This window comes from Mustela nivalis, assembly GCF_964662115.1.
Source record: "Mustela nivalis genome assembly, chromosome: 13".
Taxonomy (NCBI): domain Eukaryota; kingdom Metazoa; phylum Chordata; class Mammalia; order Carnivora; family Mustelidae; genus Mustela; species Mustela nivalis.
In genome coordinates this window covers 86,208,418-86,435,949 of record NC_139032.1, presented here as the reverse complement: position 1 = coordinate 86,435,949, position 227,532 = coordinate 86,208,418, and the positions used below count along the sequence as shown (strand labels likewise).

At 54.7% G+C, this 227,532-nt stretch overlaps 11 protein-coding genes and 4 long non-coding RNA genes across 63 annotated transcripts; 5 read left to right on the top strand and 10 right to left on the bottom strand.

Annotated features, from left to right (window-relative positions):
- Window positions 1–17,225: 17,225 nt before the first annotated feature.
- On the bottom strand, window positions 17,226–31,799 carry URM1 (ubiquitin related modifier 1). Of its 2 annotated transcripts, XM_082695868.1 has the most exons (6): window positions 31,685–31,799; window positions 27,454–27,524; window positions 19,992–20,073; window positions 19,106–19,220; window positions 18,639–18,687; window positions 17,226–18,300 (listed from the first exon to the last, which is right to left on the bottom strand). In XM_082695868.1, the coding sequence occupies exons 1-5, from the start codon at window positions 31,750–31,752 to the stop codon at window positions 18,661–18,663; spliced, it is 363 nt and encodes a 120-aa protein (XP_082551994.1). In that variant the 5' UTR covers window positions 31,753–31,799; the 3' UTR covers window positions 17,226–18,300; window positions 18,639–18,660. The 2 variants fall into 2 exon arrangements, with proteins under 2 accessions (XP_082551994.1, XP_082551995.1); XM_082695869.1 differs by lacking the exon at window positions 19,106–19,220 and having other exon boundaries at window positions 31,685–31,782.
- A 59-nt stretch (window positions 31,800–31,858) lies between these two features.
- Window positions 31,859–32,259, bottom strand: LOC309846614. Its single transcript, XR_014302012.1, has 2 exons — window positions 32,176–32,259; window positions 31,859–31,998 (listed from the first exon to the last, which is right to left on the bottom strand). It is a non-coding gene; the product is annotated as an uncharacterized lncRNA (long non-coding RNA).
- Window positions 32,260–39,266: 7,007 nt separating this feature from the next.
- SLC27A4 (solute carrier family 27 member 4) lies at window positions 39,267–53,437 on the bottom strand. Of its 2 annotated transcripts, none has more exons than XM_082695858.1 (13): window positions 53,109–53,437; window positions 51,591–51,757; window positions 49,096–49,490; window positions 47,710–47,868; window positions 46,139–46,208; window positions 45,957–46,048; window positions 44,820–44,929; window positions 44,384–44,593; window positions 43,998–44,124; window positions 43,209–43,346; window positions 42,878–43,042; window positions 42,637–42,783; window positions 39,267–40,122 (listed from the first exon to the last, which is right to left on the bottom strand). In XM_082695858.1, exons 2-13 carry the CDS (start codon window positions 51,749–51,751, stop codon window positions 39,965–39,967), a joined length of 1,932 nt encoding a protein of 643 aa, XP_082551984.1. In that variant the 5' UTR covers window positions 51,752–51,757; window positions 53,109–53,437; the 3' UTR covers window positions 39,267–39,964. The 2 variants fall into 2 exon arrangements, with proteins under 2 accessions (XP_082551984.1, XP_082551985.1); XM_082695859.1 differs by having other exon boundaries at window positions 53,090–53,277.
- A 5,492-nt stretch (window positions 53,438–58,929) lies between these two features.
- On the bottom strand, window positions 58,930–67,814 carry COQ4 (coenzyme Q4). 2 transcript variants are annotated; one of them, XM_082695782.1, is made up of 7 exons: window positions 67,680–67,814; window positions 67,475–67,606; window positions 66,076–66,172; window positions 65,443–65,545; window positions 60,786–60,915; window positions 60,209–60,650; window positions 58,930–59,508 (listed from the first exon to the last, which is right to left on the bottom strand). In XM_082695782.1, exons 1-7 carry the CDS (start codon window positions 67,747–67,749, stop codon window positions 59,334–59,336), a joined length of 1,149 nt encoding a protein of 382 aa, XP_082551908.1. In that variant the 5' UTR covers window positions 67,750–67,814; the 3' UTR covers window positions 58,930–59,333. The 2 variants fall into 2 exon arrangements, with proteins under 2 accessions (XP_082551908.1, XP_082551909.1); XM_082695783.1 differs by having other exon boundaries at window positions 60,209–60,302.
- A 250-nt stretch (window positions 67,815–68,064) lies between these two features.
- TRUB2 (TruB pseudouridine synthase family member 2) lies at window positions 68,065–79,050 on the top strand. Of its 3 annotated transcripts, none has more exons than XM_082695784.1 (8): window positions 68,065–68,290; window positions 68,653–68,784; window positions 70,718–70,792; window positions 71,964–72,025; window positions 73,200–73,281; window positions 76,879–76,951; window positions 77,449–77,585; window positions 78,298–79,050. In XM_082695784.1, exons 1-8 carry the CDS (start codon window positions 68,080–68,082, stop codon window positions 78,621–78,623), a joined length of 1,098 nt encoding a protein of 365 aa, XP_082551910.1. In that variant the 5' UTR covers window positions 68,065–68,079; the 3' UTR covers window positions 78,624–79,050. The 3 variants fall into 3 exon arrangements, with proteins under 3 accessions (XP_082551910.1, XP_082551911.1, XP_082551912.1); XM_082695785.1 differs by having other exon boundaries at window positions 78,269–79,050; XM_082695786.1 differs by lacking the exons at window positions 68,065–68,290; window positions 68,653–68,784; window positions 70,718–70,792 and adding an exon at window positions 71,587–71,656.
- Window positions 79,051–100,042: 20,992 nt separating this feature from the next.
- Window positions 100,043–109,102, bottom strand: SWI5 (SWI5 homologous recombination repair protein). 3 transcript variants are annotated; one of them, XM_082695780.1, is made up of 6 exons: window positions 108,880–109,079; window positions 108,536–108,584; window positions 106,359–106,480; window positions 104,574–104,668; window positions 101,268–101,340; window positions 100,043–100,216 (listed from the first exon to the last, which is right to left on the bottom strand). In XM_082695780.1, the coding sequence occupies exons 1-6, from the start codon at window positions 108,975–108,977 to the stop codon at window positions 100,189–100,191; spliced, it is 465 nt and encodes a 154-aa protein (XP_082551906.1). In that variant the 5' UTR covers window positions 108,978–109,079; the 3' UTR covers window positions 100,043–100,188. The 3 variants fall into 3 exon arrangements, 2 of the variants coding, with proteins under 2 accessions (XP_082551906.1, XP_082551907.1); XR_014302011.1 differs by lacking the exons at window positions 100,043–100,216; window positions 101,268–101,340 and adding an exon at window positions 102,669–103,009 and having other exon boundaries at window positions 103,215–104,668; window positions 108,880–109,068; XM_082695781.1 differs by lacking the exons at window positions 100,043–100,216; window positions 101,268–101,340 and adding an exon at window positions 102,669–103,009 and having other exon boundaries at window positions 108,880–109,102.
- A 110-nt stretch (window positions 109,103–109,212) lies between these two features.
- On the top strand, window positions 109,213–126,356 carry GOLGA2 (golgin A2). Of its 15 annotated transcripts, XM_082695765.1 has the most exons (30): window positions 109,259–109,394; window positions 110,856–110,978; window positions 112,069–112,149; window positions 114,947–115,063; window positions 115,180–115,296; window positions 115,413–115,529; window positions 115,646–115,762; window positions 116,022–116,065; window positions 116,186–116,249; window positions 116,857–116,913; window positions 117,111–117,191; window positions 117,976–118,014; window positions 118,297–118,359; window positions 118,447–118,540; window positions 118,639–118,745; window positions 119,726–119,784; window positions 120,075–120,216; window positions 121,543–121,632; window positions 121,740–121,847; window positions 122,051–122,138; window positions 122,514–122,851; window positions 123,054–123,167; window positions 123,640–123,885; window positions 123,975–124,050; window positions 124,276–124,361; window positions 124,657–124,872; window positions 124,980–125,082; window positions 125,173–125,279; window positions 125,364–125,517; window positions 125,624–126,356. In XM_082695765.1, the coding sequence occupies exons 1-30, from the start codon at window positions 109,314–109,316 to the stop codon at window positions 125,845–125,847; spliced, it is 3,453 nt and encodes a 1,150-aa protein (XP_082551891.1). In that variant the 5' UTR covers window positions 109,259–109,313; the 3' UTR covers window positions 125,848–126,356. The 15 variants fall into 15 exon arrangements, with proteins under 15 accessions (XP_082551904.1, XP_082551901.1, XP_082551902.1 ...); XM_082695775.1 differs by lacking the exon at window positions 115,413–115,529 and having other exon boundaries at window positions 109,252–109,394; XM_082695772.1 differs by lacking the exon at window positions 112,069–112,149.
- A 1,441-nt stretch (window positions 126,357–127,797) lies between these two features.
- On the bottom strand, window positions 127,798–129,411 carry LOC309846593. Its single transcript, XR_014302009.1, has 2 exons — window positions 129,315–129,411; window positions 127,798–129,248 (listed from the first exon to the last, which is right to left on the bottom strand). It is a non-coding gene; the product is annotated as an uncharacterized lncRNA (long non-coding RNA).
- Window positions 129,412–130,100: 689 nt separating this feature from the next.
- On the bottom strand, window positions 130,101–174,402 carry DNM1 (dynamin 1). 12 transcript variants are annotated; one of them, XM_082695763.1, is made up of 22 exons: window positions 174,096–174,402; window positions 160,656–160,729; window positions 160,196–160,345; window positions 159,697–159,900; window positions 159,395–159,493; window positions 159,138–159,298; window positions 157,999–158,141; window positions 157,739–157,874; window positions 157,491–157,558; window positions 156,240–156,378; window positions 148,600–148,686; window positions 145,030–145,100; window positions 144,798–144,849; window positions 144,581–144,592; window positions 141,972–142,085; window positions 137,983–138,092; window positions 137,213–137,336; window positions 136,267–136,437; window positions 134,974–135,215; window positions 134,391–134,606; window positions 132,249–132,285; window positions 130,101–130,707 (listed from the first exon to the last, which is right to left on the bottom strand). In XM_082695763.1, the coding sequence occupies exons 1-21, from the start codon at window positions 174,254–174,256 to the stop codon at window positions 132,264–132,266; spliced, it is 2,556 nt and encodes an 851-aa protein (XP_082551889.1). In that variant the 5' UTR covers window positions 174,257–174,402; the 3' UTR covers window positions 130,101–130,707; window positions 132,249–132,263. The 12 variants fall into 12 exon arrangements, with proteins under 12 accessions (XP_082551889.1, XP_082551890.1, XP_082551880.1 ...); XM_082695764.1 differs by lacking the exon at window positions 156,240–156,378 and adding an exon at window positions 154,487–154,625 and having other exon boundaries at window positions 130,101–131,379; XM_082695754.1 differs by lacking the exon at window positions 156,240–156,378 and adding an exon at window positions 154,487–154,625 and having other exon boundaries at window positions 130,101–131,376.
- Window positions 173,491–176,644, top strand: LOC309846594. Its single transcript, XR_014302010.1, has 2 exons — window positions 173,491–173,547; window positions 176,396–176,644. It is a non-coding gene; the product is annotated as an uncharacterized lncRNA (long non-coding RNA).
- A 2,305-nt stretch (window positions 176,645–178,949) lies between these two features.
- Window positions 178,950–198,060, top strand: CIZ1 (CDKN1A interacting zinc finger protein 1). Of its 16 annotated transcripts, none has more exons than XM_082695739.1 (18): window positions 178,952–179,149; window positions 179,944–180,061; window positions 180,308–180,423; window positions 182,050–182,121; window positions 183,696–183,925; window positions 186,136–186,214; window positions 186,400–186,508; window positions 187,035–187,591; window positions 187,794–187,912; window positions 188,494–188,691; window positions 189,384–189,508; window positions 191,580–191,667; window positions 191,959–192,072; window positions 192,272–192,424; window positions 193,848–193,917; window positions 194,134–194,255; window positions 194,642–194,797; window positions 196,931–198,060. In XM_082695739.1, the coding sequence occupies exons 1-18, from the start codon at window positions 178,996–178,998 to the stop codon at window positions 196,982–196,984; spliced, it is 2,634 nt and encodes an 877-aa protein (XP_082551865.1). In that variant the 5' UTR covers window positions 178,952–178,995; the 3' UTR covers window positions 196,985–198,060. The 16 variants fall into 16 exon arrangements, with proteins under 16 accessions (XP_082551866.1, XP_082551865.1, XP_082551853.1 ...); XM_082695727.1 differs by having other exon boundaries at window positions 186,121–186,214; window positions 196,895–198,060; XM_082695735.1 differs by having other exon boundaries at window positions 196,895–197,103.
- Window positions 195,541–199,110, bottom strand: BBLN (bublin coiled coil protein). The gene is made up of 2 exons (XM_082695752.1): window positions 198,821–199,110; window positions 195,541–196,010 (listed from the first exon to the last, which is right to left on the bottom strand). The coding sequence occupies exons 1-2, from the start codon at window positions 198,897–198,899 to the stop codon at window positions 195,838–195,840; spliced, it is 252 nt and encodes an 83-aa protein (XP_082551878.1). The 5' UTR covers window positions 198,900–199,110; the 3' UTR covers window positions 195,541–195,837.
- A 4,446-nt stretch (window positions 199,111–203,556) lies between these two features.
- LCN2 (lipocalin 2) lies at window positions 203,557–207,347 on the bottom strand. Its single transcript, XM_082697144.1, has 7 exons — window positions 207,016–207,347; window positions 206,329–206,465; window positions 205,064–205,143; window positions 204,824–204,943; window positions 204,486–204,587; window positions 203,867–203,900; window positions 203,557–203,741 (listed from the first exon to the last, which is right to left on the bottom strand). Exons 1-6 carry the CDS (start codon window positions 207,151–207,153, stop codon window positions 203,878–203,880), a joined length of 600 nt encoding a protein of 199 aa, XP_082553270.1. The 5' UTR covers window positions 207,154–207,347; the 3' UTR covers window positions 203,557–203,741; window positions 203,867–203,877.
- An 8,266-nt stretch (window positions 207,348–215,613) lies between these two features.
- LOC309846590 lies at window positions 215,614–217,664 on the bottom strand. Its single transcript, XR_014302007.1, has 2 exons — window positions 217,419–217,664; window positions 215,614–216,249 (listed from the first exon to the last, which is right to left on the bottom strand). It is a non-coding gene; the product is annotated as an uncharacterized lncRNA (long non-coding RNA).
- An 857-nt stretch (window positions 217,665–218,521) lies between these two features.
- PTGES2 (prostaglandin E synthase 2) lies at window positions 218,522–223,567 on the top strand. 2 transcript variants are annotated; one of them, XM_082695749.1, is made up of 7 exons: window positions 218,522–218,825; window positions 219,993–220,190; window positions 220,880–220,938; window positions 221,281–221,430; window positions 221,697–221,897; window positions 222,244–222,361; window positions 223,006–223,567. In XM_082695749.1, exons 1-7 carry the CDS (start codon window positions 218,556–218,558, stop codon window positions 223,126–223,128), a joined length of 1,119 nt encoding a protein of 372 aa, XP_082551875.1. In that variant the 5' UTR covers window positions 218,522–218,555; the 3' UTR covers window positions 223,129–223,567. The 2 variants fall into 2 exon arrangements, with proteins under 2 accessions (XP_082551875.1, XP_082551876.1); XM_082695750.1 differs by lacking the exon at window positions 218,522–218,825 and having other exon boundaries at window positions 220,052–220,190; window positions 220,880–221,029.
- The last annotated feature ends 3,965 nt before the right edge of the window (window positions 223,568–227,532 follow it).

Sequence of the window (227,532 nt, the reverse complement as noted above, 5' to 3'; positions counted from 1 at the left end):
CATGACCTGAGATGAAGGCAGAAGCTTCAACCCACTGAGCCACCCAGGGGCCCCGGATTTTTTTTTTTTTTTTAAGTGCAAGAGGAAGACACCGTGGGTGGGCAGTTAGCAGAGAAGTGATGGGATTTGTCTTAAAAAGATTGCTCTGGGAGTGCCTGAGTGGCTCACTCGGTTAAGCATCTGCCTTTGGCTCAGGTCATGATCCCAGGGTCCTGGGATGGAGCCCCATATCCATCAGGCTCCCTACTCAGCAGGGAGCCTGCTCCTCCCTCTCCCTCTCCCTGCCACTCCCTCTTGCTGCTCTCTCTCTTTCTCTCTCTGTCAAATAAATAAATAAAGTCTTAAAAAAAAAAAAAAAAGATTGCTCTGGCTGCCACACAGAGGGTGGACGATGAAGGCCAGGATGGAGGCAGGCAATCCACATGCAGGGAGAGATGATGGTGGGCAGAGCCCCCAGCCTCATGGGACTGCATGTGGGAATCGGAGCAAGGAATCAGGGCAATGGGTTTGCAGCTGGCCTGCTGGTGGGCTAGTTACTGAAGCGGGAAGACCAGAGAAGAAGCTGGTGGAACGTGACTTGAGGTCTTTCTGGACCTTATTCTGAGCCACCTTCTGGACTCCCGGGAGAGGGGGGAATCTACCTTGCTGTGAATTCTGAGGCAGGGACCCTGATTTTCCATTTTATGCTCAGCCCTAGAGCAGGGCCAGCCGGACATAGAATGGGCTCTCACTAGAAATATGGTAGAGGGGCGTTCGGGGGCTCCTTCGGGTAAGTGTCCGCATCCCGCTTGGGTCATGATCCTGGGGTCCTGGAATAGAGCCTTGCATCAGGCTCCCTGCTTCTCCCTCTGCCTGCAGCTCCCCCTGCTTATGCTCTCTTGCTCTCTGCCAAATAAATATATAGTCTTTATATTGATTTGGTGGACTGATCATGCATCTGTGCGGCCATTTCCTCTCATTTTTTCCCTCAAAATATAAGAATAGGCAATACTCTACAGAGGTAATATTGAGCCAAGTTCACAGAAATGCGGAAGCAGGGTTGTCGGAGCACGGTCCCCGGACCCAGCCAGCATCAGCCTCACCTGGAAATAGTTAGAAATGCGAATTCCTAGGCCCCACTTCATACCCAGGGAACCGGACGCGCTGCGGGAGCGGAGGTTAAACCAACAAGGCTTCTGGGCGATTGTGATGCAGGCTGAGGTTTGAAGCAGCTGTTCTCTGGGGACTCTGGCCTCATTCTCCAGGTCATGTGGACTATATGCCTGGAAAAAAATGATGGTTTGGGCCCATCTGGCTGAACAGGTCCGGACCACCCCTGAACCCATCATCTTACTAGGCTCTGGGTCACCCCCAGCCCACCCAAAACGGCATCTTTCCTGCCATCCTTCAGCCCTTGTGGTTCTGGCTAGAGCCAGGGGGTGGCGCCAGCACCCCAGGCTTTCGTCTGGCTTTGGGCACTAGACACCCTGAAAGAATTGTCCCCCTCCCCTGCGCCTTCTCCCCTCGCTGGGAGCCTCTGCTCCAAGGCCTGCCCACTGGCAAAGGCTTTGTGGGGAGGCTTTCATCTGGGAGGGGGTGCACCCAAGGTAGAGGCCGACCCCCTCTTCCTGGAGGTTAGGAAGTTGGGCTAGAGAAGCCCCCTTGGTCAGAAAGAAATTAGGGGTGTCTGGCCTGCGGGGCTTGGGGGCCAGGAGCCCAGGCAGGCGGGGACTCTGGCTATACCTGTTTACCCCCGACGGCCTATCCTGCCCCACCTCGTGTGGGGGTGCTGCTTCTCTGCCCGTGCGCGATGGCAGCCAGAAGGTATCTGGGGGCCCACACAGGGTCCCGAGTTTAGGGGTCCTCACAGCCTGGCAGCCAAGCAGACAAGAAACAGGGGCCCACGGTGAAGAGAATGCGTGGACGGAGCTCTTACCAGCTGCCAGCTTCACGTCTCCTGGGTTGGGGGCTCTCTGGGCCCCTGTCCTGCTTTGTGGTCAAGGGAGCCGAGCATCCTGCCCAGAGGAGGAGCCCATGCCTTGCTCCTGGTCCTGGGTGCAGCTCGGCGGTTAGGAGTCCAGGAGACCTGCCTGGGTTCCCTCCTAGCTCAGGTTCCAAGCCCCGTTCCATGAGGACCCAGGGCTGGCCGAGTGCAGGCTTGACCTCCCCTCGGCTCCCCTGCCCCTCACCTCTCCTCTTTGAGGGGAGACTGAGACCCCTTGCCCAGCTGCAGTCACTCTGCACATCCCGCTGAGACCTCGCATAAGTTGGCCTCTGCTCCAGGGATCTGCCCACACCCGCTCATCTCCAGGGGTCCCACCCAACGCCTACACCCACCCCAGCGGACCACCTTCTCTCTCCCTTTTGCCCATGCCCTTGTCTCTCAGGACCCCAGATGAGGAGCTATCCTCCTCTGAGGTTCTGCCTCCGTCCTCAGGAAGCTGGGGCAAGGCCAGCTGTTTTCCCCGGGCAGCCAGCTGTTTTGCCCATCAGGGAGCAGGCCTGGCTTCTCAGCTCAGATCCTTGCCCGGGCTGTAGCTGCGGCGTGGCAGGGTGGCTGGGCCCGGGGCCTGCAAACTGTTAACTCCTCTGGGCCCAGCTCCCTTCTCCACTGCCCTGCCCCGGAGAGCAGCCTGGGGACAGACTTCCAGAGACCCCAAGAAGACCAAGCCTCTCTCTCCCCGCCACCCCAAAGCTGTTCACCTGACACCCCCTCCCTTCCGCAGAGCCTTGTCCTCAGGTGACCCCAGGTGAGAGGAAGTTTCTAAGGGACAAATGGGAGCCCGTTCAGAACAATAAAATAGTAACAGTAATAATAATAATAATAATAGAAGCTATCATGAACTGCCTACTGCGCGCCAGGCACTGTGCTGAGTGCTTTAACCGTATTCACTGATTTAATTTTCACAACGTTTGGTGAAGCAGGGAAGATTTTCATCTTACAGATAAGGAAGGGGAGATGTGGCGAGTCTAAGTGGCTTGCCCAAGCCCTCCCAGAGCTGGGGTTATAAACTGGGCTGCCCTGGTGGTTCCCCAAGCTGGAGCCCTTGGTGGTGGTGCTAGTTCAGTCCTCCGCCCACCCCAAGCTCCTTGCCCCCCACCCCCACTTCCTTTTCCCAGGTCTGTGAAATGGGGTAACTGGTGGAGTTCACAGCACCAGCTCCTGGAGCCAGGCCAGGCTCCACGCTCAGTACCTTCCAAGTGCTTATTAGCAGATCATTCCTGTCCGTGGCCACGGGTCAGCCTGGGCTAGAATCCCAGCTTTGCTGCTTCCAGCAGCCCAGCTTTGGGCGAGTGACTTGACACCCCAGCCTCAGCATCCAAAGCTGGAAAATATTGTGTTCCTGAACTTTGTTGTGAAAAGGATAAGATAATACAGGTGAGGTGGTTGGCCCAGGACCCGGCAAGGAGGGGAGCGGATATCACCCCTTTTCTGTTAGGACTACTAACCGCAGTCTGGAAGGGTCTGAGTGGCCCACCCGGCCCCGTGTCCCCCCCCATGCCCAGGGCGGAGCTGGCACGCAGGAGGGTTCTGTCGCCCCTTGTGAATCAATGAGCCCTGGCAGTGGCACCTCCACGCGGACAGCAGGCTGCAAGAGGACTGCGGTGTGCCCAGGATGGCAATGACTGGGGTAGAGCGGTGGGGATCCCAAGGCAGCCGGCTCTTAACTCCTGCACCCCACGGCCTTCCCTCCTGAGCCAGGAACCTGGTCTGGTGGGAGGGGGAAGAGGAACAAGGGAACGGGGACAATGCCAGGGCTGAGACAGCCCAGAAGGTGACTGGGCCTCGGCTGGGTGGGATCTCGGGGTCTGGGAACGACCCCTCAGGATGCAGTGACCCGTGCTCTCCCCCTTTGTCCTCTCCCCCTGCCCACCATGGGTCAGCTCCCTGGTCCCAGCCTAGACATCTGGAACTGGGGCAGACAAAGGACTGCGAAGAGGGACAATAACCTTCTGTCCATTTTCAGATGCCGGGCCGGGCCTGGCCAGGGCTGGGGGCCGGAGCCCCGGCGAGGCGGTGCCAGGCCCCCCGCGGGCAGCGGACAATGTTGGCAGTGATGGAGAGGAGGCATTTCAAAGCGTTTTGTTCCCGCTGACCCCCTCCCCTCCACATCTCGCCCCGGCTCGGGGTGAGGCCCCAGCCCCACCCCCAGCCACCCAGGCCCCTGCTCCTGGCGGCTTGGGGACCGGCCACATTCTTGACCTCAGGGGAAAAGTTTAGACTTTTTGCGCGCTGGGCAACAATAACGGTGTCACAGAACTGATTTAGGAGCGGCACTTACCATCACAAAGCCACAGACAAAGAGCCGGGGCTGAGAACGCGCCGGGCTTCTGCGCCTACACCTCCAGGCACCGCCACCTCTTCTCTCCCAGGTTCTGCCTGGGCGGGACTGGGTGCCAGGGCCCCCGACCCTGAGCTCCCCGGACGAGGACCTGAGCGGGGAGGGAGCGAGGGAAAGGGATGGGGATCTCACGGGGGACTTGGGGGCAGCGGGGCGGGGGCTGAGTGCTGCTTCCTGCTCTGCCACCAATTTGACACGTGACCCCTGGGCCAGTGTTGCCCCACTCTGGGCCTCAGTTTCCCTATCTGTAATAAGGAGGCTATACACTAGAAGGCCCGAAGCATGAGGTTCTGATCTTGCAAGGAGAGGGATTTCCATGACGTTGATGATGATGACGGCAACATGGTGATAGGGAGAAGTATTGACCCCTTCAGTTCTGGGCACTTCGCAGATGCCAGGCTCTATATGATCACTGACCCCCTTCTGGCTTTCATCCTTTTTTTTTAAAATGACAGAGACCACTCCATGCCACCCTCTCCCTCTCGCTCTCCCAAAGGAAGAGAAGGACAATTATGGATGACAAATGGCCATCACAGAGCTGGCTTCCCACTCGGGAGGGAATGCTGCATCTTCCTCACAGTTTCTGAGGAACTTCTCCAGTAACAAACTATAGAAATGATCCCTGAAAAGACAGTCTTGTCCTCCCCTTGGATCACGTCCTTCTCAGCAACCTCACAAAGCAGGCGCATCGTCAACACCAGCGGACAGTTGGTAACTGAGGCTCAGAGAAGTTGAGTCACTTGTCCAGGGCCACACAGCTTGGAGTCTGTGGGGCCAAGACACAGGACAGGGCTGGCTCACTTCTGATTACACTGCAGCAAGAGAGACAGCGAGGCAGCTGGACCCTGGGGAGTTCTGGGTGGGAGGGCCTCTCCTCCGGGCCAGAAGGCTATGAATAAATGAATGTCTGATTACCCCCAGGGGGAATTCCACCCTTGGAGCAGGTGCTTTTAAAAAAACAAGATTGATTCTTGTCTGTGAACAGAGGTTGGCCTGGGCAGACACCCAGATGCAGGGGATTGGTCGAAATGACCTCTAGCGGAGACCTCCTAGGAATTAGAAGCAGGTGGGAACATCTACGGGCTCCTGGCTCTGGGTTCCAATCCCAGCTCTGATTTTTCCTGGTAGTAGGTCCATGGTGGTCAACTTCCTGCAACACTCTGTGCCTCAGTTTCTCCACCTGTAAAGCTGGACTCACCCTGTAGGAGCGTGCTGGCTATTCAGCGAGCTACGCAGGTCTTTGAATGGCACCAGACACAGCGAGGGATGCCCGTTTCTATTCAGCAAGATCCGCGTAGCCAAGTCCAATGGCCAGGACGCCTCAAGGCGGGCACTGCTAGGGCTTGGTAGCATGCGGTCTGCTGTCGACCCTCCTTTCCAGGAAATGGCTGTGTTTTGATTACAGGAGGAGGGTCTGATGGTCGGACACCCAGAGCAAGGGGGGCCCTGTTCTCTGGCACCTGTCAGGCAGAGGCCAACCCTGGCTTCCCAGGGGGCATTCAGAGATTATGGCACAGGTTGCCCAGCCCTGGGCAAGGTGCCCCACCCTGGGAGAGGACAGAAAGGGAAGGGGGCCCTGGGAGGTCCTGTTCAGAGTCTGCCCCTCTCCACCCCTTAAATGCAGAGGGCCCAAACTCTATGTGGAAAGTGAAGGAGAGGTGGCCAAGCGTGGTGTCCACTGAGCCGACAGTACTGCCCTCAGCCTGGTAGGGGAGCCTGGTGGGTCTGAGGCTCAGCTTTGCCAACTTGCTGTGTCACCCAGGATGAGTTGCTGCCTCATGAGCTCTCTGAGCTCATTCCAAGAGTCTTTTAGAATCAAAAGTGTTCAAGGGAGACCATCACAGGAGCCTCTCTGATTCCACAAGTCTAATCAGAAAACTGGCTTGGAGCCCAGGAGTAGACTCCAGCCCCTGCTCTCTCCCCTCAACCTCAGACCTCACCTCCAGCTTCTCACGCCACCCTTCCCTGCAGCTGCCCTCGCCCAAGTCCCAGCAACACAAGCCTCCCGGATGGAGGGTGAGACAGCCCAGCAGAAAATGTCTCAGATTCTTGGGGGTTGAGGGGGTGGTCCCAGCCTCCCCCCCCCCACTGTCTGGCTGTGGGGCCAGAGGAGAACTCACCTGGGCAGAGCATCTTGGGGTCCCCTCGGCCCGGGACACAGATGGCACTGCTGGGACCATCTCTGGCACAAGGTGACTTACCCCCCAGTTCCCGCTGCTGGGAGGGCTGGGCAAGCAGGCCCTCAGGTGCCAGACCATCCTTCCCAGGCACAGATTTTCCTGGCATCTGCCTGGCAGGAAGGGCACTGGCTGGGGGGTGGGGCAGTGGGGCAGGGAAAGATTGTGGGGAGGTGTCTCCTGTGTCCTAGAGGGCTTGTCTGCAGCCCCTAAACCCACTCCTTTGTGGATGCTGTGGGCCAGGGGTCCAGGAAGCCAGGGCCCTCAGGAACCAGGAGAGGGCTGATCCAGGGGGACTGAGATGAGCCCAGGCCCCTGCCCCATCACGGCCCCCCTACTCCGAAACGGGGCCAGCATGGCCCAGGCTGAGGTGTTTGCTTTTCCTCTCTCTACACTGACTCCATTCAGAGCAGACTTTCTCCACCCCCGGCCAGCGGCCAGCAAGCCAGGGCACCAGGGAGAGATCACCACCCCCACACTCCCTCCTTTGCAAAATGCACCCCCCCCCAATGCCATCTTCACTTCAGGGAAATGGCATCTCCCAGGACTTCATAGTTTTCGGAGAGGGCACTGCAGAAGTAGGGGGGCTGGGGAAGAAAGGACCCACCCCAAAGGAGAAGAGGGAAAGAGAAGGGGAACAGAGCGCCACAGAAGGGACTGGCAGAGAACCAGAAGAAAGAGGATGCTCAGGGAGGAGGCCCCAGGAGAGGTGGGGTGGGGGGGAGCACAGTATGGGGAGCCACAGGCAGACACTGACCCAGGAGGCAGGAAGCGCCTTTGCAGGGCCTCATGCCTGGCCCTCTGTCCCAAGGCACAGAAAGGGCCTGAGGCCGTCCCTGAGGCTGGGCGCTCCTGAGGACTCCCTCCTGAAATCCTTGGCACAGGGGCCTGGGTGAGGCTGTGACCTGGTCTGAGGCCAGGGGAAAGAGGAGGGTGAAAAGTTTCCCCAAGTCAGAAGGCCACGGGGGAGGCATCTCAGGGGGTCCTGCTCTTTGCTCTCTCTGACTGTCACGTTGGTACATAAAGAGGGTAGAAAGGTCAGCTGTGGCCTTTCAGGTCTGTGGGAAAAACTCTGCCCACTTCCCTAATGCATATTTATTGGTGTGAGCCGCTGGGGTGGGAGGAAGCCCCCTCCCCACCCGCCTCCCCGGCCAGGCCAGGTTAGCACTAAGAACTGGCTCCATGTCACCGAAATCCTACTCTTTGTCTCCAGATTGGCTCCAGAGTCCTCCCCCTTCCCTCCTCCCCTAGGCTCCCCCCAACCCCCCTTTGGGGTTGCCAAGCAACTGTGGAAGGGTAGCTGAGATATTTTCTTTATTACAAGCAAAAGCAAGACAGCATCACGGCCCCAGGACGGGAGCAGGGTGGGGGCTGGGGAGAGGGCGTCCCGTATTCTGGGGGGAACCTCACTACCTTGGTGTGCTCTGGGCTTGGACAGTGGGGAGACTCAGAGCCCCAGAGAAGGTGGAGAATGGAAGGGAATGGTGGGATGGGCAGGTCCACACACAGGGATCCCGTCTACATAAGGTTGAAAGCAGCAGCCCCAGCCCCAGCCCCTCCCCAAGTCCCCCCTCCCCCGTGAGTCCCTCACCTGTCACCCACCAGCTCTATTTTCAGGCTAAGTCACTTCCCACCTCTGGGTCTAAGTTTCCTCCTTGACAAAATGGGAATAATGACGTGTACTATTATCTCATTTAATGCTCGCGTCAATCCCAAGATCCCAAGAGACATTTATTTTTCCCGTTTTACTGGTTGGGAAACCGATGCTCAGAGAGACATGAAGTGACTTGCCAAGCAAGCCGATAAATGACAGTAACACACTTCAGCCCCAACCCTTTTTTATTTCTTTTTTTAAAGTCAGCTCTATGCCCAACGTGGGGCTCGAACTCACGACCCCAAGAACAAGAGTTGCATGGTCTACGGACCACCGAGCCAGTCAGGTGCCCTTCCCCACTAGCTCTTTTTTATAAAAAACGTTTTTTTAGTTGTGACATTAGTTTCAGGTGTACAACAGGGTGACTCCACGTCTCATAGTTATGCTGTGCCCACCGCGAGGGCAGCCACCATCTGTCGCCATGCAACACTATTATAGTATCATAGACCGTGTCCCCTAGGCTGTGCCTTTCATTCCCACAACATACTCATTCCTAACGTAACTGGAAGCTCATACCTCCCACACCCCTTCACCCATTTTGCCCATCCCCCACCTCTCTCCCTTCTACTCGTGTCTTTATTTTAGAGAGAGAGAGAGAGAGCGCGCGCGAGTGTGCGTGTGCACGCGCGTGCCCAAGTGCAAGTGGGGGAGGAACAGAGGGAGGGGGAGAGAGAATCTCAAGCAGATTCCCTGTTGAGTGCGGGAGCCTCACATGGGGCTCGATCTCAGGATTGATGAGAACTTGACCTGAGCCGAAACCAAGAGTCGGAAGCTCCACTAACGGAGCCACCCAGGAGCCCCCACCCCACTCTAACAGCAACTTCCCTGAGGTATAATTCATACACCATGTGATCGCCCAAATAAAATGTACAATTTAGGGGCACCTGGGTGGCTCAGTGGGTTAAAGCCTCTGCCTTTGACTCAGGTCATGATCCCAGGGTCCTGGGATCGAGTCCCGCATCGGTCTCTCTGCTCAGCAGGGAGCCTGCTTCCTCCTCTCTCTCTGCTCTGCCTCTCTGCCTACTTGTGATCTCTGTCAAATAAATAAATAAAATCCTAAAAAAAAAAAAAAAGTTTAAAATGTACAATTTAATGGTTTCTAGTATGTTCACAGAATTGCGCAAACATCAGCTCAATCAATTTAGGATATCCACGTCATCCCCAGAAGAATCCCTGTGCCCATTAGCCTTCCTTCCTCCTCCCCACCAACTCCCCATCCTAGGCAACTACTAATCTGCTTTCTGTCTCTATAGATTTGCCTGTTCTGGATATTTCTATAAATGGAATCAGGCAACATGTCCCAGTCCTCTTCCAATAGCCCCAAGCTCACTGGGTGCTGGAGCGACTGAGTACCAGGTATCAGGATGAACAGTGCAGGCTTTGTTGTTAGACAGACTCGGGCCTAAAACTCAGCTCTGTCACTCAGTAGCTCTCTATCTGGGGGAGGTGCCTTCCTCTCTCTGGGCCTCAGGTTTCTGATCTGTAAAATGGGTATTTCTCACAAAGCCATACGGATCCTAAAAAGTGTTCAGCCCAGCACCCGTGCTGATGTATAGTGGTTGTTGACTGGCTTACGATGATCCATGCATCTAGTTATCCCTTTACTGGGACATTTAATAAAGTTCAGCACTTTCTAAGACTCGGGCATTGCTCTAGGTGCCAGGGACAGAGCAATGAACAGGACGTGATCCCTGCCCGCAAAAGGCACACGTGCTAGTGGGCAAATAAGACAGCGGGTGAGGGGACGCCTGGGTGGCTCAGTTGGTTAAGCAGCTGCCTTCGGCTCAGGTCATGATCCCAGCGTTCTGGGATGGAGTCCCACATCGGGCTCCTTGCTCCGTAGGGAGCCTGCTTCTCCCTCTGACTCTGCCTTCCACTCTGTCTGCCTGTGCTCGCTCTCACTCTCTCTCTCTCACAAATAAATAAATAAAATCTTTAAAAAAAAAAAAAAAAGACAGCGGGTGAGGAGAGGCTTACAGCGCAGTATGGGTGATGAAGACAAGAGCATAGTCATGGGATGAGGCACCCCAGGTGGGTGGAGGTCGCCTTCGTTGGGAATGCTTCCCTGTCCTGTCACCATCTCCTGGAGAGGAACTTTTAAAGAAAACTCTACACCCAACATCGGGTTTGAACTCACGACCCCACGATCAAGAGTCACATGCTCTACCCATGGAGGCAGCCAGGAACATTATCTTTTATAAACTAGAACATGCTATGCAGGATGCAGGGGTTCTTAGGGTCCCCTCTGGGAGGGGACGAAGGCCTGGCTTCGTTATCTTCCGTGAATGGGGACATGCCAGGTTGGCAATTCATTTATGAAGGCAGCCCACTCGGTTACCAGCATGTAAGGAGCCTGGCCGCTCTTCTGCTCTTAGAGTACTCTCTGCACCGGCAGGGCCTGGCCCAGGGAGGCACGAGGACCTGGGACAGGGCTCTTTAGTCCCTCCCAGGCCACCCTGAAACAGGGATCGACAGCAGTATTCGGGGACAGGTCTCCAGGGTTGGAAATATCGTGCCCAGAGCTACAACCTGACTCGTGCGCCCCCAGCCGGGTCCCTGGGCACTTGTCTGCCCTGCTTCATGTCTTGGGCCTATTTCTGAAGCACAGAGGCCAGGCTGCCTCGGGAAGTCTCTTCCGGCTTCCTTCACTGTACCCACTCCCAGCATCGTGGGCTGCTTTGTATCTAGAACCTCAGCTGATTGGCTACACTCACGCATTCAGGTGCTCTAGTTGTCTTTCACCCAAGTGTGTCCCAACACTTGTTTGTTTCATCCGTCCGTCCATCCACCTATTCATCTAATTATTACTCCAGCAAGGCACCCGCCCATTCACTCATTCCTTCAACAGAGCATGTCCTCTGTCCTGGGCACAGTGTTTGGTACAATGACAGTTCTGGGGCATAGAGCAGGCTTAATGGGCAGTGTAACAACTTTCCTTCCTGAAGTGCTGGACTTTTTTTTTAGATTTTATTTATTTATTTGAGAGACAGAGCAAGTGAGCACACAGAGGGAGAGGGAGAGAAAGAGGGAGAAGCAGACTCCCTGCCAAGTAGGGAGCCCGACACGGGGCTTGATCCCAGGACTCTGGGATCACGACCTAAGCCGAAGGCAAGATGCCCAACAGACTGAGCCATCCAGACGACCCTGTGTTGGTCTTAATAAGGCAGATGGTAGGGGCGCCTGGGTGGCTCAGTGGGTTAAAGCCTCTGCCTTCGGCTCAGGTCATGATCTCAGGGTTCTGGGATCGAGTCCCACATCAGGCTCTCTGCTCAGCGGGGAGCCTGCTTCCTCCCTTCTCTCTCTCTGTCTCCCTCTCTGCCTACTTGTGATCTCTGTCAAATAAATAAATAAAATCTAAAAAAAAAAAAAAAAAGGCAGAAGGTAGAGCAGAAGTTACAAAAGCTGAATGCATGCAGGAGCCTGAACTACTATCTGTGTGTGCGTCTGTGTGGGGGTGTGTGTGTTAGAAGGCAATGATAAAATCTTACTGCAAGCAAACGCAAGGTGTGTGTTTGGACCCTCCCAACACCACAACCGTCTCTAAGGAGGCAGGACAGGCCTAATGGCCCCATTTCACAGAGGTAATAACTAGAGTTGAGTTCAGTCTATTGGTATTCACTTGCCCAAGGTAATGGTGCCTCTTCCAGAAGATTCCTCAGATCCTGTTGGAATGAACTGTTTGGTCTTCTATAATCTCCAATAACTCTGCTAATATGACAGTTAGAGAGTTTTCCTGCTCCTTTCACGGGGGCTGGCTGGCTGTTTGTGTGCCTGTCCCCTTGTCCCCTGGATGGATACTTCTGGAGAGGCAACAGCAGATGCTTCATCTTTCTCTTTGCCCTCCCCCCAGCCTCCAGCACAGAGTACACCTCAGATAGCCACTGAATATTACTCATTGCCAGGTGACCTTCCCGAGGTCAGCGGCCTGTCACGAGCACAGTTTGGGGCCCCGCTCTGCCATCTTCCAACCCCAGGCCACCACCAGCTGCCACCTGCAAAGCAGCAGTAGTAAGTAGCTCAGTGGGTCTCCCGCCATCCAGCTTGTCCCATCCCCCGCCCCACCCCTACTCTTGACACAACAGCCTCCGCAAACCTTTAAAAATGTAAATCTGAACTTGTCAGACCCTCCAGGATCCCCACTGTGTTTAGGATAAAATCCCAAATCCTCCCAGGGTCCGACAGGGCCCGGCAGGGTCAACCCCAGCTTTATCAGGCACTTCCTCTTCCTGTCCGAGCTCCCGCCTCGCTCAATGGGTTCCCTTCTCACTCTCCCGGTGCTGTCTTGCTCGTCAGCTTTGGGGCGTGCCATGCCCTCTGCCTGGAACAGTGCCCGCCTCTGGGGGCCGCCGCCTTCACCTGACTTCCCGCTCCAGGGGGACTGGGGTTTCCTCCCGCCTTTCCCTCTCCCCGATCAGCCTTAGGGGGGGGACACTGCCCATGGCTGAATCCCCGACCAGCACACAGTAGGCATTCCAGAAATATCTTTCCAATGACTCGCGTGATAAGACCCTTCCTGGCTCCTCAGTTTCCCTGAGGATGAGGATGAGGCCAACTGACCCTTCTCTGCCCAGGACTGATGGCTTTAAATAGCTCTGACATACCCCGGAGGTGGAAAATGTAGATTAGACGGTAGAATGTGGCTTTCTGAGGAGGAGGCCCCGGGAGTTCCGGGAGTTCTGCCCCGGTGCAGAGACCACTCTGGCCAGCTCCATCAAGGTTGTGTTCCTGTCAGACTGGACCAGGTCTGGGACTGGATTTCTAAGACGTGGGTGTCTCCTGGGTCCTACCACTTTGCGTGTGCCTTTCCACAAGTCCTGTCGGTATCTCTGCCCCGCGGAGTGAAGGCTGGAAACCAGCAGCCACTGAGTTCCAGCTCTGACTTGGTCGCCTGCTGGCTATCGGCTATGAACTTCACTGCCTCTGGTCTCAGTTTCTTCATCTGTAAAGTGGAGCTGCTAACAGTATCCACTTCTCAGGACAGTCCACAGGCTATTGCCTTTAAAGGGCTTAGTTCTTGGCATTTCAAATATTTGTTGTGGCTATTATTATTATTATTAGATGGTTCATCCCGAGAGTTGGGACCTGATTAGCAGGGTTCTCTCTCCATGAAAACCTGACTTGAAGTACTGCTCCCCAGAAGCCATATATATATATTTTTCCAGTTTCTTGGAAGAAACTCCAAGAGGCGTACGTCATTCACGTTTAAGCCAGCGGCGGATAATAACGGACACTCAGTGATGGGCGGGGTGTGGGGGGGGGCGGCACTGTGCTAGGCTCCAGAGGCAAGAGTAGTAGGATCCACTTCTTGTCTGGTGAGAACAAACACACTGATGATCGCAATCCTGTGGGTGCACATGGACAGATGGGCAGAGGAGAGGATTTCAGGGGGGTGACAGGGGTCCGCTGAGTGTCTGGGGAACCCTGGGGTGGATGGAGGACCACAGGATGTATGGGCGGATCGGCCGCACTCTACTGGCCCGGGGTGTGGGATTCCCTGGGAAAGGCAGGCTGAGCAGTGTGGGTGAGGAACTGGTATGTATTCCCCCAGCTGACAGAACCTTCTCTGCACCAGACCTGGCTGGGCTGGGGGTGGGGGGCACATCAGACCTAGACAGAGCCCCAACCCTCCAGAACCAGTGGTCTGTCCAGTGGAAGAGACAAGATAAACATTAATAGCATCCACGCCCCTCTCACCCTCCCCCTACTCCTCCAACCCCCACCCAGCCCCCTCCACGCGGAGCTGAGGTGTCCAGGAGCCCGCAGGAGATATCCTGGGAATCAAGCCCTTGTCCTTGGTCTGGGGAGAGGGCAGTCTCCAGATCCCTAGTGGGGGTGTGGTCTCTGGAGATGGCATCTTCAGCCTGGGGGCTGGGACTGCACGCCCTCCTCCCTTATCCCTGAGCAGAGCCTTTTAAGGGGGTGACCCCCTGACCTCCAGACTGTTCCCCCTCACCCTCTAGCTGGAAGCCCCTAGGGCAGCAGCTGAAAGAAGGGCTCCGGAGGCCCTCAGGTATAGCTGCAGAGGGGAGGCCAGGGGTCGGCCTGGAAAAGCCTCTGGGGTCCCCTGGGCACTCCTGGGGAGCTCAGCCAAGGCCAGGGGGCCTGGGTCAGGTCCATGGGAGTGCAGCCCTGAGATGCGGGTGCCTGGCCCAGGACGAGGGAGGGGGCGATGAGCAAAGGGTTCAGCCTAGGGAGCAGGCAGGGCACTGGGAGTCTAGGGCGCAGGGTGGGGGTGGGAGGGCGAGGGGTCCGACCGGTGCAGGGGAGGGGGGCGCCCCCGGGGAGGGGCACGCTATGTCTTTAAGAGCTGCCTGAGCGCAGGTTGCAGCTGCCTGGCCAGCCCGAGAGACAGCGGAGATTCATTACCCGCCGACACAATGACCATTGATGGCCCCGTGGCGTTATTCAAATCCAGTACCAATTGCAGCCGAGCCCCTTTCTCCGCGCCAGGCCCGTATTGTTGGAGCGGCCCACTAAAAGCCCGCCCCGGCCCCGAGCCGCCAGAGGCGCCCGCTCGGGTTCAGCCCTACGCCTCGCCAGCCCGCCGGCTCCCAGCCCGGCTCCCCGGGCGCTGCAGGTGACCCGGCGGCGCATTCCAGCGCTCCCCGCCGCCCGGGCCACCGCCGCCACCGCTACCGCTGGCGCCCCGGCCGCGACTCAGCCACAGGGAAGCGGAGAGCGCCGGAGCCGGTGCGTGCGCGGGGCTGGGCGAGGGCGGGGACCCCACGAGTCCAGCAGCCCGCACCCCGGGCTCGGAGACCCGGCCTCGGGCCCCTGCTTTCCGGATTCCCGGCGAGCCCGGGGAGCGCAGGCTGGGGGCGGGGAGAAGGGAGTTGGGGTTCCCCGGGCCTGACAGAGGAGATTCCCCCGACTCAGGGCGGCGCAGAGACCCAACGCGGGCTACTCTAGGGACCCCGGGCCGCGATCGAAGGAGACACACGCCAGGGGCGATGGGGATCCCCACGCAGGGTCGGGATCCGCGTGCTTGTTCGTCCACCTTACCGCGGGGATGGGCCGCGACTGCTGAGCGTCTGCGAGGTAGTCGGACGCGCAGCTCCGGAGATCTCCTGGTCCGGCGCTTTTAAGGAGCCAGGCGGAACCCCGCACGCAGGAAACCGGGGCCCCGAACTCGGGGGCTTCGCCACTGATTGTCCAAACGCAATTCTTGTACGAGTCTGCGGCCAACCGAGAATTGTGGCTGGACATCTGTGGCTGAGCTCCGGGCGCAACAGGGGCGGAAGCCGCAGGGACCAAGCTCGGCACCGGCGAGACCCCTCGGGGGAGGCGGCTGGCTGGCCCCAGCGCGACGATCGCGGCCCCAGCCGGGCGCGCAAAGGAGGGACGCCGGTCCCTGCCACCAGCGCCGCCATCCTCATCCTCGTCGTCGTCGTCGTCCTCCTCCTCCTTCTCCTCCTCCTCTGCGGGTGACCAGTCGTGGCTGGCGGGGGCCTCCAGTCGATAGCGTCGTTTTTCCCTTTTTCAAATTTCGGCCGGGAATGAAGCTGGCACGCCGCGGCGGGACACGAATGTGGTCCGGGGAGCCTGCCCTCGGCCCGAGCCGCAGCAAGTCGGGAGCGAAAGAAGATGCCGGCAGAAAACGCTCACGAATTCGTTTTGAACTGGTTTTAACCTAGCCCCGACCAATACCCCCCAAACAAAACAGCCTAAACCAACCCCTAAATCCCAAATAAACCGACCCCTCCCGCCAGCCCCTCCAGACGGACCGATGGGCTAAGCCTCCTCCAGCCGCTGCAGGACTCAGGAGTCCGAGAAGCGTCGGGAATGATGCGCTCCAGCCGGGCCATCCCCTCGGCTTTGGAAACAACTTGGACAAACGAATCCTTTTCATTAAAGACAAATCTTCGGAGATAGTGGGGTTTAGTTATTCGTTTATTTCCTCAAAAGTGGGGGTTCAGGAGTTGTGGGGGGCAGCTGGGCATTGCTGGGGCTGAGCCCAGGTCACCTGTTCCTGACCTCTGTCCTACTGGGGACTGAAAATGACCCCAAATCCTGCGGAGCGGGGCTTGGGACAGTTTCAGCGACGGTGCGGAGAACCCGGTTTCCTTAGTGTAGGGTCCTGCCTTACTCCTCAGCATTAATTGGGGTGCCCTGGCAGAAGGGATATCCTAAACCTCCTCTCCCTCTTCCCAGTGCAGGCAAGGAAAGGAATTTTCTCCTCCAGTTTCCAGGACTTGGACTCCCAGGTGGGACAATGGGCCACTCCAGTGGGACTCGAGGCAAGGAGGGACCTCCGGGTTACAGGAATCAGTGCAATTGTAGGGGGCCATTTCAAATCCCTTGCATCGTTCCCTAACATGGAGACCCTGACCTCAGCACCAAGTTCCGCTGGTCATAGTGCTTTTCTAGACAAAACTCAGACCCAACACTGGCCTCAATTTGCACTCAGACCAGCTCCTACCCATAGCCCCAACATGGCTGGCCCCTCCCTACACATACCCAGAGGCTCTCTACCCACAGACCGCTGAAGAGAAGCCCAGAAGCCAGGGGCCGTGTGTCCTCTAGGCCTTGAGAACGGTGCGCGCACACATCCCCTCCACCCCCCGCACTGCAGAGGCAATCATCTGGCACTTTTACCTCCACAGAAGGAGGGAGGTTCCACCTTAAATTACTGACATTTAATGAAAAGCAATGTTTTGGGTGGGATGATGCTAATGTCTTTTTTTTTTTTTTTGAGGTTTCCCCCACTAGTGAAGCTTCTTCTCCAGATCATGGGAAGGGAGGTTCAGCAGTCTGATAGGACACCCCCAGTCTCGTTTCTGGGGCTGCAGGCTGCAGCTGGTGGAACAAAGCCTGGTCTTGGACAAGTAGAGAAGTGTCCTGGGCCCAGACTGGTCAGCACGGACAGGCTCTGCCATCCCCTTCTCCAGATGGCCCTAGCAGACCACTCTCTCCCAGACCGTCTGTGTAGTCTGGGTTTTAACCCCTGCCCTCTTTTTGGGTGAAGGGCAGCTCTGAAAGCCCTAGGCTGAGGGCAGAGAGGTTGGACCATGGACCATGGCCGGGGGGTTCTGGGGTGCCACTGGTTTCTAAGGATGAAACTCCAGGCAAAGCTAGTAAACAACCTGGTCTTTTATTTGCCCAAGGCCAGCTGTTGCAGGCACTGAGGCCCCAAGACTTCCAGAAGGCACGGAGGGAGGAGGGGCAAACCACCCTGCCTACCAGGTGCGGCCTGCCCCCACCCTGCTTCCTGCAGGAGGTGGGAAAGGAGATGAAGCCTACATTTGTGCCATCAAGGATCTCGCCTGCTTTCAGATACTTATAAATATTCAGTTGCTGTTGAGGAGGAAACTGAGGCCCTCTGACCCCTCAGGCCTCTATGTGCCCGTCCAAGCTTTTGCCTGCTCCTCGCTCTCCCTCTCCAGAACGAGCTGCAGGCAGCCTTTTGCTGGGGGAGGGTCTTAGGAGCCCATCTGGTGGCCTGTCGGGGGGGGGGGGGGAGGCCAGCCAGGGTCAAGGGCTGGGGATGGGGGAGCAGGAGGAGGGGTGTGGTTGGGAGAGCAGCTGCTGGGAGGGGGGAGTCAGCACTGAATAGGGGACCCCAGCTGGGGTTCATAATGATATCAGTGGGGGACAGCCAGAGCCCTCTGCTGTCTAGATGGGGAAACTGAGGCAGAGACTCCTCCTATCTTGGAGAAGGGAGGGGCCTCCTATCAGCTATTCCGGTCCATTCATCTTCCCCATGAAGACACCAGAGCCCGGGAGTAGAGTGCCTTGTCAGGGGTCACTCAGTGTTTGGACTGAGACACAAGGAGTAGACGGCAGCTGGGTCACCTGGCCAGGGAGCCCCCTCCTGTTATAACAAACCAGAGGGGTACCCTCCCCCACCTCGGCTGCTGGTGGGGGAGGCAGGGCTGAGCCCGCCTGCCCCCACTCACGTGCTTGAGAAAGGCTCATTTTTAGCACCTGGCCTCTTTTCCCTGCCTGGAGGGAGCTCGGGGGACAGAGTCGGGAAGAAGGCGGCCAAGGGGGACAGGGAGACCTGGAAGCGGGGCCCCAGCGGATGTCTGACTGTGCTCTGCTCCCCACCCCACGGGAGCCTGGGCACAGAGCGGGGTCCTCAGCCGCCGTGCAGCGTGGATATGAAGAGGATGCTGTCCTGGTCCTGTAGCTGGTAGTCCAGCTCGCCCTGGCCCAGGAGAGAGAGGAGGAGACCATTAGGGGCTTCTCCTCAGCTGGCAGGAGGGGAGGGGAGGAGGGGACCTGGCCACTTTGGGAGAGGAGGAGAAAATCTACCAGAAAAATGGGGGCCCTGCACATTAACCTGCAAATCTTCAGGAAGAAGGAGAGGGCATCATCTCCCCCAGCTCCCTGCTCCTTCTTCCCTGGGGCAGGACAGTTCAGTGGCCCCGGTTTAGAAGCCAAGTGGGACAGGGGGCTAGTCAGCTATGCCCGCCGGGCCTGATGAAAGACCCAAGACTGTCCTGGGGCAGCAGTGAGGGGAGGGACGTCTCCTGAGGTACTGACCAGTAGTTCCCAGTCCGCATCGTTAATCAGCACCAGAATTCCTGGCCGCCTGTGGGAAAGAGGGTGTGAGCAGCAGGGAGGGAAGGACAGGAGGTAGTCGGCAGCAGGGGGTAGAGGCTGAGACCCTCCGGCTGGAGGACAATGTGGTGGGACCTTGTCCTCCTGAGGTTCGAATTTAAAAGCACCCAGGAAGTGGAGGGGACACTGAATCTAAAGGAAACCAGGCTAGTCATAGCCTTTGGGATGATCTGGAAAATGGGTACGAATTCCAACACCACCTCCCGGACCACAGACAACTCATTTTGATTCTCTGAGCACCAGTTTCCTCATCTGAAAATGGCACAAGTTACCCAGCCATCTTCCCAGGTCTGCGCCAGGATGAGCCGGGACGATGCGTGTTAGGCGCCTGCCCACTAGACACTATGCTGGTAACCACTAGCGGCAGCATATTTTTCCAGGGGTCTCACCTCACTCTCTGGGGCCTCCCACAGGCCTGTCCTGGAGCAGAGGCTCTCTTGGCTCCTTGGAATCAGGGAGGCTGCCCGGGGCCTCAAGCACCCACAAGCCCGAGAGCAGCCCGTCCTGGTGGAAGGCAGGGGAGGCTGACAACCGGACAGGTACCCTCCTGGCCCCTGCTCGCAATAGCCCAGGGAGCACTACTGTCCTTGGCGGCGGGGGGTGACCTCCATGACGGCCGGACCATGACCTGAGCCAGGGTTTGAATGGCAGCCTTAGCCCCGGCTGGTGACCTCTGCCTCAAGAGGATTATGACTGGGACCCACTAGTGCCTTGCCCACCTCTCTTACACATTAGGCTGCCTTCTTGCAGAAGCAGAATGACTTCCTGGCACAGGGGGTGTGCCTTTTTTCCCAGGAGGTTGGGCTAGGTCTGGGACAGGTCAAGAAGCTCTCGGCTAGGGATAGCGGTGTGCTCACCCCAGTGCACGTGTGTGTGTGCACCTGCGTGTGTGCACATGTGCACAGTGATTCCCTGGAATTTCAGACCTGTGCTCTCCAGTACGGTATCTGAGGCACTATTTGCATTTCTAGGGCTCCACAGACTCATGTGCTTAGCAGCTACTACGAGGAACAGCACAGAATACATAGCATTTCCAGCATCACAGGAAGTTCTATGGGACAACCAGAGCCCCAGACTGTCAAGGGATGCAAGGGACTGTGGGCAGCATCTTTTTCTCAGGCCTTCCTGTATGGAGAGAGTAGCTGAGGCCCAGAGATGGAGGGAGGATAATGGGGAGAACAGGACCCCGAGAAGGCTGTGGGTGAACCCAAGGATAGGGGCTCAAACCTACCCCCCCACACACCCCCCACACCCTCAGGGAAGAAAGGGACTCACACGCTGTCTCCCTGGATGAACAACTCTGGCCGCTCTTTTAGCAAATTCTTCTTGATCCAGACAAGGAGGTCCCGGATGACCCCTAGAGATGAAGGCACAGAACGAACTCGTGTCAAACCCCAACGACTCCCGGCCCCCAGAGCCTTGCCTGGATCAGAAGGAAGGGAACATGGGGCGTAAGGGGCCGCCTTGAGACCAGGCTCTCATGGCCCTGGACTTGCAGATTCCCAGAGTGAGGAAGGGGGTCAGGGGACCAGCATCCAGCCAGAGAGGCCTTCAGAGAAAGTGGTGCTGCTCAGGGCTGAAAGAGGCGACAGGCCCTCCTGACAGACGGGCTCCTGAAGAGCCTGAAGGACCCCTCCACCTTCTCTCTCCAGCCAGTCCCAGATGGGGAGGACTCAGCTTTGCTCTCAGAGGGTCTGCATAGATTTCCCTTTGTGAGGGAAGAAAAACAATTGCTGAGCCGCTAACATCAGTTAATTTCCTCCGGCAGAAGGACAGAAGGATCCTTCACCAGCCAGAGCCGCTGACAAATCACTGTCCTGCTACCCCCAGCTTCACAGAGCTCCCCCCAGGCCGGGGACGGCCACCCTGAAGAGGCACGAGGTTCAGCTTGGACACTGAGACCAGCCCGTCAGGGGTTCCAGGACAGCCACTGAGCTCTAGGCACACCGCATGGAGGTTCTGAGCCACCTGTGCCCTGATCACCTCTCCTCCCCTAGGAACAGGGTCCCAGACCCCAGCACACTGACGGCCGCCTCCATAAACTCAAGGCCCACGGCTCTCGGGCATCCAGTCCTCCAACAGATGTCCCTGAGGCTGCAGGAGGTCCTTTTCTCCCCGAGACCACTTGAGGGCTGAAGGCCCAGCCACCTCCATCCTGACTTAGTCTCCCAGAGGGGTCTGCTGTCCTGGACCCACACATGAGCAGAGCTCAGGGGTGAAGCTGGAGATGGGCCCAGGCAGCGTCTTGGTTTCTCTGCACAGAGCGACAGCCCCAACCTGCCGCTGCGGGAAAAGCTGCTTGGCCGAGAAGCTCCACTCTGCCCCAGTCTCGGCCCAGTGGTGTGTCTCCACCACAGAACTGGCCTTGGCCAGAGTTCTGGACCATTCTCCCTGACCTGCATGCCACCCTCCTGGGAGGCCGGCAGGCTGCACCCGGGATGGCCCCGTTCACTCTGCTCCGTGCCAACTTCCCCGGATCATCCGCCGGCGGAGCACAGGGCCATGGGCAGAGTGTCCAAGATCTGAGACTGCAGCCTTTCGATTGTAATTCCTGCTTTTAAACAAAGCAGATTGGAGTCCTCATGGTCCCTGGAGTGGGCAGCGGGTGCAGAGTGTCGCCTCCAACTAGCTGCAGTCCATTCGGACTCCTGGCTGGGTTCCCCGCCGAGGCCTGGTTTCAGAGGCTCCCCCTCGGCCTCCATCTTGGCACTGTCTGGTGGGCCGCCAGCCCATACATCTTGTGGCCGCTCGATACGGCCGCCGGGGTCTGACACATCCATCAGCCAACCGCGGCAGGCGGGGTTGCGCCTGTGTGTGTGGAGGAGCCGAGAGGCGCTGGGCAGTGCCTGGCCCCAGGGCCACCAGCTGCACCTCCACGGCCCCGGCTGGCCTGTACAGAATCAGGACCCAGTTGGGTTAAGGGCCCGGTCTCCTTCCAAAAGGAGGGGGCTTCTGCTCCACTCTGGGCAGGCTGGGGGAGGGGGGGGAGGGCTAGTGGTCATGTTGGGGTCATCCGAGAGATGGCACCATCATGGAGTCCCAGAGGGGTGGACTGGGGGGTGAGTCTGCTGTCGGTATAGGCTCATTTATCATGATGCTCCTCTTTGCTGAGGTCACTCCCTCCCTCCTCTGTGCCCCCCAGGCCTGCCCACATTCTTGATAGCCTGTTTCCATGGTGAGGTCTCCGTATTGTTCCCCCATGCCTGGATCTGGGGGTGGGGAGAGCTCGAACTCTTACCGCTGCTCCCTTCGCAGGGAGGCCTTGCAAGGGCCACTCGGCCTGGCCTGAAACACCCCCCCAGGGACATCTTGCTAGGCTTGCTGAGGCCCAGACAATATGCAAATAGCTTCCAAGCCAGATGGTCGGCTTCCAAAGGCGCCCAGGGGAGGAGGAAGGGTTAAGCAGAGTCGGGGACTGGTGGCTCTGGGGGATCTCCCGTTCACCTTCCCCCTCTAGGTCCTCCTGCCTTCCCACTTCCACTGAGGGTGGCTTCTCTCCTGGGATCCCATGCAGGCGTTCACAAGACAAATATTTATTGAACAACTACTATGTGCCAGGTGCTAGAAGACGGGAGACGTAGAGCCCACCCTCAGGGAGTTAACAGGCTAGCAGGGGAGACGCCACCACTGATTGAATTAGTTGCCATAAAGGCTATCTCCTTAGTGCAGGGGCAGGAAAACTATTCTGAGATGTTGGGGTTGATGCTGAGGCCTGAAGGATGAGTAGAGCGGGAGGGAGAAGCACCCCGGGCAGAAGAAGGAACACACATAAAGATCTGAGGCAAGATGGGATCGGCAGGTTCAAGGTAACAGAATGGGGAAGACAGGAAGATCAGCACGAGAGGAGGCCAGAGCAGTCGCCAGGGGCTGGACCATGCAAGGCGTGCAGGGGCCTTGAGATAGGTCTGCTCTGCAAGAGGCCTCTCCTTCCTCGTGAACGCCAAATGTGCCCCGTGTTTCTCTGGTGACACACAGTATCAAGATCCAGTTCAAATGCACGCATGACCGTTATGAACTGGAGTGTGTCCCGAGGACCCGGCACTGGCCCCCAGCACACAGCACCGAGTCTCGTGATGTCCGCTGACACGTGGACAACTGCAGAGCGGGGAGGAGAGGTTGAGAACCCAGACAGTCCTGGTTCTGGGTTTGAGCTATTACTTCCTGTGCACGAGAGATCCCCCAGAGCCACCAGTCCCTGACTCTGCTTAACCCTTCCTTGGCCACGGGGTTCTCTGAGCCTCAGCTTCCTTCCCTGGGAAGTGGGAAGGGGAAGAATGCCAATAACAGGGGTACCGTGAGGACCATGTAAGACGACCCACATGGGGCTCCCGGCACCTCCGTGCCGTAATCGTTCTGTGATCCAGAGGAGAAACCTGTACCCTTTGCCCTCTCCAATGTCCTGAGCTTCTGCAGGCTCTGCGCAGGCCCCTGGCCCCCTGCGGATTCTGTCTGGGCAGCCTGGCAGGTGGGGTTCACTCATTGGCTAGCTCTGGGACTGGCTGGGGCTTTCCAGGGGACCCATGACCTTGCCATCAGAAGCAGGAAAGGCAATGCAGGAATGGGGGGATCAGGAATGGTGAGGGGGCCCCAGACACTGGCCTTCCCTCCATTTTATTTAATTATTTATAAAAATCGTTTTATTGATTTATTTTTTTCAAGTAACCTCTATATCCAACGTGGGACTTGAACTCACGACCCCAAGATCAAGAGTCTGATGTTCTGCTGACTGAACCAGCCAGGTGGCCCCTTGCCTCCGTTTTGGATGTTCAGAGCCCTAACAAGCTCCCTGACAACCCAGACGGAAGGAATCCCATTCTGAGGCTGAGGCGGACCCAGAACACAAGCGCCAGATGAGCACCCAATATGAGGTCTCCGGTGAGGAAGCCTGGCCCGAGCCCTCAGCCGCTGCTCTGCGACAGGGTGGCCAAGGCCTGGGCTTCTGGAGCCAGGAGACCCTGAGCTGCTTGTTGCCAGATGCCCTGGGCAGTAAGTCACCCCGCCTTTCAGTCTCAGGGTCAGCCTCTGACTAATGGGGACAGCAACCCAAACCTCAAAACATTGCTGGTTCAGGCACAAGGCAGCAGCAGGCCCCGTGGAGTGTCCAACACACCTGACAATGTCCATTTGGCCACAGTGACTCAAGGCTCCTTACCCTCTTGGCTGACAGCTGTCGGCAAAGGGGCACCATGTACATCACTCTTAGGAAGCACCTACAGAAACTCCTGCCAGGACTGCCCGCTCCAGTAGACTGTCCTTGTCTGGGGATACTGACCCTCCACTGTGGCAGGGCTCCTCCACCGGTGTCCATCCTAGCTTCTAAGGCTGAAAAGGTCTTATCTATTATTGAACCCCAACTGCAAGAGACCCACATCCAGCCTCTCTTGGACGATCTCCAGGGAGAGCTTTTCTCCTAACCAGAAATCTGTCTTCCTGACACTCCCCGCAAGGAGCCTTGCTGGTCCATGGCGACGACACCAACAAAAGCGGCCCCTCTTCCCCACGCCACTCAGATCTGGGAGAGCTGGTTCCCCTAAGTCTTCTCCTCCATAAGGTTAAACTGCTCCAGTTCCCACCAAGTCCACCAGGCTCCAGGCTCTTCTGGGAGCCCACCCCAGGCCTTAGCTGAAAAGGGAGAAGAAAGAGCAGGGATGGGGGGCGTAGAGGAGAAGAGAGGGTAGAGGGAACATCAGAGGGTCCATTTACAAGTGAATGGGGCTAAGAATGGAGCAGTTTGTGGGCTAAACTGGCCTCAGAAGGAGGTTTACAGATGTGCAGGGGACGCTCCTCATTGTTTAATTAAGCAGAAAGTGGATCTTTTCAAAAGCAATTTTGCACAGGGACTGGGAGGGGCTGGGGGAGAGGAGGGGTGGGGGGGAGGGATCGGCAAACAGGCCCCAGAGCAGAGAAAGGAACAGCTGGCCCCAGAGAGGCTGTGAAATGCATGCTAAGCAGTTTAAAGCGCCGGGAGCTCCAGCTCCCAGGCCAGCCACCCTGCAATACAAAGACAGGGCAGAGGGAGAAGGGCAGGGAAAGGTGAGGCCTGGTGTCTCCTCCTGGGGACCAGGGCAGGTAAGGCCCACACAGGGACAGTCAGTCTGTCTCCCCTGCCGTTTTGGGTTTGCTCCAGGCCACTGACCCATCACAGGCTGGGAGCCTTGCACTGAAGAGACCTTGATGCCTAAAAACCGGCCCCCAGTGGCCACAATGTCCGAAACTGATGGCGCCGACCAACCCCTGCCAATCAAGGAGATGGCCTGTTCCTCAGAGATGGCTGTCAGGACGTCCCCCTCGATAAGCACACTTCTCACCAACGACACATCCTCACGTCCAGAATTGTGTGCTCAGATCTGGAAACAACTTTTCTGAACTGTGGCTGTGCAACGGGTAACCAGCTCAAAAAAAGACTAACTCTGGCCCGACGGCCCGTTTCACAGATGGGAAAAAAGAGACCCACAGAAGTTAGGGATCTGCAAACATGTACTGCCGGAGCTCCTCGGGCAGGCTCGCCCCCTTCGGTCTTGCCCATCCTCTTTTCCCAAGTTGGCTGGGTTAGAAGCTCTCCCCTGGCCCGGGACCCAGGGCCCTGGAGTCCCCTTGTTTGTGAGACTTGTCTCAATCCATAATCTTATGGTTGCTATTTTCTCTGCCGGAGTCTCCAAGACCTGCTTGGCCAAGTGGCAGCCCCTGGGCTGGGAAGGCTGCCAGGCGACAGAGCTGGGCACGGGCCGGGGGGAAGAGTGAGACTCTGCTGGCGGCACCCGCTGGGCTCCTGTGTGCCAGGGTGATGCCTGGCAGCTGCCAGCCGGCTCTGCGGCTGCGCTGTGACCTACGCCTCTGGGCACAGCAGGGCAAACACGGGACCAGGGATGGAAACCCACAGCCAAGGGCCCAGAGACTAAGTCAAGGGGCCATTTCAGCTTCTCCCATGCCTGCTTCTCTGCCACCCCAGAGGTGGGAGGGAGGCCCCAGCTACCTGCTAAGCAGTGGAGGAGGAGGAGAGGTCAGCCACCTGGGTCTCAGCCCCGCCTCCCTCCTCAGATAGCTCTGGACAGGTCTCTCTCTCTGAGGTTTGGTTTCCTTGATCATATATAATAGCTACTGGGGTCATCACAAAAATTAAAGTAAGTAGCTGTTGAAGGCACGAGTGAGCGAGCGAGCGAATGAAAAGTGCAGAAACCAGAAAGTACACTGCGGCGTGAGACGTCATGGGACTCAGGGAGTTCGTCGCACCGTGCGAGGACTTCGGAGACCCTGAAATCGGGTTCTAAATCCCAGCTCAGCTGTTTAAATAACTGCATGGTGTGGACTAAGATGACCCTTGACACCTCTGAATTGGGGTTTCCAGTTGTTTTAAATGGGAACAGTAATGGTGGCCACCATCTAAGAATCTGTGACAACTACTTGCACAAGCAACTAGGGCTGTGCCTGCCAAGCCCAACAGCCCGTGGTCCTCATCACACTGGCCCTTCTTCCGTTCCCGGACTGAAGGCCACCCTGAGGCCGCTGACCTGGAGGCCCTCACAAGAGCCACCCCCTCTGCCTGGAAGGGGCCCCCTGCACCTCTGCTCTCCCTCCCAACTTATCAGGCTGGCTGCTTTCTACCCTTCGGGCCTTCACCTCAAAGTCACCCCCTCAAGGCCTTCTCTCACCACGTGTTCTCCTTCGAAACACCTGTCTGCTTTCCTCACGCCAATGCCCACCACATGCGGTGTCTCCTGGTTTGCAGCCTGCCTCCACTTCCGCTACATTCCATGCAGGGCAAGAACCATGAGTGTTTTGCTTACCACCGTGTGCCCAGCAGCTAGCACTGTGCCTGATACAAAAAGGCACCAGAACAAGATCTGGCAACCACAGCCTCGGAGTGAGCACATTTTCCAGCTCTGGCCCACGGCGGCCGTTCAGCCACTGGACGAATGACAGCGGCTGGAGTCACTAAGCCTGGGGACGACCGCGCCATGCGAACGCAGGGGAAATGAATCCTAACTCCTGGGGCTGCCAGGGCTGCCAAGCACCTCTGGGGTTGCGATGCCCAGGCTCCTGCCTCTGGGCTACAGGGACATGGACCTAGCTGGACGCCTGCAGGTTACCTCTTCGAACCCCACCCCCCAGCGTGAAGGCAGGAACTGGCTCATATTCGCTTGTCTCCCCGGTGCCTGGCTCCTAGTCTGTCACACAGGAGGTGCTCAGTACATACTTGCGGAAGGAAGATGAACGAGTGTTCGGATGGACAAATGAAAAAACCCCACTGTGTCCCTTAGTTGATGTCCCTATCCTCTCCGCTGGATACTTTCCGCCTCATCGAAATCCTCTCACCATGTGAGCCCATCCACACTGTTCCATCCTTGCTAAAGGGGACTCCCTTCAGCGAGGACACCACTCTGCTTGCCATCGAATAACAACGGAGACGCATGCTATAGCTTTTAGCGCGTAAGGACTTCCGTCCCTACCGCATAGGGAAGGACACTAACGCTCAGAGAGGTGAGGCTCCGCCGGGCCTGAGGTTTTAAGGAGATCCAGACTCCAGTCTGTCTGAATAAAGAACCTGCATCTATAAGGACTAAGCTACGTTATGTTCCTCCTGCAAAGCGGGCTCATCCCAGAGAGCACGGGGGAAGGGTACTCTGGTGCTATCTCTTCCTTACTCTCCTCCCACTGGCCAGGGATAGCCTACCCGTTCCCTCTGGCACAGGACCTGCTCAGTGGCCCCCAGAGAGGGGCTCGGGAAGCGCATACTCACAGGGCTCCTCCTGTCCAGGTAAGGTGACCTGATGTTTCTTTACGCCGTCAAAAAGGAGCTCCGCGCCGCCTCTGCAAAGGAGGGCCAGAGAAAGACAACCAGGTGAGCTCCTGCAAAAACCCAGCCGAGACTGAGAACTGAGGAGGGAAGGGGCTGACATGAGAAGCCCAAGAGATGCACAGACCAAGGCCCAGGGACAGCTCAAGTACAAATACAACGATGTGACTGAGTCGCACACGTGACTTCCTGATGTGGACAAGGGGGATGTAAATAATTTCTACCAATGATCAGGCACCCAAGTTTGCAGAGTGTCATTTTGACTCTTCTGCTTTCTCAAGAGGCAGCTCAGTATATGGGTGTGGGCACAAGCTTTGGAGCCCTTGCCCTGAGATGGAGACCACGCGCCACCTCTACCTGATGCCCAGACCCCGGGCACGTGACTTTGTGTTCCCAAGCCTCAATCTCTTTCTATCTACACAAATGTTGAGGAACCAGCATCAGACATGATAGAGACCCTGTGTGTTGAAGGGTTTCCGCTGGCCAGGGGTGGGTCTGAAATGTCTCTGCTTGTGCCACTCACTGCTGGCCTGGTGGGCACACCACAGTGCTGCAGGCTGAGACTCCACAGGGCTGAGCAATGACTCTGCCATTTACTAGAACTCTCTCCATCTCATTTCATCCGCAGGGCATCCCAGGTAAGGAGAAAGGGAGGCAAACATTATCAGTTCCATCCAGTGGAGAAGCAGACCGACGCCCAGAGACGTTAACGGCCTTGTCCAAAGTCATACAAGCAGTGGCTGAAGTAAGATCTAAATTCCAACTGATTTCTGCTCAGCCCCAGCAACTCTGGCAGAAAGAAAACCAGACTCCGCAAAGGTCAGAAAGCCTCTTGAAGGCAGATCTTGGTTCACTTCTGTATGCCAGGACCCGGCCAAGGGGAAGCTGGGACACAGAGATGACTGGAGCCAAGTCCAGAAGCTGCGGCTTACGATGAGGACACCAGGGCTCTTTCAATGCCCCATAGTGCGTCTTCCTCTGGGTCTCCTGATTCCCATCTCAGACTTCACGTGGATCTTAACTGAGAAGGCCTTAACAGACTTGTGATGGATGTGACGCTTCCCACCCCGCCACCCTTTCCCAATTTCAGAGAACAGAGATGTCCTGAGACAGTCCACTGGGAGGCAAAGGCAAGGCAAGCATTGTCATGGGGGAAACATGGGGCGACTGTCATCTAAACAAGGTCACGCTTTGTTGATGCAGAAATGTGGAGGGGGAGAGGAGGCCCATCTGTGGCCGCGCGCAGGGCCATTTCAGCTGCAGGCCTGCACAGAGCCTCCATTTATCCCCTTCCAAGAGCCTCGTTCTCTCCTGGGTGGGGGCTGGCACATGCAGCAGCTGGGGTGGGGGAGGGTGACAGGCAAGGGGCTTAGGAGTTGGGGGTCAGAGAAGAGGGGTGGGAACTGGAGGCACTGGGACCAAGGCAAACAACCAAGAGTGGCCAAACCTGGTGGTACCAGGCTCAGAGGCCAAGGCTGTTTTTCCTTTGCAAGCGGAGAATGGAAGAAGCAGTCTCGCTCAGAGTGACCTGTCACCACTGGGTTCACTGGGCCCCCAAGGGAGGGGTTGGCATTTCTACTGCCAGCGCATCTGGAGGGGAGGAAGGTGAACACCCAGCCTCTGGAGAGATTCAGGAAGGCAGGCAAGGGGCCTGTTTTGGTCACAGAAGAGAACCAAAGCCAGACATTCTGATGTCCTCCAGGGTCTTCTGTTCAAACTCAGCTAGGGAGTTACATCTGAAGCTACTTCATCTTCCCTCTCCCCCTAATTCCTGATGGGAGTGTTTGCTGGTACTAGTGGCTGGTACAGATGATCCCCAAACTGCCCTCACTGTTTCTAGCTTATCTCCATCAGCTCATCTCATGTATTTTTTGTTTTGTTTAATTTCCCTTCTACCTGCTAGACTATAAGCTCTGCCTAAAACAGGGTCTGACACACAGTAGGCACTCAAGAAATATTTGCCGAATAAATGAAAATGCCCATTTCTCCTTCTCTGGCCTCGATGGCCCTACCTCCCTTTGCCAACACTGACCAGTCTCAGGAAGAAGGAAAAGGGATGATAATCTCACATCTGGACTGCAGGGACACACAACGCGTCTCCACTGCATACTTTGAATCTTGTGTGATAGGAGAAGATATGCTGCTCAGGACAGTTCAGGAAGCACAACATAGGATGGCAGAACTGGTTCCTGACAAGAGAGTGAAAGGTGTGAGAGGTCTTATAGAGAGTCTATCAAAGCTGGTGGGACTGACAGAACCACATCTGCTCAGGGGAAAGAGGCAAAATCCTAACTAGACTCTTCAAGGACCAGAGTGGCCCTCAAGAGACAGAAGGGAGAGGATGATGGGCAAGGCAGTTTCTTTGCAAATCTGCTCAGGTTCACAGTGACGGGTGAAGGAAATCCACTAAGAAATGTAGATAATGAAAGAGAAGCTAAGGGTGAAACATGCACTGGGACAAAGAGAGAAGGAAACTGGGTTTGGCATACATCTTAGACAGTCCTGCTTCCTGAGAAAGTGCCATTCTCCTGGGATGCTGTGTCAGTGACAGGAGGTGTTGGGAGATGGGGAGACAGGGTAGGAAAGTTGCGGGGCTCACTCTTGCTCTTAGGGGTGAGGGAGGCTGAAGCTAGAGATATTTAGGCTAAAAAAAGAGTTAATTAAGTTAGTCTGTAAGCTCTGGAAGGCGGGGGCCATATCTTCCTCATAGTAGGACTGACCACTGCTGCCAGCACAGTACCTGGCAGACACATTCCTGATGAACAAATACCATGTCTGACTCAGTAAGAATGAAAGGTAAGCGCGCTCCAGATAAACCTTAACACTGGCAGCCTGCAGCTTCTCCCTTTTCAGGAGAGGTCAGAACAGCAGGGATCCTCCTAGAACATCCAAGCCATGAGGCCTGGAGTAGGGTGGGGTGTATAGCTGAGCCAAGGGTTAGTGAAGCGAAATAGACCGGAGGCCAGACCAGGATCGTTCTCACTGGACCCATGGGGCCAGACAATATTGTCAATTAAAACACAGTTAACATTCATGAGACTACTCCCTTATTCTAACGGACAGAAACACTGAACACTGGAGGACATGGACAGAGTTCTATTTATCTTTGTATCCTCAGTGCCTGGCTCACTGCCTGGCACATGATAGGCACTCAATAAATAGTTACTGAATGGACTATCCAATGAAGGGAAAACATGAAAGAAACTGCGGGCACCCAATGGAAGGAAAGGCATTTACGGGTAGAGGTTTTAGATTCCCGTTTCAGACTTCCCCTTTCATATAAGCCTTGGCTTGTTTATCTTCACACACACGTGCACACACACGTGCACACACACATCTAGTCCTGGCTTTTCCCATGTGACCCTAATTCTACCACCCATCTATTGGGTCTCAGTGTCTTTGCCATTCACTCTAAGCTCTGTGGTCTTTCTCAGCTCTGAAATTACACGACAAATCTGTCTGTAAAGGACAGAATATTGGCTTGAGGAGACTTTCTCCCTGATCTGGGTTTCTTCAGCTGCTGGTGTGTGCCCCAATCCCACTCCTCTCGTTTCACGCATGCTGTACTGTCAACTTAGCCTCCTCCACTGTGCTCTTTATTTATCCCCATATTTCCACCTGACTCAAGATCTGCAGAAGGCTATCAGCAAGTTTATCCTGAAGATCCTGAAAGGGCTTCAGGTCTGTTTAACACTCCCAAATCTTGAAAAAGAGAAGGAGTCCCGTTTGGGCTACATATCCCAAGAGAAACAGGTTCTAGTAACCGTGCAAGAAACTGCTGTCCAGGGGAAGAAATCTGGGGGTGAAGGGTGATCCTTCTCGGTTCTAGGAGCTCAGATGCCAGACACACGGGCCTGGTCCAAAACGGGATTATCAAGGAAGGTAAGGAGGCCGCCAGCTAACCGTCACGCTTAGTGGGTCCGGCAAGGCACAGGGCACTGAGGAGTGCCCAAAGGGCACCTCCACGCCTGGGCTTGCGCCTCTATTCCCGGACATACGGCCCCGTCGCCAAGGGAGACCGAGCCTCTCAGACTCTCCGAGGCGGGTGGCGTAGCTCTGGGAAGGCGCCGGGAGCCTCAGCGATTCGGTCGTGACGGGGCCCAAAGCAGAGGGAGGGGAGTTCCGGCCCGACGACTTCAATCCATCCCCACGGCGCCCCAGTTCTGCGACTCACCCGAACTCCACCTCCACTGACAAGGGCGCTGCCATGTTGAGGAAGCCGAGCTCACAGGAAATTCCCATCAACTTCCGGCGCTCCCGCCTCACTTCCGGTCGCTGTGGACGGAAGAGGCGGCACCCAGGGAGCCATCCTCCGCAGCTATTGGAGGAAGGCCGGGAGCAAGGACCCGAGCCGGGTAGGTCCCGGCGCTGCTGGAGGCTGTTGTCTTGGTCTCCTTCTGCCTTTTAGTGAGGGTTTCAGCGGGCTGGGGGGACGGCGGTTTGTGCGAGCCACAACGTGGCGGGAGCCCGGGCATCTTCGCACAGAACCTGTGAGCCACGTTACAAATCTCTCTTAGGTCCGCACAGCGCTTGGGGAGCACATCCATTCGTCTTGACTTGAATTACAAGTGACTGCAAATCTTTATTTCCAGCCCAGCAATCTCTCCTGAGCTATTGAGTCGCTGTCCATCCGCCCCTTTGGTTATCGATTTGGGTTTTACTCACTCAATAGATATTTCTTGCCGGTCCTCCGTGCACCAGTCATCTTGGTGACTGCTATCGGTGCAGTGGTGAACGCGGTGGGCGAGGTTCGTGCCCTTAGGGCATTCACAGGCTAGTGGGCGAAGATAGCTGTAATCAAATAAACGAACTAATCATACTAATAAATATAAAATCTCAAACCGGAGGAAGTGATCTGAAGTGACACGAACTTCAAAAAAGAAAACACACTGGGCTGGATCCGAACTGCGCCCCAAAGCCTCAATAAAGTAGGTGGATGTGAGGGGTAGAGAAACCTCTGGGAGCATTCCAGTAAGGAGAACAGAAGATGCAAAGACTCTGGGTGGGAGACCGTGCTGGAGCACCCCAAGAAGGGAAATAGGAAGTTGAGGGAAGCAGAAGGCATGGCGAGAGATGAAGCTAGAAAGGGGGCAGGGGCCAAATCATACCTTGGGAGCCAGGTAAGAATTTCAGTCTCTGTTCTAAGAGCAGTGGGAGGTCTTTGAAAGGTTTGGGGGAAAGGGGTGACATTTGAACTATGTTTTAAAATATGCTTACCTGGGGCACCTGGATGGCTCAGTCCGTTGAGCATCTGACTTAATTTCAGTTCAGGTCATGATCTCAAGATCCTGAGATCCAACCCGAGTAGGGCTCTGAGCTCAGCACGTGTCTGCTTCAGATTCTCACTCTCCCTATTCCTCTGCCCCTCTCCCCACTCATGTGCAGTCTCTCTTAAATAAATAAATCTTTAAAAACAAAAACAAAAAACTAGGGGCGCCTGGGTGGCTCAGTCATTAAGCATCTGCCTTCAGCTCAGGTCGTGATTCCAGGATCCTGGGATCGAGCCCCGAATTGAGATCCCTGCTCAGTGGAAAGCCTGCTTCTACCTCTCCCACTCCCCCTGCTTCTGTTCCCTCTCTTGCTGTGTCTGTCTCTGTCAATTAAAAAATAAATAAAATCTTTTTAAAAAGAAAAAAAAAACTAAAAAAGTAAAATAAAATATCCTTATTTGCTGCAGTATAAATGGTTTGAAGGAGAACAAGGAAGATGGGAGGCCACTAGAGCTGGTTACAAAAGCCCAGGGGAGAATTGGAGTAACACAAATGTCCCAGGGTGTCTAAACCACACTTCCAAATTGAACTCAGCATTGGTAGCCTACAGTGGGGTAGCCTGATGGTCAATGGTGGAATGATATAATGGTTAAGGGCAAGGAGTTCAGGGCGCCCACCTGGCACAGTCAGTTAGGCTTTTGATTTTTTGGCTTTGGCCGTGATTTCGGAGTTGTGAGATTGAATCCTGGACCAGGCTCTGTGCTCAGCAAGGAGTTGGCTTGAGATTCACCTCCCTCTGGCCCTCTCCCAACTCATTCTCTCTTGCACTAGTAAGTAAAATCTTAAAAAAAAAAAAAGGGGGGGGGGACGCCTGCATGACTCAGTGGGTTAAAGCCTTTGCCTTCAGCTCTAGTCATGATCCCAGGGTCCTGGGATCGAGCCCCACTTCAGGCTCTCTGCTCAGCAGGGAGCCTGATTCCTCCTCTCTTTCTGCCTACTAGTGATCTCTATCTGTCAAATAAATAAAATCTTTTTTTTTTTTTAAGATTTTATTTATTTGTCAGAGACAGAGGGAGAGAGAGCGAGCGAGCACAGGCAGACAGAGAGGCAGGCAGAGGCAGAGGGAGAAGCAGGCTCTCTGCCGAGCAAGGAGCCTGATGTGGGACTCGATCCCAGGACCCTGGGATCATGACCCAAGCCGAAGGCAGCTGCTTAACCAACTGAGCCACCCAGGCGTCCCAAATAAAAAAAAATCTTAAAAAAAAAAAAAAAAAAAAAAAGCAGCAGCTAGGCATTCACCTGCCAGCTTTATACCCAGGTCCCACCACTTCTGTTTTCTTTTCTTTTTTTTTTTTTTTTAAGATTTTATTTATTTATTTGACAGACAGAGATCACAAGTAGGCAGAGAGGCAGGCAGAGAGAGAGAGAGAGAGGAGGAAGCAGGCTCCGTGCAGAGCAGAGAGCCCGATGTGGGGCTTGATCCCAGAACCCTGGGATCATGACCTGAGCCAAAGGCAGAGGCTTTAACCCACTGAGCCACCCAGGCACCCCTAGCTGTTTTCTTTAAGTAGGTCTCTTAACTTACATGTTTGTGCCTCAGTTTCCTCATCTGTAAAATAGGGATAACAACAACCCCTAACTCAGGGTTGTAGCAAGGACTAACTGAGTTCTAGGCACATGGCTCCTTCCCTAAACTAGGTCCTCCCCTCTGTTCCCCATTTCAAGGATATGACTACCATCCACTGAAACATTCAAGCAAGAAACTTTGGACATTGTTCTTAATTCTCTCCCATATTCAAATCACCGATTTGGATTCATCTCCTGTCTAAGCTGATTTTGCAACCCGCCCCCTCCCCCAGTCTTCCACACCACCAGCACCCGGCAACCTGTACCTGTGGCTCTGCCTGCCTCCCATCTCCCTCATTCTGGCCTTGACTTCAGTGTACAGTTTGACTCCATGGAGAACCCTGAGCCATTTCAATCTATTCGGCACAGTTCCAGGGCACTGGCAAAGTGAGGACAAATGAGACAGAGCCCTGGTCCTCAAAGGGCACAAAGGAATCCTGCGGTAAATGGAAAGGCCCCACGTGTACCACGCTGTGCGGGCTGGTCACCTTCCCTCTTTGGAACTGAGTTTCCCCAATCTTTAAAGAAGGTTGGGGCCCAAATGATCTAAGGTACTTTCAGCAAAAATATTCTAAGATTCTTCCATTAGACCCAGCTCCTGCAGGGCAGAAATCTTGCTTGATCCCTCTTTGATCCTTGGCTTGAGGTAAGGAGTTTTGTAATCGTACGGGTTTGGTTAAGTGCAGGATGAGAGTGAGTGAACACATACCACTCCCCACTCAAAGTCATTCACTGGCTTCTTTTTGCCAACAAGATAAGGGCCTTCCTAGAAGGTGTTCAGAGCCCTTGAGCCTCTGATCTCAGCTCACCCTCTATGCACTGAGTATCCTCTCATCCTGGGAACTGTCCCCTCCTGGGGCTGGAACTCGAGAGCTAGGGAGCATTTGAAGGGTGCCAGCCATCTGACAAACATTCACTAAGCGCCTATTAAGTAAGTGCCAGGCCCAGTGCTGGTGCTGGGAACACAACAGTGAAAAAAACCAACAGGTCCCTGCCCTTCTGGGGCTGTTCTAGGAGAAGATACAGATGTAAAAACGGACCATGTAGTGTGATCAGTGTTCTAAAGGGGGAGGATAGGGCCCTGGGGGAGCTGGAGGAGGGCCCTAACCCAGCACTGGTATCAGGGTAAGGCTTCCCCAGAAATCACATCTAAGCCCAAATCCAAAGGAATGGTAGGTGGGAGGGGTCACCTAGGAAGAGGGCATCTTCTCCCATCTCAACAGACAGGGATTCCTCTAGCTTCTTGCTTAGTCCCAGAGATGGGAGTTCCCTTCTGGGTAAATCAGCCTGTTCTAGGGGTGCCTGGGGGCCTCAGTCTGGGTGATCATCTGCCTTCCATTCAGGTCGTGATCCTGAAGTCCCTGGATCAAGCCCTATGGCCTCTGCTCATCAGGGAGTCTGCTTCTCCCTCTCCCTCTCTCTCAAATAAAAGTTAAAACCATCATCATTACCATCATCAGCCCATGTTGTGAATGCCTGGGTCTCAGAAAATCCTTCTCCTGACCTGAAGCCTACCCCACTCAACCTTTTTTTTTTTTTTTAATTTTTTAAAATTTTTTTATTTAACAGAGAGCACAGGTAGGCAGAGAGGCAGGCAGAGAAGGGGAGGGAGGAAGCAGGCTCCCAGCTGAGCAGCGAGCCCGATGCAGGGCTTGATCCCAGAACCCTGGGATCATGACCTGAGCCGAAGGCAGAGGCTTAACCCACTGAGCCACCCAGGCACCCCTACCCACTCAACCTCTTAATTAGTAACAATATTAGTTTAACATAGTCATTCCAGGAATGTTTATTGAATGCCCGCCTCACACCTGCCAGGTGCGGTACCTGCACTGCCTGACAGCTCATGGGACTACTCTCATCCCCATTTTCCAAACGAGAAAATCGAGGCTCAGAACCCCTAAGTGTCAGGCCTCAGGCCCAGGTTGTAGCGCCTTCAGCATCACTGACCCCAGGAGCCTCCCGTTGGGTCCGGATCACCCAAATGCCTTCCCTGGGATCGATGCAGAAGAAGGGCTTAGGCCCCATCCCCAGTCCCCTCCAGCAGTCCGGCCAGCCCGGGCGTTGGCCTCCAGCCCCTCAGAAGCAACCCGGGAGACAATGGCAGGGTCTGCAGGGGGAGCCGAGGGCGCGGGGGGCCCCCCTGCCCGCTGCCCTTTGTCTTCCCGCCTGCTCCCCTCGTGCGCCCCGGGAGGCTGGGAGGCGCCTCTCGCAGGCTTCCTCCTCCCATTCTTGTGCTAATTGGGTGTCAAGCTGAGATCAGTGAGAAAGAAATCCGCCCAGGCTCGGGTTAAACTGCCGCCAAAGACGAGGGCTGAGTCCGGAATATCATTAGGCTTGGAGGAAGCAGGGCCCCCTCCTCGGGGGGGAGGGGCCAGCCATGCATTCAGGCCCCTTTGAAAGTCACTTGGTCACCCCCTCCCTTACAGCCACCGCCTCAATGGGCCCCTCGGAGGTATTTAACCTTCTTCCCAGGGATTGAAACTGATACTCCAAGCACTGGCCTGGTCGGCCACTTGTCCGTCCTGAGGGCGGTAGGACCTCCGGGGATGTTCGAGGCGGGCGCGTTCCAGCCTCCCCCTGGCGCTGTGGCAGATGGCAATATTGAGGCTCGGGGAAGGGGGTTTGTAGCCCAGCGCTGCCATTCATGGCCTCTGTGATCTAGGGAGAGATTTTGCCTCCCTGAGCCTCAGATTCCTCATCTGTGGAATGGGGATGAAAACAGCAGCTGCTTTGTGGTATGGATTTCAAGAACCGAGGCACAGAGCACGTTGCAAAGCGCCTAGCACAGAGGAGGGTCTCCATTCGAGGTGGCCATTAGCCAAGTCTAAGGAAGTGGGTTTGACCCGATGCAGGGACCTCCTAGCCTGGCCTGGTCTCCAGAAGCGCACGCAAGGACAAGTGCCCACAAAGGGCTCGTTTATCATATCTTCCTTCAGCTCTGCCCCACACTCCCCTGCAGCCTCCCTGCTCGCCACGCACTCCCAGGCCTTTTGTCTGGGACACTCTTCTCTCCCCAGTTTTGGATACCTCTTCCTTGAAAACCTCGCTGACCAGGAAACAGGGCTGCCCGCCTCACCGGGGTGCTGGGTTAATAGAGGTACAGCTAACACCACACACACTCTGCCTCTTCACTCGCTAGCTCCCTCTCTCCGTCCCGTCTGCTCCCTGGTCTGTCTTGCTCAAACCCTGCACCGCCTCTGCCGCACCCCTCCCCCCCCTCTCCCTACCCCGCCTTTACAGTCGGCTCCATAGATGAACTTACAGGACACTTTGTAAACCATGAAACACCATATAAATGTCAGGAAACGCCCAATAAGCAGTAGCTGCCGTTAACTTCACAAGCACACACTGAGATCTGCTGCGTGTGCGTGGTGACTCACAAGGCTGTGGTGAGGATGATCAGAGGCAGATGGGCGAGCTCCCAAGGCCCTTCAAGGGGGTTCGGGGGATCGGTGTGGAGGTGGTCAACTCAGGCCTAGTCTGGGGTCTTAACACCTGAATATAGATCTTTTTAAAATCTTGTAACTGCTATGTACTGAGCAGACATCAGCACGAGACCGCATGTTAAGAGACCTCCAGGCACAACGCAAGCTCAGTTATCCTAGAGCTCCATTTACAGGCTTAGCCTGGCAGCTTGAACATCTGCCTGTTCAAGCTGAGGCTTTTAACTGCCACTCTATACTGCCTTTTGGTGACTGTGCTCAACCTCAAGGAAGGGATGGGGCTCCCTGAGTTGGGGGCGCTATCCCATTGGGAAGCACTCAGGGCTAAGGGTAAAAGAAACAAAAAGCCACACTGTCAGCCAGGTCTTCGAAGTCTGATTCTAGTCCATGAAAGCCTTGACACTGGCGCTGTGGACTGGGTACCTGCCTGGGCCTGAGGTGGGATTCACAGCCCCTCCTTCCGCTGTCTGGAGGCTCAGTGGTTAAGGACCAAGATGGCATTCTCCAGGCTCTGCCTGCCCTCTACTGGTCACACTAGGACACTGCAGCCATGACTGCCAACCCCCTCCACAACCCCCTCCGCACCACTCTGCAAGGACTCCAGCTCTACCCCCCATTTTCCCCCAAGGGCAGAATCAGATTCCTCTGTCTTTCAGAGTCACTCCCCCAGGAGGCATCCCGGATCTCACCCTGGCCCTCAGCTGCAGGCCTCGGGCGGGGCCCACAGTTGGCTCCGCAGGCATGGGTGGAATGGAAGCTCTTTGGGCTTTCCCCTGTCCTTTTACACCAGGAGGCCGGTGGGGGAGCAGGAAGCCACAGGGCTTGGGTTTGCATTCCAGCCGCCTACCCCCACCCCCTACAGCTGTGTGACCTCAGCAAATGACTGACAGACTGCAGGGAAGCTTGAAGAGTGAAGGCAAGGCCCAGGGGCACACCTCGCCTACTGCTCTGCTCGGGTCTGGGTCGGACCCGTTCCCAGTGCGCCCTGCGTTTCCAGCCGGGGTGAGACTCCAGCGATGGGGCCTCAGAGACAGCTGCCTCTCCACTGGTACAGCTGGTGCTGCAGCCCTGGAAGCTTTCCTGGACTCCGCCACAGCTGGTCAGGCAGCTCAGCTCCGGCTGGCACAGCCCCCAGACCCCTGGGGAAAATGCACGAGCAAGGGTCTGGAGATGGGATCAGACGCCGGGTTAAGGTTTTCTCCCTCAAAGGCTTACACAGCCCTTTCCTCAAAATGGGTACCTGTGCTCTCTGAATCCTCCTTTCACAGATACGGAGACGAGTCACTTGCCCTAGACCGCAAACTCCAAAGTGACACAGCTGGTCTGGACTTTCAAGCCCATGCTATTAAATACACTGCCAACTCGTGGAGGGCGGGAAACCTGGGGAGTCCCTAAGTCTGAGCGAGTGAACGGGGTGGATGGGCGGGAGATGGGGCCTGAGCAGGAGCAGTGAGCTCAGGCGGTGGCGCACACAGGCTAGGGGGAGTCAAGGCAGTTTATTGGCCCCTGAAAGACCCCCCCAACCCCTCCTCCTCTCATAGCCAGCCGGGGACTGCGATGGAGAAAGTGATGGGGACAGACCTACAAGGAGAAAGGTCCCACCTGAAGGGCAGCCAGGCTGTCACCCAGGAGAGGAGGAAGGTGGGGGGGGGGCACCCAATCCAGGCCGCCCGCGGCAGGTCGCTGCAGGCTGCGGTCCTCCTCCGATCCTCCTGGAGGCTCAGGCAGTGCTGAGTGACACTGGAACAGCTCCAGGGCTGATCCTCCTCCTGCAGCCCCCGCCCACTCTGCTGGCTTCCTGAGTCTGGAGGTTTCTGCCCTGGTCCCATTTACAAGCTCCCGGCGTTCTGGAGAGTGTTTGGCAACCTTCCGCTTGCCCCTGCCCTACCCAAGACATCATCGTAAGGGGCCCGGTCTGTCTCAGCCTGGGGCCAGAGGCCCCACCTGGCCTTGAAGACAGAACATGGACTTGAGGCTTTCACAGAAAGCCTTCTGGGGGGCAGGGGGAGGCGGCAGTGAGTCACTTGGCAGTTTTGAGGGGGAGGGGGCCAGCACCTCGGGGTGGAGGTGCCGGGCCCTGCTTGCTTTGGTCTGGCATTGCCCTGGACCCCTCTGGGGTGGGAGCTGGGGCTCTGGATCCAGCACCCGCTGGCCCTTAGAGGGACTCGGGGCAAATCACAGCTTCTCCTCGCCTGCCTGGATGCGGGTGTAGGCCTCTTGGTCCAGCGGGACGTAGCGGCCCTTCCGGGCATCCAGGTAGAACAGCGGGTCTTTCACAACCGCCGGGTCAAAGCCTTCCTTCCGAAGCTCTGTCTTCTGTAACTTGAAGGTCCCTGAGGGAGCAGGGAAGATGGGTCAAAGAAAGGGTGCAGGGCAGGGGCCTGAGCCCTGGGAAGCCGTATACAAAGCTGAAGAGGAGCAGAGGAAGAGGGTGGGGAAGACGCGGGAATGGGGCACGGAGCATAGCAGTGCGCAGCCCTGGACACTTTGCAAAGGTGGTTCCCGCTAATTAGATCACGTACTGTTGCTCAGAGCGGCCCTGGCACCATGGTGGGGGCCACACTACCTGCCTTCTGCTTGTAGCTGGGGAAACTGAGCACCAAAAAGGGGAAACTATCCCTCTAAGGCCACACGCCCTGAGTGACAGCAGAGGGAGGGCCAGAGCTCGGGGCCTCTGTGCTTTGGGCACCTCCCAGGTACAGGTGTGAGCTCACATCAGCTGCACATAAATCCCAGGGGCCGGTATCCACCATATTTTATGGAGTCTGCTACACTGCACGTGTTTTCAGCTTTTAACATCTCTATAGTTTAGAGCAACAGTTTCAACAGCAGCCCTGTTTTCTCAGTGGTAGCTCACAGAAATTGCACACGTCTCAGTCACTGGCATCAGCCCACGGGACAGAGGAGAAGACTGGGGTGGCGAGGCATACCCCAGGGCCAACACCACACAGCTAATAAGCGCTGGAGCTGGGATCTGAAGCCGGGTGCAACAGATGGCCAGAAATGGCCAGATTCCTTCCTTCCCTGGATGTACACTCTGCCGCCTGGTGGCCTGGCCACTTCTCCCAGCCAGAGCTGGGGTGTCTCTCACCCGCCACCTGAATCCGAAGTGACCTTGTGACTTGCTTTGACCCACAGAACATGAGCGTTTGGAGAGCGCAGGCCTCGAGGGGTCCTGCAGCGTCCACTCCAGGTGGGGTGCCGGTTGCCAGTATAGTCTCTGAAGGGAAAGAAGCTGCAGAGAGCAGCGGTGAGACAGCCCAGGGATGCCCCGCCCTAGACTGGCCCTATCCAGTACGACAGCCACTGGCCATATGGGACTCTCTACATTTAATTAAAATGAAGGCAAATGTAAAATTCTGCTCCTCCAGCTGCCAGGCCTCAGGGGGAGTGCTCAGTGGCTGCTCGGGGCTAGTGGCCGCAGCGTTGCTCAGTGCACACACCGGACATCATCCTCATCACAGATGGCGCTGCAGGCGGGTGCTGCCAGAGCAGCCTGCTGGGAGCCAGATAGGCAAGTAAGGACATCCTACCCCTTCCAGCCCCCAGCTAAATCACGAGCGATGACAGCTCTTCCACACCAGGTGAGGCTGACAGAAGAACCGCTCGGCAGAACTTAACCCCGAACTGCTGACTCATAATCTAGAGCAAAAATACGGCTGTTTTAAGCACTGCAGGGAGTTTAGGGATGCTTGTTCTGCAGCAGAGCCTGACACCCGAGGTCTCTTCCCTGCCTCTCTCCTACACAGTCAGATGTCACCCAAACCTCGGGGGCTCCCAGCCTTGAGCACGGGCCCAGCAGCAGTGTCCCCATTAGACACTCTGCACTGCTTTCGGTGTTCCTATGAGCCTTCCACCTCGCAGGGGTGACATGGGTCAGGGAAGACATTTCAGTAAGGCAGGGGTTGACATGATGAGCACAAGGGAGGTGGCCCAAGGATGAGCAGCTGATGAGAGGCGGGGGGCAGGGGGCGCTGGTCAGGACAGGGCAGCAAGGACTGACTTCTGCCCATCAGGGGACCCGTCAGTGGTCCAACAGACAGAAGGCTGGCACCACCCAGCTATGTAACTGTGGACCCACCACTCACCTCTCTGCCGACGAGAGTAACAGCCCCTTGCTGGTCTCCCTGCTCCCCGGGGGCCTGTTGCCCTCTCCCTCGCTGCACACAGCAGCCAGAGGGCTGTGTGGAACATGCACCTGACACAGGTTACTGCTCTACTCAAACACTTGAGGCTCCCTGCTGCCCCAACACAGCCCAGGCCCTCCCCAGCCCAGAGTCTTCTGGCCTCTCTGCCCTACCTGGCGCCGCTGTCCACAGCTCTCCTTGGCTCCAGCTTCAGGGGCCTCCTTTCCTTCCTCTCCTGTCCAAGTGCCCTCTGGTCTCAGGGACCAGCCCAGAATGTCTCCCACTCCATTCAGGTCTCAGCTCAAAGGTCACCTCCTCCGTGGAGCCTCCCAGGCACCACACCCATTTCATTTGCTTTTCTGTCAGTTCATCTGTATGTATTCTCTTCTTTGCCCTTGGAATTCCTTGTCCTGTGCTGCCTACCCCTAGATAGCAAGGGTCCCATCAGAATCAGTCACCTCAATCGCCAAGGCCTAGCACGGAGCCTGGCAGGTACCCAGTAGGTACTCAGCGAATGTTCGTTCCACTCGTGGGTACGTGAGCCTTCTCTGTCTGAGGGCTCAGTCCGCTCCCTTGTACAGAGGGAGGTCTGTGTACAATGACACAGCAACGCTATGGCTGAAGGACAAAGGACAGCTGATGAGAGGCTGTCTCATCAGGAGCCAGTTAGGAGCACAGGCCTGGAACCCTCCTGAAGCTGGGGCAGGGGAGGGGACCTACCTGTTTTGTGCAGCTCTGGCAGGAAGCGCAGGAAGATGGGGCGGGCGTAAAGGGGCAGCTCCTTCTCCAGCAGCTGTGCGAAGTGCCCCAGGTCACAGTCGCTGGCAGAGCTGGCCACAGCAGCCATTCCGGCCCGGCCCTCGGTTCCTGGGGGCGGCAGCGGGCACCGTGAGGGGCCGGTCGTGCCCCCCGGAGGTGCCTCCCCACAGATGCCTGGCAACTCCCACCAGCCCGCGGGTACCTGGCACTTCCACACCGTACACGGCCACGTCGGCCATGGCCAGCAGGCGGCTGAGCGTGCCCTCCACCTCGGTGGTGGACACGTTCTCCCCTTTCCAGCGGAATGTGTCTCCCGTGCGGTCTCGGAAGTATAGGTAGCCCAGCTCGTCCATCACCAGCACATCGCCTGCAGGGGCAGAGTATGAGGCAGGGCGGGGGCCAGCCGCATAGGACCCCAGGATCTGCTTGACGGGGCGGGTTGGGACTGGGGCCGTGTTCTCAGAAGGTGGGGGAGGGCCCTTCATTTCTATCCCGCCTGCCTCCCCCCCACAAAGGGGCTGGTGCCCACCCACCAGTGAGGTAGGCCTGGTCCCCCTTTTGGAACACATCCTTGGCGATCTTCTTGTTGCTGGCACCCTGGTTGAGATAGCCGTCGAAGCGGCGCAGGGGATCCTGCTGGATGATCCGGCCCACCAGCTGGCCCGGCTCCCCTGGGGGCAGAGAGGGCAGCAGAGCTCTACCCTGGTGGCTTCCACTCCCTGTTCCCCACCCCCAAATGTGCCCTGCATTTTAATCTGACTTCTGGTCACACCGCTTCCCACAGAAACCCTATCTAGCTCTGGGGTGGGAGCCCCGAGGGCAGGGAGCTGCTCCTGGCGGGTCCAGTGCACGGGGGCCCTCAGTAATGTCTGGTCACGGAGCAGATGGCAAGACAAATGACACGAAAGGGTGGCCGAGCTCTACGTGGACAGCCTGACCAGAGCCAGCGCTCCTTGGACCCCTGGCTCTGCTTAAAGAGCTGTACATTCGTTAGCACACACGACCCCCAGGGCAACTCCTGGAGGTGGCGCTGCCATCAGCCTCAATGGCACATGAGGGGACTCGGGCACAGGGCTTAGAGAGGCTAAGCCAGGGTCCACCTGGGGGTCCTCCACACAACAGTGAATCAACGGACTGATGGGAAGAAGGGATGAGGAATGGAAGGACACGTGGAGAAAAAATAAATGATGTGTCGTTCTTAAGAGTAGAGCGGAGTGATGGCCACTGGTGAGAAAAGGGCTTCCCACTCGCCCAGCCCAGTGCCATCTCCCTCCCGGCTTAACCTCTCCTGCTCTGACCCTCCTCCCAACCCTGGGGCAGACCTGGCTGGCAGGGAAGGCAGACGCCGTCGGGCCCCCGGATCAGCTCCATGGTGTCTTCGTTGACGCGTACCAGCCGGATCGGGTACACAAAGGACAGGATGCGGCTGTTGAAGCCACAGGCGCCCACCTGCAAAGGCCAAGACTTGGGTCTGAGACTGGACAGCATTAGGAGGCCTGGTGCCCACACCAGACAGTGCCCCAACCAGACAGCAGGGGGCTCGGCGCCCACACTCCACACTGCACCCACGCTGCCCTGACCAGACAGCAGGGGGCTAGAGCAGCCACATTCCATGCTGCATCCCTGTTGCCCCAACCAGACGGTGGGACCCTCCAGCGCCCACATTCCACGCTGCACCCCGCCCGCCCTCCACCGTCTCACTGCCCACCTGGCTGTCGAAGTTGCCCAAACTGCAGTTACATTCTGTGGCCCCGTAGAACTCGGCCACCTGGGGGATGTGGAAACGGCTAGAAAAGTCGGTCCAGATGGACTGGCGGAGGCCGTTGCCGAGTGCCATGCGCACCTGGTGCTGGTGCTCCGCCTCCCGGGGCGGCTGGTTCAGGAGGTAGCGGCACAGCTCACCGATGTACTGCACGATCTGCGGGCAGAGCGGGTATAAGGCTGGCCCGCAACCGCTCTCCCTTCTTCTAACCCCATGGGCCCTGGGCCTCAGTCTCCCCACTGGAACACTGCAAATGGTGCCCTCGGTGAATGATTGGTGCCCTCGGTGAACGACTGGCCTCAGCTGCAAGGCAGATGTCCCCAAACAAGGCCAACAGGTCACGCGGACACAGGGATACCCGTCCTCTGGCCTCCTCACTCACCGTGCAGTTGTACTTGATACAATCGTCCCAGAACCGGGAGGCTGAGAACTTCTTCCGGATGACCACAGTCATGCCGTGCAGTAGGCACTGCCCCATGCCCACGATGTTTCCTAAAGGCCGGGGCGGGGAGGGGCGCATGGAGGTCAGGGAGCCAGGAGACCCCTCCTTCCAGAGTCTCCTCTGGCCCAGCCTATCTCCTCAAAAGCCCTTTCCCAGGCCCTCTCCCCTGTCCTGTTCCTCCAGCACTAACTGACCGCATCTCTCCCCTCGTCAGACACCTCCCATGGTTCCCCAGTGCCTCCCCAGTATGGGATCGAGGGCATGCTCCTCAGACGGTCCCGGGGGCCCTGGAGCTGGCCCCAAACTCCTGCTCTTGTACCTAGAAGGCTGCCATTCAGCCAGAGGGGGACCAAGTTAGCTCTCCTCGCTTCTGCAGCTCACATCTGCCTGACTAGGGAGCACCTCTTCCAGGAAGCCTTCCTGACCATCACTGGGCTCTTCTCTTGAGCTGAACTCCTGCTCCCTGCCTGTCTCCACACTCACCATGCCATTTCTTGTATTAAAGTCAGGTGAGTTCCCATTTTTCTTTTATTTTTTTTTTTTTAAAGATTTTATTTGTTTATTTGACAGACAGAGATCACAAGTAGACAGAGAGGCGGGGGGTGGGGGAAGCAGGCTCCCTGCTGAGCAAAGAGCCCAATGAGGGACTCGATCCCAGGACCCTGAGATCATGACCTGAGCCGAAGGCAGAGACTTAACCCACTGAGCCACCCAGGCGCCCCGAGTTCCCATTTTTCATCCTGCCCTAAATCCACACTGGACTTTAAGCACCTTGAGGGCAGGAATAAACCATTCCATCTCTGTGCTGCCCTTCCCAAGCTGCAAGGCTGTGTGCACCTGAGGAAACAAACTGCCGGGCCGGACCAGCCCTAGCATCCTGCGGGACGCGGCCACTCACACTGTGGAACTGGTGTGGCAGTCTTTCATTCAGAGGCCCAGTCAATGGCCACATCTGAATCTGAACCCAGATTTGACTCCAATGCTCACGTGCTTCTACCCACAAGATGCTGCCTACCAAGAGGGGTGGGTGTCCCGAGGCCCCGGAGCGCGGGAGGCTGGGAGGGCGGCCCCGGTTACCTGCGGAGTGGTAGAGGGGCAGGCAATCATAGACAATGTCGTCGGGCCGCATCCGGAATCCGTAGTAAACCAGGGCGGCCATGCGGTAGTACCTGGGAGGGCACAGATAGGGCGCTTCGCAAGCCCCTGGGGAGGCAAGAGGAGGGGCTCCCGGGCTCCACCCCCCAGCACGTACCCCTTACCTGCTGTGCACCACGATGGCGGCTTTGGGCAGCCCCGTGGTGCCCGATGTGTAGATGTAGAAGAGCTTATCTGAAAAAGAGAGAGAGACATGAGGGGCTGTGAGAAGAGACCGCTCAGGGCTAGGGAGACACTGGCTGCCGGGAGCTGTGTCCACGGAGCTTCTGCACCGCAGATCTTGTCTCTACATCACCCAGTGGCCCAGCTCGGGGACTGTCACTTTCAGTTAGGCCGAGGCTCAGCCACCTCCCAGCTGTCCACCCCCACCGGCGGGACATTCTAGGAAGCCAGGAACGCCCTGGGATGACTGCATAGCATGTGTGCCTGGGCCTGAGGACACCAGGCTGACCCTGGCAGAGACCCTGCCCTCGAGCTGCTTACAAAAGCACCAGGGAGGGCGCCTGGGTGGCTCAGTGGGTTAAGCCGCTGCCTTCGGCTCAGGTCATGATCTCAGGGTCCTGGGATCGAGTCCCTCATCGGGCTCTCTGCTCAGCAGGGAGCCTGCTTCCTTCTCTCTCTCTCTTTGCCTGCCTCTCAGTGTACTTGTAATTTCTCTCTGTCAAATAAATAAATAAAATCTTAAAAAAAAAAAAAAAAAAGGCACCAGGGAGGGATGCCTGGGTGGCTCAGTTGGTTAAGCAGCTGCCTTCGGCTCAGGTCATGATCCCAGCATCCTGGGATCGAGTCCCACATCGGGCTCCTTGCTCCGCAGGGAGCCTGCTTCTCCCTCTGACTCTGCCTTCCACTCTGTCTGCTTGTGCTCGCTCTCGCTCTCTCTTTAAAAAGAAAAAAAAAAAAGAACAAAAAAAACAAAAGCACCAGGGAGACAAAATTCACACATGACAGAGATAAGATGACCATGAGGCCAACAAAGACCAGTTCCTGAGCACTTTCTGTCACACCCCAGCTTTCCAGTCTACCTTTTTCAAACCCCAAAGCTGCTCCATAAAATCGATTCTGTTACTGGCCCTGCTGTCACGGCTGTGGGAACCGAAGTTCAGAGAGAGGCGAGCTCAGGGGCTCAGGACACCAGTGAAGCAGCGGGACTGAGGGATGAACTCAGTGCCAGCTCTGACCCTCCGGGCAGTGCAGCAGACTGGGGGCTCCACAGGGCCGGGTGGAGCGCAGGAGAGGCTGCAGGGTCAGAAGGCTGCCTGGAGGAGGGGGTAGGGAGGCAAGGCAGCCCATGCAGAGAGGACTCCAGGCTGACAGGTGCTGGGTGAATATTTAAGGAGGTCTAGCCTCTGGTCCAACCCCAGCCGAAATTCAGACCAAGCGGTCTCCTGGGCTCCACATGATCCTGCTGCGTGTGACAGGCGGCCATGAAGCCTTGTTCAACAAGTCAAAGGATCAGGTTTTGTGAACTCCTGAGTACTTGGCACCGTGCCTGGCATCTTTACACACACAGGCTCTTTAGCCCTCAGAGTGACCCCATAGTCACTATCCTCATCTTCCCAGATGGAAAAAGGGAGGTGACAGGACTCACTCCAGGACACACAGCAAGTTTGCAGAAGAACCCAGGCCTCTGGCCCTGGGCCCATCTGAGAAGCCCTCCGTGGGGTGGGGAACCCACCTGTGAAGCCCTTGTTGGGACGACTGGGCAGGTGCTTGGGGGCTTCCTCCAGCAGGGGGTCTAGGTGCTCTGTGCCGGCGGGCACTGTGCTTGGCTCCCAGGAGCCGGAGCAGAAGAGGCTGAGCGAGGGGTCCAGGCTGCCATGGATTTCAAAGATGGCTGCAGGGGAGACAGGGGCGATCGGCCGGCAGGCTGAGAACCTCACATCCCCAGAACCTCTACCTGTGTCAGGGCTGGCGTAGTGTTAGGGGAGACTGGCTGTGTGCAGGGAGGAGGACACGTGAAGCACCTGGGTCCCGGTTAGGAGATGCCAACAGGAGCAAGAGCTCCCTGGCTGCCCAGCGGGCACCTTATGTGCGCGCTCCTCCTCACACAGCCCAGGAGGTAGGTGCCAACAGCAGCTCCTAGGTGAGAAGACAAGGATCCGAGAATGGGAGGGCCTGCTCTCAGCTAGAATGTGCTGGAGCTGGGATGCCAAGCCAGCTCTACTGCATGCTGACGTCTGCGCCCTTACACGCTGTACCATGCTCGTCCACAGGCACCGGTTAGAAGGGAGGTGTGGAGGGTCAGAGGTCAGCAGCCTCCAGCCTCTTCAGAAGGTGGGAAACTTCCCTCAGGCTCCCCGGTGCACAGCAGCAGTCTAGATATTCACCTGCACTGGACACAGACCAGTCCTGGCCCCCTCGGCTCCACTTCTGCCTCCCTCTAGATTTGTCCAACGCTCCGCTCCACCCTCTCCCTGTGGCATCCTTCCTTTCCCCATGTCAGCACATCAGTAACCTTCCCCGCCGTCATCCCCCACCATGGCAGTCAAGCCCAGGATGAAATCCTGCTTCGGTGTGACCCTATGTGAGCTCCTCTCGCCACTCTGAACGTCTGTCTCCTCATCTGTAAAGCCAAGAGAGCCATCCCTACCTCACCAGGCTTTGTGGAGAGGAGAGCTGCTTTTGTAAAGCACCGAGCTCAGTACTCAGTCAGTGCTCAACGTGGCAGCAAAGAAAACGTAAGCTTTGCCAGAGACCAGAGAATACATTCTTGCTCTCATTTTATAGATGAGGCAAATGAGGCCTAATTAGTCACCAGGAATGGTTACCATTATCTCTGTGGGCTCACCTAGCAGCCACTTTGTTAGTGCTTCAGGCAAAGGCTCTTCTTGAAAATGATATGGGGCGGGTACTACAGTGAGGAAACGGAGTCACAGACATTTCCAGTCTCTTACTCGGGATCTCCAGCTTACAAGTGGTAGGGCCCACGCTGTCTGATATCAGGGCTCATGGCCTTTGCCTCTGAGCCATACAGCCTCCCCTAGGCCTTGGCGGGGGCGGTGCTGTGGTCTGTGCAAAACCCTGTGGGCCTCCTCCCCTGACCCCACAGCCCAGGGCTCACCTGGGGCCATCTCGCTGCCGAAGATGAGGACGCGGGCCTGGGAAGTGGTCAGGCAGTGGCGCAGGGCGTCCCGCCGGAGGTTGGTGTTGATCAGTGCTGCCTCCACGCCCAGCTTGGCCATGCCTAGCCACAGGCCCACAAACTCGTTGCGGTTCTCCATGAAGAGAGCAGCCACGTCGCCCGAGGCCAGGCCCCGGGCCTGCAGGAAGTTGGCCACACTGCTGGAGTAATCATCCAGCTGGCGGAAGGTCCAGTGGGTGTCCGTGCCCTCAAAGATCAGGGCTGTCTTGTCGGGGTGGCGCTGTACCGTAGAGGCAAACAAAATGGGCACTGTCCGCTGCTCCCGCAGGTACCGCCGGACCTTTGACTTCACCTTGAAGAGTACCATGCCGCCACTAGGTGGGAGCAAGCAAGGGAGCCATGACTACTGGGGTTGCGAGTGGGGTCCCGATACCCCGGCCCAGGTGGCTGTCCCACAAGCTGGAGGCTCCTGAGCCCAATCACTTGCAACACTCCCCTTTCCCAGCACCGGTGTGCTGGGCACTGTGACAGGTGCTGGCCCACCGATGCTGCAGAGTAACACCAGACACCTGGGCAATGACTCCGCCCCCAGTGCAGAGGAAGAAATCAGGGTCTGCAGCAACACAGCTTGCCCAGGCTTCACCGGCTGAGATCAGGAGCCCCGTCCTCTCTGGCCCCAGAGTTCAACACCTACGACCCTCGAAGCTTTGCTCTGAGTCTGCTGCTCAGACAGAGCCTTCCTGAACTCCAGGGTCCAAGTCAAAGTCCCAACTCATTTGGGACCGCCCTGTAGTGCACCTTTGCAGACCCCTGCCACAGTAAATAAAGGGTAAGTTTGAGACTTGTTCAGTCTCCTTCCCTGTGAACCCACAAAGGCTAAGCCTCCATCTTGTTCACCACCTTGTCCCCTGCGCCCCACTCAGCACTGGGCCTAGACCTTCACCAAATGTAGAATCACTGGGCAAAAACTACAGAAAGAGTCCAGATGTTCATCAACAGATGAAAGGATAAAGAAGATGGGGGATATATATATACAATGGAATATTACACAGCCATCAAAAGAAGAAACCTTGCCATTGGCAATGACACGGATGAACTAGAGGGTGCTATGCTAAGGAAAATAAGTCAATCAGAGAAAGATAATTCTCCTATGATCTCACTAATATGTGGAATTTGAGAAACAAGGCAGAGGATCATGGGGGAAGAGAAGAAAAAATGAAACAAGATGAAACCAGAGAGGGAGACAAGCCATAAGAGACTCTTAATCTAAGGAAACAAGCTGAGGGCTGCTGGAGGGAAGAGGGATGGGGGGATGGGGTGACTGGGTGGGGGACACTGGGGAGGGTACATGTTGTAAGAGCAGTGGGTATTATATAAGACTGATAAGTCACAGACCTATACTGCTGAAGCAAATAAAACATTATGTTAATTGAATTTAAATTTAAGTTTAAATAAATAAGTAACTAAAAAAAAAAAAAAGGAAGAATAACTTGGCAATATCCCCCTTTCCTGCCCTGCCTCTGCCTCCTCTGACCTTTGAAAGCTTCCAGTTCCCTGACTTCTCTGCCTATTCAGATGCTGTGCCTCTGGCTGGAATCCCCAGCTCCCATCACCTGGAGATGCTGCTCAACCACAGCTTTTTGTCTCCAGGCAGCCTTCTCTGATTCCCCAAGGCCCTGGCCTGAAGCCATGTCTCCCTGCCCTACACTCCCACAGCTCTCTGCTAGCACCCTTCCGGCAGTGGCCACTCAGTACTTCCTTTTACAAATAATTCAGATGACAGGTGCTGAGCTGCCTGTTCTGAGTGCGGGTCACTATGCCGAGTACTAGGACACCACTGCGAGCAAGGCTGCCAGGGTCTCTGCCCACACAGTACTGTTAGTTTAGGGATTTACTGGATCTCCTTATCTCCCTGACCAGTCTAAGCTGGGCCCAAGACTAGGTTGGCCTTCCCCTCCCTGAGTCCCAGAGCCAGCCTAATGCCTGTCACACAGCAGGTAGCAGCAGGTGTTTCTGGTACAGGAGAGCCCTTGGACAGTACCTGACTTTCTCTGGGGAGCAGGTTTCTCCAGACATCTGATATGGGGCCCTGCTCTGAATCCTGTGCCCTCTCAGACTTACAGACACAGACCTTCCCATGGGGTTCCTCTTCATTTTCTCACAAGCTACTGCTTAGCCTTAGGACCCTTTGCAGATGTCTTGATACACCTGGAGTTCAGTGTATGTCCTGGGCCCCTAAGTCTGCCCTAGGCTAAACAGCACCGAGTTAGGGAGATCTCCTAGGAGAAGACTTTCACCTTGGCAATGGAGATACCAAGTACCAGGGCCTGGGGAAGGGGGTAAAGCAGAGGCTACTCCTCTGAGGCCCAGGGGGCCTGTGCTCACAGAGACCTGGTCTGTAGAGACTTTGGGAATTAGGAGCCCATCATGTTATAGGAGAATCCAGGGCTGGATGGACTGGACCAGATACTCACAAGATATCACGCCTTATGGTCTTGACGAAGATTCGGACAAAGCGCCAACCTCCAGACCCCAGGTAGAGGAACAGCAGGGAGAACCCCACTTGGGTCCAAGGCAGTTTCAGCACCAACTTGGAGAACAGCAGCACCCCCACCAGAGATGCCCCGAGCAGCATTGTGGCCTGTGGGCACAGAATAGTTAGTAGAGCCAAATGTCTATCACCCCTACCTCCAGGTCCAGGCAGCCACTATGATCCTAAGGTTCAACCTGTAGTGAGGCTTAGTCATACAAGTAGGTAGCTGAGGGTGGGGACCCTTTCCAGGGCTGTCTTGAAGAGACAGGCTAGAGGCATGGGACTTGAGAAGAGGAGTTCCATGGCTAGGAGGCAGAGGCTGAGTTGTAGCTCCTTAGTCCCATCTCCTTCTACAACTGTCCCCGTGACCTTGGATAAGTTAGTTCTCTCCTATGTTAGGCCTTAGCCTCCCCCTCTACGTTATGGGTATAGTGAGAATTGCTCTCGGAAGCCCTTCCAGCCAAAACAGGACAGTCCACTCCCCTAACATCCAGGATCTCTAACCAGAATGGCTTGGAGAGAGGGGGTTATTAACTTAAGTGTCTCTGGCTTGATTCCTCATCCAAAGACCCAAGGAGGTTCCTCATCCAAAGAACCTCCTTGGGTCTTTGGATGAACAGGGCAAGCCACAATACCCAAAGGGGCAGCTCCCCGGGAAGGGGCCTGGCTCCCACCCAGCTCACAAACTCAGACAGTGTCATGCCTCTGCTGGCCCACAGAGGGCGACAGAGCAAATGGGTTAGAGCCTGGAGGTGCCTGAGAGGTGACTGTCTAGAAGGGAAAGGTGTTTGAGGGAGCACTGGAGGGCCCTGTAGTCACCCCCTGCAAACACACTCGGCAAGTCACTCCGATGACTCTTTGGGGATTGGGCTAAAGAGGAAGGGGAACGGCTGACTGGACTGACATTAAGATTCTTGGTCTCTACTCCTGGCGCTTCAGGGACTGGCTTAAGAGCCAGCAGATGGGACTCAGTTTTCTCTCCGGGCTCTCCTATTCCTGGGGAGGAGCTGAAGGTCATGACTATGATGTAGCCTCACGGTCTCCAAGCCAGGATGAAGACATGGTCTGGACCCCAGGGAGTCCTTACAGACCATCTCCCCACTTCACTCAAAAAGCAAAAGCCGGGAGTAGGACCAAACCAGCGCTCCCGTATACAATGCCAAGGTCTCTAAGGTCTTCAGACCTCTGGGCTCCCAAAGTCGGCCAGGGCAGAGAACAGGAACCCGTCCCGGAAGGCTGGGGGATGGGAGGAGAAGGGAAGGGGATGCCGACATCCCTCGGGCCCCCGTCCCATGTCACTGCGAACCGCCCTTGCCCCTAAGCAGCCAGGGCAGCATAGCGCCAGGCAAGGAGACAGAGCAGCAGGGCGCCCCCTTCACCCCAGCCGGCCCCACCACCTCCCCACGCCTCAGCCGGGCACATTCCCCGCCCGGGACCCACCGACTTGGCCTATGCTCACCCGGAGTCGGCCCCGCCGCGCGGCGCCCCGTCCAGATGCGGCCTGACTGCGGCAGCGTAGTGGGTAGCGCGGGGGGCATGAGCCGCCCCTGGACGCGCAGAGCCGGGTCTCAGCAGAGCTTCACCGGCTCTGCGCCCTGCATGGCCCGGCCGCCAAGCCAGCCCCGCCCGCAGCCCGGCCCCGCCCGTCCGCGGCGCTCCTCCCCCGCCCGCCTCCTGCAACCCAAACCGGCTGCGCCGGCCCGCAGCACCGCCTCCCGCGCCTTCCCCGCGGCCCGTGAGCCGCAGAGACCACGGCGCCGCGCAGCCCCAACGCGCCCGACGCCGCCCGGCCCAGCCCGCCCTGCGCGCGCGACGGCCCCGGGCGGCGCCCCGCGCGGTACGCTGGGAGTTGTAGTCCGCACCGCGCAGCCCCGCCCCGCCGCGGAGACCCCCGGGAGGGAAGGAGAGCGGGCGGCTGGGTCTGGGCTGGGAGCCGGCAAGCCCCTGGCGTTGGCACGTTGTGGGGAGCACCCCCACCCGCAGCGTGGGCGGAGAATCCGGAGTCTGCGCGCAGAGACGGGCAGGGTTCCACCAAGGCAGACGCCACACCAAAAGAACGCTAAAAGGGCGGTGTAGGCAGAGAGGTGAGCTGAGAGAGGATTAAGTAGCTGGCTCTGTGGCGCAATGGATAGCGCATTGGACTTCTAGCCGATCCCGGTGTGGTGATTCAAAGGTTGTGGGTTCGAGTCCCACCAGAGTCGAATTTTGATAGCTCCTCTCTCACTTTCATGTGGATATTTTAGGGACTCCAGTACCTTCACATGATTCAGAAGATGGGCAGACTTGAGGCGGGGACCTCTGTATCTGCGACAGCAATAAACAGGACGTCAGGGCTATTACCTCAGCATTCTTTCCCATCCTTGGTATCTTGCAAGCAGGCAGGTGCACCTGGTGGTACAAAGGGTACGGATCTGTAGACTTGTACCTAACCGGCCTCTGATCGCTCTGGACCTTGCCCGGAAATCAGCTAACTTCCAAGCCTAGGACTGGATTTGCCATCCCACCTGCCAAGCCCCCGGGACATTGGCCAGCTGCCCAGTGCTGTGTGGCTTTGGGCCTCTGAAAACTTGGTTCCTTGATAATCAAACATGTTGGGCATGCACAATTTCCACTTATCCTTTTATTTTATTTTTTAAAATATTTTATTAGTTTGTTTAAGAGAGAATATGCGAGTGGGGGAGGAGAAGAGGGAGAGGGGCAAGCCGACACCCCACACTGACCCTGGAGCCCAATATGGGGCTTGAGCTCACAACCCTGAGTTAATGACCTGAGAGGAAATCAAGAGTCCATAGCTCAACTTACTGAGCCACCCAGGCGCCCCACCACTTACCCCCCCCCTTTTTTTTAAATATATTTATTTATTTATTTGGCAGAGAGATTACAAGTAGGCAGAGAGGCAGATGGGGGGATAGGGAGTTGTGGGGGATAGCAGGCTCCCTGCTGAGCAGAGAACTGGATGTGGGGCTCGATCCCAGGACCCTGAGATCATGACCTGAGCCGAAGACAGAAGCTTAACCCACTGAGCCACCCAGGTGCCCCTCCACCACTTATCCTTAAATACATCCCCTAATTCCTTAATCCGGGAAGAAGTCCATAAAGAGGGGAAGGGCAGTTTTCGGGGTCTCCTCATAGGAATGAAAAATGAATTTTGGTCTGAGAAGTACTTGGATTTATTCTTTTCAGAGTATAGAGTGCATCTGTTTGGGGAACCCAGGTAAATGAAAGCTCTGCCCCACCCCATCGCTATTACATTCAAGAGGCAGTGTGGTGCAGTGGTGATGGGCTTCTGCGTTGGCGTCTAACAGATATGGAACAGCTTCTCAGCTGAAAAAGTTCAGTCTCTGCTTCTTACGTATGAAAATGAGGACGTACTATGAGTGCTCAAACCTTACAGAGTTCGAGTTGGCATATGACATCTTTTATTTACTATTGTAGTTTACAAGCGTACTGACCGCAAAGCACATTCAAAATCTAGGCATGAAGATTATCTCTGATTATGTCCGCAGGGCTTAGCTTGATAAATATTTGTTGAATGAATGACAGGCTTGAAGGCTCTGACTTGATCCAGGCCAGGATCCATGGATATAACAAACATGATCATTTCCACATTGTCTGCTGAGGTCATGTGTGATGGTGCTCGTGGGCAGCCCTGCTGCTCTTCTCCCCCGCAGCTTGGTCACAATGGTGAGGCCAAAGCAGTACTCCACCCAGCCCCCGGACTTGGCCTGAGGGGGAGATGTGACACAGAAGTAACAGAACAGTCTGTCTTCAAATTGCTTACAATCTAGATGGACGCAGAGAGAGGCAAGTGGAGGTTAGATCACTAAATAGGTTGCCCCTCAGCAAGTGCCCACTGTACTTCTGTCAACACCCACTGCACACTATTATGACTTGTCTTCTTTGCCTTCCCAGTCAGGTACATCTGGGTTTCACTCCTAGGTGCACCTGAGGCACTGGGCAAATCACCTCTCCTTGTGGAGGATCGGTGTCCTCATTTTTTTTTGTATGTGTGTGTTAAGATTTTATTTTTAGGGGCACCTGGGTGGCTCAATGGGTTAAGCCTCTGCCTTTGGCTCAGGTCATGATCCCAGAGTCCTGGGATCAAGCCCCGCATTGGGCTCTCTGCTCGGCGGGGCGCCTACCTCCCTCTCTCTCTGCTTGCCTCTCTGCCTATCTGTGATCTCTGTCTGTCAAATAAATAAATAAATAAATCTTAAAAAAAAAAAAAAAAAAAGATTTTATTTTTAAGCAATCTCTACACCCGGTATGGGGTTTGAACTCACAACCCCAAGACCAAGAGTCCCATGCTCTACAGACTGAGCCAGCCAGGTACCCCCTCAGTATCCTCATTACAGAATGGGAATACAGTCATCATGGTTCCTGCCTCCTCGCGCTGGGTATGGACTCAATGAGATGGTGCGTGGCAGGCTCTCGGCACAGGGCGGGGGCGTCGAAGGCTGTTGGCTGTTGTAACTGCTCGACTCCAAGAGGGCAGGCATGCCGCTGTCTCCATCACCACGGGACCCCTCACGTTTGGCTGACACTCAGGTGGTATTTGTGAAATAACCGGAAACTAGGGGCGTTGTGCAGCAGGACACATGGACAAGGGAGGGCCGTGTGGTGGGAAACTGGAAAGGCCTTTGCATGCCAGGCAGTGAAGAGCCACTGAGGGTTCCTGAGAAGGCCAGGTGTTGGGTGCTATTGTCTGTGGGACAGGCTGAGCTTAGCCTGACCTCACTGGGGGCTCCCTTCCACTCACATGACCCCCATCTGCCCTGCATTGGAGAATCAACACCAGCACTCGAACCTCTAGACTTGCCAGATGAGAGAACACCATTCAGACTCACTTGAAGGTGCTTGAGTTCCCTAGGGGACAGAAGTGGTTTGGCCCCTGGCACGCAGTGGATGCTTACCCTGTAGATCCATGGTCACGCTTGGCACTGGGACCTCTGAACTACAGAAGTCCTCGCACTCTGGGTATATGCAAAACAAACACCTCTGGCTTCACTGAGTACATGGTGACTTCAGAGGCCTTGAAGGAACTTCCGGGCAAATGACAGCTTCTACTTCCTGAACATGTACTATGTGGTCAGTCACTGCACACACATAATGGCCCTGCTGTGGGATAGGTATATACTCTCCCCGCGTTTCAGGTGGGGAGCCAGGGGCTCAAAGGGGGAAAGGACCACCGCAAGGGTGCAGTGCTGGCCAGGGGCAGGGCCAGGCCAGAAGCCAGCTACCAGTGGTTATTATCAGGCAGAGGGAAAGGGAGCTTTCTCTGAGCTACCAGGAGAGGACTCAAGACAAGCTCCACCACAACCCAGCTGTGTGACTTGAGAGGCCACATCCCAAACCTGAGACCCATGGTCTTTACCGTGAAGTGAGGTTCTTGTGGGGTTCTCTGCTCCGGGATCAGCGTCCACTCTTTCAACTAAAGAAGCAGTGAGCCCCTACTGTGGGCCAAGCACTATTCCCAGCAGTGAGCGGAAAGAACCAGGTTCCCTGCCCTCCTGGGGCTGACACAGAACTCAGGAATAAATGAATAAAGATCATTTCAGAGTGGTAAGTGCCAGAGAGAAAATGAGGTGACATATGTGTGCAGCAAGGGGCAGGGCACTTCTTCAAGTGACTGGCCAGGGAAGGCCTCTCCCAGGAGGTGACGTTTGAGCACAACTGTGAATGAGGTCGTTGGCTGTGTGATGACCAGGGGACAGAACGCTATTCCCAAAGATAGGAAGAAGGCCAATATAGTTTATGAAGATGAAGAATGGAAGTTTCTAGGTAGAAATTGGCAGAGACTTATGGGCTATGATAAGAGGTAAGGAAGCGGTAGCTACTGCCAGTAGAACTTTTTGCCAGTCATGAGTCTGTGGCAAAAATGCCACCTTAAGGGGCGCCTGGGTGGCTCGGTGGGTTAAGCCTCTGCCTTCGGCTCAGGTCATGATCCTGGTATTGAGTCCCAACATCCGGCTCTCTGCTCGGCAGGGGGCCTGCTTCCCTCCCTCTCTCTCTGCCTACTTGTGATCTCCCTCTGTCAAATAAATAAATAAAATCTTTTAAAAAAATGCCACCTTAAGATCTGGAGACCAGACTCCATTTCCAGCTAACCATGATGCCCAGTGTCCATCTCGCCAATGCTGTAAAGTCTCAGGGTGGGCCCTGGGTCCCCAGCTGGGCAGAGAAGGCATGCTCCTGCATCTGGCACGGTTGACTTTTACTGACATGAGGGTAGGGGTGCCTGGACTCTGGAAAGCTGTGGAAACAGGACAGATCTGGAAAGGTGGTCCATAGTGCAAAGATGGATTAGGTCTGGGAAGCTCATTCCTCCTTTTTCTGCAGAAATTCAAAGAGCTCAGGACAAGGCTTCCCTCTTGAAAAAGCTCTGGATCCGAGGTAGGCGTCCAGCCTCCCTACTCCGCCACTGGGAGCCCCAGTTGGGATGTGGTTGGCACAAGGTAGGGTGAGGCACTGGGCTGCCAGTGTGGGGCAGGTCTCAGACAGTCCCTGGTTCTAGTCCCAGCTCTGCTCCTATTGCCTCACAAGTAATAATACATCTCTTTGGGTTGTTGGAGGCATCGATGCAATAATGTATCTCAATTGCTTAGGCACATAGTAGAGCTATAAAACCGTAGCCCCTATTATGAATAGGGAAACTGAGGCAGAGGAAGCCCAACCAGGAAGTCTTGTGGCCTGTGTTCTAGCTAGTTCAGGCAATTCCTTGCTTATCTCTAGGCCTTAGTTGTCCTATCCATACAGTGGGGAGCTGGCCCTCCAAAACTCTAAAGGCTCTGCCATCCTGAGACTGTGTCTGGTTGCAAATCTCCAGACAGGGCTAGCTGCTCCTGCCATGATCCTTTTACCCTGCCTGTCCCCACTCCTTGGCCCTGCCTCAGAGAAAATGCCCAGGTGCCACTCCAGAATGAACCAGCCTCAAAGCTGCCTCCTGACTTATGAACACAGTTTCGATAATCGCTTTCTGCCTGGGAGGGCCCTTTCTCTGAAGCCCTTCCAAAATCCTCACAGGAATGCTAGGAAGTGGGTGTTGGTTCTCGTCCCCTTTTACTGATGATGAAATGGGCTGAGGGAAAGGGAACAAACTTGCCCTAAGTCCCTCTGCTGGAAAATGATGGAGGAATTAGGAATCGGAATCCCAGTCTGGCTGACTTCAGACCAAAGGAAAGAGGACACATTGCTGAAGCTCAGGCTGGAGGGGATGTGTGCCCCGGGGCTCGAAGAACCATGGGCAGCATGGGGCAAAGGCAGAAGAAGCGGACACTTGGTCTGATAGCAGACTTTATTCAGACAGTGGAGACCTGCCCTCCTCAGGTCTTTGGAACTGGTAGAGCCCTTCCTCCTGGAGGATACCCAGCCTGGCGCCGAGAAAACCCTAGTTGGCAAGGACAGGTCCAGAACAGGAGCAGTGGACCTGAAACACCCCAGCACCAGGCTGGATGACGGATTCTCGCTCACACCTGGTGCTCTTTGGGCAGCTCCTGGCTCTCCTGGGAGCCCTGCTGCTCTGCCTCCTCCCTCCTGGGTGGTCCTCGAAGCCACTCATCAGTGGTTATGACAAATTATGACAAAGGATGTCCAAGGATCAGTGTTCAAAGGAAAAGTACAAAGGTAATGGCCAAGCAGTCCTCTGCCCCCAGGGAAGGGGGGAGTGTGGGCGGCAGCTCAGGGCCTAGGCCAGGCCCCTGACATGCACACTGGGGGGGTCTGTGATGCCCAGCTCCTCCCGTAGAGCCCTCAGGGGCTGCTCCCAGCGCTGCTCGTAGTACAGGTTGAGGACACATGGGGCTCTGCGCCCATTCTGAACCGCCCATGGGATGAGCTCTGACACCAGCACTCTCAGGCTCCTGTGGGGCAGCAGAGGAAAAAAGACATAAGGTCCACAGGGCCGGGTGTGCTGTACGCCCAGAAGTTGATGTGCATTTTCTGCCTTCAAAAACACCTTAAGGGTGCCTGGGTGGCTCAGTGGGTTAAGCCGCTGCCTTCGGCTCAGGTCATGATCTCAGGGTCCTGGGATCGAGCCCCGCATCAGGCTCTCTGCTCAGCAGGGAGCCTGCTTCCTCCTCTCTCTCTCTGCCTGCCTCTCTGCCTACTTGTGATCTCTCTGTGTCAAATAAATAAATAAAATCTTAAAAAAAAAAAAAAAAACACCTTAAAAGGAAGGTAGTTATTATCCCCAGCAGCAAATGAGGAAACAGAAACTCAGGTAAAATCTTGTGCCCCAAATCACACATTTTGAATATGCCAAAGCCCAGATTTAAACAAGGGCTACCTAACTCCAGGAACTAACACTGGATTTGCCACCCCCTCCCCCATTCCATGTTCTGACCGGACACTGAGGCCTGGCCCAGGAGACCCTAGAGTCCTGTGAAACATCGAGGCTTCCCTCATTGCCCTGGAGACCCTGCGCCAGGCCAGCTGTTCCCTCCTGCCCCGGTCTTTCTACCCTGGCTTTCTGGAGAACCACCGGGGCTGCTCGGGAAGGCTGCATGCTTGTCCCATTTCCTGGAGCCCGGCTCCTCAACCCCTCGCCACCTGAGCACTTACTGGGCACTGAGTCGGATCGGTCCAAAGAGGGCACCCAGGATGCACATGGGCAGGCCGGTCTGGACAGCCTCAAACCACTTCACCACGATCTCCCCTGGGGGCAGGGCGAGGGATGGGGTCGGGGTGAGGAGAGGCCATGGTGCTCCCGCAAGGACGGAGCAAAGCATCTGCTCCTCTTTGCTCTCTCTTGTGCCCAGGCCTGGCCCCTGCTGGGCTTTGGGTGAAGGAGAGGGTCCAAGGAAGAGCAGGAGATAAGGGCTGGGAAGGAAGCTTGGGCTCAGAGCGCTGAAGACTCCAAAAGCCAGGCTGAGAAGTCCAGGGTGGTTCCTATAGGCCGTAGGAGGTGTGGCAGGTTTGAGAGCAGGGAGCCCGATGCTTGGATGCTGCATCGGCTCAGGAACCACAGAGGCAGTGGAACAGAGGGGGACGCATGGCACAGATGCTACCAAGATGTTCAGAAAGCGGAGAATGAGGCACTGAGCCGGCTGACCGGTGGGTGTCAGACCCAGGGCGACAGGCTGGCTAGCACCCTGTCCCCCACCCCCCGGCCCCAGGGCCGCCAGGGGTCACCACTCACCCAGGATGTTGGTGGGCATCCCCAGCAGGGTGTGGAGCATGTCGTGGGTCTCCCGGTACCGCTGGATCACATAGGCCAGCTCCTCATCGTCCACGAATCGGGTGGGTGCTCGGGTATCTGGGGAGACCCTCTGACAACCGTGAACCTCCCCTAGATCTCCTCCCAACTGTTCCCAAGCCCAAACTAGCCAGCCTCTCCTTGACTGTAAACCACTCCTACCCAGCCCATACCATGGATGGTTTCTGCCCACACAGGCCAAGAGGGGATGAGTCCTCAGGTAGGGAACATAGTGGCAGACACCCCCATGGCCTACCCTGACACACATAATGTCCAAGCCTGTTGGAATTTATGGCAAAACAGCTCCAGGCAGTAGGGGGAAGCAATGGGGGCTTAAGGGGATAAGGTTTCGGTTTTACAAGACGGAAAAGCTCCGGAGGTTGGTTTCACAGCAATGTGAATATATTTAACACTACTGAACTGTCCGCTGGAGATGGTTAAGATGACAACTCTTTTTTTTTTAAGGTAAACTCTACCCCCAGCATGGGGCTAGAACTCACAACCCTGAGATCAAGAGTCACACATTCGTCTGACTGGGCCAGCCAGGCCCCCCTGAGATGACAACTCTTGTATTACGTTACCTTACACCATTATTGTGTCTTTTTTTTAACCACAAGTAAAAATAAAATGGGGAGAAAAAGGAATTAAGAACTTTCCAAGGCCCCTGATACTTTCTTTTTTTTTTTTTTTAAGATTTTATTTATGTATTTGATAGAGAGGGATCACAAGTAGATAGAGAGGCAGGCAGAGAGAGAGAGAGAGAGAGAGAGTAGCAGACTCCCTGCTGAGCAGAGAGCCCAATGCGGGACTCGATCCCAGGATCCCGAGATCATGACCTGAGCTGAAGGCAGCAGCTTAACCCACTGAGCCACCCAAGTGCCCGATACTTTCTTTTTTAAAGATTTAAGTGGGGGAGGTGGGCAGTGCCTGGGTGGCTCAGTCGGTTGAGCATCTGCCTTGGGCTCAGGTCATAATTCTGGGGAACTGGGATCGAGTCCTACACGGGTTCCCTGCTCAGTGGGGAGTCTGCTGCTCCCTCACCCAAATAAATAAAATTTATTTATATATTTGAGAGAGAGAGAGAGAGAGATGGCGGGTGCACACACAGGGAGAGAGAGGGAGAGGGAGAATCCCAAGTAGACTCTGTGCTGAGTGTGGAGCCCAACGCAGGGCTCGATCCCAGGACCCTGAGATCACAACCTGAGCCAAAACCAAGGTCAGACACTTAAATGACTGTGCCACCAAGGTGTCCCTAATTTTTTTAAGTAATCTCTATACCCAAGGGGGGGGCTTGAACTCATAACCCCAAGATCAAGAGTCACATTTTCCACTGACTGAGCGAGCAGGATGCCCCAGCCCCGATCCTTCCCATGAGCTGTTCCCAGCCTAGGGTGCTCTCCCCCACCAGCCACAGCTTCACCTTGACAATGCCTACCTGTCCTTTCTTTTCTTTTTTATCTTAAAGATTTTACTTATTTGACAGAGAGAGAGAGAAATCACAAGTAGGCAGAGAGAGGGGGGAAGCAGGCTCCCTGCTGAGCAGAGAGCCCGATGCAGGGCTTGATCCCTGGACCCTGAGGTCATGACCTGAGCTGAAGGCAGAGGCTTAACCCACTGAGCCACCCAGGCACTCCCACCTGTTCTTTCTGACTCGCCTTAAGTGTCCCTACTGCAGGGAGGCAGTCTGTGACCCTCAGACTGCTCAGGTCCACATTACTGTCTCATGTAGTGTTCCATGCCTTGTGATGTGCAGTGCACGTGGCCCTCTTCTAGACCTGGACTTTCCACTATGGCAGCCACTCACCCCAAGTGGCCACCGAGCCTGGAAATAGGATAGCTTCAACCTAGCTATGCCATGGTAGGCATCAAATGCACACCGGGTTTCAAAGGCTTGGTGTGAAGAGAACAATGAAATCTCAGTAATTTAGAAACAGTGATAACATGTTGAAATGACTGTATGGTCAGTACGCTGGGTTAAAAAAAAAAATGGGCTATTAACGTGTTTCTTTTTGCTTTTACCGAAGTGGCTAACAACAGACTGGAAGTGACCTATCGGCTTGTGGTCGCTTTCTGTGAGCAGTGCTGTAGCGGCCTTGAGGCTGCCCATGGCTGCTGGCTGCTTTGTTCACTGCTAGACTGCCAGGGACTTTTCTGACCCCAGGAAGGGATGTCAACTGTCTCTCTGTGACCCGCCCACTGTCTCTCTGAGTCCTCAGCAGCACCCATGCAGAACGGGAGCAGCCTAGTGTTCCTGTCCCCAAGCATGGTGTCAGCCTGTCCAGAGCCCAAAGGATTTGGTGGTTTCGGGCTGTTGGCTCAGTGCCTTCGTCTGTGGTCTGTGATCTCACTGGGTCCCGGTTCCTAATTTCTTCTCCAGGGAGTTCTACATGCCGTGTGAAGCTGAGGGTGATCAGAGTGACAGCAGTGACATTTACAGAGTACCTACTATGTGCCAGCACTCTATGAAGTCCTTCACATATGTCATCATAAGGCATCCTCACAACCATCTGGGGGTAGACACTTTAGGATCCTCAGTTAAAGATAAGAAAGATGAGGTTCAGAGAAGTTGAGTGAGTTGCCCATTATCACAGAGCTAAGCAAGTGGCTGAATCAGGATTTGAAACAAAGTCAACTGGATTCCAAAGCCAACAGCCTTAACATCCATTAATTATAAGCCACACAAGCGCCCTGGAAGATAAACATTAGGTCCCCTGCCTTCAGATAAGGAATAGGAAGCTCAAAGAAGTCCACTGATCTGCCCAGGGCCATAAAGCTGAGAAGAGAGGTAGGTTCTAATGCAGGCTACTCTTAACTCCAGAGCCCATGCCCATAATCTTGATGCCACAAGATGACCATACCCCCTACCAATGACAGCCTCAGAGAGGGTGGCCTTACCTTGAACTCTGATCTCAACCTCTGTTGGGACAAAGGTGTTCCTTCACATTCTGTGGGCTGCTGGTTTCAGTGCCCTGCAAGTGTCACAATCTCTATGGCTATTATCACAACTAGTGCTGAGACTGGGCAGGGCGCCCAGGGAGGCCCTGGCCGTCCCATCCCCTCCACAGTAACAAGAGGAAAGACTCTGGGGACTTCAGAAGAAGGCGGCCACCCTGGTGGGTTTCCCACGGATGAAGTAACTTGCTTCCTGATGAAATCCAAGGAGATGGTAGGAAATGAGGCAGGAGCAAGTGTCGGAGAGTATGGGGAGCAGATTATTATCTCAAGGACAAATCTAGAGCAGTAGCTTCTTAACCTCTCCCTGGAGGATATTTGCCATGTCTGCAGAGATTCATGGCCATCGTGACTTAGTAGGAATGCTACCTGCAGCCATGGAGAGAGGCCGGGGATGTGGCCAACCATCGCGGAAAGCACTGGGCAGCCCTTACAAACAGAGAATTATCTGTTTCTGGGGCGCCTGGGTTAAGCATCTGCCTTTGGCTCGGATCAGGATCGCAGGTTCCTGGGACCGAGTCCCGTGTCAGGCTCCCAGCTCAGGGGGGACTCGGCTTCTCTTTTTCCCTCTCGTTCCCCCCAACTCGTGCTCTCTCTCGTTCTCCCAAGTACATTCACTGTACCTCAATTACTGAGAACAGTGTTCTAGATTTCAAGCAGTCAATAAATATTTGACCTGAATTTTTTTTTTTAAAGATTTTTTCTTTATTTATCTGACAGAGATCACAAGTAGGCAGAGAGGCAGGCAGAGAGAGAGGAGGAAGCAGGCTCCCTGCAGCGCAGAGAGCCCGATGTGGGGCTCGATCCCAGGACCCTGGGATCATGACCTGAGCCGAAGGCAGAGGCTTAACCCACTGAGCCACCCAGGTGCCCCTTGACCTGAATTTTTATATGAAATTTTTTCTTCTATTACTTGTTTTCCTCCCCAAACCAGAGTATTAGTGCCACGAGAGCAGGACTTTGTCTAGGTCACGATTCTATCCCCAGCTCCTGGAACGATGGGTGGCACACGGCAGATCTGAACGCGTGATGAGTTCCTCAGGATTTGGGACTCTCTCCTCCCTGCCTGGGGCAGAGACTGCCACAGCCTGTCATACCCTGGGGAAAGTACTGTCTCTGAAACAGAGGGATAATACAGCAAGCAGATAAAAGCATGATCTGGGGACGCCTGACTGGCTTAGTCTGTGGAGCATGCAACTTTTGATCTGGGGGCTGTGAGTTCAAGCCCCACACTGGGCACAGAGATAGACTTAGAAATAAAATCTTAAAAAAAATAAAAGGCAGTAAGTGAGTACGAATTCATACTGGCTGTATGGAATCATCAAGTTGCTTAAGGGCTCTGAGCCTCATTTCTTCACCTACTAAAAGGGATAATAATAGGACATACTCAACAGGGAGGATCAAGCATGAACCTTCTTGCTGGGAGGGTTCAGCAAGATCAGGTATGAGCCTGGCAGCTGACACCCAGTAAGCAGCTATTAGACACTGGCCAGTACTATTGTTTGGACAACAAAGCCTTGGGACAAGAGACAAAAAGCACACCTGGCCACGGTGGCCACTCAGGACTCCTCCTTCCTCAGGATGTCACTCCCATGCCCTTCTCTCCCTTTCCTAGGGATTGCCAAATGCACAGAAGCTGGAAACTCACATTAACATCCAGGAAACGGAGATACTCTTGGCCAAGGGAGCCCTCAGGCAGACTACGGAGCTTGTCTAGGTCAAGGGTGGACAGTGAGATCCGGGGACGCTCCCTGTAAGGCAGAAGGCAGGACTTAGGTACTGGGAGGGCAGCTGCAGAGGCCGGTGAGAGGTCCAGCGAGAGCAAGGGTATGGGAGGCGAAGCGGCAGAGAGCAACAAAGGGGCCACAAATCCTATTGCAGCACCTGCTTCTGGCGAGGACAATGGCAGGGACTGAGGAGACTACCACAGGCTAAGGTCATGGTTCCGGCCTGCAGTGGCATAATCTCAGGAGCAAGCCTCAGGTGTGATCCAGGTACTCACAAAGGGCACTGCAGGGGCAGGGGTTATAGCTAGCCTGTTATGGGAGCTAAGGGAAGGCAGAGGGATCTACGGTGGGATCTGGGCTGAGGCCACCACATTGCACTACCCACAGGTCATCATAGTGTATATATGAATGGCACCCATGGAGCTAGGCAGTGCCCAGCACGTGCATATGGCCAGGACATCAAGAAGAGCTCCCTAGAGGTACACAGTGTGACTCCAGAGAGGTCAGGATCCCCAGAGAATGTCCCCAACCCCCCAGGTACAGCTGGGACCTACCGCAGGATCTCAGCACCCTCTGGATCCTTCCTCATCTGGTCCCTGAGGACCTTCAGGGCACAGTGTCCTGTGGTCTCCCCTAGAACTGCGACCATGTCTAAAAGGGAAGAAATGGGGACAAATGGAAGATATGATCTTGGGTATCAGACCTGGACTGAGCCTCCTACATGATAAACCAAAACTTATCTCTTAGTTACAAGGATGCATGTTAAACATTTAGCAAATCCCATGGCACACAGTAAGGGCTCAACGTATGTACCTATCGTCATTATCACTGTTATTAATCTATCAGGCTGAGATGGCGCTGGCTGGGACAGTGCTTGAGTTTATGTCACTTTTACACCCATTATTACAACAGAATCATGCCTCCATTGATCACAGGCTTTGAAATCAGAATGCTAGGTTTGGATTTAGGTATAATCCCTGTGTAAGTGAATTTGTGCCAAATGCTTCACATTTCCAAGCTAGGTACTAATTTATGAAATGTGGAGAACGCCCTTCTTACAGGGTTAATGTGAAAAATCAAGAACCTCGTGCAAATAAAACATTTAGTTCAGGGAGCAGTTGGCATATGGGGTCAGTGAGCAGTTAGCACTGTCATTTCTATTCGTAGAAGAAATAATACTTTCCAGACTTAGAATCCTGAGGATGAGAAAACTACTGTAGAACCCTAAGATGTTCCAGTCATACATCCAGCAAACATTTATTGAGCATCTGCTATGTGCCAGGCACAACCTAAAATACTTCTTAGAACAGTGCAACAGGGCAGTCGGGGTGTCTGACCTTATAAACTTGAATATTTAGTGGAATGTTATAATTTGATGTATGTTATAACGAACTTTTTTTTTTTTTTAAAGATTTTATTTATTTATTTGAGAGAGAGCATGAGAGGCGAGAAGGTCAGAGAGAGAAGCAGACTCCCCATGGAGTTGGGAGCCCGATGCGGGACTCGATCCCGGGACTCCGGGACAGTGACCCTGACCTGAGCCGAAGGCAGTTGCTTAACCAACTGAGCCACCCAGGCGCCCCATGTTATAACGAACTTTGTAAATCATCTATTTAATCCACGGGTTTCTCAATGTGGCTGGTTGGCAGAATCTTCCGGTAGGTGGTTATTTTTAAAAAATAACTTTAAAAATGCTGGCCCTTCCCTCCCCTCCCCAGGCTCGGGCTGATTCGGACTGAGCTCAGGGTGGGACTCAGGCATCTGCCTTTTTGTGAACCTTGCGCGTAGTGATGGGATGCTGCCAGGTTTGGGAACCCAGACCTAGTCTACTCTCCAGTTACCCCTAGGGGGCGGGTAGAGGAAGGGGCGGGCACCTGCCCAGGTTCCCCAGGCCAAGGGCGCGCGCCAAGCCCCCGCTGCTCTCCCGGGAGCGCCGGACGCGGGTGACCTTACCGTGGCGGTACGGGTTATAGAGAGCCATTCCCGCCGAGCCGGCGGCCAGCAGCGCCTTCTGCAGCGGGGAGGTGGGGATGTGCCCGGGGTAGAGCAGGCCGGCGCCATGGCGCACGCCTCGGAGCGGAACATCTACTGGGCGAGGAAAAGGCCGCGGTCAGAAGAGCCCGGCACCCCAGGCCTCCCTCCCACCTCCGCCACTTGCCTGCAGCCGGTCCCCGGGGGCCGCCGAGTGCATGGAGAGGGCGCAGGGCCGAGCGCAGCAGCGTCGCCATGGCAGCGGGCACCCGCCAGCGGCCGCGGGAACGGGCGCAGGCAGGGCCGAAGCTGCAAACCTCTCTGGCCGCGGAGGAACTTCCTCCTTTGAAGGAGGAAAAATCGTAGCACGGACAGGAGAGGGCCCTATCACTCAGTATGAGAAGGAAACCCAGACGACCTGTCTACCATCTATTCCCACCGAAGAAAAACTCTCCCCATTTCCCCGCACTCCCAGAAAGGGTCCCCGAGTGATCCCCGCTCGGGGTTCAGCGTCGGGCCCTATTGTCCTCTCTTCCGTGCGTTTTCCCCGAGGCCAATAAGACGTGAACCTCTTCCGGCTAAGAAACATGGCGGCACCCATGGTCCCGACTACATTTGGGAGAGGGACCGTACGGCACTTCCGTTCGGGTGCAGCTATTTCACCAGCGGGCGCTGCGCGGGTTTCGGGGATGGGGTCCCGCGGCCTGGCGCGGCTGCACGGGCTCTTCGCAGTCTACAAGCCCCCGGGGCTGAAATGGAAGCACGTGCGGGACACCGTGGAGCTGCAGCTTCTGAAGGGTGAGCCCCTCGAAGCAGACCCACGATCCTGCTCCCGTTCTCCCGGGAATCCATCTCCGCTTCCGATCCTCCCAGCAAAATGAGGTTCTGTGACCCAGGCCTCTGGACCGAGCGGAGCGCTTTCCTAATCAAGGAGTCTGTACACTCCGTTATTCCTCACTTTCCCCTGCGTTCAGACGGCTAAACGGTATTGTCTGGTGTCATAGGTTAATAGAGTCAGATTTTGAACCCGCGCCTGTTTCTTAACTGCTACTGTTCGCTACATCGTGGACTTTCTCTTCCACGTCTCCGTACCTCCCAGTCTCACCTGCCCCAGGTGTCTGGACAGAACTGACCTGATGTCTTGACCTTTGTGTATTCAGGTGTCAATGCTGGGAAGGCTCCCGCTCCTGAGCAGCGTGTTCGTTTCCTGCTGGGCCCCGTGGGGGACGGTGAAGAGAAGGCGCTTACTCTCACCGCCACCAGTGTGCCCACCCTCACCAACCATCCGCTGGGTAAGGCACATTGAGGCAGGCGTCTGGGTGTCATTTCCCAGGCAGTCTGTGCTCAGAGTCAGTGTCCCTGTCCATGCTCAGACTCTTGTCCCTTGAAAGGCCACAGCGGGGATGAAGGATTTGACGGGGAATAGGCAAATTTTCCTGCAAAAGGGTCCAGATAGCAAATATTTTAGGCTTTGCAGGCCCGATTCTGCCATTGTAGTGAAAGAACCCGTAGGCAATATGGAATGCCGTGAGCCTGGCTGTGTTCCAAAAGAACTTTATTTATGGAAAGTGACATTTGAGTTTCATATAATTTTCCTATGTCACACAATATTATTTTCTTGATTTTAGGGGGATCATTGAGGATTTGGCTCGGACTGTAGCTTCTGGCCCTTTTAGCTATGCTGGGATTCCAGATGGGAATTGAGACCCTCGGGTAGAAGTCCTAAGGCGGGACTTTGGGGTTCTTGGGAAAGAGTGACTTATTTTTTTAAAGATTTTATTTATTTATTTGATAGAGATCACAAGTAGGCAAGAGAGGCAGGCAGAGAGAGAAGGGGAAGCAGGGTCCCCGCCAAGCAGAGAGCCTGATGCGAGGCTCGATCCCAGGACCCTGGGATCATGACCTGAGCTGAAGGCAGAGGCTTTAACCCACTGAGCCACCCAGGCACCCCAAGAGTGACTTTTTTATTCAGCAAAGCTGCCCAAGAATGGAACTAGTTGTAGTGAGCTCCCTGTCACTAGACAAGATTAGGAAGACTGAGGGATTCAGCCAGAAACTACTAAAATCCTTTGGCAGTGATATTTAGTGACTCTACAGTATAGCAGTGACAAGTACGTTCTGAGAATCTCTCCTGTACTAGAAACCATGTTAAGCTTTTACCAAGTACCATTTCATTAAATCTTCATCACATGTGAGGTGGGTCCTGTTCTCATTTCACAAATGAGGAAATTGAGGCTCAGTGTTGACATTAAATAACAAAGCCTGGATTCAGTAGGCACATAACCATCCCGTATCCCTCCCCCAATACCTCTTGTTCTGTGGAAACGTATATGCTTCTGGCTCATTCCTGCATACGTTCTTTCTTTTTTTTTATAGCGTCATTGTATAATTGATGCAGATTTTAAACAATGTTTTTATTTTAATTTTTTTAAAGATTTATTTATTAGAGAGTGTGAGCAGGGGGAAAGGCAGAGGGAGAAGCCTGACTCCCCGCTGAGCAAGAAGCCCAGTGTGGGACTCGATCCCAGGACCCTGGGATCATGACCTGAGCCGAAGGCAGATGCTTAACCAACTGAGCCACCCAGGCATCCCTCATTAGTTATTTCCCGAGCACCTGGTGAGTTCTGGGCTTAGGGTTAGAACTTGGGACCCATACCCCACCTTCAGGAACTTTCCACCTCCATTTTCTTTTTTTTTTTTTTTCTTTTTTTTTTTTTTTTTTAAGATAGAAATCACAAGTGGGCAGAGAGGCAGAGAGAGAGAGAGGAGGAAGCAGGCTCCCTGCTGAGCAGAGAGAGCCCGATGCGGGACTCGATCCCAGGACCCCGAGATCATGACCTGAGCCGAAGGCAGCGGCTTAACCCACTGAGCCACCCAGGCGCCCCCCCCACCTCCATTTTCTTACTGGGGGTGACCAGGACTCTCCTTCTGCTGCCGCTGAGTAGGAAAGTTGCGTCCCAGTGTTCTGCCTAGTTCCCTCAAAGCCTCTCACTGGGGGAACGATGATAGGCAGAGTAACAGGCCCTTTTTCTGGAGCCAGGGAACTGAGGAAATGGTTCTAGGCGCCAGATTCTGCAGTGGGGAAGCCTGAGAGTCCAAACTGCTCTTCGTTTGGGCTCCATGAGGCTACATCCTAGGGAGGAAGCCATGGCGCAGGCTGAAGTCATCCTGGAGGCTGGATCCAGCAGTCCAGGGAGCAAAGGGACCCCGTTTGTTTGTTTCTAGTCTGTGGACCAGCATGCACCAGCCTGAAGATTGGCGTGGGACACCGGCTGGATGCCCAAGCATCTGGGGTGCTTGGTAGGTGATGTGGTGAGCCCAGGGGTGCAGTGATACAGTCTTGGGAGAAGACCCTGGGAGTGGGGGGAGGTGAGGGCTGGGGGCGAGTTACCATGAACCCCGCCCACTTCCAGCCTGACAGCCATTGCCTGCCACTGCTTGCCTTCCCTGCTTCCTGCCCCAGGTCTGGTCAGCTAGTAGAAGGGGGGATGTCATAATTGTCCACCTTTATCAAGTGATGTCTGCATGTCACATGTAGTATGAAGCCCTTTACACACGTGTTTTCATGACAACCTTATTAGGTAAGTAGGTTATGATTTTCACCAAGAAAAGAAGGGTCCAGGAGCTTAGGTGACTGGGTCTGGTTCACGTGGCTAGTGACCGCCCCTGGTCCAGGGAGCAAAAACTGTCATCACTTGTGTGGGGTAGCCAAGCGCGTGACTCTGGCCCCACTGGCCAGGGTCTGAATGTCGCTGGGGCTGGACACACAAAGCTCTGAGTCACGAGCCATCTGTGTCCCTAGGGTCAGGCGGTGGCCACATCCTCCATGTGCGGTAGTCACAGCCCCCTTGTCTCACTTCCTGGGGCACAGGCAGGCAGACATGATCTCATGCTCCCTCTCCCTGTCCTCCCGCTCCAGTAGTGAATGGAGGGTCATTCTCTCCCTCAGCCAGAGGGAGAAACAGGCAGGAAGAGGCAGGGAGCGGCCACAATGCCCCTTTATTGGGCCCTTCCTTTATGCTTACGACTTCCTGCGCATTGCCTCAGTGTTCACAACACACACAGGGATCAGACAGTATCTTGTATCCCCATTTTACAGATGGGGAGCCTGAGGCCCAAGGAGGTTGATGGACATGCTTAGAGCCACCCCGGATTTGAGGGCAGGTCTGTGTGACTGAGCTACTGGTGTTTCTTTTGAGTGGATCAGAACAACCTGGGGCACTTACTAAGGATCAAGGCCCCTCCCCTCCACGAGTCAGAGTCAGTACAAATGGGTGAGCCCCGAAACCTACAATTTCATATCTTCCCCGGGGAGCTCACTTGCTCCCTGTAGAAGAAACTGTGCTTGTCCTCTTGCTGGCTTTAGTAGCATCGGAGATGGAAGTATGCGGGTGGTGGTTATGGGGGCTGGAGGTCCCAGGGCAAGGGGAAGGGGGGAGGCTGGTGTGAGATCAGCCTGGGTGTCTTCCAGTGCTCGGCGTGGGACATGGACGCAGGCTTCTCACCAGCATGTACAACGCTCACCTCACCAAGGTATGGGGGTGCTGGGGACAACTCATTCAGCCCCTGCTCCTTTCCCTGGGGCTCACTGGCAGGAAATCTGAAGCTGAGAGGACTCGATGGGGTAACACCCAGGTTATCAGCCAGCCTTGTTTCATGGCCTGGTGCCGGAGAAGACTGTAGGGATAGCGTGGTAATGACCTCTAGCCTTACAGCGTGCTGTCTGCTCTGTGCTGAGCACTGCACGTGGATTCCCTCGTGCGTGCCTCCCCGCTTCCCCACAAAGTGGGATCTGCTGTTAACCCACCTCACCAATGAGACCACTGAGGCACAGAGAGGGGATGTCATTTGCGCAGGTCGCGTAGCCTGTAAGGAACAGAACTGCTGTTTGCACCTGGATCTGTCCAAGGGCCAGAGCCTGATCGTGACCCCACTCTATCCCCGCTCCCCACCTCCAAAACTGAGAGGTGGATGTCACCATCCAGGCATCAGGGAGTTTGTCTCTGGCCTGGGGCTGTGGAGTCTGGCACCACGAGAGGGGACAGACGTTCTGTGTTAGGGAGCCTCCATTTGTAATGGTTAAGAGCACAGATTCTGGAGCCAGATGGCTTCCTTTTGAAACCGACTTCTGTCCCTCTGCCAGCCGTGGGTCCCTGGGTGGATTACTTAATGCTCGTGTTCCTCCATTTCCTCATCTGTAAAATGGGAGCGCTAAGAGTACCTCTTCTCTAGGGTCACTCTGAAGTTTAAGTTACATGCACTGTACTTAGCACAGTCACTGGCGCATGGTAAATGCTCTGTAAATTATCGCTGCTGCTGTCATCACTTCTGTGTGGCAGAGGCCGCTAGCCACACGGATCGTATTTGGAGGCTGGGGAGAAGCCAACCGGGTGCACTGGGAGGGGCCCGGCCTGAGCAGTTGTCAGGTCTCGTTAGAGAGGAGAGACGAGGAGGCACAGGATGGTCACCGCCCTTTGTGGGCAGGTGCTTGCTGTCAAAGGGGAGTCTGGCACCCTTCCTGGGGGGAGGGGACAGTGGGGTGGCTGGGTGGGGACTGAGTGCCTGGCTCCCTGCGGGGAGACCTGAGGACCCCCCATCTGCAGCCTGTCTAGAAGGTCGGGAATGGGAGCTGCCGGGCGCACCTCCCTCCTTGGTGCTAAAGGTGAGCAGGGACTCTGAGCACATCTTTCCTTCCCTGCCCCTGCAGGATTACACAGTACGGGGCCTCCTGGGCAAAGCCACAGATGACTTCTGTGACGAGGGGCGGCTGGTGGAGAAGTCCACATATGGTGAGAGCCGGGAGGAGCCCGGGCGGCGGGAGGAGAGGGCTGTGGCTGCCTTCGCGCTTGCTCTCCCGTGCTTCCTCACCCCCACGCCGGCCCCGCAGGCCCCGCTGACTCCAGCACGCTCAGGCTGGCTGTGGGAGGCCTGTGGGCACATCGTCCTGTCTGGCAGGTACAGTTGCCCTGCGCTCCCTCTGCCTCTCGACCTGGCACAAATGTCACCTCCCCAGGGAAGCTCCTCTAACCCCAGATGAACTAGATGGGCTCTGAGAACTGGAACCAACTAATGATTAGGATTTCTTAAAGTTTATTTATTAGAGACAGAGAGCAGAAGGAAGGGCAGAAGCAGCAAGGGAGAGAGAATCTCAAGCAGACTCGACGCTCAGGGTGCAGAGCTCCATGTGGGGCTCGATCCCATGACTCTGCGATCATGACCTGAGCCAAAATCAAGAGTCAGATGCTCCGGGCGCCTGGGTGGCTCAGTGGGTTAAGCCACTGCCTTCGGCTCAGGTCATGATCTCAGGGTCCTGGGATCGAGTCCGGCATCGGGCTCTCTGCTCACCGGGGAGCCTGCTTCTTCCTCTCTCTCTCTGCCTGCCTCTCTGCCTACTTGTGATCTCTCTCTGTCAAAAAAAAAAAAAAAAAAAGAGTCAGATGCTCAACTGACTGAGCCACCCAGGTGCCCCATGATTAGTGACTATTTATTATCTGTCTTCCCACCCCACACTGTCCCCGTGGGAGCAGGGACCATGTCATTCCACGCCTGTGGTTCTACGCAGTGCAGAGCCTGGGACGTGGAAGGGGGTAGATAGGTGGATGGATGGATGGTTGGATGGCTCATTCTTCATTTCTTTTTTTTTTTAAAGATTTTATTTATTAATTTGTCAGAGAGAGAGGGAGAGAGGGCATAGGCAGACAGAATAGCAGACAGAGGCAGAGGGAGAAGCAGGCCCCCTGCTGAGCAAGGAGCCCCATGTGGGACTTGATCCCAGGACACTGGGATCATGACCCGGGCCGAAGGCAGCCGGCTTAACCATCTGAGCCACCCAGGCGTCCCTCATTCTTCACTTCTTACACTCCCAATGTTCTAACACTTTCTGTAAGATAATTATGTTTTTGTTTTGTTTTTAGATTTTACTTATTTGACAGCACAAGTAGGCAGAGCGGCAGACAGAGGGAGAGGGAGAAGCAGACTCCCTGCTGAGCAGGGAGCCCGATGTGAGGCTCGATTTCGGGACCCTGGGATGGTGACCTGAGCTGAAGGCAGAAGATTAACCGACTGAGCCACCCAGGCACCCCCAATTACATTTTTTTTATTTGACAGATGTTTTTGGGCACCAGCCATGGACCAGGCTCTTGGGGGGCAGATATAGGATGAATCAGGTGGGGTCCCCAGGCTCAGTGAACTCAGTCTAGCAGGGAGAGCTGACACACACCTCTGCATCTTGTGCACAGGATTAAGACCGTGCCATAGTAACACTGTGTAATCCGTATGGGTAGGTGTGTCAGCATCCAAAACACATCCAGAGACAGTAACCAGGTTGACTCTGGTTGGGAGGCAGTGGGAATTTGGATGACAGGAGATGCTTGTTAGTAATGCTGAGCTAAATTTCTTTCTTTCTCCTTTTTTCTATTTTGTAAAGATTTTATTTATTCATTTATTTATTTGAGAGAGAGAAAGAGAGAGAGAGACTGAGAACGTGCATTCAGGGAGAAGGGGCAAAGGGAGATGACCGTAAGCAGGCTCCACACTGAGCGCGGAGCCCAGCACAGGGCTTGATGTCACAACCTCAGCAGAACTCTTAGGCGCCCTTAAGAGTTGGATACTTAACCCACTGAGCCATCCGGGTTAACCACTTAACCCACTGAGCCATCCTCAGCAGAACTCTTAGGCGCCCTTAAGAGTTGGATACTTAACCCACTGAGCCATCCGGGTTAACCACTTAACCCACTGAGCCATCCTCAGCAGAACTCTTAGGCGCCCCTAAGAGTTGGATACTTAACCCACTGAGCCATCCGGGTGCCTCCTGATCTAAATCTTAAAGAAGAGGGGTGCCTACTTAACATGCTCTCCCTCTCCCCCTTCTTCCGGCATGCACGTGCTCGCTCTCTCAAATAATCTTGTAAAAACGTTTTTTTTGGTTTGGTTTTCTTTTTTTAAAATTTTATTTATTTGACAGAGAGATCACAAGTAGGCAGAGCGACAGGCAGAGAGAGAGGGGGAAGCAGGCTCCCTGCTGAGCAGAGAGCCCGATGCAGGGCTCCATCCCAGGACCCTGAGATCATGACCTGAGCCGAAGGCAGAGTCTTACCCCACTGAGCCACCCAGGTGCCCCTAAAAACATACTTTCTTTTCTTTTTTTTTTTTTTTTAAGATTTATTTATTTATTTATTTGACAGACAGAGGTTACAGGTAGGCAGAGAGGCAGGCAGAGAGAGAGAGGAGGAAGCAGGCTCCCTGCTGAGCAGAGAGCCCGATGCGAGGCTCGATCCCAGGACCCTGGAATCATGACCCAAGCTGAAGGCAGAGGCTTTAACCCACTGAGCCACCGAGGCGCCCCTGAAAACATATTTCTTAAAGAAGATTTGTATGTCAATTATATAACTAAAAAAATAATGTTAAAACCAAAGTAAATTAAGAGATTTTTTTTTTTTAATTTATCTGAGAGAGAGAAAAAGAGCACAAGCAGGAGGAGCTACAGGCATAGGGAGAAGCAGGCTCCCCATTGAGCAGGGAGCCCGATGTGGGTCTCCATCCTGGGACTCTAGGACCATGCCCTAAGCTGAAGTCAGACACTTGGCCGACTAAGCCACCCGGCGTCCCAAACCAAAGCAAATTAAATGCTGGGCAGAAACCCAAGGGCAGAGCTGCAGGAGGCAGGGTAAAGAAGTGACATGGTCCAGGAGGGCTTTCTGGAGGAGGCTGCATTTGAGCTGGGCTGTCAAGGAGGGGGGAGGCAGTGGTGGTGGGTCCATTTCAGGTAGGACAGCAGCGTGAAGAAAGCCAGACAGAGGAGGTCAGAGGTCTGGGCTCTTCATGAGCTGACAAACCTTTGGTCACCACACCTGTGCTCAGAACTCTGGCCCAGCTAGGCCCCAGGGTCAGCCTCCTAGCAGTCTGTGAGAATCCCCAGGCCTAGCTGCTGCCTGTCCTAGTCACTCAGTGGGACCAGCAGGCAGAGCCTCTTGCCATCTGTGTCTACGTTCAGACAGATGGCACTCTCCCTCCCAGGGTCCCTGGCATATTAAAACCCAGACAGACTGAGGCTCGGGGGACCTGGCTTAGAATGTTGAATAAGCCATAGTACACTCTGAGCCTCCTTTCCCAAAGAAAGTATGCTTAACTTGGAGTCTGTGAGCCCCTCAAAAAATGTCCCCACAATGCTGAGTTCAAGCATAACTTTCTGAGAAGGGGGTCCTGGGCTTTCATAAGAGTTTCAAAGGACTCTCAAGTCCCTGAGTGGAAGCCCTGGGACCAAAGGATGCCCTCGGACCCCTCCAGGTTCCAAGGATGGGGCTGGTTTGAGGGAAGGGAGTCTGCCAGCTTGTTGTGGCCTGTCCTCGGCAGGCCCTGGGGGGCTGACCATCCCTTGGCCTTTTCAGATCATGTGACCAGAGAGAAGCTGGACCGAATCCTGGCCCTGATCCAGGGTTCCCATCAGAAGGCCCTGGTGATGTAAGTGGGGCCCCATCTACACTCTCCTGAAAGGGACCCTTGAGGGGGTGCTGGGAGAGTAAGAAGTGAGAAGTGCCCCCTGGGCTCCCTGTAGGCTCCGCCCACCCTGGGGCAGATTCTAAGGACTTTTCTTTTTGGACCAGCCCTTGCTTCCACAGCACCCAGAAGTGTTTCTTTGTGCCAGGCCAGCCTCTGGGGAGACCAGGGGGGATCGAGAGACCCCAGCTAGCCTCAGTGAGAGGTTATGATTTAGTGGAGAGGGAAGCCAGGAACCCAGATCACATGACCTAGAGCCAGTGGGCGGGAGCGGGCAGCATGCCCTTGACTGGAAGCTAGGGAGACTGCAGAGGAGGCCAGAGCCTGCGTTTAGGGATTGGAGGGGCAGGGAAGATGGAAAGTGCAGGAAAAGCTTCAGGGAAGCTCTTCATGAGCGGGGCAGGGCCAGGGGTAAACTGGGCTCGGCTCCCCATCCCATGCGAGCCTCTTCTGATCCCCAGGTACTCCAACCTGGACTTGCAGACCCAGGAGGCCTATGAGATGGCTGTGAGAGGCTTGATCCGGCCCATGAACAAGTCCCCAATGCTGGTAACGGCCATCCAGTGCATCCACTTTGCGCCTCCGGAATTCCTCATACGTAAGTTGCCGCAGGAAGTTGGAGCATGAGACGGGGCTCCTGGGTTTGGGGAGCACTGTGGAATGCCCTTGCAGAGGCCAGCGCATGCCTGCCCTGGTGTCTGCTGGCTACGGCACCAGCGGCCAGCTGCCTTCTCAGCCTTGGACTGAACTTGGCCCATCACAGAGCACACAGACCAAATCCTGTCCTATCTGCTGCCAAGTTAGCTTTGAAGCCCGACCTTAGCGAGCAAGTTTTATACTTAGTGGTTCATTTCCGGTGTGTCCCAATGTTTCAAGTTGCCGTGGGCCATCAGACAGCGCCCGCACCTCCCCAGTCCCACCCAGCTCAGCCCCTCTCTCCTTCCTTCTCTCTCCTCCTTACTCATAAGGGCTCCTGGCGTGCTCACCGGGACTCCCAATGATAAGCACCTTGAGTACATTATCTCTTAAGATTCCTCACCACCCATTTTACAGATGAGCCTTAAGTCTTAGACTAGAGCTGCCTTCTGGAAGTTAACCTGCACACAAATCCCCTGAAGGTCTTGGGGGATGGGGAGCAAACTCTGATTCCGCAGGTCTGGGTGGAACCCAAGGTTCTGCACATCTAATCAACCTTAAGGGCTGGCCCCTGGGCTGCGCTTTGAATAGCAAAGCCCTGGAGAGCTTGGTCTTCGGTTACCGATCCGGAGGCTGTGCGCCCAGCCTTGGGATCTGTTGTACGTCCCCGACAGAGGTGCAGTGCATGCATGAGACACAGAAGCAGCTGAGAAGGCTGGTACATGAGATCGGCCTGGAGCTGAAGACCACCGCCGTCTGCTCCCAAGTGCGGCGCACACGGGATGGCTTTTTCACCCTAGACGATGCCCTCCTGAGGACCCATTGGGACTTACATAGCATCGAGGATGCCATCCAGGCTGCAGCTCCCCGGGTGGCCGCAGAGCTGGAGAGGAGCTTGGGGCCAGGGCTGGGCACCCAGCAGCTTCAGGATCCTGGCCGGCCCTGGGACTCTAGGGGGCCGAGCTCTGCCTTGGGGCTGGAAAGCTGTGCTGGGCATTGACAGCCCCCCGCGGCCGGCAGGACAGTGGATGGATAAGAATTGTTCATGAGCTGAAACAGCTTACTGTGGAATACAAGAGTAAGGGAAGCTTTTCTACATGTGACAGAAAATTCTGAAACTGTACGAAAGAAGATCAACAGACTTGACCCCACGGAAAAGGAAAAACGTTTCCTATGGAGGAACAGATGATAAGTGATAAGACAGATCAAAATACTTGTAATATGTTTAAGAAGGAATATCCAGGGACGCCTGGGTGGCTCAGTGGGTTAAACGGCTGCCTTCGGCTCAGGTCATGATCCCAGGGTCCTGGGATCAGGTCCCACATTGGGCTCCTTGCTCAGCGGGAAGCTGCCTCTCCCTCTGCCTGCCACTCTGTCTGCCTGTGCGCCCTCTGAGAAATAAATTAATAAAATCTTAAAAAAAAAAATTGGGGTGCCTGGGTGACTCAGTGGGTTGAGGCCTCTGCCTTCGGCTTGGGTTGTGGTCCCGGGGTCCTGGGATCGAGCCCCACACCGGGTTCTCTGCTCTGCAGGGAACCTGCTTCCTCCACTCTCTCTGCCTGCCTCTCTGCCTACTTGTGACCTCTCTCTGTCAAATAAATTAAACAAAAAAAAAAAAAGAAGAAGAAGAAGAAGAAGAATGAATATCCAGGGGCACCTGGGTGGCTCAGTCAAGCTCAGATCATGATCCCAGGGTCCTGGGATTGAGACCGGCATCGGGCTGTCTGCTTGGCAGGGAGCCTGCTTCCTCCTCTCTCTCTCTCTCTCTGCCTGCCTTTCTGCCTACTTGTGATCTCTATCAAATAAATAAATAAAATCTTAAAAAAAATTCCAAATGGCCACTAAAAACCAGAAATGATACTCAGTCTCTCTAACAATGACAGACCTACAGATGAAAATGATAATGACTTTTCCTTGCCTTTCCAAAGAACAGAAAGGATATCTAATATTGGTGATGATGTGAGAAAATGGGCAGTGGGTGCTATTGGTAGGAAGGGGAAGGTACAATTTAGTAACCTTTTAGGAGTAACTTGGTAGTACTATGTGTCAAAATTAAAAATACTTCTGTGACCCAGCAGTTACAGTTTCAGGAATCTGTCTTCTGGCATAAGTTGCGGACAGTTCTAGGTACTTAGAAGGTGATAGCTACAATGTATAGTAACAAATAGGAAACACATTACCATCCATCAATAAGGGACTGGCTAAACAAATATGGGGCATACAGGGCCAAAGGCTCTACTCTTCGGGAGCCTTGCTGGCTCAGTCTGTAGAGCATGCATGCAATGTTTGAACTTGGGGTTGTGAGTTCGAGCCCCATGTTGGGTATAGAGATTACTTAAAAAAAAAAAAAAATTGAAAAGCCTCTATTATAATACCCTTAGGAAAAGGATCAAAAACTAATTTTTCTGGGCACCTGAGTGGCTCAGTGGGTTAAGCATCTGCCTTTGGCTCAGGTCGTGATCCCAGGGTCCTGGGATTGAGTCCCACATGGGGCTTCCTGCTCCCTGGGAAGCCTGCTTCTCCTTCTGACCCTCCTCCCCCTCGTGCGTGCCTGCATGTGCCCTCTCTCTCTCTCACAAAAATATATCTTTATGAAAAAAATTTTTTTAGTCATTTTTTCCTGCCAATTTGATTTTCCTAGGCTTTGGACACCTTGATCCCAAGTGGATTGGGTGTTTTTTTGTTTTGTTTGTTGTTTGTTTGTTTGTTTGGGCCTGGCTCTCTTTTAACTTCTATCTGTGTGGATATTTTCCCACTCAGAACATTTGGGCTAGAATGAGCAGGTTGGCCTCTGGCTAGGGTTCCAGTCTGGGCCCTAAGGGGAAGCCTCCTCTCCCCCACCGCTGTCATCCTGGGAGAAGAGGCCTCATCCACAGGCACCCTCGCCTTCAAGAGGGGGCAGCGTGGAGCTCAGAGCAGGGCTGAGCAAATGTGGCTTGGCTGGTTTCTGGCCGTGGGGCCTCAGAAGCACAGCTCCCTCAAACATAATGTGGGGATAATGGGAGCGCCTGGGTGGCTCAGTGGGTTAAAGCCTCTGCCTTCAGCTCAGGTCATGGTCTCAGGGTCCTGGGATGGAGCCCCACATCGTGCTCTCTGCTCAGCAGGGAGCCTGCTGCCCCCCACCCCACCCCCCGCCTGCCTTTCTGCCTACTTGTGATCTCTGTCTGTCAAATAAATAAGTAACATCTTAAAAAAATAATAATAATAATAACATGAGGATAATGATTTTGCCTACCTGGTGGGGTTGTGACAAATCATAGTCAGGTGCTTGCCCTGGGGACTTGCAAGGCAGACCTGTGCTCTGTGTGAGCACGCGGGTTAGTGGGATTCCTTTCTTCTGAACAGTGAAAAGAGTTGTCACGGAGTCACAGGCATTCTGCCCTTCTCCTCCTGTTTATCTGGCACAAAAATCAGCTGGGAACTTGTCAAGTGATCAAGGTGATCAAGCCAGGTGATCAAGGTCAACAGTGACAATGGTAAGTCCTGTTGCTGATAATATGTCCCCGTGCTGCGATGTAATAAAAATGGCACTTTGCCTCTGTGGTCTTCCTCCCAATAACCCAGAGCTCCAGTTTTATGAGAAGGACATGGGGCAGATTCTGGCAGTGCACATCCTATAAAATACCTGCGTAGTAGTTCTCAAAACTATCAAGGTAATCAAAAGCAGTGAAGTCTGAGAAACCACCATAGCCAAGAGGAGCCAAAGGAGACGTGCCCACTAGAGGTAGTGTGTGTGTGTGTGTGTGTGTGTGTTGGGGGTGGGGTGGGGGTGGGGCCGGACACACCTGGGTGGCTCAGTCAGTCAAGCATCTGCCTTGGCTCAGGTCATGATCCTAGGGTCCTGGGATCAAGCCCTGCATTGGGCTCCTTGCTCAGCAGGGAGCCTGCTTCTCCCTCTACCTTCGGCTCCCCCTGCTCATACTTCCTTCCCCCCTCTCTGACAAATAAATAACTAGAATCTTTTGAAAATGGGGCTCCTGGGTGGCTTGGTTGGTTGGGCGACTGCCTTCAGCTCAGGTCATGATCGTGGAGTCCAGGATCAAGTCCCACATGGGGCTCCCTGCTTGGTGCGGAGTCTGCTTCTCCCTCTGACTTTCCCCCTCTTATGCTTGCTCTTGCTTTCTCTTCTTTCTCTCTCTTGCATTCTGTCCCTCTCAAATAAATAAATAAATAAAATCGTTCTAAAAAATCTTTTAAAAATAATAGATGTAGTATGGGACCCCAGAACAGAAAAGGGGACTTCAGGTAAAAACAAAGGAAAATAAATAATTTCTGGGTGTTAGTTAATAGTAACGTATCAGTTTCATTCATTAACAAATATGCATGTGAAATGTTAATAGTACGACAGTATGGCAAGTTCGTGCTGAAGATACAGGAATTCTCTGTACTATCCTCTCAATTTTTCTGTGAACAACTGTTGTAAAAAAAAGTCTACCGGAAAAAGAAGATCCAAGGCACCTCAGTGGTTCTGTCGGTTAAGTGTCCGACCCTTGATTTCGGATCAGGTCACGATCGCAGGGTTGTGAGATTGAGCCCCGTGTTGGGCTCTGCACTGAATAAGGAGTCTGCTTGAAGATTCTCTCTCCCTCTTCCTCTGCCCTTCCTCAACCCTCCCCTCGCTCATGTGCACTCTCTCTGTCAAATAAACAAATCTTCAAAAAAAAAAAGAAAAAGAAAAAGAAAAAAGGTGGAGAGACCTTTGAGAATTCAGATTCTGGCCCCAAACCTTGAATTCTGATTCAGTGGGTCTGGCCTAAGGCCTGGCAAGTCTGCATTTTGGCAAGTCTCTAAGGATTCTGATACCAGAGCTATAAAAACAGCCCCCCAGCCAAGGAACCAGCTAGGTGTGGCCATTCCCTTCTGCGGTCTTCAGGACACACAGATAGCTGTTTGAGGCTGTTTAAGAATTCAGAAGCCAACAGCCACGAATGACGGGCACGGTGAGCTTGTTTATCAGGGGCGCCCTAACAGAGTACCACGAACCAAGTGGCTTCAACAGTGGAAAGTGATGGTCTTGTCAGGCTAAGCATAGAAGGCGAGGGGTCCAAAAGCAGAGTGTCGGCAGGGTCGGCTCTTTCTGAGGGATGAGAAAGACTCTGTGCCAAGGTCTGTGTTAGCTTCTGGTGGTTTGCTGGCGACCTGTGGTGCTCCTTGGCTTCTAGAAACATCGCTCACATCTCTGCCTTCACATTCCGGTGGCCTTCTCCCTGTGTGCGCGCCCGTGTCCAAATCTCCCCTTTCATAAGGACAGTGGTTAGATGCAGTACTTACTGTAGTCACTATGACCTTCTATTAACTAACTACCTCTGCACTGATCGTATTTCCAAAAACAGTTCACATTCTTAGGTTCTAGGGATTAGGACTTCAACATGAGAATTGTGTAGGGACAGAGTTTCGACCCACAACACATGGCTAGACCTTCACCTGGGCTGGCTCAGTGCTCTGCAGGTCACTGTTGTCATGTGGCCAAAAGATTCCCCCCAGGTCATGGCAGGTTCTGTGCTCCCCTCCCCACTGGCTGCAGATTGTCTGAGGCAGCAGAGAGAGCTCAGGGCTCCCGGGGACCTAGAGGGTAGCCACCCAGGATCAGGGAATCTAGCTGTCTCCTCCGGGGTCTCTCTCCAGGCCTTTCATTAAGCATCTCCTCTTCCCTTGTCCAATTAAGAATTTAAACTTTTTATTTGATTGCACTGTATATGAGAAGTCCATCTGTATCTCATTCTAGAATTTGCAAAATTTGGGTAGTTGATCTTAGGTTACAAAACAGAAAAAATGGGGCCTTTGGGTGGCACAGTCTGTTACGTGTCCAGGTCTATTTTGGCTTGGGTTGTGATCTCAGTGGCACGAGATCAAGCCCCACACTGGGTTCCCTGCTCTGTGTGGAGTCTGTTTGAGACTCTGTCTCTCTCCCCTCTGCCCCTAACCGCTGCTACTCACTCTCTCTCTCTCTCAAATAAATAAATGAGTCTTTAAAAAAATAAATATCTCTCTTAGGAGTCTGTTGAGATGAGGGCTTTGTCTGCTTCATGCACTGGAGCCACACCGTGGGCTCCTAGGATGGGGGATGTGTGTGTCAAGGCTCTTGAGAGAAACAGGACCAGCTGAAAGCGTGTATCTAGAGACAGATTTATTTTAGGAAATTTGCGCACGTGGGGACACCTGACTGGCTCAGCTGGTGGAGCATGTGACTCTTGATCGTGGAGCTGTGAGGTGGAGCCCCATGTTGCATGTAGAGATCACTAAAAGTAAATAAATAAATAAAAACTTTTTTAAAAATTTGGTCACATGACTGTGGAACTTGGCAAATACAAAATCTGCAGGGTAGGGCAGCATGCTGCTGGCTGAAGACCCAGGACAGAGTAGCTGTTATAGCTTGAGCCCCAAGAGAGTCTGGAAACAAAATTCCCTCTTCTGTGGAGGACCTCAGTTTTTTTTTTCCCCTTCTTATTTTAAGGCCTTCAACTGATTGGATAAGGCCCAACCCATACCCCTTAGGGTAACCTGATACAGCCACTGGTGTACATGTTAATTTCATTTTTCAAATGCCTTCATAGCAACATGTAGACTGGTGTTGGGCCGAGTATCTGGGTACTGCCCCCAAACCACATCACAATGATGAGGGAGCAGGAGGCTGGCTGAGGACAAAGCAAAAGCTGGCGCCTTGCACCCCCTCTTCACCCTTTCCCCTCCAGAAGTGTAGCATCCCTCAGGCAGCCCTGACTGCCATGAACAATAAGCAAATAGTTAACTTGCAGAGCTCACAATCCTGCTAGACAGGAGTCTCCCTTGGCTTACAAATGTTCTAAATCTCACTAACAAAGACGATTGATAGCAGGATTGTGACACCCCACCAAAAAGTCTCCCAAAGATCTTAATGTTAATGGCTGGTCTAAAGACAACATTGATCCAGCAGCAAGAGCAAGGCCTCCGGCAGGCCTGGAACATCCTGGCACCTTGTAGGCCCTCTTTAGCATATGAAAACTCCACTGAAACCTCCCTTCCCCTCCCCTTCCCCCAACAGCAGGGTACATAACCTGCCATCCCTCACAACCCGGGGCAGCAGCTCTTCCTGCCCACGGGTCCTGTCCCCGAGCTTTAATAAACCACCATTTTGCACCAAAGATGTCTCAAGAATTCTTTCTTGGTCATCGGCTCCGGACCTCAGCCCACCAAACCTCACCTAGGTTCTAGAACTTCATCAACAACAGGATGTATCTCTTTTTCATTTAGGAACACAATACATGCTCCCTCTATGGGCTGACATGGTCCGAGGCGCACTGTGGGACTGACCACCTGGGTTTGAATCCCAGCCCTGCCTCTCCTCAGGATGTGAACTGGGCCAGTAGCTCCATGTGGGTGAGTCTTGGTTTCCTCCATCTGTCAGGTAGAAGTGATGACAACAGTGCCTGTCTCACAGAAGGGTAAAATGAACCGAGATGAGCCCGATGAATAAATGCCTCCAGAGAGCTGTCTTTGTGCCAGGCCCTAGGCTAAGAGCCGGAACATACCTGATCTCATTTAATCCTCAAATGGGCCTAGGGTTTAGGCACTATGGCTTGGTTTACGGAAGAGGAAACTGAAGGCAATGACATGCCCAAGGACATCCCAGCAAGGGAGTTCAGGATCCGATCTATGCTGTCCGGAGTCAGCCTTCCTAACCACGAGGCCATCCTGCCTTTCTGCTGGAGTGACTGGTGGCTTACTGACAAGTCCCAGGCCTGGCACACAGTAGGTGCTTAGTAACTGTGTTTAAGGAATTGAATCCCTGTTGTGATACTGAGATATAATAAGAAATACATGGTCTTCCTCCCCACCTTCTGTGGCCAGAGCACCTACAACCTTTGTGATTTCCTAAGTGACAAAGGTGAAAGGAATACCTTTGTCATTCATAATAAGGCCCCACCTCAACCACACCTGCCTGCTGAATGGGAACTCCATAAAGCCCCCTTAATGATGTGGTTGAGAGAACTTCCACGTTCCGTGAACACATCTAGGTCCCCAGAGGGTGGTGTGTCCTGAGAGGACATGGGAGCTCTGCCCCCCTCCTCCCCACCATGCGGTACCTTGGCAAGGAGCCCTGCGAGGCTCTTCCATTTGGCTGTTCCTGAGTTGTACCATTTATAGTAAACTGGTGACCAGCAGTTCAACGAGCTATTCAAGCAAATGATCATGGTTGATGAGGGGGGTCATGGGAACTCCCAGTCTGTAGCCGGTCGGTGCGCAGAGAGGTGACCACCGAAGATGCACCATTAGCATCTGAAGTGGGGGCCCTCTTGTGGGACTGAGCCCTGAACCTGTGTTAACCTGCCGTTAACTCCAGGCGATTAGCATCAGAATTGAGTTAAATTGTGGAACACCAGTCCTTGTCCACTGAGAATTGTTCGTATGGAAAACCACGCATGGGCGATGTCAGTAGTATTGTGAGCAGAGAGGGAACAGGTTTTCCTTTCACCTGTATATGAGTTCAGTGTCTGTATGTTGACTATACGGAAACCCAAATGGTTACTTGTTTAACAAAGTGGAATGAGGGACGCCTGGGTGGCTCAGTTGGTTAAGCAGCTGCCTTCGGCTCAGGTCATGATCCCAGCGTCCTGGGATCGAGTCCCACATCAGGCTCCTTGCTCCGCAGGGAGCCTGCTTCTCCCTCTGACTCTGCCTTCCACTCTGTCTGCCTGTGCTCGCTCTCGCTCACTCTCTCTCTCTGACAAATAAATAAATAAATAAAATCTTTAAAAAATAAATAAATAAAATATAAAAAACAAAGTGGAATGAAATGCACGGCGTGTCACAATTTGCTTCTTTCATGTGTGACAGAGCATGGCCATTTCTCCCTGTCTGTCCACCAGGTACAGGGGTTCCTTCCTCCAGACCCCATGTGGGTGGCCCAGGGGCACAGGAAGGCTCCAACCTTCTCCACCTCGGGCTGTTGCTGTTCCTCTCTCTCTCAGACACAATCTATCTACTCTATTGCCGGTAGGATGGGACAGCTTTCCCAAAGGCTTGGGGTTCCAGCCACTTGACCCAGAATTCGACCAACAAATATGAGTGCCCAGTATTTTCCTGATCCTGCCGTAGGCACCAGGAATACATTAGTAAAGGAGACAGCCCAAAACACCCAGGCAAGAATGTTAAACAGGGCAGCTTAAGAAGAGGTCATTTGAATAAAAAGCTGAAGAAGGTCTGGCACCGAGCCAGGGAGATTATCCGGAGGAAGAAGCCTTTGAGGCTAAGGGAACTGCAAGTGCAGGTCAAAGAGTATCTCTCTGATTTATCAGGGGACAATAGGTCCTCTGTGGAGAAGCAATATCCAGATTGACTTGATTGCCTCCAAATAAGAATTACCTTAAAGACCTTTGCACCCAAAGTGAGTGTTCTGCGGTGTCAGAAAGTGGGACCTTGGACCTTTAGCTTTGTAATCTGACAGAGAATCTGCCGGATGGAAGAACCATCTTCCAGAGATCACAAGTAGGCAGAGAGGCAGGCGGCGGGGTGGGGAAGCTGGGTTTCGTTACCTGTGTGTTTTCTTTTTTTAAAGGATTATTTATTTATTTGACAGAGAGAAAGAGAGAGAGAGATCAGACATAGGCAGAGAGACAGGCAGAGGGGTGGGGGAAGCAGGCGCCCTGCTGAGCAGAGAGCCCAATGCGGGGCTCCATCCCAGGACCCTGAGATCATGACCTGAGCTGAAGGCAGATGCTTAACCCACTGAGCCACCCAGGCACCCCACCTGTGCATTTTCTTGAACCTCACAGGATTCAGAGCCATGGTGACTAGGACTTGTTCCTTCAGAGGCTCCGGCCCTTTAGGGCCTCTCTTCTGACGCTCGCAGCAACTTCACCAGAAGGTAGAAACTGGCTGCCCATGATGCCTTTCTGAAAAACTGCGCTGGTGCCATCATTATCAATTACTCCCAGGGCCTAGCGCCCAGGCCCAGGGCCTGGTCACATCTGGTGGTCAGCAGGCCAAGTGCTTTAAAAAGGACATGATATATGTTATATGCATATTTTTTTAAAAATTTTTTATTTATTTGACAGAGATCACAAGTAGGCAGAGAGGCAGGCGGTGGGGTGGGGAAGCAGACTCCCTACTGAGCAGAAAGCCCGATGTAGGGCTCAATTCCAGGATCCTGAGATCATGACCTGAGCTGAAGGCAAAGGCCTAACCCACTGAGCCACCCAGGCGCCCCATGAAAAGGACAGCGGTATTAACAAGAGCGGCTATCACTTACAGCGGGTTTCTGCCAAGCAGGCTCTGTGCTGAGAATTTTACATTGACTATCTCCAATGCTCCCATGATCACCCTGGTATGGAAGATACCATGATTGGTGTGCCTGGGTGGCTCAGTTGGTTAGGTGTCCGACTCTTGGGTTCAGCTTGGGTCATGATCTCAGAGTCGTGGGAGTTGGGATTTGAGCCCCACATGGGGCTCCACTCACAACACAGAGTCTGCTTAAGATTCTCTGTCTCCTTGTCTCTCTGCCTTCCCTCCTCTTGCACACCTGCTCTCTAAATCAATCAATCAAATCTTTAAAAAGAAAGAGAGAAAGACACCATGATTATCCCCATTTTACGGGTGAGGAGAAACACCCTGCCCAGCAGAGAGCACCTAGGTCTCGAAAGGACCTGGCTACCCCCCTGACTTCTAAGCAGGTATCTGCTGCAGAGGTCGGTTTAACCTGCAAGTCTCCCACCTCCCTGACCTCAGTCATCTGGAACTGCAGATAATCCACTTATGCTTACTTGAGTCACATTCACTGCTCCAGGCAGCCACCTACCACCCCCTCTTACCTGGCCCCACCCTTGCACCAACATTCCCAGGGAATTTGATCCCCATTTACAGATGGGGAAATTGAGGCATCAAGCGAGTAGAGGGTAGACAGCCTGTCAAGGGTGTAGACTCAAGATTTGAATTGGGTGGTCTGGCTCCAGAACCTGTACTCTTTTTTTTTTTTTTTTTTTTTTTTTTAAGATTTTATCTATTTATTTGACAGAGAGAGGCAGAGAGAGAAGGGAAAGCAGGCTCCCTGTGGAGTAGAGAGCCTGAAGCGGGGCTCGATCCCAGGACCCTGAGATCATGACCTGAGCCAAAGGCAGAGGCTTAACCCACTGAGCCACCCCCAACCCCAGATTCTGTACTCTTAACCCTTCTTGAACCCGGCCCCCCTGTCTTGACCTTGGCCCAAACTAGACCCAACCCAACCATGCCCTGGGTATGTCCCCAGTTAGATTTTCCTACTGAGACTTTGGAGCCAGAGGAGATATGCATAATCTTATCTTATCTAAGAGCTGTGGCCTTGATAGATAGGAAGCATATGAAAATATATGTGTCTGCATGTAGAAAATTCAGAATAAAGTCAAGTGAAGCTTAGATTTGCTGGATCCAATCTAATGGTGAGGAAACCTCACCTGAGGTTGTGCGCAAACCTTTGTTAGCTAGAAAAATTAGATAACTGGGACCCAGGCACCCAGGCTGTCCCAACACCTCTTTTGGAGTCCTTATTGGCACAGAGATTATAAAGGGGACTCAGTGTGGCCTGTTGTGGTCTCAGGATTGTGGGGGACTGGAGAACCCCGAGTCATGGCCAAACTATTACATCACTAGGCAGCCTCAGTTGGCTGGGAAAAACCACTCCAAGTCCCTGAGAAAGTAAAATGTTTTCCTTAGGAGGTGTCTTTAACCCCAAAGAGGCTAGAACTTAAACAGCGATCATTAAATTGTGCCAAACATCTTAGCAATGTGAGATTTGTAAGTTGAGTTTCAGGGTGCACTACTGAGTCCCATCATTTCAAGAAAGTGACTGTTTTTGTTTTTTGTTTTTGTTTATTTAAATTTATTTATTTGACAGACAGAGATCACAAGTAGGCAGAGAGGCAGGCAGAGAGAGAGAGGAGGAGGCAGGCTCCCCGCTGAGCAGAGAGCCTGATGCAGGGCTCGATCCCAGGACCCTGGGATCATGACCTGAGCCGAAGGCAGAGGCTTTAACCCACTGAGTCATCCAGTTGCCCTGAAGAGACTGTTTTTATTTTTATTTTTATTTTATTTTAAAGATTTTATTTATTTATTTGACAAAGAGAGATCACAAGTAGGCAGAGAGGCAAGCGGAGAGAGAGGAAGAAGCAGGCTCCCTGCTGAGCAGAGAGCCCGATGTGGGACTCGATCCCAGGACCCTGAGATCATGACCTGAGCCGAAGGCAAAGGCTTAACCCACTGAGCCACCCAGGCGCCCCGAAGAGACTGTTTTTAAAGCCAAAACACAGGCAGTGGCATATGCACCTACTGTGCACAAGGCGTGTTCTTAGTAACTCCAGCAACGTCATTAGCAAACCCACAGGCCTCTGTATCTGCCGGTTGCCCGTGGGTGTGCAGCCCTGTCCCTGTGCGTTGGGGTGGGCCTTTGGCGGCAGATGGGCCAGGGTGTGAACATCAACCCAGTCTACCCACGGAAAAAATGTGGATTAATTCAGTCTTCCCCCACCCACTTCTGTGGGCCAGCCACTGCTCTGGCACTGGTGTCCAAGGACAGAGAACACCCTTAGTCTCCTGGAGTGTGTGTCCCGAGAGGAGTGGGTGGGAAAATAATGGGAGAAATGAGTGTTTGGAAGGAAACCTGCATCCAGGTCTATAAAATCTATCTTTCCTCCGGTAACTAAGGATGGACTCCCGGGGCTGCTACCCTAGGCGAACCCTTGACGGGCATACCACGGAGATGTTGTGGGTTCAGTTCGCCGCACAGTTCAGTTCAGAGCATGGCAATAAAGTGAATCATGAAAAGTGAGTTAAATGAAATTTTATGTTTCCCACTGTATATAAAAGTTATGTTTACACCCTACTGCAGTTTATTAAGTATGCCATAGAATTATGTCTAAAAAAAACAATGCAGGGGCACCTGGGTGGCTCATTAAGTTAATCGTCCAACTCTTGATTTCGGCTCGGGTCAGATCTCAGGGTTGTGAGATCAAGGCCCATGTCAGGCTCCACTCTGGGCATGGAGCCTGCTTAAGATTCTCTCTCTCCCTCTCCCTCTGCCCTGTCCTCCCCCATTTTTAAAAATACTTTATTGCTAAAAAAAAAAATATGATAACTGTTATCTGAGCTTTCAGCAAATCATCATCTTTTTGCTGGATGTCGATGCTGCCGACTGGTCAGGGTAGTGGTAGCTGAAGGTGGGGGGGGGCATGGAATTTCCCAAAATAAGCCAATGAAGTTTGCTGCATCAGCTGACTCTTCCTCTCAAGAATCTCTCTGTAGCTTGTGATGCTGTGTGATAGCATCCTGTCCACAGTAGTGGTCTTCTCAAAGAGGGAGCCCTGATAAAAACCTTCAACCAAGTAGGGATGGATGGAAGATACCTCAACATCATAAAAGCCATATATAAAAGACCCACAGCTAACATCGGCTTCAGGGGGGGGAAAAACTGAGAGCCTTTCCCCAATGGTCAGGAACAAGACAAGAATGTCTACTCTCACCATTACTTTTTTTTTTTTTTTTAAGATTTTATTTATTTATTTGACAGAAAGATCACAAGTAGGCAGAGAGGCAGGCAGAGGGAGAAGGGGTAGCAGGCTCCCTGCTGAGCAGAGAGCCTGATGCGGGCCTCAATCCCAGGACCCTGAGACCATGACCTGAGCTGAAGGCAGAGGCTTAACCCACTGAGCCAACCAGGCGCCCTCACCATTACTCTTGAATAAATTACTGGATGTCTTAGCCTCAGCCATAAGACAATATAAAGAAATAAAAGGCATCCTAATTGGCAAGGAAAGTCAAACTTTCACTATTTGCAGATGATACGATACTCCCTATAGATAACCCTAAAGACTCCATCCAAAAAATTGTTAGAACTTGCACACAAATTCAGCAAAGCCACAGGATATAAAATCAATGTGCGGAAATCTGTTGCATCTCTATACACCAATAACGAAGCAGCAGAAAATGAAATCGAGGCGTCAACCCCATTACAAAACAATAAGATACCTAGGAATAAACCTAACTAAAGAGGTAAAAGATCTGTACTCTGAAAACTACAGAAGACATATGAAAGAGATTGAAGAGGACACACAGGAACGAAAAAGCAGTCCGTCCTCAGGAACTGGAAGAACAAACATGTTAAAATGTCTATACTAATCCCAAAGCAATCTAACACATTTAATGTTATTCCTATCAAAACACCACCAGCATTTTTCATAGACCTCGCGCAAACTGAAATTTGTATGGAACCACCAAAGACCCTGAATGGCCAGAGAAATCTTGAAAAAGAAAACCAAAGCTGGACACATCACAATTCTGGACTTCAAGCTCTACTAGGAAGCTGTAATCATCCAGACAGTACGGTACTGACACAAAAACATGCGCATAGATCAGTGGAACAGAGTAGAGACCCCAGAAATGGACCTTTAACTCTATGGTCATCTTCGACAAAGCAGGAAAGAAAATCTAATGGAAAAAAGAAAGTCTCTTCAACAAATGGTGTTGCAAAAAATGCTTGACCTACTGAGCCACCTAGGCGCCCCACAAAATATATATATATTTTAAGATTTTACTTATTTGACAGAGATCACAAGTAGGCAGAGAGGCAGGCAGAGAGAGAGAGAGAGAGAGTAGGAAGCAGGCTCCCCGCAGAGCAGAGAGCCCGATGTGGGGCTTGATCCCAGGATCCTGGGATCATGACCTGAGCCGAAGGCAGAGGCTTTAACCCACTGAGCCACCCAGGCACCCCACAAATTATATTTCTTAAACAATAACACTAGGAACTTGAAATGACTGCTTGATCCATGGGTTTCAGGATGGATGTTGTGGTAGGTGGCATGAAAACATAGTCTATTGTCCATCTCCATCACTCTCTTGGGTAACCAGGTACATTGTCAGTGAGCAGTAATATATTGAAAGCAATTTTATTTTCTTGAGCAGCAGGTCCCAACAGTGAGCTTAAAATATTCAATAAACCATGCTGTAAATAGATGTGCCATCATCCAGGCTTGGTGGTTCCACTGAGAGGGCACAGGCAAAGTAGATTCGGTAATTTTTTTTTTTAAGATTTTATTTTTACTTATTTGACAGACAGAGATCACAAGCAGGCAGAGAGGCAGGCAGAGAGAGAGAGAGGAGGAAGCAGGCTCCCCAGTGAGCAGAGAGCCCGATGCAAGGCTTGATCCCAGGATCCTAGGATCATGACCTGAGCCAAAGGCAGAGGCTTTAACCCACTGAGCCACCCAGGCACCCCAGATTCGGCAATTCTTAAAGGCCTTAGGATTTTTGAGATGGTCCATGAACATTCGCTTAAACTTAAAGTCCCCTAACCTGAGAGCCAGCCTGTCCTTGGAAGCTTTGAAGCCAGGCATTGACTTTTCCTCTCTAGCTAGGAATGTCCTCGATGGCATCTTCTTCCGACAGAAGGCTGTTCTGTCTACATAAAAAATCTGTTATTGGGGGGGGGGGCGCCTGGGTGGCTCAGTGGGTTGAAGCCTCTGCCTTCGGCTCCGGTCGTGGTCCTGGGGTCCTGGTCCCTGGGTCCTGGGATTGAGCCCTGCAGGCTTTCTGCTCAGCGGGGAGCCTGCTTCCCTTCCTCTCTCTCTGCCTGCCTCTCTGACTACTAGTGATCTGCCTGTCAGATAAATAGATAATATCTTTTTAAAAACAAATCTGTTATGGGGTGCCTGGGTGGCGCATTGGGTTAAAGCCTTTGCCTTCGGCTCGGGTCATGGTCTCAGGGTCCTGGGATTGAGCCCCGCATTGGGCTCTCTGCTTGGCAGGGAGCCTGCTTCCTCTCTCTCTCTCTGCCTGTGTCTCTGCCTACTTGTGATCTCTGTCTGTCAAATAAATAAATAAAGTCTTAAAAAAACATCTGTTGGGGCACCTGGGTGGCTCAGTGGATTGAAGCCTCTGTCTTCAGCTCGGGTCATGACCTCAGGGTTCTGGGATCGAGTCCCGCATCGGGATCTCTGCTCAGCAGGGAGCCTGCTTCCCCCTCTCTCTCTGCCTGCCTCTCTGCCTACTTGTGATCTCTCTGTCAAAAAAAAAAAAAAAAAAAAAAAAAGGAATTAAAAAAAAAGAAAAGAAAGAGAAGAGAATGCCATATGATTCCACTACTTAGGAGGTCCCTAGGGTCATCAAGGTCATATAGACAGACAGTAGAAGGGGACAGGAAATGCCCCTGGACTACACTTAAAAAGGTTTAAAATGGTCAAACTTAAGTATATTTGACCACCCCCACCAATTCCCATACAGAAAAACAAACATGAACTCTTTCTTGACCTCAGGTCTCTCTCCAGTTACTTAGTTTCTGTACCACCTTTAAGAAACAAAACCAGAAAGGCTGTCTCTGGCGACTGTCCCCTGTTCTTGTCTCAAGCCGCCTGAACTCCCTCCAACCAGACTTCCAGTCTCTGCTGCACTCCAGAAACCGCTCTGCCAAGATCACAGTAAGGGCCCTCCCCCGCCCCCCCCCCACCCGCCCCAGGATGTCTTCAAGGGCCTTCCCCTGGCTCCTGGGCCTCCTCCTTCCTCCCTGGTTGCGTTTTGGTCTTCTTTGCGGGATCCCTTATCCCCTGAGTTCTCCTCCTTGGTGCTCCCAGCCTCCTTCCAGCTTTTTTCTCCGCCCACACAGTCCTAGGTGATGTCAGGGGAAAGCACATGGCTCTGGGAACCAGTGGTTGTTACAAGGTGGATGTCCCCAGCTCTATGTCTGGCCTGATCTTCCCCGGGAGCTCCATCCCCAAATCCCAATCGCTCAGCATTCTCGCTTCTTGGTGGCTCAAACCTCACGGAACCCAAACCCAGCTCCTTATCTTCCCCCCACTTCCTTGTTCCAGGGAGCACAACTCCACCCTTCCAGTCGCTCTGGCCCAGATCCCAGCAGGCCCCCTTTCCCACACGCCCCATTCTTCATCCATTAGCAAATGCTGCTGGCTATGCCTTCAAAATGCTGTTGTTTTCAGAATCCGACCATTGACCAACCTTCACCCGGGTCCACCCTCATAACCCATCCACTTGGTGGACAGAGGGATTTTGTAAAAATGCAAGTCAGATTTGTTACTTTTCTGTGCAAAGCTTTTCCTTGCTCCCCTAGAATCGAATCCAAGATCCTTCAAAGGCCCTCACTGTCTGCGGCCGCCCCAGCCCCACCCCTTCCCTTTCCATCACTTGCTCTAGGGAGCCCACATGGGTTTCTATACTGTTCCTCAAAGGCTCCTATCTCAAGACCGTCTGCACTTGTTCCTCGCCCTCTGTCCCCTCCTGTGGGTCTCCACTCCACTGTCACCTTCCCACCCTACTTAAAACCACCCCGGGGAGGGGGGGGAAACAGCTCTTAAAAAAAGAGGGGACGCTCAGTTGGGTTAAGTGTCTGCCTTTGGCACAGTCCTGCCTGGGGCTCCCTGCTCAGTCAGGAGCCTGCTTCTCCCTCTGCCTCTGCTGCTCCCCCTGCTTGTGTGCTCTTTCTCTAACATGTAAATAAAACAAAAACAAAAACAAAAACCTCTAAGAGACTGCCCCAGAAGCCCGGCTGGCTGGCTCAGTCAGTGAAACACACAGGACTCCTGAGCTCAGGGTTGTGAGTTTGAGTCCCATATTGGGTGTAGGGATGACTTAAAAATAAACATCTTTAGGGGTGCCTGGGTGGCTCAGTTGGTTAAGTGGCCGGCTCTTGATATCAGCTCGGGTCATGATCTCACTGTCCTGGGATTGAGTCCCAGGCTGGGCTCTGCGTTCAGCAGGGGCAGGGTGTCTGCTCAAGGATTCTCTCTCCCTCTCCCTCTGCGCCACCCCCCGTCCCGCTCCGTCTCTCTCTCTCTGAAATAAATAAATCTTAAAAAATAAAGAAATATACATCTTTAAAAAATACTTAGGGGCACCTGGGTGTCTCTCATTGTCTCTCTGTGAAATAAATAAAATCTTAAAAAAAAAAAAAAAAAAAAAAACTTAGAAAACGTATTCTGCTCCAGAATAGGCCCCCTTTTGGGCCCAGGACCTAAACTAGAATTCATTCAATATGTCTTTGGGGAAGGAGACCCAAATTTTATAGCCTTCAGGTTCCAACTCTTTTCCCTGTTTATTCTTGCTGGCACTTGGCACCATCCAAAGGATGATTTATCTTTTATTTGCTTTATTGTCTTTTCCCAGCCTTAGCGTATCGGTTCACAAGCCCTGGGATATTTGTTTTCCTACTATTGCATCCCCAGAGTTTAGAGCGGTGCCTGAGAACATGCGTATTGGATATTAATGCCCAGATAACCACAGCTTTCAAGGTAAGGATTTTCTCTTTATAGGCCCACCCAGCGCACTCCCCTTACTCCCTCTCCTAGGTGCCCTGTCTCTTATTCCTACTTTCCCAGCCCTCCTCTCCCCACCCCTCCCCAGACTTTACCACCCCAGAAGCCGGGCTCTGGAACTGTCCCACTGCAACTTAGAAGGACCTAGCACTCCTCTGCCTAGGACGTGCATAGGCATTATCATAATAATGAGCGGACACAATGGCCTGGATCTTTAGAATCATTAAACCCGCCTTCACAGCTCTGATCCCTCAGGAAGTGGCCACAACATGTTTTATTTTACCTCCAGTATAGGCCCGGCCAAGTTCCCTAACCCAGCCTCCCACAACTGTCTGTCCGCGGCACGGCCTGCTGAACTTCCTCTGTTTGGCCACGGTTTCAAAACCAAAGAACTCTTTCCAACTCCGTATCATCCACATCTGGATCTCTTGCCGCGAATCTTGTCAGTCCCTAACTCACCCCCTCCTTCTAGTACCTTAGCAGGAAGGATGGGGCGATGGAGCCGGGCTGGCGAGCAGGAGGGGCCCACATTAGTCACCCTACAGAAGTGCCTGTGTGGGGGTGGTGGAGGTTGGCCGAGAGAGACAAGCATCAGGTGGGTGGCCAGGGAGGGACTGGTACCTGCGGCGGTAGGTAGCAGGGGTGGGGGATGGGGGCTGTCTGGGGGTGCCGGCCAGGCCCCTTGTGGTCTGCAATGCAGCCTGCGGTCAGAGGGACTCCCGGTCTAGCCCTCTTCCACGCGGTCCCCACCGCCCACCGTTGCAAGTACTTCCTGAGCCCCTGATAAGTCAGAAGCAAGAGGAGCCCTAAGATGGCAAGACGGGCGGAGCTGGTCCCGGCAAACCAGCCAGGCAGGTCCGCTGGAGCCAGGGGGAGGGTGGGGCGGCAGGTCCCTCTGGCCAAGTGGCCGAGCCAACAAACACGGGGACCTGTGAGAGGGCTCTGGGGAGAAGGCAGATCAGATCCCGCCGGAGTCTGAGCTAGAGCTGGATCTTCTGGGCCAGGACTCTAGATGGGTTGGAATATAGCTGGTTTGGAGGCAGCGTTTGATCCGACATTATTACCGGCGGTTAGAAGCCATTTCACCAACCGCCAAGGCTCACTCACCAGAGAGGTCATATATCAAGAACACCTGGGGAGCTCGTTAAAAAAATACAGGCCTGCCCCAGGCCTACAAAATCAGAATCCCTCGGGCGGAGTCAGGCACCCAAATCTTTATTTTTAAAAAAGCCCTTTCAGATAATTATGATAATAAGAGGTTTGGAAATTATTACCTGGACTTTAAAGAGCACATCTTTGGAAACTTTAACCTCTAAGTCTGCTCTTAGATGTGTGACCTTGGGAAAGTGGCTTACCCTCTCTGAGTTTCATTTGCCTCTTCTGGGAAACGGAAATAGGCTTGTACCTCTTAGGAATCCGTGCAAACACAGGCGCTATCGCGCTGAACTCTAGCCCTGGGGTCTGGCAATGCTCTCCTGGTGTTACCTGCTATGGTGGTCATTCTGGCTGAGATCCTTTGGGATTCTGGGATGAACACAAGAGGCTGAGGAAGCTAAAGGTTGGGAGAGGGTCCGGTCCTATCCCGATGTTAGGAATAAAAGGGTTCCCGGGAAGGGAGCAAAGCCTCCTGCTCAGACAAATTGGGAAAGAGGGGTCAAGGCCAAGGTTGTTCACTGTTGGCCACTGGCCTGGCTGCTAGGTCAGGGCTTGGGCAGATACAAATTCTAAGAAGCACAGGAGATTTGTGGTTAAGACCTTGAGCTTAAGGGCTCAGAGAGTTCTGGGTTCAGGTTCTAACTCCTTTTGTCAACTCGTAATGGTGGGCGAGAGACTCCTGGGAGGCTGGGCCTCTGCTGGGGAGGCAGGATGTCCCCCCGTGGAGCCAGGCCCTGGGGTCGGACAGTGCAGCTATTAATCTGCCCTGCGACCTGGAGCGAGTCACTCCGCCCCTGAGCTGCTGTTTGGAAATGGGGAGACTCCACCTAATGCACTCAGTGGTTGGGAGGTGCGGATGGGTTGTACCTGGTGACACGCTTGTCGCTCGGGCTGGCCAACCGCGTTTCGTAAAGGGTAGCTGTTACCACCATCAACCCCTTCTCTGGGGAGCCCTCTGGCTTGTGACTGGTTTGTGTGGCTGTCACCTTTCACCTTATTGTCAGTCCCCATCCACCTGACCCAGAACTTTCATCACAGTGCCTCCAGGACATCCGGGGCGGGTGTCAGCGGTGGCTGCAGGCACCCTTCTTCCACCACAGTGGGGCCCTGGGCTCCTGGCCTTCCTGCCCACACTCCTTCCCCGATGCGTCCCCTTCTGAGCAGAGCTCAAGTGGGGTGCTATTTGGTGACACTGCCTCCCTGAGGGTGGGCTGTCCAGAAATGACCCCTCTCCGTCCCCAGGGATGGCGACAGTGCAGGTTGTGTTGTGTTCGTGCCACAGGGGCTGGATAGTAAATGCTTTTGAGTCAGGATGACACTACATGCGATCAAACCATTGAGGTCTGTGACAGAAGTACCCTCTGCTGCCGCCACAGAGGCGCCCCCTGAGAAAGAGCACTTGTTACTCTCCACATCTCACAGCCAGTGGAGTGGGCTCCTTACAGCCTGTGGCAGGGGTTGGGGTCACTCCAGACTCCTGAGAGGGCTGCTGCCGGAGAGAACCCCACTTCTGTGTGGGGCGCGTTGACGATCTGGTTGTCCTCCGCCAGTGGCTCCGCAGGCTGGGACCTTCCCAGCAAGGCCTTCCTAGGGCTTGCCTCCCCCGCCTTCGGCGCATCTCTGGGCAGATACTGCCCCCTAGAGGCCTCCGCCTGCCATGACACCGGGCAGACCTGACCTCACAAAAGAGGAAAGGATCCAGGTGATGCTTTCCTTTCCAGCATCCTTCTTGGTCTCAGGAGTTCTGGGCGGTGTATTCATTCATTCATTCTCAGCTTGAGAACCTGGGATCGGCCCCAGTGCCATGCGAGGCCTTCCAGAAGAAACGCAACTCAGGATAACCGCTAGAATACAAGGACATAGCCACAAGAGGTCTTGGGACTCAGGGCTTTCTGTATTTTGCAAAGAGGCGAGGGTCCAGGGAAAAATGACCTCTAGTAATATTTGGAACTAGGGTTGAGGATAAGTTTGGAATCAAGCAAAATCACTAGTACGGAGTTAAGAAAAAAGGGAAGGAATAAAGCAAAGCAAAGAAAGGATTAATTCCAGAAAGGTCAGGGTTAACTGGCTGGACTGGGAATGGAGAGTCAGCGGGTGGGAGGTGTAGGGGTTCTGGCACCGGAACCACCCCTTGTGATAGCAGCCTGCTCTAGAGAAAAACATGAGAAAAGAGAAAACACCCAGAATCCTCCCATCTTGAATAAGGGTTATTATTATTATTATTTTAAAAAAGATTCTATTTATTTATTTGACAGTCAGAGATCACAAGCAGGCAGAGAGGCAGGCAGAGAGAGAGAGGAGGAAGCAGACTCCCTGCTGAGCAGAAAGCCTGATGCGGGGCTCGATCCCAGGACCCTGGGATCATGACCCGAGCCAAAGGCAGAGGCTTTAACCTACTGAGCCACCCAGGTGCCCCAGGGTTATTATTATTTTGGAACATTCCCTGTTGTTTTCAATTATGTGACTTCTTTTATTTTTAATTTTTTTGCATAGAGCCTGACACAGGACTCCATTGAAAGACCCTGAGATCATGACCTGAGATGAAGAGTCAGACCCTTAACTGACTGAGCCAGTGAGGTGTCCCTTTTTTTTTTTTTTTTAAAGATTTTATTTATTTATTTGAAAGACGGAGATCACAAGTAGGCAGAGAGGCAGGCAGAGAGAGAGAGAGAGGGGGAAGCAGGCTTCCTGCGGAGCAGGGAGCCCGACGCGGGGCTCGATCCCAGGACCCTGAGATCATGACCCGAGCCAAAGGCAGCAGCCAAAACCACTGAGCCACCCAGGCGCCCCCTTTTTTTTTTTTTTTTTTTTTTAAAGATTTATTTATTTATTTGACAGGCAGAGATCACAAGTAGGCAGAGAGGCAGCCATGGGGGGGAAGCAGGCTCTCCGCTGAACAGAGAGCCGGATGTGGGGCTCGATCCCAGGACCCTGGGATCATAAGCTGAAGGCAGAGGCTTTAACCCACTGAGCCACCCAGGTGCCCCTGAGGTGTCCCTTATTTTTGTTTTTTTAACATTTTATTTAAGTAATCTCCATGTTCCACGGGGCTCAAACACATGAACCCCGAGATCAAGAGTTGCACCCTTTTCCGAGTGAGCCCATCAGGCACCTCCTATGTGTCTTCTTTTAACGTCTTCATTGGAGCTAATGTCTTATTGGATTTTTTTTCAAACTGTAGGAGTTAGATCATGAAATGTGAGTTACAGAAAACAAAAACTGTACCCATCTCCCTGCAAAAAAGGATCAGCCCCAAATGCAGAGCTGGGTTAACACTGTGTCTGGGGGAGGGTCCCATCTGCACAAAGAATCCAAGTAAATAGTCAGCAAATGGTCTCTAATCCCTGTCCAAGGAGACTGAGTGCCCAGTACCCGTCCTGGGTCCACCGAGATCTCTGCCTAAGGGCCTCTGTCAATGTCATTTCTCCTCCTGGAATCCTCACCCATGTACTTGTCTGGCTGATTCCCAGTACATGCATGGCTGTCTCTACCCTGTGACCCTGTGACATTTCCCCAGTGTCCCAAACTGGTGAGGTGCTGTTCACGTGTTCCTGTGACCCACAACAGCCTTTGATCGAACTGCACTGGCGTCATTTCTTAGACCCCTGACTTCTGCTGGCAGGTGAACACTGCATGGCAGAGACCCAGAGGCTGTGGCTCCCAGCTCCTGGCATGGAGAGACACAGTGTGGACAGAGACATGACAAGCCAGCTGTCTGTGTGGAGGAAATGGGGCGAGGTGGGGGGGGGGGGACCTGCAGGTGGGGGCCTCTCCTCCAGGGGCTCCCTCCCTCACCCTGAGCCTGGCTGCTAACTCTCTTGCTCCTCCTACACTGGAAGGTGATGTGGCCCAGGAAGCTGCAAGGGAAAAGTTAGGGGACAGCTGTGTAGGACTTCAGACATGTGAGAGACTCCGAAAACCTGACCCCGTCCCGTACCCATCTCCATTTAGATTAGATCACTAGTTCTCCCTCAGGATCTAGAGGTTGGGATCAGGGTCACATTCAGTAGGCAAATACTAAGTACGTGTGAGGAGCAGGCACGGAAGGTGTCATCGAGATGAATCCGACAGTCTTGTCCTCAGAGGGCCCCCAGGCTGGGAGGAGAGCCCATGAAGGCCTCACAGTGTGGGGCCCAGGTTAGAAGGCCGGAGTCTGGAGCCAGACAGACCGGGGCTCTTGTTCCCGCTTGGGCACTGTGTGACATTGACAAGTTGCTTCCACTCACCGAGCCTCAGTTTCCTCTTCTGCAAAGTGAGGAGGATGATGGGAGCTGTCTGGTGTCAGGTGGTTGTGAAAACCTGTGGACACAATGACGTGAAGGTATAGGAAATGGCAAGAAATGGCCCCAAATGGGAAAGCGCTCTGGCTCTCGTGGTCAGCAAGGAGGGCGTGCATCCGGAACGAGTGTGTGAATGTGTGCCATTTGGATGGGGCCGGGGCATGGGCACGGGCACGGGTCAGGTCAGCCGCTGAGGAGCTCGGACCGGGCACTGGCAGCTAGGCAGGTGGGGCTCAGACGACAGCCAGCCCCCGCCCCATATCCAGGCACTTCCCCTCCTCTCCCAGTCCCGGTGTCCCTGGGTGGGTTTGGGCCCCGTGGCTAGTTCTGGACAACTGTCTGTGAGAGGAGTGGTGGCTGCCGATGGGGGACGGGTTGATTCAGACTTGATGGGTCTCTGCTCCCTGCTGTGGATTCCAGCGGTGAAGCCCTAAAATGCGGCCGGGGTTGGGGTGGGGGGCGGTCCCAGACCTTCATCAGACTTGATCAGTAAACTTTCTTGTGCTCAGCCTCGGAAACGTGGGGTTGTTTGCTGAGGCAGTTAATGCTAACTGCCCGCCGCATATGGTACTACTGTGATTTCTGCTGATAGAGGCCAAGTCAGTGGCTGTGATCACATGGCTCCTAGGTGGGCAGAGCTGGAACCCACACCCAGGTCTGACTCACACGGCCAGTTTTTAGAAACTGTGCTTCCTTCACCTCATGACGGCCTACCCTCAAGCTCTGCTATCACACTGATGATCTCAAGAAGATGTCCAGCAGGGACAACCAGCTGAGCAGCTGGGACAGTCAGAACTCTTGGCGGGTCCAGTGTGAAATCCTGCCATTCTGGATTGCACCGGGCACTTGCAACACTCGTCTTCCTTCTGCCAGTGCTGGTGGATCAGGACAAGCAAGACACAAGGGAGAAGTGACAGCTTGCCCCACCGTGGCAGAGGACTGTAGCCGGGACTGGAACCTTCCTTGTGCAGATGGGACACACAAGGGAAGAATTCCCCCAGCATCACTGCCTCACGCTCAGCTCCTCCCTGCCTGGTCCCCAACCCAGAAAGGCTGTATTGCACACCATAAGCCTCAGAATGAGACTTATGCTTGAATCTCTGCTCTGCCACTTACTGGCTCTGTGACCTTGGGTAAGTCACTTTGCTTCTCTGAGCCTCAGTTTGCTCATCTGTACGGGGGGGATAACAATATTCATTTCTCATGGGATGGACTAAGGCAGTAGAGGGAACGGATGTAAGGTGCTCAGCACCGTGCTTGGTACATGTAAGCTTGGTATGATCCAAGGCAGGCTCTCTTTCTCCTGAGGAAGATTAGGGGGCTACCAGAGGAGAGGGACTCAATGTATAGATTCACACCCAGATTGCTTGTGTGTTTATTTACAAATGGGAGACATACACACACAGATACAACTTGGGGACATTTCAGGAAACTTGGAGCAGGGAATCGCTCTTCGCTGTCCAGCTCTTGTCTGGGCTCCCTCCTGATTCAAACTAAGTTCTTTAGAAAACGGCTTCTGACACTTCCTTGTTGGGAAGCCTGTGGGTACTGGGCTCTCACTGCCTCTCATGTTGAAATCTGCCTGTCTCACTGGGCTGTGGACAAAGGGCTGTGAGCCTTGGCTCAGTCATTCACATCCAGGCCAAATTCTGGATACAGTTCTTTGGTGGTGACACCTCGGATCACGGCTAAAAGGAAAGAAAGAAGCAAGAACGCATGTCGCTTGGAAGGAGTGGAAGGGAGAATGGTCAAAGGCCTGACCTACCCAGGACCCACTCCTGGACCTCCCCACTGTTCCCCTAGTTGGCTGACATATCCTCTTGATACCCCTTCCAGACCCTACCACTGTGGGCTCTGCTTGGTCACCCCAAACTAGACTTACTGAACCCTTACCCCACTTCACAGAGGAGTCAAACAAAGCATCCTGGGACTCCACACAGAGCAGCTACAGCCACCTGCTGAAAAGGCAAATTTATATTTACATCGCATCTGGGGACTGCTGAAAACCCTTACTCCTTAGTCTGGCCGATGGGTCATGCCCTGGCCATTTGGTGGTGCCATTCCTCCTGCTCCCTCAAAGACCCTTTCTTCCTCCCAGGGGAAGGGGTCTCCTGAGAGGCCTATCCTGACCACCTTAGCTCTTCCCTACCCACCACCCTGTTCAAACCTCAATATTCTTCTCCATCTCTGGCCTTTGTTTCCCTCATAACACTTAACACATTTTATAATTCCTCTGTTTGTGTTCCTTCACTTACTGACCTTTCCCCACTCCTCCCCCAATACCAAAACCTAAGTCAAATGAGAACGGGGTCCTTTAAGTGTCTGGTTCACTAGGGTGCCCCACACCCTGCAGAGCAGTGCAGAGCTCTGGTGCTCAGTAAATGTCACCTCAGAGGAGCGGCTGCTCTGTCCTCTCCAGGTCCCAGGCCGAGAAAGACGGGTCTCAAGCTAGGTTCCATCTCCCAAGAGCTGACGCGCTTAACCACCAGGCTACAGTGCCCTCACCTCCCTTTCTCCTTGGGGCCTGATCATCCTCCTTTCTCCATCTGCATTTCCCTCCTCCTGTTGGGTCCCCTTTCCTTCCTTAGGACCCAGTCCCCACTGCAACAGAGAAGTCCTCCCCGACACAGACTCCCAGATGCTGAGGGGCAATTCTACAGGAAGTGCTAAACTCCCGCAGCGACCAGGCAGATGTCCCAGCCCTGCACCCTGTCCCACACAGTCACTGGCTGCTGAACGCTGGAGTGCCCACTGACCCCAGCCAGGTGACCGGACTGAGGCCATCCATGCCTTCACTTCCTCCAAACTGGACTGTCCTAACCAACCCAGGCACACAGGTGTCTGTGCCTTGGCCGAGCCCTCTGGATAGTCAGACTGTGTTCAAGGAAGAACAAAATACTTCTTGAAGTCACAGAGTCCCCTTCTGTGATCTTTTGCCTCTGGAGCAAGTCAGCCACTTAAGGCTGAGTAGGCCCCAGAAGACCAGGAACCACAGCCCTCAATCTAGCAGGTAGGCAAGTTCATGTTCAAACCTGCCTGGGGCACTGAAGCGGGCTCTACACTTGAGGGAAGAGATCTCAGGGACTCCTGCAAGAGCTGTACAGCTGCATTGGGGCATTCAGGGAGGGGACCAGCTGAGGAGGATAGGAAGGCTGGCAAGTTAGAGGGCCCAGGGGCAAAATCCAGACATCCCGGGGAATGCAGACTCCTTCCCTCCGAGCCTTGGTGCTCCTCTGGGGCCCTGTTGCTCACCTAGTTTGCCTAGCAGCATCTGGCCTACATCCTTGATGTCATTATACTCGTGGAGCTGGGAGATGTGGTCCTCCAGTTCATCCACACTGTAGCCTCTGGGGTGAGGGGTAGAGAGAGAGAGAGAGACTATCTTTAAGAAAGCTGAGGAGAGGGGCTCTCGGGTGGCTCAGTGGGTTAAGCCTCTGCCTTCGGCTCAGGTCATGATCTCAAGGTCTTGATAATCCAGCCCCGCATCAGGCTCTCTGCTCAGTGGGGAGCCGCTTCCCCCTCTGCCTGCCTCTCTGCCTACTTGTGTTCTGTGTCAAATAAATACATAAAATCTTAAAAAAAAAAAAAAAGGAAAGAACGCTGAGGAGAGGGACACCTGGATGGCTCAGTTGGTTAAGCGTCTGCCTTTAGCTCGGGTCATGATCCCAGGGTCCTGGGATCGAGTCCTGCGTCAGGCTTCCTGCTCAGCGAGGAGCCTGCCTCTCCCTCTCTCTGCCACTGTCCCCACTTGTGTTCTCTTTCTCTCTCTGACAGATAAGTAAATAAATCTTTATTAAATTAAATAAAAAGAAAAGAAAGCTAAGGAGGATCCAAGGTTCAGAGAGTAACAAGGCATCTATTTAAAGATTTTATTTATTATTCATCAGAGAGAGAGTGAGCGAGCACACAAGCAGGGCAGCAGCAGGCAGAGAGGGAAGCAGACTCCCCACTGAGCAAGGAGCTGGCACAGGACTTGATTCCAGGAACCTGAGATCAGGACCTGAGCTGAAGGCAGATGCTTAACTGACTGAGCCACCAGCTGTCCCACAAGGCATCTATTGAACTAATATTCACGGGATGTCTGGGTGGCTCAGTTGGGTAAATGTTTGCCTTTGGCCCAGGTCCTGATCTCATGATCCTGGAATCTGTGCTCAGCCTCTGTGCTCAGTGGAGAGTCTGCTTCTCCCTCTGCCTGCCACTCCCCCTGCTTGTACTCTCTCTCTCTGGCAAATAAATAAGATCTTAAAAAATACACACACACACACACACACACACACACACACAAGGGGCGCCTGGGTGGCTCAGTGGATTAAGCCTCTGCCTTCGGCTCCGGTCATGATCTCGGGGTCCTGGGATCAAGCCCCACATCAGGCTCTCTGCTTTCCCCCTCTCTCTCTGCCTACTTGTGATCTCTGTCATGTAAGTAAAGAAAAATCTTAAAAAAACAAAAAACCACAAATGTTCACTAAGGACCTACTATGGACAAGACAGACCCTACCCTCAGTAGGCAAATCTCCCTGTGCCCTGGGGGAACAGTTCCCAGCCACACTGGTGCTATGAGACCCTGGCCATCACAGGGGGATTCACAGATGGGCACATGGGCGGCTAGTCAGATCCCCTCCTGCGTGAAATGCACATTCAAAGACTGCTCAGTCTGTGCCACATGGCTGGAGCGAGAGCCGTGAGAAAGTCCAGGAGCTGGGGAAGAGCCAGCTTCCCCCAAGCCCTGGAGAGCCCACCTGTAGAGAGAGAATGGAGGTGGTGTGCAGACAGAAGCAGAGGCAGAGAAGGATCAGAAGCAGAGACAGAGATGGATTGAGAGGACGATAACCTCTGTTCCGGACAGCTTTCCATTCCCTTGTTCCTGCTCCTCCTGGGTCTGACCACCCCCTACCCGAGAGAGGCTGCTGAGATACATTGAATCCCTCCACAGGACACAGTCCTGGTTTTACACTAAGCTAGTGTGGCTGGGTTTCAGTTACCGGGCATGGGGTTAAAAGTTATCTTAAGCATGCTGAGGAACCCAAAGAGACTTACTCAGATATTAACTGAACGATCTCCTGGTCCAGCAGGTCCCTCTTTTGCTCCAGTTTCTGAATGTCAAGGTGCAGAGACTCCTCATCGGCCCCATCAGCCTGGCCAGACTTGGGGGATGGCCGCTGAGTGGCACACAAAGTCATTAGCCAGAGTGACCCATTATCCACAATTCAGAACCTACACATTGTTTTCAACAACCACTGCCCCACCTTCTGCTTGGTGACCAATACCCACAGTAAGATTACACTGCCCTGCTGCCCTTGGAATTAGATGTAGCCCTCCAAGTTCTGGCAAGTAGAAGTTAATCAGAAATTATGTATGCAACATCTGAGAATTGTCCTTCCAGCGAGAGGGTACGCCTTTCTCTGGCCTGTCTTCCTCCTCCCTGCTGGCTGGAATGTGGATGTAATCAAAGAGCTGAACAATGTTTTGGGCCATAGGTAGAACCATGTTGAAGGTGCAGTGGAACAAGACAGAGGCCTGGGTTTAGGCCAGCATTATTTGGGGTTTTCTTTCAATCCTAGCCACACCTAGTCCTAATTAAAGGGCCCATCCTGGCCCCAAATCAGACCTCAGATGCTCAAGTCTGTGATGTCATTGGGCTTATAATTCCATTGGGTAACAATCCCCTTCCCTGGGGCTGCAGTTCATCTTTGCCCTCTCTGCCCCTAAATAATTATGTTTTTCATCCAGATATCTCATTTAAAGCTCTACTCACACTTCATCAGGAAGGCCTTCGCAGACCACCCAGCCTAAAATGGTCACTCCTCAGTGGCTCACTATTCTTTTGTCCTGATATTTTCTAACACCCATCACCACTTGACATATACATTTCATTAATAATATTCTGTTCATTGTCAGCCTTATGCCCCTGGAGTGTAAATGCCACGAGGGCAGGGACAGAATTTTGTTCACTGTGTCCCCACTGGGCCTGGCACATAGTAGACACTCAATAAAACGTGTCAGGGACGCCTGGGTGGCTCAGTTGGTTAAGTATCTGCCTTTGGCTCAGGTCATGATCCCAGGGTCCTGGGACTGAGTCCTGATTCGGGCTCCCTGCTCGGCAGGGAGCCTGCTTCTCCCTCTCCCACTGCCTGCCACTCTGCCTGCTTGTGCTCTCTCTCTCTGATAAATAAATAAATAAAATCTTAAAAAAAAACCCCGAAAGCGGGGGCGCCTGGGTGGCTCAGTGGGTTAAAGCCTCTGCCTTCGGCTCAGGTCGTGATCCCAGGGTCCTGGGATTGAGTCCCGATTCAGGCTCTCTGCTCTGCGGGGAGTCTGCTTCCTTCTCTCTCTCCGCCTGCCTCTCTGACTACTTGCGATCTCAGTCTGTCAAATAAATAAATAAAATCTTAAAAAAAAAACCCACCAAAAACGTGTCAGATGAATGGGTGAATGACAAATAATTAATCAACTAACGACAAGCCTGAAAAAGTGCTTTTCAGGTGAAGTACAGTGTGCCAAGGGAGTGTCTCAGCAACTGGAATGAGTCAGAAGTGGGGGTGAGGCTTTCCTGGGGGACCTCTACTCTAAAGGATGAGCAGGCACCACCTTGCTAAAGAGCTGGAAGGAAGAGTATTCCAGAAAGGGACAGTATAACCAAATGGCAAAGGCAGGAGAGAGCACGTGCCTCTGAGGGAATGAGAGTGGTTTCTGTGTGGGGTGGGACAGGTGAGGGAGGGGATCCTGGTCTTTTCAAAACCAACCACTTGGGGGCACCTGGGTGGCTCAGTGGGTTAAGGCCTCTGCCTTAGGCTCGGGTCATGATCCCAGGGTCCTGGGATGGAGCCCCACATTGGGCTCTCTGCTCAGCGGGGAGCCGGCTTCCTCCTCTCTCTCTGCCTGCCTCTCTGCCTACTTGTGATCTGTCAAATAAGTAAATAAAAACCTTAAAAAAAAAAAAAAACCCAACCACTTGTGGTGCTGTCAGCAAGGAGGAGAGACAGAGCCCATTGGGAGAGCCTGGGGTACCACCAGAAAATGCCAGGACAGGGCTTCTTCTTTGAAGCTTGGTGGCAGGGAGGATGAGAAGGGGAAGGACTGAGAAATGACCTGGAGTTTCTCAGCAGAACAAGGTCTGCTGGGGGAAGGTTTGAAGAGGGCTGGGGTGGGTCAGCTACTGTTGGGGATAGAGGCGGGGCTGGGATGAGAAGGGAGGGGTGCATAGACATACTCACAGGGGATCGGAAGGTCCCGCGGCAACTTTTGGAAAGTCCTGGCTGAGTCCTGGAGAGGAATCCGAGGGGAAAATGCCGATTGAGCCTAGAGTCGGCTCTGGGTGGAAAGGGGTGTGTGGGTGGTGTGGGAGGTTAGGAGTTGGGAAAGGGGTTAGTTATGGTCCGTTATCAGGGTAGGGATCCTCAAGGAAGGGGAGACTCTGAGAGGGGGAGTGTGTGGAGGACTAGATGGGGGTTTCCGGAAGTGATCTCTGGGATGGGAGAGTCTAGGGCAGGGCCATGGGGAGTCCGGAAGGGGACTATGAAGGGATGCCCTTTCGCCCTGCCCTCCGCTCCTTGCCCACCTCCGGAGCCCTGGTGTCCGAGGCCCCCGTCTCGGAGGAGGATGTAGTGCAGGAGGGTCCAGGGCGAGGGCGGAAGAGCAGCCCCTCAGGCCCGCCATGTACTTAGAATCTTATGACGGAGGCCGGGAACGGTCAGATGGGGAGACGTGCGCGCGCAACCTGCCACCTCAAGCCCCGCCCCTCCCTCGAGGTGGGCGGAGACAGCGGCTGCGCACGCAGCTTTTATTGTGACTCCGCCTGTCCCTAGGGGCCCGCGGCCGTCTGACCACGCCCCTTTTCCTTTCATCTTTCCCCCTGGCCAATAGGATTCGAGTATTGGGGCCACGCCCACCCAGCTGCTGCTTAGAATCTCCCGGTCCCTCCTTTTCTGGCTCAGTCGCACACCGGAGCTTTTGACCTGCGGAAGCAATTCTGCAGGTTGACGGAACTTGGTGATGTGGCCCCCCTTCCCCTCCCCCTGTACCGGAATGTCGGAAGAAACCCGACAGAGCAAATTGGCAGCTGCTAAGAAAAAGGTAAAATGTGCCGAGACGCGGCTCCCTGACCCAGCCAAAGGCCTCTCCGACGGCCGGGCCGTGGCCAGAGTCTGTGCTGCCCTGAGACACACAGGGCGAGCCCCTCGGCTCCCCTTGGCGCTCCCCCTCCCAAAGTCTTCTCAGCCAGTCCCGCCCCCCCGGCAGCCCAGCCCCCGCCCTCGCCCTCGCCCGTCGCCCCTGGGTGACTTTGGGCCGGTGACCCCCGGGATCCTCGCTCCGGGGTTGGCCCTCGCCTTCTGCCACCCAGAACTAGAGGACCGGACTCCCCTGGCCGGTCCGGGTCTCGGAGGACCTCGGTCCCGGCCCTGCTTTCCCCTCCCCCACCGCGGAGCGGCGACTCGGGCGTCGGTAGGGAGGAGTGGAATGTAGTTACGTCACAATCCCCCTGGGAACTGTCATTAGCGCCACGAGCCCGGTGCTTGATCTTACTACCCGGTCCCCCAGTGTGTTCATACCCTTTCCGGTCGCGCACAAATATCCAGATTAAAGGGGATTGGGGACTATGGGACCTAGGTGGGAGAGGTTTCGGGAGCCCTTACACTAAGACTGTACCCCATCCTTACACAACTGGCTTAAGTGATCATGGAACGTTGATAACACCTTGGTGACAAGGGGAGAATGTGTTTTCTTTGGTATGGTTTCCTCCTAGGTTTATACTGTCCAGAAGGACTTTCACATTTTAAATCTTAATTCTCTACCTCACATTTTAATTCCCTGTGATTCTGGGACCAGAGTCCCCCTCAATCAGTGCTCTTTGGAGTGAGATCTGCTTATCCTCTGTGGAACAGATCTCTGGAACCTGAACTTCACAGGTGGGAATGTTCCCCAAATCATTTCAACATGGAGTTTTCTAAATGCCACAGGATAATATGGGACTGAAGTATCAGTTGTGCTTGATTCTCTTGAGGGAGAAAAGTCCTTTTATATTTATGTACCTAGGGATGACATTTGCATAGATTTGTAAGATTATAATAGACTTCTAGTGAAATGGTGCTTGGGTTGTCCACGTTCACTAGGTGTGTGCCTTCGTTGCTTTCTGCCATCAGGATACGTTAATGTAAAAGTTTGATAAATACCAGTGTGCAGCTTTAACAGATGGGTAGGAAAGGACCCTAGATTACTCAGATGTTTCCTTTTTCATCTCCACCTCTGGTTTTGCCTCTTGGCACTTGCTGATTTCATGGCATACCCCCAGAACTCAGAGTCCGAAGACTAGGTTTAAATTCCATTATTGCTCCCCCCCCCTTTATAATGCCACGTTATCATTCCATTTCTGTGGTCACTGAGAATTACAGCACCTTGTAGGGCTGTTGATGGCATTAAATCGGATGGCGGATATAGGAGTATATCGTAAACTGCAAAGTTTACCATACACTCCTATATTGGGAGGTGGGTGTGGATATAGGAGCTTAGAGTTCTCACTGCTTTTCTTTTCTGCAGTTGAGGGAGTATCAGCAGAAGATCGGTTCTGGTACTCCTGCAGGAGTTAAGAAAAAACGAAAGATCAAAAATGGGAGTTGCTCAGAAACAACAGCTTCTGATGGTTGTCACTCCCCTGAGGATGTGAGTATTGGCTGGCCAAACTCCTGGGACCAAGGGTACTCCAAGGGGAGTAGAGGGTGGTGGTTAAGGTTGTGGAAGAAGTTAGGTTTGAGTCCTAACTCTCCCTTTGCCAGCGATAATGTCCCTGCTAGGGGTATATTTCCACATCAGAAAGATTGGGGTAATGTTATCTTACTTACACTTGTGACACTGGAATGAGATGGTTGATTTTTTTTTTTTTTAAGATTTATTTATTTGAGGCGGGGGTGGGGGTGGGGGGACAAAAGGAGAGGGAGAGGGAGAAAATCCTCAAGCGGACTTCCGGCTGAGCACAGAGCCTGACGTGGAGCTCCATCCTGGGACCCTGAGATGGTAACTTGAGGAGAAAGAAATCAAGAGCTGGACTGAGCCACCCAGGCCTGCTATAGGGCCTGGTGCAGGGTAAAGATTTGCTAAAGGGTAGTGGTATTTGATGTACTGATCTGGTGACTTTCCTCATCCCCGGCCTCAAACGGGAAGCCACACAGTGAGATCAGCCATATGCCATCACACTGTCCCTTTAGGAAGCACCGGAAGAGGCCCAGGATGTAGCGAGGAGGGGCCCAAGCACTTGGGTTAGGTGACATTGACTTTTGAGTCCATCTTTGCCACCAGCTTGCTGGGCGACCTCAGGAAAATCATTTCCTCCCCTGGGTCCAGTGGCCTCATCTGTAAGAGGATATTGTTGGAGCAGATCCATACCTTTCAGACTTCTAGCTGGAACCCCCTTTGTTCAAGCGAACCCTTCCTCAGAAGTCTGATTTTTCGAAGGGAGATGGCATTCCTGTCAGATTCGTCCCCAGCATCCTGGGCCTGAGGAGCGGGTCTCATGAGTGTATTAATAAAACTGCTGCGTCGGGCCAGTGACTGCATTCTCTGTCTAGTTCAGGGGACTTTTCCCTTTTGTACCTTGATTTCTATCTCCAGCAAGGCAGCCGGTGGCCGTTTGGGAAGGCGGCCATGGATTTGTTCCCTTCTCTCTTCCCTTCCTCCTTCCCTAACTCTCTCACCTCTCTCTAAGCCACTTTTCTCTCTCCCCTTGCCCTTGTTTCTCCCTTCTCGCCTCCTGTAGATTCAGGACATCCTGAAGGTGCTGGTGTCCGACCTTAACCGCTCCAATGGGGTAGCACTCCCCCCATTGGACAAGTGGCAGGTGAGGCAGTGCCAAGCTTCCTCTCTGGCTTGCTTTGTCCTGGCTGTGCATGCCCCAAGGCTTCTCTGGTTTGGGGGAGGCTATGCCTCTGGCTTATTTTGTGTTGCTTTCATTAAACCTCAGCCTGTCCTCGTCTGCTTTTCCCACCTGCTCGGTTGGTTGGGTTGTTTTCCTTGCCCCACATCTTTTATCATCTTGAAGAAGGTGAGACACATCTTGACATTTAAAGGTAATTTGGGAAAGCTTCCAGAGCAGGTGCGTGGGATCTGGGCTTTTCGAGCCTTGGGTATGAAAACCAAGTGGCATGTCAGACTCAGAGAGATTAAATAAAAGCAAACCTTTAGGCTTACCCTTTGGGCACCTGTCCCCAAAAGACCCAACAGACTGCATAGCAATTTGTGCTCTCTCTGAACTGGATGAATCCATTTTGGGTTGAGAGTAAGTAACTGCAGGTTTTAAGACGGAGCACACATTACAGTTACAAGGTTCGAGATCATAAGTGACCAGGATATCCCGCTCCTGTTCTCTTTTAAAAATCAGCTGGACACTTAGGCTGTGTGTTCAGTTGCTAGGGGAGACGGTTGGCTAGGCGCTCCAGAAAAGAGGTAAACCAGGTCGAGCGTGGACTGAGGGAGGCCGACCCTCAGTAGGGTTGGCAAGGTAGAATGTGGCAATGTTCCAAGTGCCCAGCTAAGGGTGAGGTTTGTTCTAAATGGACTCGAGACTGGTTTGAAGATTACGGGTGGATAGCATTTATCCAGATGGGAGAGTTGGGGGGAGTGGGAGCTCCGGGCAGAGGGAGGGGGCGGGGAGGGATCCAGGTAACAACCAGTATTATGAGCTCACAGAGCGTTGCCTAGAGACGGAGCCTTGGTGGGTTCTCTGGACATGATATTCCCACTTTGTCCTGGGACACCGCCCAGGCCAGGGCAGTAGGGCTGAAATTCAGCCAGGTCCTGCAAGAGATGGGCATGGGCAGAGGGTGGGGACAGAGCCCTGGATGCTGGTGTGAGAGCCTTTCACTCACTGAGACCGCTCAAACCCGGGGTATCGGGTCTGTCCAGGTGCTTTGACTCACCTTGTGGGCTCAGAGGAGCTGCTCAGAGGGGCACGGGGAAGGGAGCCCTGGCCTAGAGGACTCCTGAAGCTGGTATTTGCACTGAGTTCTAAGAACCTGTGCCCGCACCCCCCTGTTGTCCTGGAAATAAAGACCCAGATCCTTTTTGTGGTTTTTCAATCCTTTCTGTCTCCGTGGCCATTTCCCACTTAAGTTTTCTGTTCCTGCAATGCAGGCTTGTGGTTATAGGATCCTGGACAGAGCTGATAACATTTCCAGAAATGGGGACTCATGAAGAAATAAAATTTTAATGGAACGGGACCATTGGGGGAGTGGAGAGTGATTTTTTTAAATACTCCATACTTTTGCTCTAAGACCTAAAATTGTGAAATAGCTTGGTTGATCATAAAAGCGTCGTGTTACATATATTTAAGTCCTCAGAAAATCACTTTTATTCCTTCTCTGAACATTCTTGGGTCTAGTGCTAGGGATCCATGGGACCCCAGGGTGCCAGGAGGCACCCAGAGCTTGCCAGGCCCAGGGCTAGAAGTGCCCACCACCTCCCCTAAAGTCTCAAGCCCTCTGGCCAGCTGCTGAGCCCCTGCTGTTACCTGGGAGATTGTTTACTGGTTGTCAAGGCAACGGGAGGTTTCAGGGTCAAAGGTCACAGCCGGGACAGTAAACACGCAAATTGCTTGATTCATCCTCAGCTTCCCCGGCTCTGCATCACTAGCAATAAGAAGGGCAGTAGAGTTGACTTTTCAGAGGTCAGGGCTGATGTCCAGAGAACATCCAGCCCTGGGTCTCTCTTCCTCCTTGTGCTGGCCCCGCTGGCCAGGCCTTGGCTCCCTAATGAGCTCCCCTATTCAAAGATGGCAGCCATCTTCCCCACCTGTCTGCTCATTTTTGCACCTCATCAGACATTAGATCTGTAGAGCCAGATGTCATGCGTGAGCCCAGAAAGAGGCTGGGTGGGGCCCTGGTCAAGCAGGTGGGTCCAGGTGGGGAAGGGGGAGCAGTTTCTTCATGGCTTCTTGTCCCCCAGTCCCAGGATTGTTCTCCAGGGTACCAGGAGTCAGAGGGTAGACCTCTTAGCTCTGGCTTCCCGTGCTGGTTCTCAGTTGGGTAGCTATTTCGGAGCTAGGAGGTTGGGATGGGCCTAGTGGCCGTGTTTTTCTTTTTTACCTGCAGGAGTAGGGTGAGTTTGGTAGCTTCTTTCCCAGAGAAGTCCCGAACTGGGCAGATAGAGCCAGTAGTGGGGGATAGGAGAGGGGGAGGGTGAAGAGAGCAGAGAGGAAGGAAGCAGATAGTGGTTGACCACGTCTCTTGTCACCACCACCCTCTGCCTGCCAGGAGCCCAGGGCAAGGATCACTCTGGCATTCCCGAAGAGCAGTGCCTTCCTTCTCCCTGACTGGGCACCCCTGTTCTCCACTTGCTGTGGCTGCCACAGGCCAAGAGCCTGATACTGTCCCTTGCTGAGCTCCATGGAGAACAAGGCCCCCACTTTCAGGAAGGAGGTTGCGCAGACCCTGCTTGGAGCTTTGGCCGTCCAGAAGGCTGCAGAGCCGCCCTCAGCTCGGGCGAGTCACAGCCACGCTCCGCAGTGGCTCCCAGCATGTGTGACTGTCCCTGTGACCCCAGCAACCCCTGTCCTGCTTGCTCCGCACCCCCGCATTCATGACAGCCGGGCGCCTTCTTACCCGCATGGCCCCCTAACCCCCTGCTCTGTTCTGTGACAGGCGCCCAAAGACCGCGCCACTCCTGCCGTACCAACAGTTGATGGCACCATGACATCTGATGGTGTCCCTTCGCCTTGTGCTAGTCCCCTTCATCTTACTAGCATGGCGTCAGTTCAGGTTTGTGCCTTGCCCTGCTGCCTGCTGCCCCACTCTGTGTCCACCCCCGCATTCATGACAGCCGGGCGCCTTCTTACCCGCATGGCCCCCTAACCCCCTGCTCTGTTCTGTGACAGGCGCCCAAAGACCGCGCCACTCCTGCCATACCAACAGTTGATGGCACCATGACATCTGATGGTGTCCCTTCGCCTTGTGCTAGTCCCCTTCATCTTACTAGCATGGCGTCAGTTCAGGTTTGTGCCTTGCCCTGCCGCCTGCCACCCCACTCTGTGTCCACCTCCGCATTCATGACAGCCGGGCGCCTTCTTACCCGCATGGCCCCCTAACCCCCTGCTCTGTTCTGTGACAGGCGCCCAAAGACCGCGCCACTCCTGCCATACCAACAGTTGATGGCACCATGACATCTGATGGTGTCCCTTCGCCTTATGCTAGTCCCCTTCATCTTACTAGCATGGCGTCAGTTCAGGTTTGTGCCTTGCCCTGCCGCCTGCCGCCCCACTCTGTGTCCACCCCCGCATTCATGACAGCCGGGCGCCTTCTTACCCGCATGGCTCCCTAACCCCCTGCTCTGTTCTGTGACAGGCGCCCAAAGACCGCGCCACTCCTGCCATACCAACAGTTGATGGCACCATGACATCTGATGGTGTCTCTTCGCCTTGTGCTAGTCCCCTTCATCTTACTAGCATGGCGTCAGTTCAGGTTTGTGCCTCGTCCTGCTGCCTGCTGCCCCACTCTGTGTCCACCCCCGCACTCCTCCTCCCCAGAGGACTGGACCTGCTCGGGGTCCTCTTCCCCTTTCTTTAGGTAGCTTGGTTCCTCCCGGAGGACTGAGGTGGGGGAGGCCGAGACCAGGTCTTTCCTTGAAGTTTGGGAAGCTGGCAGGTTGCCTCCCCACCCCGCCCCTGGGTGGTCTTCATGAGCAGCTGAGTAACAACCTCTTGTGTTTCTTTGTGAACAGAGTCACCATGCAGAAAATGGCCCGATCCTTACTGATGAAAACGAGTGAGTATCTCCTATAGGGCCAGCAGCCCCTAGGTGGAGGGAATCGGGGCAGGCTACTGCCGGCCACTCCCTATTTCCCATTGAACCTCCTGCACCCCTGACTCCCATGTTTGTCCCCAGATGTCTGTCATCTACGGAGAGCCTGCGACAAATTTCTCAGCAGCTCAATGGCATTGTGTCCGAGGTACCCCAGAACTTGAAACCCAAGGGAGGGGGTAGATGGTGGGGAATGTGCCAGAAAGAAACTGAGGTAGAGGTTCCCAAGAGGGAGGAAAGAGCCCGGGAGCAGCTAGCTTGCTGGGCAATGTTCAGCTTGGCATGACTCCTTTGAGTCCTCTTTTTTTTTTTAATTTTTAAAAAGATTTTGTTGAATTATTTGACATAGAGAGGGAACACAAGCAGGGGGAGAGGGAGAGGCGGACTCCCCACTGAGCAGGGAGCCCCATGCGGGACTTGATCCCAGGACCCTGGGATCATGAGCTAAGTCAAATGCAGATGCTTAATGGACTGAGCCACCCAGGGGCCCCCTTTGAGTCCTCTTTGAAGCTTCCCAAACTGAAGGGGTTGGACCTTGAAGCCGGTTACATCTTTTAATCCCTCCGCAGGAAGCACAGTATGGGAGCCACGTGGGAGGGGGCCACGGAGGGGGAGATAAGAACCAGAAGGAGTTGGCACAAAGGGCTTAGGCAGAATGGTTTGTGGCTGATGGGCAAGTTGGGGAGTCAGAGGGTGAGGGAATGGGGAGGTGGGGCAGAGCGCGCCTCCATGTGTGCCGGTTTCGTGCCTCCTAGTCTTCATCCTGCGTCAATGGAGAGGGCCTGTCATCTGCTAATATGAAGGATCTGGAGGTAAGTGGGTCTGCACCGTGGCCCAGTAACCCTGCAGGCCAGCCCCCACCCCCACCTCCCATGGCGGAGGCTGGGTGCCCCGCTGCCAGCTGAGATGGCCCAGACAGCCCCCAACCCTAATGACTGCTCTCTCTACCTCTCCCCGCCCCCATCCTCCTCCTCCTCCTCCTCCTCCTCCTCCTCTGCATGCGCCTCAGAACCGGTACCAAGAGCTATCAGTAGCCCTGGACTCCAGCCATCTAACAAACAAAGAACTCAGTAACAAGATAGAAGAATTGGTAAGAGTCCAGTGGGGTCCCCTGGTTCCACGCTGCCACTCTGGGGCTCCAGTTTTTCCCTGGGGCCCTGAAGAAAGGGGCTGGGGGCCCCTGGTGCCAGGGGAGAATGGGGTGCCCGGGGGCCTGAGTCTCAGTTGGAGGGACCCTGGAGCACAGAGCACGCAGCATGGCTTTCTGTGGCTGCCTTCTTCGCCTCCTCTCTCTTCTCCAGACCCCGCTGCTTGAGCCCTCCCCGTACTTGCCCCCGGGGCTCTTGCTTCCCAGAGGAAGCACTGGCTTGACCCGTGCGCTCCGGCCCTGACTCAGCCCCTCATCTGCTCTATCTTTCAACTCAGACCAGTCACCTCTCCTCTCTGGGCTTCACTGTCCCAAGGAGGTAGAATTAGAGGTGGCCGAGGTCCCTTTTGGCTCAGAAAATCAGGTCCTTTTCATTCAACAGAACCTGGCCTGGAGGGGAGGTGTGCTTAGTAAATATTTATTGAATGAAGGCATCCCCCACAACCACAGGCCGACAGAAGGGTAGCCTCTCACTTCTCAGCTCCCATTTCTAGACGTTCAGGTCCTTGTCCTTTCACGGGCACCCGGATCCAGACTCTCACTTGAGCAAAGCCATCTGAGACCCAAAGTCTCTATCCTTGGGAGCTTGAGGACAGTGTGTCTGTTCATCTCCCTGTGAACTTTCCCTTTGAAACCCATTCCCAGCCCCTGCCCATCCTCCATCTTGGTGTGGGGAGGGTAGCAAAGGCCGACAGACTGAGTTACCTTCCTTCGACTCTCCCCACAGAAACAACAAAACCAGGAATCTTTGGACCAACTGGAAAAAGTAACGTGATTTCTTTGTCTGCTGGTCATGTGGCAGATGGGTTTGGGGAGGGTTCAAGTGTAGAGGCCCATGCTCATCTGGCTCCCAGACTGGAGGAATAAAAGGCCCCCTCGTCCCCTACCCCTTCCCCACCCCCTGGCCCCTCTCCAGCGCCCCCCAGCCCCCCAGGATCTGGCCATGTTGTTGAGGCTGTCCTGGGTCGTCAGTGGCATTGTGGGAGCACATCCTTTCCGGTTTTATCTCTGCCTCCTCCCAGTCAGCCATTTTGTGTCCTTCCTGCAGGAGAAGAAGGAGTTTGAGCAGAAGCTTGCCAAGGAGCAAGGCTCTCTAAGGGAGCAACTGCAGGTGCGTGGAGCCGTGGTCTCCCTCCCGCCCCCCAAGGAAATGCTTCCTTCCCTCCTCTTCAGCACCCCTCTTCCTTCTCTCCCAAAGGTTCACATTCAGACAATAGGAATTTTGGTGTCTGAGAAAAATGACTTACACACCGCCTTGGTGCATACCCAGCAGGCAGCCAGGCAAAAAGCAGGTGGGAGTCCAGGCACCCTCCCATTCCCCAGCCTCGCATGTTGGCGGACCTTGGGTGGGATTCCTTCTTGGGTCGCATTTCGAACTCTGTCATTCCAGGAGAATATGAAGATCTTGCTAGTCGTCTGCAGTCTTCCCGCCAGCGTATCGGAGAACTGGAGCGCACCCTGTCTACTGTCTCCACTCAGCAGAAACAGGTGGAGAGGGTGAGTCCATCGTCGGACCTGTCCACTCAGGGCGCAGCTTCCCTGGCAGGGGAGGGGCCCAAGGTCCCTTCCACAAGATGGAGTGTATTTTTTTTTTTTAAGATGTTATTTATTTATTTGACAGGCAGAGATCACAAGTAGGCAGAGAGGCAGGCAGAGAGAGAGAGGAGGAAGCAGGCTCCCTGCCGAGCAGAGAGCCCGATGCGGGGCTCGATCCCAGGACCCTGGGATCATGACCTGAGCTGAAGGCAGAGGCTTTAACCCACTGAGCCACCCAGGCACCCCCTCCCCCCTTTTTTAAGCTTTTATTTATTCAGGACAGCACTTTTACTTATGTTACCATTTGTGGAGGAAGGGACACATGTATGTAATAGAAGGTGTGGGAAATGATTTATAAAAACCCAGGGAGAGGATCAGGGTAGCCAGGAGCACCTGTCACCTCTGTGCCTTCTGAGTGCTGGGCCTATGACTAGAGCATTCAAAAAAGAGACAGATCACAGTGCAGATTTAATTCCACTCCTTGTATCTGCTCCCCTACTGCAGGGAGGAAATGTGGTTGAAGAGTCAGACAGACTGGGTTTTTAATTCCCACTCTGTCGGGGATCGCAGGCAAACGACTTCACCTGTGACACTCTGCGCTCACCTGTAAAACTCAGAGCCAGGCCTGCCCCATGCAGTGGTCGTGAGGCTTGAATGCGATCCTTAGCCTGGTGCCTGCTGGTGCCCTTGGGGAAGGGTCAGTCATGATGGCTCTTTGTGACGGACAGCGATGCCACCGGCTCTGTCTGGCCTCCGTTGGCCAGCCGTGAATCTGTCCCGCCCTTCCCAAGCTCTTGGCTGCGGCAAATGGAAGCGTGGGCTTGGAAAGGCTTTGAACAAAACGTGAAGGGTGGCTGTGGCATGGTTAGGGCTGCTGGTAGTCTGCCTGCTGCACCCTCCCCCTGGCCGCCACACCTGACCTCGCCTTTCTGTGTTCACAGCACAACAATGACCTAACCAAAGAACGAGATGCCTTGAAGATGGAGTTATACAAGAACAAGTACGATGGCGGGGGGCTGGGCGGTGGGAGGGGTACAGGAGCCAGGGGAGGGGGTTGGCTGGGTTTGGACAGGTGCAGAGCAGGGCTCTGGGCTCAGCAGTGCCACCAACACAGGCCAAGGCTTCAGGCCACTCAGGTCTTCTCTCTGACCTGCCCCTGGGGACTCTCGTGCCCCGGGGTCCCTTCCGATGCCCCCGTTCCCTGGCTCTGTGGCAAGTGTGGCAGGTTGATCACCAGAGGGCTCCTTTCTGTTCTGTACTCATGTCTTTCCTCGCTGCCTGTGGCCATAGCAAAAACACCGAGGACCTGAAGCAGGTGAACTCGGAAATGGAAGAGAGGATTCGGGTGTTGGTGAACGAGAAGGCAGGCATGAAGCTCAAGATAGAGGAGCTGCAGAAGGATCTGGAGATGTCAGAGCTTCTGAGGCAGCAGGTAAGGCTGGAGCTACAAGGAGAAGGAGCCCGAGCCCCACCCATCGGGGTCACCGGCTGCCTCCAGCCACGAGCTGCAAGGTTGGCATCCTTGTTCTGGCCCTGCCGTAGAATCCTGCTCCAAACAGTGATCAAACTCCACACATCAGGGCCCAGCCCAGATCTGTCGAATCAGAATCTCAGGGATTTTTTTTTTTTTAAGATTTTATTTATTTATTTGACAGACAGAGATCACAAGTAGGCAGAGAGGCAGGCAGAGACAGAGAGAGGGGGAAGCAGGCTCCCCACCAAGCAGAGAGCCCGATGCAGGGCTCGATCCTAAGACCCTTGGGATCATGACCTGAGCTGAAGGCAGAGGCTTTAACCCACTGAGCCACCCAGACGCCCCTCTCAGGGATTTTTTTATTCGTTTTTTCAAAGTGTCCTGGGTGCAAACCATTGTTGCATAGGTGCCAGGCACAAGGCTAGCCCACGAATCCTCCTGCTTCCTCTTGGAGGGTGGGCCACCAGGGTCAGAGGCTCCCATCGCTCAGGGTTTCTTCACACTGAGCCATACTCTGCCTTCAAGTCGCTTCCCTCGTTGGGGCTCTCTTCCCTCCCGATCAACACCAGAAAAATCTTGTCTCTTTCCCAAGACAGACCTTCTGATACTGGGGGGTGAGGGAGCCTGTGTACAGATTCCTTGTGGCTCCCTCATCTTTTCCAAGCTACACAGATCCAGCTGGGGTTCATGTGGTCTGTCACCCTCCTGATTGCTTTCTCCTGGACGGGACCTGATCTGTTAGGGCTCCTCTTATGGTCAGTCCCCCAGAGCGGAACAGGAGTCTCCAATTGGGTCTAGCCTGGGCAGCAGACAGAGCTCTGTACCCATCCACCCATCTGGCTCCCCATCCATTCAGCGAGTGTTAATGGAATGTCGCCTCTGTGGCCCGTTCCTGGGATGCGTAGTCTAATAAGCGGCCTGCTAGAGATACAAAGTGAGGCCTTGAGGTTGCTCTGAAGTTGGTTGCTCTGAAGTTGGACTCTGTGACCCAACCACCCCTGGACCAGTTTGTAGCCTTATTCACTATAGCAGGAAAAGATCTAGAAGGATACACATCAGGTCCGGGAGGTCCTGGGAGCCAGAGGAACGGTAAATATTTAGTTTCAGAAAGCCTCTGGGTACAGTCCTAACAACATGAGCACAGAGATCTTTGTTTATCCCAAGTTATGTTATCCCAGTTCGTACACTACCCCAGCTCAGACCCTTTTGCAATAGGGTGGGGGGCGGTTTGCATGGTCCAGCGTGGGCTCCCCACATCTAACCTCCTCGTCTTTCATGCTTCAGTTATCTAGTGAGTTGAAACCCCACGATAGCAACCAGGAGTTAAAGAAGGCCCATGAAGACCGGGCACGCCTGGAGGCCCGCGTGGAGCAGGTGAGGCCTGGCAGACCGAGGTGGGTGGAAGGAGGTTGGCCCCAGGTGCCCAGGAGCTGGTGAGGCTCAGTGACAGCCCCTGCTACCTTTTCTGCCTCTCCCTGCAGCTGAGCGATTTACTGAAGCAACTGCAGCTGGAAAGAGACCATTATATGCAAAATATGAAGGAGGACACCGCTTACTGGCAAGACAAAATGCGGCAAATGTCCGAACATGTGAGACGCCACCTTCAGCCCCCCTCCCTCACCTTAGACGGGTCACTCGGTTTTTCCCAGGGCCTCAGTAAAATGGGAATCCTGTCCCCTGCTGTGGGCAGCCCAAGATGGCTGTGTAGTTTTTACAGGGGTGCGGGGGGGTGGGGGAGAGGGCATTGGTCCTCCCTTCCTGCCCCCCACATGCCCCCCTGTGCTTTGGGCAGATGCACAAACTGAGGGATGAGAAGAACCGCAGTGACTGTCAGGTGCGGGAATTGGAGGCCAGCGTGGCCGCACTGAAGAGGCAGCTAGGTAAGCCAGGGCGAGACGGTCTGGGAGCCGGATTGGTGGCAGAGGGTTGGTCAGGGTGCCTTGGAGTGGCCCTAGGCGCACGGACGGATGGAAGGGGACTGTGGCCGAGGGGAGGAGGACTATACCAGGAGTTGGCCGGCCTGAGTACGGTGCCCGCTGGCAATCAGCCAGAGTTGTCTTGAGCACAAAAGCCTAATGAACTCTATCCAAAAGGGTCTAGAAAGAGCCTGTCCCATGAGTGTGAGGGCACTGTTAGCCAGGAAGCCCAGGTTTGGGGTGATGAGGCCCAGTGAGGAGCTGTGAACCAAGCAGCGGGGTTTCGGAAGGCACAGAGGTGAGAGGCCCCTACCGTGCACCCCTCCCCCTTTTCCCCAGTGGTGCCTCCAGCCCCAGAGCCCCCAGCTGGGCCCTCGGAGGAGGAGCAGCGGCTGCAGATGGAGGCCGAACAACTACAGAAGGAACTGGAGATCCTGGCAGGGCAGTTGCAGGCCCAGGTAAAAGACAATGAAGGTCTGAGTCGCCTGAACCAGGAGCAGGAGCAGCGGCTGCTGGAGCTGGAGCGCGCCTCCGAGTGCTGGGAGAACCAGGTTGAGGAGCGCAAGAAGATTCTGGAGACCATGCAGAATGACCGCACCACCATCAGCCGCGCGCTGTCCCAGAACCGCGAGCTCAAGCAGCAGCTGGCTGAGCTGCAGGACGGCTTCGTCAAGCTGGTGTGCAGCCCCTCCCTGGCCAAGCCCTTTGGTCCAGGGTGGGACACCGAACCCCTCTGGGCCTCTGTTTCCCCAGCCGTAATGGGGTTTGGGGGGGGGGTAAGGACCCCATGTGACACGGTCACAGAGCCACAGGCGGCAGACGTCATGTTCTGGGGGCCCCGCTGCTCCGGGTGGCCGCTGACTCTTCCCCTCTGTCCAGTCTAATGAGAACATGGAGGTTACCAGTGCGCTGCAGACAGAACAGCACGTCAAGAATGAGCTGGCCAAGAGGCTGGGCGAGCTGCAGGAGAAGCTAGGGGAGCTGAAAGAAACAGTAAGCCCCGAGCCCTGGCAGACAGACAGCCTGGAGGGCGGTGGGAGGCTTGGCCAGGACAAAGCAGCTCCAGCCGGTGGAAGGGGTGGTGAGGTGGTGGGGGTGTGGGGGGGCACAGGACTCTCGGATCCTTCCCAACCTGCCTGTGGCGAGGCTCCTTGTTGCTCCCCGTTCTCAGACTTTACGAATTGGGTAGCCCTGGGTCCGGAGGTTGTCACCCTGGCTAGAGACCCCGAGCCCTTTAACGAGAGAGCAAGAGACCGTGTGCTGAGGGCAGCTTCTCAGATTCGGCCCCGAGTGCCACCCCTAGTTCCACTGGTCACTATGTCACTATTCTGCTGTTCACCTCCAAGCCTCAGTGTCCTTAGTCTAAAAGGGAGATTAGCAAGCCCCCTCCTACCCCCTCCTACCCCCCACACCTGACTTCCCCACCCTGGGCTCCGAAGTCTCAGTTCCCGGGGTCTTCCTGCAGATAGAGCTGAAGAGCCAGGAGGCCGAGAGCCTGCAGCAGCAGCGCGACCAGTACGTGAGCCACCTGCAGCAGTATGTGGCCGCCTATCAGCAGCACGTGGCTGCCTACCAGCAACTGGCTTCAGACAAGGAGCTCCTGCAGAGGCAGGTCCTGGTGCAGACCCAGCTCATGGACCGGCTGCAGAACGAGGATATTGAGGTCAAGGTGGCGGCAGAGAAGGCCCGCCAAGAGTTAGAGGAGACCCAGGTGAGGGCGTTTGAAGGCTCGAGGGCTGGGCCCCCAAGGGGAGGGCCTGCCACCTCTGTGTCCCTCCTCACTCTTTTCTGGCCCCTCAGGGACGCCTGGAAGCTGCCACCCAGCAGAACCAGCAGCTCCAGGCCCAGCTGAGCCTCATGGCTATGCCTGGGGAAGGTAGGTGGGAGTACCCAGGGGAGGAGGACAGAGCCCAGGGAGGAGGGTGACTTCAGTATATGAAGGGACCTTTAGGACAGGGATTCCTTCTCCTTCGGGGGGACGGGCTGGCCCAAGGTCGCACAGGGAGGTGGGCCGGAGCCCAGCCCAAGCTTTCCTCCCCGGCCCACTCCACCTCCCCCGTTGGGTTGTCTGAGGACCACCCCCCACTGGCTGCCCCGACAGGAGACGGACTGGACGAAGAGAAGGACGAGGCGGCTGCCCGTCCGAAGCTGAGCATGCCGGAGGGCCTGGATAGCCGAGAGGCCATGGTGAGTGGCCCCGGTGTTACCCCTTCCTTCCCTGGGCCCCCTTCATGCTTCCCTCTGTGGTCCCCCCACACACTGGGGCACCCTCCTTACCTCTTGGTCTGCCTCCCTCAACTTCTCTTGACCCCTGACACCCCTGGGAGCCAGCTGTCAGCTGTCGCTCCATCCTTGAAGCCCAGGCTTGTACCCGCTGGGGGAGGCCGGCAAAGGAGGAGCTCCCGCCACCCCCCTGCCCTCTGCTCATCCGGAGCAGCACCCCCCCCCCCCATGAAAGCACACCTACACGTCTTGCCTGCAGGTGGCATTTTTTAACTCGGCCTTAGCCGGTGCCGAGGAAGAGCAGGCCCGGCTGCGAGGGCAGCTGAAACAGCAAAAGCTGCATTGTCAGCGCCTGGCTCACCTGGTGGCCCCTGGCCAAGAGCAGGAAGCAGGTGACAAGGTCCCCGGGAGCGGGGGCGACAGTGTGCCTGTGGAGACCCACCAGGCCCTCCAGGAGGCAATGGACAAGCTGCAGGTGAGCGCCTCTCCTCAGGCTCCAGCTCAGCCTGGCAGGGTGTGGGGGCCCCCCCCCCAGGCCGCTGCCAAACCCTGACCCCTGACCCTTGACTCCTCTGGGCGCAGGGCCGCTTCATGGTCCTCATACAGGAGAAGGTGGATCTGAAGGAGCGAGTAGATGAGCTGGAGCATCGGTGCGTCCAGCTTTCTGGAGAGACGGACACTATTGGTGAGCGGCAGGGCTGGCGCCAGGGGCGGTGGGCGGGGAGGAGCTCTGCCATGGCCCCCTGAGCCTGAGCACGCGCCCCTCTTTCCTCAGGAGAGTATATTGCCCTCTACCAGAGTCAGAGGGCCGTGCTCAAGGAACGGCACCGGGAGAAGGAGGAGTATATTAGCCGGCTGGCACAGGACAAGGAGGAAATGAAGGTGGGGGACCCTGAGCAGGCCCCAGCAGTGGGGCGGGGCGGGGGTGGGGCTCACAAAGGTGCTCAGCCTCTCCTCTCCCTCCAGGTGAAGCTGCTGGAGCTGCAGGACCTGGTGCTTCGCCTGGTCAACGAGCGTGACAAATGGCAGGGCAAGTACCTGGCCCCTGCCCAGAACCCTGCTGGGGAGCCTGCTGCGGTGCCCCCAGCCCGAGAGCTTGGCGATGCCAATGGCCAGGGTGGTGAGTAGAACCGTCAGGGTGGGCGGTTTGGGGGGTGGGGGTGGGGAGAGCTGGCATAGCACTCAGAGCCCTGCCTCTCTCCCCCTTCTCCACCCCGCCCTGAAAGATATCCAAGAGGTGAACCTGGCCAGCGAGGAGAGAGTGGCACCTCCCCAGGGAGAGGCCCTGCTGGGCCGCAGTGCCCCCGAGAACACCACTGCACAGCAGATCATACAGCTGCTGCGAGAGATGCAGAACACCCAGCAGCGCCCAGGCTTGGGCGACAACCCCTGCATCCCCTTCTTCTACCGGCCTGATGACAACGACGAGGTGAAGATCATTGTGATCTAAGCCCGTCGCCAACAACATCTGAAGCAATGGGGCTGGGGGCTCTGCCCCCACCCTGTCCCTGCCACCCCATCCTTCCTTCATGGCCCTGCCACCCTATCATTCCTTCATGTCCCTGCCACCCTATCATTCCTTCCCAGGTACCTTTTTTTCCCTACACTAGCAAGATAGAACCCCTAAAAAGGGGTATGATAAGCCCCCTAATGGGGAGAAATAGCTCCAGGCAAGAACTGGATCTTTATATCTAGACTCTTTGTGGTTCCGGAAAAACAAAGAGCCACAGACTCAATAAGTTAAAATAGTTTATTTATAGGTATGAAAAGACCCCTAAAAAAAAATTTTTAAATAAAAAAATAAAAAAAAATTAAAAAAAATTTAAAAAATAAAACAAAAAAATTTAAAAACTAAAAAAATTTTAAAAAATTTAAAAAAATAAAAAACAAAAAAAATTTACAAAAAGAAAAAACAAAAAAAATTGCAAAAAGAAAAATAATTAAAAAAAAAAAAGAAAAGCCCCCTAATGGGGAGAAATAGGTACAGACCCCCTTGTCACCCAGGCAGAGGCTGATCTTTATATCTGGATTCTTCGTGGTTCCGGAAAAACAAACAGGTAGAGGCTCAGTAAGTTACAAAGTTTATTTATAGGTATGAAAAGCCCCCTAAAAAATATATATATATATATAAAAAATTGAAAAAAAATTAAAAAAAAAAAAAAGCTCCCTAATGGGGAGAAATAGGTGCAGACTTCGTGGTTCCGGAAAAACAAACAGCCAGAGGCTCAATAAGTTACATAGTTTATTTATAGGTATGAAAAGCCCCCTAAAAAAAAAAATTAAAAAAAAAAAAGAAAAAATTACAAAAAAAGAAAAGCCCCCTAATGGGGAGAAATAGGTGCAGACCCCCTTGCCACACAGGCAAAACAAACAGCCAGAAGGTCAGTAAGTTACATAGTCTATTTATAGGTATGAAAAGCACCCTAAAAAAAAAAATTTAAAAAATTAAAAAATTAAAAAAAAAAAAAATAAAATAAAAAAATGAAAAAAAAAATTAAAAAAGAAAAAATAGCAAAAAAAACAAAAAAATTTAAAAAAATAAAAAAAATTACAAAAAGAAAAACCAAAAAAATTACAAAAAGGAAAAACAGGAAAAAAATTACAAAAAGAAAAAATAGCAAAAAAACCCCCAAAAAATTTAAAAAAATAAAAAAAAATTACAAAAAGAAAAAACAAAAAAAATTACAAAAAGAAAAAACAAAAAAAATTACAAAAAGAAAAAATAGCAAAAAAACCCCAAAAAATTTAAAAAAATAAAAAAAAATTACAAAAAGAAAAAACAAAAAAAATTACAAAAAGAAAAAACAAAAAAAATTACAAAAAGAAAAAACAAAAAAAATTTAAAAAAGAAAAAATAGCAAAAAAAAACAAAAAAATTTAAAAAAATAAAAAAAAATTACAAAAAGAAAAAACAAAAAAAATTACAAAAAGAAAAAACAAAAAAATATTACAAAAAGAAAAAACAAAAAAATTACAAAAAGAAAAAATAGCAAAAAAAACCCAAAAAAATTTAAAAAAATAAAAAAAATTAAAAAAAATAAAAACGAAAAAAATTACAAAATGAAAAAACAAAAAAAATTACAAAAAGAAAAAACAGAAAAAAAATTTAAAAAAGAAAAAATAGCAAAAAAAAACAAAAAAATTTAAAAAAATAAAAAAAAATTACAAAAAGAAAAAACAAAAAAAATTACAAAAAGAAAAAACAAAAAAAATTACAAAAAGAAAAAACAAAAAAATTACAAAAAGAAAAAATAGCAAAAAAAAACCAAAAAAATTTAAAAAAATAAAAAAAATTAAAAAAAATAAAAACGAAAAAAATTACAAAATGAAAAAACAAAAAAAATTACAAAAAGAAAAAACAGAAAAAAAATTTAAAAAAGAAAAAATAGCAAAAAAAACCAAAAAAATTTAAAAAAAAAAAAATTACAAAAAGAAAAAACAAAAAAAATTACAAAAAGAAAAAACAAAAAAAATTACAAAAAGAAAAAATAGCAAAAAAAAACAAAAAAATTTAAAAAAATAAAAAAAAATTACAAAAAGAAAAAACAAAAAAAATTACAAAAAGAAAAAACAGAAAAAAATTTAAAAAAATAAAAACGAAAAAAATTACAAAAAGAAAAAACAGAAAAAAATTACAAAAAGAAAAAACAGAAAAAAAATTTAAAAAAGAAAAAATAGCAAAAAAACACAAAAATTTAAAAAAATAAAAAAAAATTACAAAAAGAAAAAACAGAAAAAAATTTAAAAAAGAAAAAACAGAAAAAAAATTACAAAAAGAAAAAACAGGAAAAAAATTACAAAAAGAAAAAAAAAGAAAAAAATCTAAAAAATAAAAATGAAAAAAAATTTAAAAAATAAAGAAAAAAAAAAAAGAAAAGCCCCCTAATGGGGAGAAACAAATAGCTGCAGACCCCCTTGCCACCCAGGGGAGAGCCATATCTTAAAATCTGAACTCTTCGTGGTTCCGGAAAAACAAAGAACCACAGACTCAATAAGATAAGAGTTTATTTAGGGTTATGAAAAGCCCACTAAAAAAAAAAAAGCCCCCTAATGGGGAGAAACAAATAGCTGCAGATCCCCTTGCCACACAGGCAAGAGCCGGATCTTTATATCTGAACTCGTCGTGGTTCCGGAAAAACAAAGAGCCACAGACTCGATAAGTTAAAATAGTTTATTTAGGGTTATGAAAAGCCCACTAAAAAAAAATAAAAAACAAAGAATAAAAAGAATTAAAAAACAAAAGTCCCCTAATGGGGAGAAACAAATAGCCAGACCCCCTTGCCACACAGGCAAGAGCCAGATCTTAAAATCTGAACTCTTCGTGGTTCCGGAAAAACAAAGAGCCAGAGACTCAATAAATTAAAATAGCTTATTTAGGGTTATGAAAAGCCCACTAAAAAAAAAGTGAAAAAAAAAAAAGCCCCCTGATGGGGAGAAACAAACAGGTGCAGACCACTTTGCCACTTGGTGAGAGCTGGATCTTTATATCTGGACTCCGTGGTTCCAGAAAAACACAAAGCCAGAGGCTCAATAAGTTAAAGTTTATTTAGGAGGTAACCTCTCTTGGGGAGCAGGGGTTCCCTGATGACCTCCTCATCCCCACCAAGCAGTCCCCACCAAGCAGTCCTCATTCAGAGGGGCTCATGCATCCTCTCTTCAGAGGCACTTTGAGGCACAAGTTCCCCCCTGTCCAGCTAGACGACTGGGCGGCATTCTCCAGGGCCTTTCCAAGGCCAGGCAAAGCCCTAAGCTGGTGGCGGGGTGGGCTCCCTCCTCAGTGTATTATACTGTACTTGTGTAATATATTGTATATTCTGGGGATCCAACACCCCCTGTATCATAGAGGTTGCGCTGACAAATGGGGAAGAGGTTAATAGTATCCGAAAAATGGGAAAACCTATTTATTAATAGCATAACAGGACAAATGAAGACCATAAGGAGGTGGGGACAGGGTTTAGCCCAGGTGATTCGACTCCTGTTTTATTTCGGAATAAATAAACGGATGTAGCCATACTGCTCCGCCGTGCGTGTGCTGTTTCCAGTCCCTGGCCACCAGGTGCTGGGGTGTGCGCGGTGGGCACGGGACAGGGAGCAGATCCTGTCAGCAGAGGGCAGGCTTCCGGATTGAGTGAAGCCCCAGCGTGTCTGAGGCTGAGCGGAGCTGTTAGAGATGGGCTGGGCCTGTCTCACCCCCATGCTGCTGGGGGAGGTCTGGGGGATCCCAGAGGCCCTTCCCTGGGACTCTTAAGGGGGCACTGCTGTCCTAATGGCCCAGAGGGTCAGAGGCCCTGAGGCTCAGAAGCCTGATCTAATCCTGGGGAGGGACAACAGGGTCCCAGCATGTAAGAGTGGTGCCTTCCAGTTCAGGTAGGTTCCGTCCCATCACCCTGCCCCTCTGCTGGCCTGTTGTCCTGTGCATCCACAGTGTGTGCCAGTGCCCCCCTCCTTCCTCCAGGCTGAGTCGGTGCCCCCCTGCCCTGCAATGGGGAGAGCTGGCTTCCCGGGATGAGAACCTTTGAACCGCAACCCCCACCCCTGCCCTGCCAGGTGCTTTCCCAATAGGGCTTGCAAAGGATGGGACCTTTTTTTGCCACTCCTTACAGCACCCTAGCAACGGCTGGGCCCTCCCCCACCCGTGTCCCAGTGTTTAAGCCTTCCCCTTCCCCTGAACTCCACAAAGAACATAAACCAACAGAGGGCAGCTTCCCATCATCCAGAAATGGGTTTTATTCTCAGCCAAGAGACAGCAAGACCGGTGGTAGAGAGCCACACAGCTGCCGGGACAGCTCCCCCGGGCTCGGGCGGGGAAGGACGGAGAAGTGGCTGTCCACAGGCGAGGCGCGACAGGGAGGCTCATCCGAGGTGGCACACCTTGGAGAGGGGGATGTCAGGGTGACAGTGTTCCCTGGTGGTTAGGCCACAAGACTCCTCACAGACAGCATGATGACTGATTGCGAACACTAGAGGCGAGGCTGTGGCGGCCGTATATGTGTGTGTGTGTGTGTGTGTGTGTGTGTGTGTGTATATGAGTATTTATATACTTATTTATAGAACGGGGTAGGAGCAATACCACAGAGGGGCACAAGTTTTCACCACATCATCACGCCTGGATGTGTCAGCTCACCACTACAACAGACTAAGTCACAGATGAAGGGGGAGGCTTTGGGGCTGGGGAGCCACTGTTAAGTCACAGAACAGCCGTCCAGGCAGGCTTGGAAAGGGAGGTCTCCGAGGAATAGAGGGATCTGGTTAGAGGTCGAAGGGGGGCCTGGGGCTCTCAGGACGGGATGGACTTGCCTGACCCGATCGGCTGGCAGTTGGAGAGAAAGCAGAGAGAGAACGGAGAGAAGGAGGAAGAGAAGTGGTAAGGCAAGGGCAGCCAAGCCCGGGGGGGGGGGGCGGGGGGGGGAGAGGGGGGAGAAGAAGCTGAGGGTGTGGAGGAGGGCTCTGGAATGGAGGAGAGAGAAAGGGAAGGCGGGAGGACCTGGAGGTGGGTGGGGGCCACGGCTTCCCAGGGGTCTTGGGGGTGGGGGGAGGCCGGGGCGGCACTCCCCCTGCCACGCACGCTGGTCTCTCATACACCACCAGGCAGTGCACCCACAGCTCCAGGCACATGCTCGGCGCCCCCTGTCTTCCCGCTACCCCCACCCCACCCGTCTTCCAATGTACTGGCCCGGAGCCATCTCTAGCCTCGGAGTGTGGGGTCGCGAGCCCCAGGCCACAGCCACCAGTCCTCACGGAGGGAGACAGGAGGAGAAAGAACACTGTTTGAACCAGGAGGGCAAAGCTAAAAGGATGGCTGGAGGGAGCACTGGAGGCCCCTCTGGGTGGGCAGAAAACCCAGAGTCCTCAGAAGGGACCCTGGGGAGGCAGGGAGGTCAGGTAAGCCGGATGCCAGTGGCCACAGGCTTATAAGTCTAAGAGGGGAGCCTCAGCTGGTCGGGGGACCACAGGTCGCGTAGGTGAGGCTGGGCCCTTCCTGCTGGGGAAAAGCAGAAGGGCAAGAGTCAGCGGCAGGGACAGAGTGGCAGGTGGGTCACTGGGTGACTATGCAGCCCAGCCAAAGTGGGACTCAGAGAAGCTGATTTGCCTAGGTCGGCGGACACTGTGGTACCCTTGGCCGGAAAGCGTAGGTCACCCCAGGAGCACCAGGCCCCGGGCCCACGAGCCTGTGGGCTAGCTATGGTGCTTCACCTGGGGCCGAGGACACTGTCGTTTGTCATGCCTTCATGACAACACCAAGGAGGGAGGGAGACAGCCTGTGTGCCCCTGCCTCACCTGTACACTGTGCCCAGGGCCCTCCAGCTTTCAGAAAGCAGCAACCAACCAGAGCCTTCACCCCCCGATGGCTGCTCATCGGCCGGCACGAAAGAGGAGGTGTGGCCGGGCCCTCCTCTGCCCTGCCCCAAAAGCATGTCTCCGATTGGGGAGCGAGTGTGGGACCCCCAGGACGAAGTTCCAAGGCCTCTGGCCTCTGGCTGGCTAAGTCCGACCCACGCACAAGCCCCTCCAAATTCCCTGGTTCTACACCATCAACCATGAGCTCTCTGCCCTCTCTGATGGCTCCCGAGAGCACCCGTGACCGCCAGCTTGGGCGCGGAGCCTGTCCCAAGAGCTCCCCAGGCTCAGCCATGGAGGTGAGTGGCACTGAGTCCCGAGGCTCGCTATGAGGGAGGTGAGAGAGCCAGCTGGCAGCGAGGACAGAAAGAGGAAAGAATAAGTCTGGAGCTGCAGAAGGGAGAGGGAGGGGAGCCTGGCTCTGAGGTCCCAGGTGTGCCCCCCAGTATGGAGCTGGTGCAGCGGGGGCAGACACACCGTTCATGCAGCGGGCAGAGGCGTGTGTGCACCTACCGTGGCTGACGCTCCTCAGGGGTCACTGATAGTGATTCTGAAAGACAGCACGAAATCAACATGGCAGTTCACACACACGGAGGTGGCAGGCCTGGGGACGGGGCCACGCACACGCACACGCCTGGGCGTGCACACACATGCTGGGAGGCCCCACGGCCCCGCATGCACACGCTGACACACATGCCCACGAACAACACGCACACACCTCCTCCACCTCCCGCTGCCCAGCACCCTCACTGGCTGGCGCGTGCAGCACGGATCTGGGGCATGCAACCACTCGGCACACTGAAGCACACGCGTGGGCTGAGTCACAACACAGAAGCTCGCCCATACACAAGAGGCATTTGCACCAGCTCCCTGCACACTCGTGCTCAGAGGGCCCCCTGCAACGTTCCCATAAGAGACAGGGCTTGCTTTCTTAGGGTCCAGTGACCATCTCTCTGCCCGAGAACCTTCCATGGCTGCCTAGTCCCCACAGCATTGAGTCCCAAGAAGATAAACTCTTCTGTGACCTTTTAAGGTTCTGCAGCCTGCCCCACCGTACCCAGAGCAACCTCTTCTTATTCTTCCTCCTCCTACCTTCGCCCTTCTCTGGCCAGCTGCTCTCCTCAAGACATCCCATGTTAAACCTTCGCCCGCACCACACCGCCGCTCCGTACTCAGATGTCCCTGACTCCTCATCACCTGAGTCTTAACTCCATCAGCCCCCGGTCCTCCCCCGGGTCAATCTGTCTTGAAGCTTCCCAGACTGTTCTCTTCCCCGAGGCAGGGCCGGGACTTGCCAAGTGTTTCTCGTGTGTTACCAAGACTGGAGTTAGAGCAGGCGCCAAATCTTCCTCTTCCCATATGTCACCCCTCAGCGCAGACCTGGGCATGTCAAATACCCTTAAGAATCTGAACTCACGAGGGAAGTTAGCAAAGCGTTCCTATGGCCACATTTGCAATTCATGCGGCTTCACTATAGTCACTGTCTCCCTTGATCCTCACACCAGCCCTGGGAGAAAGGCAGAATGTTAAATACCATGTGGTAGGAGGGAAACTGAGGGCCAGGAAGAGAAAGTGACTTGCCTAAAGCCTAGGATGAACCAGAACTTCTGGACTCCAAACCCGTGCTCTTGACCAATACCCCGCTGCCTGCTTTACCCCATCTGCTTTGGTCATCAGATCTCCGTGGAAGCAAGTCCCATCTCGGCTTCCTTTGGGGTTCATGGAGGCTAGACCCACGAAGACTAGGCCCTACCCCTCCAGCCTTTTGGAAACACAAGTAGATGCTACTGGTCTGATGTGTTCTTCCTCAAGGGACGTGGCCAGTGGAAACAGGGACTGAGATATCAGAATGAGCTTCCTTGAAAAAGGGTCATGAATCAAGAGGCAAATCCAGGGGAGGAAGCAGAAGCCTTTTCCTTGGAAATCTCTGGGAATGGGGCAGGCTTCACCCACTCCTGCCCAGCACCCACCATGTTGGTCCAGGCCAGGCAGGGCCAGAGGCAGAGCCATAGAAGAAAGCCATTAGACTGCCCCATGGCTCCCAGGCCCCTTTCCCAACTGCTCCGTATGCTAGTCCGTGCCTGGATGCCATTCTTACACTCACACTCGTGTGCACGCCCACACACACATCATACACCTTGCTGGTCAGTCAGAGCCTGGCCTCTGTTCCTGTGGGCCAGAGGCCAGGCACCCCCTGGGACAGCTCAAAGAGTCAGGACTCAGAGTAGCCCTGAATGTAAGTGGAAAAACTCCACATCTGGAGAGGATCTGGGTTCAGAGTTCCCCAGACCTGAGGCAGGTCACAAGGGGCTGGGAGAGAGGAACTGAGAACAGAATGGAAAAGGAGGAGAGCCAGGAGAAAGGAGGAGGAATGCAACGTGTGGGAGAGAGGAGGGAAAAGGAAGGGAAGCGCCATGCAAGTGCTGGAAAGAAGGGGGCAGGTGGGATGAGTCCCACGGCCCCCTCCCCAGAAAGGACCACCTCCGGGACTCAGCGCTCCCTGGGGGGCAGGCTCCGCAAGCCCTCGGCCACTCGTCCCGTGGCTCCTGCACCCACGTCGGAGCGCCCTGGATGGAGAGGGCCGGTTCTGGCCACACCTCCCTCCCAGCTACGCCCGCCCGGTGGTCTCTCCTACCGTATTCAGCCCCTACTCACCTGGGGACCCCGGGCGGGGCGCGGTTGGGGCGCGAGGGCACCTGAGGGGGAGGGCCGAAGGGGTCAGGGGAAGCCCCCGGCCTGGAGGGCACGGGGGGCGCCCCCCCCAGGGCGGACCCAGCAGGCGGAGGCCCAGGAGCAGGGCCCCGCGACCCGGGCCGGGCTGGGGGCACGGCGGGGGCTCGGCGCTGCGGCGTGGGGCTGGACGTGGGTGACCTGCGTGCGACAGGGCGCGGAAGACAAGGAGGGGGGAGTTGAGCTGCTCCGCCCCACCCTGAGGCCCCGCCCCAGCCCAGCGCCGGCCACGCCCATGCGCGGAAGCCCCGCCCCACAGCATCCTTTTCGCTCCCGGAGTTTAAGCCCCGCCTCCGGTGGCTCCAAAGTTCCAGCTCCACCCAGCCCCGCAGCCAGCGCTTCACGGCAAGCCCCGCCCCGCATCAAGCCCCGCCCATCTCTAAGCCCCGCCCCCTGCTCCAGGTGGGAGCCGTTCCGGTGACGCGGGCGCGCCACTGCCCGGTCCCGGCCCTCCTCCCGCGGGCCCCGGGCTGGGGGGCTTTGGGGCCGTGGGGGCCGGCCCTGGTACCTGCGTCCGGCCGGTACGCTCTGCACCTGCAGCCAGGAGTCGTCCACGGGCGGGGGCATGGGCGTGCTGACAGTGGTCGTGTTGATATCGCCGATGATGCTGAGCGCCTCCTTCAGTGCGTGGTACATGCGCAGCATCTCGTCGCGCCGCTGCGCCTGCTCCGCCGACTCCTCCATCAGCGTGTTCTGGTCCCCGCATGAGTACAGGTTGGCCAGCAGCTCCGAGAAGATGAATTCCTTCGTCTGCGGGCACGCGAAGAGAAGGACGGGCTGGGACCTGACGCCTGTACGGCTCTGGCCGCCCCTCGCGAGGACGGCACGCTGGGCTGGGAGCTCCCCGGGTCCTGGCTTTGCCACCGCCAGAACTCGGGCATCTCACCCGGCTTCCCCGCCTCCCTCTTTGCCCTTTTCTCAGTTGGTCCAGAGAGGAAAAGTGACCTGTTCAAGGTCATAGATATGGGAAGGCACTCAGGGCCTATCATGCAACGAGGACACGTAGTTACTCAGCTTTGTCTCAGACTCAGTTTCCCTATCTATAAGATGGGGTAGTTAGTTATACCTTTGCCAAGGACTTGTGCACTCCAGGGGACCAAAGTAAGGTAGATGACAGTTTAAAATTTTCTGAGCCCTTGAGTAACAGGTGTCAGGTGGTGCCTGGATTGGGTGAAATGTGTCTCTGTGTAGGCGGTGGGTTAATATGTTCCTTATTCTCGGTTGTGCTACCTGACCCTGGTCCTGGATATTCACAGAGAGGCGCTGAGGTTTTTACGCCATAGGCCTGTGTCTCAATTATTTGCTACAAATGTATGCTGAGCACCTCCTCTGTGCCAGGCACCGTGTTGTTCTGCTTTATATTCCTTTTCAACTCTATTGTTATCCATATTTTTACATATAGGGAAACAGGCTCAGAGAGGGTAGTTTACTGAAAGTCAAACAGAATTTGTGGCAAAACCAGCATTCAGGCACAGTTTTCATTCTCTGGGGGCCAGGCTTTTTCATTAAGCCATTCTGCGGGGCATGCATTTCAAAACATGGTCTGGGGGTTCCCTAAAGATGTGATTCCTGGTTCCTTTTGGGAAACATTTAAGCATGTTTGGAACAACTTGAGTATGTGACTCTACAATATAATGTACAAAGTTCACATTATATTTCTTTTGGACAGCTCTGGTGTGGACCTATATCTACCTCGCAAGACCCAATCCCCAGGGACTGGCTGTGCCTCCCCCAGGCCAGCCTGGCCAATGCCTCCCTGGTCCCCAGAGAGCACCCCTGGCCACGAAGTGTTTGCACCTACATTGTTGATCATGAGATGCATGATGGTCTTCGGCATGAGGTCCCGTACGGTCTTGTTCACAATGGCCATGTATGAGTCCACCAGGTTCCGGATGGTTTCCACCTGCCGCTCTAGCTGCGGGTCCATGGAGTGCATGAAACTGTCTGAGCCATTCTCCTCAGTCTCGCTGGCCTGCCGTTGAGAAGAGAGGGCATCAGGGTGGCGGGGCCCTCGCAGCCAGGTTCCAGGTACCCCCAGGGTCTCGGCCCCTCCAAGGGTGCCTGGAACACTGCTGTACAGAGAACAAACACCGGCTCCCCCAAACATACTGCGTCTGCACTCTACCCACCCCTGTGCCTCTTAGGATCCCAGACCCTCATTCAGCCTTATCTCGGCTCTCAGTCCAGTGCCTAGAATTTGCCTCAGTTTCCCAGTCCATCAATTAGGAAAGACCTTCCAGGGTCAATTCCTGATGCTAAAGAGCTGGCCAGAACTGCTGCCAGGCTGGAGATACCTGGTAGAGGGCGAGGGAGGGGGGACACTCACTTTCTCCTTGTCCTGGGAGGCCCACACCAAAGCCATAGAGGTCATGACACCGGCATTGGCACCGCCACCACCGCCGCCATCAGCAAGCACAGCCGAAGCAGACACACACACAAAGGAAAAGGCAAGTGAATCCAGGGCACTCAACCCCAACCCTAGGGCAACTGTAGACATCGCCTCGGTGAGAGAGAGGAGGAAAGTGAAGGTAGCCACAAAAAGCCACCGTGATACGAAGGGGATGCAGGAAGTGCCATCTGTGGCAGAGGGTCACGAAAAACTGGCTTTGGAGGACGGGAGGAAGGCTTCACTCTGTAAGGGGAGGATCCATGCTATTTCTGAGCCCCAGAAGCGCTCAGAACTGTGACATGTCATTCCTGAGGATGGTGACTCAGGGCCCCTTTGGGAAGTCACTTGCCCCCGCCACGCCACCACTCACCCCAACACGCTCAGGATACACGCCAGCCCTTAGGAAGGAGGCCTTCCAGCTGTCCACCTCCTCCTGTGTCTCACAGGCCAGCTCCAGCTGCCGATAATCCTTGTAGACATTCCTGCAGGGTGGGGCAGGCGGGGAGGGGAGAAGGCTCGAAACCCATTCATGCAGGTGGTTAAGGGCACGCGCAGATTGGAGGCATCACGCCTGGGGTCCAGGCCTGGCTTTCTCATTTTCCAGCTGTGTGACCCTGCGCAAGTCCCCTCTCCTTCCAAGCTTCAGTTTCCTCGCCTGGAAGATAGGTTAATAAGATGGCTCCTGCTTCCCTGGGTCCTCGTGAGGGCTCAGTGAGATTAGTAGTCAAATGTTCTATTAGAAAGGGACTAAAAAAGGGGGGGGTGAGCCCTCGTAAGAGGGGCACCCCTGACCATGCAGTACCCATTGGCTCCCCCTGCCTTCCTGGGGACCTCTCTGACGGAAGCCCAACTGATCCCTCATCTCAAGTAAGGGGAAGCCCGCAGGAGTTGGCCCTGGCCTGGGAGGGAGAGGCCTGGTACTGTTACCGACCCGACTGGACACTGAGTATCAAGAAGGGGACCAGGCCTGAAGGGTTCTTCTTTGATCCCCGGGCCTGGCAGAGCAGGTGCTCACCCAGTGACCAACTAAATATTTGTCAAAGGAATGACTTGCCGTGGGGCTCGGGGCAGATCTCTGTCCTTTCTGCTCAGTGAGGGTGGTTGGGGGCTTGAAGTCTGGGGACCCACCTCTGCTCAGTGTTAAAGAGGGCAAAGATGTGCTTGCTTGACATGAACCCTTTCTCCACGTCCCGTAGCTTCAGGTTGTCCACGGAGAGCATGTATTTCTTCTCTTTCTCCTGTGGAGAGAGGTGGGGGTGATGGGCGAGGTCAGCACTGCTCCCTGTTACGCCTCACAACCTAAGAGGGTTTTCCATGTGGTGGGGCAGGGCAGGCTGGGGCTGTGGGGCCCCAGAATGGCCCTGGGCTTCGGGGGCACAGCACGGGTGCTGTCTGAAGAAAGCCTGGCCATGGAGCCCAGGGCCTCCCAGGCGCCTCTCGTTCCCAACGGCATTCAAGCCATTTCCACCACCCCTGCATACGTGCCAGAGCCCAAGAGTGCAGGGGGGTGAGACTGAGGGGGGCTCCCAGTCCCACCCCAAGCAAGCCCTGGATACCATCCAGGCCAGCCATCGGCAGGGACTTCACACTCAAGCCTCTCTCGCCCCCGGCCTGGCCAATGAGACCTGCTTTGGCTAAGCTGCTGACTTCATTTCCTGACTGTGGAGACAGTGGGGGGGGGGGGGGGCACCAGCTCCAGCAGCTTCAAAGAGCTGGCTCGGCCCACACCACCCGCCCCCAGCCGTCCGTGTGTTAGCAATCAGGGGCACAGCACAAGCCTGGAGATGGTATGTCTGTGTGTGCAACATGTGTGCAGTTGTGTGCTTGTGCAAACACACGCCCGCCGAAGCATGGACCCTGTGGCCCGTGTGTATGTGCACCCGTCTGTCTGTGTTGCCCAGGTGTGTGTGTGCGCATGTGTGCCCGAGGAGATGCCCAGCATGGCCATGGGTCCTTGTGAGCATGTTTGCGTGTCAAGGTGGATGTGTGCCCACTCTCATAGGTGTGCGCGACAACTGTAAACATCTGTGTTTGTATGGAGCGTGCCTGGGGGGGCATGCTGTGGGCACACGTGTTTATACGCAGATGGTTTGTTGCATGCGTCAAACACGTTAAATTTATCTGTAGTTGTCTGGGAGGACAGACATGTCTGTCTCAGACAAGGAATGGTTCCCCTGCCATTTGCACACCCCCAGTGACAGGGAATTCATTATCATAAGAAGCAATAAGGCCAAACTAGACAGCTCACTCCCTAGAAAGGTTGGCATATATTTTGGTTCACCCTCCCCATCTTTTCTTTGTTCCAGGCCCCCTTTCTTTTACGTGTTGGTCCTGTTTTCTCTTGTCATGCCGTAAACATGTATCTGTGTATCTTGGATGGGCACATGGGAGCCAGGCCTGTGTGCACACTTAGATGGGGCTCTGGGAGGAGAAGGGTTTCCGCTGCTGGTACCCTGTGTGCCCACACCTCAGGACCCGTGCTGTGGCCGGGGGATGCCTGTGTAGATCTCAGGGACTCAAGTCTTGGGCATGAAGCTCATCCAGGATCTCAGGTTGGGCCGGGGAGAGGGGGCGGGGGGTGCTGGGTTGAGGAGGACCCTGCTCCCCAGTCCTGGCGCCATCCTGCCCACCTCCTCCTGCCCCCCACCCCCGCCTGGCCCATCCGGCCACATAAAGCCTTCTTTATGCCAGGCGGGTGGCCGGGAGCTCCAGAGGGCGGCTGGGGGAGGAGAGGAGGAAGTTGCACACGCGGCCAGAGAACATCTGGAAGCGTTCGAGGGAGGCCCCGCCACCACCCGCCCTGCGCTCTGGGGTTGGACTCTAGGTAGGAGCGGCCTCCTCCCCCCACCCCTCCCTTCCTGCTGGCCGGCCCCCTCCCCAGGCCCCTCCTTCCAGCCGAAGCTCCCGCTCACCCCTGCCACGTCAAAGGAGGCAGAAGGGGAGTCGGGAGCAGAGAGGGGACCACGGGCTGGCTGGGCTGGGGCTGGGGGCCTTGGATCTCCAGGACATGGGACTGAAGCTCCCACGGACGGACAGACACTGCTGCCTGGATGCACCAGAGGACACCTCCACTCCGTCTACCCAGTGTTTAGACTATCTGTTCAGGACTCCCAAATTGTACAGTAGTCTGCACATTGGTTAGGCTGGGCTGGGTTAGACCCTCGGCGCCGCCGCTGGAGAGCTGGACCGACCCCCACCCACCATCCCAGAACCGGAACCGGGAGACGGGGCAGGGAGCTGGCGGGTGGGGGGGGGGTGGGGGGTGCGCAGAGTGCTGGGAGGAGGTGCAGGGGGAAGGGGGCACCCTGCTGTGAGACGGGAAGGGGGTGCTGATGGGTGGCGGAGGAAGCCTGAGAAGAAGGGGGGGCACATGAGGATGGGGGATACGGGCAGCTGCCTGTCTGCCCAGAGGGCCGCCCAAGTCCCAAAGACCAGAAGGCTGGTGGCTGGGGAGAGAGGCGGACAGACCATTCTCTCTGCAGGCCAGACCACCTCCATGTCCGCAAGCTGGTCTAGTGCAAAAATCCACTCACATCACACACACACACACACACACACACACACTCAACAACTCGACACGCACACCCCGACAACTCAGGCATATACATTCCCACACCCAAACTCAAGCCACACACTCATGCCCCCAGCACACTTGCACATCCCAGGGGCACACTCGTGCGCGCACACACACACACCCTCACCAGGGAACACCGGCTTGCTCCTGTCCTTCCATCTTGAGCACATCCATACACCCTCCCTTCCACACGGGGCCCAGGCACGCGCAGTCTTCCCCCGACCACACCTAGATGCTTATACCCCAAACACTCCTCCAACAACCCCCACAGCATCCACGAGCCTCACACACCCCACCTCCCCGCCCTCACTGCGCACCCCCGCTGCGCCCCACACATGACCCCACCCCAATGTACACACGAAGCTCAAAAAGACCCCGCCACCCAAGGACGGGGCCCCTCTTGGATACATTCCCGGGCAGCAAAGCCCCCAGCCCCAGGCCACACTGTCCCCTGGCCCAACACATGAGGACCTTGCGACATGAGAGGACCAGGAGTTCTGCGCTCAGCAGTCAGCACCCCCAGCCCACGAGGGGTCTAGGCAACCCGCCTGAGCAACAGAGCGGGAAGCGACCCCCCCCCCCCCACGTCACACCACCTCACACTCCGTCCCTTCCAGGGGCCCCATGCTCAGGGAGAGGCCAGGGTTGGGGTAATGAGGTCCAGATGGCTTGGCGTCCCAGCCAGTGACGACGACGGAGGGCCCAGCCCAAGACGGGGAAAGGGGGGGGGGCTTGCCCAGGGCGACTTGGAGGGGGCAGGAATCAGGGAGGGAGCTCAGAGACCAAAATCACAGCCCCCACCCCAGCCCCACTTCCCCACTGAGAGCGCCCTCTCCTCCGAAAGCTTCCTCAGGAAGAAGGTCCCCTCCCCCACTCCGTGGCCAGCTGGAGTTCATTACCACAAGTCCCCCCCCACACCCCCCCCCAAGCCCTCCCTAGTCTCTCTGGTCACCTCTGGAATCCAGATGTGGAAGCCAAATAGACTCATTCTTAAAGGAGACCTGCAGCGAGGGAGAGAAGTGGCAGGGGTTCTGCGCGCCCCTGTGGGCAGGGAAGGGTTTGGTGTGGAGTCTTTGAGGGGTCCCAGCAGTCCCGGTCCCTCGGCCTGGAGGCACCTGGGGCACCTCCCTTGCGCCGCTGGGGTCTGGGGGACTGGGGTGCTGGGGTTAACAGGGTGTCTGGCAGCTGGATATGTGTGTGTCATAGGCCTGCGGGGCCACCGGGGAGGCGGCACACCCTGGAGCAGGAAAACAGGAAGGCCACAGGGCTGGCGGGGTCAGGGAGGGGCGCCCAGCACCCCTGCCCACCCTCTCCAGGGTGCTCAGTCCCAGGCCCCCTGCTACTGCCAAGCCACCTTCTCTGTCCAGCCTGGACGGGCTCCCAGGATTGCCTGTGCCTGATCCTTGCCGCCCACTTCTGCCCAAGGGTCTCTGATGGGATTTGAGAAAAGCCCTGTTCGTCGGGTGGCCCGGTCTCCTCCAAGCCTCTGAGCCGGACTCTGGCCCTGGCCGAAGCCCCTGAGGACCAGCGGCCCTTCACTCACCTCATCGTCTTTGTACCAGGACAGGTTCTCGGCGGTCAGCACAAACCAGTACTCCTTGGAGCCGCCCTTCATGATGCCAATGTTATTGATGGTTAGCCAGCCCTTCCGGATGACCTGGAGGGTGAGAGGGCAGGAGGTCAGTGGGCAGAGGCCAGGACTCCCTGTGGACGATGGGATAGGCCAAGAAAGCCACTCCAAATCCCACCCCCCCCTCTATCTCTAGGAGGCCTGGCTGGGCAGGGAGGGTGTGGGTCAGACCTGCTGTGGTTTGAAGAGAAAGGCGGAGGTCAGCTCGGGATAAACAGCCTCTGACAGAGCCATCTGAGGAGGGGACTGGTAGCCTTGGTAGGGGATGAGCTCCCCACCTCTAAAAGTGTGCAAGCAGACTTTAGGGAGCCAACTGGGCAAGACAACACTGAATGTCTTTTCAGCTTAAGATTCACCTTATTCTAAGACTTGTTCCTGACCTCAGGGACTGTATACGTGCTGCTGCTATCTCTGCCTAGAAAGCACTTCCCTCCTGTTGGTCTTCCAAATTCCTCTTCACCCTCTGGGTATCAGCTCAGAAGTCCCATTCTCAGTCAGGCCCTCCTTGGCCCCCAGTATGTCTGGACTCCCATTATAGTCTTGTAGTCTTTTATAACTCCCTTAAGTCTTCTTCTATGACAATGGGTGAGATTTCAAAATTGTGCGTGCGTGTGTGTGTGTGTGTGTGTGTGAGAGAGAGAGAGAGAGAGAGAGATTGATTATCTGCTGATGTCAGCCAGTCTTGTTAAATTATGAACTCTCTTGCTCACTGGTATATCCCAGCACCTTGCAGTGTGCTTGGCAGACAGTAAGCAATCAATCAATAAATATCTGTGGCATGTGCTATGGTAGTGGGGTTCTAGGGCACTAGAGGCAGGGACAGGAGTGGGGTGGTAGGGAGTGGGAACAGGGTAAAGGGATGAGCATGAATGGAACAGGCCCCTTCCTCCCTGGGGAGCCCAGAGTAACAGGCAAAGATCTGTTTCCACAGCAGGAAGCAGCTGTCCCCAAGACCATCCTGAGCCACCACCAAAGACAGGGCCTGTAGATTCTGCTCCAAGGGCAAGGCCACTGACTAGACCCCCTGAGGTGGATCATAGAGAAAGAGCTCCCTCCCCCAGCCCTGACCTCCCTGGCTCCTCTGAGCATCCAGAGAGGAGCTGAGGACGAGGAACCTGGGGCTGGCAGGAATGTCGTCTGCGGTCAGGCCTGCTTCTGAGGCCCTCAAAGCCCCCCTGGAGCCCTCCTTGACCCTCTGGCCTCCCCCAGACCTTGCAGAGAACCCAAGCGACAGTGGATCAGGAGCTGAACAGCTGCCTTTGCCATTCACAGAAACACGACAGCCAGGCACCCCATGGTCCCTCTCTCATTCTGCCCAGGTCTGGGGAGGATCCCCTCAGTGTCTTGCCACTGTCTTTGAAACTCAGTCCAAATACCATGGCCTGGCACCCCAGGATCTGATCATCAGACCTTGTCAGCTACTCCCTGCTCTGACTTGCAGCCTATGCCCTCCCTTGGCTGCCTCCAGCTCTGTCAAAACCCCTTCTAGAGCCCCAGCACCAGGAACCCCTACCCCTCCAACCCCCACCCTGCCTGGGTCCTGACCACAGACTCAGGTCCCCAGGGGGCAGGGCTGGACTCTGACCCCTTTCCGGGGGCCAGCCCAGTATAGGTACCACCGAGTGTTTGCTGAACTGAATTGCCCACACTCATTAATGCCTTCGTTCTACTGAGCACCTACTATGTGCCAGGCACTGGCCTGTAGGGCGGAGAATTTGCTGACGGACAAGAGAGACCCTGTCCTTCCCCTCATGGGGTTTGAGAAAGAAAGAGGTATGAAGGCAATAGTCACACAAACACCTAGATTGTTATAAAGAAACTGCAGCCTCTGGAAAATTCCAGACAATGGCTCATGTCGGGGGAGAAGTGGTGTTTTCAACAGAGATCGGAAGGAGAGAATGGGTGAGGAGGGACTTCTCTCTCTCTCTCTTTTTTTTTTTTTAAAGATTTTATTTATTTATTTGACAGAGAGAGATCACAAGTAGGCAGAGAGGCAGGCAGAGAGAGAGAGGAGGAAGCAGGCTCCCTGTTGAGCAGAGAGCCCGATGCGGGACTCAATCCCAGGACCCTGAGATCATGACCCGAGCAGAAGGCAGTGGCCCAACCCACTGAGCCACCCAGGCGCCTGGGACTTCTCTCTTGACATTCATTCATCTCTTTACGCAAATCTCCGGTAGAGATGGTTACCTACCATCCATCCATCCATCCAACCACCCATCCAACAGATATCTGAGGAGGACCTACTCAGTGCCCCTGCCAGCCATTTTCACCCACCCAGCCCACACGGTCTACCTCTGCCTGAAGTAGGTGCTAAGCTCATGCACGCTGATGGGCAGGTTGATGGGACTCTGTGAATGACTGGGCCTCGCCTCTGGACTGCGAGCACATGTGGACACCACGTGCTGATGTGTGCAAGCAGCTCAAGCCAAAGAGTGCCCTTCTGCCCCCTGTGCTCCCCACTACAGATGGGCCCCCTCCTCCCCTTCACTACATAAGCCAAGAGCCCCAGTCCTGGTACTCACCAGAATCTCATCCTGCAAAGAGGTAACCATAGCAACCACGAGAAGCATCGGGAGAGAGGAGAGAGGGTTACTGAGGCAGAGTGGGAGGCTTGTGGCTGGCAGCTGACAGGCTCCCTGGCCCCCGTGGGACCCTTCCCCTCAGGGGAGGGGGCTCTCAGAGCTTGGCGTCCATCCGGCACCCTCCATCCCTCCGGCTGGGGCACTGGGGTTCACTCACCTGGTTCCCTGAAGCCTTCTTCTTGTTCATCTGGTTGCTCCTCTGCTGAGCACTGACAGGGAGAGGGGGAAGGGTCTTGGAATTTCTTCTCTCAAGAGGCCTAACCTCAGTGCTACTGCTTAGTGGGCACTGGACACAGAGGGTTAACCCAGCAGGCGTGGGTCCTACACACACACACACACACACACACACACAGAGGAGGTGTCGCCTTCTCTGCCTAGGGAGCACTCACTTGGCAAAGCCTATGAAGTCCTCATGATTAGTATTCATGTAAGCCAGCTCAATGTCGATGAGAAGCATGACCTTCGAGGATACACGTCGGCAGGCAAGGGGGGAAAAAAATGGCAGGGTTTTAAAATGCACGAAGGGCTGGAAGAAACATACTTATAGCACATATAGAACCCATAATAAATCAACCAAGTCTTCAATAATAGGATCCATAATAAATAAAGAGTTCCTACAAGTCAATAAAGGAAAGAGACATGCTACACGAATCAAATTAGCCAAAGAACACGAATGGGGAATCCATAGAGAAAATGCATATAATATAGAAGGATATGTAAAAAAGGTTCACCCTCATTAATAATGAAATCTAAGTTAAAACAACGAGAGCCTTTTATAACCTATCAAATTAATAATAATAATAAATATTGGTAATGACCAGAGTGGCCACGGTTGTGGGAAGATGGATTTTCATATACTGTTGGTGGAAGTGCAAATCAGGGCCACCATCTTGGAGGGTTATTGGGCAACATTTAACAATATTAAAATGCACATACTCACTGCTAGATCTGTATAAATAATATGTATTGTGGGTATCATAGATAAAATCATCCAAGTGAGCAAAGATCTATGTTCAGTGTGCTGTAGTTTGTAATGGAGAAAAACTGGAAGCAAGCCAATGGCCATCAGAATGTGAAATAAATTATGGCATCCTCTGAACAATAAAGCATTCTACAATATTCAAAAGAAAGAGGACAATTTCTAGGTTCCGGCGCTGGAAGATTCCCTTTGCAAATGAGGAAGAGTGGTGGGATTTGTAACTGAGTTGTGACCAGAGGAACATTCCCGATGCACACCGCCGGGTTTAGACCCAAGCCCCACTGCTCCCCATAATACACCTGTGCTCACTGAGCCTCCAGTTCTGCAGATGAAATGTGTCTGCATCCTAGGAGCGGCGAAATCACGATGAAATGAGGCAGCTCACATGTCTGACATATCATGGGTGCTCAACAGATGTTAGCTACTACAATTATCTTTAGAGAAAAAAGGCAAGACACACAGCGGGACTGCGGTTATTGGAGATTAAGGTGGAAAATGGAATGTGTATATGTCTCGGGAAAAAATCCCGAGGGGCGCCTGGGTGGCTCAGTTGGTTAAGTGGCTGACTTCAGCTCAGGTCACGATCCCAGGGTCCTGGGATGGAGCTCCATGTCTGGCTCCCCATTGAGTAGGGAGTCTGTTTGTCCCTCTTCCTGTGCCCCTGCCCCTGACTTGTGCTCTTGCTCGCTCTCTCTCTCAAATAAATAAATAAGACCTTTTTGGGGCACCTGGGTGGCTCAGTGGGTTAAGCCGCTGCCTTCGGCTCGGGTCATGATCTCAGGGTCCTGGGATCGAGTCCCGCATCGGGCTCTCTGCTCAGCAGGGAGCCTGCTTCCTCCTCTCTCTCTGCCTGCCTCTCTGCCTACTTGTGATCTCTCTCTGTCAAATAAATAAATAAAATCTTTAAAATAAATAAATAAATAAATAAATAAATAAATAAATAAGACCTTTTTTTAAAAGTGGAAAATATATGGCAGGATCTTTTGGGGATTTTTAAAATTATTTTTTTTGACCTTTTTTCAAAAGATCTTATTTATTTAAGAGAGAGAGTGCAAGAGGTGGGGGGAAGGGTAGAGGAACAAGCAGACCCCTCACTGAGCATGGAGTCCAATGTGGGGCTCAATTCCAGGCCCTGAGATCATGATCTGAGCAGAAGGCAGATGCTTAACCGACTGAGCCCCCCAGGCATTCCAAGAAGTAAGATCTTTTTTTTTTTTTAAAGATTTTATTTATTTATTTGACAGAGAGAAATCACAAGTAGACGGAGAGGCAGGCAGAGAGAGAGAGAGGGAAGCAGGCTCCTGCTGAGCAGAGAGCCCAATGTGGGACCCGATCCCAGGACCCTGAGATCATGACCTGAGCCGAAGGCAGCGGCTTAACCCACTGAGCCACCCAGGCGCCCCCCAAGAAGTAAGATCTTAAAACAAAATGCTTGGGCCTTGAAGGGAACATGCCAAACTGTTAATAATGGTTATTTTGTGGGAGGAACCGGGGGCAGGGAAGAGAGAATGAAGGAATACTTTACCTGTAATTTAATTACTTTTATACCGATTGAATATTTTATTATTTATCACTTTTGTAATTGAAGAGATCAATGAGGATTCAAAAACACAACATGCGAACAAAGTTGTGACCGACTGGGGGACAGCACCGTCATGAAGAAGGGGCGTGTTAGTATGGAGGTTAGGAATTGGGAGCCAGGGGTGGGTACAGACAGGATGACAGAGAAACGTACGAATAGGAGGACTTGTCTATGGGCCTCATATGGGCTATGAGGAGGCAGGCTCATCTGCTCCTCCCAGCTCAGAGGCAGCATTCAGTGACTATGTTTGTGAACGAAGGAATGGATGTCTGATAAATGACTAAATAAAAGTCTATTTGGGCAATGGAATATCATGCAGATAGTCCTTAAAAAGGAAGGAAATTCGGAAGGGGCACCTGCACCTCAATGTTCATAGCAGCAATGTCCACAATAGCTTAACTATGGAAAGAGTCCCGATGTTCATCAATAGACGAATGGATAAAGAAGATGTGGAAGACGAAGACACACACACACACACACACACACACACACACAAATATTATGTAGTCGTCAAAAATGAAACCTGGCCACTTGCAACGAGATGGAAGGAACTAGATGTTATTATGCTAAGCGAAATGAGTCAAGCCAGAGAAAGACAATTATTAAATGATTTCACTCATGTGTGGAATTTAAGAAACAAAACAGAAGCGCATGGTGGAAGGGAGGGAAAAATAAAAGAAGAAGAAATCAGAGAGGGAGATAAATCATAAGAGACTCTTAATCATAGGAAACAAACTGAGGGTTACTGGAGGGGAGGGGGGTGTAGGGATGGGGTAATTGGGTGAGGGCCATTAATGAGAGCACGGGATGTAACGAGCCCTGGGTGTTAGATACAAGCCATGAATCACTGACGGCTACCTCGGAAACTAATAATACACTATATGTTAATTAATTGAATTTAAATATTTTTTTTTTTTTTAAAGAAGGTAACTGTGACACCTGGTCTGATCTAGCTGGACCTTGCGCAAACCACGCTAAGTGAAACAAGCCAGACCCGAAAGGACAATTGCTGTAAGTTTCCACTTACAGCAGAGAGTTGTCAAATTCACGGAAACACGAAGGAGATCAGGTTGCCAGGGGCTGGGGGGAGGCAGGGGCCGGAGAGTCACTGTGTAATGGCACAGAACTTTGTTTGGGGAGGATGAAAAGGTTCTGGAGACGGGGGTGATGGTCACACAACAGGTGGATGTGCTTCACGCCACTGAACCCACACTGAAAAGTGGTGAAAATGGCAAATTTTATGTTATATATATTTGACCACAATAAAAAAGTTAGAGAAGCAGAGAGTATGAGGTGAGAACGTGTAAAGGAGACTGAGAGAGAAGAGGCGAATAGAAAGGAGGAGGAGGAGGGCTGGGGGCTCGGGTGGGGGTGGGCAGCAGAGTGCCGAGGGCTCACCTGCTCCTTGGTGCGACCCTCACGCTCCCGAATGTGGGTGGTCACGATGCGCTCCATCTCCTCCCGCAGCCGGGGATACTGCTGCAGCTGGGGAGGGGTGGGAGGGGAGAGAGCCACGTACACAGGGGGGCACCGGCGGGGGGCACCCCCACCCCACCAGAATCCAGGGATCCAGGGGCATGGGGTGGCAGGACACACAGAAGGCCTGAGATGAGGGGAAGAGAGGCCTGGGGTCCCAGGAAGCTGAAGGCACCAAGCCATGGCCACCCTTTCCCTCAAGTGTGGGTTCCAAACAGCAATTCAGGGGTCTTTGGGGTTCCAGGCCCTCTTCACTGGCCTACTTGGGCACTTTCGGGGGGAGGGCAGTTCCCATGGGCAGAAATGCCATGGGGCCCAGCCTTCTCCGCCATGTTGGTGGCAGCCATCTTGGAAACAGACTATAGGAAGGAGGCTTCTGTGGGGGGCCCGTTTGCTCCCAAAGCTTTCGTTGACCCCCAGAGCTAACCCTTGTCCTCCCAAAGGCTTGGAGGGACAGTCAGGAGGGGAATCAGGCAGAGAACAGCCTCGAGATTCCTGTCCAGGAAGAATCTGGGGAGGGCAGGGCCCGAGGTGCCAGCTGGCCTCCTGAGTCAGGCTGGGGACAGGCAATAGCCCTTGTCAGGGCTGAGGGAGGGGTGGGGGGAGACCAGCAGGCACATACAGGACATGCAGGAGCCAAAGGTAAGGCATGCGAGGGCATGGGGTGGGGGTGGGGCATGCGGAATCGGGTCCCAGCAGCATGAGCAGTACCCCGCGGGGGCCTAGCTGGACCCCGGGCCCTCTTGGTAGAATCCACCCGGTTTTGCCTCCCTTTGCATGCCCCGGCCTGGCACCGTCATCCCTGGCGGCATCTGCCCAGCCAACTTATCTCTACCCCAGTCCTTTGGGGTAGTAGCTCACCAGTACCGATTTCCCTCCAGTTTTTATCAACTGAAGCAGAGGAAGGGGAAGTTCCTCGAAACCCTCCTCTCTCTTCCTATGAACTCTACCCTCATCTCAGCCGGACTCCAGACAAAGCCCACATTGCTTCATTCTTCTACAAGACTGTTGGATGCCACCTCCTCCAGGAAGCCCGCCCTGACCACCCCCAAGAGCTGGGTTAGGGGCCTCTCTGTGGCTCCCTTCCCCACAACTCGATTGCCATTGCCCTGGGGCAGGGGCAGGCCAGGCACACAGCCACGGCTCAGAGAGGGCAGGTTGAAGGAATGAGAGAATGAATGAAGAATGGATGTCTTTGCCCTCCTTGCCAGGGTGAGTAGACACCAGCCCCTCCGGCTCATGAAACCAGCTCTTCCTTGGGGAGGGGGCCTTGCTGAGCTGAATGATGGGGAGACCACCCACAGGAACATCAAGTCCTGCTGGCCTGCCCTCCCCACGTGGTGGTCACGTGGGACCCGGGTCCGGCAAATCTTGAACCAGTCCTATCCCTCTTCCCATGACTGGGTCAGGCCCCTCAGGTGAACCCTTCTATGTGGGAAGAGACCTGGAGGTTAGTGTGCCCGGGTTACAGGTCGTGATCCTGAGGGCAAGATGGCGGCCAAGGAGATGGGGTGAGGGGCACGGGAAAGGCAGAAGGATGGGGAAGAAAGTGGCACCCTGGATGCCGAGGAGAGGCAGACGTGAGAGATGGTTCATCCTCCCCCTTCACCCCCGACCATCCCATGGCTATGCCAAGATGTGGCTGATGTGGCCAAATACAAGGGACCTGGGGGGAGATGTAGTGCGAGACCGGGGGCTTCCAAACAAACACTGGCTGGACGGGTCCACCATGAGGCCCAAGGAGGGGCTGTAGTCCTTGAAGTCTCCAACTTGGGGTAGACATTCAGGACTGAGTCACCTCCTCTGAGGTGGTCCCACGTGCTTCCTCCCAGGGCAGGGCTATGGCGGGGCGGGGGGGTGTGTTGGAGGGGGGAGGTGGGCAAGGAGGGAAGGGAGCAGTTTGGTAAAGAACATGACCAATTCTCCCACTGGTTCTGGATGTTACATTTGTCAAATTTTCCATGTGTCACACATGACAGGGCGGCCTCAGCCTCTTTGAGAAGTTCTGTTCCCTTTGAGCATCTTTTTCCATTCTGGCGGTCTCTGAGCCTTTCCAGGACTTTTAGCCAGTTTTTAAAATGGAACATTTCTCTCCCAGTCCTTGGCGGAGTGGGGCGGTCAGCTTGGAGCCCATGAGTGAGTGTCCAAGGACGCAGGCCCAGGAGCCACATGACTCTTGTTTCAAAGCCAGCCCCTGTTCTGCCAACTCTCCTTGAGAAAGTGACTGCAACCTCCCTGAGCCTCAGTTTCTCCGTGTGGAAATTGGGGCGGTAACAGCGCCTTCCCTCTTGGCGTCCTTGGGAGGATTAAGCAGCACACCCCACGGGTGACATTAAGCTCCAGATTTCATCCAGAGGAAAGCTGTCATCCCAGCAGGCCCGGGGAGAGTTAGAATGGACTATTTAGAAGCCTCTGGGAGGTGCCTGGGTAAACTTAAAAAGACTTGGGGAAGAAAAAAATAAAGAAGATGGGTGAAGTTTTGCCATGTAAAGGAAAAAAAATCATTACTACTCATTAAATACATCAAAAGGCAACATTATTTTTTAGAAATAATTTATAAGCTTTCTTTTTTAAAGTTTTGGTTATCAGTATTCCTGCTGACAAAAATCTAGACTCACTGCAAGACTGAAATTTGCAAAGTAGAAGCAGAAAAGTTCCTATTCTCCTTGCCCTCCCTTAACATAATGGTTAGCAATGTGATGACTATGCCTTTGGGATTTTATTATTCACACATACCATTTCCTCCCCCAAATACTATATTGTCTTTTGAAACCTGCTCTTTTCCCACAGTACACTGAGGAGGGACATGTGAATGGAAGTAAATATGCCTTGCCCTTTTAATAGCTATAGTCTGCCACTGACTGCATGATACTTTACATAATCGATCCCCTCTTGATGGATATCTGGGTTGTTTCCAAAATGTTACCATTTACGATAATTATTGCTTTCCTTTGGAACGCAATTTGGCAGATTGTTTCATAGTTTTTAAATGTTTGATTCTAGTAATCAGTTTTCTAAGAATCTATCCTAAGGAAAAAATCCTAGAGAAAGAGGATTTTTGTATAGGCAAAGATGTTCAGGGGGTCCTGGCTGGCTCAGTGGGTAGAGTGTGTGATCTCGGGGTGATGAGTTCAAGCCTCATGTTGGGTGTAGAGATTACTAAGGATATTCATTGCCAGATTATTTGTAATATTGAAAAACCAGACACAATTTAAATGGCCTGGGTGGTGGAGTGGGTTAAGCATTTGACTCTTGGTTTTGGCTCAGGTCCTGATCTCAGAGTTGTGAGATCAAACCCTACATCGGACTCCACGCCTAGTGTGGAGTCTGCTCGAGATTCTTTCTCTCCTTCTGCCCCTCCTGCTTGTGGTGTCTCTCTCTCTAAAATAAATAAATCTTAAAAAAAAAATAAATGTTCACCAATAGAAAAACATGTACTACATGTTACATAAATCATGACAAATCTGTTCAGTAGAATATCACGCAACCACTAAAAAAGGTTTATGGAGACTATGTAACATACCCCCCCCAATGTGTGTTACTAAAAGAAAAAGCAGGATGCTAATATATTCACAGTGGGGCTACCTACAGGGAAAATAAACCTATGTATAGATAAAAGATTTTTGGGGGTGGTGCCTGGGTGGCTCAGTGGGTTAAGCCTCTGCCTTCGGCTCAGGTCATGAGATCTCAGGGTCCTGGAATCGAGCCCTGAATCGGGCTTTCTGCTCAGCGGGGAGCCTGCTTCCCCCTCTCTCTCTCTGCCTGCCTCTCTGCCTACTTGTGATCTGTCTGCCAAATAAATAAATAAAATCTTAAAAAAAAAAAAAAGAAACAGCAGGATACGTACTATAAATACATTTGTAAGGTTGGTCACTGAAGCACTGTTTATAAAAGAAAAAAAAGTTTGAAACAATGGCAGTGTCAGTAGGATATTGGATATATAGATCAAGGCATATTTCTACAGTGGACCGTGATTCAGCAGCTCAAGGGTAGATCTTGCAGTTACGTAAAGGATTCCATTACATATTGCTCAGTAAAAGAGTTCTGAAATCAGTGTGTATAGTATGATTCCATTTAGGTTAAAACTGGCATATATTTGGGGGCGCCTGGGTGGCTCAGTGGATTAAGCCGCTGCCTCCGGCTCAGGTCATGATCTCAGTGTCCTGGGATCGAGCCCCACATCGGGCTCTTTGCTCAGCGGGGAGCCTGCTTCTCTCTCTCTCTCTGCCTGCCTCTCTGCCTACTTGTGATCTCTCTCTGTCAAATAAATAAATAAAATCTTTAAAAAAAAAAACTGGCATGTATTTGTAATTAGTTAGGAAGCTAATAATCTTTATCTTTAGGGTTGTACGATTATAGGGACTTTGCTTTCTCTGTACTGTTCAAGTATTTTTGTAGCAATTGTGTACGATCATAACAAAATTAATACTGATCATTTCAAATTTTTTAAAAGACGTATACTTGCAAGAAACATACAAAAATCTCAGTAGTAGCTTTCCGGGAAGGGAGGGTTGCTGCCTTTTTAAGCTTTGTCATTTCCCCAGTGTTTAGAATTGAGAAGGTATTAGTTTTAATAATGAAAAGCAAAAGTTAAAAAAAAATGTAGTTATATCTCGTCTTCGTTTGTAAAGAGATTTAAGGCAGTTTAAGATAAACTCGGTGTTTTTAAAAGTGTAACAAAAGTAAGATTGTGTTGCCGAGAACTCAGGGGGCAGTGGGACGGTGACCCAGATGCCTCGGTCAGTACTAACCCAGTGGGGAGTCTGGCCTGGGTTTTATTACACCTGGAAAAGGCACGGCGTGGATGCTAATTTGCTTTCTGTCCACATAAGTGGGCAAAGTGAGACAGGATAAGGGAAGGTGTGCACGTGACTGATTACGCACGAGCCACGAAACCTGTGAAACTTACTTGCAACATAAAGTTAAGGCAGAAGTGCTCCCACCGCCCAGCATAGAGGGCTTTTTCAAATATAGGAGAGGCTGGGCTCTCCTGGAGATTCTGAATCAGCTTTGCTGGGCAGGGGCGCGGGAACCCTGGAAAGTCTCCCCCAGGCACCTGATTCTCATGCACTCCCCGAGGAAGAACTGCCTTCGGATGATCTGGCTAAAATTCCTCAGAATGACCAAAAGTAGACAAATAAAAAGAAGGCCTTTAAAAAGGTCACAGACCCAAAAGAGGCTGGCCCTGTCGAATGCATATGGATTACCATAAAGTGAGTAATCCAAGATGCTTTAAGGCAATTGGTTTTGAGGAACTGGGCTGGCTTCCCCCACCCCAGCCCACCTAGATCCCAGATCTATCTACCCCCGCCCCCTCCACCCCACCGCTTCCCTAACTCTGAATGCCACTCTGCTCTTCTTTTCTGAGACTCGGTTGATTCATCTGTAAAGTGGGGATAACATTACCCACTTCTCAGGGTTGTTGGGAGGCTTAAATCAGTTAACAAAGATGAGCACTTAGCTCAGTGCTTGGCCCATAATAGCTGCTTAACAAATATCAACCATCCCCTTCTCATGGTTGTCACCACTGTCATTCTTAGTGAAAAGGGACTGCTGAGGATGCTCGGGTTGGAGCAAAGTCTTCTAGCAGAGATGGGGGCCCTAAAAGGATCGTAAGCGTAAGCAGACCCAGGGTTATGGCTGGCACAAAACCTAAGGACCCAGAGTCACCTGGCCAGCACAGGCGTCTGGGTCCATGTGGGTAGCCGAGAGGCTGTCAGGCCTGCTCAGCAGATGGTTCTGCCCACGGGAGGCCATGGCCATAAGGAAGGGACAGCCAGGCCCAGCCCCGCCCTGGCGGCCGTCATACCTTTTCGCTACACTTTCTGATGGTGGCCGTGAGCTCACTGACTACCATATCCACACACTTGATACTGGGCTCTTTGAGCTTCTGCACCTGCTTTTTCACTGTGGCTTCAAAAGCGAGGTCAGGTGTGAAGAGGCCCGTCCTGCACCCGGGAGGAGGGGACGGGACAGGAGGTGCAGCCGTGGGCAGGTGGGGAGAAGGAAGGGAGTGAAAGCCAAGCAGAGCCAGGATTCGGGAGTGGAGGATGGCACGGGCATGGGGGAAGAGAGAGAGAGACACCGACACAGAGAAAGAGAGAGAGAACAGAAGACAATGTGAGCGTGGGACCGGCCCTCCCTACCGCCACCCGGGGTCGGCACCTCCCAGGTGCTGCCAAGTATCCCCCAAGACTCTGTGGGTATGGGGTGGGGGGCTTCTGAGGGACCAACCCCCACTCCAAACAGGCCCCTTACTGAGTTTGGATCCTCTCCCCAGGGCTTGGGGCTCCCCCCAACCCCTTCTCCTCAGCTACACTGAGCCGGCCCTCTCTGTCTTTTCCAATGCTATCTTTGTCACAGCCTTTGGGTCCTCCTAAGGGTCCCAGGCCAGGACCCCACCCACCCATTCTGTTCAATTCAAGGTTTGCCAGCACCTCCTGCATTCACTTCATCCTGGCTCCAAAGCCTAGCATGATTCCCTACCTCCACCAGGATGGCTGCATCCAGCTGCCCAGGCTGTGCACTGCACAACTCCAGGGGGCTCCATTTGCATAGACCATGGTGCAGATGATGCCTCCTGGAGTTGCAGCATAGCTGCCTGACCTCCACTCTCCAGCTCTCTGTTCTACTCCTGCCCTTCCCTTTCTCCACAAGGGGCATCCTTTGCCTCTCCTCCAAAAGGGTCTGGAGGAACTCAGCTGGGAAAGACAGAAAGAGAGAAGAGGAAAGACAGAAAGAGTGGAAGTGGTGGTAGAGAGGGGCCAGGGCAGCAGTGGGGAGAGGGAAGGAAGGGAGGCTGAGCGTGGAATCAAATAAGTACTGGATTTGGGAGTCTAAAGCCTTGGCTTTGAGTAATAGCTCTGCCACCTCCTAACTTATATGACCTTGGACAAGTCACTATATCTCCTAAGCCTCAGTTTTCCTGCTGTGACATGGGTGCCATCCTCCCTGCCCTGTCGTCCTTGGGAGGTTCTGTGAAGCTCAGATAACATAACAGGTGGAAGAGTGCTCTGTGCCTGGAAGGTTAGATGTGGATGGAAGGGAAGGGGAAGGTCCTGAGTGAGAGTTCTGAGTGAGGCAGGGGTGAGAATGGGGAGGATGAAAGACCGTGGGGAGTCAGGGTACCTGCTAGACCCGGGTCCTCTGCACCCCTCTAGCCATCCAGACCCCCAGAGCAGCACCCAAGAAAGCCCTGTATCTCACCTGCCTGTGGGGTCCCTGGAGCCCCCAAAGGGGACCCCCAAAGCTGGAAGAGGGCTTAGGGTCCCTCCAGGCCTATTCTCCTTGAGCTGGGGGAGCTCTTGGTGGGCTCGGAGGATGAACAGTCGCCATCACACCTGTCTTATCAATGTCTAATCCCTGCGTCTGGGGGCCAGGGGGTGGATAAGGCCCCCTCAGAGAGGCCCCCTGTCTTGGTCCTTGGTGGCCTGCCTCCCCCACCCCGTCGAGGTCTGTACATGCTACCGAGGAGGTGGTGGGGGATGTGGGGGAAGGAGCGCCTGGCAGCGGTGCAGGAGGGCGGCAGAGGTGGGGGGGGCTGGCCCGGGCCACCGAGTTACCTTCTTGGTGCACTGTCTAACCGTGCTGATTAGCTCCGAGATAACCATGTCCACACACTTGAGACACGGTTCTCGGATCTTCTTCACCTGCTTTTTCACAATGGTCTCAAAGGCCATGTCTGGGGTAAAGAGCCCCGTTCTGAACGCCCGGAGCGGGAGAAGGGCACAGTGTCACAGGCCAGCTCCTGCCCGGAGTGCCAGGCCAGGGCCCCGCCCGACCCCCTGAACTCTGCCCTTGGGGTCCTCCCACTCCCCCTCTCTGGGCGTCAGTGTTCTCATCTGTAAAACGGGTGGGAGGGTTTCTAATGAAGGGCTTTCCACTGACGCTCTTTGGGGGCAAGACACGGTCTGCTTATAGTCATGTATGACCTGCTTCTTCTGAAAATTCTGTTCGTACAAAAGGTGCTATGGCCAGAAATGGTATGAAAACTGCCAAACTGGGTTCTCTTTAAGAGCCTTTCTGGGGATAAAACATTTTATTTTAAGATCAGGAGAGAGATTTTTTTTTTTCTTTCTGTGTCACGGCCAATGCAGTTATCAGTCTGTAATTTCCATGCCAAACCTTGGAATTGAACCTGCTTAAATGCAGGGATATTTTGATCTCGTTCACTGCCTCGCACATAGCAGGTGCTTTAAATTTTCTTGTTGAATGAACAGTGTGGGTCTGGGTCCTTGAAGGGGGTTAAGCTTTAAAGGAAGAGTCCTTTTTCTAGTCCCCTTTCCTGTTCCAAAGGCCATGGGGCTGGCTAGAAGGAGGGAATGATGTGGAATGGGACCCACTTGGGGCTAATGAGACTACGGGAGGGTCTGGAGGGTTGAGAGGCCCTGTCCCATCCTAAAAGGACACAGACCTATACTAGTGGCTCCATCCCAGGCCCTCCCCAGTGGTTTGGCACCTCCTGGAGAGGACTGGGGGAGGCTGTCTCATCCTGAGATGGGCAGGGGGTCCAAGCCCGGAGGATGCTTCCCCAGCCACCTATGTCGTGGCCTCTGCCCAACTGGTCCAGCCTGCGGGCCCTGGTTCCAGGGACAGCAAAGGTGGACAGCAAGTTGTAGAGAGAAGGTGGCCCATGCCTCCAGTCCACCTCCCCTAGCCCGAGCCTATTTGAGCTGGGAGCCAGGAAGGGTGGAGGGGGTTGGGGACCAGGGCTCTCGGTCCTTCCTGAGGGCAGCTCACTTCTCTCCCTGTGCCTTGGCACCAGACACCCTGCCTTCCAGGGCTCAGCCCCCTTCCCCGGTCCCAATACGTGCCTAATGCCATGGATATTCTTGATGGCGTAGCTGATCTCCCTTCGGAGCTCCTTCTCATCAAATTCCATCTGTGTAGGAGAGGAGGCGATAGCTGGTCAGGGGCCTTCCGGGCCAAGACCCATGCCCCCCTCCCAGGGTTGGGCGCCAGGTCAGCAAATGTATTCGTGAAAGTCCTGGGGAGGGGTAGGGTGGGTGGTCCTAAGCAAAAGCGCCCCCCCCCCCCCCGGGCCCTGGGGAGACTGTCCTACCTTGACTAGCTCAAAGGGGAAGCGCTCATGGAAGATCCGGTTGATGCGGGCTCCTCCTGACAATTCATAGGTGTCGATCTGGTCCCCTGAGCCCTCAATGCGCTTCTCAAAGTCCACGGCAAACTGCTGGACCATCCTGGGGGTGGAGAGAGTGGGATGGTGTGAGGGGGCTGCAGCCGCCTTGTGGAGGGAGCCCTGGGGGAGCCGTGCGCTGAGGGGCGACTCGGTGCTGGGGAGTCAGAAGCCGGGGCGGGCCTCACTGCAGCAGGGCTTTGGTCTTGCGCGATGGGTCATCAGGCCGGAAGTTCTTGTATTCCTCCACCTCCTTCTCTATGGACAGGAGCTGGCTCTGCAGCTTGTTCCGAAGCCCCGGCAGTGTGTCCCGGATGTGATTGGTCAGTTGCTGGGGGCGGGAGGGGGAGGGCAGAATGAGACAGGGGTTACGGCCATGGTCACAAACGCAGATACCCGGAGTGTCAAGCAGGGGCCAGGATGCCAGGGCCTGTGGATGTGGTGAGGTTGGAAGCGGTAGAAGGCAGCCATGACCTTGCCCATCACTGTCCTGCCCACGAGAAGCAAAGCCGCTGGGGCCTGGGCCGGGCCTACAGTGGGTGTATGAACTGAATTCATGAGTGAACAACGCAATATTCTTTCTTTCTCTTCTTTCTTTCTTTCTTTCTTTCTTTCTTTCTTTCTTTCTTTCTTTCTTTCTTTCTTTCCTTCCTTCCTTCCTTCCTTCCTCCCTCTTTCTTTTGAAAATTTTATTTTATTTTAAAGATTTTATTTATTTGAAAGAGAGAGAATGAGAGAGAGCACAAGAGGGGGGAGGGTCAGAGGGAGAAGCGGACTCCCCACAGAGCAGGTTGCCGGACACGGGACTCGATCCTGCGACTCCAGGATCATGACCGGAGCTGAGGGCAGTTGCTTAACCAACTGAGCCACCCAGGCGCCCCTCAAGATCTTATTTTTACATAATCTCTATGCCCACTGTGAGGCTCAAACTTACAACCCTGAGATGGAGAGTACAGGCTCTACCAACTGAGCCAGCCACCCGCCCCATGCAATTTTCAATAGAAACCGGAAGTCTAGATTTTTATTTGAAATTACCTGATTTCTAGACACCATGAGGGCCAAATAAAATGTCTCTGGGCAGGGATCGCTGGAGGGCTGCCCCCTCTTCCCCTCTGAGTTTAGGCCTCCCGCAGGGTAATTCTCAAGTTCAGAGAGCTGGAGTGTCAGGTCTGTGGGGCCCCCAGTCCCCAGTTCCGCCCCCGCGCCACATGCCCTTCCCCGCTCCCTCCCATCCCCATCACACCCACGAGGAGGACTCCTCTGTGGGTCACCCTCACATTTGACTGGTTCTGTCCTCATGCTGCTTTCCCCAGGCCTGAGCTCCCACCTGGTTGAGGACCTTCTGCAGGTAGGGTGTGCCCATGCGGTCCGCCAAGTGGCGGTAGGAAGGGTGGGAGAGGAAGAACTTGCGCTCAGCGGCCAAAGCGGCCGTGATGTCCTTCTTGCCATCAATGTCCTTCTGGCTCCGGTTCACCACCCCGATGTAGCCTGTGGAAGGCCGTAGAGGTCAGGGGCGAGCAGCCTTGCGCAGTGTGGGGTGAAGGAGAGGGGCAGAGCAGCAGGTTGGGGAAGGGGCCTGCCTACCTCTGCGCAGGGGAAGAAGCTTGTTCTCCAGCACGTCACGGGCGTCGGTGCCCTCGTCCATCAGATCCAGCTTGGTGATGACCCCGATGGTGCGCTGGCCTGGGGGGCCGCAGGAGAGGCTCATCTGCATCTGCACTCGCCCTCCCACCTGAGACCCCCTGCCCGAGCACCCGCTCGGCCCATCTCCCTACCCATACCTTCCCTCACCCACCGCCTGCCTCCTTTACTCTTCAGAGTGGCTCCTCCTGGCCCTGAAAGTAGAGCCCCAGGGCCTTGCACTTCTGCTGCCCTCAGGAACCTACCCTGGGGGTCCACCTCCTTGGCAACCTTGAGAGCATCAGAGTTGGCCAGGTCTGAGTTGGCCGGGGACACAGCCAGGATGAGGCAGTTCTCCTTGGTGACAAACTGCATGAGCATGTCCCGGATCTGGAACTCGATGTCTGGAGGTTGGTCCCCCACCGGGACCTTGGTCATTCCGGGCAGGTCCACCAGTGTCAGGTTCAGCACTGGACAAGGTGGCGAGAGGGCGGGCTCAAGGCGAGGGGCGTGGCAGTGGGCGGGCAGATTAAGGAACGGGGTCGGCTTGAGAGGATCCGCTCGGGAGCCGGCGGCAGGTGGACGGGATTAGGGAAACGCGGGGCTGAAGCAAGGGGAGTGGGGCCGTGCGGGGCGTGGCCAGCGGTGGGCGGAGCCATGGCGGGGTGGAGTTTGGGGTAGGATGGGCAGAGGAGCGGGGGTCGCTGTGGGGGCGGAGCCAAGCCAGGGGGCCGGGAGGCCCGAGGCGGGGCCACGTCTCCTCACCGTGCGGCGAGTAGACGCGGAGGTTGATGGGCACCGGGGAGATGCCCTTGTTAGTGCCAGTGACCCGGTCGGTCTCAGCCTCGATCTCCAGGCGCACCTCCTCGAAGTCGGTGAATTTCTTCCCCTTGCAGTGCAGGAATTCGGCATATTCTGCCCCAGAGTGGGGAGTTGGGGAAGAATGGTGGAGGGGTAAGCACCTTAACCTGGAACCCACCCGGGTCGCCTCTTCCACTGCACAACCCCCCAAACACTGCCTTCTCTCCCCTCCCTACCCACAACACCACCACAGTCTCCGTTATGCATTTGTTTTTCCGTTATGCATTTTTATCCCCACTTCCAGACGGGGAATCCAGGGCCAAAAGCACACAGCAAGCTAGTTCAGGGGCTAGGCCGGACCGCTCTTTGGGGATAGAGTGGGGAGGCTGGAGAGGCCCGGTCGGGCTGCTGGCAGAGCGCGTACCTGTGGTGGCATTGACCAGCTGCAGAACCAGGGGGCGTCGGGTGACGATGCCTGACCCTCGGGGCAGGAAGTCCCTGTAATGAGGTGGGAGCGAGAGGACCATCAGGGCCTGAATAGGCTCCCTCTGTCCTGGGGGCATCTGTCCTGCCACTGGGAGTCCCAGCGCTCTCCCAAAGTGCCCACCACACCTTAGTCCAAGGGGTTTCAGGTCACAGAGGGGAGACGGCATCCGAGAAAGGTAGAAAGGACATTCCCCCCACCCAGTACCCTGGGTCACAAATTTATGCATATCAACTGCCAGGAAACCAATAACCCTCAGCTCTCTCTCGGGTATGCTCTGTGTTGGTTCTGGGCCAACAAGAAGTCCTTCTGCCAACCCAGTCACCACCATTCAGCTGTGTCGTGGGGGTGCCCTGCGTGCCCAAGCGCCCAGTGGCCACAGAGTGGGTCTCAAGGAAATGGAGCTGCACCTTCTCCTCTCCTTTCCGCTGTGGGGGAAGGGCAGCATCTCACTTCCCCTTCCCTGGGGGCCCCATCTGGCTGAGGCTGAGGATGAGGGGGGATGGGGGAAGGAGGAGGCAAGGGAATTCATGCTTCTTCAGGGGCCTACTGCACACCAGGCCCCTTGTGGGCAATATCTCATGGACTCCACCCAACAGCCTTGTGAGGCAGGTGCTGTTATTATCCCCATTTTCCAGATGAGGAGACTGAGGCTCAGAGGTGTTCAGGCTGAGCTGCTGGTGTCCAGCAGAGCAGGCTCCGAAGGCAGATCTGTTTGACTCTGCTGGGAGAGCTCCCTGTGCTTCAGTCCCGTGCAGACCCAGTCTCTGAAAGATGGGACCTGAGGGGTCCCCGAGTCACTGGCCCAGACCTGATGTCTATACCCCAACTATCTGCTTGTGCTGATGTCAACCTCAGCAGTCCTTCTGGCTAGCCCTTGTGGGTGCTGATTCTCTGTGGGTGCTGTCCTGTCAGCACTTCTCCTATCCACCCCCACCCACGGCCCCACCCAGGCCGGCGCGAGTCTGAGGGCGGAGGTCTCTTCAGGGACAAGGCGGTCAGAACAGCAGTCATGGGATCCACAGGACACAGGAAATCGGGGAGCAGGCTACAGCCTGAGGGACCAGAGGGATCCAGCTGGCCACCTCATTCACGGAGACGCACATGGAGGCCCAAGAAGGGGAAGAGACATTCAAGCTCCTTCAGGACTTGGACGGAGCCTGAGAAGAACCCAGGTCTCCCACCCCCAGCTCAGAGCCTGACCTGGACCACACAGCTTCCTGACCCACCCCCACCCCCGCACTCCCCCACCAGGAGGGTCCCAGACACAACAGAGTAAGCCCAAGCTCCTGGGTTCAAGGCCTTCTCTTGAGTCCTGGGGAGACTTCTTCCTGCCTGGCCCCTCCTCTGGGGAGATGAGAGGCCAATAGGGAGGAGTCAGCTACTTCTATGGGGAAGGAGAAGGATGACAAATCCTGCCTTTATTCATCATTTCCAGGTGCTAGGCAAGCACTTTTCATTTCTGCAAGACGGAGCTTTGGAAGGGCAGGCCCAGCATCTTTCTGCTCACCCCTGGATCCCACTGACTAGCCCAAGGCTTAGCATGTAAGAGGCACTTGATAAATGCTGACTGAATCCCCTGGCCCTCAAAACAGGGCCCTGACAGGGAAATGATCATTTTACAGATGAAGCCACCAGGACTCAGAGGTGAAGTGACTTGTCCAAGGTCACCCAGATGGGCACGGGTCAAACCCAAGGGCCTGTGAGGCCCCAGACACTGGGAAGTTTCCTGTCGAACTCTGCCCCTCCTTCAACCCAAAAAGCCAGAATTGGCTTTTTATGTAATTCAATTACATTCCGTCTCGGACAGATTTGGAAGCAGCTGCTCTGTGCCAGGCCCTGTGCTGGGCCTCAGGGATGTGATGTGATGAGTCAGACAGCTCCCTAACCGGAGGAGGAGCTTGCAGTGCAGAGGGAGAGACAGACAAGTAAACAGATAATGTAATGCGGTGTGACACGTGCTCCAAGGGAGATAGGCCAGGCAGCTCAGAGAAGGAGGGAATTAACGGGTCGGGGGTTGGAGGGGGGGATGGTGGTGAGGCAGTTCCTGTCTCTAACCCTCCCATCCTTTACTCACTGCTCTGGGGGTGACTGTCTAGTATTTGGGAACCCCCAGGGCTGTGTTGATAGGACATCTGTTCTCATAGAGTCTCGGGTGGGCATGGGGGCCTGGGGTCCACCCTTTCCCCCAACCAGCTCCTCACCCAGCAACTGTTGTTGCCATGGAAATTATAGGAGGGGCTGGGAAGGATGGGACTCCCCACAGAAAGCCCCCGATGCAGAGACATGGACCTTCCCTGAGAGCTCTTCCCTGACAGCCTCCCTCCCTGCACAGAGAGGCCCGCTCAGCCCCAGCAGACTTGCAGGTTGAAGGCCAATGAGATGCTGCATAGAGGGTATAGGGAGCCTACGGCCCAGCTGAAGGGGTGGTTAGGGGTCTGGGCCAGGCTTCTCCAAGTCACTGGTTCCCCAGGGCTACTTAAAGGACAAGCAGCTTATGGGAAGCAGAGATTAGAGGAGCAGGGCCATGTGTTGGAGTAGAGCCCTTCCTCAGACCAGGATCTCCAGGGCCAGGGTGGTGATGGGGGTACCTGGGTGGGGAAAGGTCCCATCTCTGTCATGGCACAGGTTCTCAGAGCAAGGCCCTCATGAGGCCCGCAGGGGCAGCTTTTTTTTTTTTTTTTAAAGATTTTATTTATTTATTTGGCAGAGATCACAAGTAGGCAGAGAGGCAGGCAGAGAAAGAGGAAGGGAAGCAGTCTCGCTGCTTCGAAGAGAGCCCGATGCCGGGCTCGATCTCAGGGCCCTGGGATCATGACCTGAGCTGAAGGCAGAGGCTTAACCCACTGAGCCACCCAGGCGCCCCGCAGGGGCAGCTTATTAAAATGCATGTTTCTCAGGGCACCTGGGTGGCTCAGTGGGTTAAGCCTCTGCCTTCAGCTCAGGTCATGATCTCAGGGTCCTGGGATTGAGCCCTGCATTGGGCTCTCTGCTCAGTGGGGAGTCTGCTTCCCCCTCTCTCTCTGCCTGCCTCTGTGCCTACTTGTGATCTCTGTCAAATAAATAAATAAAACCTTTTTAAAAAAGAAATGCATGTTCCTCAGTTATGCTGGGTTAGGATCTAGTGGGGCAGGGGTGGGGGAGAGGGAACCTGATTTTTAAATATGACCCCCCATGTCACTTTCATGTTCCCTTGGTTAGGAGCCAGTGCCAGGCACAGGCCCTGGGTTCAAATCCCACCTTAAAGCCATTCTGCAGTCTGGCCAAGGTGCTTCACTCTCTGGGCCTCAAAACCTTCAGCGGCGAACCAGCATCATAGAAACCGGGCATCAGCCACGACCACATGTGGGCTACAAGAAGGCCAGTGGAAGCTTTTCATGCAAAGAGCTTAGCCTGGGCCTGGTGCCTAGTAGGTGCTCAGTACCCCCAGGGGTCTGCCCAGGGTGCCACCCCTTCTCAGCGCCCTCTCTAGGAGAGTACCCAAATTTCAGCAGGGAATGCGAGATCCCACAGAACGCTCTGCCCGTCTCCTCCAGGCACTGACCTGGACCTCGAGATCCTGACCATGAAAGGTTAGGTGCAAATGACGCACTCGAGGAAAAGCCATGTCATTCTTCCATCACTGTCTAGAGGAGGGGACAGAGGCCCAGAGAGGCGCAGGGAGCTGTGGCGGGAAAGATGGTGAGAGGGGCCCAGCCCCATGCCTGGGCAGGCAGCAAAGAGCACTGGCTGGTTCACACGTCCAGACTGAATCCTTGCTCCCTGCTGGATTCCCAGGCTCACCCCAGGCCTGGCCCTTGTCTCAGGCAATGCTCGAGGGACAGAGCATGGCTGAACCCCTCCACAGCTCCTGCCTTCCACCTGGACACACGGCGCTCTGTTAAAGTGGGGGTTCAGCCCAGCCTGGCCCCCAGCCAGTGCCGCCCCGCACCTCCCACCCAGCTCCTGCTTAGGTTGAGGGAGGACCGAGAAAAGGGTGCTGGGCCCACCAGCCCCGGGAGCCATGTGGGAGGGGTGCATGGTGGCCTGCCAGCTCTCCCTACTCCTTCTGGACAGATGGTGGTTTCCCGAGGAGGCCTTGCCTTGCCATCTGCAGAGGCGCTTTCAAACCTGAGGCACAGGGAAGATGAAGTAAACATCTCTCGAGGCCTCCAAGGACCACATGCTCCCTGTCTGAATTGACATCGTCCTACTCAGAGGGGTCTGGAGAAAGTGCACCAAAGGCCCAGAGTGACCCTCCCCTACTCTACTCTAGGACCTGAGATCTGGGGCCAGAGCTCAGGGACCCTGTTTCCCAGGTCCTGTTGAACTCAAATAACATCAGCGAGCAGCCCTCAGTCTGGCTCGCACCCAGCAGCCACCTTCCTTCTAAGTCTCCTGTTTCCTGGGCTCTGAGGTCAGACAGGCCTGGCATTGAATGTCAGAGATGCCACTCAGGAGCTGTGTGGCTGTGGACAGGTGGCCATACCTCTCTGAGCCTCAGTTTCCACATCAGTAAAATGGGTTACCGCGAGGCTTGCATATCTTGATGCCTGAAGAAGTGGTAGTTGTTGCGATTATAAAGAATGTAACTTGCTGAGCAAAGCTGAGAACACAGGCTGGGCTCCTACCAGACGATGCAGCAGGGAGTGAGTTGGAAGGGGGAGGTCCCCTGGGGGCCAGCCGGAAGAGCGGGCGGGTGCGCCAGGATAATTCCAGCCAAATCTTGCCCCTGAAAGCGGAAGGCAAGGGAGGCAGGCAGGCTCTGAGGTGCCCTCTGAAGTACAGGGCTGGGGTGGAGGCAAAGGAGCGGGTGGGCCAAGAAATACAGTGGGGAGGAGGTGAGGTGGCCTCCAGGCAACAAGTCCCTCTCTGTTCCCGCTGCCCCAGGAGGCCCCAGGCATGCCCACACCACACAGCCCATGTGTTTCCAGCTGAGGTTGGAATATTTCAAGGCAGTCCTGGCCTGGCTTCCCCCGATGCTCTGATGTCCTGAGAGCAGGGACTGGGCTGGTTCTCTTGACCACAGTGGCCCCAGTACCCAGCATGGAGCAGGGCATGTAGCTCGCACTTGGGGCAGCCCTGCTGGCCAAGAGAATGACTTGAAGATGAGCTCCTTGGGGTGCCTGGGTGGCTCAGTCTGTTAAACGTCTGTCTTTGGCTTGGGTCATGATCCCGGGGTCCTGGGATCGAGTCCTGCATCAGGCTCCCTGCTCAGCTTTTCCCTCTCTCTCTGTGCTCACACAGTCTCAATCTCTCAAATAAATAAATAAAATCTTAAAAAAAAAAAATTGAAGACGGGCTCCTCTAGTTTTCCCACCATTACCCTCATTGTACTGGTGTGGAAACTGAGGCACAAGGGAGGGAAGTGTTGCCCAAGGTCATAGCGCAAGTTGGTGACTGAGTAGGAGAGCTCCCAGGGCTCTGAACTTCCTCCTCAGCAAACCCTTTTCCCTACGAAAGAAAAGCGATGATCTTTCCTTCCTCCTTCCTTCCTTCTTTGCCCCTCCCTTGCAAGTGTTGATGACTTTCTATTTTCACGATGGAAATAGATCTCTCTTTTGCCTCCTGCTTGTAAAACTCATATGTTCCTCCTTTGAAAACATACTCGGAAAATACACAAAACATTAAAAAAAAAAAAAAACCCACGATCCTCCTAACACCTGGGGACCACCGTGATAAACATTATATCATTTTCAATAATAATCACGGCGAACACTGAGGGCTCGCGGACTGCTGGCCAGAGGCTCTGCTTGAAAATCCGCATCATCACGAGGCTTCTTTTCGGGGTGCTGGAAGGGTTTTAAAATTAGACTGTGATGATGGTTGCACAACTCTGTGAATGCACTAAAAATCATTGAGCTATGCACCAAAAACAGGTGAATTTTATGGCATGTAAATTATACCTCAATAAAGCTGCTTAAGAAATCTGCATCCTTTTTAAAGATTTTATTTTTTTAATAATTCCTTTTTTTAAAGATTTTTAAAAATTTATTTGTCAGAGAGAGAGAAAGCACAAGCAGGCAGAGTGGCAGGCAGAGGCAGAGAGAAAAGGATCCAGTCCGCAGTCATGCAGCAGCTCTGTTTGCCTAACAGCTCATCAGGGGCGTCTCCCAAGTCATTGGACACAGAGCTATACCCCGTGTTCAGTTCTTACCACCAGTAGCTCGAGGTAAAAGAATCTCAGCTCCACCATTGAATGATTTCCCTGCTCCGAACCTCAGTTTCCGCACTAGTGAAATAGGACACAAGCCAGCAGCTCCCTCCTAGGGCTGCTGAGGTGATGCCCTGAGATCCTGGCTGTGGGAGGCTCCAACGGAGGGTGCCCGCCGGTGCCTAGGTGCCCTGTGTGTGCTACTGAGCATTGCGTTCCTCCAGATTTGGGACTCAGGTCAGAGGGGAGCGTGCATTCTCCCACTGAGATTTTTCTCCGCATCCTGCCTGGTGGCCTCATTTCCCTGGGCTCAGACCAGATGCCTCTGAGCTGGAGTGATGCAAGGGAGGCACTAATAAACAGGTGAAATGCTAAAAGTAACTGTGGTTTAAAATTAAAAAAAAAAAAAAAAAAAAAAAAAAGAAAGAACCATAATTAGAGCTGCTGTCTGCCGGGACCCCTCCGCCCAAGGCTTTGGCCTCTCTCTTCCTCTGCAGCCCCTTGTCTTGGGAGAAAACTGAGCCCTACGCCACACGCTGAGGGGTCGGTCATAGGGGGAAAGGGTGATCAGGGAAGGCATCCTGGAGGAGGTGTTGGCTGACGTGAGACTTGGAGGATGAGCCAGGGAAGGAGGGAGATGAGGGCGTGGTGAAGATGAGGACAGGATATACCAGGAGACTGGGGGGGGGCATTTTTTCCATGAACTGCAAGATACTAGGGCAGACCCACGGGGAGAGGCTAGAGGGAAGTAGGACTGGCTATGGCTGGCAGGACTGAGGGGCCCAACTCAGGAGCAACTCTGCCTCTCTCTGCCAGGGCAGTGGGCAGATGCCATTTAGGAAGCTGCCTTGAACACCTTCCAAGACCAGGAGTCATTTTTCCTCGTGCCTGCAACGGTTTCAGCCGTCCCCACACTGCTCTTGGTCCTTAGCTGGAATTCATGCCGGGGAGGGGTCGGAGTCCAGAGAGACAACCGGGGAGAGCGGAGGAGAAGCTGGGGGGGGTCATATGTGTACACGTGGGCGGGGGTGAAGAGGAGCTGACACGGAGGCTGGGGACCACCAGTACCCATTCCGTTGCCGTGGGACTTCGGACAGATGCCTACCCTCTCTGAGCCATCTCACCACCTGAAAACGGGGGATGAGAGTCTGTTCCTCCAACTAACAGTTTGTTGGTTCCAAGGAAATAATAATCAGCACTGCCCTTGGACATGGGGAATCAGAACCCCTGCCCCACACTTTAGGGGTCCCTTTTTGTATCTCTAGAGCAAGGGTTCCCCAGGGGCCAAGAGTCCTGGCCCAGCTGGAGCTTATGCACCCTTCCTAGGCCACACTTGAGTGTTCTGGAATTCCCTCTCAGTCTCAAGCCCTCCTCCAGACTTCTGCCCTGCCAAGTGGGGGGTGGGGGTGGGGGTCCTTTCTGACACCGTGGATGGAGCTCAGATGTGAGGGCGGGGTGTCTGCATGTGAGGCCAGGACGTCCCTCTGGTGCAGGCTGGAGTAAGAAGAGACAGGGGCAGCCTGGGGAGAGGGGCCACCTGTCCCCACAACGCCACACCCCAGCACGGAACTCTGAGTCTGAAATTCTAAATTCAAACCCAGTCTGCCAGGTTGTTATGAAAGTGGCTTTGCCAAGGCGGGAGAGCAGAAGGTATTGTGTTCAGCGATCCCTTAGCTTGATTTATAACTAGAATATTTAGACACCAGGCACGTGGGCCTCCATTTCTGCCCACGCACCCCCTCCCCCACTGCCCTTCCCCGAGTTTCTGACCCTGTAACCCCAGCCAAGGTCAGGGAAACTCGATTCTATTGGAGCTTGGATCAGATGCTGTCTGCCAGAGTCACCTTTCATTCCCAACTCCTTGAGGCCCCTGGATGGGGCGGGGGTTTGGAAAAGATGTTCTCTGGCCTGGGTTGAGCACGTGAGTCTGGTTGTGGACTCAGCATGCGGCAGGTGCTGGCTCTGAGCGCTCAGAAACTGGAGCAGGGTGGCTGCCTGGCAGGGAGTCGGCTCTCTGGGTGCGGGTGGCCACTGAGGGGCTGCTGGGGTGCCTCGTCACCTTCCTGGTCTCCCTGGGGCCTCCACTCGTTGCTCGGTTCCACTGTCTTTTGCCTGGGTTGTCTAACCCACTGGGCTCCTTCCCTCCTTGGGTCTTGGCTCAGATGGGACCCTGTACCTGGGACTTGTTCACTCCTTTGCCTGATTGGGTCCCCTTCTTGCTCAGGTCCAGCCTCAAATGCCACCTCCTCAGGGGGGCCTTCTCTGCCCCCCCGATGACACCCCTCTTTTCAAAAGAAGGCTCCCCATACCCTGCTTCAAATACACAACAAAAGGGCTCTTGGTGTGATTTAGTGTCTCTCTGTCCTGCTCAGCTGTGAGCCCCCTGAGAGTAGGGATGTGTCCTACTGGCTCATGGCTGTATCCTCAGGGGCTGGTACGCTGCGAGTGCCAAGCCAATGTCAGTCCCTTCTGCCCCCTCCACAGTCAGTGATTTTCCACCTAGGATATCTCAGGCTATCCCCTAATTTCCTTTGGCCTCAGTCTCCAAATCTGGGAATTGGAATCACTCCGATGTATCCCAAAGCATTCAGAGGATGAGAGCTTAGTAAGGGTGGGCTGTCCCCCACTGGAGGGCCTGGGGATGACCAAGAGAGGGGCTCTCAGAGGCCACAGACTGGCACCAAGACCATGCTGGGATGAGAACATGGAGGAAGGGACAGGAGATTGGTAGGAGGCAAGGAGGCAGGGAGCCTGAGCAGGGTAGGCAGGTCACTAGGGAAACCCAAAACCTTGCCTCTCAGGCCCCCTCTTGGGCTTTGGGCAGAGGCCCGCTCACCAGGCCCCCTGCCACCACTCACGCCCCAGTTGCCACCCAGCCTGCCCTGTGTCCAGGCGGAACAGACCTGGCACGTCACCTCTGCGAGGCCTCCCCCGAGTGTTTCATGGGCATTATCTCAATACTCAGCACAACCCCACAAGGGAGGTTCTATTATTATCCCCATTTTACAGATGAGGAAATAGGAGCTGAGCAGAGTTTCAGAAACATGCCCAATGTCACTCAGCCTGGAAGTGGCAGGGCTGAGCTACGAACCCACGTCGGATTCCGGAGCCCAAGCTCTCAGCCCCTCTGCCACGTTCTCACTGACCTTCGCCTCCCCAGGGGCCAAGAGGGCAGGGAGGGTGGGTATTACCCATTTGTCAGCCTACTGGGCACTGGAGTGGGGGGAGGGAGGGCAGAGCCTGAGAGCTTGTCCCAGGGCACCCCACTCTAGGTGCCGGACAGGTGTCGTGGAGGGGTGGGTGGAGCCGGGGGCAGTCAAAGGAGGGTGACCTAGGGTAGCAGGCATCTACTCACAAAATGCTGGTGTATCCTGGGGCCCTGCACACGCTCCTCTGTCTACACTCACCCCGAGATGATCTCATCTACTCCCATGGGATTAAATCCCACCTCTCCCCGATGGGGGAGTTCCAAATTTACACTCTAGCCTGCCTTCCCCTGAGCTTCCGGCTTGCATCACCACACGGCCCACCTTACACTTCAGACTCAACATGCTCAAAATCAAGCTCCTGGTCCTGCCCCCGCCCCCCCGAACCTGCTCCTGCTGTCCTCCGGTAGCGGCACCAGCACCCACCCAGAATCAAAGACACTGACGTCATCCTCGGGTCCCTATCCTCTCACCCGGCACATCCCAACCACCGCACGTCGTGTGGGACTTTCCTCCAAAATGTACCCTGAACCCCACCGTTCTCCTCCTCCTGCTGTGAAAACCCTGGCCCGCGTCCCTCCTCAGCGCCTGCGCACTGGAGCAGCCTCCTCACCTGTCCCCCGCCCCCTCCCCAAGTTACACACTTGCTGGAATCCGCTCAAGGCGCTCCACTCCTGAAAAGCTTCTGGCAGAAATGAAAATCAACCCAACTACTCATCAGAGCCTCAGGATCTCGTAGATCCAAACCCTGGCTACCTCTCTGATGTCATGTTGCCCTTGCACACCAAACACCAGCCACAGGGGCTCCTTTCCGTTCTTTGAACAAGCCAAATTTGTTACGGCCCCAGGGCTTTTGCACAACAGTTCACTCCACCTAGAATGCATCTCAGTCCCATGGCTTCTCATCTCAGATGCTACCCCTTCCTAGAAACCATTGCTGACCTTCCTTTTTCCCCTTCCACAGGATGGACCCCATTCTCTCATTGTCTTCTTCATATACAGGCTCCTGTGTTTACCATTTCAGAGTTTCCCCCCGTGGAATGCAAAGGTTTTGTCTTTTCTAACCTAGACTCTCCAGCGCTGTGACACTGTGGACACTCCACGAATGTCCGAATAATTAAATGAATTAGCCTCAGTTTTCCCTTCTGTAAAAGGGGGATGAAGAAGGAACATCGACCCAGACAAGTCCTAGCAGGGTCCCGGGCAGCTGCTGTGCCACTTCCGCTGCAGAGCTGACCACGGGCCATCCAGGGGTGCCCAGGAGCCCAGGCTGGTCGGGGGCAGCCTCTGTTCCCTATGGTGTATTTTTCCTCTTCCTCTCCCTGCGGGGTTGGTTCCTGGGAAGCCCCAGGAGATGGAGACGGAACGGCTGTTTCCATGCTCACGGGTCTGGGGACCCAGGCCTAGGTGGAGAGGTCAGGATCCCATGAGGGAGCAGGTAGGGCTGGCTTGCGGCCCGACTGAACTCCCTCCAGGTGCCCCAGACCTGGCCTCCTCACTAGCTTTTATGAGGATCAAATAACGCTTTCCCACCCGTGCCCCCACCTCAGGCCAAGCCCCCCACCCATCTGCCCTGGGCTCGCACCTAAACACCCCGCACATCCTCCCAGAGGGCCACTCTTAGAGGGCCCCAGGGTGCTTGGGGCTGTGAGAGGACCCGGGCCTCAGGGGGTACAGTCCACATCTTGCTCCACTCAACAAGCTAACAAGGGGCCAATTCAGCAGTGGCCGTGTTGGCCCGCTGTGTTGCCTACTTGCTGGCACCTGCCTTGGCTGGACAGTGATCTCCAGGAAGACAGGGGCCGGGTTGGCCCTGGCACACATGGGTCCCCAAGCCTGACTGATCACCAACAGCTGCCTCTCGTGTGTTTACAAAAGGATGTTTATACCCATGAACCCCCTGGAGCCCAGCACTGCCTGGTCAGGCAGGTAGGGCAGCAATGGTCTGTAGTCCCATTCTACAGATAGGGAAGGTGGAGGCCCATGTACCTGCATGTCCTTGTTCAGGGCCTGGCTTTCAGGGGCTCTCAAGACTGAGATTAGGAAACTGAGCTTTGGGCTCTAATAGATGCTGTCCTTCCTGGCTGGGGGACTTTGGGCAAGGCATCTAACCTTGGGGTCTCTTCCCTTAGCTCCAGGATGGGCATCATGGTACCTGCCTCATGAAGCTGCTGTGCGCCATCCTGGGGAGAACGGTAGGGTGCACCAGAGAAGGGCTCAGCAGGGGTGCGGGTGGGGGATATGGTCACCTTCCCACCCCTCCCCCCACTCCATGCTTCCTGCCCAGAGCACACAGCTCGGGAATAAGCAGGCTTTCAGCGAATGTTCTATAGACGAAAGGTAGGAATGTGGTTTGTACACTGTAAAGTGCCACATTTCTGTGGGTGTTTCTTAAAGCACTAAGGCCTCTGGGCTTTGCTGTGTGTGTCCAAAGTCCCCGCCACCCCCTCACCCTGACTGCTGGGCCACAGGGAAGGGGCCCATCTGTGTATCTCTTGCCTGTTTGTCTCTGCAGCTCTGAAGGTCATGTGAGCAGGAGGGGGCTCTATGGGAGCCCATCCCCAAGAGACAGACGGCCTCCCCCGCTGCTGACCAGATGGGCCCAGCCACCCCCACAGTGGTTTTCCAACATCTCCCAGATACACTGCTCCAGTCAGAATCCTTCCCTCCAGCCCCAGGGTTGGCACTAGGTTTCCCAGGTCATCTGAGGGGTAGGAACAACCATCCAGTGAAACTGTCCTCAATAGAGGTGGGGAAACAGGCTCAGAGAGGGCAAGTGACTCTCCTAAGGCTTCACAGCAGAACCTGGCTTGGACCCAGGATGTCCCCTCAGAACTGCGGTCTCTCAGAGGGAGGAGGGGCCTCTGCTTCCCTCTCTCACATGCCAGTACTTCCTTAGCAGCAAAGGTCACTGGGAGAAAGCTAGGGTTTTTGAAGAAGGTGAGGGAGGGAGTGGGGAGGCCAGTGTCACTGCCTCTCCCTGTGTGCTCAGCCCCCATCCCGCTCCCAGGAGGGCGCCATCCTCTTCTTAGCACCAAAAAGCCATCCCTGTCTCCATTTTCCCTGGGGATCCTGGGGGGGGGGGGGTCACGACCCCACCTGCCCCCCTAAACGGGGGACCTTTTGTCTTTGCGGTTGTCCCCCACTCCCTGCCACCTGGCCCTCCCAGCGCCCTGGGGGATCAGAGACAGGAGGGGGATTAGGTTGTGCAAATGGCTCCCCCCTCCCCGCCATCCTGCTTCCCTGTCTTAGTCATCTCTGCCCTCCGCCGCCTTCTCCCTCCATTACGATCCCTCTGCCAGGCCCGGGGGGAGAGCGACGGTGGCAGGCGCCCCCCCCCCCCAACCAGGGGCGGCAGCCGAGCCAGGGGCCGGCGGCTCGCAAGAGGATCAGAAGCGGTCTCGCCGCCAACCCCCTCCTGGTCCTGCAGCACCCCCCCATCCTCCCCCCTCCGCCGCCGCGCTGCGCACGGATGGCGGCGGGAGCTGCAGAGGTGTGTGTGTGAGGAGGGAGGCTGTGCCTGGTCCTCGATGTCCGGGGGCTGTGTCTTCTCTCAGGGACACAGCTTGGTGTGGGGGGGTCCCTAGCAAAGGCCCAGGGATCCCCATGGGGGAGGGAGCTGTCCTCCGCGGAGCCTAGGGCTGGGGAGCACTGCCCTTGGGGTGCTGCCGACTCCGAGGGACGCGGGAGCCGAAGGGAGGCGCTGAGTAATGCAGGCCCCCCCTGGTGCCTATACTGGGGGAGGGGGGACCCTTCGCCAGGGTCCCTTAGCAGAGCGCGGTCTTCCCTAAGGGATGTGGCGGAGGCGGGGGGCGTGATACCGTGGTCGGTGGCTTGACGACGTTTGAGGAAGAGCGGGGGGCGCTGCCTTCCCTGAGGGGGTCTCGGGGTTGGGGGGGCACCCTCCGTCTGGCTGCAGGCGGGGGGCGCGCCGCCCGCGGGGGCAGCGCCGAGGGCTGCGAGGTCGCGGCGCCGTCCTGGCCGGGGGCGGAGGCCCGGGGACCAGGGCTGGGGGCGCGCTCCGGGGCGCGCCGCTCCTACCTGCCTACGAAATTCTCGAGCACCGAGCTCTTGCCGGCGCTCTGGCCGCCCACCACGGCGATCTGCGGCAGGTCGAGGTCCGCGTTCTGGCCGATAGCGGAGAAGGCGTCCTGCAGCCGGTTAACCAGCGGGATGAGATCCTCCATGCCGCGGTTGCCCATGGCTGCGGCGGGCCCCGCGGGCTGCGATCCGGCAGCAGCTCCCGCTCCCGGCTTCGGCTCCGCCGCTGCAGCCGCGCGCTCCGACTGTCTGCGCCGCGGGCCCCCCGCCCCTCAGTGAGCGGAGCAGAGCTCTGCGCCTGGATGCCGCAAGAGGGCGCCCCCGGCTCTGCGGACTGGCCGTCGTGCGCAGGTGCTCCCTGCGGCACTATGGGGATTGTAGTTTTCTCCATCTGCGGCTTTCGGGGCGCTTGAGCCGCGTTTGGCGGGGGCTCTGATGCTGCACTGCAGCTATCATTCCTGGAAATGGGCAAGGTTTCACCCCTAGTACTGGACCTCTCGGCTTGTGGTTATGGCTGTCTCCATCTTACAGATGAGGAAACTGAGGCTTGGAGAGAGGTGGGTCTTCTTCAAGGTCACGTCTCCTGACCTGGAGTTCCGCTGGCCTCAGCCTCGCTGCCTTCTGCTCTAGGTTCTGCCACTTATTCATGGTGGCATGCCCTTCCCGCCTTTGGGCCTCAGTTTCCCTGCTTCTAGAAGGAGACAGAACAGAACATTAATTCAAGAAATATTTATTGAGCAGCTACTATAAGCCAGCCCCTGTTGTAAGCAGTGGAGATACAGCAGTGAACATGACCTTTAGATCTTGCATCGGGGTGGTGGAGACAGACTGTGAATGAAGAAACAGGTACATGAAATCGTAAAAGCAAAAACAGTTTACACTAACGGTGATAGAAGAAGTAAACAGAGTGTGAAGAGAGGTACCTGTGTGGGTGCAAAAGGTCCATTTAGCCTGGGAGGAGGTGGGTGGTTCTCTGAGGAGGTGACATTTGAGAAGAGACCTAGATGATGCGAAGGAGCCAGTCACAGGCAGATCAAGGAGGAAAGCAAGCCAGGCTGAATGAACAGGAAGGGCCAGGGCAGGAAGGCCAGACCGTGGAAGGCCTTCTTGGGAGAGTTGGGACTTCTTGTCCTAGACAGTGTCAGTCTTTGCCTCAACCCATCAGCGTGGTGGTAAAACTGGAATTCGAATCCAGGACTCCTATAGCCCTACCCTTTGTATCCCGTTCACATGGAGAGACCATGGGCCCCAGGCCTAGCCATCCACCTCTGATTCTGAGGAACCTAATTTGGACTCCCCACAAGGAGGCTAGAAAAGAGAGGCCAGCTTACCCTGTGCTGCTGGGCATCAGGGGGTCCCTCTATATGTGAATGTGGGGGTGGGGGAGCACTGCTGGGAGAGCAGTGCCCTGGGAATCAGAGACCACCATTCACTCACCAGTTTAGTGCCTATTACCTGAGCCAGACCCTATGCTAGACCCCAGCGATAAAACAGTGAGAAAAATGGACAAAGTCCTTATCCATATGTGGCTTATATCCATATGTGGGAAAAGAGGAACAAAGCACCAACGAGCCAATAAGTAGGATTCTGTCAGATGGTGATGGGTGCTTTGGAAAGCAAGAAAGCTGGGGAAGGTTAGGGGCGGGGGTAGTGTTGCTCTTTGTTTAGCGCGGTGAGAGTAGGATTCTGGTAAAAATGGGAACAGAGACCTAAAGGAAGTTGGGGAGTTACCCACGTGGACATCTGGGGGCGGGGGATTTTCCAGGCAGGCAGAGGAAAATGAGCAGGCCGTGGGCTTTGGTCAAGCTGGGTGATCCATGTCCCTTCCTGTCTCTGAGCCTCAGTTTTCTAATCTGGGTAATGGGGATGATGAGATTGGAATCCCTGTCAGGGGCCTGGCCTTGGCTAGGTGCTCAGGAGAATTTAATTAAACCAACTGATTGAGCCCTCCAGGCACCTGGAGCCTCAGCTACCTACAGCACACTGCCTGAGCAACTGCTTATACCCAGCCCCTTTATTATGCTCTGAGAACCAGAGAGGGCAGAGATGAAGCCTGGAGTGGATCCATTAATTTGGGGAAGGGGTGCGGTTTGCAGATGTTTGCCCAGAGGGGCGCCATCCAGCTGGATTGTTTTTCCTAATTACAGTAGTGAAACTTACTGTAAAAGTCAGACCTTATCCAGTATTTGAAGCTCCTGGTCATCCCCCCACTCACAGATAAACACTATTTATAGCTTTTATAGTGTTTTTTCTCTGGTTGGTCCTCTATATATTTGTTTTGTTTCATTTTGTTTTTACAGAAATAGGATCATCCTATAGGTCTGGTACCAGACCAGCAGCTTGGACATCATCTGAAGTTTGTCAGAAATGTGGTATCTCGGGGCACCTGGGTGGCTCAGTAGGTTAAGCGTCTGGCTTCAGCTCAGGTCATGGTCCCAGGTTCCTGGGATCGAGCCCCGCCTCGGACTCTCTGCTCAGTAGGGAGCCTTCTCCCCAATCCCTGTGCTTATGCTCTGTGTCAAATAAATAAATAAAATCTTTAAAAACAAGATATAGAATCTCAGGCTCTGCTCACGGCCTGCTGGCTCACAACCTGCGTTTAACAAGAACCAAGAGCCCCAGGAGATTCCTATGTGCATCAGAACAGAAGCAGCTCCAATATATGTCATGATATGCAGTTTGAGATTTGGTGGGGGGTGGGAGGAAGAGGTTAACAAAATCATTCTGCAATTTAGCTGGAAAAAATTTTATTTACATAATTGGGAATTGACAAGAGATTTTTTTTTTTTTTTTTGGTAAAGCATGAAAATGTTGGGGGCTTGTACTATCAGGCATTAAAATATATTTCCAAACTGTAATAATTACGCTATGTAGTAGCATCACGGGAAGAGACGGGCAGAATCCTGGAGCAGGGTAGGTCTGGAGGTAGATCTACGTGAGCATAAGAGTTCATTACGTGATAAAGGTGCAGCTCAAATTAGAGGCAAGTAAGAGACCTCCAGGTAATGCTACAGCCTCAGACTTCATTTCAGATGCAAAGAGAGGGGGCATCTCTTTTCCCTCTGAACATTGGGGACCTTTGCCAGCAAGAGATTGGTTAAAAGCAATTAACATGAGTTTTGCACCAACAGTGTCCCCAACAAGTTACCAGGCATTATCTTGTCTTCAAGGAGTCAGGACAAAGTCATATACATTCTAAAAAATGTTCCATTCCCTCCCCATGATAAAGTCATCCAAACCGATTACAGCAAATTGAAAAAAGGAAAGAAAGTGACCCCCCCCCAAGAGCCCACTACACACATATATTTATTTTTTCTAAAGCTAGGATCATAGTGCTCGCTTCGGCAGCACATATACTAAAGCTAGGATCATAATGGTGTAGGCAATTTTGTAACCTGCTGAGTTCACTTCACATCGTATCATGGGTGTTTGCATAACCTTTGAAAGCATAATTTCTGATGGCTGTGTGCTACTCCTTCAAAGGTAGACACCGTGATTTACTTAGCTGTTCCCCTAAAGTTGATCACTTTCCAGAGAGCCATTATAAATAATGTTTCCATGAATGACCTGCTGCCTTTAAAAAGTCTCCTTTCTGATTTTCTTGGGCACGTTGCCTACAAGCCGAACGACCAGGTCAAAGGGCAGAACGCGTTCAAGAGTCTTGATAGAGAATTTGCAGATTGCTTTTCTGAAAGATGAATCAACACAGGATCACGGGCATGAGCATTATTTTGTGTTTTTTATTTTACTTTGGCAATTTGCTAAGCTCACTCAGTGCCAAGTGCCAGCGCTTAGCATTAGGTAATATCATCTTCACACCCACCCAGGGAGGGAACACCCATTTTATAGACCGGCTCAGAGAAGACTCCCCAGGGGGCCCGGGTCCCCTAGCCAGAGGGAGTCGAGCCCGGATTCGACCTCTCAGACTTCTGCGTGCTTGGACCTAGTTGGGAAGCCTAAGGATCTTAACTCCTTCTCTCCGTCCCTATTGGTTGCGTCTTGGTTCTCACCAGAGTGAGTTTTCTAAGCCGGGCGGAGGTGATGCTGTCACACTCTTCCCTAGACACCTTCCCCTAGCGCTCCCTGCCCTTCGGGATAAAATTATGCCCAAGACCAGGCCTTCAAAGCTCCCACGGTCCAGGCTGCCCTTCCATCCAAGGGCAGTCCTACTGACTCCGGCCCCCGCCTGGCGCGGTGGCCACGTTGAGCCACCTTCCGCGCCTCTAAATCCAGGCGGAATTAGCCGGTGCCGCCGCCCCGGGCTGCGGCGGAGCCTGTGCAGAGCTTTTAGGGCTGCGCTGGTCACACGACTGCAGCGATTGGTTGACTCACTCGGGCCTCCGCAGCCGAGCGCGCGGCACCGGCCTCCAGTCCGCTTGCCTCTAGCGCCACCGTGCGCCGTGCCCCATTAAGCGGCGCTTAATGCAATAGAAGCCCATTGCCCCGGGTTGTTGTTACCTTTAGGGGACGGTTTTAGGTAACAGAAAAAGGAAAAGGGATCGTTGCTTAGAGCCGATGGTTGTTTGGCTCAGTGACTCCATGTGGGGACCAAGGAGAAGGGCACCGGAATGAGGGACCGAGTCTTCATTAAAGAGTCCTTGGGGCAGGACAGTTTTAGGCTCAGGATGAGCGCCGTTATTCATAATGGAACTCAGCCCTCCTCACCCCATCCCGAGTCAAATCGAAGAAACACCTGGAGTCGGACATCCCCACCCGCTTCGAGGGCAAATTGTCCAGCCCGCTGTGCTTGTCACCCTCTCGCTGGGTCTCGGTCCCCGCATGTGCCGACGACGGCTGCACGGCCCCTCCCACCCCAGCCCCGCGCGGGGCCCCCGGATCGCGGGACACTGGCGGCCACGGGGAGGTCGGTTGGGAACAGTCCTTCTTGAAGTCGCCCGCGATGTCCCCGCCAGACGACAGACCCCTCCGGGAGACAGACGGACCTCGGGCTCGGAGCCGCTGGTTCCCGGGGCAGAGGACGCGGGCCGGAGGGTCTGCGCCGCTTAGGGCCCCCTGTCAGCCCCAAGCCGTGCGGGTGGCAGCCGAGGCGCCCGGTAAGCCGGCCCCTTCCCTGCAGCGAGACCAGAACGCCGGGCAGGACCTCGCGGCCGGGTAGCGGCACCGGGTCCTCCGGTCCTCCAGAGGGCGCTGCGGCGGTCCGGTCCGCAGACCAGCTTTTCAAGTGGCCAGGCCTGCGGGGAGCCGCGAGCTCCAGCTGCCCAGCCAGTTCTGTCAGTGGAGGCGGGGCGACTGCGGAGGGGGTTCGGGGAAGCGAAGTGCGCGGCCCGAGCCCGACTGGGGGACGCCCGGAAGGCTCAGGGTCTACCTGGATGGAGGCTGCGGGCATCGCGGGCAGGTGGGATGACCGGATTTGATGTGTAATGCCGGCTGGATCTGCAGAGGAAGGGTTAGCGGAGTGGGGGAGGGAAGCCTTCCTCTCACTTTGTTCGGAGGCCAAAGCGAAAGGCTGGGGGTGCTGTTATGGACACAAAATAGGCACTAGGGTGGGCTGGCTGTGTGGAGAGGGGCTGGCATCGGGCTGTGACAGCGCGAGAAAGGCTGGGGGCGGGGCATGTGCTTTTGGGTCGGACGCCCCCGGGAGGACCGAGTCCTGGGAGTGTGGGAGATGGCGGGCGGGGTTGGGCGTCGAGGGAAGGACAGTCGGCAGGATTTGCGGGAAAGTGGCGGGGGCAGGGGTGTTGAAAGCATCGGGGTGCGAATGCGGCATGCTTTTGGCAGGACTGGGGTGTGGCCGTGAAGCTCAGCGGGCAGGTGTTTGAGGGCCACGGGGCGGGGGTGGGTAGGCGTGGACTCAGGGGTCCTGCCTTACTCCATGTCCCTCCTTCAGCCACCATGTTCAACCAGCAGCTCCAGCAGCAGCAACTCCAGCAGCAGCAGCTCCTCCAGCTCCAGCAGCTGCTCCAGCAGTCCCCCCCGCAAGCCCCGCTGCCCATGGCCGTCAGCCGGTGAGCTCCCCTCCGGAGGGGTGGGCGGCTTCAGCCGTGGCACTCAGAACCCCCCTCGTGGAAACCCCATCCCAGCCCTTTCTCCCAGGGACACCCCTGTCTCAGCCCCGGAAGCCGTCAGTTCCCACCTTGAGAGGTTCTCGTGGCTGCGGTAGAGAGGGGCAGGGAATGGAGGTGAGGGAAGAGGGAGGGTCTGACGCCTCCAAAGCCCTCTGACACCCCCCCCCCCCGACTTCCAACACACAGGGGGCTTCCCCAGCAGCAGCCACAGCAGCAGCTTCTGAATCTCCAAGGTGCCAACTCCGCCTCCCTCCTCAATGGCTCTGTGCTACAGAGAGCTTTGCTTTTGCAGCAGTTGCAAGGTAGGACCGGCCCCTTCTCACTGCTTCTTCATGCTGGTGCCCATGTTGCATCCCCAGCATCCCCGCTGGCACTCAGTCTCAGCAAATCCACATGCTAACTCTGAGAGGGAGCTACCCTCGGTGTCCTAGTCTGCAGCTGAGGACTCAGAGGCTGCAGGAGGTGGTAGTCCCAGAGTTGCTCAGCGGGACATGGGTCTTTCTTATGGCAAAGGCGTGCCCTTGGCCGTGGTGCTGGCTCTGTAGTCAGTCCTTAGCACAAACTCATTCCCATTCAGATTAGATGAGATGATGGAGAAAAAGATCTCTTTGGACCACTCTCCCCTGCATCCCATTTGACAGATGAGGAGGCTGAGGTCCAGAGCTGGGGGAAACTATTTGCCCAGGATCATGCAGCTAGATTAAGGCCTGAGCCTTCTGACCCCCTAGATCTCCGTGTGGGTGTCTCTAGCCTTATGTAGTAGGCCTGTGCCCTTGACTCAGTTTCCCCATGTGGAGAGCAGTCTCAGCTCTTCCTTTTAAGATGCTGCTCCAGATATCTGAGCCCATTCAGTATTAATCTTAGGACCCCAGTGACCTGGGGCAAGCTCCTATTCAGACCCAGCCCCTCCTGCACGGTAGCTGTGGCTTGCTGTGTCCTTCTGGGTGGTGCACTGTGCTGAGACCTTTACAAACACAATTCCTCGGCTCTGCTGACAACCCTGGGGGTGGGTGGAGGAAGATACACTCATGATCCCATTTTACAGATGAAAAAACTGATTCCTAGAGAGGAATCATGTGCCCACGGTCACCCAGGGAGTAGGTATGGATTAGAGGGAGAGTTAGAGCCCAGGTCTTGCTACAGAGCTGTGTTCTTAGACCCTAGGCTGTCCTGCCATTCAGCGGGGTACGCTGCCAGGTTGGAAGATGTGTTGGTTGTCACTCCCAGCCCTGCCACACAGGCGTGGAAGGTCCTGGAATTGATTTAAAAATGGTCAGTGGATAGGTGGAGAGACAAAAGCACGCACAGGGACCCACGATATATACACATGCATGTCCCTCCTTTTCTTTCCCATTTTAAAAGTCACACTTGTCAAACAAAAGTGAAAAAAAAATTTTTTTAGAGGATAAGGAACCCCAAATTGTCATAGATAGACTCACTTATCTCCTGAAGGAAAACAAAAACAGAAGACACCTGTCACGGGTTGGGTGTATTTCCTCCCAATTTTTTTCTAGGCCCAAACTTGGGTATTTGTATATGATTGTGGTTGGTTACTGACATGGAAGTGAAAGGTTGTATCTGCTTTTTCCTGGACTAGAATGGCGTGATCATTCACCAGATGATTTGACAGTCTCTGTAAAAATTATTATTATTATTTAAGATTTTATTTATTTGACAGAGAAAGAGAGCATGAGCAGGGGGAACAGCAGAGGGAGAGGGAGAAGCAGATCCCCGTGTGGGGCTTGATCCCAGGAGCCCCACCCTCCCTTTTTTTTTTTTTTTTCCTTTTTTCTGTTTTAAATAACACGGGGCTGAATGTCATGTTTGAGACGATTTTCTTAGAATGTATTCCGAAAAGTAGGAAAGCTGTGTCGGGGGACGGATGTTTTATGGCTCTTGATAAGTATTGCCAACTTGCTTTCCCAAAGGACTGGACCAGTTTGCAATGCCACCAGCCACGTACGACAGTAGCGGTCTCACCATGCCCACAGCAACACTGGGTATTATATGCTTTTTATATATATATATATATATGTATATATACCTGATTTACTAACTTGGTTGGCAAAAAAGCTACATCATTAATATTTTAATTTACATTTCTTGGAGTGCTAGTTCAGTCGAACGTTTTTTATTTGTTTGTTAAACATTCATATTTCTTTTTGTGACTTGTCCATGTCCTTTGTCCATTTTTCTTTTAGATCTTTGAGATCTCTTGTTCTTACTGTTTTTAATAGCCGGTTGGCATTCTCTCTGCACATGTGTGTACCTGTATTTGTTTTGTTTTAAGTCAATGTTAATTGAACACTTCCTGGATCCCAGGCACACTTGTATATCTCAGTGAATCCTCATAAAACCACGGGTCAAGCACTATTATTATCGCATTGTACAGATGAGGGAACTGAGGCTGAGAAGGGGGAAGTGATTTGCTCAAGGTCACAGAGCTTGGGCTATAGGACTTGAACTAGGTGTGACAGCACATTTGACCCATGTCCTCAACCCCTATGCTTCATATCCCAGCTTTGGAGCAAGGATTCGAACAGTCGCTTACACTCGAACTTCCTGAGCACTGGGCCTCTGAGTTAGATGAGGTGCTTGCCCTAAGAGGAGTTCCAGGGTGGTTGGGTGGTGGGAAGCAGACAAGGAAATTGTGCAGTTCGTCCCAGGACAGGGAAGCTGGCGCCTCTGGGCACACACAGCAGATCTGAGAAGGCCTCTCAGCGGATAAACACCTAACGGGAGATCTGAAGGATGACCGGAGGTGGTCAGGGCAGGAAAGTCCAGGCAGAAGGAACAGCATATGCAAAGGCCCAGAGGCGGGAAGGAACCAGCTTGCTGAGGGATGCACAGAAGCATATGGCTGGAGTGTAGCGGGTGCATGTGTGGGGAGAACGGTAAGAAAGGAGGTGTGGGAGGAGGGCAGGGCCAGACCCCCGTAAGGTGAGGAATGGGCTCCTTTCCAAGCAGCAGGGAGCTATGGAAGGATTTAAGCAGGTGGAGAGGAGTGAAGGCAGAATGAGCAGAGACCCTGGGCTAGCTACTCCTCCACTTTGTGTCCGTTTTGTCATTGGTTGGGACCATAACACCCACCCTGAGGTGGGGCTGGGCCGAGTGACTGAGGCCGTGCATGCCAAGTGCTTAGCGAGTGCCTGGTTCCCAGTAGACTTTTGAAGGGGGGTGAGTGGGATAGGACAACGTCTTCTTATTCCAGGGAGCACTCAGTCAACTTGTTGATTCTCCCTAGGGGTACTGTGCTGGGTCTTACACATCTTAAGGTGTGCCCTAAAGCATGCTGGAGGGAGTGGGGTTGCGGGTGTGCACAAGTTGCTGATCACAGTGTCCCTCTCCTCCTCAGCTTGAGCGGAAAGCCAGCCCTAAAGCCCCCTCACCACCAATGCCCAAGGTGGGAGTGGGCCTTCGGTTCTCACCTCTCTCCCCTGGCTGCTGTTGCATGGGAAGGGTCCCTATTAAAGTCATCTGTGTTGTTTCCATGTTGCTTTGGGGGGCTGACGCCTGACCCTGGCCTCTAGCATCCAACAGCATTGTAACCCTTCTCCCCTCTTCCTGCCCACAGGTAACCTCCGGGGCTACAGCCTGGCGACCCCGAACCTGACGCCCCCCAGCCTCACTCCCCCACAGCTGGCTACCCCGAATCTACAGCAGTTCTTCCCCCAGGCCACTCGGCAGTCCTTGCTGGGTCCCCCTCCTGTCGGGGTCCCCATGAACCCCTCCCAGATCAATCTTTCAGGGCGGACTCCCCAGAAACAGGCCCGCACTCCCACCTCCAGCACCCCTCATCGCAAGGTAAGTGAAGGCCGATGGGGGTTGGTGGTGCTGAGAGCGGGGATGGTAGCGGGAAGGTCCTACCTGGGCATCAGCCCAGCTGCACCCACCTGGTTCAGTCTGGTCCTCAGTTTCCCCATATGTAAAAAGAGGAGCGTAAGTTGGCCTTGTTTAGGGTTTCCCAAATTTCAGATATTTGTGAACCTCTGATGCGATGTTTTCCATATCCAGTGGATGCGATGTTTTCCATATCCAAACGCCACCAGTAATCTTAATTGACCTGATGTTTCTCTCTTTGCAAACACACGGAGACACAAATGACAGAACACTCTAGTAGTTTGAGTTTAATGGTTTTCAGTAAATCCACGCTGCCCTGTAGAAAGAAAAGATGAGCCATATATGGAATTTACATGTCTCTCGTAATCACATTAACAAAAGAAAAACAAACTGGTGAAGCTAATTTAACCGACAGATTTTAGTGAACCCAGTATGGGAAAAAATATATTATCATTATCATTTAGCCTTTAATCAATATTTAAAAAATGAACGAGGCATTTTATATTCCTTGGTCTTTTGTACCTAGTCTTCAAAACCTGTATATCAGTTTGGCTGGCGACATTTGGAGAGCTGAAAAGCCAGGCACCTGGGGTGGGGGCTTAGCTTTAAATGAATTACCTTCTCCATTACATTTATTTAATAAGGAAACATTATGTCACTACCTGAAATTTCAAAAACAATCTAAATTAATTGCTGTCCATGCAAGTAAAAGAAAGGTAAGGGGGTAAAACAATGTGACGAAACCCTAAACTCTACACTGTTGCCAACCAAAGGTTCTGGAACTGTACCCCCAGCTCCTTGAGCCTTGTTGGGAGATGGGGCGGTGGAGGTTGGGGGCTGAAAGGTATCAGAGGAGGCTCTTCCTGACGTAAGCAGAGAGAGTCAAGGAGACTTGCGAGGGGATAACTTCTCTGGGACTGTCCTGTTCCTGCGTGTCCCAGCAGCTCCTCACACACAGCACGCTCTTGAGAACATTCCAGGGCAGGCGCGGCACGCCCCCTTTTTGGGCTACCCTGAGGCCAGCCCACATCTGGAGGTGAGGCGTCTCCCTCCAGAGAGGGGTCCCAGCCTCCAGCCTGCCAGTTGGGGCCTGTACTCACATGGTCTTCTTGTCTAGAGCTCCCCGCCACTCGTTTTACATCTGGGGAAACTGAGGCTCAAGGAGTGGGGTGGAGGTTGCCCTGGGCTGCACAGACCCAGAGCCCAGGCCTCCTGACTTGCAGACCAGCAATGCACCTGTTGTGCGGGATGAGAGCCAGATAGTTTCTGAAAGGCCGAAGTCCTGATGCGGTGCATGTTTCCGCCCGGTGCTAGTTCCTCGGGCTCAGGGAGGCGGGAGCAGGCTCCTGGGGCTTACTGGAGTGGCCGGCCGGAGCCATGCATTTATTTAGCAGACATCTGTGAGTCCTCTAGGGGCCTCCCTGGTGCCAGTGGCACATCTGGCCTGACCCTCATGGAGGTCTTAGGCTGGGGAGGTCCAGGCAAAAGGTGGCAGCAGTGGTGAGACATTCATGCAAATAATATTCCCACCAATGAATTAAGACTTTGGAAAAAGCCACAAAAAGGAATCCCAGGCTTTTCTGGGAACCCGTATGAAGGGTCTGCTCTGGGGTCAAGAGGGCTTCCTGTAAGAAGTACCTTTGAGTGGGTGAGGGCCTGGGGCAGGAAGAAGCCTAGGACTTTGGGGAACCGGAGAGGAGGCCAGCGTGGACCTAGAGAGGGTGAGGGGGAGAGCGGGGAAGCGTGGCTGGAGGTGGGGGCGTGCGGGCAGAGGTCAGACTGGGTGGTGGTTTTGGGCTTGGGTAAGGAAGGATTACTGTAGAGTCAAAGAAGGATTTCAGACTGAAAGGGGCAAAAACCACAATCAAATTTGCATTTTAGAAGGATCCTTGTGGTTGCTTCGTGGAGAAGATGCTTGCGGAGTTAGGAGGGCTCCTCTGTATCCTCCAAATCTGGTTGAACAGCCAGGCAGCTAGATGGACCCACCTAGAGACGATTCCTGGGGTGCTTAGGATCATCTGTAGGCTCCTGTGGACCAGGCCAACCAGAGGTCCCTAGGCCCCTTCATCTCCTAGGGGACCATCACTTCTGCTGTTGGGACAGGGTGTACTTACAAGGGTGGGTGGCAGATGTCAGAACCAGTTTCTGAAAGGAAGCAGGATTCTTCTTCTCAGACCACGCCCATGGAGGACGAGTCAGACCCCCCAGAGGGGTCTGAGGAAGCTGTCGAGTCCCGAACAAACATGCCGAAAGGTAAGGGAGGGAGGCTGCTGGGCTTTTGGAGGGGCCACGGATTGGGGCAGGTGGGTGCAGGGTCAGTGATGGAGGCGGACCTGGGAAGCAGGGCTCTTGGCACAGGGAGAGGCCAGGCCCCATCTCTCGGAGCTAGCTTGTGCTCTACACGGCATCGGCAGTCACTCTTCTGCCCTCCGTTCCAGACCAAGGCTCCCCACCCTGCCCAGATGACATCATGAAGGAGAAGCGCACTCTAGCACCTACCCCCGAGTCTTGCGAGGCATCTGAGCCACCAGCTAAGAGGTCAAAGAGGTAACCGATGCTGAAAACCTGCCCAGGCCCAGGGGACCTATACCCTCATTCTTGCAAAGGCTGGGGGTGAGGGGCTTTGTGGGGGGTGGTCAGGACTCTTCAGGGAGCTGGAGGAAGAAAAGGGCCTTGGCATCTGGCTTGGAGAAAGGTCAAACCCACTTCTGTATCTCACTTGGGAAGGCCCCTGGCCAGAGTCTCTGGTGTCTTCCCTGGGACTGAGCCATCTGGAGGCAGGCTAGGTGGCTGAGTTGGACAAGTGAACGTGTGCATCTGGGGCCTCCAAGTGGGCAGAGGGTGGGCAGCTTTACAGGGCCTTGGATTCATTTTAGCAGATTGTGGGAGGTAGGGCTGAGTGATCCTCCCAATTTAATTAGGCGCGGCTGGGGCCGGGAGAACTGCAGGCCCTTCCCAGAATGCCCAGCTTGTACGTGCTAGAACTAGGACTGAACTTGGATTTTGGCCTTTTTGAGAAGCCCCTAAAGGGTCAGCTGGGAGACGCTGGAAGCTATCTTTCCATCCTCTCTAGCTCAGAGTTGCCCACAGAGAAGGGGCCCCCCGGGCAGCTGCAGGCAAAGGTCCCACCTCGGGCTCGCACCACGGCACCAAAGCAGACACAGACACCCGAGCTGCTGCCCGAGCCACCGGAAGCCCGAGTATTGCCACGATTCCAGCCACGGGTTCTGCAGATCCAGGCCCAGGTGCAGCCGCAGACGCCGCCACTGACGCCCCCCGTGGACACCCCGGCGAGGCACCAACCCCAGAAGCAGGCGCAGACGCAGACCTCTCCCGAGCACGTGGGGCCGAGCCCCGGGCAGGAGGGGGCGGGGCCGCAGAAACAGGCGCAGCCCCAGGCACCTTCCCAGGCCCCGGGCCAGGTGCAGACCCAGCTGCAGAAGCAGGCACAGACGCAGACGTATCCTCAGGTCCAGCCCCCGGATCAGCCACGGGGGCACCCTCCAGCGCCGTCGCCCGGGCAGCCGCCGGACCAGACTAAGGGACGGCTTCAGTCCCCGCCACGGGTGCCGGTGCCCACACTGGAGCCGGCGCCGGAGTCGCCGCCGGATAAGAGAGATACTGCAGCCGGTAAGTGAGCCCTGGCGCCTAGTTCCCCCGGCATGGGACAGCCTTGCCTGGACCCTTGGCTCCTCCCCTGGCGCCGTGCGTCCTGACCAGGGCTTGGGGCTGTCCCCACCAGAGGCTTCAAGGGCCTGGCCATGGGTAGAGAAGGGGATTATCAATCCCAGGTCCATAGGCCGGTGGGAGACGGACCCATCTATCATTTCAGGCCCGGAGAAGGCCTCACCAGAACCGGGGGGCACCCAGGTCAGCGTGGAGAGCCAGGACGAGTTGACCGGTGGCCTCGATGTGGGAGAATGTGAAAAAAGAGCCAGAGAGATGCTAGGGGTGGGTTGGTATGCTGCTGGGGTTGCTCGGGGACCAGGGTCCCAGCAGCGGGAGGGTCTTCCACCCCAACCCCTCTGGCCCCTCCTGTTTCCCCACCACCGTGAGCCCTGGGCAGAGCAGACTGGCTTTGACTGTGGCTCCTTTGCCTTCCCATGCCTTTGCTTGGAAGAACTGGAGGTACTTGTGGCGACAAGTCCCTTCCAACCTGCTTGTCCCCAGACCGGACCCCAGGGTCCCCTCATAGGGGGAACATTGCTCCAGGGGAGAGAGCACAGAGCCCACACCTCACATGCGGTTCGGGTTCCAGTTCTGCCTCAGGGTGTCACTGCGGCCAAACCCGGTTCCTTCTTTGGGCCTCCATTTCTCCATCTGTCACGGGAGGGTGGGGCAGGGTGGTCTTAGGGCCGAGTCCTGGCTGTGGTACTCCCTAGCTCTGTGAGCCTGGACAGTCACCTACCAGCTCAGTGCCTCAGTTTCCCCATCTTTGTCAGGAAGGTTCTGGCAAGATGCCGGAGCATGGGGGGCCTGGCCCATCCCAGGTACCCCGCCGGTGGTAGCTCTTGCCCCTGCTCCCGGTGCAGGTGTGGGGTGCCGGGGGCTCCCTGAAGGTCACCATCCTGCAGAGCAGCGACAGCCGGGCCTTCAGCACTGTCCCTATCACCCCTGTGCCCCGCGCTGGTGACTCCGCGTCCACTGCCCCAGTCGCCGCCAGCACGCCTTCTAAGCAGACCCTCCAGTTCTTCTGCTACCTCTGTAAGGCCAACTGTAGCAGCCAGCAGGTACTGCAGGCCCGGGCCCGGGGAGGGGGCTTCCGGCGGGCAGGGTGGGGGTGTCTGTAGGGCGTGACAGGCCAGGCAGCCCTGCCCGAGTGGCCTGTGAGCACGGTGAGCGCCTGCCACGGCAGCTGTGCATCTGCTCTGGAGACGTTTCCCGACCAGCCAAGATGTTAGGATCTGCGGTTCCAGCAGGCCAGGTCTGAATCAGCCCTGGCTAGCAGTGTAGACGCCGGAGGGCAGACTCCCCTATGTGTGCCTCCATTTCCATGTGTATCAGATGAAGAAACATCAAGAATCCACCTTGCTGGGAGGCTCTGAAGATTTGGTGACTTGACCTTGAAGTCCAGAGCCCCCGGCCCAGCCCAGAGAGAGCAGAGTAGCCTTAACAGCACTATGCTTGTGTTGTTGTGACTGCTTGCCAGTGTCGTCCTTAGCAGAGCCGTGGGGTCTGGAGGCCAGTCATACTGCTCCTTGTCTCTGAGGGGCTCACGCAGTGCCCCGGGGGAGCTGTCAAAGCTCTAGGTGCTGTGTGCTCACTTGGCGCCTCTGTTCACCATCATGCTCTGGCCCCCGCAGGGCTGTTGTAAGAAAAATGGCCTCAGTGGCGGTGGTGGTGACAGCGGGGTGGCCGTGAAGCTGAGGCCAGGCCCCACCCTCCCCCACTGATCCCGGACTCACTCTTCATCCCGCCGCAGGAGTTCCAGAACCACATGTCGGGGACCCAGCACCAGCAGCGGCTCGGGGAGCTCCAGCACACGAGCCAGGCCTGCCTCCTGTCCCTGCTGCCCGTGCCCCGGGATGTGCTGGAGAGAGAAGATGAGTGAGTGGGGGATCTCGAAGGCTCCATGCCGGGGGGTGGACGGCCTTGCAGGCCAGGCCGATGGGGGGCCCTGAGTCCACCATCTGCAAGGTCTCCCTTTGGGTTCAGTATTGTTCACCACCAGAGGCCCCTTCACACCGTTAACTGTTTACCTGTAGACCTCAGTTTTCCTCATCTGTAAAATGGCCTGGTAAAGGGTGCAGTGCAAGAATTCATGAACTAGATAGTCTCTTAAGGTGCCATCCAGGCAGGAACAGTGGGAAGGAAGTGGGTCATGGCACAGACCCCTGGTTCCCTGGCATAGGTGCTGACCCCTCCCCCTCGGTCATCCTGTAGCCCGAGGTTACAGCTACCCTCCATCTCCCCCTTTTATTGTCGTGGTTGCATCATTGATCCAAAATATGAGCCCTTGTGGAGTCCAGGACTAGCTCATGGGCTGAGGAGACCTGGTAGACGCTGGGAGACCTTTCACTACTCTGTGGGCAGTCACAGAGGCCTACAAGAAGGGGAGAAGCAGGTCAGCGCCGCCTCAGGCCGTGCTGGGGGGCATGGGCTCTGTCCCACAGGACAGCCCCTCTGCTTCAGGTCTCCTGATTGTTCCGGAGAATCTAGAAACCCAGCTTTGTACGTGAAGTCTCCCAATTTCAGAATGTTAGCAGCTAGTTCACAATCACAGTGAAACAAAGCCTAGGGAGGCCGAATCCAACCCCATCATGGGCTGGACAGGCCCCAAGGCAGTGGCTGGGGACTCCGCTGGGAGCACTCACAGAGGGTCACAGCTCAGAGCTTGCGGTTTGCATGCCCTGGGTGACGGAGCGCTCTCTCCAGAGGCAGCGGCCTCTCCATTAGATGGTTCTCACTTTGAGAAGAACTTCCCGACATGGCGTGTAGCACATTCTTGAGCCTTAAACCTCCCCCTGCTCAGGGAGGGGACCCAGGAATTCTCCTTGGGAGAAGTAATCATAAATACAGAAGAAAGGTGACTCCTGAAGACGTTCCTTGCAGAGGATTGTCAGGTTGAAGAATTTTCTTTGGAAAGTGTGGCAGATCTCCACTCCTGGGGGATGGGTTAGCTCAGGCTTGTCCACGTGGTGGAACAGCTCCTAAGTAGGACAGTAGCAGGGAATTCAGAAGGCTGTGGAAACGTCAGGTTAGAACAGGGTTCCAGGGGCACCTGGGTGGCTCAGTGGGTAAAAGCCTCTGCTTTCAGCTCAGGTCATGGTCCCAGGGCCCTGGGATTGAGCCCGGCATCAGGCTCTCTGCTCAGCAGGGAGCCTGCTTCCCTTCCTCTCTCTCTGCCTGCCTCTCTGCCTACTTGTGATCTCTGCCTCTCAAATAAATAAATAAAATCTTAAAAAAAAAAAACAAAACGGGATTCCAATCCGCATTTGCAGAATGAGCTCAGTTACATAAAAATCTATCTTGTGGACGCAAGGAAACTAGAAAGGTGTGGCCCATCCTGCAAACAGGCTTTAGGGTCGGGGAACTCAGTGAACCGTCTCCTGATGATGTTGCCCCTTGAAGCCTGACCGGGTCCCCTGAGGCCACAGTCCTTCCAATAGGCTGCCGTTCTTCCTTCGTCCAACACAGTCAGAAACTCGGGGCTGATCCCGTGCCTGGCCCTGGGACCTGCAGTGGGAGTCCCTGGCCTCCCAGAGCTCACCACAGTCCAGCGGAGGCAGAGAGGGGATCAGGTCCTCCCTGTCTGCTGTAGAAAATGCTGTGGCAGTGGCCCTTTGGGGTATCAGAGGGGAGTCTGGCTTACTGGGGGTGGGGGGCAAGAACAGCTCCAGGAAGGACAGGGCATCTGCTCTGTCAGGGCCAGGTAGGTTCAGGTCTGTCACCGTCCTGCTAGCCTCCTGGTGTCCCCGATGCTTCTCAGTCTCTCCCTGCCCAGCTTCCGTGGTTATTATTCTTGTCTAAGTATTTTTCCAGATGCATCTCAGAACCGTTGTTAAGTTTCTAAAAACACATCATGTTGGAATTGCGTTACATTTATGGCGCATCCTGGGAGAGTGGCTGTCTTCCCAACGAGGGCCGTGTCACACTCGTTCTGTTTGTCACCATTCAGAGAGCCCCCGCCGAGGCGCTGGTGTAACACCTGTCAGCTCTACTACATGGGGGACCTGATCCAGCACCGCAGGACGCAGGACCACAAGGTCTGAGCTGCGAGGGCGCCCACAATGCTGTCTCCCAGCCACAGGGCTCGTGGGGGTCCTCTGGCAGCTCCTCTCTGGCCCTGCCCTATCTCTGTCCTCTGTTGCCACCTGCTGGAAGCCCATGGCACGGGGAGGGGGACGTGTGCCCATGTTCTAGGGAAGGGGCGGAGCACAGCCAGCTGATGCCAGAGGTGGCGGCCTGCGTGTGGGAGAGGAGGGGTCACTGGGCACAGTCTGGCTGCCCCTGGGGACACTGCTCACCACCCACTTGGCCGGCCCTCCTTTCACCAGATCGCCAAGCAATCCCTGCGACCTTTCTGCACCATTTGCAACCGCTATTTCAAGACCCCCCGCAAGTTTGTGGAGCACGTGAAGTCCCAGGGACACAAGGACAAAGCCAAGGAGGTAGCCCCAGCTCCCTTGGAGGATGTGAGCCCAGGGAGGCCCAGAGCCTTGGCCGAGGCCACACAGCGGGTTGAGGTTTAGCTCAGTCTGAATTCGGCAAGTCCAGAGGGATTGGGGCTCTGGAGGTGCCCAGGGGGGTGGGGGTGGCACCTCAGCCGCCTAGAGTGGACCTGAACCCTGGCCCCATCCCCCTGGGCAGCTGAAGATGCTCGAGAAGGAGACGGCCGGCCAGGATGAGGACCACTTCATCACGGTGGATGCCGTGGGCTGCTTTGAGGGTGATGAAGAGGAGGAGGAGGATGACGACGACGAGGAAGAAGAGATCGAGGTTGAGGAGGAATTCTGCAAGCAGGTGCTTGGGGCGGGGTGGGGCGTGGGACAGGCTGGAGACTAGACTCCCAGACCAGGCGGGACCTCACCCCCCTCCCAGAGGCCAGGGGCGCAGTGCTGGCATTGTAGGCACTAACGTGGGCCATGATTTAGTATCCATGGAACTGTATTCCATACGACTAGGTGCAAACACACCTTGTGAGGACCACAGGTGGCCGGCCACAGGACTTCGAAGCCTGCCTGAAAGCTGGACCTGTGTTGAGGGAGGGAGAGGGCATCCCAGGCCAGTAAAAGGGCACGGAGGAGAACTGTGCGGGGTACACGGGAAGCATCAGCGTGAGATGAGGATGATGATGGTAGTAGCAGTCAACACCAAGCATTTATTATATGCCAGCTGTGTACCAAGCACATTCCTGGCTGAATCTCACCGACTTGGATGCCGGGAAGCGAGGCTCCAGAGCCTGTGCTCATAACAAGCAAGGACCTGGAGGAACTTGGGTTCTTTTCGTGTAAGAAAAGAAAAGCAGCTACTCTGAGCCAGGCCCTGGTGCTGGATGTGGCACTACATGGGGATCAAGGCCCCTGCCTGCCCAGAGCTTGCCTGTTGCAGGCCGGAGTGGAGAGGGGCAGCCAGAGGGGCATCGTGGAGGGGCTGTGGATGAACGGATGCAATGGTGGTCTTCAGCCCCAAGTGGGTTTGGGGTGAGGCCACTTTGTTACATGCGACCAGCCATGGCGTGACCTCAGGCAAGCCCCTTGGCTTCTCTGAGCCCCAGTTCTGGAGTCCCAGCTCACGCTGTGAAGGTGGGTCAAAGCCCAGGCAAAGGGGAGTGGTTGTCACTCTTGGAAGGCACATTTGTTTGCCTGGTAAGGGGAGGAGGGCTCTACCAAGCATGGTGGGCCTGTGCAGCTGGAGTCGGAAGGGGCCTCCTCCGGAAGGGGCTTGTGTCCAGCAGGTGAGATGAGGCATCCTTGATCACCTGAAACCCAGCCCCCCGGGACTGAGGTCACTGCAACATCAGGCATTCAGGGAGCTGGCAGGGGCTCGTGGTTAAGAGTGTATCCAGGGCTTAGGGCTCACCAGGGTTACCCACCCTGCTCCTCTGTGAACCCTGGAAAAGTGAGTTACTGTGCCTGGACCTCAGTTTCTTCTTATGTAAAATGGGTGAACCATGGGGATTCAGAGAGGACATTCATGATGTGTTGGGCATACCTGGCATGGATTATGGTGATTGAGCTGAACTCAAAAATTATAGATTGGGAAGGACACCCTGGCAGGATCAGCGTGTGCTAAGGCTCAGAGAATGCCACCCACAACCTCCTGGATATCCTCCTGGGAATCAAGGGGATGGTGCTGAGAAGCATGGGTAGAAACCAGGCCCCACCGGCGTGTGGGAAGAGCACAGAGGAAGCTGGAACCAAGGCCCACACTTGTATATTTCTAGGTGAGGTCCAGAGATATATCCATAGAGGAGTGGAAAGGCTCAGAGACCTATAGCCCCAATACCGCATACGGTAAGACTCTGATCCAGACCCCCCCACCCCCCGCAGGAGCTGAGGCCCCCGGGCCCAGCCTCCAGATCCCAGCCACAGCATCCTGGCCAGGGGGCCTCTCCCCTCGTCCTCTTCTCTCCTCACACCTGGAGGGTGGACAAACATATGGGGCCCCAGAGAGGGCGGGCCACCGGGTTGGCTTAGTGGGGTGAGTCCCTGGACGCTGCTGTCCCACAGGTGTGGACTTCCTGGTGCCTGTGATGGGCTACATGTGCCGCATCTGCCACAAGTTCTACCACAGCAACTCGGGGGCACAGCTCTCCCACTGCAAGTCCTTGGCCCACTTCGAGAACCTGCAGGTGAGTGGGGCCTCCTGCCCCACCTGCCCACCCAGCACGGCCAGCAGCCACCTTCCTCCTGCACTTGGCCTCAGCACACCGGCACACCCCCCAGGAGGCCCTGCCCACAGAGGGAACCTGAGTAGGGGTGGGACCCAGCTCTTCCTGCTACTGTTCTGGGGGGAGCTGAGGGCCAGGCTGTTAATGCCAGAGCTCTGGCCCCAGGAGGCTGAGAGCACCATATGGGGTGTCTCTCTCTCTCTCTCTCTCTCACACACACACACACACACACACACGCAGTCACAGCATGTCCCATTCAGTCTTGGCCAGGCTGGGGAGGCAGCTGCTGGCATGGAGCATACCAGGCTGGGGAGGGGCCCTGCTTCATCTGTACCTTCTGTGTCCAGAAATACAAGAAGGCCAAGAACCCCAGCCCTACCAGCAGGCCCGTGAGCCGCCGGTGTGCGATCAACGCCCGCAACGCCTTGACTGCTCTGTTCACTTCTGGCGGCCGCACACCCACCCAGCCCAGCACCCAGGACCCAGCGAAAACCCCCAGCAAGGTGACAGCCCAACCCCCTCCGCCCTCGCTACCGCGGCGCTCAACACGCCTCAAACCCTGATGGAGGGAGCGCCTCACGTGCACCCCGTCTGGGTTGGGGTCCACCATGCTTTATAGAAGTCTTGTGTAGAAATTTGACATGGTTGGTGTTTTTACTGAAAGTCGAATAAAAGAAGGTAATTTGGCTGTGCAGTACCCACCAGCCCTTCTGTCTGGGTGGATGGGGGAAAGGGAGCACCCCAGCCTGCTCTCAGCCAGCATCCACACTCTCTAGTGGCCAAGCCGGAAGGCCAGACAGGCTCCCTAAGCAGGGCCTCTGGGGTCACAAGGCACTTTCTCTCTCACAGCCTGTCTCCCTTTCTAATGGGGTCACCAGGGCTAGGTGGACAAGCAGATCAACCCCGTGATTGGCCAGCTGGGAAGACTGAGGCCAGGAGCGAGATTACACAGCATGAATAGGAGTTGGCTGTCTTAGTGAAAGGCCCTAGGACCCAGAGAAGCTGAGTGTATCCACAGGGTCACACAGCACGTCCCGTGCTGTCACAGCTGGGCTGGGGAATCCACTGCTGTCCAGGAGGGCACCAGGTAGGAAGGAAGCCCTGCCTCACCCCTCATCTGCTCCCTCTGTGTCCAGAAATAACAAGAAGGCCAAGAACCGCTACCCCACCAGCAGGCCCGTGAGTTGCCAGTCACCTCTGGGGGCCAGTGGAGTCCTCACACCCAGGATACAGAGGAGAGGCACAGTGGTGTTGGAGACCCATTTAATGTGGATGCTCAAGCCTGGGTAGAGTGGGAAGTGCCCCGGAACTTGGCAGGCAGGCAAGGCGGGTGGGATGAGGGCCCACGTTTGACCCCAGAAGGGGATGTCGGGTGGTGGGGTCTGGCCCAGGCATGCCAAGGGGTATACCGGAAGGGTGACTGAGGCAGGCAGACCCACCAGTAGGCCAGCTCTTGAGAAGGTATCTAAGTCAGGTGGGGAGTGCCCAGGCCAGAGTCTTGCCCAGGGAGGCAGGGTTGGGGCCTGCTGGGGGCTCCCAGAACCTAGGAACTGGCATCACTAGGGGCCTCCCCGAGCTGCTGCTGGAACTCAAGGCGTGTCTGCCGGTTGGACTCAAGCAGTTCCTGGAGGCGGGCGTGGAGGTGGTCGTTCTTCTCCTCTAGGTGGTCTAGACAGGAGTTGATCTGGTCCAACATCGAGTTGATGGCAGCATATTCTGGGAGGAAGGGAAAAGAGTTGGCTCTCTGAGAGTCTCCTCAGGCCTCAAAGACACCTTCCCCCAAAGTGTCCCCCTGCCTGTGGGACAAAAGGGCTTTGGACAAGTCCCTACACCTCTTTTCTGACCCTCTGTGTCACCATCTGGAAAATGGGTGGATACCAAAAGTGAAAAGAAATAATACCTTAGTGGTATTATTAGAGCCCCCAGCCAGTCCCATCCTTTTTTCTAGGGTTAGGGTGCTCGGGGGAAGTCAGCCAGACAGTGTCCTGCCCTGGAAGTCCTGCCAGGTGCCAAGTCTCCTCTCCACTTCCAGAGCCCACCTTCGGAATCAGCCAGTCTAGGCCAGAGCCCTACTCTCCAGCTCTTCCGAGGCTCCCTAACCCCGCCTGGAAAAGCACCGCCCAGAAAAGCACTGGCCAGACTCCAAGGCCCCGCCCCGAGTCCCGCCCCCTCTAGCCCCTCCTCCCATGCCCTTTCCTTTCCTCTCACGGGTCTCTACCCACCTCCCACCCCCTGAACATGCGGTTGCCTCTGCCTGCAATGCGTCCTCCTGTCTTCCCTCCCCCTCTCCTCCTGGATGAGTCCCTCTCATCCTTCATGTCTCAGCATGGATGTGGTCACAGGGAGCTTCCCCAGACGGGATCGGGCCTCTATTCCTGATCCTCTTGTCGTCCACACACCTCCACAGCCCTCACCTCAGGGTAGACTACTGTGAATGTGTGCTGCTGTGTCCCCCACCAGACTAGAGAGCTCGTGAGACAGGGAATGTTCTTGTGTTCCCTGCTGTCTCCGTGGTGCCCTCGTGGTCACGCAGTAAGCACTAGCTGAATGGATGGATGGACGGATGGATGGATGAGTGAACAAAGCCTCTGACTTTCTAGCCTTTCTGCCTTTGCTCACCTGTCTCTGCCACTCAGAATGCCTCAACCACAAGTCATTCAAGGACCAGCTCAAAACGCCTCCTCTTCTAAGAAGCCTTCCCTGGTCTCCACCAGAAACCATCACCCCCTCCTCCACAGCCACTCCTGACCTGCCTCTCAGCAGCACAGTGTCCCTTAGGATCCAAGATCTGGGCCTGTGCCCACTGCGGACCCAGTTCGGAGCCAGCCCTGTGACTCAGACACACTCAGCTGCCAGCCTGGGACAAAGAGGGGAGCTGCTGGCAGTGTTTGGAAAAGGCCAGGCTGGAGGAGTGGGTCTGGGATATGGGTGCAAGTGTGCATTCTGAGGGAAGAGCACCATCGCCCGAAGCTGGCACACCTCACAGAGGACAGTCCGGGAAAGTCCCTCCTGGATTGTAGAGTCCAAGCCCCTTGTGGTACCGATGGGAAAACTGAGGCCCAAGAAGGAAGGGACCTATCCAGGATCCGCCAGCTGGTTGGTGGCACAGCCAAGATTCAGAGGGAGCAGGGCACCTGGATTTCGGTCCCCACTCTGCTCCACCCCAGCCAGTGACTGCGTCTTTTTGGGACGGGAATAAGGACCAGGTTGTGAGGATTCCAATGTATTAAGAACTCAGATAGGGTCTGGCCACAGCAAGTACTTAGTAGATGGTCATTATTATCAACACTGCGCATTCTGTGTCAGGTGACACAGGCCGGTGGCAAGTGGTGTCCCCACACCACTGGGGCCAGGCTTTATCTGTGTCAAGGGCACTGCCAGTGCTAAGCCTTTGCCTTCTGCCTGGGACAGCCACCTCCACACTGCACTAAGTTCCGTGAATCTGCCAACACCCACTCAGTGTGACACCTGAGCGGCTCTTCCTGAAGGCTCTTGCTGCCACTGTAGGCTTCCTTCTACACATCTGGCTTCTGTTCACCTGCAGCGCCCAGGGCAAACTGACCAGCCTACTACTTACCACCCTGTGGGAGGTCCTCTCCCTCTTTATTAAATGCAGTTCCCAGGTGATCAAAGTGTTCTGAAACTACTGTGATGGATGCATGATTCTGAACATCCTAAAACCCACTGACATGTACAATTTAAATGGATACATTGTATAATATGTGAATTAGAGCTCAATAAAGCTGTTAGCCAAACAAAACAAAAAGCAGACTGCATACTTTTCTCACATTTACTAAGTCCTGCCCTTCGACTTGAGAAACCAATCTTTATTACGCTACAGAGAAAAATAACCACTCACCAAACACCTGCATGCTTCGATCCTATTAACTATTTTCCACTTTTTTTTTCTGCTTCATTTAATCCTGACTCTTCTCAATGCAGGAGACACCAATCATTAGTCTTATTTAACAGACGGGGAAACTGAGGCTCCCCAAGGTGACAGGGAGCTGATGGGTCTCTCTCCGCCCCCTCCCTCGCAGTGCTGGGCAGGCAACAGGCTGCTCTGTAAGCAGGTCACATTCGCCAAGGCTCCGGTCACACCGACAAAGGTGGCTGGAGATGCTGACTCAGCAGGGCGGGTTCGCCCACCCAGACAGATCCTCCCACTAAGCCAAGACGGACCACCAGCCCCATCCCCTCAGGAGTCTCCGTCTCCCCAGGGGCTACAGGATGCGGCTGGAGCAAATGCCAAAAGGGAGAGTGATCCTGAAGCGGCCTCAGCTTCCCCATCTGTAAAAGGGGGCCGGTTGCCCGCAGTTCTCTGGTGCTGCGGTTTCCAGGGACCCACTCGCAGGTGCTCGCCCTGAACCCCCCCACCCCGCCGGCGCCTGCAGCCGCAGCACCAGGGACGAGGAGTAGGAGGACTCTGCGGTCTCTTCCAACCCCCCAGCGCGGCCCCGCTTCCCCTTTCCAGGACGGCAGCCCTGAGAAAGCAAAGGTCGCTTCAGCAGCCCGCCCTTGGTCACCTGCTTCCCCGAAGCCGTCGTCCTCGCCTTCCGCGCCCGCCTCCACCGACATGCCCAGGTCCCCGTTGGGGCCCGACATTGCGGGTTCGGGCGCCGCGAGGGCCGCGCGACGGTGGAACCCAGCTACCCTCGCGCCGACAGCCTGCGCCGGGCGGAAGGTGGAGGCGCCGGATGGAACGCGAGGCCGGAAGAGTGGAACGGCCCCGCGGAACGCGGCGGGGCGGCCGGGGCCCCGCCCCCAAGGCCGGAACCTCGAGGCGCGAGCTCCGCCCCCTCCCCGCCCCACCGCCAGAACTGCGTCTCCGCCTACCGTCAGACTCCGCCCCCACATCCAGAGTCCCGCCCACTCCCTGCCTCACAGTCGCGCCCCGCCCCTATCCCCGCCCCCTCCCGGCCGCGGGGCGTGGTCAACCGCGGCTGCCCTCCCAGAAGCCTAGGTGGTGGAAGAGGCGTGGAACCCGGGAGAAGAAGGCGGGCACCGCGGCCCCTCCACTCAGCTCTGCCTAACGCTGCGACCTTGCGGGTTGGCGAATCGGCGCCTCCGCGTGGGCGAAATTTGAAACGCGTTGTCTCTAAGGCTCCCTATGGCTTCGGGAGATTTAGGTTCCCAGCCTCAGTGAGAGTCACGGTCTGTGTGGCTCAGTGCTGCGCGTGGCGTGGGGAGAAGGTTGGCCCAGCCGCCATCATCCCCCACCCCTTTTACCTGGTGAGAAAGGGAGGCCTGCCCAAAGTCACCCACCAAGCCACTGTCGCTCCTGAGCTGGACCCAGAGGTATCATCCTGGCCAGGGGTCTGACTGATTCACTTATTGGGAGTCCCGTCCCTGTAGCTGCCCGGTGCTGGTCTCATGCTCGTGCTTCCTGTGGGCACGACATCCTTGGGATAGCGGTCAGACCTGGGTATGTCCCACCATATCCCCCTGAGGAAGATGGAGTCCACAGCCTACCATTCGTGCCTCCACTGACTTGCACACTGGCAGTCCTGCCTTGTCCTCCCAGACCTGGGTGGAATGGAGGTGAGGCCTGCGTTGAACTGAGATGCCTACATTATAACCATTACCGCTATTTCTGCTTCTGTACCTCCGCTTGCTAACCCATGAGGAGATGGAAAAATACCAGCAGACTTTCTATAGACATTCTGTAACCACACATCCCCCACCTAGAATTGAACCTGACAGAATGGCTGCTCCCAGGGCCCCCCATCCGGCTCTGGGCTGAGAGAGAACCACCATCTGGTGCCCTACGGCTTGACAGGAAGACCCCGGTCAATCCTGAGGTGACACATACCCTAGCGGCGCCAACTCAGCAGTTTGACGAATGACAGCCCTTTGACCTAACCAATAATCTGTTCCCAGCCCTTTCCCGCTCTGTAGCGCGCCAGTCATATTACAGAGTTCCTTTTTTATTTTCCCGCGGTATGTGGCTATTTGTTACAAGATGCTATGATGTATGCTAAGTCCCTGCCTCCCCAAAAGTAGTGTATAAAAAGTGTTGTGATCCTGAGCTCGGGACCTCTTAGCATCACCCGCAACGAGTGCGCAGAGGTCCGGGTTCGAACTCGTAATAAACAACCCTTGCTGTTTGGCTTTGACTCTGGACTCTGGTGGTCGTCTTTGGGGGGTCTGGAAATTTGGGCACAACAGAACCAGTAAGCAGGGCTGAGAAAGCAAGAGGCCTGGGCATCCGCCTTCGGCAGGTGGCTTAGAGGCCCTCCTTAGGACCACAGCATTTCACCAACCAAGAAAGCAAAGCCCCATGAGCCCTGACTGGCTTAGAAACACCTGTATCCGAGCATGGCACACAGGTCTGCAGAGAAAGGACAGAAACACAGGTCACCGGTGTGGGTGTGCCGATGTAATCCAAACACATTTATCCCTGTAGGGGCGAGACACCCAAACAAAAAACACAGACACGTGTTTTCCTCTTAAATGTGAAATCACACATGAGATCAATGGGACCTGACTCGATGTCTAGACCAAGGGAGAAACACGCAGACTCCAGGGCACAGGGGAAGGATCAGACAAACCCTCAGAAAGTCACGTAGTTTCTCAGAAACAAACGTCGGCATGCACAGATCCGCACAGATCTGCATACCTCACGGTCAGTCGCAGCAGGTGCCCCAGGCATGCTGGAGTTTGATGCAGTGCTGGGGTCCCAGGGAAGGCCTCTCCCTCCGCCCACCTCACTGCCACGGTCAAGGTCCGTAAACCAGACCACAGGACAAAACAGCGACCTACTCCATCCAGCCCTGATGAGGGAAAGGGAGGTGCTCTGGTGCTGCCTTGCCTCTGTGTCTCCATCTCATTAGCCCTGCCATGGTTCCCTCTTTGAACTCAGTGTGGTGGTCTGCCCCCAAAGATATCTGGATCGTAATCCTTGGAACCTAAGAACAATACTTTATTTGGATAAAGGGTGGGAGCTGATGTGATTACAGGAAGTATTCTGGGATGGGGAGATTACCTTGGATCCAGGTGGGCCCTCAATGTAATCATAAGTGTCCCTAGAGAGAGGAATGTCAAGGGAAATTTGGCTGCAAACAAGAAAGAAGGCCACATGAGGACCTCAGCAAAGAGAGAGATTCGGAGATGCCGCACTGCTGTCTTAAAGAAGGAAGAAAGAGGGGTGCCTGGGTGGCTCAGTGGGTTAAAGCCTCTGCCTTCAGCTCAGGTCATGATCCCAGGGTCCTAGGATCAAGCCCCGCATCGGGCTCTCTGCTCGGCAGGGAGCCTGCTTCCTCCTCTCTCTCTCTGCCTGCCTCTCTGCCTACCTGTGATCTCTGTCTGTCAAATGAATAAATAAAAAATCTTAAAAAAAAAAAAAAGAAGGAAGAAAGAACCCCAAGGCAAAGACGGGGACTCTCCCCCAAGAGCCTCTGGAGGAAGCACAGCCCTGCTGACCCTTTGATTTTAGCTAGTGAACGTGATTTCAGAATTTGGCCTCCAGAACTATAAGAAAATAAGTGTATATTGTCTTGAGATGTCAGTGTGTGGGGGAGCCTGGGTGGCTCAGTGGGTTAAAACCTCTACCTTTGGCTCAGGTCATGATCCCAGAGTCCTGGGATCGAACCCCACATCGGGCTCTCTGCTCTGTGGGGAGCCTGCTCTCTCCTCTCTCTCTCTCTGCCTGCCTCTCTGCCTACTTATGATCTCTGTCAAATAAATAAATAAAATATTAAAAAAAAAAAAAAGATGCCAGTGTGTGATAATCTCTTATAGCAGCAATAGGAAACTGATAAAAACCCAGTGACCCGGGGAAGAAACACAAAGCCCATTTGTGGCCTGAGTTTGATCCTGGAAGACCCAGCAGGCCCATGTGATGCCAGGAGGCTGCATGGCTTGGGCCAAAGCAAGAAGGGGTCCGTCTCCATTGCCCGAAGTGGAGCCCCAGCACCAGGCATGCCAGGGTCGGCTTCCCACCCCCTTGGCCAGCTAGTGGGCCCTGGCCAGCCGTCCCTTGGGTGCCCTTCTCAGTGCGGGTCTTTCTGGGCTTGGGAGAGCCTCCACCCTTCCTCCCTCAGCCAACGCTGCAGCAAGCCTGTCTTTTCCTGGAGCCTGACCCAGACCGCTGTTTTTTTGTTTGTTTGTTTGTTTTGTTTTGTTTTGAGAATGAGAGAGAAAGAGAACACAGAGGGAGAGGGAGAAGCAGACACCCTGCGGAGCAGAGAGCCATCTGGGGCTCTGTGCTGGGCTTTATTAAGGGCTTGATCCCAGGAATCTGAGATCATGACCTAAGTAGAAGGCAGACACTTAACCAACTGAGCCATCCAAGCGCCCCCTGATCCAGACTTGTAAGGCTGCAGCCTATCTGGTGGGCCTGAGTCTCAGGCCTGTCTTGCTGCCTTGGGGCTGAGTCTAGAACTGCTCAGACCTCCAGTATCTCCCCACTATCCCACCCTCCCCACCCCCCACCCCGTCCACGGGTAAGTGTGCAAGTCTCTGGAACACCTGGGTTTCTTCAGAACCTCACCGCCTCTGGCCTCTGACCTTGCAAGGGCAGAAGAGGCCAGGGAAGGAGTTCAAGTTTATGATGTGGTGTGATGCAGACACACAGGGGTGGCCTGACGGGCTGGTCAGGCCCCACACACAGGCCCAGCCAAGTGCTGGGTATAGGCCTGGAGCCCTCAAGGCTTCTGGAATCTGGTTTCCTGGCAGCATATTCTCCTCTTTGCCTCCCCTGGCCCTGACCTTGGTGATCCAAAGATCATCACAGAGGTGGGATGTGGGGGAGGGACAGCACTGAGAATAGGGTCAGCGTGGACACTGCCACCCACCAGTGGGCCCATAGGGGGGTTGGCAGAGGGAAAGGGGACCACCTCCAGTGGCCCTCTGTGCCTGGCACAGCCTCAAGCTGGACACGCTTCTGCCTTATCTGCTGTGCACCCCTCATTCTGGCTACAGTCTTCCATGATCTACAGGGCCCTGGTGAAGTGTGGTTGACAGCACTCAGTCCCCCCAAACCCCTGCAGCTCCCTGACCCTGCTGCAGGTGGCTGATCATGGGTATGAGATGTGCCCATCAAGTGTGCTGGGAGGCGGGGGTCAGTGCGGGCTGCTGCTGGGACTGGGGCTGGGCCCGGAGTTAGGAGCGGCAGGTGTTTGGTCAGAGCTGGACTATGTTTCTGCGGCACCCGGCCCTCTCTGGGGACCATGTCCCTGGGAGTGATGCTAACAGGAGCCCACCCTTTGCTCTTCTCCCTCTCAGACGGCCCAGGGGTCAAGGAGCACAGACTCGGGACTTAGGGGCATATGTTTATTTAGCAAACAAGGAGGGGTTCCATCAGAAGGGCAGCCTGGGGAGCAGCTGGTGGGCTGTGCAGTGGGAAGGGTCTCCCGGCTCTCTCCTGGTGTCCAGGTTGGTGGGGGCAGCTGGCAGTGTCCTGGGCAGAGGTTGGCCTGAGGGTGATGGGGTGGGGACAGAAGGCACCTAGAAAGAGAGTCAGGGGAATAAAGAGGGCAGCAGTGCTGGGCAAGGGGAGCAAAGGCAGGCCTGGGACCCTCTCCCGCTGCACTCTGGCTCCCATCAGCCCCTTCCTCCTGGGCCGTACTCACCACGTGCTCGTTCATTCATCATCAATGCACTCGTCTGCGGAGGATAGAGTGGTTAGCAAGGGCAGGGGTGCCTGGGGGGATCCCTGGCCTCCAGGGCCCCTATGCTTCCCCTGGGATGCCCTGGGCCCCTGCTTGGCCCAGCCACAGAAGATCTGGGGGTTCCCTTCAAGGATGATTCAGCAGAGGCGTGGATGATGGGGGCAGGGAATGGGGAGAGAAGTCAGAGGACAAACAGACCTGGGTGACTGCAGCCTTGGGGAGGCGCCTGTCCAGGCCAGAACCCCTGAACACCTCCCAAGTCAGTGGTGAGCAAGCCCCAGGGCCAAGGGGGAACCAGCCCAGGACAAGCAGACTTGGGCAGAGGGAAAGGTGGCCGGGCAAGGAGATGGGAAATTTGGACCTGGGTTCTCTGCCAGGGAGGAACCCTTGGGACCCACCCTGCTGGGTACCCCACAGACCCTTGGGCGTGGCAGGGTCTTCATGAACCCAAAGTGGCTCCCAGGGTCTCCAGTGATGGCAGCAGGGGCCCGAGTCTCCCACTTCCCCTTTTCCTTGTGAGGCAACATTAGACCCGGACAGTCCCCCATGTCCCCTTCTCCTCTCCGTAGCTGACAATTACCAATGGGGACAGGGAAGATGATGTGGTCATCGGTGAGGCTCAGGGATTTGGCAAAGCGGGCGAAATAATCCTTCATATCGGCGCTCAGCTCCTTGGTCCTCCCTATGGTCAAATGGCCAGTGAGTGGCAGGCAAACGCTCCGTAAATAGTCTTGAACTTGTGAATGAGGCCTCAGAGCCCTTCCTCATGGGAGGGGTAGGCACAGACCTGCGGGAAGATCCCTCTACCACCCCCCAGGGGCTCAGAGTAAGGGGGACCTTGGGGCCTGGGTGGGATGGGCGTCTTCATCCCCAGCATGAACGGGACCGCGGTCCCAGGGGCAGTGGGAGAGGACCCACCGTAGAGGCTGATCTTGAAGAACTCGTAGTTGTCGTGAACTTTCTTGAAGAACATCATGGCGAACTGGTTGTAGTTGGTCATCATGACGCGCACGGTGTAGTTCTGCACCCCGACATGACCTGCAGTGTGGCCGTGAGGGATCAGCCCACCCTGGTCTGGTGCCGGAAACGGTTTTTCCTCCCCAGCCCCCGCAGGACGGCGTCTGTGTCCTGTGGAGACCCGCCCCGCTTAGGACTCACTCTCGATGTCGCCCAAAGTGAACTGGCCGGGCTGGTCATTTGGGACGAAAGTTCTGATCCAGTGGTCACAGGTATCGTTCCTGTGGAAACAAGATGGGTGGTGGATAAGAGGGTGACAGTCCGGGGGCGCCCGCGGGGCTCAGTCAGTGAAGCATCTGACTCTTGATTTTTGGCTCAGGTCCTGATCTCAGGATCCTGGGATGGAGCCCCCAGTCCCGCTCTGGGCTCGGCACAGGCTTCTTGAGATCCTCTCTCCTTCTGGCCCCGCCCCTGCTTGCGCATGTGTGCACACATGCTCTCTCTCTCTCTAATAAGTAAAATATTTTTTTAAAAAGGTGACAGCCCACGTGGCCTCAGGAGGACCACGGCCTACCCTGCTCCAGTGGGTCTGGCTCTTCCCCACTGAACGCATCCCTCCTATCTTACAGCTTCCTGCCGTAGAGTCTCTGGGGGATTCACACTCCAAAGGCTACAGTCTGTTGATGCCAAGGATGCCCTTAGCTCTTGGGCCGACCCTGCCCTCTCACAGGCATCCCATCTGGTACCCTGGCACCCCAGAGCTCATCTCCCCAAACCTGCCCTTCTTCTGTTCCCTTCACCGCAAGTGCTCCGGCCTCATCCCCCAAGTTCCAGAGCCAGAAGCCCACAGGAGCTGGGTAATTCTTGGCTCCCTTCTGTAGGTCCTCATCTGCCCCCATCCTGGTCCCCATCTCCGACCTGGGACTGACCAGCCTCTATCATTCCTCTCGTCGCTGCAGCCAGACCTGCTTATCACCAGATCCGTTTGTACTGGTGTCTGAGGACCCTGCCCTGCGGCCACCGCCTCTCTCCGGGCTGCTCATCAGCCCCAGCTCAGGGCAGCCCTGTGATGATCTCCTGAAGGAGCTGGAACTTCCTCGAGGCCCAGCCTAGAGACCACCTGTCTGGAAGCCCTTGATGTCGTCCTGGGTGGGATTCCAGGCTGGATCGAGTGACCCTCCTCCCACTCCAGGATGCCCCTGCTCTCTCCGCTCCCATTTCCCTAGGGCTGTCTGTACGATCCATCCCCAGTACTGTCCGTGTGTCTGCACTGAAGTGACCGATAAATACTGATCTAGAGAATGAAGGAGCGGATGAATGCGGGGGGATCTGGTACCCAACGGTAGGATGAATGTCCACCTTCCACCTTCAGTCATCACTCGGCTTTGACATCAGTCTGCCTCTCAGACCCCCGGGGCGTCCCTGCCGCACTCCCCACCCCCCACCCAGGAGGTGGTGGCCCTCACCGGATCATGGTGGAGGTGACATTGTAGCTGTGGTCGTCGTTCAGCTCGTACGTGGTGGTGTACATCTTGAACCGGGCTCTTCTTGTTGCATTAATCGAGTTCCCTGCTACGCCCACGACGTACCATTTTCCCTGGAACTACGGCGGGGAGGGGTGGCAGGTGATATGTGGAGCCCAGGAACCACCCCTGCCCCCCCCCCCCCCCCCCGCTGCTCTGTCCCTGCAGGTACCTCTAGGCAGCCTGACTGGGAGTCGGGAACTGGGCAGCAGCGGGGACCCTGACTGGCCACACAGGCCTGTGCTGATGCAGCCACAGAAGTTGGGGGCCCCCAGCCAGGAAGGAGCCCTGAGTCTGGTAGGGACAGGGTGACCCTTGGCAAGTGGCCCGCTAAAGTCCCTGTTCCTGTTCATGCAGAGGGCCTGAAGATGTCCCCACCTTGCAAGGACTGTGGGGATTACTGAAGGGATCGTGGACCTGGCAAGTTCTGCTCAAGTGACTCTCTTGTCAGCGAAGTTGGGGTGGGGACGGGGGTGTGGGGTGTGCCTTCCATCAGGGGCCCCGAGGGTGGGCTGAGCTGAAGCCTGAACCCATCCGGCCCTGACGCGCTCCCTAAGACTCTGCCTCTCCTCACTCTGTTCACACTCTGCCCCAGGCACCTCCCTGCAGCTGCCCCTCCAGGCCCCTTACCTGGTCCTCCTGGAAGTCGCGTTGCAGGGGGATGGAGATCAGATGTGGGGCTGGGATCGGACTTATGAGGGAGTCCTGGGCCGGAGCCTGCAGGGCCCCCAGCAGGACGAGGCCCAGACACAGGATACCTCGGGCCATGACTTCAGGGCTTAGGAAACTGGCGTGCCGGACAGCAGCGAAGGAGGAGAAGCTAGTGAGAAGGCTGCCCCGGAGACCCTATTTATGGTCCCCTGACCAGCGGCTCACGCCAGGGTGGAGTGAATTTATCCTTTGCCAGATCCAGGAAGGGTGAGGCAGTTGCCAGCAACTCAGGCTGAAAATTGGGCAAGCTCTCAGTCCCCTTCCCCCAGGTCAGGATTATGCAAGGTGAGGGGCAGGACAGCCAGTGATGGGGGAGGGGCATTCCCCAGAGCTCCACATCTCCCCCAGGGACAAGGAATCCTTTGTGTGTGGTCCACCATCTCCTATCTGGACAAGCTGTCATCCCTGACCTCTAAGAGCCTCTGCTCAGCTCAAGTCCAGGGTGGGGTAAGTGCGGAGAGGCCCTTTCTGGCACCTGATGAAGACAGACAGTACCTCGGGCCAACAGACTGTGGTACTGATGAGGGAAAACAGAAGGCAAGCTGACACCCCACAACCCACCCCCCATATATGTGACATTCCTCAGGCACTCCTGGATCCCCCAAAGCTAAGGAAAGGAAGAACAGTTAACTTAAAATAGAGATCGCAATCCTGCAAGAAGTGAATCTCTCTCAGTTTACAAATGTCTTAGCAATTTGCAAGAACAAAGCATTTCTATCAACCTAGCTTCCAGAAGGAAATGTAGATACAATGAAATGTCCTTATAACTGTGGCGCCCGGGTGGCTCAGTTGGTTAAGCGTCTGCCTTTGGCTCAAGTCATGATCTTGGAGACCAGGATGAAGCCTGGCAGGGTGGGGCTCCCTGCTCACCGAGGAGCCTGCTTCTCCCTCTCCCTCTGTTGCTCCTCCTGCTTGTGCTCTCTCTCTCTCTCAAATAAATAAAATTCTTTTAAAAATATTTTATTTATTTATTCGACAGAAAGAGAGATCACAAGTAGGCAGAGAGAGGCAGAGAGAGGAAGGGAAGCAGGCTCCCTGCCCAGCAGAGAGCCTGAAGTGGGGTTTGATCCCAGGACCCTGGGATCATGATCTGAACTGAAGGCAGAGGCTTTAACCCACTGAGCCACCCAGGTGCCCCAATAAGTAAAATCTTAAAAAAAAAAAAAAAATCCTTACAGGCTGCAGCCCATTGACAGATGCTTGAAGCGGGCAGAGCATATGCTCCTCCAGGAGGCTCCCAACTACCCTCGTATTAATGTCTTGCTAGAAGGAGAAGCAACCTTAACTTGACAAAGGCAGGATCTTTTTTTTTTTTTTTTGAAAGATTTTATTTATTTATTTTTTGAAAGAGACAGAGATCACAAGTAGGCAGAGAGGCAGGCAGAGAGAGAAGGAAGCAGGCTCCCTGCTGAGCAGAGAGCCAGATGCGATTCGGGGCTCCATCCCAGGACCCTGGGATCATGACCTGAGCTGAAGGCAGAGGTTTTAACCCACTGAGTCACCCAGGCGCCCTGACAAAGGCAGGATCTTGTGAGTCTTCTTTAACTAGGAAAATCCATTTAAAATATCCCTCCTCTTTACCCCGGCACAACTCCCAAGAATATAATTAGTCACCGCTCACAACCCTGGGATGGCAGCTTTTTCTGCCCAAGGCTTCTGTCCCTGTGTTTTAATAAAACATCATTTTGCACCAAAGATGTCTCAAAAATTCTTTCAAAAATTTATTTATTTATTTGAGAGAGAGAAAGAGAATGAGAGAGAGAGAGAGAGAGAGAGAGAGAGAGAAAGCACCAGCCAGGAGAAGGGCAGAGAAAGAGACTCCCGGCTGAGCAGGGAGCCCAGTGTGGGCTTTGATTCCAGGATTCTGGGATCATGACCTGAGCCGAAGGCAGACGCTTAACTGACTGAACCACCCAGGTGCCCTCAAGAATTCTTTCTTGATTGTTGGTCCCCACTGAGCCTCACTTATATTCCCAAACCCCATCACTACTTCCTGGTTCCCCTCCAGGGAAGGGGAGGCAGCTGAAAGTGGACCTTCCTAGCAGGGAAGGACAGAATATGTGCCCTGCCTGTGCTCATGGATCCAGATCCTGGCCCTCCCAAGGACCCCACACCAGGGCCTGGCCCGGGGTGAGATACCTTTTCTCCAATGAAAGCCCACTAGGCAGTGTTCTCATGGTGAGTCTGCTGCTCCCCAAGTGGCAGAGGTGGCCCCAGACCTCAGCTGATCCCTAAGGTACTTGGCCCCTCCTGTAGGCCCAGGGGACAGAGACCCTCGAGCTGGGCCTGGCTGCTGCAAATGAGACAGCTTGACAAAGCAGGGCTCTGGGGCAGCAGTCCCAGCTCCATCCCGGTGGACATTGTCCCCGGTGGGGACAATGAAGGACATGGCTCTGCACTGGGTGAAGCAGGCTGGGGGGCTGGGGCCTAAAGCAGGGCTCTCTACCCTGCTGCTCTGGACACCAGGTACTTTAGGTCACAGTGCGTGCAAGGACTCGGTCTCATCCTTGAGAGAGCATCAATACCATCTGCCAGCTCTGGCCATAGCCTTGGGCTGCAGAGCCCCAGGGGCCTAGGCGTGGGCCCCTAGGACTGTTTCTGCCATGGATGATCCCAGCTTTCCCCTGGAGGGAAGTACGTTCCTCATGGGAGCCTGGTTGTCCACAGGAGGCAGTGCAGGGTCCTAGCCCCTGGGTGGTGTCTCCTAGAAGTCACCAGAAGAGCCGCCTGGCCTGAGGCAGAACCGAGGGCTCACTGGCCTCAGATGACTTCCGGGGTCTCCTTGGCTCTTCTAGCTGCTACCGGGGAACCCGCTCCCCTAGTCTGGACTTAGGTGGTGGATCCTGAGGGAAGGGACTCAAGGGGTCCTGAGATGGGGGGTCAGGGCAGCCTCTACTGCCCTGATGCCAAAAAGGCCCCCCAGAGAACCCCTCGCCCACTCAGGCCTCTCAGGATGATGAAAGAACAGAAAGTGAGGATGAGCAAAGCTTTGGGGAAATGATGTTGCTACCAAAGCCCACGTGTTCTCTGAAGTCACCAAGGGCCACCTCTCACCTCTGTCATCCCCCTCACAGCCCTAGGAGCTCTACCCCTGCTCCTCCCTTTTAGAAGGTTATTTTTGAGTTTGCCGTGACTACTGGATCAGAGGGAGACCGACAGGCAGTGCCTACCACTGGACAGAATATTCTAGACTTGAGAAGTCATGAGGTAGCATGGCCAACGGTCCTTTAGTACGAATTCACACCCCCTGCTCATGAGGGTATGAGGTGGGGAGGGGTTAGGACCAGGTCTGGAGCCTGAGAGAACCAGGGCCAGTTGCAAGAAGGGAGAAGGCCCGGCTCAGGGGCCCCTCGTTGAATCCTGACGCCGTGAGGAGGTGCCCACCCTTGCCCACCCCACCCCTGCCAGTTTTTCCCTCCCTAAAGACAGCTGCGTCGCAGATGCTGTGAGGTGTTGAAAGGAAAACTGGGGGAGGCCACGGGAAGGCTGGAGACGAGGACCAAACCACACCCTGACTTTTGCCACCTCTAAAGGCTGAATAGCAGAACAAAAGGCTTAGGTCGATAAAGTCCAGTAGCACTGAGAAAGGGTCTGTGCTATGGGTTGCGCGCTCACCTACATGACTTCCCACCCGTTTGCTAGTCAGCTAGAGACGATTGGGTCGGGGTCAGAAATTCTTGGCTGGTCCTTGCTGTCCTTGCCGGGGCTATAGGCTATACCACTGTAAGACTGAGCTGTGCTTACACAAACTATGTCTTGAGTGGCCCTGAAGTCAGTACATCTGGCGCTAGAGGGTCTGCTATTGGTGCTTAGGAAATAGATAATGGGAAAGCTTGAAGGATTTTCTCTACATATTGCAAACTCTTTAGTAATCAGCTAAAAATAGATACTTTCCTATGATTGTTTCTGTTAGCTCTATAATACCTCACAGCCTTGAATAAAATCGGCTCTACTGGACATCCTCCTTGGTGCTCCTCCTGCCCTTGTCTCTTTGTCTCTTCATTTCTTTTCACCATCCTCTTACCCTCATGGTCCTGGTCGATTTGTTGTGCCGGCCGCGACAGAAAACCACAGGCCCAAGATGGATTCACTAATGCTAAGGGCCTTACCTCAGCAAAGCCAAGACCGAAGGCCTAACCCAACCGTAGTCCTGACCCCCCTGCACCGCACCTCCCCCCATGTAACCTTTGACCAGTCCACATGGAATTTCCACCACGAAAATTTTTTTTTAATTATTTATTTATTTGACAGAGAAAACCACAGCGAGAGAGGGAACACAAGCAGGGGGAGTGGGAGAGGGAGAAGCAGGCTTCCTGCTGAGCAGGGAGCCGATGTGGGGCTCGATCTTAGGACACTAGGATCATGACCTGAGCCAAAGGCAGATGCTTAACGACTGAGCCACCGGAAGCCCAGTGCCAGGGAATTTACTGAGAGATCCCTCCCATTTCCCTTACGTGGGTGACCTTGACTAAAACGATGGATTCCTTGATAACAGTTTCCTTTCTTCTGTTCCTTCTCTACCTTTAAAAACCTTTCCTTCTCTGGAGCTCAAAAAAGCTCCATTCTTTTTGCTAGATGGGGAGCTGCCTGATTCATGAGTTGTCAATAAATCCAGTTTGATGTTTTAAATTACTCAGCCCAATCTGTGTTGTTTAACAGAGGCTGGGCATGCACATGGGGCGCCGTCTCTACCTGAGGCCGACTCGGAGCTTCTAAGCAAACCCAGTCTTCTCCGGGTGTTGGCTCCAGGCGTGTCTGGGCCTTATCTGTCTGTTGTTATCTCTGTGTGCGCTTGGCCTCAGCTGACGACGGGTGATGGCCACCTCTTCCGCCCTTCCTAGCCCAGCTACCTCTCCCCTCTGGTGGCTCTTACCCTTCCCTTCCCTTGGAAGGGTAAGAGTGAAGAGGATGAGGCGCCTGGGTGGCTCAGTCGTTAAGCATCTGCCTTTGGCTCAGGTCATGATTCCAGGGTCGTGGGGTTGTGGGATCGAGCCCCATATTGGGCTCACTGCCCTGTGGGAAGCCTGCTTTTCCCTCTCCCACTCCCCCTGCTTGTGTCCCTCTCTCACTGTCTGTCTCCTTGTGTCAAATGGAAGTCCAGAGCAGGACTTGGAAGGCCCCAGCCCGGGCTTCTCCCAGGAGGGACTTGGCCCCAAGGCTTCTGTGTGATGTGTTATGGACTCAAATGAGTGAGCTTTGTGGCCTTCAGGGTCCCGTCTACCCTGGAGCCCTTGGACTTGGCCAGAGTCCAAACAGCAGGTCCACACCATGATCCCTCTGAGTGCTGGGGGAATGCCTCCAGAAGACCAGTCACGGCCACAGGAACTCTTGGTGTCCAGAGATGAGCGTTCCTTGGCCACTGTGGTCCAAACACCCTGGAGGAGGAAGGCCTGCTCCTCCAGAGCCCTGGCTTGAGTTTCTAGTTTCCAGAAGCAGCTTTCCAATCTCCAGGCCCCATCTGTTGTGCTAGGGCTAACGAGGGGGCCTCAAGGATCTGCTGGTTCCTGCTCTTCCATCTGGTTGGGACCCTCTAAAAGGCAGCCCTCCCTATCCCTCCCACAAGCACCTACTAGGTCCCTCCTTCTGGAAATGTCCTTTGGGCCCACTGGGCAGGGGGCAGCAGGCCTTGCCATATGAGATCTGGGCCCAGGGCTTCCTCCTCAGTCTGGACCTCAGGTACCTGGCCCTAGCTGGGTGCCTCCTAGCTGGGTGCCTCCTAGCTGGGTGCATGCCTTCTAGCTGGGTGCCCCTGCCTCTCACTCTGGAGCCTGGGCTCCCGTGCAGGCTAGAAGGTCCGTGATGACCTCAGTGGGGACTGGAGGCCACTGCTCTGGGCAGGGTCTGCCGTGGGCACCAGGCATCTAGTGGGTAGATACTGGGTTCTGGTGGGGCTGGGCAGGAGACACCTCTTCCCGGCAGGGTCCTGGCACTAACCAAGACCTGGATCCTCCCAGCTGTGCACCCTTCTTGCCTGGGCTGCAGCTCCGAGCACCCCAGGAAAGAGTATCTCCACCTTGACCACTCCTGGTTAAGCACCCCCATGCTCCCTGCCCACTAGGCCCTTGGCTAGACATGAGGGACACCATCCAAGATGGCTTGTGTGAGACTAGTCTGGCTCTCCCAAAAGACTGATTCTCCTTGGGATGCCCAGGTGACTCAGTGGGTTAAGCCTCTGCCATCAGCTTAGGTCATGATCTCAGGGTCCTGGGATCAAGCCCCGCACTGGGCTCTCTGCTCGGAGAGGAGCCTGCTTCCCCCTCTCTCTCTGCCTGCTTGTGATCTCTCTTTCTCTCTGTTAAGTAAATTAAAAATCTTAAAAAAAAAAAAAAAAAAAGATTCTCCTTTGCACCCTGAGAACCCAGGATCCACCAGGAGAGTGCCCAGCCCAGGGGGCAGGGGAATGGGTTCTGGAAAGGTGAAGAGAGTACAGATGTCTGAGAGGTACTCAGGCTCCTTTGAGGTCCTCCTGGAAGTGTAGGGCTCCAGCCCTTCTGCCCCTCCCCATTCATGCCAGGTTGAGGAAGGTTGAGGTCACAGTGGCTCTTCCTCTCACCCTGTGCTTATTTCACATGAGGTATGTTCTGTGACTGAGCCTTTCCCTGGGGAAGGGGGTCATGAGACAGGCTATGACAGGCAAAGGACGAGGTCAGGCCCCCAAGGGAGAGTGTGTCCAGCTTCATGAGGAGAAGGGGCCAACTTGGACCAATGGAGAGTGGGGTGGGGGGCCAGGAGCCTGGTGAGGGGGTGGAGGAAGTGCCGATAGCGTGCACCAAGCCCTCTACAGAGACCAGAGGACACAGGGCACAGGTCTGGGTACCTCTCTCTGTGCCCAGAGTCCTTTAGGTCTTGGGTGGACACCGGCCTCCCCCCCAGGTCAGTGCAGCTGCAGGTGTCCCTCCCTAATTGCTCAGCCAGGTCTGCCAGGACTGGACTGTCCCATGGCTCCTTGTTCTCTCCCTTGCTCTTGGGTCCCTGAGTCCTGGACTGAAGGCTCGTGTCATACCCACCCACCCTCACTCCTATGTTGGAAGCTAATTCTCAGGGCAGTAGTATTTGCAGGAGGGGGTATCTTTTGGAGGTGATTAGATAATAAGAGTGCAGCCCTCATGAATGGAATTAGTGCCTTTATAAGAGACCCCGGAGACCCCTCTCACCCGTCCCCCCCCCTTGTGAGGACAGCGAGACGACAGACACCTATGAACCAGGAATCGGGCGCTCGCCAGAGACTGAATCTGCCAGCGCCTTGACCTTGGACTTCCCAGCCTCCAGAACTGTGAGAAATAAATTAAAACAACTTCTTCTATTTGAGTACAGTCGATACGCCATGTTCCATGAGTTTCAGGTGTACAACACAGTGACTCAGCTTCTGGTTATGCTTTGCCCCAAGTGTAGCTTCCTTCTGTCTCATGCTGTATCATGGACAAAATTCCCTATAATGCATGAGAAACAAATTTCTGTTGTTTATAAGCCATTTAGTCTGTGGTATTCTGTTACGGGCTGAGATAGCTACCTTCCCAGACTGCTGGATCTCACCATCTTGGGCTGCCTCCTCCATACCTCCCTGGAGACTTCTGTCTTGGCCCACCTCGTCCTCCACATCCGTAGGTCCCCTGATCAGCCACACCCTTGACCTTCTCTCCAGAGCACCTCTGTGAACAGTGAATTTCCTACTTTTAGCATCTTCTGAATAGACTATTTCCCAAATCATCAAATTACTGCAACAAATCACTACAAACTTTTTGGCTGAAATTAATGCATTCGGAAGGCCCAAAGTAAAAAATGAGAAGTTCACTGTGCCGAAATCGAGGTGTGGGAAAGGTCACTCTCCCTCCAGATGTTCTAGGGGATTGTTCCTCGCCTCTTCCAGCTTTTGCTGGCTACTGGCATTTCTTGGCTTGTGGCCCCTCTGCTCCAACCTGCCTGTCTTCACATCCCCTTCTCTATGTGTGTGATCTCACTTGCCTCTCTAAGGAGCACCCGTGAGATGACATGCACAGCCCATCTGGATAATCTGGGATGACCTCCTCTGTCCAAATCCCAACTCATATTTTTAAAAAAGATTTTATTTATTTATTTGACAGACACAGATCACAAGTAGGCAGAGAGGCAGGCAGAAGGAGGAGAAAGCAGGCTCCCTGCCGAGCAGAAAGCCAGGACCTTGGGATCATGACCTGAGCGGAAAGCAGAGGCTTTAACCCACTGAGCCACCCAGGTGCCCCCAAATCCCAACTCATTTAAAAGGTCCAATAAGAAGAGGCAAAAACAAGACAAAAAAAAAAAAAAAGGAGAAGAAAATGAAGGGAAAGAACAATCATTAGTTTTGAATATTTGCCTTATACTATTAAAAAGCTGGTGAGTTGTGAGAATCATTTTCTTCTTCTCACAGGAAGTTGAAAACCGAATGCACTGTGTCAGATTATGAATCAGGAATTAGAACGCTGTCAGTCTTCAAGAAAGGAAAAAAATCTGGGCTGTATCAAGATTTGTTTTGTTTGCTTTTGAAGAGTAATGTACACATTTATTTATTTTTATTTTTTTAAAGATTTTATTTATTTATTTGACAGAGAGAGATACACAAGGAGGCAGAGAAGCAGGCAGAGAGAGAAGGGGAAGCAGGCTCCCTGCCGAGTGGGCCGTGTGGGGCTTGATCTCAGGACCCCGAGATCACGACCTGAGCCAAAGGCAGAGGCCCAACCCACTGAGCCACCCAGATGCCCCTAATGTACACATTTAATTTATACACTTTGAAAATCAGACATTAGTATATTAACCATTAAGACATTTTTAAAAAGTAGTAAAAAAGAAACAAAGCAATCTTGTGGGGTGCCTGGATGGCTCAGGTCGTGATCTCAGCGTCCTGGGGTCCTGGGATCGTCCTGGGATCCAGTCCCATGTTGGGTTCTCTGCTCATTAGAAGTCTGCTTCTTCCTCTCACTCTCCCTTTGTGCTCTCCCTTTCTCTCAAATGAATAAATAAAGCCTTAAAAAAAAAAAAAAAGAAAAAAAGCAATCCTGGCTGAACAGCAGCCTGGATTGGAGAGTGCTCCCTCTGTCAGCCAGATGTAGCATGAAGCTGAGCTTGAATCCCTGGCTGGGGTCACAACAAACATGGCACGTGCGTAGTCTTAAGCCTGTGCTTTAGCACAGGGAAAGGCTGCAAAGGAATGAGTGAAGTGTCCTGAGTAAAGGTTTAGAAAAGGAACCGTAAAATAAATGCAAACAAAACAAAACAAAACAAAAAACCCCAAAACAAAACAAACAAACAAACAAAAAAAACACCACCAAAACCAAAAACAAACAAAAAACACCACCAGAACGAGAACATGGAGAGCAGAAATTAAGAAAATAGAAACAAAGATAGAAAAGGAATATCAAAGCCAAACGCTGAGGTCCCCTGGGCATTAAGCAGGGCTCTTTGTTCAATGCTATCCAGAAACAGGGGGCTGTAATAAATGCATGAAGAAAGCAGCAGTGTCGGGGTCAAGGGCAGTGAGCCTGCCCTAACATCCTGCCTAATCTTGATCAAGAGGAACAAAGGAAAATTCTGCCAAGTATTTTGGTGGAGGTGCTGGTCACTGGGTTTCCATTCTCTATTTGGGAGAGGTGGAGCAGGTGCCGGGTGTGCAAAAAATCTGGGTCTCTAGGGTACAAGCCTCTCTAGCCTCCGGCTTCTCTCCATTCATTCATTTTCCCATTAAATCCTAACGTCGCAATGCAGGAGATACTAATCTTTAGTCTTATCTTACAGATATGGGACAGGCTGGAAAAGGTGAAAAACAGCTGATGGTTCTCTGTCCATATCCCTCCCTACCCTCCCCACCCTCCCCCGCAGTGCTGGGCAGGCAACAGGCTACTCTGTAAGCAGGTCACATTCGCCAAGGCTCCGGGTCACACCGGCAAAGGTGGCTGGAGATGCTGACTGCGCAAGGCGGCTTCGCCCACCCAGACAGGCCCTCCTGCTGAGCCAAGACGGTTCACCCGCCCCATCCCCTCAGGAGCCTCCGTCTCCACAGGGGCTGCAGTAAGTGGCTGGAGCAAATGCCAAAAGGGCGAGTGATCTTGAAGCGGCCTCAGTTTCCCCATCTGCAAAACGGGGCCGGTTGCGGTTTCCAGGGACCCATTCGGAGGTGCTCGCCCTGAACCACCAGCCGTCACCTGCAGCTGCAAACTACCGGGGGCGAGGGGTGGGAGGGTTCCGAGCCCCCAGCCCGGCCCCGCTTCCCCTTTCCAGGGGGGCAGCCCTGAAAAAGAAAAGGTCGCTTCAGCAGCACCCCCTCCTTCCATCCCCAGGGCCACCTGTTCCCCCGAAGCCGTTGTCCTTGCCTTCCGCGCCCGCCTCCACCGGCATGCCCAGGTCCCTGTTAGGGTCCGACTTTGCGGTCTCGGGTGCTGCGATGTCCGCGCGACGGTGGACCGTGGCGACCGTCGCACTGACTACTGGCGTCGGGCGGAAAGTGGAGGCTGCCGAGAGCCGGCGGCGCGCTCCGAGGGGAACCTGGAGGAGGAAAGCCACCGCAACGCGGGATCCTCCCGACTCAAGCCCCGCCCAGCCCCGTCAGGCTCCGCCCACCAGGCCCCGAGCTCTCCCTACCGCAGCCCAGCTCTCGCGCTCTCTACCGCGAGCCCAGCTCTGTCCCCGCCCCGTCCCGTCGTCGGACTCCGCCCCTCCCTGCCCACATCCTGACGGGTCTTTGGATCTCCGCCTACTATCCGAGCCCCGCTCCTTTCCGGGCCTCCGGGAGGGGCCATCCGGGACTGCCCGCCGCGAAGCCTAGGTGCTGGGGACCCAGGCCCTCAGCTACGGCGAGCAAGCCCGGCAGAGGGGCGGGGCAGCCTGACAGCTCCACTCTGCCCATTCCTGCCGCTGGTCACCTGCTGGTCAGCGAACCAGCGCCTCCGCGTGGTTGAAATCTGAGACACGTGGTCTCTAAGGCCCCTAGTGTGTATGGAAAATTTTATGGTTCGGGACACAGAAGAAACGGTGCAGCGGCGCGGGAGGGCAGAAAGAGCCCGAGTCGTGGGCACCAGGTGTGGTCTGGCGTTACCGCGGCCCTCCTGGACCTCCTGGACCCAGAGCTGTGACCCTTTTTGTGACACCCTTCAGGATTCAATTTCTTACATGAGGTAGAAGGTCCCGGACGACGCTGGGACCCAAAGTCCTCACGACGAGTTCCTGCGTTCGGCCCCGGGTCACCACCGAGAAGGGTTCTAACTCATGTTCAGAAGCCGGGCATTTAGCGACTCCCAAACATCCCAGAGTGTGTTTCTGTGGTTCTCACGGGTGCGTGGAAACCGGGCGCCCGGGATGCACGCTCAGTTCCTCCGGGGCTGTTCTTCCCCGCTCGGCGTCACTGTCACCCCTAGCAACCCTCCGCTGATGGAGACCCGCCCCTTTAAGGGAAGCCTGATTCCCGGCCGTCTTCGTTTTGCGCGCCCGCCCGCGGCGCCGGCGAAGAGAACATGGCCCAGGCTGCACGGGCGCTGTGGCCGGTGGGGCACGCTTTGGCCTGGAGGCTGGGTAGTCGCCTTCCGTCGGGCCTCCCCGCGCAGAGTCGGGCCGGCTTCGCGGGAGCGGCGGGAGGCCCGGGCCCCGCGGCCACAGCCCGCAAGGGCAGCCCGCGGCTGCTGGGGGCGGCGGCGCTGGCCCTGGGGGGCGTCCTGGGGCTGTACCACACGGCGCGGTGGCACCTGCGCGCCCAGGACCTCCGCGCCCAGCGCTCTGCGGCGCAGGTAAGCCCGGGACGCACCAAGCCGCGGGTAGGGGTGTTGCGGTCTGCGCCGAACTTGGGGACTTATGGCGGGGTCAGGTATCACCTCTTCTGTCCGTTTGTGACCTTGGGCAAGTGACTTGGATTTAAATATGAGCACTTAGCGTCCTCATCTGTGCAATGGGGTCGCCACTGTTGTCTGCCAACTAGAATTGTTGTCTTCGTCGTAAAGTCATTTTCTAACGTGTTGTTAGACTTTTTAATGGAAAGATTTGGAGATTACAGGAAAGGGAAAGCAAGCCTCCTTCATTACTTTCTAAACATTTTGTCGTTTGGAAAGTAATAAACTTTCCCCAAATCCTCCCACCATCTTCAGATCATAAGGTTATGCATTTGTTTATTAGTTGCAGCATTTTTAGGGAACCGATAACCCTTAGATTCCAGGCCCTGAGATGGAGAGGTGGAGGTTCCCTTAGCTGGGCTGTGCGAGTGCCCCTTTCCTGGGCTCAGGGAAACAGGATGGTAGGAGAGAGTGGAGTTCTCTGTATCTCTCTGCCCACCCTATGTAGTCCAGCCTCAGTGTCCCATCTGAACAGTGAGGGAGGGGGCTGCTGCTCTGGCTTTTAATATGCAGTGAACGTCCCTAGGGCTTATTCATCTGCTGAACATGCAGATTGAGGCCCTCCCCATCCTTGGAGATTTGAGGTTGATCCCACTCTGGTAAAGGCTGGGCTCCAGTCCTTCACCCAGAGGGTCCCTTGGGTTGAGGGAGTTTGAGTGCTCACTCCAAGTTGAAACAATTGCTCTGCATCTTGGGTAGCCCACCTGGGACCGGCAGGTGTGTGTGTGTGTGTGTGTGTGTGTGTGTGTGTGTGTGAGTGAGTGATGTCTGTCCTCTTGGGCCAGGAGGGAGAGGAGAGGGGTCTGTCTGATACTGATCGGAGACCAGAAGATTCATCCTACCTGTACTTCCTGCCTGAGGAGGGTGCTGTATGGGTGCTTGAGGATGGACTGTCCACTGCCCGGGTCTGCTCCCCACCTCCCTGTGTCTCCCTTTCTCTCTGCCACCTATCCCCATTCCTCCTGATGTTCCCAGCCTCCTCCTACAAGTCTCCCTTGGGAGAAATTTGCTTGCAGGTGGGGCTTGGGCACCAGGCCTCAGAAGCCCCTCCCTCTGCTCCCCCTGCAGCTCTCCCTGTCCAGCCGCCTGCAGCTGACCCTCTACCAGTACAAAACGTGTCCCTTCTGCAGCAAAGTCCGCGCCTTCCTCGACTTCCACGCCCTGCCCTACCAGGTGGTAGAAGTGAACCCCGTGCGCAGGGCCGAGATCAAGTTCTCTTCCTACAGGAAGGTGCCCATCCTGCTGGCCCAGGAAGGAGAGAGTTTGGTGAGCCTCAGGGAGCAGCCCCCCACCGCCTGGGTTGTCCTGGAGTACCCCCTAGGCAGGCCCTGCTCTGCAACTCTGGAACAGTGTGGTCTCTTTGGACCTTGCTGTGGGTTATGAACCAGCTGGGCCCAAGGGAGGCAGAGTGTCCCAGAGCTCAACTGTGTGAGCTCTGAAATCAGGGTGCTCCGGGCTCAAGGTGGGGCGCTGCCACTCTCTGGTTACATGACTTGGGGCAGGTCACTTAGCCTCTCTGGGCTTGCTTCTTCATTAATCAACAGAAGGCCATACTCTCAGGTGGTAGGAAATGCTTGGCCAGTGCTTGGCTCCTAGCTTATAGCTTCTAGAGCCCATCCTGCCCCTCAGTGCGTGGGAGGCCAGGTGGGTGAGTGGTCAGGGCCCAGACTTTCGGTCCTCGCTACACCCTCCTTCCTATTAGCCACACTTGGGCCTCTCTTACTCAGGATGGCCTGGGCAGCGGTGGGCAGGGGGGGGAGGGGACTATGTCCTGTGGGGCGGGGAAAGCTCCATGGGCATTGATTTTGGGGATGAACCCCCAGGGATGGACAAACAATGCCGGGTTCTCCTGGACCAGTTTCCTGGAATGCCTGCGTGTTTATTTTAAAAGAGCCCTGGTGACCCTGCTGGTGGCTCCAGGACCCACTCCCCCAACTTAACCTCTCATCCTCCAGCAACAACTGAATGATTCCTCTGTCATCATCAGCGCTCTCAAGACCTACCTGGTGTCGGGGTAAGGAGCCCCTCAGAGGCCTGGGCTGGTGTTGCATTTCGTCCGTTTTATCTCCCAGGAGGCCTCACCCGGGTTCCTCCAGGGGAGCAGGGTAGGCATTCGACTCTGAGCCATCCCCCCCCAGCTCTGCACATCAGGGAGATGCTCCTTTATTTGCCCCAAGGCCCTCTTGCTGCAGGACCCCCTCTGGCTCCCAGAAGAGGGCCGAAAGCTTTGGGGGGTTGGTCCAGGTTCCCCTTCGGCACCGGCTCAGGTTGGGGTAGATCTCCACGCTGAAGAGGCAATGACCTGGCCTCCGAGAGGAAGAACTGGTTGGGATGAGACTCTGGCTGTTTCCCAAAGGCAGCCCCTGGAAGACATCATCACCTACTATCCACCCATGAAGGCTGTGAACGACCAGGGGAAGGAGGTGACGGAATTCTGTAACAAGTATTGGCTCATGCTGGATGAGAAGGAGGCCCAGCGCATGTACGGTGGGAAGGAGGCCAGGACGTAAGTGAGGTGGGGGCGGGGTCTTCTGGAGGTGGGGACGAGGGGGGACAGGCTGAGTGAGACACTGAGATGGGGGAGCAGGGTGGGAGGCCAGGAGGGCTGCGGCCATGGCCAGGGCTAAGTCTCCTTCTGGAAATCCTGCTCCGGCCTCGGCTTCCCATCCATACGCCGCTCCATCTAGACAGTGCACCTGCTCCCACGCCTCCCAGGCCCTGGCTTCCGCAGCCCACCCGGCCTGCCCTCTGTCTGCCCCGTCTTGCCCACAGGGAGGAGATGAAGTGGCGGCAGTGGGCGGATGACTGGCTGGTGCACCTGATCTCCCCCAACGTGTACCGCACTCCTGCCGAGGCCCTGGCCTCTTTCGACTACATCGTCAGGGAGGGCAAGTTCGGGGCAGTGGAGGGTGCTGTGGCCAAGTACATGGGTGCGGCGGCCATGTACCTCATCAGCAAGCGGCTCAAGAGCAGGTGATGGGGCTCACGGGTGCGCATGTGTGCCTGGGGGGGCCTGCTGTCCCCGAGCCCCTGGTCTATGCCACGCCGGGACCCTCAGCCAGAACTCCCAATTGCCTCCGCCTCCCCAGGGGAAGCAGACCGGCCTGGGGGTCTGCTCTGTGCCTCCTTCTGTTGCTTTCTCTGGGGTTGGGTCTCTTGGGTCCTCCTTTGGTCATGGCCTCCCTGACTGGGGCGGATGAGAACTGATTTTTACAGGTGTGATGCCCCTTAGGGGGGTGGCCCTGGCCCCTAGCCTTCCCGTTTTCCCCACCTGGGCCAAGGGTTGGAGTTTCCCTGATGGACTTCCCTTCCTCACTAGGCACCACCTTCAAGATGATGTTCGTGAGGACCTCTATGAGGCTGCCAACAAGTGGGTGGCAGCCGTGGGCAAAGACCGGCCCTTCATGGGGGGCCAGAAGCCAAACCTGGCTGATCTGGTGAGTCTGGTGGTGGCAGGGGATGCCCAGACTAGAGGGGCCTGTCTGGGCAGAGGAAGCCCATCTGGAGGCAATACCTAGTCTCACAGCTCTCCTGCTCTGGAGGCACCTGGCTCCATCCAAGGAACTGTCTTGCTTCACATCACTGACAGGTTCAGGGGAGGGGCTGGCTTCAGGCCCAGCTGGATCCAGGGACCCAAGTGGTATTACCAGGGCTGGGCCTCACCTCTTGCATCTCAACTCCTTGGAGCTGCTTGCACCCACCAGAAGTCCTGGGACAGTGTCTTGTTGGCCTGGCTTGAGTGCCAAGCCCCGAAGCAGTCCTTCGAGCTGGGATGGAATATGTTGATTGCCAGATCTGGGTCTTAGAGCTGGATGGTGGGGTCCTCTCTCCTCAGATTTTAGGACCCGAGAGTGGGGCAGGACATTTTCCCAAAGGAAATTCTAGAGGTGGGGTTTGTTGCCCAGATAGGGGGAGTGGATGCAGGGCAGACAAAACCTACAGAAATCCCCCACATTTCACTCTGAGCACCATGTGCAAAATTGGCGGTTTAGTGAGCCCTCTCAGAGAGGGGAGGTGACGGGCCCCAGGGCGCACAGCTGGTGGAGGGCAGATGTGGACGTCCCTCTGTCGCCTCCCCCAGGCAGTGTATGGTGTGCTGCGCGTGATGGAGGGCCTGGAGGCTTTCGACGACCTGATGTGTCACACCCGCATCAAGCCCTGGTACCTGCGGATGGAGAAAGCCATTGCTGAGGCCCCCCAGTGACCTGAGTGTCCCTGGAGTGGTGGGACACAGCAGAAGACGCTGGCTGCCGGGGACCAGGACCACTGGGTCAGCAACTGATGCTGTGCGGTGGGTGGGGGATGGGATATTCGTGCCTCCCGCCCCCACCCCCCAGCTCCCTGGCTTCTAGCACTGAGCACCTGCTGCAGCCCTGGGACGATGGGGGACAAAAGCCAGCCTTGGTATCTGCCCACAGTCCCCTGAGGGGCCCAGAAGCCTGCCCTTCTCTGGGACTTTCTGTGCCCTGCTATGTCCGCACCTTGGGGTGGGAATCGGCTCAGGCTTCTGCCCTGGACAGGGGAAGGAGGAATAGTCTGGTTTACAAAGGATTTCATCTCTGGCTCCTCCTGGTCCCGGCTCTTCCCAGGTGCCCCTGGGATTGTGTGTCACATTCGCAATAAAGAAAAGGTTTGCTGCTCCATTCGTGGTGCTGTGGTGGGGCGTGGAGGGTGCCGTGCGGGACTGCTGGTGAGCAAGGCTTCAGACTGAGGCCCCCGCCCCACCCTGGTGGTAACTAGTTTGTCCGGTGCTGACTGGGTGTCGGACCTGGGGAGAAGGACTTGGCAGGCTTTGTGTCACAGGGACCCTGGGACACCACCACAGGATAAGCAGCCGGGAAGCCCGAGATGTCCCAGGACGCAGGCCCACTTGTGCCCCTCTCTGAGCCTCCGCATCCTCCTCCGCGAAATGAGCATAATGATAGCCTCTACCTCAAGGGGAGAGCGTGAGGGTTTGAGCGTGAGATGCGGGTCAAGTATGGAGAAGGACGCCCAGCTCAGAGCAGGGGCTGGACTGGCTCCAGTCCTGCTCCTGGGCCAGGGGAGCAGGGTTCCCAGAACCTCGGAACCTGTGAAGCAGGTGGCCACCTGGGCTTCAGTCCCAGGCCTGAGGATGGAGACTCTGGAACAGGGAAAAGCCAGCTCTGGGAGCGAGGCGGCGGCTATGAGTGGAGCTCTCCCGAGCAGAGCACCCAGCGTCGGGGGCTCCCATTCCCCTGGCTGCCTTAGATGGCCTCCAGAGGCCCAGCCGGTGGCCAGTGGGCTGAACTCTCCTCGCCGGGCTCCCCCATTCCCCCAGACCTCTCGAGAGTCTTAAAATATTACTTCATTTTTTTTTTAAGACATAAAAATAATTCATGCTCCTGTGATGGCAAACATTCAAATAAGGTAGAGGCCTGGTGAGCACTCTGGAGGCTGACGGCCTCACATTTGGAAGCAGCGGCCTCAGTTTCTCCCGTAGAGCCAGCCCGCTGCCTGCTTGTTCTCATTCCCATCACCGGCTTCTGTCCGTGCCGGCTCATTCCTCCTGAGACGCATGGATGAGCCACAGCCCAGCGGCCTGGCCAGGGGGAGCACCAGCATGTCCAGATTGCAGTCCCCCTGAATCAGGCCTCAAGTCCTGGTCCCACAGCCTCCCTCAGCAGGATAGGAACTGGGCCACAGGCCGCTCCAGGCCCCTGGAGCAAAAGCCTTTCAGGACTTAAGACCTGAGGGCAGGAGAAACCAAGACCGCCACTTCCAAACATTAGGCTCCTTCTGCCCAGCCCAGCGACGGTGGCTCTCAGCCTCTGGCCTTCCCTGCTGAGGCCTGGTCTGGCTAAGGAGGTCCAGGTGCAGCCAGGCCCCAGCTCCCAGCCATCTACCGTCTCCCTGTGTTCACCGGCTGAGGTTTTCTTCTGTCTCTGCATTTTGCAGAGGAAGAACTGTTGGTGGCTGAGCCATGCCAGGGGACAGGGACCTGACTCCTGACTGGGGCTTTTTCTATTGGGCTGTTGGAGGCAGAAAGGCACCCAGCTGCACCCTCATCACCCTCCTCCACTGAACGGTCACTGTGATGAAAAGCCCAAGAACTGTGCTAGCTAGACCAGCTGCTCCCAGGTCTGGGGCTGGAGAATGGCTAGTCAACCCAAGGCCACCATGGGACACCGACTGAGTGTGCTTCCCCCTCCTCCATCCCAGGAGACAACCCTGCCTCAGTTTCCCCAAATGTTGCTGGGCCAGCCCCTGGGTGTATTTTCCCATAACCACTAGAGGGCAGCAGGGACCGCTAAACAAGGCCTCATGTTGCCACCTTGTGACCAACGTCAGTATTGCAGCTTGTCTGGACAATCTTTAGGGACTCTAATTGCCCATCAGTAAAATGGGTTTAGCAGGTAAGGATCCAAAAATGGGCAGGCAGGAAAAGCCACACCTCTAGGCTTAAAGGCAAGAACCTCTGCCCCATTTTTGGTCATGCTCAGATCAGGGCATGTGCCTGTGGCCTTGATGACAGTGGAAGGCGGGAGGTGAGAACCATGCCAATACCTTCTGTGACCTTGGGCAAACCCTATCTTTGCTCATCCCTGGGCAAGCTCTTGGAAGTCAGATAACCTTAGTGGGTTGTGTGGTCAGTGATGGAAAGATGCACAGAGTCGATGTGCACGGTTGACATGTGTTGGGTGTCTTAGGCAACTGGTGGGGTCTGCTGTTCTCAGAACACACTTCCTGCTCTGTTCCCAAAAAGGATCCCAGAGCTCATGGTCAAGAGCTCCAAGAAGCAAGAAGACAGCAGTTGTGAGAACAGCGAGAGTCTTCTTCTGCCCTGGGAGTCAGGGAGGTCTCCCTGGGGAGGGCAAGACAAAGCTGGGGCTTCAAGAATTGGGAAGATTCTGGTTTGCTTTTTTCTGTTTGTTAGATTGTTAAATTTTAAAGCTTCACTTTGATTATGCCAATAATTATTTATTGTGCATGAATAAAACTTTCAGATAAGCAAAAAGATGATGCCAATTACTTACAACCTCACCAACCTAGAGATACGATCACTTAAAGGTTTTTGGAGTACAGCCTTGCAGATTCTTTTTTATGCAGATTATAGTGCATATATGTATTTTTTTAAAAAAATGTTTGTTTTATTTATTTGACAGAGAGAAAGAATACAAGCAGGGGCAGAGAGGGAGAAGCAAGCTCTCCACTAAGCAGGGAGCCTGATCTGGGACTTGATCCCAGGACCCTGGAATCATGACCCAAGCCAAAGGCAGATGCCCAACCGACTGAGCCACCCAGGCATGCTTGGTATCCACTGTCTTAACAGTGTCTTATTGCTCCTCCCTCTCTCTAGGTAAGTTTTCCCTTTTTTTAAGTAAAAATTTAGATTGTGTGGGATGTCTGGGTTGCTCAGTTGGCTGAGCGTCTGCCTTGGGCTCAGGTCATGATCCTAGGGTTCTGGGACTGAGCCCCACGTCGGATTCCCTGCTCAGTAGGGAGCCTGCTTCTCTCTCTCCCCCTGCTCATGCTCTGTCTCTTAAATAAATAAGTAAAATATATTTTTAGGGATTTTATTTATTTATTTGATGGAAAAAGACACAGTGAGAGAGGGAACACAAGCAGGGGAAGTGGGAGAGGGAGAAGCAGGCTTCCTGCTGAGCAGGGAGCCCGATGTGGGGCTCGGTCCCAGGACCCTGGGATCATGACCTGAGCCAAAGGCAGACGCTTAATGACTGAGCCACCCAGGTACCTGTAAATAAATAAAATAAAATTAAAAAGCCCAACATAATCACAATCCCTTGTAAGAGGGAGAGATGATTCCAGATGAGAAGATGAGAAGCAGGGGCTGGGAGGTTCGAGAAAGGTCCCAGAAATACTGATGCCTCCAGAACCCAGAGGGGCAAGGAGATGGCCTCTCCTCAGGGGCCTCTGGAAGGAACCAGCCCAGAGGACACCTTGATCTCAGCTCAATGAAACTGAATTCAGACCTCCAGCCTCTAGCACTGGAAGGGAATAGTTATGTCTTAAGATACCACGTTTGTGGGTGCCTGGGTGGCTCAGTTGGTTAAGCAGCTGCCTTCCACGAAGGTCATGATCCTGGAGTCCTAGGATCCAGTCCCACATGGGGCTCCCTGCTCAGTAGGGAGTCTGCTTCTCCCACTGACCTCTCTCTTCTCATGCTTTCTCTCTCTCTCATTCTGTCTCTCTCTCAAATAAAAAAAAAAAGATACCACGTTTGTGGGACAGCAGTCATAGGACACCAACACACATGACTGAAGCCAGGGGTCTAGTGACCTCTGATGAAAGAGAATCCGAGATAGGGGGTCTAGTGACTTCTGGTGAGTCCCTTGTTCTGTCAGTTTCCTCCTCTGGAAATGGAGGGGTGGGGCTGGGCTCTTTGGTACAGAAGGGGGTGCCCCACCCTGGCCAGCGAGGGCGGGGCCAGCCCCCTCTCTCCTCAGCATCCACAACTGCTGACGGGAGATAAGGGGCCGTGTGGATTGGCCACAGCCAATGGCCAAAAGAGATGGCTGGTGGCTGCCCCGGCCAGCTGTTCCAGGAAACTGCCAGCAGGTGGCCCAGGTCTGTCCCACCCCCTCAGGGGACAGGCCTCTGGTCCTCTCTGTCCTCAGTTTACTGATCC

Excerpts from the sequence above, each read along its gene's own strand:
- BBLN (XM_082695752.1), bottom strand. The coding sequence starts at position 198,899 with ATGTCGGGCCCCAACGGGGACCTGGGCATGTCGGTGGAGGCGGGCGCG. Across the intron at positions 196,011-198,820 it reads CGACGGCTTCGGGGAAGCAG|AATATGCTGCCATCAACTCG; the intron begins GTGACCAAGGGC and ends CCTTCCTCCCAG.
- GOLGA2 (XM_082695765.1), top strand. The coding sequence starts at position 109,314 with ATGTGGCCCCCCTTCCCCTCCCCCTGTACCGGAATGTCGGAAGAAACC. Across the intron at positions 116,066-116,185 it reads ATCCTTACTGATGAAAACGA|ATGTCTGTCATCTACGGAGA; the intron begins GTGAGTATCTCC and ends GTTTGTCCCCAG. Across the intron at positions 118,015-118,296 it reads CTTTGGACCAACTGGAAAAA|GAGAAGAAGGAGTTTGAGCA; the intron begins GTAACGTGATTT and ends TCCTTCCTGCAG.
- CIZ1 (XM_082695727.1), top strand. The coding sequence starts at position 178,996 with ATGTCCCCGCCAGACGACAGACCCCTCCGGGAGACAGACGGACCTCGG. Across the intron at positions 188,692-189,383 it reads CCAACTGTAGCAGCCAGCAG|GAGTTCCAGAACCACATGTC; the intron begins GTACTGCAGGCC and ends ATCCCGCCGCAG. Across the intron at positions 194,256-194,641 it reads CCCACTTCGAGAACCTGCAG|AAATACAAGAAGGCCAAGAA; the intron begins GTGAGTGGGGCC and ends TTCTGTGTCCAG.
- URM1 (XM_082695868.1), bottom strand. The coding sequence starts at position 31,752 with ATGGGAATTTCCTGTGAGCTCGGCTTCCTCAACATGGCAGCGCCCTTG. Across the intron at positions 27,525-31,684 it reads TCAGTGGAGGTGGAGTTCGG|AGGCGGCGCGGAGCTCCTTT; the intron begins GTGAGTCGCAGA and ends CCTCCTTTGCAG. Across the intron at positions 18,688-19,105 it reads GGGAGGCCCCAGAGAGTGAG|GCGGCCAGGAATTCTGGTGC; the intron begins GTGAGACCCCTG and ends TCTTTCCCACAG.
- SWI5 (XM_082695780.1), bottom strand. The coding sequence starts at position 108,977 with ATGGCGGGCCTGAGGGGCTGCTCTTCCGCCCTCGCCCTGGACCCTCCT. Across the intron at positions 108,585-108,879 it reads CGGACACCAGGGCTCCGGAG|GACTCAGCCAGGACTTTCCA; the intron begins GTGGGCAAGGAG and ends ATTCCTCTCCAG. Across the intron at positions 106,481-108,535 it reads GCGGGACCTTCCGATCCCCT|CGGCCATCCCCCAAGTCTGG; the intron begins GTGAGTATGTCT and ends TGTGCCACTCAG.
- DNM1 (XM_082695757.1), bottom strand. The coding sequence starts at position 174,256 with ATGGGCAACCGCGGCATGGAGGATCTCATCCCGCTGGTTAACCGGCTG. Across the intron at positions 157,875-157,998 it reads AAGACCAAAGCCCTGCTGCA|GATGGTCCAGCAGTTTGCCG; the intron begins GTGAGGCCCGCC and ends CTCCACCCCCAG. Across the intron at positions 131,380-134,390 it reads GCCCCGCCCGGGGTCCCCAG|CAGGAAGGGCCCAGCCTCAC; the intron begins GTGAGTAGGGGC and ends GCTTTTCCCCAG.
- TRUB2 (XM_082695784.1), top strand. The coding sequence starts at position 68,080 with ATGGCGGCACCCATGGTCCCGACTACATTTGGGAGAGGGACCGTACGG. Across the intron at positions 68,291-68,652 it reads GGAGCTGCAGCTTCTGAAGG|GTGTCAATGCTGGGAAGGCT; the intron begins GTGAGCCCCTCG and ends TTGTGTATTCAG. Across the intron at positions 76,952-77,448 it reads CATCAGAAGGCCCTGGTGAT|GTACTCCAACCTGGACTTGC; the intron begins GTAAGTGGGGCC and ends TCTGATCCCCAG.
- SLC27A4 (XM_082695858.1), bottom strand. The coding sequence starts at position 51,751 with ATGCTGCTCGGGGCATCTCTGGTGGGGGTGCTGCTGTTCTCCAAGTTG. Across the intron at positions 44,125-44,383 it reads TGGGCAACTTCGACAGCCAG|GTGGGCGCCTGTGGCTTCAA; the intron begins GTGGGCAGTGAG and ends TGGCCTTTGCAG. Across the intron at positions 40,123-42,636 it reads GCCAGAGCTGCACAAAACAG|GGACCTTCAAGTTACAGAAG; the intron begins GTAGGTCCCCTC and ends CTGCTCCCTCAG.
- LCN2 (XM_082697144.1), bottom strand. The coding sequence starts at position 207,153 with ATGGCCCGAGGTATCCTGTGTCTGGGCCTCGTCCTGCTGGGGGCCCTG. Across the intron at positions 206,466-207,015 it reads GCGACTTCCAGGAGGACCAG|TTCCAGGGAAAATGGTACGT; the intron begins GTAAGGGGCCTG and ends TCCCCGCCGTAG. Across the intron at positions 204,944-205,063 it reads CACTTTGGGCGACATCGAGA|GTCATGTCGGGGTGCAGAAC; the intron begins GTGAGTCCTAAG and ends GCCACACTGCAG.
- PTGES2 (XM_082695749.1), top strand. The coding sequence starts at position 218,556 with ATGGCCCAGGCTGCACGGGCGCTGTGGCCGGTGGGGCACGCTTTGGCC. Across the intron at positions 218,826-219,992 it reads CCCAGCGCTCTGCGGCGCAG|CTCTCCCTGTCCAGCCGCCT; the intron begins GTAAGCCCGGGA and ends CTCCCCCTGCAG. Across the intron at positions 222,362-223,005 it reads AGCCAAACCTGGCTGATCTG|GCAGTGTATGGTGTGCTGCG; the intron begins GTGAGTCTGGTG and ends CGCCTCCCCCAG.
- COQ4 (XM_082695782.1), bottom strand. The coding sequence starts at position 67,749 with ATGGCGACGCTGCTGCGCTCGGCCCTGCGCCCTCTCCATGCACTCGGC. Across the intron at positions 65,546-66,075 it reads GAGGGTGCTGAGATCCTGCG|GGAGCGTCCCCGGATCTCAC; the intron begins GTAGGTCCCAGC and ends TCTGCCTTACAG. Across the intron at positions 60,916-65,442 it reads TCCGTTTCCTGGATGTTAAT|AGGGTCTCCCCAGATACCCG; the intron begins GTGAGTTTCCAG and ends CACGGTTGTCAG.